The sequence below is a fragment of the Lutra lutra genome, chromosome X (genome assembly GCF_902655055.1).
Source record: "Lutra lutra chromosome X, mLutLut1.2, whole genome shotgun sequence".
Lineage (NCBI taxonomy): Eukaryota > Metazoa > Chordata > Mammalia > Carnivora > Mustelidae > Lutra > Lutra lutra.
This window is the reverse complement of record NC_062296.1, coordinates 66,635,524-66,923,881: the sequence shown is the minus strand read 5'-3', so window position 1 is coordinate 66,923,881 and position 288,358 is coordinate 66,635,524. Positions and strand designations below refer to the sequence as shown.

Sequence of the window (288,358 nt, the reverse complement as noted above, 5' to 3'; positions counted from 1 at the left end):
TTTGGCTCGGGTCATGATCTCAAGGTTCTGGAATGGAGCCCTGTGTCAGGCTAGCTGCTCAGTGGAGAGCATGCTTCCCCCTCTCCCTCTGTCTGTCTGTCAAATAGATAAATAAAATCTTTTAAAAAAAGATTTTATTTATTTTTTTTTGACAAAGAGAAAGAGATCACAAGTAGGCAGAGAGAGAGGAAAGGAAGCAAGCTCCCTGCCGAGCAGAGAGCCCTATGCGGGGCTCAATCCCAGGACTCCAGGTTCATGACCTGAGCCGAAGGCAGAGGCCTTAACCCACCGAGCCACCCAGGCGCCCCATAAGTAAAATCTTTAAAAAAAAAAACATAAAAATAATCTGGGGTGACCATAGTGCTTGCCTCATTTGTTTTCCATGTCTCAGAGATTGATCTCTACTGCCTGATAATGCCCAATGTCTTATGTGTCTTAAAAACTGCTGTACATTTCCCTTCTTTTTTTTTTTTTTTTTTTTTTGGTTGTTTCAAAGGGTAAATCTGGACATCTAGATCCTTTTTCTCTATCTTGGCCAGAAGAGAAAATATAATTTATTTCTTTCTTTCTTTTCTTTTCTTTTTCTTTTTCTCTCTTTTTTTTTTTTTTTTTTTTTTTTTGCTTTGTCTCCCATGAATTTCGGAAGCTGCCTTCTGAAATGTTACTAAATAATTCCTTTCTTTTAAGAGATTTTATTTATTTACTTGAGAGAGGGAGCACAAGTGGCAGGCGGAGAGGGAGAGGCAGACTCCCCACTGAGCAGGGAGCCCCACGCGGGACTCAATCCCAGGACCCTGGGATCGTGACCTCAGCCAAAGGCAGACACTTAGTGGATTGAGCAATCCAGGTGCCTGCCTCCTTTTTTTTAGAGAGAGAGAGAGAGCACATGCATGCGTACATAGGAGCTGGGGTGAGAGGGAGAAAGGGAGAGAGAATCTTTTTTTTTAAGATTTTATTATTTATTTGAGAGAGAGAGAGGAGGAGGAGCAGGGGGAGACACAGACTCCCCGCTGAACACAGAGCCCTGTGCAGGGCTCCATTCCAGGCCCCTGAGACCATGACCTCAGCCAAAGGCAGACACGTAACCGACTGAGTTACCCAGGCATCCCAAAATATATGAAAGAATTCTTTACCATCAAATACCTACATCCTTATCACTGATCTCAATCATTAGAAATTGTGGATCATACCTATATTTTTGAAACTTACATTCTTCCTGAAATTTCATACTGTTCTATTTTAATTTTTCTCCTATAATGTTTATGATATACATCCCTTCTAAAATATAAAACATGAATACCAAACGCCTCACCATACCACATTGTTATTTTATAACTGTGATCTAGCATAGCTTTTCTTTTGTCATCACCAAAATTCTCCAACACATAAATTACAGATTAGGGGCACCTGGGTTCCTCAGTCTGTTAAGCATCTGCCTTTGGCTCAGGTCATGATCCTGGGGTCCTGGGATCGAGCCCTGAGTCAGGCTCCTTGCTCAGCGGGGAGCCTGCTTCTCCCTCTCCCTCTGTCTCCCAGCTCATGCTCTCTCTCTCTCTCACTCTCTCTGTATCTTGATTGAATAAATAAAACCTTAAAAAGGTAAAATAAAATAGCAAATTACAGATTAGATATCATTTGTCAATTATGGCCTGATAATATGTCTGTTTAAATCTATTTGGTTATTTATACTTCTATTTACCATACATTTGTTAAGTTCTCATTTTGTGCCAGACATTGTGCTGACTATTGCAATTAAAAATATAATTACTAGGACACCTCGCTGGTAACTCTTAATCTCAGGGTTGTGAGTTCAAGCCCCACATTGGGTGTGGAGCCTACTTGAAATAAAATAAAAATTTTAAAACATTTAAATTAAAAAAAGTGTAATTACTGTGTTTTCCCAATAATGAAATTCCCATTATTTTTTTCCCAATGAAATCAGCTTTTTCATATTAATTATTTCAAAATTTGTGTTCAAATTTCATCTTTGAGGCACATCTTTTCTAAGTAATTGTTGAGTGGTGTAGGTTAAAATTGCCACTTGATAAAATGAAATTAAATGGATCAGTACAACTAGAGTGAACTAAGATTGGTGTCAGGAGCTAAAGTACGAAGCCAGGAAGTAAAAATGTAAATGATCAAGAAAATAGGAATGTGGTCTAAGTCTAGAGATCATTGCTTGTTTTGTTTTGTTTGTTGACTACAGTGTGAAACTCTGGCAGACAATGTCCACTTAAATATAAGGACAAAGTGATATTTTCAGACAAGGAAACAAAGAAAATTAGTAAGTTCACTAAAGTTTATGGCCAGTAATAAGACAAATTCTGATATTCAGATACCTTTAAAAGTTCTGTATCTTCCCACTTTGTCATACAACACACAAACTTTGAACAGCTCCAGCCATCGCAGTCTTAACCAACCACTGAGCTACTTTCTCTTTAGATTTGCCTATTCTGGACATTTGATATGAATGAAATCATAGAAATGTGGTTGCTTTTAATTGGCTTCTTTCATTTAGCATACTGTTTTTAAGTTTCATCTGTATTATCACATATTATCACATTCTTTCTATTGTCAAATAATCAATGATGTGGATATATTATATTCATTCATCAAGGACATTTGGGTTGTTTCCACATTTTTATTATTATTAATAATGTTGCTATAAACATTTATGTACATGTTTTTACTTTTCTATTTAGTGTTTTGAAATTTATTATTCTTATTTCCCAAGTTTTATTGCAGTATACTTGAGAATTTAAAATTTTATATATTTAAGGTGTACAACTTGATAATTTGATATATATATATTATAAAACAATCAGTATAGTCAAGCTAATTCACATATCCAGCCCCTCACATAGTTACCATCTTCTTTTCTTATGTGTGTTTAGAACACATAAGATCTACCCTCTTAGCAAATTTCAAATATACAATGTGGTAAAAAAAAAAAAAACAAGTATACAATGTGGGATTATTAACTATATTTACAATGTTGTATATTAGATCTCCTGAATTTATCTTAAATAACTGAAACTTTGTACTCCTTGACCAATAAGCTTCCCATTTCCCCTTCACTCCACCCCCCAGCCTCTGACAATCAGAACTAGTAGTACTCTCAACTTCTAGGAGTTTGATTATGTTAGATTCTGTATGTAAGTGAAATCATACAGTATTTGCTTTTCTGCATCTGGCTTATTTCACTTGGCATAATGTTCTCCAGGTTCATTCATATTGTTGCAAAAGTCAGGGTGTTCTTTTTTTTTTAAGATTTTATTTATTTATTTGACAGACAGAGAGCATAAGCAGGCAGAGAGGCTGGCAGAGAGAGACAGAGAAGCAGGCTCCCTGCTGAGCAGAGAGCCCGATGCGGGACTCGATCCCAGGACCCTGGGATCATGACCTGAGCCGAAGGCAGAGGCTTTAACCCACTGAGCCACCCAAGCACCCCAGTGTGTTCTTTTTTAAGGCTGAATAATATTCCTGCGTGTATGTGTGTCTGTCTCACATTTTCTTGATCTATTCATCTGTGGGTAGACATTTAATTTGTTTCCATATCTTGATTATTGTGAATAATATTGCAATAAACATGGGATTAAATATATCTCAATATCCCTCTGATTTCATTCCTATTGGATATATATCCCGAAGTTAGATTGCTGGATCATAAGGTGGTTCTATTTGTAATATTTTGAGGAACTTCCGTACTGTTTTCCATAGTGGCAACACCAATTTACCTTCCCACCAACAGTGCGCAAGGGTTCCCTTTACTCCACATCCTTGCCAACCCTTATTAACTTCTGTCTTTCTGATGATAGCCGTTCTAGCAGGTGTGAGCTGATATCTCATTGTGGTTTTGATTTGCATGCTCTGAGGATTAGGGAAGTTGAGCACCCTTTCATACCTGTTGGCTATTTGTATGTCTTCTTTCCAGAAATTCAAGTCTCTTGCCCATTTTTTAATAGAAGTTTTTGTTTTGCTTTGCTTTTGAGTTGTATACATTTTCAATTCATCCTTATCAGATATATGGTTTGAAAATATTTTCTGCCATTCTGAAGTTTGCCTTTTCACTATGTTGATTGTTTCTTTTGTGTTGCAGAAGATTTTTGTTGGATGCAACCTCACTTGTCTACTTTTGCTTTTGCTGCCTGTGCTTTTGCTGACATATCCAAAAAAATAATTGCCCAGACTAACGTCAAGAACCTTTCCTTTGTGATTTCTTTTAGTAGTTTTTACAGTTTCAGTTCTTACATTTAAGTCTTAATCCATTTTGAGTTGAATTTTTTATGAGATAATTTCATTCTTCTGCATGTATATCCACTTTTTCATTACCATTTAGTCAACAGACTCTCTTTTCCTCTTGTGTGTTCTTGGCACCCTTGTCAAAAATCAGTTGATCATTGATGTATGCTAACTACTGTATGTGTCTGTTATATCTGTTTGGTCTATAGTGTTATCAAGTGAGCTGTTTATTGATTTTCTGTCTGGATGTTCTATCCACTATTATTGTACTGCTATCAGTTTCTGCCTTTAGATCTGTCAATATTTGCTTTATGTATTAAGTTCTCTAAAGTTGGGTGCCTATATATTTATAATTATTATATTGTCCTATTGAATTGGCTTTTTTATCATTATGTAATGTCCTTCTTGTCTTCAGAGGGTTTTAGACTTAGTCTATTTTCTCTGGTATAGGTACAGTCACCCTTGCCAGGCTGGAGAGGGGAAAGCCAGGCTGGACAAGGTGAGCAGGACAGGCTCACCACTAACAACAGCATCCCTTTGGGGCCCACCTTGCAACTCTGCCTTTTAAAATTAGGATTCCGAGGCGCCTGGGTGGCTCAGTGGGTTAAAGCCTCTGCCTTTGGCTCAGGTCATGATCCCAGGGTCCTGGGATGGAGCCCCACATAGAGCCCCACATCGGGCTCTCTGCTCAGCAGGGAGCCTGCTTCCCTTCCTCTCTGTCTGCCTGCTTCTCTGCCTACTTGTGATCTCTCTCTGTCAAATAAACAAATAACATCTTTAAAAAAAATAAATAAAAATAAAATTAGGTTGCCGCTACTCCAAGGTCACGGACAGGAGTCTAGTGCTCTCCATACTCCCACCACATTCCGCCTGGTACCAGCATGACATTTTTTTTTAAAAAGTCAGTAAATAGAATCGACTGTCTTTTTTTTCTCCTGTAACAACATAAATATATGTCTACTAACTATATATCCATATCAGCCAACTCTTGCGAGAGCCATAAGTTGACATGACCAAAATATATTACATGAGTTTCATGCTAATGAGGTTTTAGAAGCTGATAGCTTTTCTGTTTTTTTCATTTTGGTTAGTTTAATAATATGTTGACCTTTGCTTATCAGTCCATGCAGCTCATGTGTGTCACAGAATCTAATGGTAGGAAGAACATCCAACGCAAAAAAAAAAAAAAAATGAGAAGGGGGTAACACAGACCATCAAAGGAAATAAATATGAGTGTGTATTTATCACAGCAGTTTGAGGTATTCACTTATATCTTCTTGTGGCTGTCATTAGGTCAGCACGGAATTCAGTGCAAGATTTGGGATCTGGGCATTGTCCTATGTAGTCCTTGCTTACTTGCATATCAGAGCTTCTAGCACTCTCAAACAAGTTGGAGATACAAAAGATTTCAAAGATCAGCTTGTGTATACTGATGGGAAATAACTTTGTCCTCCCTTTTTAAGCATACCCATTTTTAAAATAATAGACAATCTGGAGCTATTTCCTTTACATTTCTCTACCTTTTCTCAAGCGTAAATTGAAGTGGTTGAAGCAGATTATCTGGCTTTGTAGACCAAAATAATTTAAATCAGGAAGATTTTTTCATAAATATCTGAAAAATCTCTGTTTAGGGAGAATTTTAAAGCATCCTTTTAATGGTATTTAAGCACAAACAAAGACCTTTATCCCTCCATTAAGAACAGAATGAACTTCTTATACCTTAGAAATAAGTAGACTTTTTAGGAGCTTGGATCAATGCATTTAGAAAATAACTTACTCCTCTGTATTAAAAAATTCTTAGTTTTTGGGAAAAGTTGCAGTTGCATTCCAGAATATAAGCCTTTTGCTCCATTATCTGCCAAGATTAGTGCTCTGAGGAATGATTTGTTTGTTCTCCTTTTTTTTTTTTTTAAAGATTTTATTTGTTTATTTGAAAGAGAGAGATCACAAGTAGACAGAGAGGCAGGCAGAGAGAGAGAGAGGGAAGCAGGCTCCCTGCTGAGCAGAGAGCCCGATGCGGGACTCGATCCCAGGACCCTGAGATCATGACCTGAGCTGAAGGCAGCGGCTTAACCCACTGAGCCACCCAGGCGCCCTGTTTGTTCTCCTTTTAATCAGTTGCATTAATGTTTCTGATGTGGAGAACAAAGGCAAAAACAAACAAAAACAAAAAATCTTAAACTTCCTTGCAACTCACAGCCCATCGACAAGTAATTGACAGAGGCAGTGTGATTCCTCCGGAAATCTGCCTCAACGTTAATACTTTGCTAGAGGCAAAAGGCAACCTTAGCTTGATAGTAGCCTAACCGCCAGGATCCCTGTAAGTCTTTAATATACAGACATCCTTTTGAAAACTCTCTTTACCTCTACTCCGACCCCTCAAGATATATGTTAGCAATCATCTTCCAAGCACAGGGCTCACTGATACACGAAGGATCTCACAAGTAAGGTTTTATTAGACAGTAGTAAATGACCTTTTATCCTAACAACAAGAGCTAGCCCCCCCCCCCCCCCCCCCCCCCCGCCAAGGCCCTGGTAACCTTGCTTCCAAATTCCTTGCAGACTTACGTTATCCCTAACTCCCTCCCAACATGAGAGTATGTAATCAGTCACTCCTCACAATCTCAGTGCAGCTCTTTCTGCCCGCGGGTCCTGTCCCCGTGCTTTAATAAAACCACCTTTTTTTGCACTGAAAATGTCTCAAGAATTTTTTTCTCCACCATTTCTTCACAGACCCCAACATTTCACATCAGTTTCTTTTCGATTTTTTTTTTCTAGCCAAACAGTAATTGAATGAGGTAGTCATTTATCTGCAGTTCAATCGTTGTTACCATCCTGCCTCCATGAGTTTTAAAAGTTGGATTTTTAAAATGGATTACTGAAGCAGCACTTTCTGTTTGGAAGAAGCTTACAGTGCCTGTCCCCTCCCACTAAGAACATATTTACTCTACTGTCTTAAACACTGGCTGCAGTTTTGTTTTGTTTTGTTTCCTAGTAAATACCAAGAATAGCGTGGATTGGTGAATAGCTTAACAGGCTTGACAGTAAAAGCATTATACAGCCCTTAATATGTGTTTTAATACTTATGAACTATTGTTTGTCGATCTCAGTGTCTCTCTGATTCTTTCATTTATCCATGTAAACAAATTAATCAAATTCAATGGAAAATTTGAGCAAGAAGCACTTTGATTGTCACCAATATGACAGTAGACTACATTTTAACAGTATGAAATTATCTTTTTTTAAAAGATTTGTTTATTTTAGAGAGAGAGAGAGAGAGCACACACACTGGGGGTAGAGGGGCGGAGGGAAAGGGAGAGAATCTTCAAGCTGACTGTGCACTGAGCTCAGAGCCCAGTGCAGGGCTCTATCTCATGACCCTGAGATCATGACCTGAGCTGAAATCAAGAGTCAGATGCCCAACCGACTGAGCCACCCAGGTGCCCCATGAAATTGTCTTTAAAAGCAAGAAAAAAAAAGATCTGTTTGTCAAAAGCTGATCTGTGTTTCTGTTTTTAAGTACACTCCAAGGTTCCTGATCTTCAAGGGAAAATTAGAGGGGGTTGGGGATACAAAATCTTTGATTTCATTTACCAGAGATGGTGAACATTTGTTAATCCAGCAATACTGCCAAAGTTTGAGCCTGGACTCCACACCATCCCCCTCTCCTCACCCCTTGTCCAGCCTCATAGTCCTGCCCAGATCTGACTTCCTTAGAGAGTGAGGAAAGAAGGGAGCTAGAGAGAATCTTAATATGTCCTGGAGAAGAAAACAAGTGAGTCTTTTGGTTTGGGTTTTGTCATAGATATGCAGAGTACATGCATTAACAAGCAGAGAAAAAAGCTTGGAGTCATTCTCTAATTCTTTTCTAAAGCAACTTGTTCAGCTAATTTTCACAGATGCACCTTTTTAAATCTCAAAGCAGAAAATAAATGCAGTAGTGTAAACAAGAGCTCATACTTTCGGTGTGAAAAGAATCAATGGTGATGGTGCTATTTGATTTATTGTATATGTTTCAGAACCTTTGGTTATACCTTATTCTTAAAATATTTATTGTTCTTGAGGTATACTTGACACACAATGTGACATTAGTTTCATGTGTACAACACGGTGAGTACAAGTCCATGTATTATGCTGTATTCGCTACGGGTGTAGCTACCACGTGTCCCCGTACAATGTTATTATAATGTCGTTGATTATATTCTTTATGCTGTGCTTTTCATCACTGCGACTTCTTCATTCCATGACTAAAAGCCTGTAACGTCCACTTCCCTTTACCTATTTCACCCATCCCCCTACCACTTTCCACTCTGTCAACTGCCAGTTTGTTTGTCTTTATGCATTTGTTTCTCTTTTTTTTTTTTTTTTTTTTTTTGCATAGCCATTGTGTTTTATTGGATTGGTGTATTTTTTTATTTTACAAAATATACAGAGAAGCCAAAAATGCAAAGCAGTCAACAGTGTTCTGATGGGAAAGGGAGCTCCCTCAGGGCCCTTCCCCTCAGATCCTGACTGACTGGGAGGGTGAGCTAAATGGAACGAGCAGGTTTATTAAAGGGTGGCAACATGGCAAGGGTGGTCCCTGCCTTCTAGGTGTGTACGGGGGCATCTCTGGGTAGATTGAATAAAGCAAGAGGAGACCCTAAGTAGGAATTGAGGAGGCTATGTGGGTGTTGGAACAGAGCCTGGGTAGATCAAAGATTCTAGTGAATGCCCCCTCACAGGTATGCTATGCCTGCCTCCCTCCTTCCCCCTTTCTTCTAAGGCATCCATTGGATGGTCCCTGACTCACTCCATGCCTCCCAAGTCTAGAAGAAATGGCAAATGAAAACTTAAGTTGTAGCCATCAGGGAGGATAGGCTAAAACTCTGGCAGACATCAGCTGGGACATCTCCCATCCATATTCCCCTGCTGCTGCCTCCACCCCCACAAACAGGAAGGAAGGAGAAGAAGGAATTCCAGGCATGAGCCAGACATCAGGATCCCAGGCTCTCCTGGAATACTGAGGAGAGTATGGAAATTTCTGGGGCATTTCCAAGGAGACAGAGTCTTCTGAAGGGCCTGGAACTCCTATTCTGATAGCCTGGGGTAGCAAACCTGTGGAGCTCAGAGCTATAGCCTGGCATGCCTTGAGGTGTCACTGACAATCTCCAGGCCTTTCTGAACTCTACCCCAGCCATCTATGATCTAACCACCTGGCTCAGGCCTTCTTGTCCCCCTCCTACAAGGCTCTCAAAGGCCCTGGTCTGAAAGGCCAGTCAGTGCATGGACAGAGCAGACTCTCTGAGAAGGAAATCTTAGAGGAAATGCATATGAGGTCAGGGATAGGGAAAGCACCATAGCAGGAGACATTTTGTCTAGTGTTGTAGTTTCTAAAGTGGCGATGGAAGGTGAAGAACCATTTATTTCCTATAGCAGGGGTACCCTCAGCACTGAGTGTCAGGCAGGAAGAGGGTGGGAGCTGTTGGGAGTTAGGAACACCCCACAGATACATTCTACCCATGCCCTGGCCCCTTTAGCTCCAGCAATCTGGACCACTGGACCACTGAATCCCCAGGCTCTTAGATTCCTACAGCCCCCAGGGCTGGGCTAGGATGAGGACAGACCTGGGAAGAGAAGGGCTAGTTCCACCTGCACTAGGGCTAGAATATGGTCCCCCCAGGACAACTGACCCCCTTTCCTAGGGAGCTAGATGACATTGTCAAAGAGCTGCATGGACCTCATGATGTTCTCGTCCTTTTGGCAAGACTCAATGAATTCCTCAATGGTCACCACACCATCCTTGTTCCTGTCCATCTTCTGGAAGAAGCTCTCCACATGCTCCCTTGGGGCCTCCTCTCGGAGTGCAGGATAGGTATACTTGCCCATCATGTCATAGATGGATTTCATGATATCAAGCATTTCCTCCTTGGTGATGCAGCCATCCTTGTTGAGGTCATACAAGTTAAAGGCCCAGTTTAGTCTGTCGTCTATGGTTCCCCGGAGAATCACCGACAAACCAGCCACAAAGTCCTCAAAACTGACGGAGCCATCATGGTTGGTGTCAAAGGCATTGAAGAGAAAAGTGGCATATGTGCTGGAGTCTCCTTGAGGAAAGAACTGAGAGTAAATCTGCTTGAAGTTCTCCTCATTGACAATTCCGCTGGGACACTCATTCTTGAAGCCCCGGTACAGGACCTGCAATTCCTTGCGCGTGAATCTGGTTTGCTCCTGCAGCTGCTCCAGACCCTCTGGCCGGTGACACACCGTGGACAGTTCAAACTCATCCTCCACGCTGTCTGGCGACAGCGAACCAGTCACCAGCTGGTAGAGGGATCTCGCCGCCTGCCCCAACGGGCTCCGGCACCTGCGGGGGCATCGGTTCATGGTTCTGCTCTGTTTCTCTTTTTTTGTTTGTTTTGTATTTCTAGATTCCACATATAGTGAAATCATATGGTGTTTGTCTTTCTCTGTCTGTCTTATTTTACTTAGCTTAATGCCTTCAGGTCCATCAATGCTGTCATCAATGGCAAGATCTCACTCTTTTTAATGGCTAGTTAATATTCTATATATACATATATATAGAGAGAGAATATATAGAATATATAGAGAGAATATATAGGATATATCTATATAGAGAGAATATGTTGTGTGTGTATGTATATACATACATACATACATACACACATGTATATGTACATATATACATATGTGTACATATATATATGTACATATGTACATATACATATATATATGTATATGTATATATATATATATATATATATATATATATATATATAGACACAACACCACATCTTTATCCACTTAATCTATTGATGGACATTTGAGTTGCTTCTGTATCTTGACTTTTGTAAATAATACTGCAATAAATGTAGGGATACATGTATCTCTTCAAATTAGTGTTTTTGTGTTCTTTGGGTAAATACCCAGTAGCAGATTTACTGGATCATATGGCATTTCTATTTTTAATTTTTTGAGGCACCTCCATGCTGTTTTCCACAGTGGCTGCACCAATTTACATTTCCAACAACAGTGCATAAGGGTTCCTTTTTCTCCACATCCTCACCAACACTTGTTATTTCTTGTCTTTTTCATATTAGCCATTCTTTTTTTTTTTTTTAAAGATTTTATTTATTTATTTGACAGAGAGAAATCACAAGTAAGCAGAGAGGCAGGCAGAGAGAGAGGAGGAAGCAGGCTCCCTGCTGAGCAGAAAGCCCGATGCGGGGCTCGAACCCAGGACCTGGGATCATGACCTGAGCCGAAGGCAGCGGCTTAACCCACTGAGCCACCCAGGCGCCCCCATATTAGCCATTCTGATTGGTGTAAGGTGATATCTTATTGTGGTTTTGATTTTCATTTCCCTGATAATGAGTGATGTTGAGCATCTTTTCATGTGTCTGTTGGCCATCTGTATATCTTCTTTGGAAAATGTCTATTCAGGTCCTCTGCCCATTTTTTAATTGGAGTTATTTGATTTTTGGTGTTGAGTTGTAAAAGTGTTTTATATATTTTGGATATCAACCCCTTATCAGATTCTTCATTTGCAAATATCATCTCCCATTCAGTAGGTTGCCTTTTTGTTTTGTTGCTGGTTTCCTTTGCTGTGCAGAAGCTTTTTCTTTTGGTATAGTCTCAATAGTTTATTTTTGCTTTTGTTTACCTTGCCTAAGAGACATATCTAGAAAAATACTGCTATGGCTGATGTCTAAGAAATTACTGCCTTGGTTCTCTGCAAGGAGTTTCATTGTTTCAGTTCTCACATTTCTTCAATCCATTTTGAGTTTATTTTTGTGTTTTGTGTACGAAAGTGGTCAGTTTCATTCTTTCTCATTTAGCTGTCCCAATTTTCTCAACATCATTTATTAAAAAAACTCTTTTCCCCATTGTATATGCTTGCCTCCTTTGCCATAGATTAATTGATCATATAAGTGTAGGTTTGTTTCTGGGCTATTTTGTTCCATTGATCTATGTGTCTGTTTTTGTGCCAGTACCATACTGTTTTGATTCCTATAGCTTAGTAGTATATCTTGAAATCTGGAATTGTGATACCTCCAGCTTTGTTCTTCTTTCTTAAGATTCTTTTGCTATTTGAAGTCTTTTGTGGTTCCATACAAATTTTAGAATCATTTATCCTAGTTTTGTAAAAAATGCCATTGTTATTTTGATAATGATCACATTGAACCTGTAAATTACTTTCCCTAGTATGGACATTTTAACAATATTAATTCAGACTCTTATTTCTGAGAATAGTTTAAATAACAAGACAGGTCATTTCATTTCATGATTATATGATTTTTACATGAGTTTGGACATCTATATTAAGTATCTCAAGGGATTTTTAAAAGTAGATACATTGGCTCAGTCATATTTGGGAACCAAATTAGTGACAACTCCAGTTGTCGACCATCATGTGCAAAAAATGTCCATGCAAAAATAGCAGAAACTATAGAACTTAAAAGGCTAAAGAAAATTCACAGTGACTACAGAAAGTACCCAGATGTTCAAATCTAGGGTATTATGTAGCATCAGGATAATGCAAATCATTAAACTGTCACTTTTGTATTACATTTATTATATTGCAGGTAGCTTGGTTAAGAAAACCTTTGCACATGATCACTTCTAACTCAGTGTGCCTTCTTTAGACATTTACTGCTAATCAAGTCTTTATGGGAGCAATGGCACAAATCTGTTACACTTAAGTACTTTCATCTCTTCAGTCTAGCCCACAGGCCTTAACCTAAGCAACACAGTGCCTGAAACCAGTGCCATCAAGGAATATGTCAAGATAAAAAAGCAAACTGCTATTAATATGTTGCTTTCTGCTTCCTCTGCCCTCCTTCTAGTTTTTAAAACCCCTGACCTATGGCCACGTTCCTTATCTGGTTGGCTTCCCTTTAGTCTCTTTCTTACCCCTCCAATAAAGTCTCCATACTGACTTGAGTAGTACATCTTTCCAGAACAAAGTGACCCATCATGGCTTTCTTCCTTCATTGGATTTCTGCATCTAGAAAAAAAAATCTAACTTCTCAGCTGGGCATTCAGAACCTTCCACATCTTCTCTTGACCTGCATTTTCAACTTCATCTTCTTCATACCCTGTGTTCTGGCCAAAGATAAAGTCATTGTTAAGACTAACAAAATGTTTGGGGCGCCTGGGTGGCTAAGTGGGTTAAGCCTCTGCCTTCGGCTCAGGTCATGATCTCAGGGTCCTGGGATTGAGTCCCGCATCAGCCTCTCTGCTTGGCAGGGAGCCTGCTTTCTCCTCTCTCTCTCTGCCTGCCTGTCTACCTACTTGTGATCTCTCTCTGTCAAATAAATAAATAAAATCTTAAAAAAAAAAAAGACTAACAAAATGTTCAAGTAACATCCAGGTCATAATACTGAACATTCTGTTAGTTTTAGCAATGACTTTATCTCTGGCTTTATTTGTGAGACTGTTTGGCATTGAAGACCATGGTAGATAAAGCATTTATATCCACTGTACTGTATATAGTCATTATTTATGCTAAATATTTAATGGGAGGGTCAAATGGGGGGAGCCAACATTGGCATTGTATGTAGAATTTGACATTACCCAGATGTAAAAATAATTTGTAGTACATGATTATTGAAAGTTAGTTCTTCTACCATTGTGTAGTAGGTTTTTAGCTCATTGGTCAAGAGTTCTGCCTTATTCGTTTTTAGAATACTGTCCCTCCATACCATGGCAAATAAGCCAGAGAGAGTTAGTAAAGAGTACTGACAACTATAATTTATTTATCATTTTATCATATTCAGAGCACCTTAATGTATTTTAGTCATTTAATCTTTCAAAAATCTCTGCAAGTAAGAATTTGTCTCATTTCTATAAATGAGGAATCTCAAGGTCAGAGAGCTTAAAGTGTCTTGTCTCAGATCTAACAGTCAGTAAGTGGTAGAATGAGGTTCAACGCAGATTTTCTGGCTCAAAATTGTTAATCCTACCTTGGACAAGAGAATGTAGGTGAGTGATTCTATAGTAATATCATTTGTGGTCCATCCCTAGATGCAGTCAAAATCTTGGCATATTCCGGAAATATATCTAAGCTTGAAAATATGATTGCAATGACTAGGTTTCCCCGTAAAAAACCACCTTATTTGTGTTTTAGCAATACATACATCCCCCTGAAAAATATCTATGAGTATTTTCCAAGATTCATGTAGCTTGTTCTCTGAAAGAAAGAAAAAAATTACACAAAGCTTGTTGGAAGTCCAAAATGAGGGATATGGAGTCAATGCAGGTCTTTTTGTAAATTAACTTGACATTCAAGAAAAGTTCAGGAGGAAATTTCTTTATTCTCCCTGCCCTTTTAAAAAAGAACAAAAATAAAAACAAACAAATAAAACATTTCCTCCTCTCTCTAAATACCAAAGAAGTATTTCTAAGGAGTTCCAACTTTGAAAACAGCCACCCGGGTCCTTTTGCTCTGTCTTCTCCTGTATGCAGGGCCATCTATGTCTTTGCCTTCATGATCCTTTTTTTTTTCTTTTCAAGTTTATTTATTTATTCAAGTAATCTCTACTTGGGGGTTTAGCTCATGACCCTGAGATCAAGAGTCAGGCTCCTCTGACTGAGCCAGGTAGGCCCCTGTCTTCATGACCCTTGAATTCACTGTTTCTTAAGGAGTTTTTAATATGCTGTCTTTTCTTCTGTCTCCTAAAGGGACCTAGTGAGTCATTAGATGCCCTCTGTCTCTTTTTGCCCAGTTGACTGTATTTCCCAAGTCTAAATTTGCATATATGGTTTGACAATTACAAGCCGCATTTAGGCCCACTCTCAAGTCCCTTGTTTCAAGTATGTAGATAAATGTTCTATGGATAAGGCTTTCCAGTTACTTTGATAAAAAGTGCAAAAACAGATGGCAAGTAAGTTACGTTTGGAGCAGACTGTCACAAGCCTGTGAGGAGGAAGATCAAGTGGAAATAACATATGTTTGTAAACTCTAAAGAATATATACATATACAACATTATTTTAGGGGAAAAATCAGTGATCAGGTCACCTCTACAATAGATTCTTGGACATATGTACCTTCTCCAAGCTTTAGTTTGCTCATCTGAGAATAACAGTAAATCCCATAGGATGTATGGGATCCCACATACATGGAGGATTGCCAAAATTACATGAGTCGATAGGTAGAGGTTTACCTTTTGCTTTGTAGAACTGATCGTTATTAAAGATTTAATAAACTTAGCTATTGTTATTATTTTTAAGTAGTAGTATTCTCTAGGAGATACTGTCCCATGCTCAGATGTATGACAAGATAGCCCTCTCAGGCCTACAATTCCACATTACATGACTTTATGACCTGCATTATTGCCTGCAATTTTATGAGCACAGGAAAACAACAGAAGAGACCAGAGACATGTCACAGCTCAGGCCCTGGGTCTGCCTTGTGCCATATCCTGAAGGAGAACTCCATCCTTTCATCCTCAGACACAGGCACTCTGCCCTCTTCCAGCCACACAGTGATGATCTCAGAATGGCACAGAGGCTGCCAGTGACAGCAGTCTTCCTCCTAGTTCCATGGGTCAAGAATGCTTTCCAAGTGGACAAAAGATTGGCATCAAGCTGAAGTTAATCAAAATAGTAAGACTTTGCAGGATGGCTGGAAAATGAAATAGACCTAAGTAAATAATTCATCATGAAAACTAGCAAGGAAGATTTAAGATGTCAGTCCAATTTTTTGCATGATGTAAATAATATCAATCCTTAGCATTTGGGCAGGAAATAATATAGGTAATATCACATAATTTGTCAGTTCTATCCGGCAGCAATAGAGTAAATGGAACTCTGTGACTGGTGTGGATAAGAAGAAGCCATATATATGTTTATTGGGACATAGAACCTACATATACTTAATTCTTCTTTATCAATGGGTTGAATAACAAGTTGGTAAATTAACTGCAGTAAATAATAATAATAGACTATAAATTCCTTAGACAAATCTATCACTATAAATCAGCAAACAATGCAGTACATAAGACATTATAGTTTGGAATTACAAAACAAAAAGTTAATATCAAAATGGCTCACACTGTTGACCATCTCCTGAATACCAGGTGCTGTGCAAAGTGCTTTTCATGCATCGTTGTGTCTAATCCTTGAAACATAGAGCATATTATCACGTTTTATAGTTGTTGACACTGAGGTTCTTTATAGAATTTTTTTTTCTTTCTCTTCACATAACTTGCCACAAATCATAACTATATATTTGTTGGCTTGATACCAAATTTTTGGTTGATACCAAAAATTATAATTGCAATGTAAATGAAGACTTTTCTTGTGAGAGGTAGCTGGTTGGTGAGATAGGAGAGGCAGCACAAGAATCTGCATCAAGTTTGATTCAAGCTCAGAGCAACTGTAGCCTGGGATCTACCTTCCAGAGACTGAGGACTGTCTACCCCTCCTGGCTGCCTGAGTGCTGGCTCTGAATACAGACTGTACTGGAGTTTAATGGCCTTTCTCTGGGGAGGGGAAAAGATGAGCTTCCTCTTCAGCAGCCACTATTCTAATGCATTTAAGTCAAAGAACATCCCTGAAGGAGTTCATTAGGGCGAACACTTAAAACATGCAGAAGCACTCTGGGAAGTGGGACTACTACAAGAGGAGTCAGGTTGCCAGAGGAAGAAGACCTCAATCAACAGATGACAGTTAGCAATGTAGATTTCTTCAACCAGGTTAGAACTCTGCACTGAAGCAAGCTGTCTAGTCATGTCTGCAGGTCCAAGATCTGAATATCATTGGGAAGATGCTATTAATATTAAGGCCCAGCCAAAGGTTCTGTTCCAAAATATATTGACTATTTGATGGTTTGAGTTCAGGGTTAACTTGACCATGAAATCCTTTTTCCTTTTAAGATCGGTGTTCCATTTTCCCAAAACTTTGTATCTGTGGTAAAGACTATTCTAAAGCATTTGTTCAAGGTTTATATCCATATTTCTTGCCAACACTTTGATTCTGTGATGCAGCTGCAAGGAAAGACCTGCCACAACACATCCTTTAAGTATTTTTATTTGTTCCAAAGTTCAATTTCATTGATAGGTGAAAGTTGGCACCACTAGTGGAATTCACTGAAAGATTTCTGTAACACGTTGCCCTCTTGCTTCATCTACTGCAAGAGTTACCTTATTGCCAGTCTATTAAAGACTTGAGTTATAGGTCGAAATGTGTCCTCTCCAAAAATTATATGTTGAAGTCCTAAGTACTAATACCTCAGAATGTGATTTGGAAATACTGCCCTTGCAAATGTAATCAAGAAGAGGTCATTAAGGTGGACCCTAATCCAGTATGTCTGGTGTCATAAAAAGAAAATTTGGACACAGAGATGTACACACAGGAAGAGTGCCATGTGAACATGAAGGCAGGGATCAGGGTGATGTGTCTATAAGTCATAGAGAGAGGCCTAGAATGGATCCTTTCCTCACAGTTCTTAGAAGGAACCAACCCTGCCAACGCCTTGATTTGAACTTCTAGACTCCAGAATTGTGAGATAATATATTTCTGCTTTTCTAAGCCATATAGTTTATTGTCCTCTGTTACCCTGGCAGCCCTAGCAAACTAATACAGCTGGTAATACAAACACCAGGATACAAAAACCCCATTATCTTTGTTTACTGATAAAATTGTTTCAAGGGTAGATTGGCTTTAAAGCAAGAACTTAAGAGCATAACTAACTTTAATGTACTCTAAGACCTGTTGTTTTCACAAAGTCACACTTCATTGTAATATGTGGTGACCAAACTGCACTTTATTAGTTTAGCCATTGTTTCTTTGCTGAAGAAACTGACTGAGTCTATTTCTGATGACAACATAATAGATAATGAGAATTTCTGCCAATAATTTATTAGCAAGTTTCCAAACCAAATTTCTTAGCAACACAATCACATAATCAGATAAGTTTCATTTCACTTCAATTTAGAAACTTTAAATACATTTTTAGTTGTTCTTAATATTTAGAACATTTGTATCATTTTTGTATTCTATTTTCAAGTCGGTATGGCAGTGCTTTTATAGATTAAAATCCTTCTGTGTCTGTCTGTCTGTCAATCAATCGATCTATCTATCTAAAAAAAAAACAAAACCCATGGCTGCTATTTTAACTATAATGGCATATGTGGTATAAGAACAACCAAGTTTTTTTCCCCTGAAATTCCTTTTTATCTTTTAATCTTCATTTGACATTTATCAGCATATAAATCTATCTAAATTGTTAAGAGACTGTATGTGTATATAGCAGAAATAATATCTTTAAAGGCTTCTACAGATAATCTGAAGATTTTTTTAAGTTTATGTATTTTCTTAATCATCTCTATACCCAACATGGGGCTCAAACTCAGACCCCAAGATCAGGAGTTGCACGCTCTTCTGACTGAGCCAGACAGGTATCCATAAAGATTTTTATGTTGAAATGCATCATTCAAGGTAATTTTAACATATGAAGATTTTGGTTAAAAAAATATATTCCAAAATATTATCACAAACATAGTTCTCAAAGCCACTATTTTTATTCATGTTGTAGCATGGAAGTCTGCCAATTTTATCCCAATAAAAATAAGTTAAAGGAAACCATAGTGAAAACCATGAAAAGTATACAGAATTTACAGAATGACTAGACATATAGTATGCTACCTATTATTTAATGTATATATTTATAAAATAGGAATGAGTACAATATGTTCCTTCATGTTGCTGATATTAAAAGACTAGATTGAGCCCTCATAGAGGTTTTCTTCAGTTTGACTCTTTTTGTATCAATACTCAAATTTATTTTATTTCTCTTGGGATAAAAAGGATTGTCCCCTTTAATAAAAAAACTTTTTTTTTTCATTTGGGTCCTAGGACTTAGTAAACTCCAGCTGACTGTTTAGAATATATTAAGGCACAACAAATATACTGAAAGATTTCCCAGGCAGAAGAAGCTTTAAATCCACCTAAATTCTGTATTTCAGAGCTAAGATTTTTATTGTCACTTGCTGACTTTCTTGATGGCTTTGAAGAAGTTTAGATTTGATAGTATTTTTGTTACTTATTTTTCTTATTCCACTGCACTAAAAAGAAAATCATTGTTTGAAAAAAATCTCCTTTTAATAACTCAGTTTTAATAGATTCTTAAATACATAAGGGATTTTAAAGAAAAAAAATTCATCTAGTTAAGACTGAAACCATATATCATTATTTGTGGATTTAAAGAGTGGAATATTCACTTGTGAAAAAAGAGAGAAGACCAGTGTGAAACATTTCACAATTAATCTTTAAGCTAATCCGAAGTTCTGTGTCAGCCAATCTGTAGGGTTACATTGAGCATTTATAAACAAAGCTGGTTTCTAGATACTGCCTAGAAGGTTACTGGGGTGTCAGGGTGGCAGGGTTAGTTAGTTAGCTAACTCTTGGTTTTGGCTCAGGTTGTGATCTCAGGGTCATGATCTCAGGGTCCTGACATTGAGCCCTGTGATAAGCCCATGTCAATCCCTGCATCAGGCTCTGTACTCAGTGTGGAGTCTGCTTGGGTTTCTCTCTCCCTCTCCCTCTGCCCCTCCTGCTTGTGCTCTCTCTCTCTCTCTCTCTAAAATAAAACAAACAGGGGCATCTGGGTGGCTCAGTGGGTTAAAGCCTCTGCCTTCCGCTCAGGTCATAATCCCAGGGTCCTGGGATCGAGCCCCGCATCAGGCTCTCTGCTCAGCAGGGAGCCTGCTTCCCTTCCTCTCTCTCTGCCTGCCTCTCTGCCTACTTGTGATCTCTGTCTTTCAAATAAATAAATAAAATCTTTTTAAAAATAAAATAAAATAAAACAAACAAACAAATAAAACTTTTTTAAAGATTCCAGTTAACATACAGTGTTATATTAGTACCTGTCAACTTTTTTTTTTTAAAGATTTTTGTTTATTTATTTTAGAGAGAAAGAGAGCAAGTACAAGCAGGGAAAGGGGCAGAGGGAGAAGCAGACATCCTGTTCAGCTGGGAGCCGGATGTGAGACTCTCTCCCAGGACCCTGGGATCATGACCTGAGCTGAAGGCAGATGCTTAACCGACTGAGCCACCCAGGCACTCCAGTGCCTCTCAACTTTAAATTAAACCTTGTTAGCTTCATTTTTTTTTAATTCCAGAAGGAATTAGCTTACATTATTCAACTAGGTTTCATTTTTGTATTCGTTTCTAGTATTTTTATTTTCTCAAATGGGTCCTCACTTTTCTCTATTCATTTTCAGCAACAGAAATTCTCCCTTTCCTCATAACTAGGCTTTAGACCAAATATCATCATACCCCAAAGACAGATTACTAATTAGACACAAATCACAAGTTTGTTGGTAACTTGAGACACATAATGGCCTTTATAATAATATAATAAATACTTTATCACCAGGTACACCTAAACATTAATGTTAACATTACTTATTTACATAGAAGGCCAGGGAGTCAAGGGGAGGAAGAACACTGGAAGGGGAGAGAATGGGAGAAGATGGTATCTTCTTGACTTGCCTCAAGAGCCAAATGTGATGAGTGAGAAGAAATCTGTCTGTCATGGGCAACTTGTTCCACAACCCACCCTCCCCTTCCCTCTCCAAATCAGAAGTCCTCAGTTCTCAGTGCCTATGATCTTTGCTCCTTGTACCTGATCACAGTCAAGGGGTGGAGGGTTCTTGCTCCCTTGTGCAGTCAATCATATGGTGCTTTAATCTTTGGACAATGACATTATCAAGGTTTGTTTGTTTTGTTTTGTTTTGTTTTGACAAAGAGAGATCACAAGTAGACAGAGAGGCAGGCAGAGGCAGGGGTTGAGGAGGGGAGCAGGCCCCCTGCCTGGCAGAGAGCCCCATATGGGGCTTGATCCCATGACCCTGAGATCATGACCTGAGCCCAAGGCAGAGGCTTAACCCACTGAGCCACCCAGGCGCCCCTATCATAGATTTTTATTTAAATATTTAAAATTCGGTGTGCTACAGTGTTTGTATTGGCAGCCAGATGTATCTTCTTCTTCAGAGTGTGAATAAATCTGGTGATTTTACAGGGCTGCTAGTTACCAAAGCATTTCCTCTTAGAGTTGTAGAGTCTTAGCTCAGGTCTTGCTTGTTACTCTACAGATGCTAATTCACCCTCACCATGACTTTGGTGACAACAAAAGGAAAGTGTTTCTAGTATTGCAAAGGCTACAAAAAGGATTCTAGTTGTGATTTTAGTTTTCCAAACTTTGTCAAGTTTTCCTTTTGATTCTATTGGTCTGAGTGGCAAGGTTAAAGCAGAAGGGGAGCTTCTTTAAACATAACATCACTATCTCATGAGCAGAAAAAAATCAGGCCTGAAAAGTATAAGTCCTAGAGATTTGTCATGGTACTGGTGCTGCCTCTGCCTGTCTGTGTAGAACTCTAGCCACCTGAGAAGTACTGGCCTTGACACTGCTAAATTGATTAAACAAGGCCATTAGACTGAGGTGGCTTTCATGTTGTGGCGGCCTACATAAACAAACTAAATGTAAGCCTGTAAATGCCTCAAGATTATGTAATCAAAACCAAAGGACAACCAAGCACACACAGCCAAATCATTTGCCAATCAAATCATTTCTTTGTTTCTTCACTTTCTCTGTGAAGTCTTTCTCTTGGCTCCTATTGCGGAGTGCTCCTAGCCACTTTTCATTGAGCACTGCCGGATTCAAATTGATTTTTGCTCAAATAAACTCTTAAAATTTTTTTTTAATAATATTCTCTTCAGGTATTTTTTTTAAAGATTTTATTTATTTATTCGACAGACAGAGATCACATGTAGGCAGAGAGAGAGAGAGAGAGAGGAGGAAGCAGGCTCTCCACTGAGCAGAGAGCCCGATGCGGGGCTCGATCCCAGGACCCTGAGATCATGACCTGAGCCGAAGGCAGAGGCTTTAACCCACTGAGCCACCCAGGTGCCCCCTAAACTCTTAAAATTTTTAAATGTGCCTCATCTTCTCTCTTAACAACACCAGACACTGAACACCATCAGACGGAGACATTATTTCCCCCTGAACATTCAGTTCCCTGAGTGGATGTGATTTTTGCTACTATAGAATTCTGACAAAAGGGAAAATAACTATCTTACATTTTGAATTTTACTACATTTTGCATTATATTTTGATGTAGCAGGCTGTGAAAGGCTTTCAACAGGAATAGAGATATTGCATGTGGTAGTATTGAAACACCTGCATTAAAATTTACTTGGGTTTTTTTTCTCACCAGATTCTATTCCAAGTAAGTATTCTGCAAATCCAAGTGTATTACCAGTGTGTTACACACTTGTTCTAGAACAACTTTACATATTTGGTCTACATCAAAAATAGTAAGACTTCTTTGCCATCTAAAATATATATTTTTTAATATTTTATTTATTTATTTCACAGAGATCACAGTAGGCAGAGAGTCAGGCAGAGAGAGAGAGGAGGAAGCAGGCTCCCTGCTGAGCAGAGAGCCCGATGCGGGGCTCGATCCCAGGACCCTGGGAACACGACCTGAGCTGAAGGCAGAGGCTTTAACCCACTGAGCCACCCAGGTGCCCCTAAAATATATTTTTAAAAGATTTTATTTATCTAACAGAGAGAGAGATCACAAGCAGGCAGAGCAGTAGGCAGAGAGAGAGGGAGAAGCAGGCTCCCTGCCAAGCAGAGAGCCCAATGCGGGACTCGATCTCAGGACCCCGAGATCATGACCCGAGTCTAAGGCAGAGGTTTCAACCCACTGAGCCACCCAGGTGCCCCTAAAATATTTTTAAATATTCTTTACATTAAAAATTTGTTTTATTTGTAAACCTTTAGAGAATTTGTCTATTTTTCTAAGTTAACTGCACTTTAAAAGTGTTTGGTATCTACTTTTGAAACTTCATTGGAATAAAATACATTGTAAGTAAAAAGGTTGCAATATATGATTGCTGAGAACACCGACTATTACGGATTTGCTATTGTGTGTGTTCCCCACATAACAAGAAATATTTGCTGAAGAAAGGAATGAGTCTCAGAGAATTTAGTAACTTGCCTTTGGTCACTGAAGGGGAGTAGAATTTGCCACCTCAAAATATGCCTCTTTGGCATAAATTAGTCTTGAAAAACTTTAGACACCAGAAAAGTTCTGAAAGCAGAGTAGAAGGTTACCCTTTGTGAGGGAAACTTCTATGAAGAAAATCTCCATTTGTTAAGGGTGTTTCCTTCTTTGTACCTAGAAAGAGGAGGATGACTAAATCAATGGAGAAGGCAAAGACCTAAAACAGCATAACAGGTTTACCCTTGTTTACTGTGGTTTTCCTGGTAGCCTCCCTTAACCGGCTCCCCACCCCGCAACATCTTCTTTTTTCTTAAGCTGGAGGTATTATTTAAGGTGGTGGCTCTGGCTGTTACAGGGAGTTACTCAGTTTCTCTTCCAGGTATACAGGAGGTATACATGTTCCTAAACTTCTGTTTTTCTCCAGTTAATCTTTTGTTACAGGGGGGTCTCAACTGAGAACCTAGGAGGGTACAGGGAAAATTGTCTTCCTTGCCTGTATCACTCAGCTTTGGGAAATCCTTCTTTGGGAACCATTAACTTTTGGATTCTCTCTCTCTCTTTTTTTTTAAGATTTTATTTAGGGGCACCTGGGTGGCTCAGTTGGTTAAGTGTCCACCTTTGGATCAGGTCTTGATCCCGGGGTCCTGAGATTGACGCCTGCTTCAGGCTCCCTACTCAGTGGGGAGTCTGCTTCTCCCTCTGCACCCTCTCCCCCGCCACTCATGTTTGCACATGCTCTCTCTCTTTCTGGAATAAATAAATCTTTTTTAAAAGATTTTATTTATTTAACAGGGAGAGAGAAAGCACTTGAGCACAAGGGGGTGACAGAGTGGGAGGGGCAAAGGGAAGGAACAGAAGGGGAGAAGGAGAGAGGAGGCAACCAGACTTAGCCCTAAGCAAACAGCTTGACTTGGGGCTTGATATCATAACCCTGAGATCAAGACCTGAGCCGAAATCAAGAGTTGGATGCTGCATGGACTGAGCCACCCAGGCGCCCTTTGGATCCTCTCTTTATACCATGGTGGGTCTGCTAAATATATAGATCTGGGTCAGCCATCTTATAAGTATTCAGACAGGAGAAAAAAATCAAATGAGCACATGCTGGTTCTGAAATTGTCAAGCTTCTGAATCAAGGTCAGCAGGCACATACATTCAGACTTTATGTTATGAGACAAAAATAAACTTTGTTTAAACCATTGTAAGACAGGTTTTATGTTCCTTGTAGCATAAAGTACTCCTTCTGGACTATTTCCCCAATAAGAGTCACAGCCTTTGTTCAGTTGCTCAAAAAGAGAGAAGTCTGGAACACTAGTTTTGAACAACCATATCATAGAGGTCCTATGTAGTCAGGAAAAAAGATCTGTTTCCCATGGCAGTTGGGGAACTCAAGTGCTCTTTGTTCTTGTGCTTCTAAGATCAGGAGGCAGGGAGGGAGGAAGGAAGGAACAAAGATATTTTAGAGCAAAGTTTCGGACTCAGCTGTAAAGACTGTGAGACTAGGGACTCCCAGGTCTATTCTAAAATCTCTTAATGTGACACTAGATTGACAAGTATTTAGTCAATGCAGAAGCCCTGAGGAGTATGGAGAAAAAACCATCTGAGGGAAGAAAACATAAGGGGATGCAGAATATACCTGGAGGTGAGGAATTTACTTCCAAGTTGACTGGCTGAACTGGCGCAGATGAGACAACGAAGACTAATACCATGATGCAGGTCAGCAGTAGGAAGGGGAGCAAGCAAGTTTCCCAAGGCCCCTGAGACCCACAGAGGCTTCCTAATCATTTGCCCACGCAAGGTATAGTTTCAGCATATGCACATGGCCTGGAGGACTGATGGCCCCTGGCACTGTTAACAAATTCTCAGACAGATCTTGGACGGAAAAAGTGGTGGCCGCTCCCTCCTGATCCCATCAACCTGATGAACTTCAGAATGCAGGTGGACAGTCATTTCAGCCACACGGTGATGCCGCACAGACATTTTCTAACACGTGGACCCAACAGCAGTCACTGATGAGTGGAACTCTTTGGTGCACATGATTTTGGATTCCTACCAGCTACTATACTTGTGTCATTGAACTTCGAATTTGCATCTGTGAAATGATAAGGTTATTACCAGACACTGGTTGTGATTGGTCCTGCTTCCCGTATTAACCAGAACTGGGGGTGTTCAGGGCCCCTGCTCTGTGTGTATGGTTGACAGAGTGATGATTCCATCCCACCAGCAGAGCCCACAGGTTAAGAAAGACTTCGTAAAAGTAACCTCCTGTTTTCCAGGTGAATAAACTGAGGCCCAGATGGTTACAAAGCTAAATTTGAGTGGAAACCAACAATATGCCACTACAATGTCATGCTTGTATCCTAGTGCACCCCTCCTGGTAGGAAAGGGTCCCTATGCAGTGTTTAATAAAAGCCCTCTCATAGGGGTGCCAGGATGGTGCAGTCGATTAAGCGTCCAACTCTTGGTTTCGGCTCAGGCCGTGATTTCAGGTTTGTGAAATCAAACCCCATGTTAGGCTCCGTGCTCAGTGGGGAGCCTGCTTGAGATTCTCTCTCCTTCTTCCCCTCCCCTGTCCGCTCTTGCTGCTCTTGGGAGCCCTGTAATCACCACCATTGTATAAGCTCAAGCTAGCCTGGGGTTAGCTGGATGATGAGGCCAAGTCATCCCCTACCTCACCTGACAGAAAGCTACCGGCAGCAACGAGACAAGTAAAATGAGACCTTCTAGGACTAAACAGAAAAAGGGAAGTTTAAGCTAAATCTAAGGCATGGTAAGAGTAGCCTGTAGTTTCCTTGTGTCAAGCAGTACCCAGTATCAAGCCAGGGCCTTTCACAAGGTGTATGCTCGTGTCAGACAAATAAGAGAGATCCTTCCTCAGAAGCATAATAGTTATAATTCCTATACTAAAACGTTCTGGCTCAGTCAGTTGAGCGTCTGACCTTGATTTCGGCTCAGTTTGTGGTCTCAGGGGCCTGAGATTGAGCCCCAAGTCTAGCTCCTTACTCTGTGCCGGGTGGAGAGTCTGCTTGGAATTCTCTCTCTGCCCCTCCCCCCTAAAATAAATAATTAAATCTTTATAAATAAATAAATAAACAAATAAATAAATAGTTCTGGGTAGATAACCTGTGATCAAGTGGTCACTGGCACAAAGTAATGTTTGCAATACTCCTGTAACAAAATGTATTTGGGTTTTGAATCCGTAGTAAAGTGACAACCAAAATTAACTTAAAATTGAGATTCCGTATTTATTCTTTAATAATAACATGGATCCATGCTATAAAGAGTTAAAAAATTTTAATTATGCATGAATCTAAACAATTCTTTTGTCGCAAACAGTAAGCATGCACATGTCTACAAGACAGGAGCACTCTTAAAATTAGGGCCAGGTGATAGCTTCAATGTTATCATTTGGGTGGTTCCAAGTTTTTTTAACTCTTAAAATCTTAGAAAAGAGCCCCAGGTAAAAGAGTCCTGTATTTGGCAGTATTTTAACACCTTTCTTTTTTTTTTTTTTTTTTTTTTTTTTAATTTTTTTATTTTTTTTCAGCATAACAGTATTCATTATTTTTGCACCACACCCAGTGCTCCATGCAATCCGTGCCCTCTACAATACCCACCACCTGGTGCCCCCAACCTCCCACCCCCCACCCCTTCAAAATTCTCAGATCGTTTTTCAGAGTCCATAGTCTCTCATGGTTCACCTCCCCTTCCAATTTCCCTCAACTCCCTTCTCCTCTCCATCTCCCCTTGTCCTCCATGCTATTTGTTATGCTCCACAAATAAGTGAAACCATATGATAATTGACTCTCTCTGCTTGACTTATTTCACTCAGCATAATCTCTTCCAGTCCCGTCCATGTTGCTACAAAACTTGTGGATTCATCCTTTCTTTCTTTCTTTTTTTTTTTTTTTTTTACAGCTTTATAAACATATATTTTATCCCCAGGGGTACAGGTCTGCGAATCGCCAGGTTTACACACTTCACAACACTCACCATAGCACATACCCTCCCCGATATCCATAACCCCACCCCCTCTCCCAACCTCCTCCCCCCATCAACCCTCAGTTTGTTTTGTGAGATTAAGAGTCACTTATGGTTTGTCTCCCTCCCAATCCCATCTTGTTTCATTTACTCTTCTCCTACCCCCTCGACCCCCCATGTTGCATCTCCTCTCCCTCATATCAGGGAGATCATATGATAGTTGTCTTTCTCCGATTGACTTATTTCGCTAAGCATGATACCCTCTAGTTCCATCCACGTCCTCGCAAATGGCAAGATTTCATTTCTTTTGATGGCTGCATAGTATTCCATTGTGTATATATACCACATCTTCTTTATCCATTCGTCTGTAGATGGACATCTAGGTTCTTTCCATAGTTTGGCTATTGTAGACATTGCTGCTATAAACATTCGGGTGCACGTGCCCCTTCGGATCACTACGTTTGTATCTTTAGGGTAAATACCCAGCAGTGCAATTGCAGGGTCATAGGGTAGTTCTATTTTCAACATTTTGAGGAACCTCCATGCTGTTTTCCAGAGTGGTTGCACCAGCTTGCATTCCCACCAACAGTGTAGGAGGGTTCCCCTTTCTCCGCATCCTCGCCAGCATCTATCATTTCCTGACTTGTTAATTTTAGCCATTCTGACTGGTGTGAGGTGATATCTCATGGTGGTTTTGATTTGTATTTCCCTGATGCCGAGTGATATGGAGCACTTTTTCATGTGTCTGTTGGCCATCTGGATGTCTTCTTTGCAGAAATGTCTGTTCATGTCCTCTGCCCATTTCTTGATTGGATTATTTGTTCTTTGGGTGTTGAGTTTGCTAAGTTCTTTATAGATTTTGGACACTAGCCCTTATCTGATATGTCATTTGCAAATATCTTCTCCCATTCTGTCAGTTGTCTTTTGGTTTTGTTCACTGTTTCCTTTGCTGTGCAAAAGCTTTTGATCTTGATAAAATCCCAAAAGTTCATTTTTGCCCTTGCTTCCCTTGCCTTTGGTGATGTTCCTAGGAAGATGTTGCTGCGGCTGACGTCGAAGAGGTTGCTGCCTGTGTTCTCCTCGAGGATTTTGATGGATTCCTTCCTCACATTGAGATCCTTCATCCATTTTGAGTCTATTTTCGTGTGTGGTGTAAGGAAATGATCCAATTTCATTTTTCTGCATGTGGCTGTCCCATTTTCCCAACACCATTTATTGAAGAGGCTGTCTTTGTTCCATTGGACATTCTTTCCTGCTTTGTCGAAGATGAGTTGACCATAGAGTTGAGGGTCCATTTCTGGGCTCTCTATTCTGTTCCATTGATCTATGTGTCTGTTTTTGTGCCAGTACCATGCTGTCTTGATGATGACAGCTTTGTAATAGAGCTTGAAGTCCGGAATTGTGATGCCACCGACTTTGGCTTTCTTTTTCAATATTCCTTTGGCTATTCGAGGTCTTTTCTGGTTCCATATAAATTTTAGGATTATTTGTTCCATTTCTTTGAAAAAAATGGATGGTACTTTGATAGGAATTGCATTAAATGTGTAGATTGCTTTAGGTAGCATAGACATTTTCACAATATTTATTCTTCCAATCCAGGAGCATGGAACATTTTTCCATTTCTTTGTGTCTTCCTCAATTTCTTTCATGAGTACTTTATAGTTTTCTGAGTATAGATTCTTAGTCTCTTTGGTTAGGTTTATTCCTAGGTATCTTATAGTTTTGGGTGCAATTGTAAATGGGATGGACTCCTTAATTTCTCTTTCTTCTGTCTTGTTGTTGGTGTAGAGAAATGCAACTGATTTCTGTGCATTGATTTTATATCCTGACACTTGACTGAATTCCTGTACAAGTTCTAGCAGTTTTGGAGTGGAGTCTTTTGGGTTTTCCACATAGAGTATCATATCATCTGCGAAGAGTGATAGTTTGACTTCTTCTTTGCCGATTTGGATGCCTTTAATTTCCTTTTGTTGTCTGATTGCTGAGGCTAGGACTTCTAGTACTATGTTGAATAGCAGTGGTGATAACGGACATCCCTGCCGTGTTCCTGACCTTAGCGGAAAAGCTTTCAGTTTTTCTCCATTGAGAATGATATTTGCGGTGGGTTTTTCATAGATGGCTTTCATAATATTGAGGTATGTGCCGTCTATCCCTACACTTTGAAGAGTTTTGATCAGGAAGGGATGCTGTACTTTGTCAAATGCTTTTTCAGCATCTATGGAGAGTATCATATGGTTCTTGTTCTTTCTTTTATTAATGTGTTGTATCACATTGATTGATTTGCGGATGTTGAACCAGCCTTGCAGCCCTGGAATAAATCCCACTTGGTCGTGGTGAATAATCCTTTTAACGTACTGTTGAATCCTATTGGCTAGTATTTTGGCGAGAATTTTTGCATCTGTGTTCATCAAGGATATTGGTCTGTAGTTCTCTTTTTTGTTGGGATCCTTGTCTGGTTTTGGGATCAAGGTGATGCTGGCCTCATAAAATGAGTTTGGAAGTTTTCCTTCTATTGCTATTTTTTGGAACAGTTTCAGGAGAATAGGAATTAGTTCTTCTTTAAATGTTTGGTAGAATTCCCCCGGGAAGCCGTCTGGCCCTGGGCTTTTGTTTGTTTGGAGATTTTTGATGACTGTTTCAATCTCCTTACTGGTTATGGGTCTGTTCAGGCTTTCTATTTCTTCCTGGTTCAGTTGTGGTAGTTTATATGTCTCTAGGAATGCATCCATTTCTTCCAGATTGTGAAATTTGTTGGCGTAGAGTTGCTCATAGTATGTTCTTATAATTGTCTGTATTTCTTTGGTGTTCGTTGTGATCTCTCCTCTTTCATTCAAGATTTTATTTATTTGGGTCCTCTCTCTTTTCTTTTTGATAAGTCTGGCCAGGGGTTTATCAATCTTATTAATTCTTTCAAAGAACCAGCTCCTAGTTTCGTTGATTTGTTCTATGGTTTTTTTGGTTTCTATTTCATTGATTTCTGCTCTGATCTTTATGATTTCTCTTCTCCTGCTGGGTTTAGGGTTTCTTTCTTGTTCTTTCTCCAGCTCCTTTAGGTGTAGGGTTAGGTTGTGTACCTGAGACCTTTCTTGTTTCTTGAGAAAGGCTTGTACCGCTATATATTTTCCTCTCAGGACTGCCTTTGTTGTGTCCCACAGATTCTGAACCGTTGTGTTTTCATTATCATTTGTTTCCATAAATTTTTTCAATTCTTCTTTGATTTCCTGGTTGACCCATTCATTCTTTAGAAGGATGCTGTTTAGTCTCCATGTATTTGGGTTCTTTCCAAATTTCCTCTTGTGATTGAGTTCTAGCTTTAGAGCATTGTGGTCTGAAAATATGCAGGGAATGATCCCAATCTTTTGATACCGGTTGAGACTTGATTTAGGACCAAGAATGTGATCTATTCTGGAGAATGTTCCATGTGCACTAGAGAAGAATGTGTATTCTGTTGCTTTGGGATGAAATGTTCTGAATATATCTGTGATGTCCATCTGGTCCAGTGTGTCATTTAAGGCCTTGATTTCCTTGTTGATCTTTTGCTTGGATGATCTGTCCATTTCAGTGAGGGGAGTGTTAAAATCCCCTACTATTATTGTATTCTTGTCGATGTGTTTCTTTGATTTTGTTATTAATTGGTTTATATAGTTGGCTGCTCCCACGTTAGGGGCATAGATATTTAAAATTGTTAGATCTTCTTGTTGGACAGTTCCTTTGAGTATGATATAGTGTCCTTCCTCATCTCTTATTATAATCTTTGGCTTAAAATCTAATTGATCTGATATAAGGATTGCCACTCCTGCTTTCTTCTGATGTCCATTAGCATGGTAAATTCTTTTCCACCCCCTCACTTTAAACCTGGAGGTGTCTTCGGGTGTAAGATGAGTTTCTTGTAGGCAACATATAGATGGTTTTTGTTTTTTTATCCATTCTGATACCCTGTGTCTTTTGATTGGGGGCATTTAGCCCATTAACATTCAGGGTAAGTATTGAGAGATATGAATTTAGTGCCATTGTATTGCCTGTAAGGTGACTGTTATTGTATATTGTCTCTGTTTCTTTCTGATCTACTACTTTGAGGGTCTCTCTTTGCTTAGAGGACCCCTTTCAATATTTCCTGTAGAGCTGGTTTGGTATTTGCAAATTCTTTCAGTTTTTGTTTGTCCTGGAAGCTTTTAATCTCTCCTTCTATTTTCAATGATAGCCTAGCTGGATATAGTATTCTTGGCTGCATGTTTTTCTCATTTAGTACTCTGAATATATCATGCCAGCTCTTTCTGGCCTGCCAGGTCTCTGTGGATAAGTCTGCTGCCAATCTAATATTTTTACCATTGTACGTTACAGACTTCTTTTCCCGGGCTGCTTTCAGGATCTTTTCTTTGTCACTAAGACTTGTCAATTTTACTATTAGGTGACGGGGTGTAGACCTATTCTTATTGATTTTGAGGGGGGTTCTCTGAACCTCCTGGATTTTGATGCTTGTTCCCTTTGCCATATTGGGGAAATTCTCTCCAATAATTCTCTCCAACATACCTTCTGCTCCCCTCTCTGCTTCCTCTTCTTCTGGAATCCCAATTATTCTAATGTTGTTTCGTCTTATGGTGTCACTTATCTCTCGAATTCTCCCCTCGTGGTCCAGTAGCTGTTTGTCCCTCTTTTGCTCAGCTTCTTTATTCTCTGTCATTTGTTCATCTATATCGCTAATTCTTTCTTCTGCCTCATTTATCCTAGCAGTGAGAGCCTCCATTTTTGATTGCACCTCATTAATAGCTTTTTTGATTTCAACTTGGTTAGATTTTAGTTCTTTTATTTCTCCAGAAAGGGCTTTTATATCTCCCGAGAGGGTTGCTTTAATATCTTCCATGCCTTTTTCAAGCCCGGCTAGAACCTTGAGGATCATCATTCTGAACTCTATATCTGACATATTACCAATGTCTGTATTGATTAGGTCCCTAGCCTTTGGTATTGCCTCTTGTTCTTTTTTTGTTGTGAATTTTTCCGCCTTGTCATTTTGTCCAGATAAGAGTTTATGAAGGAGCAAGTAAAATACTAAAAGGGTGGCAACAACCCCAGGAAAATATGCTTTAGCCAAATCAGAAGAGATCCTGAATTGTGAGGGGGGAGAAAGGGGATAAAAAGGGGTTCAGAAAGAAAGAAAAAAAAAACTATTAAAAAAGGAAAGCCGATAAAGAAAAAATATAAAAAGAGGAAAAAATATATATATATTAGATAAACTATTTAAAAAACGTTAAAAAAAAGAAAATGGTAAAAGTTAAAAAAAATTTAGCAGAAGAAGAGAAAAAGAAAAAAAAATTGAAAAAAAAAAATTAAATTAACTGCAAGGCTAAAAAATCATGGGGAGAAAGCCATGAGTTCCGTGCTTTGCTTTCTTCTCCTCTGGAATTCCGCCGTTCTCCTTGGTAGATAAACTTGGTCCTGGCTGGGTTTCCCGTAGATCTTCTGGGGGAGGGGCCCGTTGTAGTGATTCTCAAGCGTCTTTGCCCCAGGTGGAGTTGCACCGCCCTTACCCGGGGCCGCGCTGAGTCATCCGCTCGGGTTCGCTTTCGGGAGCTTTTGTTCCCTGAGCGCTTTCCGTAGAGTCCGGAGGACGGGAATAAAGATGGCGGCCTCCCAGTCTCCGGCCCGGAGGAGCCGAGAGCCCGGGGCCCCACTCCTCAGTGCGCCCTCAGAGAACAGCGCCAAATGACTCCCATCACCCTGGCCTCCGGCCGCGCTCCGAGCTGACCGAGCCTGCGACCGGTTCACGGCAACCCTGAGCTGAGAGTCACTCCTTGGCTCTGTCTCTGTAGCCAGCTTCCCCGTTCTAATACCGGTAAGCTCTGCGACACTGAGACACCCCCGATCCTTCTGCGACCCTGCGGGACCTGAGGCCGCGCTGACCCCGCCTGGGCTTCACCCCAGTTAAGCCTCTGGAGCGATGTCCCTCCGCGGAACAGACTTTTAAAAGTCCTGATTTTGCTCCGTTGCTCCGCCACTCGCCGGGAGCCGGCCCCTCCCCCCGCGGTCTATCTTCCCGTCGCTTTGGATTCACTTCTCCGCCAGTCCTACCTTGCAGAAAGTGGTTGATTTTCTGTTTCTGGAATTGCTGTTCTTCTTCTCTTCAATCTCCCGTTGGATTTGTAGGTGTTTGCAATCTTTAGATAAGCTATTTAGCTGATCTCCCGCTACCCGAAGTAGTCTCAGCCTGCTACTTCTCCGCCATCTTGACTCCTCCCCTGGTCAACACCGTTCTTTTTATCTCAAGGTACCTAATTACGACTGCAGATGTGAATAATTCTAAACAACAATATGTGATTTACTTAACTTCCCTTGCTTGGAAAGGGAAGAGAAACTGACCATGTAGAATCATCATAATGTCATTGACTTTTGACTCTTCTAGTAAAAGTTACAAATGTCCTGAAATATATGTGGGATGCAAGAACAATAAGAAAAATACCCTGATCTCACTCCACTTAATTATCACACACTTAACAAATGAACTTTTTGTTTTTAACATTGCCTTGTTTATTCTAAACAGCCTCTTCTATGTTATCCAAGACTTTTTGTTTGTTTTTACTTTTGTCCTTTTTGCAAACTTTTCTTCTATTTCCCATAGAATTTGACTAGTTGAACTACAATTTCTAGGTCATCAGTAATAACTTTGGTATAATTTTCACATTCATCTGTGAATTCAACCATAACAAGTATTTTTAACTTTTATTTAATAAAATCACCACTTCACTCTCCTTTCAACCCCTTTTAATCTTATTCCCTACTTCCTCACACCCTTTTAAATCTTCACCCCATTTTAAATCCTTGTTGTTAGCTCCATGTTTGGGACATGCCAGATTAATAATTGATAACTGTAATCTTCCTGGAAGGGATTGTGACTAATTTGGGTCATTTGTGTAATAGAGTTCTACCATCTTTATTTCCTCTCTTCACATTTAATTTACTTAGGTCATAAAGCTGTTGAAAGAACTTTTTTTCTTTCTTTCTTTCTTTTTTTTCTTGCCTCTGTAGCACTTAATACAATGATATGGATCTGGTAGGGACTTAATAAATGACTGTAGAGTAGTCAGATTTACTTCTTAATCCTAGTGATGTGTCAGGGCACTTGGGTGGCTCCGTCTGTGAAGCGTCTGACTTCAGCTCAGGTCATCATCTTGGATTCTGGGATCTAGTCCATGTTGGGACTCTGCCGTAAGCAGGGAATCTGTTTCTCCCTCTCCCTCTGCCCCTCCACCTGCTCATGCTAGCTCTTACTCTTGCTCTCTGTCAAATAAATGAATAAAATCTTTTTAAAAATCCTGGTGATATGTGATATGTCCACCTCCCTTTTTTTCCCTGACTTCTTCTCAATTCTCACTTAGTTTTGGGGAAGAACATGACCATACATACACACACACAAACACACACACACACATACCCATAACCTGCAAAGAGATTTGAATAGGGATGATTTAGTTTCTGTGCATTTTGTCTCCATATGTTACTGGCTGTAATCGCATGACTAGCAGTACCCCCTTAGAGATTCAGGCAGTATACCTTCCTCTTGCTGTTTCTCATGCTATTTCTTTGAATCCCCATCCCTTCCTGTATACTAGGACCAGTATTAACTAACTTTGTATAGTATTACCTGAGTCCATTTTGCAAATGGTAAGGGATTTGTTGCTTTAGTGTTATGTGTAAATTAGCTCAAGTGGTTTCACACACATTCAAAACTGTACCTAGGGGTGCTTGGGTGGCTCAGTCAGTTAACAGTCTGACTTCTGATCTTGGTTCAAGTCGTGATCTCAGTCAGGGTCCTGAGATTAAGCCCTGTCAGGCTCTGCACTGAGCATGGAGCCTGCTTGAGATTCTCTCTTTCCCTCTGCCCCTCCCCCCTGCTTTCTCTCTCTCTCTCTCTCTCTCTCTCGCTCGCTCAAAAAAACAAAAACAAAACAAGACAAGACACTGAAAACAAAACTGTGCCCAAATAATCACTGGAAACAGTAAGTAAGGAGGGAAGCAAGTCTAGAAGAGATGAAATGCATTTTTAGTTCCTTCTTTCCTTTTACAAATATATTTTTTAAATTTCACTTGAGACTTTTGTTTCACTGGATTATTTGGAAGTGTTGTATTTAAATTTCCAAATGTTTGGAGATTTTCCTATTAACTTTCTCTTAAAATTTTCTATTTTAATTACATTACAGAGATTTCAGTTCTTTTAAGTGTGTTAATGTCTTATTTATGACCCAGAATATGGTCTACTTTAGTGAATATTCCTTTTGCACATGAAGAGAATGTGTATTCTGTTTTTGTTGGGTAGAATGTTCTGTAGATGTCAGGTGGATCCCATTGGTTGTTGGTTGTGTTGGTTCTTTTATTTACTTACTGATTTTTTATCTAGTGGTTTTATCAATTTACTGAAAGAGAGGTATTGAAATTTTCAGCTATAATTGTGGATTTGCCTGTTTCTCTTGCAGTTATATTAGTTTTTATTTTATGTATTTTATGGCCCTGTTGTTTGGTGTATCCATATATGTAGGATTGGTACATTTGTGGTAGACTGATCCTTTTATCATTATATGATGTCCTACTTCATCCCTGATGATTTTCTTTCCTCTGAAGTCACTTTATCTGACATTAATATAGTCAGTCCTGCTTTCTTTTGATTAGTGTTTGTATGATATATCATTTTGCACCTTTCTAGTTTAACTGACCTATACCATTATATTTGAAGTGAATTTCTTGTAGACAGTGTGTATTTAGGTTTTAGAAAGTTTTAATTGTTATTATTTATTCATATTTCCTGTTCATAATCCCTCATACTCCTATTTTTCCATTATACTTTATTTGTACTTATGATATAGCAATTATCATACTTTGTCTTATCTGTTTGGATGTGACTGTAGAGACAGACTCTTACATCTTTGAATCCCCCATATACAAGAGAGTGACTTGAATTCAGTATAGTACACTTTTCAATGAGCCTCTATTTATTACCTTTTAATGGTGTACTTCAAGTTTAAACTCCATGAGGGAAATGAGATTTTACATTTTGAATAATCTCATTCTTATTTTACTTAAGGAAGACATATTGATGTTTGCTTGCTATATGTAAAAATGTTTATGTAACAGATTTAAAACTTAAATTCTGTAAAAGGATATCTTATATCAGAGTCATATTCTGGAAATCTAGAACCTGGGGATCCAAACTTTAAAAACTACAACTAGAATATATCTGCCAAGAACTGCTTGGGTGGGTTAATATAAGATATTAGATGATGAAGAAGTATGGTTGGAGGGATGGGAAGAAGCAAGCAAACACTACTTTCATGCCCATCCTCTGTAATACAAAATATTGTTATTCCGTAATTTAATGTTAATGTTAAAACATTGCACCCCACATATAAATAGCAAAATATAGGGATTTCTGGTGTTTTGCAAACAAAACAAAATAATAGCCTCACTGATCAGAATTAATAACAATAATTTTAATTAATTATTATGTGGTAAAGTAGCAAGTGTATGCCCCATATATAGGCATTCAATTTAAAACATTTAAAAAATTTTATGGAGGACATACAAAACAAGCCAAGTCACCTTGTAGGACCTCCAATTTAGTTACTTAATCTGGGGAAGAAAATTATTCTGTCTTTATCATATTCAGACTTCCTTTAGGTCACATTTAACTTCAACATATCAAGTCAACACATGGTGGATCCTCTAATAAGCAGTGACTACAAAAGATGATGGTCTACCTCAGGGATTTTTGACCCCTGAAATATTAAAATCAATAGGCAGATTAAAAAGGGATTCAGGGGGCACCTGGCTGGCTTAGTCAGTAGAGCATATGACTCTTGATCTTGGGGTTGTGAGTTCAAGCCTCACACTGGGCGTAGAGATTATTTTAAATAAATAAATAAATAAATAACAGGGATTCAAAAAGGTCTACTTACAGTGACTATTTTGCTTAAAATTTATTTTATTCTGTATATGAAGGTGTATACTCTTTCAACTTAAGAATGACATCATTAACTCAATATATATATATATTTAGTTTAGGGGTCAGCAAAATTTTTCTGTAAAGGTTCAGATAGTAAATATTTCAGACTTGTAGCCTTCATGATCTGTGCCACAATTACTAAAATCTCTTGGTGTAATGCAAAAGTAGCTAGGCAGTACATAAACAAATGATTGTGACTATGTCCTCCAAAAAACTCTATTTATGAACACCAATTTGGACTTTGTGATATTTTCTAAGAAAAATTTTCACTAGTTTTTTTTTTAATAGATAAAACCACTAACAGTTAGCAAAGTCTTTGGTGCTTAGCCAAAATTAACAAATCAGTATGGATCTGAATGAACTTCAAAGTGAGCTCAATTTACTAACAGAATCCCACACAATATTTTGAAATTGTTTTGGAAAAAAGGCATATTATGCCTCAAGACCAGCCCCATGGTGTACAAAGGCCAGGCAGTGGGAGCATCTGTCCCTATGGGAAGGCTTATTACTTCCACTGTTTAGCTGTACTTAATGATAATAAAATGCAGACAGAGTTTAGTCAGTTTTATTATTATTTTAAATTGTCTACAGTCAATAAATTCTATTATTGCCGGTACTCTGCCTACACCAAGGAGCAGGTAGTTTCCACTGCCTCATCCATGGCATGCCACTTGGGACCAGCCAACATGATGTTTGTTCCCCCGGTATAACTTGAGGGCTATAGGGAAGCCTCAAACAAGTATATCGTAAAACACCTGAAGTTCTGGGAGGAGTCAAGATGGCGGAGAAGTAGCAGGCTGAGACTACTTCAGGTAGCGGGAGATCAGCTAAATAGCTTATCTAAAGATTGCAAACACCTACAAATCCAACGGGAGATTGAAGAGAAGAAGAACAGCAATTCCAGAAACAGAAAATCAACCACTTTCTGCAAGGTAGGACTGGCGGAGAAGTGAATCCAAAGCGACGGGAAGATAGACCGCGGGGGGAGGGGCCGGCTCCCGGCGAGTGGCGGAGCAACGGAGCAAAATCAGGACTTTTAAAAGTCTGTTCCGCGGAGGGACATCGCTCCAGAGGCTTAACTGGGGTGAAGCCCAGGCGGGGTCAGCGCGGCCTCAGGTCCCGCAGGGTCGCAGAAGGATCGGGGGTGTCTCAGTGTCGCAGAGCTTACCGGTATTAGAACGGGGAAGCTGGCTACAGAGACAGAGCCAAGGAGTGACTCTCAGCTCAGGGTTGCCGTGAACCGGTCGCAGGCTCGGTCAGCTCGGAGCGCGGCCGGAGGCCAGGGTGACGGGAGTCATTTGGCGCTGTTCTCTGAGGGCGCACTGAGGAGTGGGGCCCCGGGCTCTCGGCTCCTCCGGGCCGGAGACTGGGAGGCCGCCATCTTTATTCCCGTCCTCCGGACTCTACGGAAAGCGCTCAGGGAACAAAAGCTCCCGAAAGCGAACCCGAGCGGATGACTCAGCGCGGCCCCGGGTAAGGGCGGTGCAACTCCACCTGGGGCAAAGACGCTTGAGAATCACTACAACGGGCCCCTCCCCCAGAAGATCTACGGGAAACCCAGCCAGGACCAAGTTTATCTACCAAGGAGAACGGCGGAATTCCAGAGGAGAAGAAAGCAAAGCACGGAACTCATGGCTTTCTCCCCATGATTTTTTAGCCTTGCAGTTAATTTAATTTTTTTTTTTCAATTTTTTTTTTCTTTTTCTCTTCTTCTGCTAAATTTTTTTTAACTTTTACCATTTTCTTTTTTTTAACGTTTTTTAAATAGTTTATCTAATATATATATATTTTTTCCTCTTTTTATATTTTTTCTTTATCGGCTTTCCTTTTTTTAATAGTTTTTTTTTTCTTTCTTTCTGAACCCCTTTTTATCCCCTTTCTCCCCCCTCACAATTCAGGATCTCTTCTGATTTGGCTAAAGCATATTTTCCTGGGGTTGTTGCCACCCTTTTAGTATTTTACTTGCTCCTTCATAAACTCTTATCTGGACAAAATGACAAGGCGGAAAAATTCACAACAAAAAAAAGAACAAGAGGCAATACCAAAGGCTAGGGACCTAATCAATACAGACATTGGTAATATGTCAGATATAGAGTTCAGAATGATGATCCTCAAGGTTCTAGCCGGGCTTGAAAAAGGCATGGAAGATATTAAAGCAACCCTCTCGGGAGATATAAAAGCCCTTTCTGGAGAAATAAAAGAACTAAAATCTAACCAAGTTGAAATCAAAAAAGCTATTAATGAGGTGCAATCAAAAATGGAGGCTCTCACTGCTAGGATAAATGAGGCAGAAGAAAGAATTAGCGATATAGATGAACAAATGACAGAGAATAAAGAAGCTGAGCAAAAGAGGGACAAACAGCTACTGGACCACGAGGGGAGAATTCGAGAGATAAGTGACACCATAAGACGAAACAACATTAGAATAATTGGGATTCCAGAAGAAGAGGAAGCAGAGAGGGGAGCAGAAGGTATGTTGGAGAGAATTATTGGAGAGAATTTCCCCAATATGGCAAAGGGAACAAGCATCAAAATCCAGGAGGTTCAGAGAACCCCCCTCAAAATCAATAAGAATAGGTCTACACCCCGTCACCTAATAGTAAAATTGACAAGTCTTAGTGACAAAGAAAAGATCCTGAAAGCAGCCCGGGAAAAGAAGTCTGTAACGTACAATGGTAAAAATATTAGATTGGCAGCAGACTTATCCACAGAGACCTGGCAGGCCAGAAAGAGCTGGCATGATATATTCAGAGTACTAAATGAGAAAAACATGCAGCCAAGAATACTATATCCAGCTAGGCTATCATTGAAAATAGAAGGAGAGATTAAAAGCTTCCAGGACAAACAAAAACTGAAAGAATTTGCAAATACCAAACCAGCTCTACAGGAAATATTGAAAGGGGTCCTCTAAGCAAAGAGAGACCCTCAAAGTAGTAGATCAGAAAGAAACAGAGACAATATACAATAACAGTCACCTTACAGGCAATACAATGGCACTAAATTCATATCTCTCAATACTTACCCTGAATGTTAATGGGCTAAATGCCCCCAATCAAAAGACACAGGGTATCAGAATGGATAAAAAAACAAAAACCATCTATATGTTGCCTACAAGAAACTCATCTTACACCCGAAGACACCTCCAGGTTTAAAGTGAGGGGGTGGAAAAGAATTTACCATGCTAATGGACATCAGAAGAAAGCAGGAGTGGCAATCCTTATATCAGATCAATTAGATTTTAAGCCAAAGATTATAATAAGAGATGAGGAAGGACACTATATCATACTCAAAGGAACTGTCCAACAAGAAGATCTAACAATTTTAAATATCTATGCCCCTAACGTGGGAGCAGCCAACTATATAAACCAATTAATAACAAAATCAAAGAAACACATCGACAAGAATACAATAATAGTAGGGGATTTTAACACTCCCCTCACTGAAATGGACAGATCATCCAAGCAAAAGATCAACAAGGAAATCAAGGCCTTAAATGACACACTGGACCAGATGGACATCACAGATATATTCAGAACATTTCATCCCAAAGCAACAGAATACACATTCTTCTCTAGTGCACATGGAACATTCTCCAGAATAGATCACATTCTTGGTCCTAAATCAAGTCTCAACCGGTATCAAAAGATTGGGATCATTCCCTGCATATTTTCAGACCACAATGCTCTAAAGCTAGAACTCAATCACAAGAGGAAATTTGGAAAGAACCCAAATACATGGAGACTAAACAGCATCCTTCTAAAGAATGAATGGGTCAACCAGGAAATCAAAGAAGAATTGAAAAAATTTATGGAAACAAATGATAATGAAAACACAACGGTTCAGAATCTGTGGGACACAACAAAGGCAGTCCTGAGAGGAAAATATATAGCGGTACAAGCCTTTCTCAAGAAACAAGAAAGGTCTCAGGTACACAACCTAACCCTACACCTAAAGGAGCTGGAGAAAGAACAAGAAAGAAACCCTAAACCCAGCAGGAGAAGAGAAATCATAAAGATCAGAGCAGAAATCAATGAAATAGAAACCAAAAAAACCATAGAACAAATCAACGAAACTAGGAGCTGGTTCTTTGAAAGAATTAATAAGATTGATAAACCCCTGGCCAGACTTATCAAAAAGAAAAGAGAGAGGACCCAAATAAATAAAATCTTGAATGAAAGAGGAGAGATCACAACGAACACCAAAGAAATACAGACAATTATAAGAACATACTATGAGCAACTCTACGCCAACAAATTTCACAATCTGGAAGAAATGGATGCATTCCTAGAGACATATAAACTACCACAACTGAACCAGGAAGAAATAGAAAGCCTGAACAGACCCATAACCAGTAAGGAGATTGAAACAGTCATCAAAAATCTCCAAACAAACAAAAGCCCAGGGCCAGACGGCTTCCCGGGGGAATTCTACCAAACATTTAAAGAAGAACTAATTCCTATTCTCCTGAAACTGTTCCAAAAAATAGCAATAGAAGGAAAACTTCCAAACTCATTTTATGAGGCCAGCATCACCTTGATCCCAAAACCAGACAAGGATCCCAACAAAAAAGAGAACTACAGACCAATATCCTTGATGAACACAGATGCAAAAATTCTCGCCAAAATACTAGCCAATAGGATTCAACAGTACGTTAAAAGGATTATTCACCACGACCAAGTGGGATTTATTCCAGGGCTGCAAGGCTGGTTCAACATCCGCAAATCAATCAATGTGATACAACACATTAATAAAAGAAAGAACAAGAACCATATGATACTCTCCATAGATGCTGAAAAAGCATTTGACAAAGTACAGCATCCCTTCCTGATCAAAACTCTTCAAAGTGTAGGGATAGACGGCACATACCTCAATATTATGAAAGCCATCTATGAAAAACCCACCGCAAATATCATTCTCAATGGAGAAAAACTGAAAGCTTTTCCGCTAAGGTCAGGAACACGGCAGGGATGTCCGTTATCACCACTGCTATTCAACATAGTACTAGAAGTCCTAGCCTCAGCAATCAGACAACAAAAGGAAATTAAAGGCATCCAAATCGGCAAAGAAGAAGTCAAACTATCACTCTTCGCAGATGATATGATACTCTATGTGGAAAACCCAAAAGACTCCACTCCAAAACTGCTAGAACTTGTACAGGAATTCAGTCAAGTGTCAGGATATAAAATCAATGCACAGAAATCAGTTGCATTTCTCTACACCAACAACAAGACAGAAGAAAGAGAAATTAAGGAGTCCATCCCATTTACAATTGCACCCAAAACTATAAGATACCTAGGAATAAACCTAACCAAAGAGACTAAGAATCTATACTCAGAAAACTATAAAGTACTCATGAAAGAAATTGAGGAAGACACAAAGAAATGGAAAAATGTTCCATGCTCCTGGATTGGAAGAATAAATATTGTGAAAATGTCTATGCTACCTAAAGCAATCTACACATTTAATGCAATTCCTATCAAAGTACCATCCATTTTTTTCAAAGAAATGGAACAAATAATCCTAAAATTTATATGGAACCAGAAAAGACCTCGAATAGCCAAAGGAATATTGAAAAAGAAAGCCAAAGTCGGTGGCATCACAATTCCGGACTTCAAGCTCTATTACAAAGCTGTCATCATCAAGACAGCATGGTACTGGCACAAAAACAGACACATAGATCAATGGAACAGAATAGAGAGCCCAGAAATGGACCCTCAACTCTATGGTCAACTCATCTTCGACAAAGCAGGAAAGAATGTCCAATGGAACAAAGACAGCCTCTTCAATAAATGGTGTTGGGAAAATGGGACAGCCACATGCAGAAAAATGAAATTGGATCATTTCCTTACACCACACACGAAAATAGACTCAAAATGGATGAAGGATCTCAATGTGAGGAAGGAATCCATCAAAATCCTCGAGGAGAACACAGGCAGCAACCTCTTCGACGTCAGCCGCAGCAACATCTTCCTAGGAACATCACCAAAGGCAAGGGAAGCAAGGGCAAAAATGAACTTTTGGGATTTTATCAAGATCAAAAGCTTTTGCACAGCAAAGGAAACAGTGAACAAAACCAAAAGACAACTGACAGAATGGGAGAAGATATTTGCAAATGACATATCAGATAAAGGGCTAGTGTCCAAAATCTATAAAGAACTTAGCAAACTCAACACCCAAAGAACAAATAATCCAATCAAGAAATGGGCAGAGGACATGAACAGACATTTCTGCAAAGAAGACATCCAGATGGCCAACAGACACATGAAAAAGTGCTCCATATCACTCGGCATCAGGGAAATACAAATCAAAACCACCATGAGATATCACCTCACACCAGTCACAATGGCTAAAATTAACAAGTCAGGAAATGACAGATGCTGGCGAGGATGCAGAGAAAGGGGAACCCTCCTACACTGTTGGTGGGAATGCAAGCTGGTGCAACCACTCTGGAAAACAGCATGGAGGTTCCTCAAAATGTTGAAAATAGAACTACCCTATGACCCTGCAATTGCACTGCTGGGTATTTACCCTAAAGATACAAACGTAGTGATCCGAAGGGGCACGTGCACCCGAATGTTTATAGCAGCAATGTCTACAATAGCCAAACTATGGAAAGAACCTAGATGTCCATCAACAGACGAATGGATAAAGAAGATGTGGTATATATACACAATGGAATACTATGCAGCCATCAAAAGAAATGAAATCTTGCCATTTGCGACAACGTGGATGGAACTAGAGGGTATCATGCTTAGTGAAATAAGTCAATCAGAGAAAGACAACTATCATATGATCTCCCTGATCATATGATATGATATGATATCATATGATCAGAGAAAGACAACTATCATATGATCTCCCTGATATGAGGGAGAGGAGATGCAACATGGGGGGTTAAGGGGGTAGGAGAAGAATAAATGTAACAAGATGGGATTGGGAGGGAGAGAAACCATAAGTGACTCTTAATCTCACAAAACAAACTGAGGGTTGATGGGGGGAGGGGGCTTGGGAGAGGGGGGGTGGGGTTATGGATATTGGGGAGGGTATGTGCTATGGTGAGTGCTGTGAAGTGTGTAAACCTGGCGATTCGCAGACCTGTACCCCTGGGGATAAAAATATATGTTTATAAAAAATAAAATTAAAAAAAAAAAACAAACACCTGAAGTTCTACCATTAATAGCAGAAATAATGATAATGATAAAAATGGTTAAGAATTACTGTTTATTTTTTTTTAAAGATTTTATTTATTTATTTGACAGACAGAGATCACAAGTAGGCAGAGAGGCAGGCAGAGAGAGAGAGGAGGAAGCAGGCTCCCGGCAGAGCAGAGAGCCCAATGTGGGGCTCGATCCCAGGACCCTGGGATCATGACCTGAGCCGAAGGCAGAGGCTTAACCCACTGAGCCACCCAGACACCCCAACAATTACTGTTTATTGACTGCCTATCGTGTGCTAGAAATTGTGTGTTAAATGCTTTACTTATATTTTAGAAATGAGGAAATGAAGTTTCAGGGAAGTTGAATAACTTGTCCAAAAGCACAGAACAAGCGCGTGGGGTATCCGGGATTGGATGCATGGGACAAGTAGGGTAGAGAAGACTGGAAAACTTCAGGGAAAAGAATGCTTACAATGGTATGAAGAGAGAAGGTTGCATGAGAAAAATAGGAAAGGCGAGGCTTGTAAGGAGAGAGCATTTCACAAGTTTTCCCATGGCCGCTTGTTTCCCAGTGTGTCCGTTCTCCTTATCTTGAGCTGTGTTGATTTCTTGCTAAAAATATGCAGAGTGCTTCCATTCTGCTACTCTCACAGTACCCAGGGTTTTGTATCTACTGAGCCAGAGGAACACTTACTCAGTTTGGAGGCTAAACTACAAAGACTGTGAACCGTGAGACCAAAGGAATAAATTATTGTCATATATAATTACTCTGAAAGAAAGCTTACACCACATACCTTTATGAAGAATCGTAATTATTCAAGCCTTCTTCATAGCACTTTGATACAATATTTTAAAACACACCAGAGCTGCCTAGGTGGCTCAGTCGGTTGGGTGTCAACTCTTGGTTTCAGCTCAGGTCACGATCTCAGGATCATGAGATGGAGCCCCTTGATGGGCTCTGTGCTCAGCCAGGAGTCTGCTTGGAGATTCTCTCCCTCTGCCCTTCCCCCATGTGTGCACGTGGGTGTGCTTTCTCTCTTTCTCTCTCTCTAAAATAAATAAATAAATAAATAAATCTTTAAAACACACACACACATATCCCCCAAAACAACATTCACAAACGTCACCATATTGAACAGTAATTAATTCCCATAGTTTTATTGTTAAATAAGATCACCATTTCTAGGCTCTAAAACATATTTAACCCTGTTTGAAAAGTTAGATAATTGCCCAAGATGTAAAAGGAGTTTCGGCCTTGAAAGATTTCCACACTTAACAGGCTCAGCAGCCGATCCGTGAAAATATATGAAGCAAAACTACATGAATCTACATGGGGAAATATTATACCCCTAAAAAAGCAACTTATAGGAAAAATCACATTATAACACAATAAGAACACTTCTGTAAAGATTGAACACATCTAAAACTCTTCTACTTTCACAAATGGTAAAAGTGTGAAAACATAGATAAGAAACAAACTATACTCCCAAAATAATAGTTATCTATTGGGAAGAAGGGGCTTGGAGTATCTCAATAAACATATAGAAAAAGCTTGTGTCACAAAAATATTTAATTCCCTTTTAAAAAAAAAGGAACTGGAACAAGTATGGCAAAATGTTACATCTCATACCTCCAGGTGGGAGTTAGAGGGATCATTTTTCTATTATTATCTACATTTTTTTTTCTTTTTTTGAAAGTAAGCTTTACACCCAACGTGGGGCTTACCTCACAACCTCTAGATCAAGAGTCTCATGCTCTGCTCATTCAGACAACCAGGCACCCCTGTGTTTCTTTTGTGTATTTGAAAGAGTCATAGAAAGGAAAGAGAAACTACATCTTCTTTGCTACGGGAGTGGGTCAGTGATGCACCCTGCTGTGGAAAGCTGAGAAAGTCTAGGCAGAGTCTACTGTGTTGAGAATGCCCCCAAATACTTGACACTGGGATCAAGAAGAGTCTTGCGGATGAGAGCTCTCACAACACATTTGGGAAGCACTGCTTTATTGGATCGTGGACGCTATCATCAAACATTCATTGTCAGTATTTGTCACCCCAGACAAGTGAAGACACAGTCTTAAGCTTATAAAAGTTGGGCTGTCATAGTCATCCTTTAGTTCCCACCCATGCTTGTTAGATAGGCAGTTCAGATCTGCAGGTATTCAAAGTCAGGTGGTCTGTTCAGGATCCTCAATACCACACCCACTCTCAGAAATTCACTGCAAGGACTCATGGAAAAGGACTCTCAAGTATCAGCATATGGTTGTACTCCAGACTGAGATTTATCATAGCAGTGCAATAAGGATTTAGGACCAGAACTTAAAGGGAGAAGACACAGGTGGAGTTTGGAGGAATCAATATGCAGGTCTTCTTATGCTCTCTGCCTCCCATGAAGGCTCACACAGAGCATCCTCTTCCCCCAGCAACAAAAATACAGCAACATGTGTGCAATGTTTCTGCCCAGGGAAGCCCTTTGAGATTCATTTTTAGGTTTTCACTGGAGTCTGGTAACGAAGGTATCCTCTGGCTATCAAGTAGTAAAAGTCCAGACATTCAGAAAGAAGGCAGGAGCCCGAAATAAAACATATTGTACAAACAATCTAAATATAATGGATACTCTTGTCAATGAGGGAGTGTTAAGAACCCTCTGGGTTCCCAGACACCAGTCAAGGGCCAAGTTTACAAGCAGGCCTTTCTGCCACTCTTAGACCTGTTAACTCTTTTCTGCAGAGGACAGTTGGCAGAGACCTCAGATCATGCAATCAGAAGTATTACAGAACCCTATGGGATAGGATAATGAGGTGAAACCAACAAGGCAAAGCCTATTAACGGAACACAAGAGCCTTGCATTAAAGTCCAAAAGATGGATTACTGGTACTGGATAGGGGAGACCCAGTTTGACAGCAATTAATGTGAAAAACACCCAGGGGAGTTTGTTGCTCAATATCAATTAACAGTGTTAACTGAGCCATTGGAAAAACTTAATGGAATCTTATTCTAAATTAATGGGAGTGTCATGTCCGGATTAATGGACAGAGAACTCCTATGGTATTCTGAAATGATCAACATCACTTGGAAAATGTGTGCCTTTCTAAGGTTCTTATTCTTTTTTTTTTTTTAAATTTTATTTATTTGACAGAGAGAGATCACAAGTGGACAGAGAGGCAAGCAGAGAGAGAGAGGAGGAAACAGGCTCCCTGTGGAGCAGAGAGCCCGATGCGGGACTCGATCCCAGGACCCTGAGATCATGACCTGAGCTGAAAGCAGAGGCTTAACCCACTGAGCCACCCAGGTGCCCCTAAGGTTCTTATTCTAATACAGATACGAATAAATAAAAGAAGCACAGTAGGTGGTGTGGGTCGCTCTGGTGACACTGATACGTGAGCAGTCTGAACATTTTTAAAAATATATTTATTTATTAGGGGCGCCTGCTGGGTGGCTCAGTGGGTTAAGGCCTCTGCCTTCAGCTCAGGTCATGATCTCAGGGTCCTGGGAGCGAGCCCCGAGTCGGGCTTTCTGCTCAGCAAGGAGCCTGCTTCTCCCTACCTCTCTCTCTACCTGCCTCTCTGCCTACTTGTGATCTCCTTCTCTGTCAAATAAATAAATAAATAAAATTTTTAAAATATTTATTTATTTATTTGAGAGAGAGAGAAACAGTGTGTGTGTGCACACGTGAAAGTGGAGGGGGGTGCAGAGGGAGAGAATCTCAAGCAGGCTCCCCGCTGAGTATGAAGCCCAGTAAGGGGTTCAGTCTCACCACCCATGAGATTATGACCTGAACTGAAACCAAGAGCCAGATGCTCAACTAACTGAGCCACCCGGGTGCCCCAGTCTTAGCATTTTTGAAATGAGGTTTTAAAAATTTTCAAACGAGTCATTGTTATTCTTTTTTGTTCAATTTGGTGTAACTGAGACGAATGGTGGCAGCTTTAGGGAGGCAAAGGCAGAGGCAGAGACAGAGACAATATAAAAAGGAATTAGAATGGCCCAACTCTGGAATTAGCTGACTTGGACAGGAGTAAGAGTTTCCCAGTAATGGAAGTATTTGCACAGCTGGATGAAAATTGATCTCGACTGGATAAGACATTAAACTGAAAGACTGATAGGGTTTCCTTCTACTCTAAAATTCTATGGTTTTAATTTAGACATTTTCCATTGTGCCAATAGCCTAGATGCCGCTGGATTGAAAGCCCATGCAAAAGCAAGAGTGATCTTTGGCCAGTGTTTCTGAGTTTGACTCTGTTGCAACAGGAGCCATGGGTATGCTTGCAAGCACTGAGGGTTCATTTCATAACATTTCCTCATACAGGCAGGTGTTAAATTTGGAGACAAAACATTTTTCATTGATAATATTCATGGTTGAAATCTCTACCTCTAAAATTAATCTTTAAAGATTATGTGACAAACATTAAGACACTACCTCAGTGGGAGACTGTTCAATTTTAGATTGATTTCAGTGAGCACTAGCAGGTTTCTTAGTCTCCACTAACCAGAATTCCTTATATACTATTAAGAAGTCCTTTTTGACTGCACCGTGGAAATATAGACTTTCACAAAATCCCTATTGAAAACAAATATCTGGGCCAGCTGGATGGCTCAGTTGGTTAAGCATCTGCCTTTGGCTCAGGTTATGATCTCCAGATCCTAGGATCAAGCCCTGTGTCCAGCTCCCCACTTAGCAGGGAGTCTGCCTGTCCTTCTCCCTCTGCCCCCTCACCTTGTGCTCTCTCTGTCTCTCTCTCAAATAAAATCTTAAAAAAAAAAAGAAAACAAAAACGTAAGAACCAAATATCCCTGGGGGAAGTAATGCTTTATCACATAAACCAGGGACCTCTAAACTTTTTGTATCATGTACCCAATCAGTAAAAAAAAAAAAAATAAAAGTAAAAATAAAAAATGAGTTGTATTCCCACCCTGTATATATGCATTTATTTACTTATATCCTTGACTACTTTGGCTCATTCAAACGTATATCCTTTAAAGAACTCTAACTCTATTCATATCCAGATCTCTGCCTGTTCTGCAGCTGTGCCCTCCAAGGGCATTTGGCTGAAGAGAAACCGATAACCAAGTAGATGGGCCTCTCTTTTTTAAATCTATACTGCACGCCTCGTGGGCCCTTAATGCAGCTGGGCCATTAGATTGTTCAGACTTTAATGTTCTGTATGTCACCTGGGGACCTTGATAAACAGTTTCTGACGTTGCCATGAATATGAGAACCTATATTTCTAACTAGCTTCCAGGTGATGCTGACACTTCTGGCCCTTGAGTAGCAAGGTCCTAGATGACATTTTACACCTTAATATCTTTCTTCAAACCTCTAACTCCTCCTCTCCCACCCCTACTCCCAGCACTAGAAGGTCATACGGCTTCCTACTGCACTGAGAAGTTCATAGCAATCAGAAGAGGACTTCACAGACTCCACCACCTCATCTACCCACCTGCCAGTGTCTGGACCCATATATTCTGCCTTCCCATCTGTTAACAGACATCTTAAACATAACTTGCCTATAGGTAAACCCTGATGTTGTCCCCACAATCTTTTCTACCAAGTTCCATGCACCCTTTACTGATGGCATTGTTATTTCTCTGGTTGCTCAAATCAAAAGTCTTGAATTACTCCTTCCCATGTTTCTTTCCATCACAGCATATAGCCAATCCTATTTGCTTTACCTTCAAAATATACTCATTATCTGGACACTTCTCACCACCTTCCAGGATCACCATAATCATCTGGTAAATGTCCTCCCTGCTTCAATCCTTACCCTCTTAGGGTCTTTTTAAAACCAAGTAGTTAGAGCGATCTTGTTAAACTTACCATGTTATTGAATCTAAAACGGCATTAATTTTAATAAGCAGTTTTAATTTATTGATGAGTGACATTGCCATGAACTAAGAACTATGAGACATCGCCTTAATAATAATCTTGTGCATAACATCACATAGTCTTGGGGCACCTGGGTGGCTCAGTTGGTTAAGCATCTAACTCTTGATTTCGGCTCAGGTCATGATCTCAGGGTCATTGGTTTGAGCCCTGCATTGGGCTCCATGCTCAGCAGGGAGTTGCTTAAGAGTATATCTCTCCCTCTCCCTCTTCTCACCCCCCCCAAATAAATAAGTCTCTAAAACAAAACAAAATCACATAGTCTCACCAGAATCTTTCTGCTTTGAAGATAACTTTCACAATTCCAGGATATGTGACACCTTTTACTGCATCCAGTTTTGTTGCTTAATGTAATGACAGGCAATCCTTTTGGAAGCATGTCATGAGCAAAAGAAAACCCAAGTCCATCTACTTGTTGATGTATTTTCATTGGTCTTTTCAAGCACTTAGCTGGACATCACTTTGAAAGAAATTCTGGACTTTCAATCATTCCTCCAACACTGAATGTTCGTTTCACTAGTATCAAAGTTTTACCCTGCCGCTGTGTTTCCCTAACTTTACCTTGCACCTCAACTTTTTGTTTTGGTACCAAATCATATGATCATTTGGAAGGCATTTTAAGAAGCAATTAAACCCCACATGTGTAGTACTGATAATGCACAGAATTTGACTGATGAGAAGAAAATAAGAACCACCCTGAATAAGTTCCTCCTTGTGGAGACAGTGATAGCTATGTCTGAACTGTTACCTGGAAGATGCCTACTATAAGACAGTTTCTACCAAGGTTATCCCAATAAAGCCCATCTAAGACATGATAAAATGTAGAAAAATTGTGTCTTAGAGTAAATAAGATAAAATAAATAAAATTCAGTAAGTCAGATCATGTAGTTTCTATACCTGAAACTATCAAACTCTCTCCACTGCACTCGTCAGAATCCTTCTCATATCCTACAGCGTGCTGTGAGAGCTCCTGCCCCACCCACAGAGGGATCTTGTCGTCTGAGGGACCAGGTGGGTATTTGCAATGTGACTATGGGAATATTGAGCTGGGGATATATTTAGCTTGGACTTCTGAAATATATTTATGTACTTTACAATTCTACCTAGAGGTGAGCAACTTCTAGCTTCCCCATGTAAGGAACGGCTTCCAGAAATTTCCTGCCCACTGTGTTGACTCACCTGGAGTGAAGACATGAGGCTGCAAGGCCAAATGGTGTTTAGTGATATAAACATGTGCTATGGCTCCTGGGACCTAGAAGCATGTAGGTAGTGGGAGAGAAGCAATGATTGAAATGAATGGCACCAGAAACTAGACTGTGAGAAACTCCTCTAACCCTAACCATAAAATTGTAAGCACAGTGGTTTGCTCACATCAATGCTTGTCTAAACAGAGTTCTCTCCTTTCAGGAACGTACATGAAAATGCAACACATCCAATTAAGTAATGTATCATACCTCATGATTTTTGTTCGTGGTTGGCTTTTTAAGGTTTGAAATTTATTGCAATTTACTTGGTCATTCTATATAAATCTCCAATTCTGTATCTAATTTTCTACTTGTACATTGGAATTCTTTCCCTTAAAGAGGAGCCAGAAATTGTATAAGATTCAGGCCCTACAAAACCTGGAACCCCTCTGCTCTGACATCTGTACCACTGCCCTTGTCCCCCCCCCCCCACTCTGTACATTCTTACACAGAGGCCTTGACATGCTGGCCTCCTTTCTATTCCCCAGACAATTCACACACTCCATGCTCTCTGCACTGGTGATGTGTATGTCTGGAGCCCTCTTCCTTCGGATAGCCACATTGCTTGCTTCTTCCTCTTTTGAAAAGTCTTTTCTCAATATTTACCTTTTCTGTAAGGTCTTCCCTGTCCTTTACTTTTTAAATTTTTTTTATTTTTAAAATTTTTTTAAAGATTTCATTTATTTATTTATTTGAGGGGGGGTGTGCATATCAGTGGGGGAAGGGGCAGAGGGAGCCAGAGATGCAGACTCCCCATGGAGCAGGGAGCCCAACGTGGGACTCATTCCCAGGACCCTGAGATCATGACCTGAGCCAAAGGCAGACGCTTACCTGATCGAGCCACTCAGGTGCCCCCTCTTTCCTTTTTAAAAAATATTTATTCAGTTGAGAATAAGAGAGAGAGCACACACACATGCACTCATGTGTGAGAGCGGGGGAGGGGGAAGGGCAGAGGTGGGAGGAGAGGGAGACTCAAGCAGACTCCCCACTGATCGGGGCACCCAATCTTACAACCCCGAGATCCTGACCTGAGCCAAAATCAAGAGTCAGACACCTAACCGACCAAGCCACCCAGGTACCCCCTATTCTTTTCTTTTAAATTAGCAGCCGATATCTGTATACACTCTTGTAATTTTTTTTTCCACATTAATTTCCTCCTTTCTGTAACATTTTTCCCATTCGGAGGGAGATGGATTGGGAATGATTGATCAGTCAATAGGCAGATGACAGGCTATCAATAAATAATCAAATTTTTATGGTTAGAGGTTATTTCTTGCCCCTTCATGAGAATGTACTTAATACATATTCATTAAATGAATGAAACTCTTCTTTAATCAAACCCTGTGAATCATTTCCTTAGGTAACATACACATACACAAGATACTCTTCTAAACCAAAATGAACAATGTCCAGGATCTTGAATAAACTTTTCACTATGCCAGCTAGAAATTTAATATTAACATTTGTAGGGGCTCAGGGCGGGCTGCCCCAAGATGGGCCAATTTGGCATAAGGCTTATTTTGAGTTAAAGGTAATCAAAACCCAGCAGATGCTGGAAAAGCTCTCTTCCTTCCCCCTCAACTGCCTACATTTACATTGGAAAGGAGAGCCTGTAGCAGGAGGAGAACTATTAAGAGAGACTCCCCTTCACCTAAAAACCTTATCTGCATCGTAGGGCAACCTTTGTTTTTCCAAACATCCCCTTTCACCTTCTTGCTAATGCTCTTTCTCCCCCTTTGTATTCTCAGACCCTACTCTTCTCCTTAGCTCACTTTGCTTCCTTGTCTTTGGACTTCCACTCAGATACTTATTAAATTTGATTTTCTTCTGTTAATCTGTTTCTTGTCAATTTGATTCTAAGTCCAGCTAGAAGGACCATAATCCAAAGGAAGGTCATCCTTCCTGACAATATAGTACTCTGGACCCAGAAACAAGAAAATGGGGAGAAAATGTGAATCTTCAATTGGAAAACCCCAGGGAGAGACACTTGGGTATCTGACTGTTGATTTTTGGCTCAAGTCCTGGTCTCAGGCTTGTGAGATCTAGCCTAGAGTCCAGCTCACACTGGACGTGGAGCCTACTTAAGAATTTCTCTCCTGGGGCACCTGGGTGGCTCAGTGGGTTGAGGCCTCTGCCTTGGGCTCAGGTCATGATCTCAGGGTCCTGGGATCGAGCCCCGCCTCGGGCCCTCTGCTCCCCGAGGAGCCTGCTTCTTCCTCTTTCCCTGCCTGCCTCTCTGACAACTTGTGATCTCTGTCTGTCAAATAAATAAATACAATATTTAAAAAAAAAAAAAAAAGAATTTCTCTCCTTTCTCTGCCCCTCCTACCCCTTTCTCCCTCTTTTAAAAAAAGAAAAAGAAAAAGAAAAAGGAAATATCGTAGGTTTTAGTTGTAATCAGGGGTTGTAGATTCTTTTTATTTTTTTTAAGACTTTTTTTTTTAAGCAGTTTTAGGTTCATAGAAAAATCGAGGGGAAGGTACAGTGGTTGCAGATTCTTACCACAGAAGAATGACAGGACAGTTTTTATAGTTGAATGACTACATGACAAAAGACAGAAGCTGCCTTTGAAATAAAGCTTCTCATAGGCATAGTTTTCAGTTCAGGAAACCAGAGTGTTCTATCCTGGTCATTATTTAGAACAATGAGGAAAATGAGTACAGCAGAAAATGTTGAGTGCTGTGAGCATTTGACACAGGCCAGACGTTTGAAGTGATTACTTATTAACTTTTTTCTTCCCTGAATTTGTTTAGGTTTGTTTTTTGAGTTTTGTTTTGTTTTGTTTTGTTTTGCTTTGCTTTGCTTTGCTTTGTGCCTGACCAAGATGTGAGGATCATTTTCCTTCATCTACATGAAACAGTAGCATCAAGGTTCCATTTCTATCATAGTGCAGGAGAGGGTTGTGGCAGGATCCTTAGAGATGTTAATTTGGCTTATGTCTCAGAGCTTCACACTTCAGGAAAGATCTTCCTCCTTTTCTTGAGTAAAGTAAATTATAGTTAATATCTATATCTCCTGTGTTTTTGCCTGGCTGTGGGCTGTTTTAAGCAACTTCTGTCAGAGTATGAAAGACTGGCTAGAAGTCCTATTTCTCCTTTTTGCTGAAACAAAAGAGAGATTCGGGCGCCACGTTTTCTGTTTGGCCTAGCAAGTGTACCAGAAACACGTATTTTGCATAGCTGTTCTTGGATATCTTAATTTCAAGAGCAGTATCCCCTATTAGGATCAGTTGTGGTACAAAATGTTGTCAGGGTGGTAAATTGTTGTTGCTCTTTCTTTATATTACCAATAGGTATTTATAGCTTTGATTGACGTCTCATCTTGACCTTTGGCAAATGTAAGTTGTAGCTGTCTATTCATAACGTGGTGGACTGGCAGGATGGAGCCTCTAATAGGCACATGCTTTGAGGCTTCATGGCTTGTGGGGCAGAGGGAAAGGCTACATGTGCCAGAGCTTGTGAGGCCAGTCCTGTGAGATTGGTTCCTTCGAAGATCCAAGTGAACATGACTCTAGTTTCACTGCCTCCAGTCTGGCCCCATAGTCCACCCTCAATCCAGGGTTGAAATTGGAATCAGATCATGTCACTCCACTGCTTCGCCGCTTCCCTTGGGTTCTCATTCGTTCAGAGTAAAGACAAAGTCTTCACAATGGCCTGAAAAGCCCTCCTTGATCAGACTGATACCTTCCTTTTACCTATCCAAACTCTTCCCTACTTTTTTTGTTTTTTCTTCCTTTTTTTTTGTTTTTAATTAACCTCTTCTCTTCTTCTTTTGTTTTTAATTAACCCTCCACTTCCCTCACTGCACTTGGATTACACTTGCCTTCTTGCTGGTCCTAGAATACATCAAGCACACGTCCTCTGCCAGTCCTTTCCATCTGCTTTTCCCTTTGCCTGGAATTCTCTTCCCTCAGATTTCCTTATGGTGCCCTCCCTTGTCCTCTCTAAGTGTCTACTCAGAAGTCACCTTCTCAGTGAAGCTTACCCAGACCACCACATTATATGATTCAGTCTAAGAGTCTGTATTTTTCTTTTTTTTTTTTTTAAGTAGTCTCTACACCCTACATGGGGCTTGAACTCATAACCCTGAGATCAAGAGTCGTATGCTCTACTGACTGAGCCAGCCAGGCCCTTCCAACCATCACTGCCTTGTGTGTGTGTGTGTGCACACGCAAGCGTGCGCACACACACTCACACACTCACACACACAGATTCTCTTTTCTTTGCTTTATTTTTCCCATAGACCTTTATCACTATTTAAGATTCTAGATCATTTTCCTTAATTACTATATTGTCTGTCTTCCCTTCTAGAATATATGCTCCAAGAAGGCACTGATTTTTGCCTTGTCTGCCCTGCTCGTTGCTGTAATCCAAGGCCCTGGAATAGCACTTAGAATACTGTCAGGTTAAACATCCATACTGGTTTGCCAGGACAAGTCCAGTTATGCCTCTTATCCTGGCATGTGTATTCACTGCACCCCCTTCACTGCGCAGTGTTGGATGATTAGATTCCTGGTCACTGCACATGGGAGAGATGCTCCATAAATATATTTTAATTGAGAAGCTGGTCTCTTGGGGACAGAGTTTCTCTAGTTGGCATTTCAGGCAAAGAGTCAGTACAGGGTAAAAAGCAGAACACCCGCCAATATGAGGCACCTGAGGCTCAGAAAGGGTGGGAGAGAAGAACAGTTAGCATCTGGAAGGTTAGTCTTTGGACAACGGTCCATCAGTCTCTGGTATTCACGAGCAGAGTTCCAGTCTCCAACAAAGCACAGTGGAGTGGCAGTTCCTACAATAAGACTTGGGGACCAGAAGGTTGACTGGAGCTGAAATACAGAGTAGCATTGTGAGGGCAAAGGCATTTCCTCTGACTAGGAATCAAATGGACATGACACAGATTAATGGGAGAAAATCAAATTTCATTTCATGCATGTGGGCAATCCACACAGACATGGAAATCCCAAAGACAGTCAGCCAAAATGAGGCATATATGTCATCGTCAACTAAGGAAAAGCAGGTAGGGGTCCACAACTTAAAAGAGAAGAAATGCAATTCACAAGAAGGTGAAAAGGAGCACATGTTTCATAAGCAAATATTTGCTGGGCCACTCTGAAACAATGGGACACAGAGGACTTTGATCAAACAGGCCTTGTAAGGTTCCTTCCTGTCCATCATACCTAGTTTGTATCATAGTGTAGTTATTTGTGGTGATAGCTCTCTTCCTGGAACAGGTCCTCTGAATTCTTTTGAGGCAGTTGGCAGGGTGGCAAAGACCTTTTCCTGAATCTGCAGGGTTTCAATTGCTTTTTTTTTTTTTAGATTTTTTTTCTTTAATTCATTTGAGAGAGATACAGAGACAGCGACAGCACAAGCAGGGGAAGGGGCAGAGGGTGAGGAAGAAGCAGACTCCCCGCTGAGCAGGGATTCCCAACATGGGGCTCAATCCCAGGACCTAGAGTTCATGACCCGAGCCGAAGGCAGAGGCTTAACCATCTGAGCCACCCAGGTGCCCCTTTTAATTGCTTTTTGACTCAAAATAATTTTCATGCCAAAGTGACACATCTTGTGGTAGCCTGCCCTTGACCCCTATACAGGGAATGTGGGCAGCCTCCAGAAGCTGAGAACAACTCCCAGACAACAGCCAGCAAGGCAACAAGACCTCAGTACTGAAACAGCATGGAGCTGAAATCTGCTAAAAATCTAAATATGCCTAGAAGGGGAATATCTCTCAGAGCCTCCAGATAAGGTTAGCCAATAACTTGATTTCAACCTTGTCAGCCCAGAGTAGAGAAATCTGCTGATCCAACCCATACTTTTGACCTACAGAACTATGAGATAATAAATTTATGTTGTTTTAAGCTGCTAAATTTATGGCAATCTCCTAGGTCAGCAATAGAAAACTAATACCGGGAATAACAAAAGGCAAAGTGAAATACACATTTAAAAAGATATTCAAGTATACATTTTGAAAAAAAGAAAAAGTCACAGATAACAAGGTCAACAGAAGAGGAGCCACTGTCTTCATTAAGAAAAGAATGATTTTGAATATATGAAAAGGATTCAGATAGGCTCAGTCACCTTTAGGGGGCCAGGAAGGAAGGGTTTGGCCCTAGCAACTGCAGTGTGATGTGGTTTGAGATTCTGCCCAGAACTGGCATCATGGCCGTGTGCCTGGTCATCCCCAGCATAGATAGCCACTGTGCACATCCACAAGTACGGTAACGGGGCAAGAAGAAAAGGGTTGCCTATTATCCCTATCAGTGGAGTTTGATGGAAAGAGATAGACCCATCTCTGAAGTTAATCATTACTATGTGTCAAACGGTTTGGAGAATATTGATTAAGAAAGCCTTTTCCTGATTGATGAAAGATAACTCAGTTATGCTCCTCTGCCTCTTCTAGAAGGTTATGCAGTATATTAATGTAGTGCATAATAAAAACAAAAAAAGTTTTTTAAAAAAGAGTTCAGAGTACTTGTTCAAGAGTAAAGCATTAAGGATTTTTTTTGTTCGCTGAGTTTGTAACTGAACTTGTAATGGCTAGGCAGCCACCCTCCTCAGCCCCAGTTTATAAAGCTAGATTTCTGTTTTGGGTGCTGAAGGGGCCTTAGACCTATTGAATCAGAAACCCTGGGGATAGGGTCCAGGTGATTCTGAAGCAGGCTAAAGGGATTTCAAAAGTGATTTCAAAGGGATGCCAATGTGGTTCCCCTTTCTAAAGAAGGTGCTTTCAAGATAATGGCAGGAGAGGAAACACAAATTTGCTCTCTGGTGGGGTGCCCTTCTATTAGTCTACCACATTACAGAATAAACTGAGACACATTATCTGAAGCAGGTAAAGATATAGTGTAAAAGTATTATAGAGATTCTCAATGACCTTCTATGTTAGTGATTTTCCAAGGAGATGTGCACACAGAATTATTAACTCTAGAAGTTTATAAATAAGACAGAGTTTCCTAACACCAGATTGGAACATTCCCTCTAGAAGAGGAGTTTTCACTGCCTGGAATTTCTGGGGATATTTTCAAACTATGACAATCTAGTGTTATCTATACTTAGTGCTCTGGGGCAGGAATATTTAAATTTTGAAAAGTATTCCCCAAGAAATTCTGATGGATTTCATCCTTTCTTCCTGGTCAAAACCCCTAAGGCAAGAGTGTTAACGTTAGCATTCCACCCAAATTTCCAACCTGAGTTGAATATATTCCTAAATCCTTCAACTGAAGCCCTTCAGTAGTGACCCAGGGTGTGGAGGGCAGTGTTACTAACATGGCTGCTAAATGGATAAAGCTGGATAAAAATAAGGGTCTAAATTGCAACATCGAGTCCTATCTCTCTACACAAGGAGCTCTTCCTTGGGTTGAACTTGGATGCCAGGCCGCTAAGCTGCCCAGCCCATCAGAGAATGAACAAATTTATTGTGAGTGAATGTGGGAGGCAAAGGGAGTGGAGAACATCGAAGAGGGCATCGAAGAGCTCATCCATCTGCCTAGCTTCTAAAAGCAAGGAGTGGACTGTTCTTTAAAGAAATTGAGACTTTGTCCTCTTTATCTTTGCTTGCTATACTTTTCACTGAGACTATATACTTTGTTTTTATTTCCCTTCGTTTTGTTTTTTGGTTGATCTGGAAGCTCTAAAATGGGAAGTAATGGCTTTTCTTGATGTCTTGACATACAAATTTTGATATTGCCAATTAGCAACTCCTGAAACCTGTTCCTTGAAAACTGCTTAGACCCCAGCTCTGCCATTTCCAAAAACTCCATAACCTTGGGCAAGTAAGTCAGTTAGCATCTCAGTGCCTCATCTGTAAAATGTAAATATAATAGTTCTTACCTCACTGGGTAATATTCAGGACTAAATGAGTTCATAAATGTCACACACTTAACAACTGTGCCCTCCATAGGATAAGGACACAACAAATGGAAATTATTATTGATATTGTGGTGACTGTTTTCCTTGTCCTGGATCTTTGACCTCTCATACTTTCCATTCCTCACCTGATATGTACCACATGCATGGTGAGTATAACTAGGGGAGAATACAGAAGCTATTGACTGGAGGTGAAATGAACATTGAGATTCCATGAAATGCCACACCCCATCTGTGCACACAGTATTTCCAGTCTTTTCTCACTGACCATGGGTTCATTAATGAAGTGGCAGGAAAGTGAAAGAATACCAAAGAGTTACTTTAATGACCTGGATATATAGCCTTTTAGCATTTAGATATGCAAAGAGTAGAAACCAGTAAAAATAAATTCTAGATCGCACCGACATAATATATCGACTGTATCAGTCAGGATAGGCCTAGTAACAAAGAAGCTCAGCCTTGTGACAATGTATAAAAGCAAGGGCTTATTTCTTGCTCATATAACCCATCTGTCATGGGAAGGCTGGGTCTCTACTCCACAGCTCTCTTCTCTGGCTGACTTAGGCTGAGAGAGAGCAGTCAGCACCTGGAGAATCTCTATACTATCACCATGGCGCATAAAATGGGGATGCGGCTATTAAAGTTGTAGCCCAAAAACGAGTCACTTCCACTCACATTCTTTTGGCTAAAACAAGTTGGATCTTTATGCTAACTTCAACAGGGTATATGAAATCTTTGAAGTCCTGTTTTAAAAACTATAAACATTATGAACTGTTGCTTCAAAAGTCATAATTGAAAATATTTAGCATTTCACATTGTAAAAATACAAATCAACCAGAAATAAATAATCTCAACCCTTTAACTCAAGTTATACAAATTCAATTTTTTCAGTCTTTAAAATTTCATAATCAGTGTACTTTTGTAAAACCATGATCACAGGCATAATCACCACTCTATATAATTTTCAAACATTTCAGTTGTCTAAGACAAAACTGTGTAAAAAGATCAGTCTCATTCCTACTTTAAGATAATGCTGAGATAAGTGCAATATACCCCTGAGTGGTTTGTATTATCTTAAATTCATAGATATTTAATTCCTAAAGTACATTTTTCTGTAATGTCTTTTGTTCCTGGTATTCACTGTGCATATTAGTATTCAGATTGCTGGCTTTAATCCAGAGTAATGTACTTTGACTAAGTACTTTAAATGTACTTTGACTAAGAAGTATATTCTATATTTAACCTATATATAACCTATATCTATATACCTATATATAACCTGTCAAGTTTACTAGATTGTAAGCATGGACTATATATGTATTTTTTAAATTAACATTAGTAATACCAACTGTACAATTCAGTGTTTGCATTCAAAGCCAACTCTGAATTAGCAATAGTCATGGAATCATTATCACCATCACCATCATCAAAACAAAATCTTAACTTGCTGGGATGAGCACTGAGTGTTAATAAATGCAACTGATGAATCACTAATCACTAAATTCTACCTCTGAAACAGTAATACACTATATGTTAATTAGATGGAATTGAAATAAAGATTTAAAAAATTAAAAATTTTAAAAAGGCAAAAAAATAAAAACAAAATATAAAAAAATCAGTATCTTAATTTACTAAGTTTTATGTGCTTATTTAATCCTTTCAATGCTCAGAAAGAGAAACTATTATTTCCCCTCCGTTTTACACATTTGGAGAATGAGGAGAGATTAAGAGACTTAACCAGGATCACATAATAGATGGCCGAGAAAGCACTTATAACAACTGCTTCTAAGTACTACTTATGCTCAGTCTGACCAAACCCCAGAAAGTGAAATAACACAGTTTTCATTATTTGTTTTAAGGTTTTATTTATTTATTTATTTGTCTGAGAGAGAGAGAGAGAGAGCACAAGCAGGCAGAGGCAGAGAGAGAAGCAGGCTCCCCACTGAGCAAGGAGCCCAATGTGGGACTCGATCCCAGGACCCTGGGATCATGACCTGAGCCGAAGGCAGTGGCTTAACCAACTGAGCCACCCAGGCGTCCCCACAGTTTTCATTATTGAACTGAACTTACCCCCATGGAATCCCTGATAAATAACTTTTTAAAGGTTACTTAGGGCCAAACAAAATATCCCAATGAGATAAGAGTAGGAATAACTTGCCCAAAGTGTCATTTGTCACCTACCCACTAGTAGAATGAGTTCAATACCATGATGTCTACATTTAAAGTATGTAAGTAGTGAGTAGCCAACTTTTTGGATTAAAAGAATGAAAAAAACAATTGTGCTTAAAGATAAACAGCTAAATTTTAACATTAAAGGAAAAATAACTATAAAAAATAATTGAGTTATGGGGCACCTGCATGGCTCAGTGGGTTAAGTGTCTGCCTTCAGCTCAGGTCATGAACTCAGGGTCCTGGGATCGAGCCCCTGGAGGACCAGGGGCTCCCTGCTCAGCAGGGAGTCTGCTTCTCCCTCTGTCCCTCCCCCTGCTCGTGCTCTCACATTTGTGTGCTCTCTCTTGCAAATAAATAAATAAAATCTTTACAAAAAAATATAATTGAGTTAAACTGAAAGGTACGTCAAAAACTTCTTTATAATATATAGAGATGAGTGACAAAGAACATGCAGTAGCTTCAACTCACCTATTAAAAGGTGAACCTCCAGGCATGCCAGGAGACTTATAGTAGCCAGAGTATCTATTAGGCTTTTATTTTTCAATAGGATCGGAGATGAATTACATTGTAACTCCTATTGATGCCGGCATCCTGTTAACTGAATGCCTTGACAAGATGGTTAATGAAACCACTGACAGAAGACTGTTAGATCAATTGGTTTTTTTTAATTAAATTAAAAAAAATTTTATAAACATATAATGTATTTTTAGCCCCAGGGGTACAGGTCTGTGAATCGCCAGGTTTGCACACTTCACAGCAGATCAATTGTTTTTTAATGTGGCTTTTCAGTTTACATTCCCTTCATAAAGAAAAGCTGATAAATTGCATTGCAAAATCAATTTGCAACCAGAAAATAAATTGCTATTTCAATAACTTTGCTGAGGTGGGTAGCCTACGGTATAAAGGGCATTTGTTTGTAGGTGAACTGCTGGTGTTCAAGAATTTTCTATTTGCAAGGCTAGCTTCGTTAGCCACTGTACAGAACGGTTAAGATACCATGCTTGAGGGACGCCTGGGTGGCTCAGTTGGTTAAGCAGCTGCCTTCGGCTCAGGTCATGATTCCAGCGTCCTGGGATCGAGTCCCGCATCGGCCTCCTTGCTCAGTGGGGAGCCTGCTTCTCCCTCTGCCTCTGCCTGCCATTCTGTCTGCCTGTGCTTGCTCTCTCTCCCTCTCTCTCTGACAAATAAATAAAATCTTTAAAAAAAAAAAAAAAAGATACCATGCTTGAGAGGCACCTGGGTGACTCAGTGGGTTAAGCCTCTGCCTTCAGCTCAGGTCATGATCTCAGGGTCCTGGGATGGAGCCCTGCATCGAGCTCTCTGCTCAGCGGGGAGCCTGCTTCCTCCTCTCTCTGTGCCTGCCTCTCTGCCTACTTATGATCTCTCTCTCTTTCTCTGTCAAATAAATAAATAAAATTAAAAAAAAAAAGGTACCATGCTTGAGACTGCTATCTGAAGAACAGTCTGTTTATGAGGTTGGATCTTGGCTGGCATCTGGGAACTTGGATTTCAGGAGGACTCCCACCATTCCCAGAACTGATAAGAGTGGCTTGCTGGGACTAAATTATTCATGCAAATGATATGATTTATGCTGAACTCCTGCTTCCCTTCTGGGAATCTGGAAACTTGATATGTGATTGGTAGAGAGTACCTATGTGACCAGCCCCCAGTAAAAACCCCAGATGATGAGTCTCTAATGGGCTTCCCAGGGCAGAGACATCATGTACACATTGCTCCATTTTTGTTGTGGGGGATGGGGCGGTGCTCTGAGGGATTCCTCATGGGCCAAAGAAAGCAAAAGGAAGTGGGCACATGGATTCTTCCAGATTCTGCCTGTGTTTTTCCCTCATGATTTGGCTGTATATCCTGCTACACTGAAATACACTACGCTGAAATAAATCTTAGCCATGTGTACAACAACTATACGCCGTGTCCCATGAGTCCTCTTAGTGAATCTCTGGCTGCCGGGGTGGTCTTGGAGACGGTGGGCATAGCCACTTTCCGAAGGCAGTTTACTTCTACAGGCTTTAATTTAAAAAGCAGTACAGCGTTAATGTGTTTCATCATTCAGAAAGTTGTGGAAAGACTTGGCATTTCACTCCTATTCTGACAAGATAAACAAGACACCAAATATATTTGCAATCTGTGATTTCAATACATCAGCTTGTAACAAACATTTTACACAGTAAGAAATTCTGGAAGGGAATCAGGAAGGCAGGGGAATGTACACAGCAGAAACAATAGTGCACTTCTAAAGAAAAATAAGCAGAAGTGTCATTGTTCCTTTAGCCTTGAGGCACAATTATTCTTTGTTCTGAGAATTGTGAGGAAAAAAAAAAATCCAAGAAGCCACAGGAAGATCTCCTGCGGACTTCCAAAAACAGCAGCCATGGGAGGAAGTAAGCAGAGAGCGAGGGATCATGTTATTAATGAATGTCATCTTTTTAAATTATAGTAACATTACCTTTACTACAACATCAGTCTGTGTTTTGTCTAGGCTTCTTTTTAGGTGCTGGAGGGCTGTTAAATATTTGTGAACAAAGGAAGGAAAAATATTCACACAGTATGTTCTGAAATTGAATTGAAAACAAAAGAACAAAGCAGTGTTCATTGAGGTCATCACATTAAAAGAAAAGATCCCTGACATCAGATAGAATTAAAATGCCAATGCCTGACATCAGATAGAATTAAAATGCCAATTCCATAATAAATATGTCATGAAGAGCTACTGTAACACAATATAAAATGTTGGAAAACAATAATGCAATGTATATCTTCTAAGCATGACTGTGAAGTTTTCTCATCCTTTGAAGCAATGTGATTTTTCAGAATGTATAAAAAGCAATGTTATGACAGTGTGTAACCCATTTTATATAGCTTCACAGGGTGTACTCAGAAAATGAGTAATAATTTAAGAGTTTTCATCTGTTCATAGTATGCCTCGAGATTCTTTTCCCTTCCTCTAAGAGTCCTGTGACATTTATGCATCTTTAGCATCTGACCTCCCCTTATCTTTTTTTTTTTGCCACCCACTTACTACTTGATAATTTATTTTTTTCCTATAAACTAAATGGTTTCTTTTCTTTCTTTTTTTTTAAAGATTTTATTTATTTATTTGACAGACAGAGATCACAAGTAGGCAGAGAGGCAGGCAGAGAGAGAGAGGAAGGGAAGCAGACTCCCTGCTGAACAGAGAGCCCTACACGGGGCTCGATCCCAGGACCCTGAGATCATGACCTGAGCCGAAGGCAGAGGCTTTAACCCACTGAGCCACCCAGGCACCCCGGTTTCTTTTCTTTTTTTAATTTTTTATTAACATATAATATATAGCTCCAGGGGTACAGGTCTGTGAATCGCCAGGTTTACACACTTCACAGCACTCACCATAGCACATACCTTCCCCAATGTCCATAACCCAACCACCCTCTCTCTACCTCCCTCCCCCCAGCAACCATCAGTATGTTTTGTGAGATTGAGAGTCTCTTACAGTTTGTCTCCCTCCCGATCCCATCTTGTTTCATTTACTCCTTTCCTACCCCGCGACCCCCCCCACATTGCCTCTCAACTTCCTCATATCAGGGAGATCATATGATAATTGTCCTTCTCTGATTGACTTATTTTACTTAGCATAATACCCTCTAGTTCCATCCACGTCATTGCAAATGGCAAGATTTCATTTCTTTTGATGGCTGCATAGTATTCCATTGTACATATATACCACATCTTCTTTATCCATTCATCTGTTGATGGACATCTAAGTTTTTTTTCCATAGTTTGGCTATTGTGGACATTGCTGCTATAAACATTCGGGTGCACGTGCCCCTTCAGATCACTACATTTGTATCTTTAGGTGAATACCCAGTAGTGCAATTGCTGGGTCGTAGGGTAGCTCTATTTTCAACTTTTTGAGGAAACTTCATGCTGTTTAAATGGTTTCTTAAGAGAAATTAAAAGACTGGCCTTACGGAGAAATGGGGTTTGAGAGAAAGTTGTGCTGGGAACCAAGAATTTCCTGTTTCCCTTCACCGTCCTTCTAGATAAGGAATGAAACAAATTACCAGGAGAAAATAAAATTTAACAGTGTATCTACAGGAATCCACCCAGACATGGAAATTCCAAGGACAGGCAAAACGAGGTATATATGTCATCATCAACTAAGGAGAAGCGGGTAGGGGTCCACAACTTAAAAGAGAAGGAATGCAATTCACAAGAAGGTGAAAAGGAGCACATGTTTGGTAAGCAAATGTTTGGTGGGCCACTCTGAAACAATGGGACACAGAGGACTTTGGTTAAACAGGCCTCGCTAGGTTCCTCCCTGTCCACCATACCTAGTTCATATCATAATGTAGTTATTTGTGGTGATAGCTCTCCTCTGGAGCAGGTCCTCTGTCCAAATTCTTTTGAGGCAGTTGGGGATGGGAACAAAGAGCTTTTCCTGAATCTGCGGGGTTTCAGTTGCTTTTTAACTTGAAATAACCTTCATGCCCATGTGGCCCATCTTGGGGAGGCCTGCACTTGGTCTCTACAGTTGGAAGATGATAGGATTAAAAGAAGAAAAGTAGTGAGAATGATGAATAGTTTGAGGACTGTGTATAGGTTTTTATCACTAGCAGAGAGTTACTCTAATGTGTAAGCCTATTGAATGACGTGTGATTAAAACAGAAGTGAGGGGTGCTTGGGTGGCTCAGTCGTTAAGCATCTGTCTTTGGCTCAGGTCTATGATCCCAGGGTCTTGGGATCGAGCCCCACATCAGGCTCCCTGCTTGGCAGGAAGCCTGCTTCTCCCTCTCCTATTCCCCCTGCTTGTGTTCCTGCTCTTGCTGTCTCTCTCTCTGTGTCAAATAAATAAATAAAATCTTAAAAAAAAAAGAGAGAGAAGTGATATGACAAATAACTATGTCTATTAGAAAATTTCAATATTGTCACAGAAAGGATTCTTTTCCCATACTCTCAGTCCAGTTAAAATATGTAAATCATTTGTAATGAAGACATTTTTGTTTCATTTCTCATAATGCAGGTGAGTGGATTTAGCTTCACAAATTTTTTTAAAGATTTTATTTATTTATTTGACAGAGAGAGATCACAAGTAGGCAGAGAGGCAAGCAGAGAGAGAGAGAGAGGAGGAAGCAGGCTCCCGGCTGAGCAGAGCGCTCGATGTGGGGCTCCATCACAGGACCCTGAGATCATGACCTGAGCTGAAGGCAGAGGCTTAACCCACTGCCACCCAGGTGCCCTCATAATTCTTTACTTACATTTTTCTCCCCACACCCTCAGACTCTTCTCACTGTTTACTCCAGAATAGGAATTTGGAGAAAAGGGTACAGGGTGACGGAGAGTGCCTTTCTCCTTTTGTTGCTCTGTTATGAAAAATTAATTTTACTTTGTAGGTCATAAGTAAGAGTTAGACTGGAACTTTATATGATTTCAGTTCTATAATTTCCACTGGATTCTTTTTTTATAGTTCCTATTTCTTTGCTGAGATTCCCTGTCTTCTTATATTCAGTGTGGGGATATTTTTATTCACTTCCCTGAACATAACTAAAATAACTCATTTCATACTCTTGACTAATAATTTGGACAACTGGGTCATCTTAGGATTGGATCTTTGTTGATTGTCTTTTTCTTAAAAATTGGACCATGTCTTTTCTGCTTTGTACTTTGCTTTGTTCTAATCTTGACTTTTACCCAGGATATTGTAAATGTTCTGTCATGGAGACTCTACATTCTATTATAGTCCCTGAAGAGTTGATTTTAACATTGTGTTTGTTTGTTTTTAAATCAGGTGCATCATTTGGTTGGTTTCAGGCTGCATGGTTTGAATCTGAGGTGACAACATCACAAATTTTCAGGGTTTTTTTAGATTTAGCTGTGTAATTGGAGCTTCCCCTGGCACATGTATGGTTCCGGAGTCAGCCACAGAATTGAGCTAAGTTTATAGGGAGAAACTGGTGCATTCCCCCTCTGTCTCCTTTCCAGTGTCACCTCCTTGCTATCCAGGAGCTGTGATTGCTCTGGACTCTGGCCTCTGGTTCCTCAGGCCTGAAATACTGCAGATTTTCTATCAGAGTTTTAGCCACTTCATGTAGTGATATCTTTGTTCCATCCTCAAGGCGAAAGAATGGGAAACTGGCACTGTGCCCTGTTTCTTCTTCCAAGTTTCAGATCTCCTCCGGGATCTACCTGTTTTTGTTTATTCTGCTATGCCTCTCAGCCACTGTTTTATATTATTTTTTAATATTTTCCCTGAGTTTTTAATTGCTTCCTGTTGTAGGGTTGGATTTTGTAGAGCTACTAAGCTAAGCTAATAGCAAAACTTTATAGCTCTATGTGATTTCAGATATTACAAATCTCAGACAAACTTCGTGACTGTAAACGTTTCTATGGTGTTTTTGCTAATGGGATATTATAATAAAAATAATCTAGCTGGTGAAGATGAGCCTACCAAAGATGACCATTCTATAAGCTATTTAAATACAGAAGAAAATAGAATTTCTCAGAAGGCTGTAAAATAAAAATAACAAGTAATTAGAAAGATAATTACTTAGAAATTCAGATTATACATTAAGGACATTTGAAGAAAGAATAAATGGCATTACAGAAGGCATAAGGTAAGAGGCAAATACAAACGCTGTGGCCTTGATTCTAAGTCATTATGTATAAAGACATTGGGCCTTGGTATATGTTTTTCCCCTCAAAGTCTGATGTGTGTTGGCAGGAGCTCTCTTCCACTTAATGGCTCAGGGATCTAGTTGCCCACCATATTGTGATGTTGCCAGGTGAATGTGGGGCTTGTATATCTGCTACAGGGAAAGAAAGAACCAGAGAGCTGCTTACCTACAGGTTTTCCATACCCAGACCAGGAAATGGCATGCATTTCTGTCTATAACCCTTTGGCTAGAACTGAGTGAAGTGGTCCCAATCCATCTGCAAGGGAGGTTGGAAATGTTCTTTCTGTGTGTATCCAGGAAAAGAAAGATGTATGATGAACACATGTGTACCACATTCTCCTTTTAATCAAAGCTATTAAAAAAAGAGGGAGATGATTTTTTAAGAGAGATGTGATTTTTACTCTGCATTTCTCTTCTTAATAAGAGAGAGATAATACTTTCCACATTGCTACTTCTTGCATATTTCAAGAATACCAATAGGACCAGGACCTCATTTATGCAGTTGATCTAAACGAGCAAAAGGGCTGACTTACCGTGAATAATAATATCTTTATTTACAGACAGAATGATATTGGGGGGGGGGGGTTCTGGTATTTTAGATGTTATTTCTACGTCCCTTTCTTAGTAGTCTTAGCAACCTGCTCTATATTACAAGGGTTATATAGACTGGGGGGTTGGTGTACAAGAAGAGATACAGTATATGTAGTTTTTATATACAGGAGGGAGGTATTCCACAGCCTAGATGGAGGGTAGGAGCACAGGGGCCCTGTCACTGAGGGTTGCTGACCCGGGGCTGCCTTCATGCTGATTGCCCTTTATCCCTAGGAAGGCTAGTAGACTGAGCTTTGACCTTCCTCTGTGGGGGCTATCTGCCCTAACATGTGGGAAAGCACCACAGTGATGTCCATTCAGGAATCCCAAAGCCTGAAAGGTTCTCTACTCATTACCGATTCTCCCTTTAAAAGTATTTCCTACCTTGGATTTTGGACTTACTAGGCACAGATTGTTTCACTGTTATAGTTGGGTTTTCATTTTTTTCTTTTTTTTTAAAGATTTTGTTTATTTATTTGACAAAGAGAGAGAGATCACAAGTAGGCAGAGAGACAGGCAAAGAGAGGAAGAAACAGGCTCCCCGCTGATCAGAGAGCCTGATGTGGGGCTTGATCCCTGGATCCTGAGACCATGACCTGAGCCGAAGGCAGAGGTTTAACCCTCTGAGCCACCCAGGTGCCCCGGGTTTTAATTTTTTTTAATTTACAATATCTTACCTAATCTTTCATAGTTTATCCAGTGTTTTTCTTTTTTTCTTTATATTTTTGAAACTATCTAACTTCAAACTCTTTCTTCAGTTTTACTAAATGTTTAGCATACTTAGTTTTATGTATTTTTTAGCTCCTTTCATACATATATACAGAGAGGGAGAGGAGAGAGACTACGACATACAGGAATAGACTAGACTTCTATACACAGTGCAGTATTTTAGTGCAGAAATCATCAAAAGCTATTTTCTAAAAGAATCAATATCTCTGTGACCATAGGTAATTTTAGCAAAATAACTATTATTTTAATAAAAGATATAGTATTTTCTAAACAGATATACATTATATATAAAATTATAATATAATATAAATTGACTTACTAAATAATTCATTTATACTAATGTACATTACTATATGAATACTACATTATACTATATATAGTATTTTCTAGAATATATACACTATAAAGTGCATGAAAAAATACCCCAGAGTCAAAAGAAAACAAAAATCACTGAGTCCTGTCATTCAATCTCCGTTCACAATTTTAAAGACTTCTCACTGAAAACTTAATGATGTTTTTAAGTAGATAGAAAGCAATCCACTACAAAATCATGAACAGCTGAGGAGGCCATCTGTAGAAACGGAGAGAATGGAAGATTTGAGACATTGACATTAGAAGAGCATAAAACAAGTAAATGGAGTAAAAATATTATAAAGGTATAGTTTTAACATTTTTAAGGGGAAAGAAAGGAAGTGATAAGCCACAAGCAAAATCTCTTAGATCAAGAAAAATCCCTAATGCTAGTTTCTTGATAGGAAAGAGCTAGAGATACTAGAGATAGCTCATAAGCCCGTAATGTAGAAAAACTGATGTCACTCTCAAAGGCTAATAACAGTAAGTAGCCTTAAGAGCCCTGTGGAACTTCAGAGTAACCAGAGAGCTTCCAAGTGTTCTTCCTGATGGAAATAAACAGCATGAGATAAAACTAATTAATCTGATTTTACAGCCCAAGTTGGGAAAGAGCAATCTGGCAATTTTCCCACTAGAAGCAGAAATGAAGAAATAAATAAGTAATTCCGTTTGTATTTATTTTGGCTATATATATATATATATATATATATATATAGGCTATATATTTTGTACATAAGTCTAGCACCTTTTTTTTTTTAAATAAGCACTGCCCTTCCATTTAGGATTTATACCAGAAAATGCATATTCAGGCTGGAGGTTTATTTATTATTGAGTTCCAAATTGAATAAGAAATGATTATAAAAGCTCAAGAACTTATATAGAACCATTAAATAATTTATGGAGGAGCATAACTGAGAGAAGGAAGGCGAGAAGACTAGGGAGAGGCTAAGAGCAAAGAAGAGAAAGAGGGAAGGCAGGTGGGAGGGAGGATTTTTCCTTAAGTTTTAAATAGATTTTGGTTTTGAAAGAAATGGGCCATGTATGCTACAAATTCCCAAGTTCAATCTAAAAGTCTCCATTCCCAAAGTTCTTAAATTGCTTTTAAAAGTTAAGTTGCTGTTTAATTTCTCATAGTTTAGGCATTCTAGGCATTCCTGTTGGAAACATTGACCTGATTAGTTTTTCAGTTTACTTTTGGAAATTAGTTCATTAGTCTCTAATTAAGCCAAGTATGGTAAGCTGAATAATGACCCCCAAAGATATCCATCTCCTAATCTCTGGAAGCTGTGACTATATTCTCTAACAGGGCAAAAGGGTCTTTGCAGAAGTGATTAAGTTAAGGATGGTGGATGGGGAGCTTAGCCTGCATTAGATAAGTGGGCCTTAAATGTAATCACAAGTGTTCCTGTAAGAGGGAGGCAGAGGGAGTTTTGGCAACAGAAGAGGAAGTGTGACAATGGAAGCAGATGTTGGAGAAAAGGGAGAGATTGGAGCTGCAAATGTAAGGGAAGATGAAAGGAGCCACTAGCCAAACAATACAAGTGACCTCCAAAGACGGAAGCGCAAGAAAACAAGTCCTTCCCTCAAGTCTCCAGAAAACACAATCCTGACAACACCTTGATTTTAGACTTTTTAAACATTTTAGACAGTTCTGAGATCAAGAACTGTAGGAAAATAAATATATATTGTTTCAAGTTAAGTACATAAATTTGTGGTAATTTGTTACAACAACAATAAGAAACCTATTATAGTGAGCCAGTTTAAATAGATCTGAAAGCTAAAGAAAAGGCTCTTTCCATATATTCATATATATACATATATAAAAGCTATTGACATATGAATATAAAAAACTATGCATATATATGTATGTATGTACGTACATACATACATATATATGAAATCAAATATCTGATATGTTAGGCGTTTAATAAAAACAGAAAATACAGGTGCCTGGATAGCTCAGTTAGTTGGGCATCTGCCTTCAGGTTTGGTTGTGGTCGTCAGCAGGGCGCCTGCTTCTTCCTCTCCCTCTGCCTGCCTCTCCCCTGCTTGTACTCTCTCTCTCTCTCTCTCTCTGTCTCAAATAAATAAATAAAATCTTTAGAAAAAAAACTGAAAATACAACACATTCCACTGGAAGCATATGAAGGTACTCTTCAGACATATAACATCAGGGGCATCTGGATGGCTCAGTAAGTTAAGTGTCTTACTTTTGGTTTCAGCTCGGGTCATGATATTAGGGCCCTAGGATTGAGCCCTGAGTAAGGCTCCATGCTGGTTGAGAAGCCTGATTAAGATTCTCTCTCTCTCCCGCTGTGTGCCTGGGTGGCTCAGTCTGGTAAGCATCTGCCTTTAGCTCAGGTCATGATCTAGGGGTCCCAGGATTGAGCCCCACATTGGGCTTCCTGCTCAGTGGGGAGCCTGCTTTTTCCTCTCTCTCTGCCCCTCCCCCCTGCTTGTGAGCTCTCTCTCTCTCTCTCAAATAAATAAATAAATAAATAAACTCTTTTTTTAAAAAGAGAGAGCTGCCCCTCCCCAGCTCTCTCTCTCTCTCTCTCAAATAAATAAATCTTTAAAAAAATACATAACATCATTATACTACTTGTACTACACTTGGACTCAGCTGAAAAGCCATTACTATATCACTTGTGATTGTGCTAAAACACAGATGAAATTGAAATATGGCAGAAACTCTCTTAACTGACCTCTTCCTGAAGTAGTTATAGATTAATTGATAATCTCCATTTCAGCTGTAAAAGATACTAGCCGATGTCCATACCATATTGAATATTCCTTGGTAATAATACTCATGCCTACTTCTGGTCCCACCAGTTAAGTTGTCTGCTCTAAAAATAGCTGTGCTTTTTCCCAAACAGATTTACTTCAATAAATTATTTCAATAAATAATATACATCCAGAATTTGATAACAAAGATTGTAATTCTTGTTTTTTTTTTAAGATTTTATTTATTTTTGTGAGAGAGAGAGGGTGAGCACACACACAAGTGGATGGGAGGGGCAGAGGGAGAATTAGACTGCCCACTGAGCTGGGATCCCAACCAGGAACCCCATCCTAGGACCCTAGGATCATGACCTGAGCGGAAGGCAAACACTTAACCAACTGAGCCACCCAGGTGCCCTGCAAGTCTTGTTTTGTTTTGTTTTTTAAGATATTATTTTCAAGTAATCTCTATACCCATAGTGGGGCTCAAACTCACAATCCTGAGATCAAGCGTTGCATGCTCTACCAACTGAGCCAGCCAGGCACCCTACAAAGATTGTGATTGTATCCATACAGTTTTTGTTTTGTTTTGTTTTAGTAAGCTCTACGCCCAGTGTGGGGCTTAAACTCACAACCCCAAGATCCCAAGTCAAATGTGACTGACTGAACCAGTCAGGCACCCCTATATGTATAGTTGTAATTTCACACTTTGACCAAATGTTTCATAAGTTGATGCAATATATATTGGGAGAAAAAAAACCCTTGCTTTCATGAAGATGCCTTGGAAAAATTTCATACAAATGAATAGCTAATAAGAATTGCTGTTAAAGTATGAATGGGGGATACAACTTAAAAGTTTTGAAAAAAATCATAAAAATATGGAAGGATTCTTAGATTGCTTCATAATTGTCTTCAGTTTCTTAAAGCCCTTCCCTAAGGACACTCAGAAGTGGAGACTAAAGATGAGGGTGCTGGTCAAGAGTATAAACTTGGGAGCCAGACAACCTGTGTTTTAATCTTATCTCTACCATTTACTGACTGTGTATCCTTAGGCAAGTTTCTTAACCTCATATATAAAATGAGAATGATAATAATTGGTGCCTCCAAGAGATACTGGGAGGACTGATAGTGCCTGACACATAGCAAGTGCCCAACTATTATTAATACTATTACTGCTACGATATATGTGGTTTATTCGAGAATGACTATCTGGCCCATCTATTGGTTGAACCGTAGTCAAAGAAGAGTCCTAGGCTTTATGTCGAGAGACTGATAACTAAATGTTCATACAGTTTTATGTTAAAATAAATTTTTCAAGAGGCGCCTGGGTGGCTCAGTCAGTTAAGCATCTGCCTTTGGTTCAGGTCATGATCCCAGGATCCTGGGATCAAGTCCCGTGTTGGGCTCCCTGCTCAGCAGAGTCTGTTTCTCCCTTTCTCTATCCCTATGCCTCTCTCCCCGCTTGTGCTCTCTCTCTCCCTCTTTCTCAAATAAATAAATACATAAATAAAAATAAAATTTTCAATTCTCTACTTTAGCCAACTTTGCCAGTTAACCAATTCTAATCCTAATCGCCTCTAATGAGGGATTCTCCCATAGGTTGGTTTCTTTTTCTGTAAATTAATAGCTTATAAACACACATATAAGACCCAAATCCTATGAAAATTAAAAGCTCCCATGACATACAAGTATCACTTGACTCAATCCTTTCTTCATATACATTTTTTTAAAGATTAAGCCTAGAACAATAAAACAATCTGCCTGTGGCCCATGGCATCCTGTACCACACTGGCTTTGCTGTTCTGTCTCTGTGTTATGATAATAAGGGTTAGGGTCCTTTCAAGCTGAGATTGCCTCCTGTAGCTGTTACAGAAGGATCCATTAGCATCTGCTTTCTAACATTTCAGTGTTGTTGCATCTCGTGGTTACCTACAGAATCATATTGAAGTAGATGGTATTAGAACTCTTCTGAGACCTAGCCCATTGTATTGCCCTGGGTCACCCAGGGAGGCCTACCCACCAGAAATGAGAGAAGTGAATCACTGCCTTCTGACAAAATAAATGGAATTTCCTTTTTCTTTTCTTTTTTTTTTTTTTTAAGATTTGCTTATTTATTTGAGTGAGAGAGAGAGAGAGTATAGGGGAAGGGGCAGTAGGAGAGGGAGAGAGAGACAATCCTTTTTTTTTTTTTTTTAAATATTTTATTAATTCATTTGAGAGAGAGGCAGAGGGAAAGGGAGAGGCAGGCTCCCTGCTGAGCCAGCCAAGAGCCCAATGTGGAGCTCGATCCCAGGACCTGGAGATCATGACCTGAGCCGAAGGCAGACACCCAACCATCTAAGTCACCTAGGCGCCCCCCTCCTTTTTCTTTAAAGGTTGTATTTAGGGGCACCTGGGTAGCTCAGTCATTAAGCATCTGCCTTCAGCTCGGGTCATGATCCCAGAGATAATAGATTTATGAAAATCAATTCATATTGTGATGAAACCAAAGGTATATTTGAGTGAAGACAAAATGGCCAACAAACATTCACACTAAATAGAGAGCAAATAGAAAATAATTAAATGTTGCCTCTATTTTTCTGTCTAAAACCTGGATGTTTATTTGACTAAAGGAATTCAGGATCCGTCAAACAGATTAAGAATCATAACTTCTGGCATTAATAAGGGATACTTAGAGGAAAAAGCACAATATGAGCTGTCCAAAGATCTGGATTCCAATCCCAGCTTCACTAAATATTAAGGTAAAGATACATAACCTCTCAGAGATGAGTGAACTGGAATCAGGCACTTATTGATCCTGACCTTTATCAGCTGTGACCTTGAGCACCATGCTTAACCTTCCCTGGCCTTGGATTTGCTATTTGTAAAACAGAACCAAACTCCCATGGGTAGAAGTAATAATTACATGGAATAACATGTAAAGAGCATAGCACTGTGTCTGGCATACAAGTGCTCAACAAATATTAGCTGTGATTTACTTATTCATTTGTTAAGGAGGAGATTAGGGACACTGGCAGGAAGGAAAGAGTGTCAGAATTGGTGTCATTAGCTCATTGAAAGGGAGCTACTTTTAAGAATTCTTATTTACAATTCTTCAGTCTGTAAAGAAATGTTGGTACTCTAACGTAAAACCCTGGGTAACCATACCCTAGCCAATCAAATTTTTCATCATAGATCTTGCTCTTTTATAGGTCTGTGAGTATTTTTTATGTAGTAAACATCTTGTCAAATCATAAACAATTAGCCTTGGAAATAAAAGAATATGCAGAGAGGCAGTTCATAGTTACAGCGATTATTTTAGCTTTTATTCTAATATTAGCAACACTAACATTGATTATACTTCCCCAACAATTGAGAACAGTTTAGCCACCAAAAATATTATCCAAATCCAATGAGGTTAGGACTTAGAGAGAGTACCTGTTTGGGTTCTCCAGGGAGCCAACTCTGATGTAATCAGGATTACAGGAGGTTTGGGGGAAGAATGGAAAAGAAACATTTGTGAAAGGTAGATGGGTAAATGTAAAGGTAAAAGGACTGGGCAGAGAAAACCTTGAGCCTGAGGTGCTGATTTGACCCTTTCGAAAGGCAAGTGGGGAAAAGCAGGTCAGAGAAAACCTCGGACCAAGATGCAGATCAATAAAGTCTCAGCCAACCCAAGAGGGAGCTCCAGAACAAGGATTGCTCCTTAGAGGAGTGCTGCATTGGGTAGCAATGGCCAGGTGCCAGTGCATCCCCCATGAACCCCACTTGGTGGGGTTTGCCCATGAAACATGCATCACCCTCCCTACCCCCCCATCCAAAGTTGAGGCCCATCCTATAGGTGATATAGCATGAGGTTGCCAGCTAACTCTGCTCCTTATATCTGAATAATTTTATTTTATTTATTTATTTATTTATTTTTAAAGATTTTATTTATTTATTTGACAGAGAGAGATCACAAGTAGACAGAGAGGCAGGCAGAGAGAGAAAGAGAGAGAGAGAGAGGGGGAAGCAGGCTCCCTGCTGAGCAGAGAGCCCGACGCAGGACTCGATCCCAGGACCCTGAGATCATGACCTGAGCCGAAGGCAGCGGCTTAACCCACTGAGCCACCCAGGAGCCCCAATAATTTTATTTTTTGAAGGAAGATTTGAATGGTATACCAATGAGAGCTCCCATAATATATAAATCCTCAATGTATTTTATTATGATAAAAATCTCCCCTATTTTTCATGCCCTGTATAAGTTAAAATTTTATAATTTAAAGCTTTTGTATCTTTTTTTGAATATATTTTACCAAATTCTTGAGTTGTTAATTTTAAATCAATTACAAATTGTAAAGGATTTAAAAATATATATATTTAAAAGTTGATTTATTTTCTTTTTACAGGCAAGTAAATATTCATTCCTGTGCTCCCAAATATAACAATAAACTTGGCATTTAAAAATGCTGACATACCTAGCCATTAAATTTTACTCATAATTTACATTGAACTAAAATTCATAATTTTGAAGTCAGAGTTGTGTTACTATGAGCACATGTTAGATACAAAAACAGCATCCTCTATTAGTTTTCAAGTCCTTTGAGGGTAAGCATAGTATCCATATTGCCAAGTATACTCCAAGAGGTTCTATACTGCCTAATTATAATGTAATGAGGGATTATTTAAAATATACCTTTCAACTACTCTATGATCCAGTAATTACACTACTAGGTATTTACCCCCAAAATACAAAAACACTAATTCAAAGGGATACATGCACCCTTATGTTTATTGCAGCATTATTTACAATAACCAAACTATGGAAGCAGCCATCGATAGATAAATAGATAAAGAAGGTATAATATATATATAATGTGTGTGTGTACACACACACATGCTGGAATATTATTCAGCCATAAAAAAGAATGAGATCTTGCCATTTGCAATGACAAGGATGGAGCTAGAGAGTATAATGCTAAGCAAAAAAAGTCAGAGAAAGACAAATGCAATATGATTTTACTCATATGTGGAATTTAAGAAACACAACAACAGAGCAAAGGAAACAAAAAAGAGAAAGTGAGAGACAAACCAAGAGACAGACTCTTAACTGAGGAAAAAACTGATGGTTACCAGAATGGAGAGAGGTGAGGAGAATGGATGAAATAGGTGATGGGGGTTAAGGAGGGCACTTACTGTGATGAGCACTGGGTGTTGTATGAAGTGTTGAATCACTATATTATACACCTGAAACTAATATAACACTGTATGTTAACTATACTGAAATAAAGTAAAAACCTTTCATGTCCATCTGATATGTAAAACATTCATTGAAAATGAATAGGTTTTTTTTAATATATCCTTTTTACTAAATTCAGGAGGATGATAGACTGTGCTTTTGAATTACTCTGTAATCAAAACAAACCATGGACATTAGAAATGTAAAGCCATGCTGAATTCATCATGACAGCAAGCCAGAAGATGGTCTCTCACATATATTTTTACAGAGTTATATGGACAGGCAGATTGAATCTTGTGGATATATACTGGAATTTCAAGTTCTTTTTTTTAAAGATTTATTATTATTATTATTTATTTATTTGACAGACAGAGATCACAAGTAGGTGGAGAGGCAGGCAGAGAGAGAGGGGGAAGAAGGCTCTCTGCTCAGCAGAGAGCCCAATGTGGGGCTCAATCCCAGGACCCTGGGATCATGACCTGAGCTGAAGGCAGAGGCTTTAACCCACTGAGCCACCCAGGCACCCCTCAAATTCATTTTAAGACATTTTAAGAAACATGAATATTGGTTCCCTGGATAATCTAAAAATTTAAGTAAGTTATTTCCATATAAATGGCAGTCATAGTTATTATGTAACTAACTTTGGTACTCTGTAGCCAAAAGACATTTCCTGTGTTCTCATGAGATCTAGTAAATATGTGTAGCAAAAAGGGAGTTCATTTATTTAACATCTCCTAAGTATGCTACACTTTATTCAATCTTTTCCCCACATTTTACTATACATTTTTCAAACATACAGAAAAGTGAGAAGAATTGTACTTTGAACACTCCCCACCTCGATTCTACAGATAACATTTACATTCACTTGCTTTATCACATTTCTCAGTCTATCCATTTCTCTATCCTTGTATCAGTCCAAATTATTTTTAATGTATTTGAAAGTAAATTGTATACATCATTTTATTTCCCCAAAATACACTAGATTTAATTCAAGTTAAATATTTGGTTGTATTTTTTTGAGGTAAAATATCTATACAGTGTAACGCACATGTCTTGAGTGTTACCATTCAAGGAGTTTCCACAACAGCATAAATCTGTGCAATTAAAATACAGAATGCTAATTTCACCTCATAAAGTTATCTCCTGTCCCCTTACCACTTCCCAGTCTTCCAGCACTCCACAGGAAAATACTGTTCTCTTTTTTCCTGCCACAGATAAGTTTTAACTGCTCTAGAACTTCACGTAAATACATACTCTTTCATGTAAGACTTTCTTTTTTCAGGATATTTTGTTTCCAGATTCATCCACATTGTTACTTTTTTTCAGTAGTTCTTTCTTTTTTATTGCTGAGTAATATCCCATTGTGTGAAGATACCTGAGCTTGTTTATCTATTGTCTTACTGATGGGTGCCTATGTTTCCAATTTCAGCCTGCTATGAATCTTCTTGTACTAGCCTTTTTTTGTATATATTTGTTTTCATTTCTCTTGATGAGGGGACTTGTTGGGTTATAGAGTAGGCATATGCCTTGTTTTAGAAGAAATTGCCAGATCTTTCTCCAAAGTAATTGTATGGTATTACACTCCACCAACCATGTATGAGTGTTCCAGTGGCTCCATATCTTCATTAACTTACAGTGATGTTAGTTTTTACAATTTTGACCAAACTTGTGGGTGTGTTTTGTTAGCTGATCATGCTTTTATTGTGCATTTCCATGATGACTAATGATGTTGAACTCATTGCCATGTGCTTTTTTGTTCATTTTCTTTTTATTTAAAAAACGTTTTAAATTCTTTTTCTGAAGATTTTATTTATTTACTTGGGAGAGCAGGAACGGGGGGTGAAGAGCAGAGAGGGAGGGAGAGGGACAAGCAGACTCTGCACTGAGCATGGAGCCCAACATAGGGCTTGATCCCAAATCCTGAGATCATGAGCTAAAACCAAGAGTCCGATGCTCAACAGACTAAATCACCCAGGCACCCCTTTTGTTCATTTTCAAAGCATTTATTTCTTTTTATTATTTCCAGAATTCTGCATGCATATTGATACCAGTATTTTGTCAGATATATGTCTTGCAGGTATTTCTCCCAGCCTGAAGATTGTTCATTAATTTTCTAAATAATGTCTTTCAATGAGCAAAAGTTTTAAATTTTTATGAAGACCAATTTATCATTATTTTCATTTAGGTTATTGCTTTCTCCCATGTTGGAACCTTTATCTACCCCCGAGTAACAAAGATAGTCTATGTTTTCACATAAAAGATTTATAATTTTGTTTTTTACATTTAGGTCTATGTTCCATCTCAAATTAATTTTGTTTATGGTGTGAGGTAGGAACTACATTTTATTTCTTTGCATATGAATACCCAGTTGTTCCATCATTACTCATAGAAAAGGCTTTTCCTGTTCCCAAAGTAGCTAATAGCTTGAGCTATTATCAAAATCAATGTCAAAATCAATGTCAAAAATCAATGACCAGGGATGCCTAGGTGGCTCAGTTGGTTAAGCAACTACCTTCAGCTTATGTCATAATCTCGGGGCCCTGGGACCAAGTCCTGCATCAGGCTCCTTGCTCAGTGGGGAGCCTGCTTCTCCCTCTGCCTCTGCCTACTGCTTCCCTTGCTTATACTCTCACTCTCCCTCTGGCAAATAAATAAATGAATTCTTAAAAAAATCAAAGATCAGACAAGCGAGAGAACATTTCTGGGCTCTCTATTCAATTCTGTTGATAGTTTTATTGATCTTCATGCCACATTATCTTGATTACTATGGCATTATAGTAGGTCTTAAAAGTCAATTATTGTAAGTCCCATAAGTTTGTTCTTCCTTTCAAAATTGCTTTGGATAATGTAGATGCTCCCATATACATTTTATAATCAGCTTGCCTATTTTTTTAAGTCTACTGGGATTATGACTGGGAGTGTGTTGATGCTAAAATCAAAATTGGGAGAAATATATCTTAACATTACTGAGTCTTATAATCTGTGAACATGGTATATCATTCCATTTAGTTAGGACTTGCTGAATTTCTGTCAGCAGTGTCTTGTACTTCATAATAAACAGGTCTTGCCCCTTTTCCTAAGCATTTAATAGTTTCTGATGTTATTGTTAATCAAACAGCGTTTAAATTTTATTTTCTAATTGTATGGTACCATATAAAACATATTTTATTTTTCTATTATTTAATTTCAAATATAGTTGATCCTTGAACAACATGAGCTTGTATTGCACAGGTCCACTTGTATGAAATTTTTTTAAAATGCACATACTTTTTTTTCCTTAGATTTTCTTTTCTTAAGGTAATCTCTACACCCAGTGTGGGGCTCAAACTCACAACTTTGAGATCAAGAGTTGCATGTTCTACCAGGTACTCCACAATTTTTATTTATTTTTTTTGATAAATAAAGGACAGTACTGCAATTGAACTTTCCCTTCCTTATGATCTTCTTAATAACTTTATTTCCTTCTGCTTCTTTTATTGTAAGAACACAGTATATACATATAACATGCAAAATGTGTTCATTGACCATTTTATGTTATTGGTAAGTCTGCTGGTCAACAGTAGGCTATTAATAGTTTAAGTTTTGGGGGAGTCAGAATTTATACTGGTTTTTCAACTACACAGTGTGGGGCTGGTCAGTGCCCCAACCCCCTGTGTTGTTCAAGGGTCAAGTGTATGTGAATTTTGTCTGGCTATCATATTGTATTTATTCCTAATTTAATTCCACTGTAGTCAGAGGACATGCTCTGTGTGATTTCAGTTCTTTTAAGTTTATTGATGCTAGTTTTATGGTGTATCATATGACATATCATGTTACCTGTGTTTATGAAGATTTTTCAAGACAAAACAGAAGAAATACAAAATTAAACCCTTTCTTGCAGTTTACCAACCACTTGGGAGTTAACAGTGTAAACACATGGAACAATAGGAGAAAGACAGGAAAAGTTAAAATTATATCATTAGTTCGGATTAAGCCATAAGTGTTGAAAAGTTCTAAAGAAAAGGATTTGTTAGAGTAGGGACTCAATCAGGGTGTATACCCCTCCACTCTTTGTAGACATGAGTGTTGGTTTGAAAGTTGTAGAACTAATAAATGAAATGACCGTTAACACAAGGAGTTAAAAAAAGATTGGGCTAGTCATCAACAGAAAATAGCATGGAATCTCCCTCTTCCTTCTATATGTTTCTTCTTCTTTTTCCACAAGAATTTTTTTTCTGGTCTACTATGTGTCAGGCTTTGTGATTAATATCAGAGCTACACTGTCCCTCCTCTCAAAGAAGTCTCAGTAAAGAGGGAGATTCAGGCATAAGTGCATTAACACATAAGCCTTAAGAAAAAGGGGGATGCAAATACTACGGTAGCAAGGCTAGTGGGATAACTGATTTACTTTGCATGGTGTGCCACTAGGAAGACTTTACACAGTGGGTGTCTTTTGAACTGGGTCTTTTTTTTTTTTAAGATTTTAATTTATTCATTTGAGAAACAGAGAGAGCACAAGCAGGGGGAGCAGCAAACAGAGGGAGTGGGAGAAGCAGACTCCCCACTCTGCTGGGGGCACATCAACATGGGGCTTGATCCCAGGACCTGGAGATCATAACCTAAACCGAAGGCAGATGCTTAGGCATCTGAGACACCCAGGTACCCCTGACCTGGGTCTTTAAGAATACGTTGCCATACAGAGAACAGAAAAGTCATAGCAGCATGAAAATGTAAGATAAATATAGAGAGTAGCTTATCATGTATGATTAGAAGGGGGGTGAGTTTGCAAAGATGTGCTAGAGCCAAATAATTAGAAAATTTGATTGTGGTTAAGGAGTTTGTATTTTATGATAAAGTAGGTGGGAGTCGTGAAATGTTTTTAAGAAGTGCAATGGCTTAATCCTATTTGTGTTTATAGAGCTATCTGGTATAATTCAGAAGGGTGGGTTGGATTCAGAAGAAACTAAAGACAGGGAAACTAGTTGGGAGACTATGTCAGGCAATTGATAATGAATCTGAAGTGAGGCAGGACAGAGATTAATGTGAGACATGTACAAGGTAGACTGAATCAACAACTGAGGATAGAAAAGAAGGGGTCATGGGTGACTTCACTGTTTCTAATGTGTGTGATGGGGTACATGGTGGTTTCATGAAGAGGGAAAGAAAATGAAGAGGAAAAGGCAGAGTGTGGAAGAAAAATTGAGTTTTGTGTCTTATAATTTGAGGTGGCAGGATCCATTCATCAGCTGTAACTATAGATCTGAAAATGAGGAGAAGGCTGAGGGCTAGAGATTTGATTTGCAAATCGTTAAGATTTACTTGACATTAGTTAAGCTGAGAACTGGATCTGTACCCAATTGGTGTGCCCTGGGGAGACTAGTGAATGAGGATTAGGCTGAGATAACTTGTGAGGCCTCTCTGGGCCTTTGAGTAAATATTAAGAGGAAGGAGGATTTGAAGAATATGGGATAACCAGGAGATGTGCTAGTGACATAGACAGTTCTGGAATTCCAACTCTGACATTTTGGTTCTTAAACTTGCCTTATTTCTTAAACAAGAGGTATATTATAAAAAAAAATAGAGAACAATTAAGCTCACATCATGTATTAATTAGAACATTTTGGGCTTTATGCAAGAGGAAACAATTTGAACTAGCTTCAGACTTTCTTTTTTTTTCTAATAAAATAATATATTTACAGATAAACTTTAGAACCACTTTGGCAACTCTCTCATCTCCTAATTTTGTTGCAATTTCTTAATTAACATATAATTTATTATTTGTTTCAGGGGTACAGGTCTGTGATTCATCAGTCTTACACGATTCACAGCACTCACCATAGCACATACCCTCCCCAATGTCCATCACCCAGCCACCCCATCCCTTCAACCCCTCTCCCCTCCAGCAGCCTTCAGTTTGTTTCCTGAGATTAAGAGTCTCTTATAGTTTGTCTCCCTCTCTGGTTTCATTTTGTTTCATTTTTCCCTCCCTTCCCCTATGATCTTCTGCCTTGTTTCTTAAATCCCACATATCAGTGAGATCATGTCTTTCTCTGATTGACTTATTTTGCTTAGCATAATACCCTCTAGTTCTATCCACATCCTTGCAAATGGCAAGATTTAGTTTTTGATGGCTGCATAATATTCCACTGCATATATACATACCAGACCTTCTTTATCCATTCATCTGTCAATGGACATCTGAGTTCTTTCCATAGTTTGGCTATTGTGGACATTGCTGCTATAAACATTGGGGTGCAGGTGCCCCTTCAGATCACTACATTTGTATCTTTGGGGTATGTACTCAATAGTGCGATTGTTGGGTCATAGGGTAACTCTATTTTCAATTTTCTGAGGAACCTCCATGCTGTTTTCCAGAGTGGCTGCACAAGCTTGCATTCCCACCAAGACTGTAGGAGGGTTCCCCTTTCTCCACATCCTCGCCAACATCTATTATTTCCTGACTTGTTAATTTTAGCCATTCATTTCCCTGATGCCGGGTGATGTGGAGCACTTCTTCATGTGTCTTTTGGCCATTTGTATGTCTTCATTGGAGAAATGTCTGTTCATCCCTTCTGCCCATTTCCTAACTGGATTATTTAATTTTGGGTGTTCAATTTGCTAAGTTTTTTATAGATTTTGGATGCTAACCCTTTATCTCATAACACATTTGCAAATATCTTCTCCCATTCAGTAGGTTGTCTTTTGGTTTTGTCAGCTGTTTCTTTTGCTGTGTGAAAGCTTTTTATCTCGATGAAGTCACAATAGTTCATTTCTGCCTTTGTTTCCCTTGCCTTTGGAGACACATCTAGCAAGAAGTTGCTGTAGCTGAGGTTGAAGAGGTTGCTGCCTATGTTCTTCTCTAGGATTTTGATGGATTCCTGTCTCATATTTAGGTCTTTTATCCATTTTGAGTCTATTTTTGTGTATGATACAAGGAAATGGTCCAGTTTCATTCTTCTGCATGTGACTGTCCAATTTTCCCAACACCATTTATTGAAGACACTATCTTTTTTCCATTGGATATTCTTTTCTCCTTTGTTGAAGAAATAAGACTTTCTTATGAGAATGTAGTGATACCTCATAGAAGCCACAGGAAAGAATGCTACTGTAATCAAGAGGCAGACAGCCATTGAGGATCTAGGCTCAGCTCCACTCTATCTACTTCTTTTCTCTGTCTCTTTTCTCTCTTCTATCCTCTCCAGACTTGTTTTTTCTATTTCTCCTGATGGCATAGCCCCTACATTGTTGTTATAGCCCAGACACCCAGTCTTACCAATTCCCTCTCCCCATTCTAAATCTCCAGGGAAGTTCTCTGATTGCCCTAATGTACCTGAGATACTCCCTCCCCATCCATCCTGATCCAGTCAACTGTGTGTGTGTGTGTGTGTGTGTGTGTGTGTGTGTGTGTGTGTATTTAGAGGGCTCATGGACTCCAGTCCAATGAAATAATAATAGATGGGGGTGGTTTCCAGATAAGACATCAGTATTTTTTATAAGCACCCCAGACTGGAAACCAATGATTTAGGCTCTGTTGTTTTTATGAAAATAAAGAATGTGGTAGGAATTATAATGCAGACCGCCCCCTTCCACCACAATGCTAATATCCAGGACATGTGGAAATATTATGTTACATAGTAAAGGAGAATTAAAGTTATAAATGGAATTAAGGTTGCTAATCAACTGACCTTAGAATAAGAGTATATGAGATTATCTGGTTGGGCCAAATATAATCACAAAGGTCCTTAAATGTGGAAGAGGTAAGCAGAATTGTCAGTGTGTCAGAGTAATGTCTTTGCTGGCTTTGAAGATGGAACGGGGCCATGAACCAAGGAGGTGGTCTCTAGAATGTGGAAAGTTGAGAAAAAGGATTCTGCCTGGCACCTCCATAAAGGAATTCAATGCTGCTGACACTGTGATTTTAGCCCAGTGTGACACTTTTCAGACTTCTGATTCCTAGAGCTGTAATAAATTTGTGTTGTATTAAGCCATGAAGTGTGGGTTTTTTGCTTTTATGTTTTTATTTTTACAGCAGCCACAGAAAACTATTATTAAGAAGAATGGTTAACACTTGAATAAGAGAGGTAAAAGATAATCCCAAGGCTATATTCCTTAAATACATTTGTTCCATTGCGAACTTTTTTTAAAATCTGTCTAGCACTTTTCTCTTGTTCTGAAAATGGCAACTTCCCCTATTCTTTTTTTCCCGCCTCCAACTAAGTGGTTCCACTGGGTGTACCATTCTAACGTCACACATGTACTTTTAATCCAAGAATGATTATGTTACTTGATCTTACCCAATCATGCTCTTTATCTGGTGTTCTAAAAATTGGAACTGAGGGAAGAGAGGCTCATTCTCTATGGTAACAGCTTGATAGGTATGAACCCACAGTTTGTCAGAGGCCATGGTTCTAAGCCTACAGAACTTGCCTTTCAGACATTCTCAAAGAATGACCCTGTCTAAAAGAGGCAGGTTTGAGAGCCTAACCTGGAATTTGAAGCATTCCCTTTATTTGTTCCATTTATTATGAAAGTCATTCGTATACTTACCCTTTTCACAGCTTGGGTTACACAATAACTTTCTCTTTTTGCCTAAGCTACTTTGTTGGACTTTTAGTCACTTCCATCAAAATATCCTGACAGTTTCCGTAGTGTAGTGGTTATCACGTTCGCCTCACAAAATATCCTGACAAATTCAGACACAGAAGAAGAAAATAAACCCAGTAATCAAATGAAAGTTCATGCACATATATACACGTCTATTAAGAAAGCAGACATTACCTTTACTAACCTAGTGGGGGTTTTTTAGGCATCTTCTGTATGTGAAACATTTTCAGTGAAATGAACAAGACAAAATCCTACTTCTAGGCATTTACAGATTTATTCATCCTACGGTCTGTGTTTATATTTACCAATACGCATACCCTCTTCCAATATGGCCTCACTACAATCTCCCATACTTATTTGACAAATGCAAAATAGAAATGAGTTCAAGAAAGTCTGGTTTGGGGGCGCCTGGGTGGCTCAGTGGGTTAAGCCGCTGCCTTCGGCTCAGGTCATGATCTCAGGGTCCTGGGATGGAGCCCCGCATCGGGCTCTCTGCTCAGCAGGGAGCCTGCTTCCTCCTCTCTCTCTGCCTGCCTCTCTGCCTGCTTGTGATCTCTCTCTGTCAAATAAATAAATAAAATCTTTAAAAAAAAAAAAAAAGAAAGTCTGGTTTGTAAAATACACAAATGGAAGAACCACAAAGGTTAATGGGAAGAATTTCAGGATATTCAGATCTCTAGGGGCAGTTACCAGACTCTCCCCAAAAATGCTGCCATCACAGTCAAAACAGTTGCTGGGCAGGACTAGGGGTGTGGCCCTGTGGCAGTTCTTTTATTCTTAGCCAAATGTTTCTCAATTCCATCATAACTAAAGCAAAAAGAAGAAAGGAAAAGTAATTTGGAATAAATCACTTTAGGCCCACAGGCCAATTCTCGTTGGATACACTCAGGTGTGTTTATTTTAATCGCTGATCCAAAGACACGTGAGATACCACAGCTGACCAGATTTTAAACATAAAAGCATAGAACTTAAAACTAAGCACGCATGCAGCATGGAATAATAATCAAGTTGGGCTTCTCAAAATGCTAAACGCCAGAAAACCCGAAACCATTAGGGCAAAGTCCATACAACATAGGCTGAATATTCTGTTTCTCCGAGGGGCTTTTAGAAGGCTCAAATTCTAAGGTGGCTACCTAAAAAGCAGGGTCAAAGATGCCTCTTCTTGGCAACCTGTGTTCTTCTTCCCAAGAAATTCAGGTAGGCTTACTCAAGAATCTTTTTAAGAAAAAAGTATATTATTGTCACCAAAAGTGCAGAAACAAAAGCAGAGTTTGTTCTCAGGAAAACCAATGCGCTCTGGGTTAGTACACATCAAAGAGACACGTTAACCAGGATACGCTGCATAGACGGTGTGTGGGTGAGGAATGTCCAACCCCTCACCTCTGGAGGGCTGAGGATTGCGCGTGCGAGAAGGAAAAATGCGCGGAGGGTTGAGGTGGGGGAATAAGACGTGGGGAGATAGGCGTGCAAAAGAGTGAAAGACTAGCTAGGGAGGATCTAGGGTGGCTCCAAGGAGAGGCGTTGTGACTCCAGGGGACTGGCTAGCTTGGTTCCACGCCAAGCGGGCTTTCTTGAGGATGAGTGTGAGGGTGCACCGAGGGGACCAGAAAACTTCTCTGACTACGTTATCAGCAGACCTCGAGAGTGGAAAACTCCAGCCGTGTGTCCAGAGCACTAGGTTTTCCGGACTAAGGCGGCGGAGGCTCCGCCCCTCGGTTTCCCACCCCGCCTGGCCACGCCCCTCCTCTCCTAACACCGCCCGGGCCCCGCCCCCTCCGCTTCCCACCACCCTTCCCATCTGCTCCTGGTTCCAGGCTCCAGGCTCCAGGCTCCTGCTAGGTTCGTCGGCGGTGGGAGCGCGCAGGCGCGGCTGGCAGCTTGCAGAGCGCGTAGTAGCGGCGCGGAACGCGCGGTGAGTGAGGTGGGATCGTGGGGCTGGTGGCTGGAGAACCTGGTTCCAGCCGAACATCCCGGGAGGGTTCGGGGAGTGCGCGGGTGAGTGCCCGGGGAGTCTTCGGTCCCGTGAGTAGGCACTGGTCGGACGTGAGGCAGGGGAGTTGGCCGCACTGCTTAAGAGTGTCCAGCCCCGGCCGCGTGCGGAGCGGAGTGCGTGGTGGCGGGTGTGGGTGAGCGTTTGTGTAAGGAGGAAAATAGAAGGGAAGGGCTCCGGAGACTGGAAGTCCTTACTCAGGCTTGGCAGGACCGGGAGGCTCGCCAAAGGCGCTGGAGGGTGTCCCAGCTTCAAGTTCAGTATCCCCTGCTGGGTGCCCCTGAGCGTCGTCCCGGGCCCATCCCTTCCCCGGCGCTGCGGTCTTAAGAGTGCGGAGTTGCCAGGAACATTCCTTGTCGTGGGGGGAGAGGATTTGGGAAAGGTGGGCTTTCACCCCAGGCTAGTGCCAAAGAGGGTGTGGCGTTCGTGTGACTTTCCTTCACCCCGCCCCCGGGAATGTGTCCGTCTTCTGGTACATTGTGCTCATGGACATTTTAACAAAGGCTATGACTGTTTTCTAGGCAGTGGCGGGTGACAGCGGGGGCGGGTCGGTGGAGGGGGGAGCGTACGAGGTCGCAGTGTGACCCTGGAGGGGGGGGGGCGGGGGCAGGCATGGAGGGAGTGGAAGGAAGGGAATAACCTTCCTGCCTCAGCTTTTTCTTTCTTCCTGGTCCGCTGATTTTGATCAGTGGTAGGAACAGCCTCGAGAGGGATATGATTGGAAATCAGTGTGTGTGTTCGGACTCTGGCTGCACCCATTGGTTTTTATAATTGTGCTGTTGATGTATTTTTTAAGTGTTCCTTCAGTAGAAAAGCGAAACTAATGAAATTGAAGAGGAAATAATTGAGCGAAAGGGTGAAGAGGCGGGGTGTCAAAACTTAGAGCTAAATTACTACCTTCTGATAGTCGTAGTATAAATAAAGCCAGATTCTGAAGGGTGTGAAGGTGCGCAAGTGGGGTGAGTGCAAAGTTGATTAGGGTGCTGTTGATTGGGTCAGTCAAGAGGGGATTATTGGATGCGTGTGTGGAGGTGCTGCCAAGTTCTTGGGTAGACTCACTTTAGAACCTTTAAAAATGACATCGGGACGGGGCGCCTGGGTGGCTCAGTGGGTTAAAGCCTCTGCCTTCGGCTCAGGTCATGATCCCAGGGTCCTGGGATCAAGCCCCCCACACCGGGCTCTCTGCTCAGCGGGGAGCCTGCTTCCCCCCCTCTCTCTCTGCCTGCCTCTCTGCCTACTTGTGACCTCTCTCTCTCTCTGTCAAATAAATAAAAAATATCTTAAAAAAATGATATCGGGAGTACAAAACACTGGGGCAAAGAACTGTAATATTGGATAAAGTTCCAAGGCTTTCATTTGCAAAATTAGGAACTTTAGGAAAGGCGGTATATGTGTTTTGAAGCATAAATGTTGATTTTTTTACTCATCTGTTTTAACTGAATACAACAACTTCTTCCTCCTCCACCCCTTTCCCTTGATTGTGAATCCTGTTTTATAAACATTTAACGTTCAAATCTGAAGTGTGTTTAAAGGCACAATCCTCCGCCCGCCCCATGAAGTGAATAGGATTTCTTCTTGTGTTGTCATTTTACTCTTTCTTTTCCTGTCATTTTGAGTTAAATGCCATGAACATTACCAATTTGGGGGAGAGAGGTGTTAGTAATACCTTTTCCATTTTCTAGTGCCTAATGAACCCCTTTTCATCCTTTCAGATTCAGCCCGTTTGTCTTGGAAAAATTTGCCATCTCCTCCAGAATGAATTAATCACCCTCTTTTCTGTTAAACTGTACCACTGGTCTTATTTTTCTCTTGCAACTAGAATCTCAGTCTTCTGTGTTACCCCAATACATAGGGCTGCTGGGTATGTACTAAATGCCTAATAAATGCACTTAAAATAAATGAACTATAATAGTTCATGGGGTAATAGAAGAAATTCAGAATGCTGAAATTATATATCATATTTGAACAACATGTAGATTAGAAAAAGTATGGAAATAACTTTCCATGGTATTAGTCTGGTTTATCCTTCTAAAAGAGGTGCAAAAAAAAAAAAAAAAACAACAAAAAAAGAGAGAGATGAAAAATCTTTGCATATATAGACAAGGTGTCATGAAAAGGCCAAATTTTAAAACAGGTCAACTTTTGATACTGAAACTAGCAAAAAGTTAACGTGAAACAGAAGATTAATCATTTGTAGACCAACATTAACAGGGCACTGCTGGAATTTAGGAATTTACAAGTGAATCAAGTTGGCCAGATGGTATCCTTGCAAGGCTAATACAACTAAAGAAACTGTAACATATTAGACCAATTAAAGAGACTAATTAGTTGCATTATACTCCTAAATCTTAAGGTGGTTTGAGCACTTGGCTAATGGGCCTCTTTATGTTATAGTGTGCCCCATAGGCTTGGCCAATTTCTGCAGCCTTATCTCTGACATCTGTCCTAACTCTACCAGGATTGTTGGCTTTACAGTCACCTTTGGCTCATGAAGGGAATTATTTTCCCTTTGCTTCTTACCACTCAAACTCATCACCCCCACACCTAGGGTGGTTTTACCAACTGGAGAAAATATCATGAGCAAATGATCACTCAATTTATAAGTGAGTAGAACTCATTTTAGTCTAAAAATGAGTCAGGATTGACTTCTTGGTTAGTCTACCTGTGCCAGCAAAGCAGAGAACTACTTTGGGCTATTAGTAACTTATGTTTTTCTCCTCTCAATCTATCCCCTCTCTACCTAAATGTAAAAGCACTTTTTCCCCACGTCTCTCTCTCTCTCTTTTTTTTTCTTTCTCTTTTAAAAAAAATTTATTTAGTTATTTGACAGCTCAAGCAGGGGAAGCAGCAGGCAGAGGGAGAGGGGGAAGCAGGCTCTCCACTGAGAAGGAGCCCGATGTGGGACTCGATCTGTAGACCTGGGACCATGACCTGAGCCGGAGGCAGATGCTTAACTGATTGGGCCACCCAATCACTCCCTCCACATCACTTAAAAAAAAAAAAAAAGAATGTTAACCATTGTTCACACCAAAACACTTCAAGTTAGTGCCTGGTTTTTATGAGGAAAACTTGGGTCTCAGAGAGGATGAATAGTCCATAAAACTTCTTTTTAAAGAAATTCTGCATACATCCTCTGTGGTCTTTAGATTCACTTACTGAAAAGGATATTCCAGACCATTGTGGTTAAGGCTTCCTTCTTAAACTTCCCTCATCTAGACTTCCTCTTCATATTTCTGATTTTTTACTCTCATTCTTTGACAGCTACTTCCTCTGAGTCATCTTCTTAGGGTTCTGTCCAAGACTCTTTCCCAGTCTATGTAGGAGACAATAATATGGCGGTCAAGGGCATGGAATTTGGAGGCATTTGTTAAACTTCTTTAAGTATCAGTTTCCTCATTTATAAAAGTAATGAGTATAATATTTACCTCACAAGTGAGATCAGGTATATTTACTGCTTATCATAATATTTAGCATATACTAATTGCCCTAAATATGGTAGCTGTTATTGGTAATTGCCATTTCTTATAAGGAATGTAATTTCAGTAGCAGTTAATTTCAAAATGGGAATGTATTGACATTTCCTACTCTGTTCAAATTCTTAGTCCTGTATTTGTAGATTCCTCCTATATATCTAAAACAGGTGGCTTTGCACAATGGTTCTCAAACATCAGCTTGCACAATAATCACACGAATGTTCACCTAATTGAAGTAGGATTGGCTGGGGAGTTTGACAAAGGATGAGTCAAGGACGATGCCAGGTGTTTTGGTCTGAGCAACTGGAAGGATAGAGTAGCCATTTAGTGAGATACGAAAGATTGCAGGAGGAGAAAATTTGAGAGGAGGATCAAGAATTCAGTACTAAGCTTGCTGAGTTCAAGATGACTTTGAAATCTGGGTAGAATTCAGGAGAGAGGTATGGGTGGGCAGGAAGCTCTGGGAATGGATCAGATCATTACAAGGGAAGAGAAGAGGTCATTCCTTTGCTTTAAAAAGTATTAATGAACTATTTTTAGAGGATTTTAGGTTCACAGCAAAATTGAGAAGTACAGAGAGTTCCATATGCCTGCTTTCCACCAACACAACCTCCCCCATTGTCGACATCTTATAACACAGCGGTACATTTGAACTTACAATGACACATTTTTATTACCTCAAGTCCGTAGTTTGAATTAAGGTTCACTCTTGGTGTTGTACACTTTGTGGGTTTTGACAAACACTTAATGACCTGTATCTGCTATTGTGGTGTCTTACAAAATAGATTTATTGCCCTAAAAAATCCTGTGTTCTGGGGTGCCTACATGGCTCAGTCTCTTTTAAGTGTCTGCCTTCGGCTCAGGTCGTGATCTTCAGGTTATGGAATTAAGCCCCACATCTGGCTTCCTGCTCAGCGGAAGAGAGTCTGCTTCTCCCTCTGCCCCCCCCCAACTTGTGTGCTTGTGCACTCTCTCTCAAATAAATAAATAGACTCTTAAAAAAATCCTGTGTCCAATTATCTATCTCCCCACCCCCCCCAACCCCCACAGCCATTGAATTTTTGACTGTTTCTATAGTTTTGCCTTTTCTGTAATGTCAGTCATATCATTGGAATCATAGTATGTAGCCTTTTCAGATTGACTTCTTTCACTTAGCAATATGCATTTAAGATTTCTCCATTCTTTGCATGGCTTGATAGCTCATTTCTTTTTAGCACTGATTAATATTCCATTGTCTGGATGTACCACAATTTATTTATACATTAACCTACTGAAGGGCATCTTGGTTACTTCCAAATTTTGACACTTGTGAATAAAGATGCTATAAACATCTATGTGCAGGATTTTGTGTGGACACAAGTTTTTTTTTTTAACTCTTTTGGAAAAATGCTAAGCATAACTGCTAGATCATATGGTAAGAGTATGTTTGCTTTTTTAAGAAACAGGCAGACTTTTTCAAATGGCTATACCATTTTGCATTCTCACTTGTACTGAGAATTCCTGTTGCTCCACATCTCCACCAGCATTTAGTTTTGTCACTGTTTTGAATTTTGGCCATTCAAATAGGTGTGTAGTGGTATCTCGTTTTAGTTTGGAATTCACTAATTACATGATATTAAACATCTTCTCATATGTTTACTTGCTATGTGTATATCTTCTTTGATGAGGTATCTTTTCAGGTCCTTTGCCTATTTTTAAAATCAGGTTCATTTTCTTATTGTTTTAAGAGTTCCTTATATATTTTGGATAACATGCCATTACATGTCTTTTTTTCTCTCAGTCTGTGGCTTGTCCTCTCATTCTTTTGACATTGCTTCTCACAGAGAGGAAGTTTTAAGTTTTTTAAAAAAGATTTTATTTATGTATTAGAGAGCCAGAGAGTGAGAGAGCAAGAGAAAGATAATGAGCAGGTGAAAGGGTAGAGGGAGAAGCAGACTCCCTACTGAGGAGGGAGCCCAACATCGGACTTGATCCCAGGACACCAGGATCATGACCTGAGCCGAAGGCAGACATTTAACTGACTGAGCCACCCAGGTGCCCCAGAAATACTTAATTTTAATGAAATCTAGCTTATCAGTTATTTCTTCCACAGATCATATCTTTAGTGTTGTGTCTAAAAGTCATCACCATGCCCAAGGTCAGTTAGGTTTTCACCTATGTTATATTCCAGAAGTTTTATAGTTTTGCATTAGCCTGCGACCCATTTTGAGTTAAAATTTTTGAAGGGTGTAAGGTCTATGTTTAGATTCTTTTTTGTAAGTTGTTCCAGCACATTTGGTGAAAGGACTGTCTTTGCTCCATTGTATTGCCTTTGCTCCTTTGTCAACAATCAGTTGACTGTATTTATGTGGGTCTCTTTCTGGGCTCTTTTTTCTGTTCCATTAATGTCTTAGTAATCTTTACCAATACCACACTGTATTGATTACTGTACCTTTATAATAAATATGTAAATAGGGTAGTGTCAGTCTTCTGACTTTGTTCTCCTTCAGTGTTGAGTTGGCAATTCTAGGTCTTTTGCCTCTCTATATAAATTTTGAATAGGTTTGTCAATATCCACAAAATAACTGGCTGAATTTTTATTGGAATTGTGTTGAATCTATGGGTCAACTTGAGAAGAGCTGACATCTTGACAATATTGAGTCCTTCTATTCATGAACAGGGAATATTTCCCCATTTATTTAGTTCTTTGATATCTTTCATCACAATTTTGTAGTTTTTCTCAAATACTTTATATACTATTAGATTTCTACATAATTCATTTTGGGGTGCTAATGTAAATAGTAATGTATTTTTAAAAACATTTTATTTATTTTTTTGACAGAGAGAGATCACAAGTAGACAGGCAGAGAGAGAGGGGGAAGCAGGCTCCCTGCCGAGCAGAGAGCCCGATGTGGGACTCCATCCCAGAACCCCAAGATCATATCCTGAGCCAAAGGCAGAGGCTTAACCCACTGAGCCACCCAGGCGCCCAGTAATGTATTTTTAATTTTGAATTCCACTGATTTATTGGTGGTATATAGGAAATCAATTAATTTTTTTAAACATTTTATTTATTTGACAGAGAGAGATCACAAGTAGGCAGAGGCAGGCAGAGAGAGAGGAGGAAGCAGGCTCCCTGCCGAGCAGAGAGCCTGATGTGGGGCTTGATCCCAGGACTCCAGGATCACGACCTGAGCCGAAGGCAGAGGCTTTAACCCACTGAGCCACCCAGGCACCCCAATCAATTAATTTTTATATGTTAATCTTATACAACATTGCAGTAATTGCTTATTCTAGGAATTTTTTTTGTTGATTCTTTCAGATTTTCTACATTGATGATAATGTCATCTGGAAACAGTTTGGTTTATTTCCCAGTCTTCTATAACTTTTATTTACTTTTCTTGTCCTATTGCATTAGCTAGGACTTCCAATATAATGTGGAAAAGGAGTGGTGAGGGGACATTGTTGCCTTGTTCCTCCTGACAGGGAGAAAATTTTGAGTTTCTCACTATTAAGTATGATGTTAGCTGTAGGATTTTCGTAGATGTTCTTAACAAATCGACAACTTCTCTATTCCTAATTTGCTGAGGGTTTTTTTTTTTAAATCATGAATGAGTTTTGAATTTTGTCAGGTCCTTCGCTGGCATCTTTTTTTTTTTTTTTTTTAAAGATTTTGTTTATTTGACAGATACAGCGAGAGAGGGAACACAAGCAGGGGGACTAGGAGAGGGAAAGTAGGCTTCCTGCAGAGCAGGGAGCCCAATGAGGGGCCCAATCCCAGGACCCTGGGATCAGGACCTGAGCCGAGGCAGCTGAGCCAGCCGAGGCAGACACTTAATGACTGAGCCAAAGGTAGACGCTTAATGACTAAGCTACCCAGGCACCCCTTTTTTGGCATCATTTGATGATTTTTCTTTTTTAGCCTGTTGATGTGGTGGATTACATTAATTGGTCTTTGACTGTTGGAACAACCTTGCATACCTGAGAAATCTCACTTGGTTATGGCATATAATTCTTTTTACTCATTATTGGATTTGATTTACTAATATTTTGTTGAGGATTTTTGCGTGTTATGTTCATAAGAGGTATTGGTCTGTAGTTTTCTTGTAATGTCTTTGTCTGGTTTGGTATTAGGGTAATTCTGGCTTCATGAGTTAGGAAGTATTCCCTTGGTTTCTGTCTTCTGGAAGACTGTAGAAAATTGGTATAATCTTCCCTTCAGTATTTGATAGAGTTCACAGGTAAGCCCAACTGGGGCCCATCATGTTCTGTTTTGGAAGGTTGTTAATTATAGATTCAATTTCTTTGATATAGACCTATTCATATCGTCTTTTTTTTTCTTCTGTGAGTTTTGGCAGATTGTCTCTTTGAAGGAATTGCTTCATTTCATTGAGGTTATCAAATTTGTAGGCATAGATTTATTTATAATAATCCTTTATTAACCCTTTAATAGCCATGTCATCTATAGTGATGTCTCTGCTTTCATTTCTAATACTGTAATTTGTTTTTTCTCTTAGCATGGCTAGTGTTTTATCAATTGTATGGATCTTTGCAAAGAATCATGTTTTGGTTTTATTTATTTTCTTTATTGATTTCTTGTTTTTAATTTCATTGATACTCTAATTTTTATTTCCTTTTAATTTGCTCTTTTTCTAGTTTTCTGAGGTGGAAGCTTAGATTGTTGATTTTAGATCTTTCTTCTTTTCAAATATATGCATTCAGTGCTATAAATTTTCCCCAAGCACTGCTTTCATTGCATCCCATAGTATTTGATGAGTTGTATTCTGATTTCACTTAGTTCAAAATATTTTTTAAAGATTTATTTGAGGGGCTTCTGGGTGGCTCAGTCATTAAGCATCTGCCTTCTGGTTCAGGTCATGATCCCAGCCCTGGGATCAAGCCCTGCATCAGGCTCCCTGCTCAGCGGGGAACCTGCTTCTCCCTCTCCCACTCCCCCTGCTTGTGTTCCCTCTCCTGCTGTCTCTGTCTCTTTGTCAAATAAATAATATCTCTAAAAAAATAAAGATTTATTAGAGTAAGAGTGCATGTGAGTGAGCAGGGGGAGGGTCAGAGGGAGAGAGAGAGAATCATCTATGTGCACTTTGTAGGATGAAGTAGTCTGTAGATACCAGTTACATCCAGTTGGTTGATAGTGCTTTTTAACGATGTATTTACTGAATTTCTACCTGTTGAATCTGTCCATCTCTGTTGGAAGGGTGTTAAAGTCTGCAGCTGTAATAGGGGATTATTCCCTTTCTCCTTAACAGTTGTATTCGTTTTTGCCTCATATATGTTGACATTTCATTATTATATGCATACACATTAAGGATTATTATGTCTTCTTAAAGAATTGGCCCCTGTATCATTATGTAATGATCTTTTTTTTTTTTTATCTCTGATAACTTTCCTTGCCCAGAAGTCTGCTGCATCTGAAATTCATATAAGCTACTTTTGCCTTCTTTTGATTAGTTGATAACATGGTATATCTTTCTCCATCCCTTTACTTTTTATCTATATAGCTCTTTATACTTAAAATGTTTTTCTTGTATACAACATATAATTGGGTTTTGTTTTTTCAACCAGCTCTGACATTCTCTTTTAATTGGTGTATTTAGATCATTGTTGGGTTAATATCTACCATATTTGTTACTGTTTTCTATTCATTGCCCTGTTCTTTGTTTTTGTCTTCCATGTTGTTTCTGCCTTTTGTGGTTTTAACTGAGCATTTTATATGATTTCATTTTCTCTCATTTCCTACCATATTAATTATGCATCTTTTTTTAAACCTTTTTAGTTGTTGCTCTAGCATTTGCAAAATGCATTTTTTCCAACTAATCCAATTCCACTTTTGAATAATACTGTACCATTCATGGGTAATGCAAGTATCTTATAATAACAAAATATTTCAAATTCCTCTTTCCTGTCCTTGTATCATTGTTGTCATTCATACCAGTTCTACATAAGTATATTATAAACATAACCAGTCATAATTGAATACATTGTTGCTGTTTAGAACAAACTGTTCTCTTTTTTTTAAATTTTTTTTTCAAACTGTAATTCTTTAGGTCAGTTAAGAATAAGAAAAGGTTTTTTTGTGGTTTTTTTTTTTAGATTTTATTTATTTATTTGACAGAGAGATCACAAGTAGGCAGAGAGGCAGTCAGAGAGCGAGGGGAAAGCAGACTCCCCGCCAAGCAGAGAGCCCAATGTGGGGCTCGATCTCAGGACCCTAAGATCATGACCTGAGCCAAAAGCAGAGGCTTAACCCACTGAGCCACCCAGGTGCCCCCCAAATAAGAAAAGTTTTAAAGTGTTACCTTTAGCTATTCATTTTTTGATGCTCTTTTTTTTTTTATGTAGATCTGACCTATATTATTTTCCTTCTCTCTAAACTTCTAACATATCTTGCCAGGCAGATGTACTTGGCAAAAAATTCCCTAAATTTTTGTTTGTTGAGAAAGTCTCTTCTTCCTTTTCAAAAGATAATTTTTCAGGGTACAAAATTCTGTGTTTGTGGATTTTTTTCTCCCAACACTATAAATACTTCACTTCACTCCCTTCTTGCTTGTGTGGTTCCTGAGGGGAAGTTGGTTGTAATTTTTACCTTTGCTCCTTTATAACCAAGGTGTTTTTTCCCCTCTGGTTTCTTTAAATATTTTTTTTTTATCTTTGATTTTCTACAGTTTGACTATGATTGCCTACTTGTAGTTGAGTTTCTTTGTTTTAGCATTTATCCTGCTTGGTGTTCTCTGGGCTTCCTGAGTCTATGATTTGGTATCTGACATTTATTGGGGAAATTCTCAGTCATTATTGCTTCAGATATTGCTTGTGTTCCTTTCTCTATTTCTGCTTTCTGGTATTCTGAATATGCATATGTTACCTTGTATACTTGTCCCACATTTCTTTCTTGGCTAGTTTGTTCTTTTTAAATTTTATTTATTTTTTTAAAAGATTTTATTTATTTATTTGACAGAGAGAGATCACAAGTAGGCAGAGAGGCAGGCAGAGAGAGAGAGGGGGAAGCAGGCTCCCTGTGGAGCAGAGAGCCTGATGCGGGACTTGATCCCAGGACCCTGAGATCATGACCCGAGCCCAAGGCAGAGGGTTAACCCACTGAGCCACCCAGGCGCCCTCTTTTTTATTTTAAAGCCTCTTTTTCCCTTTTCATTTTTGGAAATTACTCCTCTTCCATTTTCAAGCTTAGAGACTGTTTCCTCAGCCATGTCTGATCTACTAATGATCCATCAAAGGCATTCTTTATTTCTGTTACAGCGTTTTTGATTGGTAGTATTTTTAAAAATTCTTTCTTAGAACTTCCATCTCTCTGCTTCTGTTACATTTATTCTCACATGTTGCTTATTTTTTCCATTAATGCCCATAGCATATTAATCCTAATATTTTAAAATTCCTGGTCTGATAATTCCAACATTCGTGCCATAGCTAACTCTCGTTCTGATGTCTGTTCAGTCTCTTCATACTGCAATTTTTTTTGCTTTTCATATGCCTTGCAATTTTTGTTGAATAGTAAGTATTATGTACTGGGTAAAAGGAACTGCTGTAAATAGGCCTTTAGTAATGTTGTAGTTAGTGTGGGGGTAGGGGAAATGTGTGTGTCTTTGTCTCGTAGTTTGGTCCCAGTGTTTGGTGAGCCTGTAATGCCTGGACCGTGAACTTTGCCAGTGCTGCTGTTCTTATTCCCTCTTAGGTGGTGGTATGATTAGAGGGGGCTGGTATTGTGTATTTCTCTACTCCCGGGTAGGTGTGGCTCTTTTAGGCTCTGGTAAAATAGGTTCTCCTGAGGGAAGTCCTTGTTACGAAGAACAGAGTACTCTGGCATATTTCAAAGACTCCTTCTCCCCTCCCTGCACTAGAAGCATAAGGGAATTTTCCCCCACCATTTAATGTGAGAACCAGTTCTAGCCCCTGAAGGTAAATCTCACAGATATATGGGGCCCCCCAGGACCTGTTCCGCCTGAGGGGTTTAACTCTTGTACTTGTCTAGATACATCCCCACCCAGCACTCCATCACTTTCAGTTCAGGTTGTTCTACCTTGGCACTGATTCCCTTTGGGGTTTCTGCTCTTGGGCTTCTGCTTGGTTAAGTTGAGATTCTCTGTATCTGCTTGTCTTTCCAGTTTGGGGGCAGTGGTTTGTCCTGTCATCTCACTTCTCTGATGGATTTAAGAAAAGTTGTATTTTCAGTTTGATCAACTTTATACTTGTTAACAGAGAGTCGTGATTTCTGAGCTTGTGTGCAAGTCTGGAAGCTAAAGTCCCCTGTTTCTTTTCATTAGACTTTTACCATCTAATTGTCTCCATATATTAGTTATTTTTTGCTTGTTTTGACCTTTATGTGAATTGGATCATATATATACATTTTCTTTGCTCATTATATTTGTGGGATAAATTCATTAGTTCGATACTTCTCAAACATTGCTGTGAATGGGCATCCTTTGGGAATTTTGTTAAAATGTAGATTCTGATTCAGAAGGTCTGGAATGTATCCTGGAAGTTTGCCTTTTTAACGAGATTTCATGTGATGCCGATGTTGCTCTTCTGTAGACATTACTTGGAATAATAATAAGGCTCTAGTGCATCCCGTTTTCAACTGCTTCATATGCTTTGAATACCTCAGGTAATTTATTGTATAGACTTTTTGCTGGAGTAGGAAAAATGGGAAACTGTCCTTTGCTAAGTATCATTTTCCAGAATTGGGGGCTTAGAGGAAACAAGTTATTTCATATTTAAAAGATATTTTCACCAACATGATTATAAATTGAACATAATATTTGAATAAAATATTAGCAATATAGTCCTGTAAAATTTCTCACATTGCATTTCTAGTTGTAGATAAGGTTTTGTTGATATTATTTTGTGTAGGTAATTTTTAGGTCAGGCAAAATTCCAAAGGACAAATTGGTGCACATGTGTGCATATACGTGTGCTCACTTGGGTATGTATTGGAGTAATAGACAAGGTAAAAAAAAATTTTGAGCTTTTGACAGGAAGTAATTACTCAGATGTCCCCCGCCCCCGCCGCATTCACAGGCCTTAGAAGACAGCCTCTTGGTATTGTAACACCTTTCCCACAATGACAAAGTAATTTAGTTATCCTGAAAACCTTGGGAGCCATACAAATAATATTGTCAGCGTAAGTGGACTTTTAGAGTCTCCTAAGGAAATGACAATATATGTCATACTTTAATTCAGCATTTACTGAACACCTTTGTTGTGTAAAGAGTGTGTTCTAGCTTTACTGTTTGTAAAATAGAAACCTGAATACTTCTGAAGAATGCTTCTTTTAAGATTTATTTATTTTAGAGAGCAAGAGTGCAAGTGTATGTAAGCGGGTTGGGGTAGGGACAGAGGCAGAGGGAGGGAATCTCAAGCAAAGTTGCTGTTGAGTGCAGAGCCCAACACAGAGCTCTATCTCTGGACCATGAGATCATGACCTGAGGTAAAATCAAGTAAGCCTCTTAACTGAGTCCCCCAGGTACCCCTCTCAAGAATGTTATTGAGAAAGAAAAAAGAGTATTATTGAGCATAATGAAGTGAGAAATAAAGTGCCACTGTCTTGTGGGATAATCAGAGCTCTTAAAAATGCTCAATGGTTGCTTTGCTTTCTCCATTATTGGGTGGTAATAACTGGTATACTTACTTTCAAGCTTATTCAGATACTAATGATGAGTTTTTCATAGCACTCATTATCTTCTTGAAAGCCTCGACAGTTAAATGGGTTATAATTTAAATAACAGTTTGAAGTTCTTAGGTTCAATGTCTCAGGATTTCTTTAGGAAAATGTGTTATATTTTATATTCCTGACTTGGAGTAAATTCCTTGTGTTTTATTTTTTTCCCTTCTTTCAAAAACTGAGTCTTAGAAGATATGTGTTATTCTGGAGTCCTCTGTAATCAATCCCTTTCTTTTCGAGTGGCAAAGTCTTGTTGTTCAAGGCACTGTATGTTCTGTGTATTTGCTCCAATCTGTCTCCAGTTTGCCTGTTCTTTGTGGTTTGGTTTCTAATGTTATGCATTCCAGTTTTGTTAAAAAAAAAATCCATATGACTAACTTGCTACAGTAATCCTCTTTGACATGTTTGCTTCAGAGACAAAGCTGGCAAAGTTAGAAACATATGCCTAGTTTTAAAATTTGCTGTCATTGGGGAAAAAAAGGGAAGTTAATGGAATAATTCTAGTTTCTTTCTCTGTGTTAGTCTTACTCATGGGACCAGAATAATGACTTTGGTAAGGATATATTTATTTTCCCATGTAATTTTATCATGCCTGAGTATCTCACTCATTTTTTTTTCTTTAGGATTAACCAAGAAAATATTACATAGAGAAGTAAAAAATACTTCTTTAGGCTCATGAGCAATCTTTATTTTTTTTTTTTAAAAAGATTTATTTATTTGAGAGAGAGAGATTGTGCACGCGTGGGGTGAGAGAAGAGGGGCAGAATGAGAGGGAGAGAGAGAACCTCAAGCAAACTCCCCACTGAGCATGGAGCCTAATGATGCAGGGTTTGATCCCACAACCTCTGAGATCATGACCTGAGCCACAATCAAGAGTTGGGTGCTTAACCAACTGAGCCTCCCAAGTGCCCCCATTAGCAGTCTTTAAATGTCAGTGTTCAGATGTTTTTGTTGAATTAGTATTAATTATATTGCAAAATCAATGTGTTCTTTGAATTTAAAAATTTCTTTATTTTATTTTTATTTTTTAAATTTTGTTTATTTGACGGACAGAGATCACAAGTAGGCAGAGAGGCAGGCAGAGAGAGAGAGGGAAGCAGGCTCCCTGCTGAGCAGAGAGCCCGTTGTGGGGCTCCATCCCAGGACTCTGGGATCATGACCTGAGCCGAAGGCAGAGGCTTTAACCCGCTGAGCCACCCAGGCGCCCCTAAAAATTTCTTTAAAATGTAAATGGTAGGTGTTAGTATTTATTATTAGCGTTATATTTATATTTTATTCTCTAAACTGTGAATATTCACTCAATTTATAGAACTGACCTTTGCAAAGTTCACTAGTCCATTCCCACTGCTATTATCCTAGTTCAGAGATTATTACTTCTTTTCTAACACTGTAATCATATCTCTTTTGGTGGTCTACCCAGTCATTTATTACTAGTCTTTAACTGAAATCTGCCCATCTACAGATACTCAAAGCCTCCAACTGAAGGGCACCACACTTCAGAGTGCTTTTATCTTTTTTTTAAGATTTTATTTATTTATTTGACAGAGATCACAAGTAGGCAGAGAGGCAGGCAGGGGAGGGGAGCAGGCTCCCCGCCGAGCAGAGGGCCCAGTGTGGGGCTCCATCCCAGGACCCTGAGATCATGACCTGAGCTGAAGGCAGAGGCTCAACCCACTGAGCCACCCAGGCGCCCCTTCACACTGCTTCTTGAAAGTCCCATCCACCGTTATGGACCCAACTATTTCGTTTTCTCAAGGGTTCTATATGCCTAACCTTTCTGAGTTGGCTTCTGCCTTTTCTGTTTAGGTTCCTCAGGTGCATTTTGGTTCTTAACCGTTTAACTGGCTGTTTCTGTGCCACAATCTCAGCCTTAGAACCAGGAGTCAGAGCTTCTGTATTGTTTTTATCTACTTGATCTCTGCCTGGTTCCCAACACCAAGAGTCAGGATGATGAATATTCTTGGACTCCTTGCATCTATATTGGATATTCTCTAGTCTGCTTCAACAGGGCTAGTGTCAGGACCCTCAGAAGACCATGAAGGGGACTGGGGCAAATCCTGTGTAGAGTGGGATTTTGTTTTTTTCTCTAGAACCCAAACACATTCTTGGCAAGTCTGTTCTTCACAAGACTATATTGGGTTTAATATTCAGAAGATTGTCCAAACTATTTTTTTTCTCCTCTCTTGGCCATGGGGCTTATGTTCTTTAATAATAATAATAATAATAATAGCAATAATAAGTAACTCCTGGCCACATGGGTTATCTTTATTGATAGTAATAATTACAACAGGAGCAGTAGCAGCCATGACAATAACCCTTCTGTGTTGTACCAGATGTGTTACTTCCATTATTTTTATTACCCTGTATGGTATGTGATATTTATCTCAGTTTTATAGAAGGACACTGCATTTCAGAGAGGTTAAATGCCTCAGGTCACTTTGGGATATGTGGTAGAGCTGGAACTCTAATCTAGGTCTCCCTGACACTAAGTCTTGGAGCTTTTCTCAGGAGGTCTCACTGCATGAAGCATGCTTTTGAGCTGCCTCTTCTCATTCTCAGTTTACAGAGTGAGCACGCTGTGAAACTGTGTTTAGGAAGAGAAAGTGTAGATCAGATGTGAATTGTGTATGCGTTTTAAGCATCAACCATCAATGGTCTAATAAGCATTAAGTGCTTAATAAATGTTGAATGAATGAATGAATGAGAGCGTACTAGGTAAATTAGTTAGAAAGGGTAATCGCCCTGTTCTTAACACCATGGCTGGCATGCCGGAGGTACTGGAGAAATATTTGTTGATTTGATGAGATTATCGGTTCAAATATTGTTGACTTAGATTATTCACCATACTCTTTTGTTAAAACAGATGATAATGAATGTAAGTATTTAAGTCCTAGATCTAGTCTTCTGGTGAAGTAAAAATATGTTTTAATGGATGCTTTTTCCTTTGGATCCCTCAAAATATTAATTCATATCATCTGATGAACTCTACTTCTGGAAGACTTCATTTACCTACTGCATCTCACTGGGTCTCTTACTTATTGAGTCCCTAAAACTCCTTCCTTGTTTTTGCCCTTTTCTTGGTTAATGCCCTTTCCTTGGATGATGCCACCATGCCCATGACTTCAGCTTCATTCTGCGCACTGACAGTTCCCACAGTGATATCCAGTCAGAATTTTTCCTTTAAGATCCAGGTTTGTATAAATGACAGTGTACCTTAAACTGACATGTCTTAAAACTTTTGCCCCTGCCCACTGATGTGATGGTAGGAATCTGGGAGCGAATGGTCAAGAAAGAATTCCTGAGACCTTTTCCAGTGCAAAAAGTTGGTTTTATTGAAGGGAGGATGGAGGGAGGGATCAACAGGACCTGTGAGCAGAAAGAGCTCCCTGGGTTTGTGACAAGCCATTGATTATATACTTTTAAGTTGGGAGGGGCAGAGAATAAAAGAAGTTTCCAAAAGGGTTTTCATATGTTAAAGAAGACTTACAGGATCCTGGAGGTCTGGCTATTGTCAAGGTAAGCTTACTTTTTGCCTCTAGCAAAGCATTAATGTTCAAGCAGTTGTGAGTTCCTGGAGGAATGTCTCAAGTATTTGTCAGTGGACTGCAAGATGTAAGGAGATTTAATTTTGTCTGCATTTCTTTGGCCTTTGTTCTCCGTATCACCCATTACTCACTCTCCTTTTGTATCTGCTACTTCTTTGTGTCCCACGTTGTTAAAAGGGAAGGAGGCCTTGTATTCAGAAGACAGACTTCTGGGTAAGAAGCAGCCTGAGTATAAACATGAATGTGACACTTGAGGTTTCCTTGGTCATTTCTTTGGAGAAATTGCAGTCTTGGTCTTAGCCTTCTGGGCTCTACATTAAGGGGCTAATAGGACTCTGCATCACCCTCTTCACAGAAGTTTTTCTCTTTTGGTGCTTTTCTGTACCCTTTTGACTTTCTCCCCCTTCTTGCTGATGCAATCAGAGATGGTAGGAGGAAGGCCTTTTTCTCATTATACCTTCTTTCCTCAAGTGTAATGTGTGAGAGAATGTACCCCGATTACCATTTATAACAAGACTCATTACAAATTTTATCTAAAATACAAGTCTTGGCATTAAATTCTTATTTTTCATCTAATACTTAATTGACTAAAGTAATCTTATGACTTGGTAAATTACTTTGAGTGCTTATACTGGATTACAGGTTTAACTTATCCCACTGTCTGTCGGTAGCCCTTAATTAGGACAGTTACATTATTTTGAATTTTCATTGTGGTTTCACATCACAGAACTCTCACTAGGTTTGTGTGGATTTTTCTTCCATTGTCTGTTTCTTTCTTAACTGGATGACAGACCATAGATTGTTTTGGGGGTTATTTTTCCTTCCAGTCCTCACAGAGGTCCTACCCAGTGACATTGTACTATTAACTTTTACCTGCTTCTCCGGGCCTATCCATGGTTTCCTCTTCTTGCGCTACAGTTACTGGACTTAAGCTGATAGTGTTATTTTTTTTCCTATTACATTACTACAATGGCATGCGGTTTCGCTTCTTTTTTCTCCGTCACACACTGGCTGGGACCTGTTTTCTAAACAGTATATGAATTGTCTCCAAACAACTTTAATTAAGTTAAATGTTGTCTCTGTATAATGTTGCCAACAAAATCTTAAACATTCCCTTCCTACATTTAGTCATATTAAAGAGAAATTTATAAGGAGTATTTCATTCTTTTTGTTCAAGCCCTTATGTAGTATTGATGGAAGATCAGTTCTTTTAAGATCAAAAGTTTCTTTTAAGATTCTTTTAATATCAAAAATGGATTTTTTTAAGATCAAAAGTTTCTGCATTTCTAACTTTCATTTTTGTCTAGGTAAATCTTAGTTGCTGTATGAACTTCCATTTTCTGTCTGCTCATATCTGTAAAGAAATGTAATTCACACTCATTTTGTTGTGGTAGGCTCCCCAGTTAGCCAGGACGAGGGCATGCTGTTTCAGAAAGCTCTGATACAAGTTTGTTTACAGCCTAAGGTTCCAGCACTCTCTGGTGTAAATGTTTCTGATTATAATGCACTGGTTGTTTCTGAACCACAGCCTTTGACTGACCCTAGTCTATGTAACGAGCATTTAAGCAGCATTAATTCCAGAGAGTATTACCAGATTCCGAGAATATCCTGTAGGACCAAGAGTGAGTGGTTACGGAAGTCATCCACCTGGTATCCTGCTTCCTTCTATGTGCACTACACATACCTCCCACATACAGGCCCCCTGCTTCAAGGGTGCTTGTATATGGGGTGGTTAACTCCATTATCCTGTACAGATAGATGACTGAGGATATTCTGTTAAAAACTTCACACTCATCCTACTTCACCATGACTTTTTGTTTTTGTTTAACTAATTTAGGCCCCAACTGAAATACTCTGTCACCTCTTAGTAAGTGCTTCAGAAATCTTGGCATTGAACATCATTCTTGTACTTCTGATTTCCAGAGAAGCAGATAGGTTCAGCATTTTGTAGAAAAGCTTCTCTGTGCGGCACCTTGGCGGCCTTGTATGTCTTCATTCAGGCCACGGGGGCGACGTTTGACGGTAATCTGACTTAAGTCTTGGCAAAACGCCCTGTGATGCCTCCCAGAACAAGGGGAGATGAGCAGTTGGTGAGGAGCTGCTGTGAGGTAGCTTCTCATACTGCATCTTGTGGGAAACTACTATCAGGACATTTCTCACCTATCTCCTGGTTTCAGCTGAGTTCAGGACTTTCCACCTTGTACCATGTAGGGTACAACTTCAGGTGTTTTTGTAAGTTTATAAAACTGCTTGGGTTCATTTTAGAGTTGCTCCTTGACAACAGCATGACACATTCGCTTCTAGATTGTCTGTCATCTGGCTCCTCTTGTTTGATGTCATCATGTAGGAACTAGGAAAACTGACACGATGCTGGTTTTGATTTTGCTATCTATGTAAGTAGTAAATTTTGTGAATCCATTTGAGCTCATTGTCTCTTTACCTGCTGAATCTATGGAAGTGTGGCAAGGCTGTCTAATAACTATGGTGGTAATAAACTTGGTGGCCCCATCAGCCATGGTGTTGCTCGTTTGGGTATGTGTGACTGTGTGACACACTGGAACTCTCAATGGACAAATACTCAGCTACTTTATGTACCATGAGCCTTATACTGGTCTCTGGGCAGAATGGGGTCCCTGGTGTGCAGGTGGATAGAAGCCAGGGCTTTCTAATGGAATTACCCTTTTCTCACATATGCAAGCTAATGAAAATACCAAGACCTGCTCGTTAGGAAGTCTTATTTATACAACTGGAAGAACCACAAAGTTTCTGAGGCTGCCTCCCTGTCTATCCCCACCACTCAACCCTCAGTGTGGTAGGAAACAAAACATAATCACAGTATTTGGGCCTCCTCAGAACGGTCTACTTAAAATGGTGCATTCCTACTCAGGAGGTGGTTGCCTCCTGCTCTTAGATCCTGTGGTTTCTTCAGTCTGTAGTATTTTGGTTTCCAAAGAAACCAAATGTTTTACCATACAAGCATCTATAAAACATTCTTATTCTGGCCTCAGATCTGGAAAAAATAGAAGATACCATGGTGGGTAATTTCTGCTTACGTATCTTTGGAAAGTTTTTCATAATACTTTTTGGTTTTGCATTGTTATTTTTAATGTAGGCATTTAAGGGTATAAATTTCCCTCTAAGCGCTACTTTAACTGCATTTCACAGATTTTGATGTTTCATTACCACTTAGTTCAAAATATTGTCCAGTTTCTCTTATAACTTATTTCTTGGTCCAATTATTATTTTGAGTTTTATTGTTTACTTTCCAAATATGTAGGATTTTCCTGGTTTTCATATTGCTGTTTGTGAGGAAAATGCTAACACAGTGGGGCTGGTTGCTAACTCCATGACTGTGAGGGAACCTGGAATCATGGTTGACTCTTGGTCAACCCCTGGGAATATGGCCCTTTGAATGTTTTTATTTTAATGCTTGGTTTTGTTTTATACATTAGGAGCAACAGACCGTGCTCTGCCAGTTTATCTGAATTGCTTTGTACAAACATGCAGATTGATCGATCTTGTGTACTTGGTTTCATTACTGGGGTCCTGAGTTTCAGTTACCATGGCTGGTTGCATACCAGGATATGCCTACCTGACCAGCCTTCTGTAGAAGCCATTAATGCCGAAACTCAGATGCTCTTTCTGCCCTTTCGTGGGCAGAGATATTTTGCACATGTCCCTCTATCTTGCTTCTAGAAAGAAAGCATATCTAAGAAGCTTATGTCTAGCCTTTCTGGGTTCTACCCAATGTATATCTTTTCCCTGATGCTTTTATTTTGTACCCATTGGTGTGATATATCGTAGCCTCGAGTAGAACCTGCTGTTGAGTCCTGATGAGTCATAAACTTGAGGGTGGTCTTGTGCCCTAGAAGTATATTCTTTTTTTTAAGATTTTATTTATTTATTTGACAGAGATCACAAGTAGGCAGAGAGGCAGGCAGAGAGAGAGGAGGAAGCAGGCTCCCTACTGAGCAGAAAGCCCAAGCTGGAGCTCGATCCCAGGACCCAGAGATCATGACCTGAGCCGAAGGCAGAGGCTTAAGTCACTGAGCCACCCAGGCGACCTCTTAAAAGTGTATTCTAATTTAATTTTATTGTGGTCAGAGAACATACTCCATATGATTTCATTTTCTAAAAATTGAGACTTATTTTCTAACCTAGAATATGGCCTGTCCTGGTAAGTATACCATGTAAACCTGAAAAGAATATGTATTCTGGAATTATTGGGTATGTTCTATAAATATAGGTCAAAGTGGCTGGTAATGTTCTTTAATTCTATGCCTTTTTTGATCCTCCCCCCCCCCCCAGTTCAGTCTATTACTGAGGCAGGGGTTAAAGTCCCCAGCTATGATTGGGGGATTGTCTATTCCTCTCTTAAAAAAAAAAAAAAAGATTTATTTATTTTACAGAGAGAGAAGGATTGCATACAAGTGTGGGGAGAGGAAGAAGGACAGAGAGAAAAAGTCTTAAGTAGGCTCCCTGCTGAGTGCAGAACCCAACATGGGGCTCAATCTTAGGACCCTGAGATCAAACCAGAGTCAGATGCTTAACCAGTCACCACCCAAGTACACCAGTCTATTTCTCTCTTTAATTCTGTTGGTCTTGATTTATATATTTGAAATTCTGTTGTAGGATTCATGCCCATTTGAGATGATGCCTTCCTGTTGAATTGAACCTTTTATCATTGAAGACTCCTTCTTTATCTTTAGTAAGACATTTAATTTTAAAAATTGTCTTGCGATATTAAAGGTCATTCCAGCCTCCTGCTTATTGTTTGCAAGGTATATATTTTCATCTTTTCACACTGAACCTGTCTATTTATATTTAAAATGAATGTCTTGTAAGAAGTAGATATTTGTGTGGTTTGTTTTACTTTGGCTCTTTGATAATCACTGGAACATTTAATTTGGTAATCTTTAATGTAGTTACTGATATGATTGGGCTTAGGGCTAGTATATTATTTTGTATTTTCTACACATCTCTGTTTTTCCTTCCCCTCTTCCTCCTTCCTGCTTGTTTTTAGAATATTTGAATATGTTTTTAGAATTCTGTCTCATTTTTTCTGTTGATATTTCAGCTATTCTTTTTTTGTACTGTTTGTACTTTTTTTTTAAATGGCAGCTGCCCTAGGGATTATAATGTACAGACATAACTTTTCACAGTCCACTTAATTAATGTACTTCTCAGTACGTTAGTTAATAATGTACTACAAGTGGAACATGGAAGTGTTAAAGTTACAGGCACACATCCCTGTCCTTTTGTTACATTTGTTACACACACACACACACACACACACACACACACGGCCCTGTTTTAATTTAGTTTAGTTTTGTTTTTTAAGGTTTTATTTATTTGACAGAGACACAGCAAGAGGGAACACAAGCTTGGAGAGTGGGAAAAGGAGAAACAGGTTTCCTGCTGAGTAGGGAGCCCAACTCGGGGCTCCATCCCAGACCCTGGGACCATGACCTGAGCTGAAGGCAGATGCTTAACGAGTGAGCTACCCAGGCGCCCCTGCACTGTTTTTTTTTTTTTTAAGATTTTATTTATTTATTTGACAGAGATCACAGGTAGGCAGAGAGACAGGCAGAGAGAGAGGGGGAAGCAGGCTCCCTGCTGAGCAGAGAACCCCAGGCAGGGCTCAATCCCAGGACCCTGAGATCATGACCTGAGCCGAAGGCAGAGGCTTATTAACCCACTGAGCCACCCAGACACCCCACTGTTTTAGTTTTAAAGAGTTACTTGGTTTATAAAGAAAAGTAGAGGAAAAAAGCAAAAAATAGTCTTTTACATTTACCCATTTACTCAGCCATTTACCATTTTGGATGCTCTTTATTCATTTCTGAGTATCTCAATTCCATTAGGTATTATTTCCTTTCCATATAAATAACTTCTAGCATTCCTTACAGTGCAGGTCTGCTGCCAACGAATGTACTTACAGAGCCAATCTGCCAGTGACAAATGCTTTTGGTTTCCTTTAATATGTAAATATCTTTACTTCATTTTCACTCTTCAATTATATCTTTGCTGGACAACATTCTGGGACAACATTTGTCCATGTCAGTCCCCCCTGCCTCCCGCCCCCAATACTTTAAATAATGCTGTTCTAGTCTTTCCTCCATGGTTTCTAGTAGGTTAACCATTAATTAGAACATTGTTATCTTGACTGTGATATGTAATTTTTCCCTTGCTGCCTTTAAGGTTTGCTCTTTATCTTTGACTTACAGTGATTTACTATGTACTTTGGGCTTCTCTGTGTTTTTCTGTTTTGTGTTCATTTAGTATTGTGTATCTGTGAATTTCTGTCTTTCATCAATTTGGGCAAATTTTTATCCATTATTTCTTTAAATAATTTTTCTCTCTCCTCTTCATCTGATATTCTAATTACACTTATTTGTGATTGTTTAGTATCATCTAACAGATCTCTAGGCTTCTGTTCATTTTGTTTCAGTTTTCCTCCCTATTCACTTTTGTGATTTTTTTTTTTAAATTTTAAGAGGGAGGGGGAAGAGGGGCAGAGAGAGAGAGAGAGAGAGAGACTCTTAAGCAGGCTCCATGCCCACCATGGAGCCTGACATGGGGCTTGATTTCAGAACCCTGAGATCATGACCTGAGCTGAAATCAAGAATCAGATGCTTAACCCAATCTGTCTTTAGTTCACTTACCCCTCTGTCATGTCCATTTAGCTATAAATTCAATCTACAGGTTTTAAATTTTTCTTTCCAGAAATTATTTTCTTGGGGACACCTGGGTGGCTCAGTTGGTTAAACATTTGTCATGATCCCAGGGTTCTGGGATTGAGTCCCGCATCGGGCTCCTTGCTTAGTGGGGAGCCTGCTTCTCTCTGCCTGCTACTCCCCCTGCTTGTGCACGTGTGCGGCCTCTCTTCCTCTCTCTGAAAAATAAAATCTTCATTTATTTATTTATTTATTTTATTTATTTGACAGACAGAGATCACAAGTAGGCAGAGAGGCAGGCAGAGAGAGAGAGAGAGGAGGAAGGAGGCTCCCTGCCTAGCAGACAGCCCGATGTGGGGCTCGATCCCAGGACCCTGGAATCATGACCCGAGCTGAAAGCAGAGGCTTTAACCCACTGAGCCAGCCAGGCGCCCCATCTGAAAAATAAAATCTTAAAAAAAAATTTATTTTTTTGTTTTAAAATTTCTTGCTTAATTGTTTCTCTCTGCTGGGTTTTCATGAATTGATCATTCCAAATATCTTGTCATAATTAAGTATGGTTCTGATGCTTTCTCTGTCTCATCAAACTGGTTTTGTTTTGTTTTCATTTGGTTGGTTTTATTATGCCTTGGAAGTTTTTGTTGAAAGCTGGACATGCTGTACTACTGGGTAAATAAGCTTTTAGTATGAGGTTTGATGTTTATCTGGTTAAAGGTTAGACGGTGCTTTGTGTTTGCTGTAGCTATAGGTATCAGAGGATAAAATTTCCCAGGTCGTCTTTGTTTTTGACTCCTCTGTTTTTGGGTTCCCCTGGAGACTTTTTTTTTTTTTTTGTCTTTAAGATTTTATTTATTTGACAGAGAGAACACAAGCAGGGGGAGCAGCAGAGGGAGAGGGAGAAGTAGGCTCTCTGCTCAGCAGGGTGCCCTATGTAGGGCTCGATCCCAGGACCCTAGGACCATAACCTTAGCTGAAGGCAGACTTTGTTTAACCCACTGAGCCACCCAGGCACCCTGGGACATGTTCTTAAATGAAGTCTGAGATGTGCAGTTCTTTCGGTTGTGTTCCCCTGTTATTATATAGGAGTCATATTGATGTGATGGCAAGGTGTGGAAAGAGAGGAAGTGTTCTGTAATCTTACAGTTGGGTCTCGGTCTTTTAATGAACCTGTGCCCCTGGGTTATGACTTTCACAAGTGCTTCTCCCCCTTGAATGAGACAGGAAGGTTAGATGGGGGCTAGAATTGGGTATTTCCCTTTCCTCATGTGGAGGGCTAGAGAAGGTTAGAACCAGCTGGGTATTTGGGTATTTTGAGCCAGTTTGAGTACTTTACTTCTTCAGGGTTGGTTAAGGTTTGGTAAATAATTTCTCTTAAGGGCAGGTCTTGTTAAGAAGAGAATGTTCTGGGCATGTTAAAAAAAAAATGCCTACTTCTCCCCCACTTGGAAACCTGAGGGAAGTTTTCTCTGATCTTCACTGGAGAACCTGGAAGGGGTTGTGGAGGTAAAACTCACAAAAATTTCAAGGTCCCCAAGATGAGGACCCCCTGAAGTTTTTAACTCTCACACTGTTCACACTGAGCCTCCAGCTATCAGTGATGCTAGTAGTACTGGTTCTAGACTTTTCTATTTCTGGGTTTCTGCTTTGGTGAGTTGCATTTTCTGTATCTTCCTGTCTGTTTCTACAATTATGGGGGCAGTGGTTTGCCTTGTGACCTCATTTGTCTGATGGATCTAGGAAGAGTTGTTGGTTTTCAGTTTCTTCACCCTTTCTCTTGCTGTAAGAATGGGATGATGATTTCCAAGGTCCTTATATACAGACCAGAAACTGGAAATCAAGTTTTTATGAATTAAAAACATCCCTCCTTGTATCTCATTGAGGCTAGCCAATTAACATTCTCCTCTTTTAATTACAACATCTGGTTTATCTTTGAGTTAGACAGGAATGACTTTCTTTTCTCCTGATAATGTGTTATATATTCCTGAATCTTAGTATACTGAGTACTTTTGGATTGTATCTTGGATATTATGAATGTTAAAGTGAGATTCTAGACTGTGTATTTTTTCCCCAATAAGTATTACTTTCTTTGTTTTAGAAGGTAGTTGTTTTGGCTGGGCTTGAACAGCTAACTTTTTCTAGTGCGGTAGCTCTTGTCTTTGTTCAGATCTGTTGTTCTGGGATGGGCTTCTAAGAGTCTAGTCTGTGCAAGTATTGTTCAGGGTTTAGTCAAAGATATGGGTAATCAGGGCTTAGGGATCTACTCTTTGGCCCTTTCTCTTCAACACTCATGATTTTCTGGATTTTTTTATGTGGTTATCTAGGCCTGAATGACTGGGGTTTTTTTTAAGATTTTATGTATTTATTTGACAGATCACAAGTAGGCAGAGAGGCAGGGAGGTGCGGGGGGTGGGGTGGGGTGGAGAAGCAGGCTTCCTGCTGAGCAGAGAGCCCGATGCGGGGCTTGAGCCCAGGACCCTGAGATCATGACCCGAGTCGAAGGCAGAGGCTTTCACCCACTGAGCCACCCAGGTGCCCTTGACTGGGTTTTTTTTTTTTTTTTTTTTTTTTTTTAAGATTTTATTTATTTATTTGACAGAGAGACAGTGAGAGAGAGAGCATGAGAGAGGAGGAGGTCAGAGGGAGGAGCAGACTCCCCATGGACCTGGGAGCCCAATTGACTGGGTTTTTTTAATATGTGCTCACTTCCACTATGGACTGTATACCTGGTCCCAGACTAAAAAGCACACCATCTCCCCTCTTCACACTGAGTGCACAATCTGCCAGTGTCTGCTGCTTTTCATTCTCTAGTACCTTCTGGGTGGCAGCTATTGTCTAGTTCATAATTTGTTCTCATGCTTTGCAATTGTTTAACACCAGTACGGTCCAGGGTCCACTTAAAGATGTGGGTAGACAGAATTTGGGCATTCTCTCTCTAGCTCTCTAGCATTTTCCCAACTCAACTTTTCTGATTCCATAGACCTGAATAATGACTTTTTCCCCCATGTGTGCCCCTCTAACTGCTGTTCACTACAAGTGCTATACTTACCCACAGGCTAAAAGCCATGGTGATGAAAATTAGTTTAGCTCCGTGTCTGTGTTCCTCATAGCAAGTATGAGTCCCCCGTGAGAGCCTGTATGCTTTTGTTCAATGTCCAGTACCTTAAGATTGTTTTTCTTTCTACTAAAACCAGGTTTTATAGTTGCTTTCTGTGTTTATAAGTGCAGGGGATGGAGAGAGTCCTATAGATTTTGTGTTTATCATACCTGTCATATTTCCTTGAGGGCAAAAAATTTTTTTCTGAATAACCTCTTAGAAACCAAGACCAGGTGTTCCTTTGATGAGTGTCTGTAAGATTGACTCTCATGACGTCCTATCCTCTTGTATTCCATACAAAAGGGAGTAGGATGCATATAGAAAACCCGAAAGATTCCACCAAAAAACTGCTAGAACTGAAAAAATGAATTTAGTAAAGTCAGAGGATACAAAATCAATGTACAGAAGTCTGTTGCATTTCTACACACTAATAATGAAGCAGGAGAAAGAGAAATTAAGGAATCATTCCCATTTATAATTGCAACAAAAACAATAAGGTACCTAAGAATAAACCTAACCAAAGAGGTGAAAGTCCTGTACTCTGAAAACTGTAAAACAGTGATGACAGAAATTGATAACACAAAGAAATGGAAAGACAGTCCATGCTCATGGATTGGAAGAACAAATAATGTTAAAATGTCTATACTACCCAAAGCACTCTACCTATTTGATACAATCCCTGTCAAAATACTAACAGCATTGTTCACAGAGCTAGAACAAACAGCCCTAAAATTTGTATGGAACCACAAAAGACCCCAAATGGTAAAGCAACCTTGAAAATGAAAAGCACTTTAATTCCAGGCTTCAAGTTATATTACAAGGCTGTAGTATTCAAAACAGTATGGTACCAGCTCAGAAATAGGCACATAGCTACATTGAACAGAGTATAAAACCCAGAAATGAGCCCACAATTTTATGGTCAATTAATCTTTGACAAAGCAGGAAAGAATATCCAGTGGGAAAAAGACAGTCTCTTCAACAAATGGTGTTGGGAAAACTGGACAGCTACATGCAAAAGAATGAAAGTGGACCTCTTTCTTAAACCATACAGAAAAATGCTTTCAAAATGGATGAAAGACTTAAATGTGAGGCCCTAAAAACCCTAGAAGAGAACACAGGCAGTAACTTATTTGATATCAGCCATAGCAACTTCTTTCTAGACATGTCTTCTGAGGCAAGGGAAACAAAAGAAAAAATAAACTATTACGACTATATCAAAACCGAAAAGCATCTGCACAGTGAGGAAAACAGTGAACCAAACTAAAAGGCAGCTACAGAACAAAGGAAAATATTTGCAAATGATATATCCAAAAAAGGGTTAGTATCCAAAATATATAAAGAACTTAAAAAACTCAACAGCCAAAAAACAAAAAAAAAAAACAATTAAAAAGTGGGCAGAAGACATGGATAGACATGTTTCTAAAGAAGTCGTACAGATGGCCAACAGACATGAAAAGGCACTCAGCATTACTAATCATCAAGGAAGTGCAAATCAAAACAACAGTGAGGTATCACCACACACCTGTCAGAATAGCTAAAGTCAACACAAGAAACAAGAAGTGTTGGTGAAGATTTGGATAAAAGGGAACCCTCTTGCACTGTTGGTGGGAATGCAGAGTAGTACAGCCATTGTAGAAAACAGTGTCAGCTTCCTCAAAAAGTTAAAAATAGAACTGCCTTCTGATCCAGCAATTGTACTACTAGGTATTCCACCTAAAGAATACAAAAATACTAATTCAGGGGGATGCATGCACCCCAGTGTTTATAGCAGCATTATCTGCAGTAGCCAAATTGTGGAAACAGCCCAAGTGTCCATCAACTGATGAATGGATAAAGAAAAAGTGGTACGTATATATACACAATGGAATATTACTCAACCATGAAAAGGAATGAAATCTTGCCAGTTGGAATGACATGGATGAAGCTAGACAGTATTAGGTTAAATGAAATAAGTCAGTCAGAGAAAAATAAATTATCATATGATTTGAATCAAATGTGGAATTTAATAAAGAAAATGAAGGAGCAAAGGTGGGGGGGAAAGAGAGCCAGAGGCAAACCAAGAAACAGACTTTTTTTTTTTTTTAAAGATTTTTTATTTATTTATTTGACAGACAGAGATCACAAGTAGGCAGAGAGGCAGGCAGAGAGAGAGGAGGGAGCAGGCTCCCCACTGAGCAGAGAGCCCGATGCGGGGCTCGATCCCAGGACCCTGGGACCATGACCCAAGCTGAAGGCAGAGGCTTTAACCCACTGAGCCACCCAGGCACCCCAAGAAACAGACTCTTAACTATAGAGAACAAACTGATGGCTACCAGAAGAGAGATGGGTGGGGGGATAGGTGAAATAGATGATGGGAATTAAGGAGTTCACTTGTTGTAATGAGCACTGGGTGTTGCGTGAAAGTGTTGAATCACTGTATTATACAACCAAAACTAGTATTACACTGTATTTTAACCAAAATTTAAATAAAACCTAAGAAAAATAACACACGAAAAAAATTGGAAACTTGTATCTAATGACAAAAAGAGAGAGTAGGAGAGGGAGACATTTTAGAATTAAGCAGAATTCTTTGGGGACCGTGCATTACCTATGTGATCCCACCTCACTAAGTTGTTCTGAAAATAGAGTAACTTTTTGTAAAGCCTGGGAAATTTTAAAAACATATTATGAGTCTTTTGAGCTAAATGCTAGATTCTACTTTGCTACAGTGCCTGCTGTAAATATTCAGTAAATGCTATTTGAATCCATTAATTATGGATTCACCATAACAAATCACTCACCATTAATAAATTAGGCAAGAGTATTTTGATTATGTCAAATAAGATGATTAAAGAAAAATATTTGTGGGGTGCCTGGGTGGCTCAGTGGGTTAAGCCGCTGCCTTCGGCTCAGGTCATGATCTCAGGGTCCTGGGATCGAGTCCCACATCGGGCTCTCTGCTCGGCAGGGAGCCTGCTTCCCTCTCTCTCTCTCTCTCTCTCTCTCTGCCTGCCTCTCTGTCTACTTGTGATCTCTCTCTGTCAAATAAATAAATAAAATCTTAAAAAAAAAAGAAAAAAGAAAAATATTTGTGTGTGTGTGTGTGTGTATTTTTTTTTTTTTAGAGAGAGAGAGAGAAGGAGTGTGTGAGAGGGAGTGTAGTGGGGGAGGAACATAGGGAGAGGGAAAGAGAATCCCAAGCAGGCTCCACGCCCAACTGGCTGAGCTACCCAATTGCCCCTGTATATGTTTCTTTTACTTGTATGGATAAATGGCTAATAATATTTCAAGCTATTTAAAAGATGAATTTGTCTATGATATACTTTGTTATATAGTGCTATATATGCGAATTGTTTGGGGGAAAATCCCTGTAATGGTTATTTCTTACTTCTGTTTGAACTCATTTATTGAAGGACTATAGGCAATAGTGAGCTAAGTAATAGCTCATTTTATTTTATTTTATTTTATTTTATAGTTTTATAAAATTTTATAGTTTCATTTTATATTTTATAATTTTATATTTTTTATAGTTTCTACCTGATATGACAATCACAGTAAATGAGATTATTAACTTGAATACCTTAAAAATGCACATAGCAAGTAGTTTTATAGAAAAATAGGCAAACTGTAGGCAAACTGGTGAGTCCTGAGAAGGCTTAGGACTGCTATGGGGCTGTGGTGGCTGCTTTGCTTTTGGCTCTAGTGACCCATAACTACAGATCCCCCTGTTTGCAACCTGTTTCTTCTTCACATAACCTGGGGTGAAATCCAGTTCCCCCAAGCTGCTTTGAGGCCCTAATTGCATGAGTGAGCAGTAAATGTGAAAATAATCATAGACCAGAATAACAGGTAAGTAAGGCCAAAAAATATTTTTATGGATACTCATGCATGTTGCCAACAGGATTCAGTTTTTTTCCAAGTGATTCTCAGAGTTCATTTATAATTTAACGAATTTGTGTTAGGTTCTTTTGAGCACCTCGTTGCATTTCTGTTGCTTCTGTACCAGACCACCTTCATTACTACCCTTTGTCTCACTCTCATATCTCTGAGGTAGTAGAATACTTCAGTTGAATGGGATATAAGGAGGTGTATTTTTAAGAAACTATGCCTCATGTTCAATGGTGTCTGTGTGATAAGGACAGGGAGGAAGTCTGTTTTAGAGTAAGCTGCATGAGGTATTAAAATCCTATAATGCTTATGTGAAATTTGGTGAAATGTTTTTCCAAGAAGAATTTTCTCTTTAGATTAATAACTTAGTTGGTTTATGGAAGGAGCCTTCCCTAAGACTGACTTTCCGTGGTAGCTAGAACTGCAGCTAGACATTTCAGAAGCAGCTTCCAAGGAGGTGTATAGATGGTAAGGTAATTTTCTTAAGTACTTGGATCCTGGTTGTCTCCAGAGGCTTTGAAGCCATGAGTTACAAAATAGACTGATTTCATCACCTGGGATTTTTGCCAGATTAGTAACTGCACTGAGATTTTTAATACTCACAAATGACAACATGGTATTCGTCCTTTTACTTTAAGAGAGAGGGGATTCCTAGATGATAAGGAAACAAGAGTAAGTTTTAGGTTGGAGGACTTGGAAGATCAGACTTCTTATAGGCCAAACACAGCGGTGTATCTAAGCTATAGTTATGTAGCCACTGAGTTGTCACTACTTGTTTGTTTGAGATAGCCTTGAAAATGTCCATTTGACTGTGAGCACCATGAGGGTAGGTATGAGGGTAGGTTTAATGTCATTTTGGTAATCACTGAGTCCTGGCACAATGCTTGGCTGTGGTAGGGAAGAATGAGAATATACTGTATTGCAATGTGCTGCATTTCTTTACTTAGCTTAGGAACAGAGGTAGCCATGTTGGACAGAAGACAAGGTAGGATGGATATTCTGTTTCTTCTGCTCCTAACAAACAACTCATCATATTTCAAGACTCAAATGTTGCCTTGTCTGTGAAGCCTTCATGTCTTTTCTGGGTACAACTGACCTGACCACTTTTCCCTTAATGTATCCTTGGCTTCTTTTACAGCATCGATGACATTTTAATTGCATTTTTGGTGTGTATCTTTCTCTTTCTATCATAGTGGAGAACTCAGTTACTATTTATCTATTCCTAATATATTAGTAGGAATGAGTTTGGCTGCAATTAGCAGGAAATGTGGTTAATAGAAGTTTAGGTAAGGGTGTATTTATCTTAAAAGTTTTGGAGATAGACAGTTCAGGTGTAGGTGTCTTCAAGGGCACATACCTTTCCGTTTTTCTAGCCCACCAAGCTTAGCATATGGTTCTCATTCTCATGTTTGTACAGTGGCTATGCACCACATCTCATATTTGTATACCAAGCAGAAGAAAGAGCAAATGGCAGAAGGGCTTGCCAGAAGTGTGTCCTCTTGAAAGAAAGACTTTCCCCTTATATCACATTGGCTAGAACTGGGTTACATGGCCACACTTTTCTAGTACTTATATTGGAGAAGGTTAGGGGGCCAAGGCAGTATGGATGGCTTTTGTGTAGGTAGTCTGCAATCTCATATTCAGGATTGGAATCGCCCTCAAAAATGTTTTGGTACAGGGGCACCTGGGTGGCTCAGTCAGTTAAGCATCTGCCTTTGGCTCAGGTCATGATCTCAGAGTCCTGGGATCGAGCCCCTCTTCAGGCTCCCTGCTCAGCAGGGAGTCTGCCCCTCCCTCTGCCCCTACCCCTGCTCATGCTTGCTTGTTTGCTCGCGCTCTCTCTCTCTCTCTCAACTAGATAAATAAAATCTTTATTTTATTTTTTTTAAGATTTTATTTATTTATTTGACAGAGAGAGATTACAAGTAGGCAGAGAGGCAGGCAGAGAGAGAGGGGGAAGCAGGGTCCCTGCTGAGCAGAGAGCCTGATGCGGGGCTCGATCCCAGGACCCTGAGATCATGACGTGAGCTGAAGACAGAAGCTTAACCTGCTGAGCCACCCAGGCGCCCCAATAAATAAAATCTTAAAAAAAATGTTTTGGTACATATCCAATCAATTATGTCACATATTGAATGTAATTTAGCAGTAAGCTTACTATCTTAAATGTCAAGGAGAAAATCTGTTTCTTTGCTATTTCTTCAGACTCTTTGTTATCTGTTGTTTTTTTTTTAAAGATTTCATTTCTTTATTTGACAGAGAACACAAGCAGGGGGAGCAGGAGAAGGAGAGGGAAAAGCAGGCTCCCCACTGAGCAAGGAGCACGATGTGGGGCTCCATCCCAGGACCCGGGGATCATGACCTGAGCTGAAGGCAGATGCTTTATTTTCTTTCTTTTCAGTGTAACAGAATTCATTGTTTATGCACCACACCCAGTGCCCCATGTAATACGTGCCCTCTATAATACCCACCCTCTATAATACCCACCACCTGGCTCCCCCAACCTCCCGTCCCCTGCCCCTTCAAAACCCTCAGATTGTTTTTCATAGTCCATAGTGTCTGATGGTTCAACTCCCCTTCCAATTTCCCTCAACTCTCTTCTCTTTTCCATCTCCCCATGTCCTCCATGTTATTTGTTATGCTCCACAAATAAGTGAAACGATATGATAATTGACTCTCTCTGCTTGACCTATTTCCCTCAGCATAATCTCTTCCAGTCCCGTCCATGTTGATACAAAAGTTGGGTATTCATCCTTTCTGGTGGAGGCATAATACTCCATAGTGTATCCAGGATCTACAAAGAACTTCTTAAACTCAACACACACAAAACAGATAATCATGTCAAAAAATGGGCAGAAGACATGAACAGACACTTCTCCAATGAAGACATACAAATGGCTATCAGACACATGAAAAAATGTTCATCATCACTAGCCATCAAGGAAATTCAAATTAAAACCACATTGAGATACCACCTTACACCAGTTAGAATGGCCAAAATTAGCAAGACAGGAAACAACATGTGTTGGAGAGGATGTGGAGAAAGGGGAACCCTCTTACGCTGTTGGTGGGAATGCAAGTTGGTGCAGCCACTTTGGAAAACAGTGTGGAGATTCCTTAAGAAATTAAGAATAGAGCTTCCCTCTGACCCTGCGACTGCACTGCTGGGTATTTACCCCACAGATACAGATGTAGTGAAAAGAAGGGCCATCTGTACCCCAATGTTTATAGCCGCAATGGCCACGGTCGCCAAACTGTGGAAAGAACCAATATGCCCTTCAACGGACGAATGGTTAAGGAAGATGTGGTCCATATACACTATGAAGGCAGATGCTTAACTGACGAAGCCAGCCAGGCACCTCTTTTGTTACCTGTTTTAAAAGTATGGCCTGACTTGTGGTTTCAAGTTAAAATTACTTTAGCCGTTTCCAAAGTGAAGGATATGGTCAGGGATGGAAATAAGGAGAAGCACAAGAGAATTTAGTTCCAGGAACTTGGCTCCAGCAGCATAGAAACCATTTAATTCTGTAAGTGGTGGACTCCATAAATAATATATCTGCTTCCTAGGATTCTGTGATTTTTTTTTTTAGATGTCCTTCAGCTCTCAATTTCTTCCTCTGTGAATTGCATTTGATAGAGTGAGAGGCTGCAATTCTTGTTGTGTCCCCTTACTTATAGTGTGAGTTTATGTAATTTCCTTATCAACAAAGAGGCTCTGGGTGTCCTCTTAAGCTTTACAAATGAAGTTGAGGGTAGCTGGGAACCATTAGGGCTCTAATCCTTGCTGCCTCCCCCCACTGTTACTCTATGTTGCTTTCTTAGGGTCCTCCTTCCCTGTGATTCATGAGTTTACATGTGTCCCTTACTGTGTTCTCTAGATAGTTGTGAATGTTAATGTCTCTTGATCTAAATACAGAACATTTGGGGCACCTTGGGTGGCTCAGTTGGTTGAGCGGCTGCCTTCAGCTCAGGTCGTGATCCCGGACTTCCAGGATCGAGTCCCGCATCGGGCTCCCAGCTCCTTGGGGAGTCTGCTTCTCCCTCTGACCTTCTCCTCTCTCATGCTCTCTCTCACTCATTCTCCCTCAAATAAATAAATAAAATCTTTTAAAAAAATAATAAATACAGAACATTTGTTTTCAGCCATAAATTCTCTTCTTACCACAGCAACTGAAAACTCTGCAGTCATATATATTAGATCCCTTTCCTCAGACCAAACTTTCCTCCACAGTCCTTCCATTTGACGGTTCTAGGAAAGGCAGGAGCTTTTCTGCAGTTTTCTTTATTTTTGAGTTACATCTAGGAAATTTATGTCCAATTTGGTAGTGGAGAATTTTTTTTCCCTTTGAGGGCCACATATATAAAAAGGAAGAGATCAAATAAGGGCCACACATGTTAAGATCTTACATAGAGGTTCATTCTTTTGGGTAGGAGCTTAAAGTTTGAGAAAAAAATGTTCTATATGTATGCTTTTAAAATTAAAAACAGTGCACACACCCATAAAGAACAGAGAGCACAAAATTTTCTTAAAACTCCATGCCAAACATGGGGCTTGAACTTACAACCCCAAGATCAAGAGTTGCATGTAGTACTGAGCCAGCCAGGGGCCCCAGAGAGCACAAAATCTTAACTAAAAGCTATAGGTTAGAAGAACATATGGGTAGGTAGGTAATACATACATACATACATACATATTCAACCTGGCTGGTGATCAAGGAGTTATAAACTAAAGCATTGAAATAGCATTTTTAATTCATTGAATTCACAGATTTGGAAAACAAAATGTTCATGCTCATTGTTGACAAGTAGGGAATAGACAGTCTTTAAAAGTTTTTTGTAATTAAGAAAAATAAACGTACAAAGAAGAGGCCAATATAATAAAAACGTACATGTCTACCCTTTTTTTTAAGATCTTTTAAAAAAAGGCCTGACCCTCCCTAATCTGATTCTTTCTCTTTACATCATTGTTACTCCCCACCAAAGGCAACATCAGGCAACCACTCTTCGTAAACAAGCACTGTTGTACATTGGCGGGTAAAATGAAATTGCTTCAAACTTTCTGGAAAATTAGCAATACATATCACCTTAAGAATTTAATCTCAGAAAATAATAAGAGATATGCATATAAATGTAGGTAGGTGGATTTATCAGCGTTATTTATGATAAATAGAGCCATCCTAAATGAAGATCAATAGAGGACTAATCAAATCAAGGAAAAAATTATGAATTGTAAAGCAGCAATGACAATTTATGTATGTTCAAAGTTGCTTGCTTTAAGTATACTTCAGTTTGGTGAATAGAAATTATTCCCCATAGATATCATGTAAGAATCTGTAGTCAATCCAGTGTTTAAAAAAAAGCATGTAATTTGGTTTTGTGTTATGGACAGTTAAAATTAGAAAAAGAAAGGTGAAAGTGAAATTGGAAAATTGAAAGACTGGTTGAGTTTATAATGAAAGGTAGTGAAGTAGGGCAGCTGGTTGTTTTGGCTGTTCAGGGAACTTGAAGTCTCAGCCATCAGTTAAGTATTTTCTCTGTGTCAGCTGGGTGCTAGATATCATCACTGCAGAAAGGTCAAGCGATGGCCTCATCCGTCAGGAAGCTTATAGTCTGGGAAGAGATAGTACGCACACAGAAAACCAGTGAGTAAACAAGTGAAAGTAATATTTAACCAATGAGTACTACAGATTTGAATACTATAGAAATTTAGAGGACAGAGAGATTATATCCTTTTAAGCTAATAGAGCTATATTTATTTCTAAGGAGATGGGGGTATACTGTCATTAATAATGGCTTTAGGGTAAAAAGAAGCCAAAAGGAAGGGATACCGTATTGATTTGATTGTTTATATTCAATCTCTCTACCCCACATGGGGCTCACACTCACAACCCCCGATATTAGTCACATGTTCCTCCAACTGAGCCAGCCAGGTGGCCCATGGGAACATCATATTTAAATTAAGGGGAATGGTATTAACAAAGCCTTGAAAGTGAGAAAATATATAGTAATGTTTAGAGAGCTAGCTTGACTTGATTTGTAGGATTCCTGTTGGAGTGGAAAAGCAAATAAAAGAAACTACAACTCAACCTAAATGTCAATCTTGTTTGTCTTAGGACCTCTCTCTTCAGGTTTGCATGCAGGTGTATTTATTTTATTTGTTGCTTTTAATTGTAAGTTGCAAAAACAGCCATTTTAGTATTAGAAAGGACTCATGAAATTAAGCTGATAGTAAGCAAAACTTACATTCTTGGTTCGTTACCTTAGTGGGGAAAGTATTAGAGTGAGAATCAGACCTGGAATGTGCTACAGGTTCTACCAAGTAGTGACAGTGTAACCAAACCAAGGCTTGATTTCCTCATCTGTAAGACAGGTATGATATTATTCACCTTACTGGACTCACAGGGTTCCTAATATACAGATTAAGTAAAATGATATATCATTTAAACGATCTGTATATTAGGAACCCTGTGAGGTCTTCTTGTTGTAGTGCTGGCAGAGCGAAAAACCCTTCAGATAGAGCCCCCTCTGGACCCTCTGCTTCCTCATCTCAACTTTGGTGAAAAGATGTATAACTAGGAGAAATAAACCAATGATAAAGAAATTTGAACCCATCCGAAAATTGAGTACTAAAGGGATGATAGTCCAGAAAAATGTGGCCCTCACCCAGTACCACAATCCTCAGTGCATTGTCCCCAGACAGTTGGACTCCAGTATTGTAAGGTTTTGGGTTTACTTTTCAGCCATTACTGTATCATAACAAACATGTTTTTTGGGCTGATTGATTACTTATTTGGTAAACCAATTTAGCAGGCTTTCCACAACATACTTGCAAGGAGTAGTAATTCTTAGGGACCCAAAGCTACCCATGGGTAAACTATAGTCCCTCTCTCTTAATTATTTAGAATAGAATGATATTCTGAATTCTCTTGGCCCCTGGGGTTGCTTATAAGCATGTCTTTCAGGGCTGCCATTGTGTTTTGGAGAAGGGCCAGTACAGTGAGTCAGATCATGTAAGTTTTGGGTAGAAAGTGCCCATCAGGGTATTTGCATGGATCAGCTAGGTTTATCTCTTTATTTAATGAAGATTCAACCTAAAAAAAAAATTCAGCCTTTCAGCGAGTTTTTTATATGCAAATGTGGGTCCTCTCTATTCCTCTGAATCCCTTCTTGATTTTTTTCCTTTGTCACATTTTCCCCCAAATCCTTTTTATATTTACATTTTATTTTATCTTATTAGGTATTTTATTTAAATCATCTTTCTTTCCAGAACTGGGTAGGGTACGAGTAAATAAAATGAATTTGATACTGAGATGTTAAGTTTAATGTGTTGAATTGGTATCTGTTTTGCTTTTTTATCATGATTTGGTGATGACCTTGGTGCCAGATTGGGTGATGTCCAGAAGTATCTAACTGTTGAACCTTTAGATAAGCTAGCATGAGAGGTAAAGCAGGAAATGATTATGTGTCTACAATAACCCGTGTGAATACCTCAAGGTGTGCCCAAGATATATCTTGGCCTTTTCCTCTCAAGCTTTTCCAATTCTCAGTTCATATCGCCAGGAAACCTCTTATAAGAGAGTGAACAAGGTCCCAGAAATGTCTTGTATCTGGTTAAATAACAGAACAAAAACTTAAGTGCAGTGCGTGGTCTCTGGTCAGGATCAGTTCTCCCATACCCACCTTATATAATCCAACTCTTTCACTGCCAGACCATCTCCACCATAGGAAAACTCCAATTTTTATAGTCTATTACAGCTAGGTATTAAGTAAGCTGATTAAATTAATTTACATATGTGTGAAGAGCTGATAACCTCCTCTGATTTTCACAGTGGTATATATTTGTTTGCCCCAAAGGATAAGATAGTTCTGTCTTTAGATGAGTAATTCCATCTTCTCCCACTTATCTATCCCAAGAAAATATAAAAAATGAAAATAACTTTATATTTTAAGAATGCACTATACTTATGATAGCAAGAAATAGAATAAATTCTTCACGAATGCATAATTTTTTATTGTATGAGATGGAACAAAGTTTATTTCTGAATGATAGAATATTTAGGAAATGGTTAAGTTATAGTACATGAATATAATGCAGTTGTTAAGAATTATGTTCATGAAGGGGCGCCTGGGTGGCTCAGTGGGTTAAAGCCTCTGCCTTCGGCTCAGGTCATCATGTTCCCAGAGTCCTGGGATCAAGCCTTGCATCGGGCCCTCTGCTCAGCAGGGAGCCTGCTTCCTCCTCTCTCTCTGCCTGCTTCTCTGCCTACTTGTGATCTCTGTCTCTCAAATAAATAAATAAAATCTAAAAAAAAAAGAATTATGTTCATGAAGTATTTAATTTTATAGAAAGATTATTGCAATATATGAATAAAACCAGTTTGACACAAAATGGAATATCATATGAGCTCAACTTGTTAAAATACAATATTTTATTCAATAAATTTTGCATGTCTAGTATGTGCCAAGTATAGTGACGAGTATGGGAATATAGCATCAAACAAGATATACATGATCCCTGCCCAGCATTAAGCAAAATAGGATATCATTATGAAATTAAGTCTCCCTTTGGGGATTGGTAACTTCTAGTCTAATGTGATTAAGCTCATTTTCTAGTTTGTGGACGCTCCAGGACCTTGGTTTCATTTCTCTTCTGCTTTTTGTCTGAGAATTCAGAGCTTCCAGTTCAATTAGATTGAACAGTGGAGTTTAAAAACAGTAGCAACAGACAATTCAAGCCTAGCATTCCCTGTCATCTTTAGATTTTTTTTTCCTATGTATGTGATTACCGTTGCCCAACAACATCAGTGTAATAGCTTCTCATAGGAATCCATTCTTGAGATTTTGTCTGGGCTGCTCTTACAGGAGAAGGTACTAAGTAATAAAGGAAAAAAAAGCATTTCTGCATAGGCCTTTTTATTTTACCTTACAAACCCATACTCATGCTTTCATAGAATGTAATTCTTATTGTTATGTAGCATTATGAACTTAATTTTGTTCTTGAGACAAATTTCCTTTAAAAAATTTGAATGGTACTTATAGGAAATGGGCCTTTACTTAGGAATAGTTTTTTTTTAAAGAAAGCTGTAAATCTTGTTTATTTAAGAACTTCATCCTACAGGGGCACCTGGGTGGCTCAGTGGGTTAAAGCCTCTGTCTTAGGCTCAGGTCATGATCCCAGGGTCCTGGGATCGAGCCCCGCATCGGGCTCTCTGCTCAGCAGGGAGCCTGCTTCTTCCATCTCTCTCTGTCTGCCTCTCTGCCTACTTGTGATCTCTGTCTGCCAAACAAATAAATAAATAAAATCTTACAAAAAAAAAAAGAACTTCATCCTACAAAATATACCTTCTTCAGAGTTGAGTTTAATGTTTTGTCTGTGTTAAACCATTAAATTGTGGTTCTCTCAGCAGCTTTCATATAATGTCCTTTAACATACTCACTACAATGATATGTTTTGTTAGTGATGCAACAGTATTACATGTTATAGAAATAATTCTTCTTCTAAAGCCTCAGAGTTATATCACATTTGTTCCATATACTATTTATGGTTATTTTTCAGTGCCATTTTTTTGTGATGTGCATACACAGTAGGACAGTGGGATTACTAACTATGTGAGAATGTATTTTTTTCTGCTTGAATTGTAAATATTGGGCTCTTGAAGTTATTTAAGTATATCTGATCTCATTTATTTAAAAAAAATGGAATAGTGGAACTTATGTGATCACATTTAAAGCACCAGTTTGTTACATTAGGAGCTAAGATTCTGTGCTGTGGTGTGCCTAAGATAATACAACCAAAGCCACATTATTTATTCTTCAACTTTTTCACTCACACATGGTGTCCATTATGTATTGATCTTGTCCAACAGTATTAACTTTCTTTAACTGATTGTTCTGCTATCTGAAGAGTCTTATTAAAATTTAATCAGTAAACTAAAAATAAGCAGCTAATGCCATAGTGCATCCTGGTAACTCATAAAGGAAAAAAAAAAAGTAAAGCCTAATGTAGCTTGTGAGGTTAAAGGAAGGTGAGTGTATATATTTTATTGGCTGTTCAAGGGTATATGTATGTTACCATTTTTCCTCTCTTCGGAAGTATGATGTAGTGGGACCTCACTTATAGGTGATACACATTTTCATTTGCAGAATATTTAGTGTTTTCCCTGTACCAGCACTGAACTGCCCTGAATTATATAACACTACATAATAGGGTTAAAGCCCATCTGTGCCCCTTGTTTTCCTCAGAAAAGCTTTTGTAGATAGTGACTATGGCTAACGGGATTCTTGAGCTGTGTCCTGTGTATGCTGTACTTCCTTCCCATCCCCCAAAATGAAGCAAACCCTACCCACGTGCATCATCTTCATAATGGCCTCTCTCTTTTTGTCTCATGCCTACATTAAGGGTTCCCTTTGCTTTACTGCTTTTGTCTTTTCTCTTCTCAAAACATTTCTAAATTTGGAAGGGGTACCTAACCACATTCCTGCTCTATTAGGTTTGTCTTTCTTTTTGATGACTCTGTTATGCTCAAAAGTACTTGTTTTTACAGTTATACAAATAACTCATTATTTTAGAAAATTATCATGGCATTTTGCTGATCTTAAAAGTAATATTTCTTTAAATGAACTGATGACTTGGAACAGGCATTACAAAAAAAAAAGATGCCCAGTGGCCAGTTAATGTACAAAGAGATGTTCAACTTCACTCATTAGGAAAATGACAAAATACCATTAACATCCGTAAGAATAGCAAAGACAAAAAAGATAATACCAAGAGTCTGTAAGAATGTGGAGCAATTAGAACTCCACTATACTGCTGTTGGGAATGTATACTAGTACAACCACCTTGGAAATGTGTTTATCAAGTAATGGATAGAGCTGAATATAGGCATCCCTGTGACCCAGTAATTCCACTTCTAGGAATATACACAACAGAAATAGGGATATAGGTTCATAAAAAGACATGTACAGGAATGTTCACAGCATTGAGCATTGTTTCTAATAAACCTAAGCCTGAGACAACCCAAATGTCCATCAAGTGATAGAATGAACACATTAATGGGGATATATACCTAATACAGAATCAGTAGTGAGAATGAATGAGCTATAATTACATGCAGCAGTGTGGATGAATCTTACAAACATCATGTTGAACAAAAGAAGCTAGATCCAAGAGTATACACTATGATTCCATTAATATGAAGTTCACAAACATGTGAACCTCATTTATTTTTTTAAAAGATTTATTTGTTTTAGAGAGAGAAAGAACACGAGTGGGAGGTGTAGAAGGAGAAGAAGAGAATCTCATGTAGACTCTGCACTGAGTGTGGAACCCGACAAGGGGCTTGATCCCAGGACCCTGAGATCATGACCGAAGCTGAAAACAAGAGTGGGAGGCTTAACTGACTATGCCACTGAAGCACCCCAAATCCTGCTTATGATATAAGACATCAGGGTAGTGGCTCTCCGTCGTTCTTGGGAGATAGTGACCAGACAGGAGGCACAAGGAGTTGTTTATGGGGTGCTGGTAATGTTCTGTTTTGTGTCATGATGTGGGTACTAGTTAAATGAGTGTGCTCACTTGATGAAAAGTATACTCCATTCAATTTGGAGTGCACTTGTAATTTGTACACTTTTCTGTATGGATGCTATATTTTCTATAAAAGATACTATATTATATATAGTATATAAAATATATAAAAATACTGTATTACTTATCTACTGCCACATAACAAGTTTCACCCCAACCTGGCAGCTTAAAATTATGAAAATTTATTATCTCACATAGTTTCTGAGAGTCCGCAACGGAGGAGCTGATAAGCTGGGTAGTTTTGGATCAAGGTCTCTCATGAAGTTGCTATTAAGATGGCCTCAGGCCAGCAGTCATGTGAAGGCTTGAATGGTGCTGGAAGATTTCTTTCAACGTAGCTCTGTCACCTTTCTGTTGACAGAAAACCTCAGTGAAAACTTCTTCTATTACCACAGACTAAAATATAGAACCCACAGGTAACAGTGTGTATATGTATATATAAAGTATATTTTTACATGTGTTTACATGTTTTTAGCAAATTATATCTCAAAAATTCTCATAATTGTTTTCTCCACTCAATATATTGTGGGCATCATTTTCTTTTTAATGGTTGGCTCATCTATATTTCTATTTCATCCTTTTTGCATATAGCTTCATTGAGGTATAATTGACATATAGTACTGACATACATGCACATATTTAAAGTGTGTAGTTGGGTAAGTTTTTATATATGTATACACCCATAAAATTGTCATCACAGTCAAGGTAATGAGTAATCTATCACTCTAAAAAGTTTCCTCATCTCACCCTTTTTAATGGCTAAAAAACTTTATTTACGTGTGTAAAGTGTCTTTAAAATCCATACTTAAAATTTCCCTCTGATAGGTCTGATTTTTTTGTTTAGATTTTAAAACTTTCATGTCATTTGAAGAAAGAAATCTCCCCCTCCCCAGTTACCTGGGTTAGAATGGAATCTTAGCTCTACCACTTTACAAATCATATGAGCAAATTGCTTAACTACTTTGCCTCAAATTTTCTTATCTGTACCTCTAGTACTAATGATAGTACTATACCTAACTCATAAGACTGCAAAGATTAAAGAATTATGTACATACTGATGTGATAACCAACCAGGCACTATGTTATTGTCTGCTGTTATTATTCTCATGGTTGTTATTGCTAAAAGCTTAGATTGTCAAGCTTCTGAGTCACAACAACTGAGTTGTTGTGATAGGGTCCTGTGTTCTAATATCCTACCAACACTTACCTCTTCCTTTTGCTCCCATATCACATCCCTGTGAGCTCCTAACTAAAGAAGAGGAGAGGTATGTACTTAATGTTAGGATCTTTTAGTATTTAGGTAGTACCTTTGGGACATTTTGTATGCTTAGAAGTACCTAAAATAGTATGTTAAAAAAAATTCCAATACTATAAGATGTTAAAATACCACTTACATGTCTACATTGAAAGTCATTAGTGATCACTTAGATAGTAGTGATGGTACATGTATAATAGCTATTCCTTTTATACAAACTAAGTATATATTCTATAAAAGATTCAGAGAATTAAGATATTTTCTGTCCTTTTGAAGCTTACTATTAACTTGAAGAAATATGATTAGATTTTGCAGTGGTGAGTATGGAAAGACTAGGATTAGTTATTAGAGATACAATAAAGGAAGACTGAGTAGGTCTTACTGATTGGTTATGTTAGATTGAGCTAAGGAGGAAGGGGGCAAGATGGCAGAGGAGTAGGGGACCTCATTTCATCTGGTCCCTTGAATTTAGCTAGATAACTGTCAAATCATTCTGAACACCTATGAATTCAAGCTGAGATACAAGAAAAGAATTGCAGGAATTCTACAAATAGAAAAGCACCCACTTTTTGCCAGGTGAGAGGTGTGGAGAAGTTAATCTGGGGGGATATATCAGAGATAAACATCGAGGGAGGGAGCCTCAGTAGGCTGTTTTCTGCAAAGTGATAGAGCTCTAGAGTGCAAAATTGGAGCTTTTAGAACTCTCTCCAGTGAGAGCCTTCCCTGCATGAAGGGTGTTCCCAGTGGTGAAGCAGGGCAGAATCTTAGGTGGGACAGTGTGGTCTCAGGATCTTCAGGGTCATGGAAAGAATGGGGGTGCCTGAGCTGGCAGAGTTCCTAAGGATTGGAGTGGGGAAACCGGCTATGGTCAGTGAGCCCAGGAGTGGGCTCTCAGCTCAGTTTGCAAGAAACCACAACTGTGGCAGGATCGGGTAACCTCTTTCTGAGGGGGGGCGGCCTGCAAGCAGCAGAATCATGGCAATTCCCCCCAATCCCCACCCCAGGATATGCGCCGGTGAGCAGTGCAGGAGTCTGCAGAGTTTGACACACATAAAAGTGAAGACTGCTTTTCCCTGAGGGTTTACTGATGAGAGGGGCCTGCAGTCTTTCGGCTCTGAGGATGGAGATTGGGGCAGGGCCATTTTTAACATTTTTATCTTCTCGAGTAGCACAGAAAGCCTTCAGGGAACAAAAGCCACACAGAGCAACCCTCACAAGTTTACACTGAGCCCAGCTCCAGGCAAGGGACAGTGGAACTCCTATCCAGGCAAAGACACTTGTGAATCAGCACAGCAGGCCCCTCCCCCAGAAGACCAACTGGAACATCAGACAAATACCAAGTTTATGGAACACACATAACTGCAAAACTCCAGTGCTAGGGGAGAAAAATATATAGAATTTGAGTTTTTTCTCATGATACTTTGACCTTTCAGTTTACAATTTTGCTTTTCAACTAGTTTCTTATTTTATCAACTCTTTGTTTTTAAGTGTTTTTTAAACGTTCTTTTTTTTTTTAAAGACTTTATTTATTTATTTGACAGAGATTACAAGTAGGCAGAGAGGCAGGCAGAGAGAGAGGAGGAAGCAGGCTCCCTGCTGAGCAGAGAGCCCGATGCGGGGCTCGATCCCAGAACCCTGGGATCATGACCTGAGCCGAAGGCAGAGGCTTTAACCCACTGAGCCACCCAGGCGCCCCTAAACGTTCATTTTTTTTACATTTATTTTTTATAGATATATTCATTTTTTACTTCCTTTCACTATATTCAGTTTTATTTTTCCATATGTATAAGTTTTGCTGTCTTTATAATTTTGGGATTTAGTGTAATCTACGGGCCAAAATACACCCAGATCACCTGGTTTTGTCTCCTTAGGAGATTATAGTCTCCCTTTTAACTTTTTTTTTTTTCTTTTCTGGTTTCTGACCTCTTTGGATTTGTCTAGTGTGTATTTCGTTTGGGTCATGGTTAGTATTTTTGATTTTGTTGTCTTGTTCATCCATTTTTCTCTGGGCAAAATGACTAAAAGGAGAAAGTCACAAAAAAAGAAAGAGAGCTGGGCGCCTGGGTGGCTCAGTGGGTTAGGGCCTCTGCCTTCGGCTCAGGTCATGATCCCAGGGTCCTGGGATCGAGCCCCTCATCGGGCTCTCTGCTCAGCAGAGTGTCTGCTTCCTCCTATCTCTCTCCGCCTGCTTCTCTGCCTACTTGTGATCTCTGTCAAATAAATAAAATCTTTAAAAAAAAAAGGAAAGAGAGCTAATACTCTTGGCACAGATCTAATCGATATGGATAGAAGTGAAATGTCTGAGCTAGATTCAGGATAACGATTATAAAGTTACTAGCTGGGCTTGAAAAAAGCATAAATGACATTGTAGAATCTCTTACCACAGAGATAAGATCTAATCAGGCCAAAATTTAAGATGCTGTAACTGAGATGAATTCTAAAATGGGTGCTTTGACAGCTCGGGTAAGTGAGGCAGAAGAAAGTCAGTGACATAGAAGACAAGATGATGGAAAGGAAGGAAGCTGAGAAAAAGAGAAAAAAAACTAATGGACCATGAGGGGAGTCCTCAAGAAATCAGTTATACCATAGCTTTATGATATAATAATAACAGTATTAGAATTACTGGGGTCTCAGAAGAATAAGAAAGAGGGGCGGCTGCAGAAGGTATATTTGAGCAAATCATAGCTGAGAACTACCCTAACCTGGGGAAGGAAACAGGTGTTCAAGTCTAAGAGGTAGTGAGAACCCCCTCTCAAAAATCAATTAAAGTAAATCAACACTCCAACATATAATAGGAAAGCTTGCAGATTTCACAGATACAGAGAAAACCCTCTTAAGCAGCCTAGGACAAGAGATTCCTAACCTACAGGGATAGGAACATTAGACAAGCAGTAGGCCTAGCCACAGAGACCTGGCAGACCACAAAGGGCTGGCATGATACATTCAGGGTACCAAATGAGAAAAATATGCAGCCAAGAATTTTTTATCCAGCAAGTTGTTATTTAGAGTGGAAGGAGAGATAAAAAGCTTCCAGGACAAAGAGAAACAAAAAGAATTTGTGATCACTAAACCAGCCCTGCAAGAAATATTAAAGGGGATCCTGTAAGCGAAAAGAGAGCCCCAAAGTAACATAGACCAGAAAGAAAGAGATGATCTACAGAAACAGGGACTTTGTAGGTAATATAATGGCACTAAATTCATATCTTTCAGTAGTTACTCTGAAGGTAAATGGGCTAAATGTTCCCATCAAAAGACACAGGTTATCAGATTGTATGAAAAAGCAAGACCTATCCATATGCTGGCTGCAAGAGACTCGTTTTAGACCTAAAGTTACCTTCAGATTGAAAGTGAGGCTGTGGAGAACCATTTTCCAAGCTAATGGACCTCAAAAGAAAGCTGAGGTAGCAATCCTCATATCAAATAAATTAGATTTTATTTTATTTTTTTAAAGATTTTATTTATTTATTTGACAGAGATCACAGGTAGGCAGAGAGAGAGGAAGGGAAGCAGGCTCCCTGCTGAGCAGAGAGCCTGATGCGGGGCTCAATCCCAGGACCCCAGGATCACGACCTGAGCCGAAGGCAGAGGCTTTAACCCACTGAGCCACCCAGGTGCCCCAATAAATTAGATTTTAAACCAAAGACTGTAGTAAGTGATGAAGAGGGACACTATATCATACTTAAAAGGATCCATCCAACAAGATGATCTAACAATTATAAATATTTATGCTCCTAACTTGGTAGCAGCCAATTTTATCAACCAATTAATAACCAAATTAAAGAAACATATTGATAGTGATACAATAATAATAGGGGACTTCAACATCCCACTCACAGCAATGGACAAGCCATCTAAGCAGAAGACAACAGGGAAACAAGGGCTTTGAATGACACACTGGACCAGATGGACTTCACAGATATATACAGAGCATTCCATCCTAAAGCAACAGAATACACATTCTTCTAGAGTGCACATGGAACATTCCTCCAAATAGATTTCATACTGGGTCAAAATCAGGTCTCAAACCATACCAAAAATTGGGATTATTCCATGCATATTTTCAGACCACAGTGCTTTGAAACTTGAACTCAATCATGAGAGAAACTTTGGAAGGAACTCAAAACACGTGGAGGCTAAAGAGCATCCTACTAAAGAATGAATGGGTCAACCAGGAAATTAAAGAATTAAAAAATTCATGGAAACAAATGAAAATGAAAGCACAATGAAAACTTACGGGATGCAGCAAAGGAAGTCCTAAGAGGGAAGTACATAGCAATACAAGGTTTTCTTAAAAAATTGGAAAAGTCTCAAATACACATACTAACTTTATACCTAACGGAACTGGAGAAAGAACAACAAAGCCTAAACCAAGCAGGAGAAGAGAACTAATAAAGATTAAAGCAGAAATCAGTGAAGTAGAAACCAAAAGAACAGTAGAACAGATCAACAATACTAGGACCTTGTTCTTTCAAGGATTAATAAGATCGACAAACCCCTGGCCAGACTTATTGAAAAGAAAAGCGAAAGGACTGAAATTAATAAAATCGTGAATGAAGGAGGAGAGATCACAGTCAACACCAAGGAAATATAAACAATTTTAGGAACATATTATGAGTAACTAACTATAGGCCAACAAATTAGGCAGTCTGGAAGAAATGGATTCATTTTACTTATAAACTACCAAAACTGTGCCAGGAAGACATGGAAAATCTGAAAACACCATTAACCAGCAAGGAAACTGAAACAGTAAACAAAAATCTCCCAACAAATAAGAATCCAAAGCTAGCTGGCTTCCCAGAGGAATTCTACCAAATAGTTAAAGAAGAACTGATACCTATTCTTCTGAAGCTGTTTCAACAGAAAGGGAAGGAAAACTTCCAAACTCATTCTATGAGGCCAGCATTACCTTGATCCTATAACCAGACAAAGACCCCACCAAAAAGAAGAATCACAGACCAATATCCCTGATGAACGTGGATGCCAAAATACTCACCGAGATAGTAACCAATAGGATCCAACAATATATTAAAAGGATTATTCACCGTGACCAATTGGGATTTATTCCTTGGTTATAAGGGTGGGTCAGCATTCATAAATCAATCAGTGTGATACATCACATTAATAAAAGAAAGGATGAGAACCATATGATCCTCTCAATACATGCAGAAAAAGCACTTGACAAAACACAGCATCCTTTCTTGGTTAAAACTGTCCACAGTGTAGGGATAGAACATACCTCAATATCATAAAAGACATCTATGGAAAGCCCACAACGAATATCATTCTCATTGGGGGAAAAACAGAGCTTTTCCCCTAAGGTCAAGAATGTGACAGGGTGCTCACTCTTACTACTGTTGTTCAACATAATACTAGAAGTCCTATCCTTAGCAACCAGAAAACAAAAAAGAGGGATGCTTGGGTGGCTCAGTTGGTTAAGTGTCTTCCTTTGTTTGGTTCAGGTCATGATCCCAGGGTCCTGGGATCAAGCCCAACTTCAGGGTTCCTGCTCAGTGGGGAGTCTGCTTCTCTCTCTCTTTCCCCTGCCTCTCTCCCTGGCCTTTACTCTCTCAAATAAATAAATTAGATTTTTAACAAAATTTAACCCCCTTCCCCAAAAAAGCATTCAGATTGGCAGAGAAGTCAAACTCTCACTCTTTGCAGATGACATGATACTTTATGTGGAAAACCCAAAAGGCTCCACCTCAAAATTGCTAGAACTCATACAGCAGTTCAGCAATGTGGCAGAATATAAAATCAGTGCATGGAAATCTTTTGCATTTCTCTATACTAACAGTGAGACAGAAGAAGAAGAAATTAAGGAATTGATCCCATTTATAATTGCATCAAAAACCATAAGATACCTAGGAGTAAACCTAACCAAAGAGGTAAAGGATCTGTGTTCTAAAAACCACTGAACACTTATGAAAGGAATTGAGGAAGACACAAAGAAATGGAAGAACATTCCATGGTCCTGGGTTGGAAGAATAAATACTGTTAAAATGTCTGTGCTACCCAGAGCAATCTACACATTCAGTGCAATCCCTATCAAAATAACACTGACAGTTTTTCACAGAGCTGGAACAAACAGTCCTAAAATTTGTATGGAATCAGGAAAATTTGTATGGAATAGCCAGAGAAATGTTGAAAAAGAAAACCAAAGCTGGTAGCATCACAGTGCCAGAATGGAAGCTGTGATGCAAGAATGAAAGCTCTCTTACAAAGCTGTAATCATCAAGACAGTAGGGTACTGGCACAAAAACAGACACATAGGTCAATGGAACAGAATAGAGACCCCCAAAATGGACCCTTAACTGTATGGCCAACTAATCTTCCACAAAGTAGGAAAGAATATGCAATGGAAAAAGGACAGTCTCTTCAATAAATAGTGTTAGGAAAATTGGACACCATATATAGAAGAATGAAACTGGACCATTTTCTTACAATATACACAAAGATAAAATGAAAACGGGTGAAAGACCTAGACTGAGACAGGAGTCTATCAAAATCCTAGGGAAGAACATAGCCAGCAGCCTCTGTGACCTCGACTTCCGCAACTTCTTGCTAGACACTTCTCCAAAGGCAAGGGAAACAAAAGCAAAAATGAACTATTGGGACTTCATCAAGATAAAAAGCTTCTGCACAGCAATGGAAACAGTCAACAAAACTAAAAGGCAACCTACAGAATGGGAGAAAGTATTTGTAAGTAACATATCTGATAAAGGGCTAGTAGCTACGATCTATAAAGAATTTAACAAACTCAACACCCAAAAAACAAAGAAATGTCAAGAAATGGGCAGATGATATGAACAGACATTTCTCCAAAGAAGACATACAAATGGCCAACAGACACATGAAAAAATACTCCACATCACTTGGCGTCTGGGAAGTACAAATCAAAACCACAATGACATACCACCTCACACCAGTCAGAATGCCTAAATGAACAAAACAGGAAACAACAAATGTTGGTAAGGATGTGGAGAAAGGGGAACCCTCTTACACTGTTGGTGGGAATGTAAGCTGGTACAGCTACTCTGGAAAACAGTATGGAGGTTCCTCAAGGAGTTAAAAATAGAGTGGTACCTGGGTTGCTCAGTTAGTTAAGCATCTGCTTTCAGCTCAGGTCATGGTCCCGGGGTCCTGGGATTGAGCCATACATCAGGTTCCCTGCTCAGTGGGAGGCCTGCTTCTCCCTCTGCCCCTTTCCCCTACTTGTGCTTTCTTTCTTTCTCTCTTTCAAATAGATAAGTAAAATCTTTAAAAAAGTACTTATATAGACAATCATCTTTAAATAATTTTTGTCTTCCTTTCCAGTCTTATTTTTTTATTGGAATGTACCACTATTTGTCACAATTTAACATGTGGGACTTTTTTTGTTTGTTTGTCTAAACAAGCACAGGTGAATTAGTTCTTCCCATCTAGATTATAACTTCATGAGAGCAGAGATTTTTTTTTTGTCTTTTGTTTGCTGTTGTATCCCTAGAACCTAGGCAAGTAGGAGAAACACAATGTGTGTTTGTTACACAGTATATATTTGTTGAATTGAAAAGATGACTGTGCTGAATCTGCTATATACTACTTAACCCAAATCTCAGGATAACTGGCAAGCAGATGGAAGCAAAATGTTATTTTCTTCATTTGCATAATTTTCCTAATTTTGTTTTCTAGATTCTAAAAAAGGTAAGTATCCATGGAATTCCATAATATCTGACAGCACTTGTGATACTGCTGCCTTGTGTATATCACTGGAAGGAACAGTATCTATAAATATTAATATATTGCATATATTGTTTCAAAAAACTATTTTATATATTATAGCTTTCTAATTTATTAATTTTGTCATTATTAGTACATGCTACTTACATGTTTGTCAAGCCTTTATGTCATTTGTTACACATTGAAGTTAATGGATTTGGGAAAGTGAATGGCATATAGTAAGTACCTGAAGGTAAGGGTAACTGAAGAATTAACTAAGCAGGCTTTTGGGGAATAGTTTTTTTATGAATGCAGAGGTATTTAGTGGCTTCCCACTATATTTAGAATAAAATCCGAGCTTTTCACCCAGTAAAGCTTTATATAATTTGACCTATTGTCTCTGACTCCCAGCTTCTCTCTTGCTGGTCATGCTGAAGCCATACAAAATTTCTTTCAGTTTCTTTAATACCTTTTGTTCCTTTATGTATATTTAAAAAGTTATTATGCTTCCCTAGAGCCTCTAAGCTTTATTAGGGCACATCTCTTTTATTTACCATCAAATCCGTACTGCTAACAAAATTACTCAAATATGGTAAGCAGTAAGTAAATATGTGTGGAGTGACTATATACATGATTGAAAGAGCACTGGACTTGGTGTCAGGAACTCTAGATTAAAATCCTAGATTGTGTTCTGAGTCTTAATCTGGATGCCAGTTACACAGATATGTTTGTGAAGTCATTGAGGTATACAGTTATAATGTGAGCACTTTTGATGTGAATATGTTGATAAGTTAAAGACAACAATCATGGGGTGCCCCTACTTACTAACTGTGTGAACATGAGTGAGTCACTTCCTCTGAAATTTAGTTTTATCATTTATCAATAGGTATTAGTGTACTTACCTCATAAGGTTGTTGCAAGCACTGATAAGATGATATATGTGAAGCTGCCCTATGGTTGTGGAGATATAATATGTACCAGTGGAATCATTATTATTTCAAGTGGAGAAGATGCAGAGGGCAAGCACTCAGAAACCTAGTAGAACCCATCTCTTACAGAAAAGCCCTTAGGCAGCTGACCAGAGCTGGGGCTTTAAAAGTTACTGAGGGAAGGGGCACCTGGGTGGCTCAGTGGGTTAAGCCTCTACCTTTGGCTCGGGTCATGATCCCAGGATCCTGGGATTGAGTCCCGCATCAGGCTCTCTGCTCAGCAGGGAACCTGCCTCCCCCACTCTTTCTCTGCCTGCCTCTCTCCCTACTTGCGATCTCTGTCTGTCAAATAAATAAATAAATCTTTAAAAAAAAGTTACTGAGGGAAGAATGGACTTCATCTCATCTCTAGAGTATGCAACAGGACCCTTAGTCCTTAGTCTTAAAAATGAGAACGGGGTGGGGCACCGGTGGCTCAGTCATTAAGCTTCTGCCTTTGGCTCAGGTCATGATCCCAGAGTCCTGTAATGGAGCCCTGCATTGGGCTCCCTGCTCAGAGGGAAGCCTGCTTCTCCCTCTCCCACTCCCCCTGCTTGTATTCCCTCTCTCACTGTGTCTCTTTCTGTCAAATAAATAAAATCTTTAAAAAAAATGAGAAGGGGCTTTGGGACTTAAGGAAGAGCAGGAGACTAGGACAGGCAAAGGCTTTAGTAGGGTGGCCAGAAATTAATGTAATGGTGTATTTGAGTACCAGGGAGGATAGTGAAGTGATTGACCTACCTAACCAGTCATGAGAGACCCATGCGGCTGAAAATTAAAGCCAGCATTGAAGTGCTTCTCTACAGATTAAAATGTAGCTTGCAGGGTTTCAAAAATAATGAAGAGCTAGATATAATTGAATCTCAAAGGATCACTAGAAAAAGAATCAATTCCAGGGTTAGGAGTTTCCAGACTATGATTGTCACTGGAAGGCTGGGAAAAGAGGAGTAAGTGCATGTAAAGGGACCTAAAAGATGGGAAGAGAAGCTCTTAGAAAACTGGTGGTACACATTCCAAGTTTTAATAGTACATGCAGCTAAAGCTGCAGCTTTAAAATCAGATTTTATTGTTAAAAATTCAGCTCATAAAATATATTCTATTCTCTATCTTAAGTAGTTATCGTTATACTTAAGGTATTGAACCAGATTGATCAACTAGAAAATAAACTACCAGAACTAGACTGAACCAAGACATTTTAGCAGAAGAAAATTATTGTCATTCTCATAAGTCCTGTGGAACGCATGTTTATTGTTATCAGTAACTGTTCTGGTATCATTTCATGTTCTTTCAAAGCCTATGAAATTAGGGCTACCATTAATAACCCCATTATGGATGAAGAACCTGAGGCTTAAAGAAGTTAACTCACCCAAGGTCGGGTAGTAATTGGGAGGGCAGACCCCACACCGTGGCTTGTGTGGTGACAAAACCCATACTCTGACCTGTTGATGGAACTCACATCAGGATGTGTATAAGCTACTGTTAGTTAAGAGGCCCTGATACTAGAAATCAGCTTAGTGCCGGCATGCCTTCCATATATAAGAAATAACACACAGGGGTACCTGGGTGGCTCAGTGGGTTAAGCCTCTGCTTTCGACCTAGGTCATGATCTCCGGGTCCTGGGATCGAGTCCCGCATCAGGCTCTCTGCTCGGCAGGGAGCCTGCTTCCTCTTCCTCTCTCTCTCTGACTGCCTCTCTGCCTACTTGTGATCTCTGTCTGTCAAATAAATAAAATCTTAGGGGAAAAAAAAAAGAAATAACACACAAAGAAGATGTCCTGTCAGTTGTAGACTAAGGAATCTTACTTGAACATACTGGAAGGGACTATCATCTATGATATTGTCTTAATGGATTTTAAGTTCCAGAAAAGCAGAGAATTCGTCTCTTTTCTTTCCCACTGTTTCTCTAAAGCAAAGTTTCTCATCCTTGACCCTATTGACATTTTGGACTGAATAATTCTTTGTTGTGGGAGGGCTGTTCTGCATATTGTAGGATGTTTAGCAGTATCCCTGTCCTCAGCCCACTAGATGCTTGTAGCACTCCTCCCCAGTTGTGACAAATGAAAATATCTCTAGACATTGCAAAGTGTCCTGTGGGGAGAAAATTGCCCATAGTTGAGAACAGCTGTCCTAAAGAATAGAGCAGTGCCTGCCAAGTAAAAGACACTCAATAAATATTTTATTTATTTATTAATTTTTAAATTTTTAATAAACATATAATGTATTTTTATCCCCAGGGGTACAGGTCTGTGAATCGCCAGGTTTACACATTTCACAGTACTTACCATAGCACATACCCTCCCCAATGTCCATAACCCGACCCCCCTCCCCCCAGCAACCCTCAGCCTGTTTTGTGAGATTGAGTCTTTTATGGTTTGTCTCCCTCCTGATCCCATCTTCTTTCATTTTTTCTTTTCCTACACCCCAAACCCCCACGTTGCATCTCCACTTCCCCATATCAGGGAGATCATATGATAGTTGTCTTTCTCTGAAAGACAACTGACAGAATGGGAGAAGATATTTGCAAACGACATATCAGATAAAGGGCTAGTATCCAAAATCTATAAAGAGCTTAGCAAACTCAACACCCAAAGAACAAATAGTCCAATCAAGAAATGGGAAGAGGACATGAACAGACATTTCTGCAAAGAAGACATCCAGATGGCCAACAGACACATGAAAAAGTGCTCCACATCACTCAGCATCAGGGAGATACAAATTAAAACCACAATGAGGTATCACCTCACACCAGTCGGAATGGCTAAAATTAACAAGTCAGGAAATGACAGATGCTGGCGAGGATGCAGAGAAAGGGGAACCCTCCTACACTGTTGGTGGGAATGCAAGCTGGTGCAACCACTCTGGAAAACAGCATGGAGGTTCCTTAAAAAGCTGAAAATAGAGCTACTCTATGATCCAGCGATTGCACTACTGGGTATATACCCTAACAATACAAACGTGGTGCTCCAAAGGGGCACGTGCACCTGAATGTTTATAGCAGCAATGTCCACAATAGCCAAACTATGGAAAGAACCTAGATGCCCATCAACAGAAGAATGGATAAAGAAGATGTGGTGTATAAATATATATATACAATGGAATACTATGCAGCCATCAAAAGAAATGAAATCTTGCCATTTGCGACGATGTGGATGGAACTAGAGGGTATTATGCTTAGCAAAATAAGTCAATTGGAGAAAGACAACTATCAATATTTTTTGATTAATGACAGGAATGAACATTGTTCTACAAAGTGTACTGCTTGTGGTATGCAAAATAACTGTAGGAAATCCTAAAAAAAGTTTGAGAATTTTAATAGTTATGCATTTTATATGCATTAGAAAAATAAAATATAATCGAACCCATGCTTTCCTGTTCTATTTTATAGGATAGGACTAAAGTAGATACTGAAGTAAAAAAATAGGAAGTATAGATGATAAATGCATCAAGCAAAAATCATGAAATTGATTAAGGTGGTATGTAAATGACTATAATTTGATGCAGTGACCAATACTAAGGGAAACTTAGGCAAACATAATGTGTCCCAAATACACTTGGTATGGGAGCTTCCCCTAAGTCTGGTTTGTGTAGGGCACTAGAACCCTCCCAGGGAATGATCTAGTGCCCTGCACAAACTAGACAAGAAGTAGAAGACAAATCATTTACCCTCTGAGAATTGGACAGTCTGAGATATACTGTAATATATGCACATCTGTATGAGATAGCACCTAAATTCCATATTATATGAGAGAACAAAGGAAAAAGAGATTACTTCCTGTTCAGGTAATGAGGAAAGTCTTCAATGATGTTGAGGGATGGGTGGAATTTAAGTAGGTGTCGATAATGCAGAGGAAGAGAGCAGAGACATAGAATTGGAACAGTTTAAAGCATGTTTAAGGGATGGGTGGAGGCCAATTTGACCAGAGTATGGTGTAACGGTTAAGAAAGGTGGAACCTGGTTATAGAGAGTGTTTAAAGCCAGGCTGGGTAAAACCATGGAACAGTGATTTTTATATCCTAATGTCTGGCTAACACCTGCTCTGCTGACATTGTTTTTTGTTTGTTTGTTCGTTTTTTCAAGTGTGTTGCTATTACTCTGGAATTGATGCTTGGGATGGGGACCTGAGAATCAACTTTGACAAATACTCCTACTTAGAGAGGTATAAAAACTAGAACTCCCACAAACACACACACACACACACACACACACACAAGGCTGAAAAAAAAAGAAAACAGAAAAAAACAGAGTGGAAAGAGCAGGCTATACCCTGGCATCAGAAGCATGGTGGTAACCTGTGACTGGGGGAGTTCGGGGTTTGGGAGTAATGTGGACAGTAGGCCTTGAACCTCTTACCTCTGTAAGGAAGTTGTCTTTCGTAAAATAAGGTTCTGGTTGTTGGAGGTTTGCTCCTGGAACACTAGGTGAGGCAGCTGACAGGAAACAGTGATTTTTGCCTCCTGAGTTTCATCTTACCCTGGAAGACGGCTGCTTTCGATGCCTTTTCACTCCACCATGTTGACCTCTAGAGAAGCAAGTCCTCTTTGAAAGTCCTGGCCCATGCATGACAAACCTTTCCTTTGTGGTTCCTCTGACACAAATGCAAGGGGCTTGATTCTTTTCAAAAAAGCTTTATTAAATATTAAGGAAGAAAGAAGAAATAAAATACAAGAAGTTCTGCCAGATTTACCTAGTGTCTGATATCACTGTACTCTCACCAATCAGAGCTCCTTTCCCTACTGCCATCAGAGATACCGTCTCTAAATCGAAATTTAACCATATGACTCCTGTGCTTAACTCTTTCATGATTTCTCACACAGGGATTGCGTTTTAGTACAATAGCTTTCATACAGTTTTTCCTGGAGTGAGGTCGGTTTTGTAGTTCTTTTTATATAATAGTGATTTTATTTATCTGACTTGGAGGGATTACAATGAAAGTTAAGGTGATACTTGAGAAGGGTAAAAGACGTTCTATGAATATGTATGAGAGTTCCAGCTCTTTCCTAGAGCCTTCCCCGAATAGCTTCATCTGAAGGGTCAGGGGGTCACTAAATTTCAGACTCTGCTTCCTGTGGTGCTGGCTTTCTCATGAGGTATATCTGTGCTGCCTCAAGGAGAAATCCCAGTGGGTGGGACTACAGCTGTCCACCTCAAGTGAACCTTCAGAGTTTGGCCCTGACCCATTTTATGTACTGGTATTCTGTATAAGATTTTTCTGAGAGTGGTTTGCAGCTTTAAATAAAAGGGGTGGGGGCAGTTGTGAGAGAAACCATTAGATCTCTAAAGTTCCTTTTGGTTCCAAAATTCTCTGAGAATCTAACCCCCCTGACTTCTTTCTTCATTCACTTTATGTTAATTTTGTTCTGTACAATTACTACCTTGTTAGAAAATAGTGAAATTTCAGAGCTGCAAGAGGCTTTCGTAATTGCCTTGTCCAGTTTCCCAAACTGAGCTCCAAAGAAAAGGACTCCTGAGAAATATTGATTACTTACAAATGGATTAAGTAGCCAAATACTCTTGAGAGACTATACTTTGATCACATTGCTAATTAGCATTTTTAAGACTCTGGAAAGTCTTATAATAAACCCATTTAACTTTAACATAGCATTTCTTACATTTATTTGATCAGAGCCCTGATTTTGAATAATGCACTTTTAACATCCTGTGGAGAACAATTTGGGAAACACATGTAGTTCAGTGCCCTTCATTTGTAAGGAATTTGAGACAGAAAGTTATTTTCCAGCGTCACACAACTAGTTATCAGGTCTCAGTCTCATATATTTCCCTAATTGTCTCTGTTTCATATATTTCTTTTTTTTAAATTTATTTGACAGACAGAGATCACAAGTAGGCAGAGAGGCAGGCAGAGAGAGAGGAAGGGAAGCAGGCTCCCCGCTGAGCAGAGAGCCTGATGCGGGACTCTATCCCAGGACCCTGGGATCATGACCTGAGCCAAAGGCAGAGGCCTTAACCCATTGAGCCACCCAGGCACTTTTTTTTTTATGGCTTTTTTTGAGATATAGTTGACATAAAGCATTGTGTAAGTTTAAGGTATATGAGATGTTGATTTGAGGGGTGCCAGGCCTTTGCCTTCAGGTCATGTTTTCAGTGCATAGATTGTTCACTTCTTGGTTAAATTTATTCCTGTATTTTTTTTTCTTTTTGATGCCATTATAAGTGGGGTTATTCTTTATTTTTCAGACAGTTCATCGCTAGGCTCTGTAAACAACTTTTTTTTGTATGTTGATTTTTAAACATGCAATTTTAATGAATTCTTTTATTCTGACAGATTTGTTTGTTTGTTTGTTTGGAGAATCTTTAGGATTTTCTGTATATAGGATCATATCATCTTCAACCAGGGAGAATTTTACTTACTCCTTTCTGAGTTAGTTGCTTTTTTTTTTTTTTCTTCCCTTGCCTGATCACTCTGGCTAGGACCTCAGTACTATGTTGGGTAGGAGTGGGGAATGTGGGCATCTTTGGGAATGTAAGACCATTCCTGATCTTAGAGGAAAAGCATTCGACTTTCATCAATAAGTATGATGTTAACTGTGGGCTTCTCTTACATGGCCTTTATTATATTGAGGTATATTCCTTCTGTACCCAGTTCATTGAGAGGTTTTTTTTTTTTTTAATTGTGAATGAATGTTGAATTTTATCAAATGCTTTTTCTGCATCTATTGAGATGATTATATGATTTTTATCTTTTTTTTTTTTTTTTGAAGAGTTTGAACAGGATTGACTAATTCTTTAAATATTAGAATTCACGGGGTCGTATTGGGCTCTCTGCTTAGCAGGGAGCCTGCTTACCCCTGCCTCTCTGCCTGCTTGTGATCTCTCTCTCTCTATCAAATAAAAAAAATAAAATCTTTAAAAAAAATTAGAATTCACCACAGAGACCATCTAATCCATGACTTTTCTTTTTTGAGAGATTTTTGATTACTGATTCTATCTCCTTACTCATTAGTCTGTTCACATTTTCTATTCATGATTTAGCCTTGGTGGGCTATATGTTTCTAAGAATGCATCAGTTTTTTCTAGGTTGTCCAATTTGTTGGTGTATAGCTGTTTGTAGTAGTCTCATTTTCCTTTGCATTTGTGGTATGACTTGTAATGTGTCCTCTTTCATTTCTGATCTAATTTTTTTTTCTTGGTCTAGCTAAAGATTTGTCCATTTTTTTCATCTTTTTAATGAATCAACTCTCAGTTTTGTTAATTTTTTCTTTTTTCCTGTCTTTTATTTCTGCCTTATATTTAGTATTTATTTCTTCTACTAAGGGCTTGTTTTGTTTTTTTTTTCCTTGAAAGTTCACTGCTATAAACTCCCCTCTTAGAACTGCTTTTCCTGCATTCCATTGTTTTTCTTTTGCTGTGTTTCTATTTTTTTGTATCTCAAGACTTTTTTTTTTAAATTTTCCCTTTGCTTTCTTCTTTGGTCCATTGGTTGGTCAGGAGTATGTTGTTTAACTCCCATGTATGAGAATTTTACGGCTTTCCTCCCATTCTTGATTTCTAGTTTCATACCATTGTGCCTATAAAGGGTAGGTGATATAATTTGTTTACTTGAATTTGTTGAGACTTGTGGCCTGCCATATGATCTATCATAGAAAACATTTCATGTGTACTTGAGAAGAATGTGTATTCTACTGTTAGATGGAATGCTCTGTTTATGTCTGTTTGGTCCCTTTGGTCTATACTGTTGTTTAAATTTGCTGTTTCCTGATTGATTCTCTGTAGAATCTACCGATCACTGAAAGTGGGTATTAAAGTCCCCAACTATTACTGTATTGCTGTTTCTTTCTCCTTTTAGTTGTGTTGGCATTTGCTTTATGTATTCACATGTTTCAGTATTGGGTGAATAAATATTTACGATTGTTATATCTTTTTAATGAATTAACCCTTTTTCATTATATAATGACCTTCTTTGTCCCTTGTGACCATTTTTAGCTTAAAGTCTATCTTGTCTCGTAACAAATATAGCTATCGCTACTCTTTTTGGTTATCATTTGCTTGCAATATCTGTTTCTGTCTCTTCATTTTATATGTGTCCTTAAAACTAAAGTCTCTCGTAGACAGTATGTCATTTGGACCCTGGTTTTGTTTTGTTTTTTTTTATATCCATTCAGCCTTTCTGTGTTTTTTGGTTGGTGAATTTAATCCATTTATATTAAAAGTAATTATTGATAGGTAAGCTGTTCTGTTGAATCCTGCAGTTCTATTTTTAGCTGTAAGATTTCTGATTTTGATGGTTTCTCTTTCTTTATTGTACTTCTCCTTTTGTTCATGGCACTGTTTTCCTATTTTCATGTATCTGTGTATTGTAGTTTATTAAAGTTCTTTAAGAGGATTATTCTGAATTCCTTTTTAGGCAATCTATAAATCTATTTTGGTAGGGTCACTTATTGAAGCTATATTAGTTTCCTTTGGTGATGTTATGTTTACCTTTTTATTCATGATTCTTTGCATTGGTGTCTCTGCATTTGCTTAATAAGCAATCTCCTCTTTCACACTTTAAAAGTTCATTTTAGCACGGAAAGACCTTCACCAGTCACTAAAGTTTGGGAGTACTGTACAGTTCATCTGGTAGCCTCTGTGGGAAGGCAGGGCTTGCTCTTGGGGTTTCTAGTTGGGCAAGGCCATTGTCCATGCTCTGAGGTTGGGGGGAATGATGCTGGCTGGGCTCCACAGTTGGGTGGGCCTGCTGACTGGGCTCCATGTTCAAGCAGGATTAGTGGGCCACCATCTCCTTGTTTGGGTGGGGCTATTGGTTGTGCTCTGCAGTCAGGTGGGGCCACTAGCTAGGCTCTGCAATCACCTCTGGTTGGTCAATGTCCCAGGCTGTGTTCCCTGGCAGGGTGGCGCCACTGGATGAACTCCTTGATTGTACAGGACTGCAGCATGGGCTCTGCAATCACCCCTGGTTGTATGGGATCTCAGGTTGTGCTCCACCAGATGGTGCCACTGGCTGAAGTCTGTGTTTACACAGGGCCCACAGTTTATGCCCCGAAGTTGAGTGGGGCATGCTCATCTTCCTGATCATGTAATCTGTGGGCTGTGCTCACCTGGAAGGCAAGGTCATTGGCTGGATTTCCTTGTCTGGTGGGATCACAGGCAGTGCTCCTTGACTGGATGGGGTTACCAGCTTGGTTTCCTACCTGGGCAAGGCTATAGGCTGTTTTCAACAATTGGGCAGGGCCAGTATTCTGGGGTCCTCTGCTTACCAGGGTTGTAAAGTGAGCTCCACGACTGGATGAGATTGTAGGCTGGGCTGTGTCTCACAGTACAATAGGCTGTGCCCCCACGTTTCCCGGATCACTACTCAGGCACCTTGGCTATATGGGCCCAGAGGCTATGCTGAACTGTTGTGCATGGCTGCTGGCCTGACTTCCTGACCAGGGCTATAGGATGAGCTCTGTGGCTACTCTAGTTCTCTGGCTGGGCCTCCTGGGTGGGCAGAGCTGGAGGCTATGTTCAGCACTAAGGTGGGGCTGGGAATTTGCATCCCTTCTTGGGCAGGGTGGTAGAACAGGCTCCCCTACCAGTATGGCTCAGTGACTGGGGATCCAAATCAGGCAAAACCGCCAATCAAGTTCCCTAGCCAGAGAGGACCACTGGCTCAATTCTGCAGATGGCCAGAGCTGCTGGCTAGGATCTCTGCTCAGCAGTGTTGCTGCAAGCACGAATGCCATCTGCCAAGACCTGCTGTAAGCCCCATGCCCTTCTCCCTCTTTAGCTGATCCCCAGTGGTCAAGCCCTGCAGTTTCTTCCACTGACCCCTATGAGGCAAGACATGAGTGGACTTCCTGCAAAGGGGCCCATGTTTTGGGGGAACTAGATGTCTGCCTTGGGCTCTCTTTTCCCACTGTAGTAACCATCACTCCTGGGCGGAGGTGGTGGGGGGGAAGCCCTCTCAATGTGGCACTGTAGGGGAAAGGCAGTGGGGTCAGAAGGTGTCCAGTCCTCTTCTAATGTCGGATTTTCACACTGATGTTTCTATGGATAGTTGCCGGTTGGTCTTCTTGTGAGGGATACTATAGTTGGGAATGACCTATATGGCCGTCTTAATGATATCATTCTCTTGTACATGCTTAACTTCAAGTAGGTTATACATTCATTAAGGGACAGATAGATGATGTCTTATAATTTTGCCTCTGGTGCTTAAGCTCCATGTTGGGAATGTGGCAGGTAAATAATAAATGTGTGGTAATTCTGTGATTGAACCCTGTAAGAAAATGAAGCATTATGGTATGAATTAGCTTCTGTGTAATGTATTTTCATCTTTTAAAAAAGAATTGCTTTTCTTCCATGCATACCAGCATTTGGATTATGTGGTTTTTTTCCTACAAAATTTCCATTGTCAGTAATTCATGGTTATTGATTCATACTGTTTATTGGTAATAGCTCTGTGGGCTGCTTTGCTTCAGGGATAATTTAATTAGGGGTACTGCTGTTTGACACCATTCAGGAAAATGTTACACTGGAAAGGGTATTGGATTTGTCACAGAGTGACACTGAAGAGAAGCCAGGGATAGGCAAACTAATAACATGCTGCTTGGTTATTAAAATTGGGCCTTTCGTCATTTTGTTTAACATTTTTTGTTTATGTCACTGCTTTCCTAAGAAATGAGCGTGTGACCAATTTGATGACTTTTATTTGGCAAGGGCAGAAACTAATGCTAGACAAACAAGGACATAGTAAGTCGATACAGATAGAGTCCGTGCTTTCAGAATGTTGTGTTTCTGTTCTCTGAAGTTAGATACCTATTTGTGATGAAGAATACATTTCTGTAGGGGGCAAGATTGGAATGCACTAAAATGAAATGCTCATGTTGACCACATCGGCTTTAATGGAACTTACTTGATGTAGTGACTCAACCTCTGTGAATCTGACTGTGTGTATGTGCTGTGTTTTATACAGGGAGTCATCATCCAGGGACCTGCCAGAGACCACAAGAAAACATGGGGAAGAGTAAGTTTCTATTTGCTTTTTAATAATTCATACTTTCCCCATGTTAATCTATGTATCCAGGAAATTAAATTTGCAATTCAGGAGTATTTTGTGGACATCTAAATTGTATTTCTGGTTAGTGTTAGAAAGTTACTGTCTGAAGCAGGGCAGTGCAGAGAAAAACCAACAGACCACATGCTGCTCATTGGCTAGGGTCTTTTGTTTTCCTTCCTTCTGCTCTTTTCTGAACATCTCCCAGTAGAGGGAGAGAAGGCTCAAACTGTCCTAATCCCAGCTTCTTTACAACTCTTAGCAAAGTTACCCATATGCTTCCAGTGGTTTCTAAGCCTTGTTGATAATTGACAGAAACAAAAAGATGATTCTGCTGTGCAGCCAGTGACAGTATTAAAAAATTCATCTGTGAGGTTGATTTATAAATGGTTTTGATTTCCCCTAAAATTTTAAAGCCTGGCATTTAAGAACCATTAGATGAATTCCTTTGATATTTCCTTTTTCATGAGGCTATTTATGGGCATTAGACAATAGACAAATTCAAGGTCATTTTGTTATTAATATTACCAGCCACCAGTGACTCCATAAAAAATCCTAATCAACATAGACCATAAAACCATATGCATAAAGGACCTCAGAGGGAGACTTCGTGTTGTGTAGTATAACAAGAAGAGTATTGGTCATAGAGTTAGAGGCCTGAATTCAAATTCTACTTCTACTACCTTGATCATGTCCTAGAGTTCCCCTGCATTTGCTTGTCCATATCCCAAGTGGGATTTATATATTCTTGGAAAGCTGTGGCTGTCATAATGTCATGATGCCTATACAAGTGTGTTAAGAACTCTATAGAAGAGAGCAGTGCAATCTGTTCTCGGCTGTCCTTATTGAATAAGTATACTTTCACTGGTTCTTTTTTTTTTTTTTTAAGATTTATTTGTTTTAGAGGGAGAGAGTGTGTGCACAAGCAGGAGGAAGGGCAGAGGGAAAAGGAGAGAGAATGCTCAGCAGACTCTGCACTGAGTGCAGATCTTGATGCAGGGCTCCATCTGTGACCCTGAGATCATGACCTGAACCGAAATCAAAGAGGCAGCCGCTTAACTGATTGAGCCACCCAGACACCCCCCTTGGTTCTGTCTTCTAACAGTTAAAATGAAGTGGTTTGGTCAGATGCTTGTGTAGGCAGCAGTGCTTGGGACCAGGGTTATGCAACGGACAAGGAGTGCCTCCTCCTGTTTTGTGCTCTAAGCACTTTGCTTGCCACTCCTTGGTATGGGCCCCCTGGTAAGCAGCCCCAGGGATTATGGATCAATCATGAAAAATTTCTTCCTGAACCTTGTTGAGTCAGATTTTGCCTGTTTTCTGCAGTGATTTCCTGGGGGACTGATTAGCCCCAGGGATTCTAGTTCTTTCCCAGCCTCCACAAAATACAGCAATCTCTTGATAGTTTAGAAATGTAAAAAAACATGAGTAAATTTGAAAAGAACTGGTGAAAGTTCTGGGACTGAATCCATGCCATGTCCTAACTCCAAGTCAGCTATCAACAGAAGTTTCCAGAGTAACTCACTGTGGCTTGGTCCTCACCTAATTTCAAGCTTCAGGTGGATGTGAAGAATGTTTGGATTGTTGGATTTCATCATGACCACAGGGAGAAGTTGCACTGAGAGCGACACATTCCTTATTGTGTCCTCTCTTCCTTTTCCGAATGATCATCAGGTCATTAGCAAGATCATTAGGAGCTTACTTTAAAAGGTTCTTCAGCAAGTCTTTGTTTAAATGGTCAGGCAACTAAAAGGAGTTCTTGCTAAAGGATAGGACATGGTAATGTTATCTGCAAGGATGGGTATATTTCCAGTCTGGTGATGAGATAAGGGAAGTGTCCAAAAAATGCTACTTTACAAATACATGGAAGCTTATAATAGCATTTTGACTGTTTGTGTTGGCCACTTTAAAAGCATCCTTCACATCCTGAATCTCAAAGACTCTATCCTTTACTCTCTAAGCTTTACTTAGCTTGCCTGATTTCACTTGCTAATTGCTGTCACTGTTAGTGGGGGGAAAAAAGATGCTACTATGTGGTAATTTTTTTTTCTCTTCTGGCAACATACAATGAAGTTTTTTTACTGGATTTGGCAAAGATTCTCACAAACATAGCTCAATGTGTCATACAAAGGGACAGCAGAGGAAAATATCACAAAGACATGGCACTAGCCTCATTAACAAGGAGGCATGAAAACAAAGAACACAGCTGGAAAACCATACAGTGTAGGTGAAAAGTTAAAATTAATATTGGCATGAATTTCTTTAAATATTTGATACTAGATGAAGAAATTATTTATGAATATGTGTTAGATGAATCATTCTTTTATGTGACATGAAAAAAAGTGTGAGCCAAGTCTTAAATGTGGTGGTAGGAGGATGAGAACACACTTGTCTATTTAATTTTTTTATTAGACCACCATCTGTGTCCATTTATGTGTCATTGAAATCACATTTACTACAGATATATGAGTTCTGAGCTAGAGCTTCGTATTTAGGACTTAAGAATATATAATTATTTTGAGATCAACAAGTGTCTATGGAACACTTCATAACTTACAGATATTTCTCATACATTATCTTAATTTGAGTTGTCAGAGAACACTATGATGTAAATAGGGATATTATCTTTATTTTATGGATTACAAAACTGAAGGTAATCTAAACTCCACAGCCTATAAAATGGAGAGCCATAATGCAAACGTAGGTTTCCTGATGGCCTGTGCAGTTTTTCTTGTCTTCTAGTAGGCCATGTTTTGAATACCTTAGTCATTAGTAGTGTATAAAGTCAGTTAAAAACTTAAGAGCTATCTGTTGATTTGATAGGTACGGAAGAAAATATTTTCTCGGATCTATGACAATGTTCATATAATCCATGGGGGACTGGACAGATGGGCAAAGAGAATTGACTCATTGTTTATCGCCATTTATGATAACAGCTAAAAGATATGTATCAGGTAGTGGAGTGCCTCAAATACCAAAGTCTTCTGAGCAGCGAGGGACACATCCCATACTGCAAGGTGCCTACAGTGAGGGGTTTAAAATACCACTTAAGCTGGTGAAAGCCACCCTTCCTGATCAATATGTTTTTGTCCTTGCAGTTTTTCTTCTTTTCTTTTCTTTTCTGTTATTTATTTGACAGACAGAGATCACAAGTAGGCAGAGAGGCAGGCAGAGAGAAAGGGGGAAGCAGGCTCCCTGCTGAGCAGAGAGCCAGATGTGATGCGGGGCTGTGATGCGGGGGCTCGATCCCAGGACGCTTAGATCATGACCTGAGCCGAAGACAGAGGCTTTAACCCACTGAGCCACCCAGGCGCCCCCCCCTTGAGGTTTTTCTTAACAGGAAGAATAGAATACATTATGGAACACCAGAATAGTGGGAGACAACAAGGGGAGATGCTGTTACAAAAAGGAGCAGCATATGTAAATAAAATCATGTATAACATTTCATTGGAGAATGAACGTTTTCACAAGGAAGAGAATGTGGGGATTATATAAATGTGTATGTATTGGCTCACAAAATATTATGTACACAATGCTGGAATATTTATCGTCTTTGGATGGAAATTAAAACTTTATTCTATGCTTTCATCCCCCACCCCCTATCCCCTGAGCAACTGGTGTATTCATGACAAAACGACACAAGTTTAGTACTCCACAAAGCAGTTCCTTGGGATTTTTCTTGCTAAAAATTTTTGGAGCTATTGTTTCATTATAATGTTCTTGGGGTTTTTTTAAAGATTTATTTTAGAAAGAGAATGAGAGCATAGGGTGGGGAGGGGCAGAGGGAGAAGGGAGAGAGAATCCAAGCAGACTCCCTTCTGAGTGCAGAGCCCGGTGCAGGGCTCAGTCCCACAACCCTGAGATCATGACCTGAGCCGAAATCAAGAGTTGGTCATTCAAGCAACTGGGCCACTCAGGCACCCCTGTTTTGTTACGATGTTTGTATAGAATATGATTTTTAAGTCATACTTGTTTTCCATGTGAATTTTCTTTATAACAGAACACACTTCTCTTACTGAATGTTCTAAGTGCTAGAGCAGCAATTCATGGTATGTATTAGCCTAATACACAGTTATTGATGGTGAATGTCACTGTCTTTACCTTAAAAACAGAGCTTCTGGAAGAAATTCATTATGTTGTCACCATAGTAGCTGGCTACAAGATGCCCCTGTACCTGTTATACAAAATGGGAGTAGTATTTAGCTATGAATCTTCAAAAAGATTAATTTTGCTTCATTGTGTAGAAAACAGTATTGGGAATAACTGAATGATGACAAGCAGACAGGGCTTATTTGTGGAGAATAATTAAAATGACGTAGCTTTGCATTTTTTGTTTCTCCTCTTCCAGTAGCCTTTAGAGATTTACCTAGCCTAGAAGAAAATCCTGGGTCTCTAAGGTCTGAATCTGAAAAGTCAGTTTCTGTCTTCATTTTCTATACCTAATGGTAACTTTATGCCCTTGATGTTCTCATATCCACGAACATATAAACAGCGGCAGTGTGCCAGTTATAGTCTGTTTTTTATTAAAACGTAGCAGCATAATTTCTTTGGGTCACAGGATGTACTTGGCTCCTTTAGCCCAAGAAACGCAAACACGTTACTCCACTTACCAAGACTTAGCAGAAGGAAAGATGGTTTAGAGCCATCACAGCAAATCTCGAAGCTCTTCGATCTGCTCTGAACTACTGCTCCGTTGAGGCCAGTCCTAAACTTTAACTCTGAGCATACAGCTCTATATTTTCAACCAAGGAATGAACATGCAAAGTGACAAGCCTTGTAAAGTAACTTTCTCTTAGTGTAGTGTCTGCTTTTATTTGACAGCTCCCTGGTTTATAGTTCAAGTAAAGGCACACAGTTAAAGCCAATTAATTATTTCCTTTTCTGGCCTGCATTAAATTTCAGAGTCTCTTCATTACGGCCCCATGTTCATGCCTCTGCCATTTAGATGAGGTCACCAATTTATTGTAAACCCTTATCTTCATAATTTTATAACAGTAATACAGATCTGCTTGGGGTTGACAGCAGCCATTATTTTTTCCTGGCCAGTCTTTTCCACTAGGAAAATGAGGTAACTCTTTAAGAAGGGTCAAGCCACTTAAAAAACAAACAAACAAAACAAAGTCATTATAGTGCTGGATGCTTTTTGTCTTTGATACAATCCTCTCTGCCACAAAATAACCTTTGGTACATAAGTTAGGTTTGCACTGTTGACATTTTTTCTCATAGCATAGAATTCACCATGTTCAAGTATACAATTCGGTGACAGTAATTCACAATGTTATGTTACTATTTATTTCCAAAAATGTTCATTACCTCCACAGGAGATTCCAGACCGATGAAGTAGTCAATCTTCATTCTTCCCTCTCCCTGGGCCCTGGCAACCTGTAATCTGCTTGCTTTCTCTATAGATTTACCTATTCTGGATATTTCATATGAAGGGAATAACACAATATAAGACCTTTTGTGTCTAGCTTTGTCCTGCTTTTTTTTTTAGGTTTTTCCATGTTGTATTCGTGTTAGTACCTTATCCCTTTTGTGGCTGAATAATATCCCATTGTACAAATATACCACATTTTGATGATCTCTTCATCAGTTGGGGGGCATTTGGATTGTGTCCACTCTTTGGCTATTGTAAGTAATGCTGTTGTGAACATTGTTATACAAGTTTTTGTTGGAATATCTGTTTTCAGTTCTTTGAGATGTGTATCTAGAAGTGACTGTTGACATCTTTGGCTGGATAATTCTTTGTATGTGGGGGGTGCTGCCCTGTGTGTTATTAGAGTTTAGCAACATTGTTGGCCTCTCCACACTAGATGCCAGTGGTTCCTTCCTTTCCAAGTTGTGACAATGAAAAATGTATCCAGACATTGCTAAACATTCCCTAGGGGTGCAAAATTGCTCTGGGCTGAGAACCACTGATTTGGAATAAAGAAAAGCAAATCTTTATAGACAAGCCATAATACACATATTATGAAGTTTTTCATAGAAGTAATTTGAGACTAAAGAAGAGCATTACATAGTTCTGGAAACCAAGGTATAGCCCTGATTCTATAATCAGGCAGTTGTGTCCTTGGGTGAGTCACTTAACTTCTGGATTTCAGTTTTCTTGTCAGTAAAATGAAGGGATTGAGATGGATCAGTGGTTTCCAGTGTACTGCTCAGCAAAGCCCCAGGTTTTCTAAAGGGATCCCTGAGGAGCCACCATGAGGAAAAGGAAGAAAACAAAGTAATCTTGATAATTAGCACCTTCCCTTTAGGCAGAGCAAGCAAAAGTTTGCATTCTGTTGTCATTCCTGGAGAAAATTCACATATAAACAATATTAATTCCATCAGTAAAAAGTCATTTCTGGAGTCCATGTCCTAATTACCAAAGGCACTAATTTGTCAGAGAGACTCCATTTCCTAAACCCATTATGCTCTGCCGTTGTTGGCAGGAGAAAGAGGTAGCTGAGTGTTCTCTCTTAAGTGCTATCTGAATAACCACCTCTGCAATGTGGCTTTTTTTTTTAAGATTGTATTTATTTATTTGACAGACAGAGATCACAAGTAGGCAGAGAGGCAGGCAGAGAGAGAGGGGGAAGCAGGCTCCCCACTGAGCAGAGAGCCCGATGCGGGGCTCGATCCCAGGATCCTGGGATCATGACCTGAGCTGAAGGCAGAGGCTTTAACCCACTGAGCCACCCAGGTGCCCCTGGAATGTGGCTTTTTCATGAGCTGTAGAACATGTTCTGTTAGGCCAACCATCCACTCCTGGATCTAGACTGCAGCTAACTATCACAGAGGTAATATCATACTGTCTATGCTGACAGGTTGTAAAGCATTGACTATAACATAGAGTTTGGTATTTAAAACCGTATTTCGTATTCGGTGACTTCGTCTACCTGCCTTTTTCCCCCATTAAATGGCTATTATCAGTTACATATTCTTCCATATGGGACAGAACTATCATCAGTGTAGATAGGATCCATAAATTAAAAAGAAACTTTTATGTCTAAGAACTGTAAACACTAAGACAAATGATACCCTTGCTAATATAATTGAGGCACTAGTGACAGGAGAAATACCTATCTTCTGTTTTGATGATTCCACCTGGTTGTGTGCTTAATTTTGTATAAATTAGAGCATGTGCTAATTCTGTATTTGTTTTCTATGGGTAAGGTGTACCCCCTCATCCATAAATATCATGTATTAGAATATCCTACCTTTAAATCAGTTCTTAATGATTGCTGGTAACCTGATTGCTGCCATCTACCATCTCAGAAAAAATCTTTAATAAGGAGTTATGAATTGTGAAATTCCTTCAAAAGAAAATTTGGCCTTCTACCTTTTTTTGTGAGACAATCTGTTAGGCCATTTCTCTGTATCTCATTATTCCTTATTAAGCTTAAGGTCATTGGACAAGAGACACCTGAATATACGTTGTAAATTTCGGTTTTACAAGAAAACCATGTTGAGTTAGTAAGACTCACTCTTGGGGACACCATGTTTGTTTTGTCTTTAGAGAATACTGACTTCATAGACATACATTACCTCTGTTGTTTTCTCTTGTAGAAATCCATTTCTGACATTTGCACCAGACGTATTCCTGGAAACCTGCCTGTTATCAGCTGGCATTTTGTCACATACCTCTGGAGGCACAAAGATATATTTTTTTAAGTGTTAGCTAGTGATCATAACCACCACATTGTCCTTAAGAAGCAGCTTCAGGATTTTTTCTTCTCTCAAACACCGAGGCTTCCCACTCTCACTAGCTCAGTCCTGTAACTTCAAATTAATTTTTTAAATATCCGACTTCCTATATAGCCTTTAACTCCCTAATTCCCATGAAAACATATATATACATACATATATATATATATATATACACACATATATATATATATATATATATATACATATATATACATACACACACACACACACACACACTACATGCCACCCTAAGCTGTACATATTGACATATTGATTGGGTATATGAACACCTAGACTATACAACAAATTCTGAATTAGAAAACCTACCCCCAGGAGAAGAGTAAATGAAACAAGATGGAATTGGGAGGGAGGCAAACCATAAGTGACTCTTAATCTCACAAAACAGACTGAGGGTTGATGGGGGGAGGGAGGTTGGGAGGGGGGTGGGATTATGGACACTGGGGAGGGTATGTGCTATGGTGAGTGCTGTGAAGTGTGTAAACCTGGTGATTCACAGACCTGTACCCCTGGGGATAAAAATATATGTTTATAAAAAATAAAATTAATAAAAAAAAAAACCTACCCCCTATGAAAAAATTAATTTTAAGTTCCTCAAATAGGTTACAGAGGTGAGATACAATTGGGAAATGCCTTTTTCCCACCTTATCAAGAAATAGGAAGATGGTCCAAATGGCATCTTTTTAGTTTACATGACTTTGTTTTTTGTAAATGAAATGTCACTTTGGAATGTGAGAATTTTGTTTTTCTAGGAAAAGTTATTTCCATCAGTCTATGATAAGAACTACTTACTTCTTACCTTTTTCAGCCAGAAAAAACCTTGAAGGCATTGTATGCATGACCAACTGAGTAAATAATACTGTCAAAATGGCTCAGAAGTAAGAAAACAAAGAATTCTGAATATGATGCATCTTAGATTTTTTTTTTAAAGATTTATGTATTTATTTGACAGGTCATAAGTAGGCAGAGAGAGGCAGGCAGAGAGAGAGGGGGAAGCAGGCTCCCTGCTGAGCAGAGAGCCTGATGTTGGGCTCAATCCCAGGACCCTGAGACCATGACCTGAGCCAAAAGCAGAGACTTAACCCACTGAGCCATCCAGGCACCCTCGATAGATTTTTATATAAATCTTAGCACAGGGTTGGGTGGGGCGGATGTGCCTTGTTGGTATTCTCTTCTATTTATTTATTTGCTGTTGGTTTAGGGGATGGTGGCTGGTTGGCTGGAAAATAGTGTATTCATATCTCAAAAGGATTTGGATAAGATAAACTATGCCTACACAACAAAAATCTTCCCAGTTATAAAACTTCACAGTTACAACTGAAAAGGCCTAAGAAATCATATACAACACCTTAGCTTCACAAATTAGGAGACAGGACCAGATAAATTAAGCAACAAAATAAAGAACCATGCAGCCAGTTTAGTGTCGGAGCTGGAACAGGAATCTGCATATCGTGACTGCAAATTCAGGACCTTTTCACCATATTACACTCCTCTCTTTTCTTGCAGTTTCACTAGTCTTAAGTCAGGGTTGGTGAAAGTGGTGAACAGATTATTGGCTTCGAAAAGATTGTTTCCAAAGTCAGTGTTCATGTGACAAACAGGAGGCTTATATAAGTGGATAGCTTAGCATATTCTGCAGTCTTATGAGAAATTCACAACTGAACAAGGTATTAGAGATTTATTCAGAAAAGAAAAACAGCTTCCTGGTTAGTGTGTTGGACCCATTATAGATTCAGTTGTTGCTATGCCAACATTTACACAACATTCTCTAGGAACAAACTTTCCATTTGAATAAATACATTTTGCAAATTGCTGATGCTTACCTTTTTAATAAGTGTTTAAAAACACTTATTAAGAAGTATTTTTTTGGAAATAGTTCTAAAACAGATCATGTAATCTACTTCCTTCCTAAACAATATCCTGAACATCATGGTCCTTTCTTGATGACTCAGATTCATCATTATAAACATAATCACTGATGCCTACAGCTTTGGGAGTTGTTAGTATGGGGGAAGGGTGAGGTTAAAGCCTATTCCAAATAATCCTCAAAGGGCCTTCTGTCTCTCTTTTCTCTTGCCTTCAGATTAATCAGCTTTCATTTCTTGTTTCTCTCAGCATGTTGAAGTAGTTCAGCCCATCCTACCCCTTCTGCTTTTCAGCTTTAATGTGCAGTGAGGCTTTCAAGTTTCACAGCCAGGCTCATGGTTGAGAGTTGCATGAATTGATCCTTGATGAATCTAAGGGAGCTGAGGCTTCCTGCACATAAAGCATAAGATAAATTGTAATGTGCGACCTTGGTCATCTCTTGTTTCTAAGTTCATGAGATTGGGTTTATTTGAGTGTTTTCTGCATAAATGATGTATTACAGTCAGTATCCACAATGATCATGTAAAATATTGAATTAGCTACCTAAACTATCAGATAACCTAAAATGAATAGAAAATAATTTAATTATTCAATGTATTTTGTTGTAGCTTCTCCTGATTCTCTTCATATAAGTCATGTGTATAATTTTCATTTCTTATTCTAGCCTTCTTAAGATCTTCTTTGTGATCTATTGTTAAAATTCTAATGACAATAGGCTGTCAGCGTACATTTGACCAAACTTGAAGTTAATAAAAGTAAGCATATAAGTTATTGTAAAAGATGCTTCCTTATGATTTTGTTACAGATGTCAGATCTGTATAATAAGGACCAGAAATAGACCTTGATTTACATTCCGAAGAATTTCTGATATTTTAAAATCTCTTTATCTCCCAAATATTTATTAATCATCAAAGTATATTGTGGCTACTACATGACATTAGATAATTGAAAGAACCTATGAGAGTCTCATAAGGCTTTAATGTGGCTAAAGATACGGTACAGCAGGAGAAAAATGGCTAAGGTGATTTTTTAGTTGCATGGGATAACTTTGTCTTCTAATTGTGAACCACTGAGATATGTCTAAGATAACCTTGGTTTCAGGGGAACCAAGCAAGGCACAAGTTCACTGAGAATCTTTGACACTCTGCCAGTCATATAGCTGAAGGGAGGCTGCATAATCAGTTAAGTCAGATGCACACCATCAATCTATTCATTTTCATTAAGCAGTCTAGACAGTCTAGTACGGAGTGCCTCCAAGGGAGTTTCAGACTTAAAATAGCACTTTATGAAGCTAGCACATTTCATCCTAAACTTGACCAGGGGGACCAAACTCCCAGGCATCCCTAGATTTAAGCATACAGATTCACTGCAAGTTAACCCAGTCCTTATTCATTCTGTATTTTCTGAGTGTCTTTAATATCTGTTTGGCAGATCTCTTGTTTTTCCCTTTATGCAATAACTGCCACCGTGATGGTGACAAGTCATACCACTATTTATTGAGCATTCATTTTTTTTTTTTGCCAAGCCGCGAGTTAAGTATGTTATATACATTACCTCATTTACAACCACGAGATTGGTGCTATTATTCCAATCTTACAGATGAAGAAAGCAAGCTTAGGGTTTTTTGCTTTTCTCCCATAGCTGTTTCCTATAACAACTTTTTCTTACTTTCTAAATGTGTAACTGATGTGTACCAGTGAACAACCTTGGGATACCAATGAGATCACATTTGTTACTCAAACGACCATAGCCCCGGGTAATACAAGAATGTCTTCCTTCCCTGACCAACCTTGTTCCCAGGGGAAATTCGAGAACTCTAGGATTACACATTAGGTCTAGAAGAGTAGGTCTTGACTCTTGCATTGAAGAAAAGGTAATGGAATGCTAGATTAACTGTGCAAAGTTCCCATTCTCTGTTGCTCCTGATAGTCTTGCTACTGTCGCCAGGATGGAGTCTTCTATCAGAATCAGGGCAACTAAACCAGGTGTTCTGGTACCCAGAACAGTTCCAAGTACACTAACGGAATCAGTTAAAGTAATTGAATAAGTTGCCCTAGCCGGGCTGGTAGTAATTTCCAGCAGTTCTGGGAAAAGAAAAGAGTACCTTTCTATTTAGCATTTCACTTACCTTTGCCTACCCACTCCATAATATAGTAGGCCTGCTTTCCCAGTGTTTCAGCTATTTAATGACCTTGTTGTTTCAGTTTTTGTATTCCTGGTCTCTTCTACAGACAAGCTCATAGAACCTGAGGGGATAATTGAGAAACCAAGGTTATCTTAGACATATCTCAGTGGTTCACAATTAGAAGACAAAGTTATCCCATGCAACTAAAAAATCACCTTAGCCATTTTTCTCCTGCTGTACCGTATCTTTAGCCACATTAAAGCCTTATGAGACTCTCATAGGTTCTTTCAATTATCTAATGTCATGTAGTAGCCACAATATACTTTGATGATTAATAAATATTTGGGAGATAAAGAGATTTTAAAATATCAGAAATTCTTCGGAATGTAAATCAAGGTCTATTTCTGGTCCTTATTATACAGATCTGACATCTGTAACAAAATCATAAGGAAGCATCTTTTACAATAACTTATATGCTTACTTTTATTAACTTCAAGTTTGGTCAAATGTACGCTGACAGCCTATTGTCATTAACCATATGACAGGTTTCTGTAACTTTGGACCTTCAAAATGATTATGGTTTTCTTTCTCAGAGAAGGAACTTCCCGCCCATTTAAGCTTAGAGTGCCAAATAGATTTGGAAGAGCAGTGGCAAGATTCCATGTCTCCAGAACCTGTAGGTCAGAGTCTCCCTCTTCCTGAGTTTATGGTGCCCTTAATTGTCAGAGTGATTTTTTTTATAGCAGCCATAGGCCGAAAGAAGTACCTAATAATTCCATTTATTACATAATTAGGTCCAGACAACTTAATAAATATTTCTATCCTGACAGCTTAGTAGCCATATAAAAAAGTAATATACCTAAATTGAAAGAAAGTAATATTTTTATTTCAATCTTAAATAGCCATGCATAGGATGTGTGTTCCTGTTGGGCACTATCCAACTTCTCACACCTTGGAATCTAATTGGATACTGCCACCTCCATTTCCTGTTCCATGTTGATTTTTCACACAGCGTATTTTTAAAATCACAGCTGAAAATCCAGCTTCACAAAGGAAGTGGGCATAGAACTTTCTAATGATGAAACTGTTAATTACCTTAAGCTGGTAGTTTGTGTGGCCAACAGTTGTTGAGTATCAATGCATTTCCTTTAAAAATATAAAATATCTTCACATTCTCCATGAATTTGCTGCAGCACCCTAGGGGCCCTTGGTACACAGGTTGGGTACCAATGTGCTAGTTCTTTGCCAAGCCAAAAAGCATCTGGCTATGTCCTCTTCCCCAAAACAGTATGCGTCTAGCTACTCCACCTCTACTATTAAGGGAAATGAGATGGTTCTTCTAGAACAAAAAGTGTTCTTTAGAACAAAAATGTGTTCTTTTAGAACATGAGATGGTTCTTTTAGAACAAAAAGTGTTCCTCCAAAGGGAGCACAAATAGAAGTATTCTACACATTTCAAAAGATAGTTTCTCTTGCTAAAAAATGGATATTTAAGCGCTGTCTCACTAGAAACTTTGCTGTCAATGTATTTATTTCACAGTTGTATACTAACTTTTCAGTACTACTTTATAATCAGAGGCACAGTCCATGGTTTCCCAGGTTCTAGTTACTTAATCTTTAAGTTCTTCCCATTCTGCCTTTTCATTTATTCCACACTTATTAAATCCTATTCTTAACCAAGTTCTTTACCAGGTGTTACAAAAGACAGGTTAGGTAGGTCAAAATATTAATATATGGAGCTCTGCCCTCAGGAAGCTTACAGTCTTCAGGGGGAACCAGATAGGCATACCAAAAATTACAGTACAGTTTAATTAATTGCTGTAATTGAGGTATTCACAAATACTGAGAGTCAATAGCACCTCTGTCTAATGAAGTGGGTAGTAGAATCTGGGGAAAGTTTTTAGAGGCTGTTACATCTAAATGGAATAGTTCATTAGGCAGAGGAAATATTAGTTACAAAATTAGGGAGGCATAAAGAAATGATGAATGAAAAGATACGGTTTGACAGGGATAAGGTGCATGGTGGGAGTAGTGGCCGAAAAAACCACTCAGTAGCCGTATCTTTGCCATCTTTCCCCTTCTTTCCATTCCTATTACCACCACTCTAATGCATGAGCTCATTATTTCTTAATCTGGTCTATTTTAAGTAGCCTTTTACCTGGACTTTATCCCTCCGTTTTCTCTTCAGCCTACTCCCAAATCTGTTGTATCTATACATTTTTCTAAGTAATGAAGTAGTATTCTAAAATCTTGAGTGCTATTGAATAGTTTAAATATTGTAGTTTAATACTGAGTGCCTCTATGACATGGCTATTGGCCCCCATTTCCAGTTTCACTTTCCACTCCTCCTCTTTTGAATCTTATACTCAGGCCCTACTGACCAAGCTCACTGTACCTTATCTATGTCCCTTGCTTTATTCAGTTGGAAACTCTCATTCAATATTTTGTTTTCCTAGGATGTCTTTCCTCGTCATATTTGCACATCCTGATCCTACCAATCCATAAAAGGCCAGCCCAGAAAAACTTTCCAGGACTCCCCCTCCAGGTTACTTTACCACCCCCAAACATATGTACCCAGTAGAGCTATGCCTGCCTTCTGACCTCGAAGAGCATCCACCATAGTCTGTCCTTCATTAGATTTCTTTGTGTTTCTTTTATCCTTATTATCTTTTACACTGAAGAACCTTGAGGGCAGAGGCCATCTGCTAGTCATCTTTGTAATTTGTCATGATCTCCTACATGGTCTATATTCGGTAAGAATGTCCTAAGAAAAAGAATTGTGTTCACTTAAAAAAATGTAAATATTTGCAACTTTAAATAGTGGCTACTTCAGTGAAATCAGACCCAATGTGAGAGAACTGATTGGATAATTAGACATTTTTTGGAGGTGGTTCTTAATTTGCAGGCCTTATTGTCTGCTGTTTTCCAGCAAATGTTTGTATGTGGTCACACTTGCACTAGAGATTTTTTGGTATTAAAATACCAGTTTTAGTGTCCTACAATGCATTAAGAACTATATTCTACAATGACATATTTTGTTTAAGGCAGTAATTTAGGTAGTTACTTGAGCCATTCTCATTTATTTTTATCCTTCTCTTTTGAAGAGAAGGCATAGGTGAGAGCTATTTATTTTGAAATTATGAAAAAGTAGTTACATTTTTAAAATAAATACACTTATTTAGTAGGTACGTATGTATCAGTGTTAGATTTTAAATATTTTTACTAGTAAGGGTGTTTTCTAATTGAATCTAAAGAAAACAGTGTAGGTTTTTCTTTATTTCCTTAATGAGAGAAGTACATGTTTCAATAACACCTCAGTGTTCTATTCTCAAAATAAATTTACATCCTGTATACTTGTCATATCATTTACTCTCTGATGCAGGTATACAAATGATTCCAGATAGCTGTGGGCTGGCTCACACCCTTTGATGAGAAGGAAGCAGAGGAAAGTGATCGTTAGTTTTAAACATCACTGCCTTCGTTTTGGAAGTCCACATATAAGCCCTTGCATCTTGGGAAGTGCCCAGTGTTTTACGAAAATGTAGTCTGATCTTATCCTATAGGTCCACGCTGCTACCTTCCCTTATTTTGTTTCCACTTTGAAACACTCCTAATTCTGGTATCATCCATTAGATTTCCAAATTGCTTTGATGAGGACCTGACACAACTTCCTGTTCCTAACATATGGCAGACATAACTAACCTATAACAATATCATTCCTACTGGTCAGATTCTTACTGTGGGTGGTATCTTTTACTTTTTAATTTTTTTTAAAAGATTTTATTTATTTATTTGACCAAGAGGTCACAAGTAGGCAGAGAGGCAGGCAGAGGGGGTGGGGGAAGCAGGATCCCTGCTTAGCAGAGAGCCAGATGCGGGCCTCAATCCCAGGACCCTGAAATCATGACCTGAGCCGAAGGCAGAGGCTTAACCCACTGAGCCACCTAAGTGCCCTACTTTTTAATTTTTTAAAAAATCTTTATTTTTTCATTTAAATTAAAGTTGTTTAACATATAGTATAATATTGGTTTGATGAGTAGAATTTAGTGATTCATCACTTACATATAACACCCAGTGCTCATCCCAACAAAACCCCCCTCCCCTCCTCCCCTCCAGCAACTCTCAATTTGTTCTCTATATTGAAGCATCTCTTACGGTTTGCCTCTTTCTTTTTATCTTACATTATTTTTCCTTCCCTTCCCCTATGTTCATCTGTTTTGTTTCTTAAAACCCACATATAAGTGAAATCATGGTATTTGTGTTTCTCTGACTGAATTATTTTGCTTAGCATAAATACCTTCTAGTTCTATCCATCTTGATGTAAATAGCATGATTTCATTCTTTCCGATGGCTGAGTAATATTCCATTGTATATATACCACCTCTAATTTATCCATTGATCTGTTGATGGACATCTGGGCTCTTTGTATAGTTTGGCTCTTGTGGACATTGCTGATATAAACCTGTGCCTTACGGGGCGCCCGGGTGGCTCAGTGGGTTAAAGCCTCTGCCTTCAGCTCAGGTAATGATCCCAGGGTCCTGGGATCGAGCCCAGCATCAGGCTCTCTGCTCAGCGGGGAGCCTGCTTCCCCCTCTCTCTCTGCCTGCCTCTCTGCCTACTTGTGGTCACTGTCTGTCAAATAAATAAATAAACCTGTGCCTTTTCCAGTCCCTGTGTTTGGAACCTATGTTCGTGTCCTTTGGACAAATATGAGTAGAGCAAATTCTTGATTGTAGGGTGCTCTATATTTAATTTTTTGAGGGACCTCTATACTGTTTTCCAGAATAGTTGTACCAGTTTGCATTCCCACCAATAGTGTGAAAGTTTTCCCCTTTCTCCATATCCTCCTTGCCAACATTTGTTGTTTCCTGTCTTGTTCATTTTAGCCATTCTGACTGGTGTGACATGGTATGTCATTGTGGCTTTCATTTGTATTTCCCTGATGCTGAGTAATGTTGAAGCATTTTTTCATGTGACTCTGAGCCATTTGTATGTCTTCTTTGGAGAACTCTCTGTTCATGTAATCTGCCCATTTCTTGACTGGATTTGTTCTTTTTCGGGTGTTGAGTTCTTTATAGATTTTGGATACTAGCCCTTTATCTGATAAGACATTTGCAAATATCTTCTCCAGTTCTGTAGGTTGTCTTTTAGTTTTGTTGACTGTTTCCTTTGCTGTGCAAAAGCTTTTTAGCTTGATGAGATCCCAATAGTTCATTTTTTGCTTTGTTTCCCTTGCCTTTGAAGACATGTCTAGTAAGAAGTCGCTGTGACTGAGGCCAGAGGGAGTGCTGCCTGTTTTCTCACTCCAGGATTTGGATGGATTCCTGTCTCACATTTAGGTCTTTCATCCATTTTGAGTTCATTTTTGTATATAGTATAAGAAAGTGGTCCAGATTCAGTCTTCTACATGTGGTTTTCCATTATTCCCAATATCATTTGTTGAAGAGACTGCCTTTTTGCTATTGGATATTCTTTCCTGCTCTGTCAAAGATGGTCGACCATGGAGCCGAGGGTCCATTTTTGGGTTCTGTATTCTGTTCCATTAATCTAGGTGTCTGTTTTTGTGCCAGTACCATACTGTCTTTTTTTTTTTTTAAGATTTTATTTATTTGACAGAGATCACAAGTAGGCAGCGAGGCAGGCAGAGAGAGAGGGGGAAGGAGGCTCCCCACCGAGCAGAGAGTCCGATGTGGGGCTCGACCCCAGGACCCTGGGATCATGACCCAAGCCGAAGGCAGAGGCTTTAACCCACTGAGCCACCCAGGTGCCCTGAGTACCATACTGTCTTGATGATTACAGCTTTGTAATAGAGCTTGAAGTCCAGGATTATGATGCCTCCCGCTTTGCTTTTCTTCTCAACATTCATTTGGCTATTTGGGGCCTTTTCTGTTTCCATACACATTTTAGGATTATTTGTTCTAGCTCTGAAAAATGTTGGTGTTATTTTGATGGGAATTGTATTGAATGTATAGATTGCTTTGGGTAGTATAGACACTTTAATTATATTTATTCTTCCAGTCCAGGAGCATGGTATGTTTTCCCATTTTTTTGTGTCTTCCTCAGTCTCTTTCATAAGTGTTCCATAGATTCCGGCATACAGATCTTTGGTTAGGTTTATTCCTAGGTATCTTAGGTTTTTGGTGGAACTGTAAATGGGAACAATGCCTTGATTTCTCTTTCTGCTGTTTCATTATTGGTGTATAGAAATGCAACAGATTTCTGTACACTGATTTATGTCCTGGAACTTTGCTGAATTCATCACTTCTAGCAATTTTTGGCAGTCTATTGCGTTTTCTACAGAGTATCATGTCTTCCGTGAAGAGTGAAAGTTTGACTTCTTCCTTGCCAATTTGGATGCTTTTTATTTCTTTTTGTTGTCTGATTGCTGTGGCTAGGACTTCTGTTACTGTGTTGAACAACAGTGATGAAAGTGGGCATCCCTGTTGTGTTACTGACCTTAGAGGATAAGCTCTCAGGTTTTCCTCACTGAGGGTATTAGCTGTGGGTCTTTCATATATGGCCTTTATGATCCTGAGGTATGTTCTTCTATCCTAGTTTCTTGAGGGTTTTTTATCAAGAAAAGATGCTGTATTTTGTCATGCTTTTTCTCCATCCGTTGAGAGATGCAGAACCATCATATGGTTCTTATCCTTTCTTTTATTAATGTGATGTATCACGTTGATTGATTTGCAGATACTGAACCACCTTTGCATCCCAGGGATAGAGCCCACTGGATCATGTTGAATAATTCTTTTAATGTACTGTTAGGTCCTATTGGCTGATATCTTTTTTGAGAATTTTGACATCCATGTTCATCAGGGATATTGGTCTGGAATTCTCCTTTTTTGTGGGGTCTTTGTCTGGTTTTGGAATCAAGGTAATGCTTGCCTCCTAGAATGAGTTTGGAAGTTTTCCTGCCATTTCTGTTGTTTTGGAATAGCTTCAGAAGAACAGGTATTCATTCTTCTTTAAATGTTGGTAGAATTTCCCTGGGAAGCCACCTGGCCCTGGACTCTAGTTTTTTGGGAGATTTTTGATTACTGACTCAATTTCTTTTTTTTTTTTTTAAAGATTTTATTTATTTATTTGACAGAGCGAGATCACAAGTAGGCAGAGAGGCAGGCAGAGAGAGAGAGGAGGAAGCAGGCTCCCCGCCAAGCAGAGAGCCCGATGTGGGACTCGATCCCAGGACCCTGAGATCACGACCCGAGCCGAAGGCAAAGGCTTAACCCACTGAGCCACCCAGGTGCCCTACTGACTCAATTTCTTTGCTGGTTATGGGTCTGTTCAGATTTTGTATTTCTTCCTGTCTCAGTTTTGGTAGTTTTTATGTTTCTAGGAATTTATCCATTTCTTCCAAATTGCCTAATCTGTTGACATATAATTGCCCATAATATTATCTTATACTTGTTTGTATTATTCGGTGTTGATTGCGATCTCTCCTTTTTCTTTCATGACTTATTTTGGGTTCTTCTCTTTTCTTTTTGATAAATCTGGGTAAGGGTTTGTTAATCTTGTTAATTGTTTCAAAGAACCACCTCCTAGTTTTATTGATCTGTTTCTACTGTGTTTTTTTTTTTTTAAATCTCTGTATCATTGATTTCTGCTTTAATCTTTAGTATTTTCCTTCTCCTGCTGGTTTTAGGCTTTATTTGCTGTTTTTTTCCAGTTCCTTTAGGTTTAAGTTTAGGTTGTGTGTTGGAGACTCTTCTTGGTTCCTGAGAAAGACCTCTATTGCTATATACTTCCACTTATGTCCACCTTTGCTGCATCCTAAAGGTTTTTGGATTATCATGTTTTCATTTTTGTTTGCTTCCATATACTTATTTATTTCTTCTTTAATTTCCTGGCTAACCCACTAATTCTTTAGTAGGATGTTCTTTAACCTCCATGTATTTGTGGTCTTTCCAAGCTTTCTTCTTGTGTTTGACTTCAAGTTTCATAGCACTGTGGTCTGAAAATATGCCTGGTATGATCTCAATATTTTTGTGCTGCTTGAAGCCTGATTTGTGACCCAGTATGTGGTCTATTCTGGAGAATGTTCCATGTGCACTCAAAAAGAATGTGTACCCTGGTGTTTTAGGATGAAATGCTCTGAATGTATCTATGAAGTCCATCTGGTCCAGAGTGTCATTCAAAGCTATTATTTCCTTGTTGGTCTGTTTAGATGATTTGTCCATTGCTGTGAGTAGACTGTAGAAATCTACTACTATTATTACTAATATTAATGAGTTTAAGTTTGTTATTAATTGGTTGATATAATTGGCTGCTCCCAAGGTGGGGGCATAAATATTTATAATTGTTAGATCTTCTTTTTGGATAGACCCCTTTATTATGATATAGTGTCCTTCTTCATCTCTTACTACAGTCTTTAGTTTAAAATCTAGTTTGTCTGATATAAGGATTGCTAGTCCAGCTTTCTTTTGATGTCCATTATCATGATAAATATTTCTCTACCTTCCTCACTTGCAGTCCGGAGGTGTGTTTGGTTCTAGAATAAGTCTATTGTAAGTAGCATATTTAATCTATTCTAATACCCTATGTCTTTTGATTGGAACATTGAAGTCCATTTGCATTCAGAATAATTATTAATAGTTGTGAATTTAATGCCTTTGTATTACTGTTAAAGATACTTTCTGTAGATTATGTCTGTTCCTTTCTAATCTGTTTTTTTTGGTCTCTCTTTCCCACTTCAAGGGTCCCCTTTAATATCTCTTGCAGAGCTGGCTTAGTGTTCACCAATTCCTTTAGTTTTGGTTATCTTAGAAACTAAACTCTTTATCTCTCCTTCTATTCTGAATGACAGCCTTGCTGGATATAGTATTCTTATCCGCATATTTTTCCCATTCAGCATGTTGAATACATCATAACATTTTCTTTTGGCTGGCCACGTTTCTGTGGACTGGTCTGCTGCTAACCTTATGTGTCTACCCTTGTAGGTTAAGGATCTTTTATCCCTAGCAGATTTCAGAATTCTCTCTTTATCTTTGTATTTTGCAAGTTTCACTATGCTGCGTCTTGGTATTATCCTGTTTTTGTTGATTTTGAGGGGCGTTCTCTCTGCCTTTTGCACTTGAATGCCTGTTTCCTTCCCCAGATTAGGGAAATTCTCAGCTAAAATTTGTTCAGATAAACCTTCTGGCCCGTTTCTCCACTCTTTTCTTGGACTTCTGTGATATAGATATTATGTGCTTTGTGGAATCACTGAGTTCCATGTCTGTATTTGTAATCTAATAATTTTCTTTCGAGGTATATAATTTTCCATAATTTTATCTTCTGTATCACCTATTCATTCCTCCTCTTCCATTCTCGTTGTGATTTCTTCCAGTTAGTTTTGCATCTCAGCTATAGCATTTTTTATTTCAGCCTAACTAGTTTTTAGGTCTTTTACGTCTACAGCCAGGGTTTCTCTGGTGTCTTCTATATTTCTTCCAAGCCCAGCTAGTATTCTTTAATTAATTAATTAATTAATTAGCTTTTATTTTTCAGAAGGAGTTTTACTCAATGAAAATATGCACTGTTAGCATTAACTGCTCTCCCCAAATGATAAATTTCTCCAAATAGTATATATTTATAATATTCATCATTGTTAAAATTTATTCAGATTCTTCAGTTATTCTCTTTTGGAGAATATTTGTTTCATAGAGTTCTAAGTGATGAAAGAGGTTGGTAATCTGTTGATAAAAAGTCAAGTGTGTGTGATAGATATTGCAAAAGTTTATGGTGCTATTCAGTTATTCCCTATGGTGGTCAGATGTTGTCATGGAAAAGTATAGGTCCATCCATGTCCTGCCAACCAATGATGAGTGTGTTTTTAAATCCATTTTTTTTAAGATTTTACTTATTGGGCGCTGGGTGGCTCAGTGGGTTAAGCCCGCTGCCTTCAGCTCAGGTCATGATCTCAGGGTCCTGGGATCGAGGCCCACATCGGGCTCTCTGCTCAGCAGGGAGCCTGCTTCCCTCTCTCTCTCTCTCTCTCTCTGCCTGCCTCTCCGCCTACTTGTGATCTCTCTCTGTCAAATAAATAAATAAAAAATCTAAAAAAAAAAAAAAAAAAAAAAGATTTTACTTATTTATTTGACAGAGAGAGATCACAAGTAGGCAGAGAGGCAGGCGAGAGAGAGGAAGGGAAGCAGGCTCCCCGCTGAGCAGAGAGCCCAATGCGGGGCTCAATCCCAGGACCCCAGGATCATGACTTGAGCCGAAGGCAGAGGCTTAACCCACTGAGCCACCCAGGCGCCCCTAGATCCATTTTTGATACATAATTTTAACTTCTTGACAATAAGATGCCTGAGTTAATAGTTTTGCCTGAGTTAAAAGTAATGGAATGCTCTCTTTGCAGACCACCGTACAGTTACCAGAAACTTCTTTTTGGTTGTAGTGATGGTTTTGTTTTTTTTTTTTTTAAAGATTTTATTTATTTGACAGAGAGAAATCACAAGTAAGCAGAGAGGCAGGCAGAGAGAGAGGAGGAAGCAGGCTCCCTGCTGAGCAGAAAGCCCGATGCGGGGCTCGAACCCAGGACCTGGGATCATGACCTGAGCCGAAGGCAGCGGCTTAACCCACTGAGCCACCCAGGCGCCCCTAGATCCATTTTTGATACGTAATTTTAACTTCTTGACAATAAGATGCCTGAGTTAATAGTTTTGCCTGAGTTAAAAGTAATGGAATGCTCTCTTTGCAGACCACCGTACAGTTACCAGAAACTTCTTTTTGGTTGTAGTGATGGTTTTAACGCGTTTGTGAACTTCATCAACATCCAACCATTTTCCAGACCACTTACTTTCATTTTTTTGTCAAAGCTTATGCTCCTTTTCAAAGTAGGTCTCCTCTCTTTCAAATATTAAAATATTAGACCACCTCTAATCATCTCAGTTTATGATCCTCGTCAGTTGGTTTGTTACCTACCAACAGTCTTACCTTTCCTGTTGCAGCCAGGTATTCAGAAATTCTAGCAGAAACTTCTAAGTCTGGTTCAAGGGCTCAAATTGCTGTTGTTGTTTTTTTTTTTAAGATTTTATGTATTTATGGTGACAGAGATCACAAGTAGGGCGGAGAGGCAGGCAAAGAGAGACGGAGGAAAGCAGGCTCCCTGCCGAGCAGAAAGCCTGATGCGGGGCTTGATCCCAGGACCCTGAGATCATGACCCAAGCCGAAGGCAGAGGCTTTAACCCACTGAACCACCCAGGTGCCCCTCAAATTGCTTGTTTTGAGGTTAGCTTCCACCATGGCTCTTAATTGATCTTTATTTAAACAGATTTGGGTCTGCCTTGAGGTTCATTTTTCAGACTCACATTTCCAGAATAAAATTTTTCAAACAACCAGCGTATAGTCTTTTCACTAACAGAGCCTTCTCCAAAGACAGAATTGAGTTTTTTACTTGGTATGGCTGCACTATATCCTAGTTTAAATTCATATAAAACAGTATTTCACAAATATTCAAAGATATCGTACTATTCACTTATGTAAAAGGTGATGATTTCTCTGAGTGTTTTACTTGTCCCACTCTGTGGGACAAGATTTATATGCAGCAGTCACCTGTTGGTCACACTCGGTGCATGACTTGACCAACTTCACTTTCTTGGTGTGAGTTGAAGACTTGGTCATCTTTAGCCGGCGGTGACGGTGGGCAGCAGCAGCAACTTGGGCTCCTTTAAGCCTAGCTAGTATTCTTATGGCTGTTGTTCTAAATTCTTGTTTAGATACAATGCTTATATCTGTTTGGAGCAAATTCCCTGGCTGTGATTTCTTCTTGATCTTTGTTTTGGAGAGATTCCTTCCATCTTGTCATTAGTCTAGGTTTCTGTCTTTTGCATTTTGAAAGCTTGTTATGTTTCCTGCTCCTTAGTGTGGGACTATATTAAGGGTTTCATACAATGACTAGGGCCTGGTGCTTCAGGAAGTGTTTCCAGTGTGTGCTGTGTGCACTCAGCCATTGTGTTTTGGCTGCTATTTCCCACAGGTTCAGTCCTCTGCAGAGCTCCTCCTTGTTTCCAGTGGGAGTGTTGGACCTTTATGTAGGTGTGCTTTTATTTGTTTGATAAATAAGCCTGATTTATTTATTTATTTATTTTTTAAAAGAGTTTATTTATTTTGTCAGAGAGAGAGAGAGCGAGCGAGCACAGGCAGACAGAGTGGCAGGCAGAGGCAGAGGGAGAAGCCAGGCTCCCCACAGAACAAGGGGCCTGATGTGGGACTCGATCCCCGACGCTGGGATCGTGACTGAGCCGAGCAGCGGCTTAACCAACTGAGCCACCAGGCGTCCCGATAAGCCTGATTTAAAAAAAATAAAGAAGAAAGAACCCTGATCCAAGAAAAGAGTAAAGGAAAAAGAACAAAACAAACAAAGAAACAAAAAATTGTAAGCCTGATTCCAAAGAAAAGAAAGGAAGAAGAGAAATAAAGAAAGAAAAGAAGCTGAATCAAAAAATTTAAAAAGTCAACAGTAAAACAACAATGAACAAAAAAACTATAAGCCTGTTTTGAAAGACAAAAAAAAAAAAAAGTAAAATAAATTTTTAAAAAATTTAAAAATAATTTAAAAAAGAAAGTCTGGTCCTATTTCCACCAGAACTAAAGCTGATGCTTTGGAGCACTCTTTGATCAGTAGACTTGGTACATGCAGAGGACCTGTGTTGGTCTTCTGAGGGAGAGGCCGGCTGCACTGGCTCACAGACAGACCTGCCTTACTATGGGGCCCTGGCCTGGTGCAGGGGCATGGGGTTTGGTGTAAGCAACTTCAGTCTCCACTGGAGGTGCTGTGTTTTTCTCTCTGAAGTCGGACCTTGCTGGTAGGAGCTGGGGTGGAAGATGGTGTCACCCACCTTCTCAACCTGGGGGGAGGGGAATTCACAGCTGTTGCTGTTCGGGAGGCCCTCACAGAAAAGCAAACAATCTCCCCTCCTTTGTTCCAGGCTTTTTTCAGATCCCTGAACTGAAAGCAGTTCTGTGTTTTATCTCTGGCCAGTGGCTGGGATTCAAAATTCCAAATCTTAAGTGACCTGGCAAGGTGCAGGCCTGCTGCCCTTCCCTAGAGGAGAGGCTTACAGCACTGCGTCCAGCACCATTCTGCCCATAAAAGCAGTCCCACTGCTGCGCCGGTGTCCGGAGTATGTGGTGAAGCACAGCAAAAAGTTGTCCCCTGCTGTTTAATGGCTGCTCTATGGCTCCTGGTAGGCCTTTTGTCTTTGGAGAGGCAATATACACTCTTGCAAATGTACCACAGGAAGGGGAGCGTTCTCTCTCAGTGTGACCCAGGGATCCCCACTCCACAGTGTTTTGCAGGAACCCTACCATTCTCTCGCTCTCTCTCTCTCTCCTTAACCTCTCCCTGAGAAAAGGGCTTCCTCCTCTCGGAGGCACTGCGGCTTTTCTCTTTCTCAGTTCATGTCTGCTTTTCTCTTTCTCAGTTCATGTCTACGAACCTCTTATCTGCCACATTCTCTTCCTCCAATTGTGCAGATTGTTTGCTTAATCCTTAGATCGATTTCCTGGTTGTTCAAAATGACGTGATGTTGATCTAGCTCTGTTCAGGGGATGAGGCGAGCTTAAGAGTCCCCCTACTACTCTGCCACCATAACTCTCTGGGTGGTATCTTCTAATTGACAAAATTTATTTGGCAAATGAGATAAAATCTACTTGTGAGCATATTCTACGTAGACTTCTCAGTATTATCTTGTCGCCAGGTACAAGAAGTACAAATACTATGTTTGTGGAATGTTCTTGGTAATTTGACTAGGCTGGGATTAGAGAGCTGTGTTCTGCTGCTATACATTACCTTAGAGCTGCTTAACTTTCTGAATTAGCCTGCTTTCTGGTTACAAGGGTTGGCTGCTTTCCTTGACCCCCCTTTTCCATGTAGATAGTACATAAGAAAATTGTTTCTGAGGAGAACTGTTTTTTCTCTTAAAGTCTTAAACTACATCGTTGTTGATTATTTGGTTTGTTTTCAAGAAAACTGCCCCAAATCCAGGGATATCTTAGACTGTATTAAGGAATCTATGCATTTAAAAATAAGGAAGCAGACAGTCCGGACCAGTTTTACACTTGTCAGACACTCATAGAATACTGCACTCAGTGTAGGACACTATTTTATGAAATAAAGATGGTGTAGACTCCTGTCTATTTTATATGGCCAACAGATGAAGAATCCAGACAGGTCTGCTAAGTATCAAAAGAGAAGCCTCAGCGGAAAATCAGTTATTGTCTTCATGTATTAGGTGGTCTGTTTATGGAAGGGAATTGTCTGTCATTTCAGAAGGCATAAATAAGACCAACGGCTAGAAAGTTGTTCATTCAGTGAAATGTCCTTTGATAAAGGGCTCTGTCATCAAACAAATATGACAAATGTATGTATCATATTTCTGTTCTAGAATTTTGCAGATACAGATTAAATACATGTTAGGGTCCCTAAAAAGTCATGCAGTGAAACATCTTGTTAAATTTGTTAATGCCAACATTCCATTGTAGTTAGACCAGCAGCACCAGCATTACCTGGAAATGTATTAGAATTGTATCTTTCGGGGCACCTGGGTGGCTCAGTGGGTTAAAGCCTCTGCCTTCAGCTTAGGTCATGATCTCAGGGTCCTGGGATCGAGCCCCACATCTGGCTCTCTGCTCAGCGGGGAGCCTGCCTCCCCCACCCCTCTGCCTACTTGTGATTTCTGTCTGTCAAATAAATAAATAAAATCTTAAAAAAAAAAGAAATGTATCTTTCTTAGCTCTACCCCAAACCTATAGAATCAGAAACTCTGGGAGCTGGGCCCAGTAACCTCAGTGATAATAAGTCCTCAGGGGATTCTGATGCTGCAAATGTGAGAAGTACTGCTAGAAAATTTCTCTGTTGTTTTTTTTTTTTTCCAATTCAGCAGCACCCTTTTCATTTCTTTTGTACTACTTGCCACAGTTTTTGTTTTTTACAATTTCTTCTAATGATATTCTTTGACTCAGCATTCATTTTTATAGATAGTTTATCCTTCTGTGGTATAGAAGAAGGAAACTCTTATTAAAGAAGGCTTACCATAGGTTTCAGCCTAATGTAGGTGCCATCCAGGTGTTTGGATACTGTAAAGAATCCTAAGTAATGAATCCATACCTTCTATGAGTGAAAATACTCATTTCTCTGAGGTAAACCTTAAGTTCATTGTATTGTTGCCATTTTAAAAGAACACTTATTGTTTTCATTTACTTGTAAAATGTCCTTTGTGAAAATGTAGACTTTAACATCTTAAATAATCTGTAATGTGCCCTTTTCTTTGTTAAAAATCAATAAGATTAATGAGACTTTTCTGATTTCCTTGCATTAGCAAGATTAAATTCTTGTAGCATTGTATTTATCTATACAAAGAAGTATGAATGGCACTTTTAGAAACAATGACATTACAGTTTAAAAATGATATGTAAATTAAAAATAATTCCCATAGGTGTACCTATAACTAGTGCCTTATTTTTTTCAGGGGGTATCAGAAATGTGTATTTTGGTGTTTAATATGAAATGCTTCTATAAGTCATATGGAAGAATTTTCTTTTTCTATAGGACAGTGAAATTGGGTTTGATTTATTAAAATATACAATATATTTAACTTAAATGTATTTGGGACAAAAGTATTAGTGTTCCTTGGAATGAATTGGCCAAATTCATCTAATTTCTTTTTTTTTGTTGTTTTGTTTTCTTTTTATTTTATTTATTTTATTTTTTTATTTTCAGCATAACGGTATTCATTCTAAATTTCTTGATACTGTTTTGTCAGCTTTTCTTTTCATACAAGTAAGGGTTCCCTGGTTTGTATTACTAGGGCAGTTGGAACTTTATTTTTATTTAGGGGGCACAAGACTGGTAGTCTGGAGATTGGATTTGATTTGGTTGCTGGTGTCCAACAGCACAATGCCTGGATGCATCCACTTACAACACCGGGTATAAGTGGTGCACTATTACTATATTTAGGCACCGATGGTTTGGGGCGCCTGGGTGGCCAGTGGGTTAAAGCCCCTGCCTTCGCTGAGGTCATGATCTCAGGGTCCTGGGATCGAGCCCCACATCGGGCTCTCTGCTTAGCAGGAGCCTGCTTCCCCGCCTCTCTCTGCCTGCTTCTCTGCCTACTTGTGATCTCCGCTATCAAATAAATAAATAAAATATTAAAAAAATAAATAAACACCAATGGTTGGTAGGAATGTGCTAAAGTCTGAATCTAACCACGAAGTTATGTCCCTGTCCCCTGTCCTTGCCCAGGGCAACTGCTACTGTGAAAGGACATGCCACAGAGGAGGAGGGCAGCAGAGGGTGGTGGTTTGGAGTTAATGTTACATCGTTGCTAGATTCAGGGAAGAGGTTGAGGATGGTTGGCCGGGTTTCTAAAGAGCACCTAGCAGTTGTCACCTTGTGCATTAAGCTTCTGCATTTTCTCAAATTATAACTTTATGCTTATGATTTTATCTCGTCTTAGTTTCCTCACAGGGGAAAAAGCCAATTCAGTATTGAAACGCTACCCAAGAGCGAATGGACTTTTTGAAGAAATAAGACAGGGCAACATTGATCGTGAGTGCAAGGAAGAAATCTGCACATTTGAAGAAGCAAGAGAAGCTTTTGAAAACACGGAGAAAACCGTAAGTATCTTGGCAGTTTTTAAGAAACGTTCACAGCTTTGCCTACCTTTTGGATGTAGGTTTGCAATCTGCATTCCCGAATTGTGGGCACTGCTATCAGTTACAGATCGATCCCAAATTACATTTGCGAAGAACTCTGGAATGGCATCGAGGTAAGGATACTCTGTGGATGGGAGGCGGGTTCACTTCCCGGTGTGTTGGTCTGTCTTTGAGGGCCCCTGTTTCCCCAGGACCCTGCTGAGCTGAGACTGATCATCCTAGCAAGGGGGGAGGGCTTGTGTCACATGAGGCTGTGATGGGGAAAGTCACCGTATCATCACCTTACTCTGCCACATCAGTGAGAAGGTGTGGAGGAACCTAATACATACCGACACTGTTTTAAAATCTCTCACTTCTTGGGGCGTCGGGGTGGTTCAGTTGGTTAAGTGTCCAGCTCTTGGATTTCAGTTCAGGTCATGATCTCAGGGTCCTGGGATTGAGCCCACATCGGGCTCCACACTCAGCAGGGAGTCTGCTTAAGGATTCTATCTCCCCCTCTGCCCCTCCTCCACGCTCTCTCTCTCTAAAATAAATCTTTAAAAAATATCTTTTACTTCATGTACAAAAGAGAACATATCCATATTCAAACTCCCTACCCGACTCTGAAGAATACTCCTTACTTCTTTTTACTCTAGATCGCATGCTATTCAAGGAGAGCAGGGATGGGAAAGCAAAAGGCAGTGGTAATAAATTCTGTGGCAGTGCTCTGCAGTTGAAAATGGCAATTACCAGAGGGTAGCCATTATATAAAGATCCATTTTTGTGCACTGACCAAGAAGTAACACTAGGTGCTAAACACGTGATGTCAGATGTGCTTAGCGGGATATCAATTGTGTCTCAGAAGCAGCCAATATAGCAGTTTTGAAGAAAAGGGTTTGTTTGCTTTAAAGATTTATTTATTTATTAGAGAGAGAGAGAGAGCTATGAGTGGGGGGAGGGGCAGAGGGAGATAGAATCTCAAGCAGACTGCTTGCTATGGAGCCCAGCCCAGGGTTTGATCCCACAACTCATGAGATCACAAGTTGGATGCTTAACCCACTGAGCCACCCAGGTGCCCCAGAGAAAGGGGTTCTGATCTTTTGTTAGGTAGAAAAGGACCCAGAGTTACGAGGAAGGAGTTCGAGGAGAGAGGATCAGGAAGCCCATCACTGGATTCCAGTGTGCAAAGCAGAAGCAAAGTCAGTGTATAAATTGATAAGCTGTGAGCATCAGTTTTTATATTTGTACTATTTTTTATTGACGTATAATTGACATACTCTGTTAGTTTCAGGTATACACCATAGCAAACCGGACAGTTGCATACATTACTTAATGGTCACCACCATAGTAGGCATCTTCTGTCAACCATACAGTGTTGTCACAGTATTACTGGCTGTATTCCCTCTGCTGTACTTTTATCACTGTGACTTAGTTTATATCTGGAAGTTTGTGCCTCTTAATCCTTCTTATCTATTTTGCTCATCCCCCATCTACCTCCCCTCTGGCAACCACCAGTTTGTTGTCCATATTTAGGGTCTGTTTGCTTGTTTTTCAGGTTCCACGTATAAGTGAAATCATACAGTGTTTATCTTTCTCTGCCTCATTTATACCATCTAGGCCTGTTCATGTTGTTGCAAATGACAAGATCTCATTCTGGCTTATGGCTGAGTAGTATTCCACTGTGTGTGTGTATACCACATCTTGTCTTTTTAAATTTTTATTGTATTATGTTAGTCACCATAAAATACATCATTACTTATCTGTTTGTTTATCTTGAACACTTAGGTTGCTTCTGTATCTTGGCTACTGTAAATGGTGTTATAGTAAACATTGGCATGCATATATCTTTTGTATTAGGGTTTTTGTGTTCTTTGGGTAACACCCAGTAGTGGAATTACTGGGTCATATGATATTTCTTGCTTAATTTTTTTTAAAGATTTTATGTGAGAGAGACAGAGTACGAGTAGGGGAAGGAGGTGGAGACTGAGGAAGAGGGAGAAGCAGACTTCCCACAGAGCAGGAAGCCTGATGTGGGGCTCAACCTAGGACCCTAAGTTCATGACCTGAGCCAAAGGCAGATGCTTAATTGACTGAACCACCTAGGAGCCCCCTGTTTTCAATTTTTTGAGGAGCCTCTATACTGTTTTCCACAGTGGTTGCACCAGTTTACATTTCCACCAACAGCGCATGAGGCTTTCTTCTCTCCACATCCTTTGAAAATATTATTTCTTGTCTTGTGGATACTAGCCGATCTGACAGCTATGTGGTGATATCTCATTGTGGTTACGATTTGCATTTCCCTATGATGAGTGATGTTGGGCATCTTTTCATGTCTCTATTGGCCATCTGGATGTCTTCTTTTGGCAAAATGCTTTTTCAGGTTCTCAGCCCATTTTTAAAATTTGATTACGTGTTTGTTTAAAGTGGTTTTTATTTTTTTATTTTAAATCAAATTTATTTATTTCTTTAGTGACAGAGAGCATGAGTTTTGGGGGAGGGGCAGAGGGGGGAGAAAAGACTACACTGAGCATGAAACCTGACTCAGGGCTCAGTCTCACGACCCTGGGATCATGATCTCTGCCAAAATCAAAGTCGGATGTTTAACCAACGGAGCCCCCCAGGTACCCCTAAAGTATTTTTTAAATTTTAAATCCCACAGTTATAAATGAAAAAAAATCATCTCCAGTCCTGTCATGCAATCACAAGCACTGTTGGCCTTTTAGTTTCTTTCTAGCTATTTTGCCGTGCACCTGCTTAGTTCTCATTTGTTTTATTTTACATGTTTTTAGTTTTCTTCTTATGAAATTAATATATGGTCATTATAGAGAAATTTAAACTATAGTAAAACAGGAATAAAATCATTTCAATTTTTAGCACTGTCGGTTTTCAAATTTTGGCATATATTATTCTAGCCTATTTTAATATATAGATAATTTTTAAATAACAGTAAGATTGTAGTATAATAGTGCTTTATAGCATGCAGCCTTTAATAAAATCTGGTTCGTGTTTTCAAACAAAGCAAAGCTTAGTTTTTGATATTACCTTTTTTCAAAAAATACAAATTTAGATATTCTACCATCATTTTCATAAAGCTAATGACTTTTCTTCCTGCTTTATCATTCTTCTGTAATGGAAAGGTAAGAACTTAGTACGAAGATATTTTGAAATTATGTAAATCTTCTATTCTTCATCAGCCTAGTTACTCAGTAGTTTTAACATCTATTGATGGTTCTTGACCAAATCAATAAAATCATAGTTGCTAAATGGTGATTTCTAACTCCATCATATGTACATTTATTGGTTGGCATTCCACTATGGGCAGGAACTTTCCCATTATCTAGCTGTCTGTCTATCTATCTACTTTTAGTACAGACTCAAAGATTACTTTATAACAATGAACTGTAATCTCTTACTGTCACTGTTTTGATCAGATTGTCCCAAATTTGGCTAATGGAAGTTTCTTTAATTTCAAACTGGTTTCTCTTTTTGACATTATCATTTTATTTACTTATTTTTTTTTAATTTGAGAGAGAGCACATGCATGTGCACACAGTGAGGGGAGAGAGAGAGGGAGAATCTTAGGCAGGCTACACACCCAGAGCAAAGTCTGACTTGGAGCTTGATCTCACAACCCAGAGGTCTTGACCTGAGCTGAAATCGAGTCAGACGCTTAACCCACGGAGCCACTCAGGCATCCCTGCTTATGGCTTTTTTTAAATGCAATTTTTTTTTTTTTAGGTAGGGCTCCACACACAATGTGGGGTTAGAAATTTCAACCCTGGGATCAAGAGTTACTCTACTGAATAAGCCACCCAGGTGTCCCTGGCAAGTGTTTTTTTTCCATTTTTATTGTAGCCATAAATTAACACATTAATTGAATGTGGATTTTTTTCATAGTGAAAAGCCTTCTACACCATAGTTAGGAATTCACACAGTTTCTTCTCATATACTTGAGTTTTTACATGAGATCTCTGATTCAATCACTAGTTTATTCTTTTTTTTAAGATTTATTTATTATTTGACAGAGATCACAGGTAGGCAGAGAGGCAGGCAGAGAGAGAGAGAGGAGGAAGCAGGCTCCTGCTGAGCAGAGAGCCCGATGTGGGGCTAGATCCCAGGACCCTGGGACCATGACCTGAACCGAAGGCAGAGGCTTTAACCCACTGAGCCACCCAGGCGCCCCTCACTAGTTTATTCTTGAGTATAATGTGAGTTATGGATATGATTTTTTTTCACATGGCTATAGAGTTGTCCAAAGACCATTTCTTAAAAAAAAATCCCTCTTTGCTTCAGTGATTTTTCGTTGCCCTTATGCATCTTAGTGCTTCTCTGTATCTTCCCGCCCACAGAGATAGGATGCTGCATTTCAGCAGTCTCTGAAGCAAAGAGAAGAAACTCCTTCAGCAGTTGCTCAAGCAGTTCTCCGTCCTCTCCAGCATCACCTTTCTTCTCTGTAGATTCATTCTCATTAGTCTACACACCTTTAAAAAGAACTCCCTTCACCCCTCATCCTGCTCCAACTACTACCTCATATCTTGAAACTGTTCTGTCTGTACTCAGCTCCCCTGGTGAGGCTTCCCAGTGCCATGGTTTGTAAGGCTAACGATCCAAATTTATATCGTGGAGGGCCACCCTGAACTGCAGAACTGTGTGACTCACTGCTTACTCAGCATCTCCTCCAGGATTTGAATACGTTTCTTAAAGTCAGCATAAAAAAATCATGCTTAGCGGAATAAGTCAATCGGAGAAAGACAACTATCATATGATCTCCCTGATATGAGGGAGAGGAGATGCAACATGGGGGGTTAAGGGGGTAGGAGAAGAATAAATGAAACAAGATGGGATTGGGAGGGAGACACACCATAAGTGACTCTTACTCTCACAAAACAAACTGAGGGTTGATGGGGGGAGGGGGTTTGGGAGAGGGGGGGGTGGGGTTATGGATATTGGGGAGGGTATGTGCTATGGTGAGTGCTGTGAAGTGTGTAAACCTGGCGATTCGCAGACCTGTACCCCTGGGGATAAAAATATATGTTTATAAAATTAAAAAAAAAATTCATGTCCCTTCCGCCGAAATCTGCTTCTGCCACAGCCCTCCTGATTTCAGTGAGTGGTAACTCTGTCTGTCCATCTCTTTGCTAAGCCCCCAAACCTTGTTGTCGTCCCTGACTCTTCTCTGTTTCACATGCACATCCCATCTGGTGATAGTGTTGATTCTAACATGAAAATGTATTCAGAATCTAACCACCTTTCACCTCTCTCTACCTATTACCACTTTACATTCCAAGCCACCGTCCCTTGTCTGTATGATTTCTTGGCGCCCTAAAAACAGCAGGCCAGAGTGATCCTTTAAAGTGTCTTCTCTGAAATGTTCCGTCTTCCTCAGTTAATGTCAGAGTGCTCAGCCACAAGGCACTGTACTGGCAGTCCCCGTCCCTCTCCTCCACACCTTTGCTGTGGCTGCAATTATTTCTTTACCACATCTCCTCTGACACTCCGCCCCTCCATCACTTTGCTGTGGCTTTCTTGTGGCTCCTTGGAAATACAAGGACAGCGCACGTCCTGCTGGTGTACTTACAGTGCATGACTTTGGCACTTGTGCTTTTCTCTTCCAGATAGATATGTCTGAGCTCCCTCACCACTCTCAGATCAAGTTCATTTTCTCAGCAAGAACGCATCCTACCTTAAATTGTAACCTCTTGCCCCTTCTCTGAATTATTTTTCTTCCAGCGCTTCTCACCAGCTGACAGTTGATTTTATTTATTGTTGCTTTCTCGTGAGAACTGTTAGCTCTACGACAGCAGCATTTCTTGTCTGTTTTAGTCATAGCTGTGGTCCTTAGCATATAGAACGGTGCTGGCATATAATAGGAATTAAATATTTGATGTATGAATGAAGAATGAACGACTGGATTGGCATATTATGGGGTACGTTTATTTCATAGGAAGTAGTGACTTAAAACTTATTCACAAATTAGCTGATAGATGTGGGCTTTATTTTATTTTATTTTTTTAAAGATTTTATTTATTTATTTGACAGAGAGATCGCAAGCAGGCAGAGAGGCAGGCAGAGAGAGAGGAGGAAGCAGGCTCCCCGCTGAGCAGAGAGCCCGACGCGGGGCTCGATCCCAGGACTCCGAGATCATGACCTGAGCCGAAGGCAGCGGCCCAACCCACTGAGCCACCCAGGCGCCCCTAGATGTGGGCTTAATTTTAAAAGCTTTTTTATTATTATACTGGTATTAGGTTCCTTTCCTTTATGGTTTATAGCTTGTCCTCTGAGTTAGTTTATGCCATGAAAGCCATACCATTCACAATAAGATGTGCCTTAAGTTTTTTGGTTTAATAAATATAGTAGAAGTAGCATTCTGGTCCTTGATCTGCTTCAGAATAGTGTTTGTTACATGTTAAGAAGGATCTGCTCTGTGTTAAGAAGTACTGAACACAGTTTCATCTTTGAAGTTCATGACTGATGAATTCTGGCAGTGCAGAAAATGATTGACTTTTGGGATTTGCATTTTGCACTTAGACTACTTATTAACTATCTTTTTGTTTACTAAAATTTATCTCTTATTCGTACATATGTACGAATATGTATTATTCATACATATTTTCATCACCTCCAAATCTGAACTGTGTTAATTTAGAAGTATGCTTTCAATAGGATATGGTAGGGGTTTTTTTTTGGGTGAGTCTAATTATAACATATAGTGGAAGAAAATGTAGTTCATGGTTCTCATTCTCATTCTCACCATGTAGAAATTTGGTCAGATTTAATCAGATTTGTCTGCTGAGTACCTGCTATAGAAAAGACATGGGACATAAAACAGTGAATAAGCTGACCCTCCATCATGGCATTTGAGATATGACAGAGAGCGAACATACACACAGAATCTCACATAGGCGGTAGTTATCAGAATTCTATGCCACAATCTTCTGCTTTGAGAGTACCGTGGACCTGATTTGGTGTCTCAACTCTGCCACCTACTGACTCTAGTGCTTTGTGCAAACATTTTACCTTTCTAGGCATCGATTTCTGTGTCTTTTAAAAAGTAGAAATTATACCTACACCATTAGGTTTGAGGCTGTACACTTAGCTTAGTGCTTGGCACAGAGTATGCTCTCAATAAATAAATTCTGTTCTATTTTTTAAGGTCCTGCATTATAGTCACTTTATTTCAGAATCATTATTTGATCTCTTCCGTTATCTCCTGTTTTCCTCTCTATCGGCCCATCAAAGTACTTTGCATGCTAGAATTTTAAATTTTGATCTAACATAAATAAAATATAAGTAATTCTTTAAAACAACTATTTGAGGACTTTTCTTCACGTATTAATTCTGGTTTATTTGTGCTTGACTTTTCAAAACGGTTGTCCTCAAACTTTACTAGATTGCATAAGACTCAGATTGGCTACTTGTCAAAACTGCATAGTTCCACTTAGCATCCAGATCTGGGTTTCCAATACTATTCCAAGTAAAAGGAACCATGACTGTTTAGGGAAATGGCCAATTCTAGGGCTGAGGCAGGGAGAATACAAGATGAACTAGAGTATACTGTAGTATTAGAAAGTAAGGAAGTGCAAAAAACAATGAATGGGAGCATGTCCCAGGGACATAGGAGCCAGTATGAAGGAAGTCTCAGTAGTCAAAGCTGGAACAATGTGAGTCACAGAGCAAGTAATACAGTATCGAATTATAACCCAAAGCATACACTAAATGCATATGTGTCCACAATGATATGAATGAATGAAAAAATAAATAGCTACGTAAAATACACAGTACACAAGGATTCCAAATTATATATGTGATACTCCCCTTTCGAGGAGGCAGAGCTTAATTCTCTGCTTTTCTTGTGTGTGGTTTGGACTTAATGATCTGCTCCCAAATAACAGAGTATGGGAAGTGCTGGGAAATAACTACCATGGAGAAACCTGGCGAACACCACCTTGACCATGTGATCAAGGTTCACACCATCAGTGATAAGTCATGTATAGCATGTGATGAGAAGGAATTCACTTCTGTGGTATTTCCCCCCACATAATCCCAGTGGGATCATGAGAGAATTACCAAAGACTTCCAAATTGAGAGACATTCTACAAAATACCTGGCTCCTCAAAACAAGATCATAAAAAAGAAGACTGAGAAACTGTCACAGACCAGAGGGGACTAAATAAATGATTAAATGAGATATGGGTCAAAAGGTCTTTAATGGAAAAACTAGTGAAATCCAGATCTGTTGTTAATACTAATGGACGGGTACTGGTTCACTATTTCTTTTTTTTTTTTTAAAGATTTTATTGATTTATTTGAGAGAGAATGAGTGAGAGAGAGCATGAGAGAGGAGAAGGTCAGAGGGAGAAGCAGACTCCCCAAGGAGCTGGGAGCCCAATCCGGGACTCGATCCTAGAAGTCCAGGATCCTGACCTGAGCCGAAGGCAGTCGCTCAACCAACTGAGCCACCCAGGCGCCCTGGTTCACTATTTCTTTTTTTTTTTTTTTTAAGATTTTATTTATTTATTTGTCAGAGAGGGAGAGAGAGCGAGCACAGGCAGACAGAATGGCAGGCAGAGGCAGAGGGAGAAGCAGGTTCCGTGACGAGCAAGGATCCCGATGTGGGACTCGATCCCAGGACGCCGGGACCATGACCTGAGCCGAAGGCAGCTGCCTTAACCAACTGAGCCACCCAGGCGTCCCCTGGTTCACTATTTCTAAGAAATGTACTATCCCAGTGTAGGATGCTTATGTTTGGAGATCCTGGCTGAGGAGTATAGGAAAATGCTCTGTACTATCTTTGCGACTTTGCTGTAATATAAAATTACTGCAAAATAAAAAAGCTTAGTTTTAAAATTCATAGTTCAGGGTCCACAGGTCTCCATGGGGCAAGGAAACCTGCTTTAAAGAGCAGTCTTAGGTATTCTAATGCACATGGTGAGCAGATCACATTTTATAAGATCGTAAAGCACGTTGTTCAACTAAAACCACGTAGCTGGAGTACTCAGAGAGCTTTGCAGTGTGTGGTATTCTCAGGGTTGTGGATGACTGGGGTGTCCTGACTAGGTGCATCATGCCAAGTCTTAATCCCATTCCCTGTGTCCTCCATGCTCCACTCTACCCCCATGCTGTGGTTGCATCTTAGAAACTGAGTCAGTACTATCCAAGGGTTTTAGATCTAGGCCAGTGATTGCATTTTAGATAATACCTATCATTCCAAAGTGTTGCTATTTAAATTGGTCTTATATGAAAATTGCTGAAAGAGTAACTGAAGAACTCTGCAGAGCCCCTTACTACTAGATGTCGTTAACAAAATCTACACTGGAAATCTCTGAATTTAGAGCCCGTGGCAAGAGGTAGCATGTAGACACCTTTGTGTGGAGACAACAATTACAAGAAGTGTTCCGTGTCTGAGGTGTTTCAGACTTGGTCACTAGTTCCCCAGAGATTTCTCATCACACGTGCGGGCAGAAACTCAGATTCGTTGGCATTGTTAAGGAAGCTCCTATTTCACTAAGCCTCTGATGACACCTGAGCCACTTACTCAGAGCTTTGCCCCTTGAGGGATGAGGGACTTTGGGAAGGAAAGGACGTAGGAGTTGAGTTTGGGCATAGACGTGTAGGGGCAGACGTGGAGCATTGCTGCCACCATCTCCCGGCCATACTCTGCATTTTCTTTTTTTTTTTTTTAATTTTTTATTTTTTATAAACATATATTTTTATCCCCAGGGGTACAGGTGTGTGAATCACCAGGTTTACACACTTCACAGCACTCACTTAGCACATACCCTTCCCAATGTCCATAACCCCACCCCCCTCTCCCAATCCCCCTCCCCCCAGCAACCCTCAGTTTGTTTTGTGAGATTAAGAGTCACTTATGGTTGGTCTCATATTCTGCATTTTCATCCACATCTTCCCACATGTTCTCTAGACCTATCCCAAGACCCTCTGGGGGGACCAGATATGAAATTTCCCTTCAACCACATGAGAATCGTTTCCTGGGGCTCCTGCAGGTATCCTCACTACTTCTTTTGGGATCTCTTGAGAATAAGATAAGAAGTTATGCAGGGCCAAAGTATGTGTGTATTTTGAAAATCCTCATCTTGTTCCTGGTCTTAGAGGAAAAGTCTCAATTTTTCACCACCGAGTATGATTTTAGCTGTGGGTCTGTCACATATGGCCTTTATTATGTTGAGGTGTGTTCCCTCTAAACCTACTTTGTTGAGAGTTTTTATCATGAATGGTGTTGGATTTTGTCAAATGCTTTTTCTGCATCTATTGTGATGTAAAGATTTTATTTATTTGAGAGAGCAAAAACGTGTGTGTGTGCACATGTGAGGAGGTTTGGAGGGAGAGGAAAGAGCAGATTCCCTGCTGAACTCAATCCCAGGACTCTGGGATCAGTGACCTGAGCCAAAGGCAGATACTTATACCGACTGAGCCATGTGGTATATCATACAGTTGATTTGAAAACACTGAACCATCCTTACAACCCCGGAATAAATCCTACTTGATGGTGAATGATCCTTTTAATGCCCTGTTGAATTCAGTTTGCTAATATTGTGTTGAGGATTATTGTATCTATGTTCGTCAGGGATATTGGCCTGTAGTTTTTTTGTTTTGTTTTTTAGTGTCTTTGTCTTGATTTCATATCAGAGTAATGCTGGCCTCCTAGAATGAATTGGAAGTGTTTATTCCTCTTCAATTTTTGGAATAGCTTGAGGAGAATAAGGATTGACTCCATTTTAAATGTTTGCTAAAATTCACCTGTGAAGCCATCTGGACTTTTGTTGTTGGAAGTGTTTTGACTACAAAAGTCAATTTCTGCACTAGTAATCAGTCTGTTCAGATTTTTTCTTTCTGAGTCAGTTTTGGAAGATTGTATATTTCTAGATATTTATCCATTTTATGTTCACTTCGTTGGCATAAATTTTTCATAGCAATCTGTTATAATCATTGTGTTTCTGTGCTGTCAGTTGTTACTTCTCCGTTTCTGATTTTATTTGTGTCCTTCCCCCCCGCTTGGTGAATATGGCTGAACATTTATCATTTTTGTTTCTTTTTTTCAAAGAACCAGCTCTTAGTTTCATTGATCCTTTCTTTTTCTTTTCTTAGTCTCTGTCATCTACTTCCACTCTGATTTTTATTATTTCCTTTATTCCACTAACTTTGGGCTTTGTTCTTTTTCTGTTCCCTTTAGATGTAAGGTTAGATTGTTAGAGATTTTTCTTATTTCTTGAGGTAGGCCTCTATCGCTATAAACTTTCCTCTTAGAAATGCTTTCACTGTGTCCCAAATATTTTGGACTGCTGTGTGGGTTTTTTCCTTTTGAAGATTTTATTTACTTATTTATTTGAAAGAGAGAGGAGGGGCAGAGGGAGAGAGAATATGAAGTGGATTCCACACTGAGTGCAGACCTCAATGAGGGACTCAGTTTCATGACCCCGAGATCATGACCTGAGCTGAAATCAAGAGTTGGACACTTAACCAACTGAGCCACCCAGGTGCCCCGAGGGACTATTGTGTTTTTATTTTCATTAATCTCCATGTATTTTTTAATTTCCTTTTTAAAAAAGATTTTATTTATTCATTTGACAGAGATCACAAGCAGACAGAGGGTTATAAGCAGGCCCCCTGTTGAGCAGAGAGCCCGATGCAGGGCTTGATCATAGAACCCCAAGACCACCATCCGAGCTGAAGGCAGAGGCTTAACTCACTGAACCACCTAGGCGCCCCTTTTATTTCCTTTTGATTAATTCATTGACCCCTTGGTTGTTTAGCAGCATTTTGTTTAGCCTCCACATGTTTGTGTTTTTTCCAGTTTTCTTCTTGTATATGCTTTCTAGTTTCATACTGTTATGGTCAAAAAAGACGCTTGAGATGATTTCATCTTATTAAATTTATTGAGACTTGTTCTGTGGCCTAACCTATGATCTGTCCTGGAGAATTTTCCCTGTGAACTTGAAAAGACTGTATATTCTGATGTTTTTGGATGGAATGTTCTATATATATCTATTAGGTCCATCTGGTCTAGTGTGTCATTCAGAGTCACTATATCCTTCTTACTTTTCTGCCTGGATCATCTGTGCATTGATGTAAGTGGGTTAAAATCCTCTACTATTAATTTTGTATTACTTTCAATTTCTCCCTTTATGTCTGCTAATATTTGCTTAATGTACTTAGGTGCTCCCATGTTGGATGAACACATATTTGCAATTGTTCTATCCTCCTGTTGGATTGATCCCCTTATCCTTGTGCAATTCCCTTCTTTGTCTCTGGCTATAGTCTCTTTTGTCTAATATAAGTATTGGTGTTCTGGCTTCTTTTTTGGTTCCATTTGCATGGAGAATTTTCAGTCTTTATGTGTCTTTAGATCTGAAGTAAATCTCTTTTTTACAGAGAGTTCACAAGTAGGGAGGGGCAGAGGGAGAGAGAGAATCTTAAGCAGGTTCCATGCCCATCATGAAGCCTGACACGGGGCTCCATCTCACAACCCTGAGATCATGACCTGAGCCAAATTCAAGAATCGGGTGTTTAACCAACTGAGTCACCCAGGTGCCCCTGAAGTGAGTCTCTTATAGGAAGTATAGGGATGGATCTTTTTTAAAAAATCCATTCATTTACCCTGCGTCTTTTGATTGAGGCATTTAGACCATTTACATTCAAAGTAATTATTCATAGATATGTACTTATTGCCGTTTGTCAATTTTTTCTAGTTGTTTTAGTACTACTTCTCTATTCATTTCTTATTCTCTTGCTGTCTTTCCTTGTAATCGATGACTTTATTTAACGTTATGGTCAGATTCATTTCTTTTAATTTTTAGTGTATCTATTATAGGTTTTTGGTTTGTGGTTACCATAAGGTTCATATATCCCAAGTATATAGCAGTCTATATTATGTTGACGGTTGCTTAAATCAGAGCACATACTAAGAGAACTTTATTTTTACTTCTTCCTCCACGTTTTATGTATATGTTGTCATATTTTATATCTTTACTTTGTGACTCCCCTTAAGTATTTTTTAGATATCATTGACTTTACTATTTTTGTCATTAACCTTCATACTAGCTTTTAAGTGACTGATCTACTACCTTTATCATATGTATGCTTTTACTTGTGAAATTTTTTTCCTTTCATAATTTTTTTCTAATTATGGTCTTCTCTGCTTAAAGTCCCTTTAATCTTTCTTGTAAGGCCATTTTATTGGTGATGAACTCCTTTAACTTGTTTGTCTGGGAAACTCTTTCTCCCCACAATTCTGAATGATAACCTTGCTGGGTAGAGTGCTCTTGGTTGTGGGTTTTTTTTTTCCCCTTTCAGCACTTTGAATATATCATGCCAATCTCTTCTGGCCTGTCAAGTTTCTGCTGAAAAATCAGCTAACAGCCTATGGGGTTTCCCTACTACATAACTGGTTGCTTCTGTCTTGGTGCTTTTAAGACTCCCAATTTATCTTTAATCTTTGATGTTTTAATTATTATATGTCTTGGTGTAGACCTCTTTGAGTTCATCTTGTTTGGTGCTCTCTTTATTCCAGGACTTGGATGTCCATTTCCTTCCCCAGGTTAGGGAAGTTTTCAACTATTACTTCTTCATATAATTTTCTGCCCCTTTCTCTCTTCTTCTTCTGGGATCTCTGTCATGCAAATGTTACTATGTTTGATATTGTCCTAAAGAGCCCTTAGCCTGTTCTCATTTTTTAGAATTCTTTTTTTCCTCATTTTGTTTGACTTTCTGTGTTTGTGTCTATGAATTAGGTAGAATATCTACCTATAAACTTCAAGAATGGCCTTGTGTAGGGACATCCCCTGTTCAGACTCTGTGCGCCTGGCAGCTTTGGCTGGTTGGCTGGAGTTTTAACAGGCATGGGCTAGAAGTCCCAGGGCACTCCAGGCTGGGGCCACCCTGCTTGGACAGCTGGAACTGAAGTGGGCACAGGCTGTGGGGCCCTGGGGCTCTCTGGGTAGGGGGCAACCTGACAGCACAGCTGGAGCTGTAATAGGTGTGGTCTGGGAAGTCCCTGGTGCACTCTGCATAAGGGGTACCCTGGTGAGTCCCCTGGAGCTAAAGTGGGTACAAGGCTGGGCTGTCTTCGGATGCTTGATACCTGTGTTGCCTTGGCGAGATGACTAGAGCTATAGTGGACATGGTCTAGCAATGTCCGGGTACATGTGATGCTGGGGCCACTTCAGTGGGAAGCCTGGGGCTGATGCAGGCTAGGGGCTCAGGGCTTACTAAGGTAGCTCATTGGCAAGAGCAGCCAGACACTACTCCCATCTGTGCAGCCAAGGTGGAGAGGGAATGTAAACAGTGGTGCTTACCAACCCTTTCAACCCAGACAGCCGGGAAGCTTCCTCCTGTTTGGCAGAGTTCTAAGACTGGTTCCTTTATATTCTAGTTGCTTGTTTAAACTGTGCCTTCTTTTCTTGTCCCCAGGGCAGACAAATCTTGTTTCTGATCCCTCAGTACTATCCCTCCCCACTGTAGTTCACAGTGTAGGAGGTGGGAGTTCTGGTCTTTTTCTGTCCTGCTGTTTGATATGTTGTCCCTCTATCCTTTGTTGTGCAGAAGCTGTTCAGTCCATCCTCCGTTCTTCAGGAGGAATTGCTTTATATGTAGGTGTAGATTTGGTGTGTCCATGGAGGAGTGAGTTAAGAGTCTTCCTATGTCACCATCTTGGACCCTTTGAAAAACCTTATATGACCAATTAAAGTTAAGTTTTTATTCATTAAATTGTTGATATTTTTAAATTAGTGGTGTTTTATTCTCTGGCATCTGGGCCCTTTTCTAGATTATAAATCCTTTGAAGTCCCAGTTATTCTTTTCAGGTTACAGTAAGAACTTAATCTGGAGGGTTTCAGACTGTGTATTACCAAAACAGTGGATTTGTTCCAGTGTGGGTCTCTCCTGCTCATGCCAGCAGTCTTTTAACCTTGACCTGAAGTTACCTCAGCAGGTTTCCCTTCCCAGTACAGAGTTACTCTTTTTCAGATCTGCCCTCATAGATTGGGTACTGGTGGGAGTAATGGCCCCAATTTTTTGTCACTTGTACAATCATTTGGATCACAGATTTAATATAACTGCATGTTATTGTAGGCAACAATGTTAGTGATGCCCTATTTAACCTCTAAATATGCTGTTTACCTACGATTATACTAAAGACACATAGAAAATTTCAGAATTCATCACTGTTTCTTATTAGAATTATTATTCTTATTAGAATCTACCAGAAGATGTTCTTCCAATGGATATGGTGGCAATCCAAGGATCCCATGACAATACTGCACCAGAGTTTCAGGTCACATAAATGATGAGTCGGGTGTCTAAAAAGACCTTGTTTTGTGTAGCTACTCTAGTTTGACAGTCTCAACTCCTATTCCTTAGTGATAGGCAGATCGCCTACCTTTTTCGGCACTTCTGGGCATAAAAACTCCTACCCATTCTCTTCCATTTAATACTTCAGTGTTGGATTTCCTTTATGCTCACTTTTTTCTCCTTTGCTTCTTCAGCTCCTGCTAGACCTTAACCTTAAGATGTGGCGTGAGGAGACGGGGATGATCTGCTCTTTAACCCTTACCCCTTCCCATCTCTCTCCTTAAGTATTTTGGGGAGGAAGGAAGGGGAAAGAGGACGGATGTCTCTAACATAACTGGTATTGCTCTGTCCCCTTTTTGGCTGTCACTAATTCTTTGGTGAGCCTAATTATAAATTGGGTAGGAAGTGCACAGTGTTCTTCAAGGGGTCCCTAAAAGAAACCTCTGTACAACATTGTTCCAGGAATAGGAGTTATAACTTCTTGTTGGCCTCTTCCACCCGCTTCCCCAGCTGGCTTCTATCCTAGTATGCATGCCTCATATCCTTGTTGTTGGGGCCTTTTGGCTGGCAGATGGCCCTCTGGGACAGAGTAGCTGCACCATGGCTCAGTTTTTCCACAGTATCCTCCTAACTGGTGAAAAATCCTTAAACCCTTTTTTTTTAATCTTTAGGAAAGTTCTCTACCAGCACTGACCCTGTTCTCTACCTTGCTTTCCTCATATCCACCCTGCCCTTCCCATGTGCACAGGGGGCACGAGTGGGGTATATCAGCCATTCCACTGCTTAAGCAGATGTCCACTCGGGGACTGCAATGTCAGTGGTTTCTACATACATATATCCTAACAGCTGGCTTTCTTAGAGCTCCCCTTAGTAGTTCAGAGTCTTAGGGTCTAAACAGTAACTGTGACTCTGAAATGTGACATGCTAACCTAGCATGTGCAGCAGTGATCCTAGTGGCCTTGTCTGCTACCATGCTGCTGCTTTGGGATGGGTAATTGCTTGGTAAGTGGTACTATCCTTGTTAGAAATGGCTCACATTTTGTAACAGTGAGCTGCAATCATGAGAATAAAACTTTCACATTCAAATTGGAATTTGAGTAGAAACCTAGATCAGCAACTTTGCTTGTTAAACGGTTATGTATCTGTTATTTCATTTGAAAGATGATATCACATGCCTCCCATAGCATGCCAGGAGGAGGTTAGCCATGAATTCAAAGAACAGGGGTTTACCTGTTTCCCAAGGAATTATATTCCTTGGCCTAATCACTAAACCTCTCCCTACACAAAAGGAAAAGAAAAAAAGTCAGAAACCACCCATTGTAGGATGAGACTGAAATGTAAAATGACACAATATCCAAGACAAAATGCAAATTTCTTCCTTATTAATATTTTCTCTCTGTATATAATACTATAGACTATAGGGCCACAAATAAGTTACCAAAAAGTATTAAAAAATTATGAATATTTTTGAAAGTAGCTACTTTGATCAATGTCTTCAGACAAGCATATGAAAAAATATTAACTGCATTTCATTGATTGATCACTTATTCACATTTTAACATCTCTGAAAAACTGAAGTGCAGCCTACAGTCAATGACATGTCATGGATTAGTTGAAAGCATTTTTTTCTTTTTTTTTTCTTTTTTAATACATAAAAAAATAGTGTGCTTTTCAGTTCATGGTATACTTGATAAAATACAGCAATGAATCACCACTCATGCCCACTCAGAGATTCCCATCTGGGTGCAGCAACCACTCTAAATCACTTTCCGTTATAGTAGATCATTGCCGATTCCTTTAATATTTGGGGTTTTCACTGTTCCACCCACTGTTAGGCCATAGTCTCCCTAGGACAAGGCTGACAGTGGCTCTCATAGGTAGAATATCAGTAACTGTAGAAATAAGATTTTGTTTAGCTACTTCCAAGATACAATAAAATCAGTGGCAAAGGGATTGGAACTTTGCAATAGCCCTGTATTGTTAGCCCTAGGTCTTGGGTACTATCAAGCTGAAACAGACCATTTATTCTCTCACTGCACATAAACAACCAACTGAGCAAAAAGGGCTATGCCTTTTCTTCAGATGTATGCTTTAAAGACTTGCACTAATGCCATAAATTAAAACAGCATTATTATTTGAACATTAAGGTATTGTCCCATTCCCAAAGCTAATATTTCATACCAATCACTGCTTGTCATGAATAGACTAAAGGCCGATTTTTCCTTCCATTCCACAGCTGAAAAAGGATTCATAGAATAGGCTCCAGTAATATTTATAATTGATAGGGTCCATGAAAACCAAATAGGTCAAGCTCTTCATTTGTCAAATAACAGCCCCAAGGAGTCAATTTACTTTTTCCCATAGCAAGATACTGATTGGTTCAGCCCAAAATAGGACCCAGGTCTCCTAATTCAGTGTCTTCCACCCCTCCTTCCCCTTTCCTTGCTTTGCACTGAACACAGTTCCCTCCTAATTTAAGTAGTGATGGTTATGGCAGGGGTTTTACAATGAAAAAACTTACCTCTAGATTCTTATTAGACCATTTTAGGCCATAAAGACACATCACAATATACTTATTCAAGTTCAGATATGATTGAAATGGAAAAATTGGTGGCTGGTACCTACTCTTAGCTGGAATTTTAATTTTACTGTTTTAAAATGCTTGAGAAAAGTACCATTTGGGACAGGCAAATCAGGTACTATTCTTTCCATCCCTGGACTAATATTGTCAATGCCAAAAAGACCAATGATACACCTGACAAGGAGGAAACCACTCCCTTATTGATGATACTTTGCCTTCCTGTTCCAAGGAAAAGCCTGTTAATGAAATGGGCATCACAATTGTGGATCAGATACATGCTAATTACATAGGTTAATCAAATGTGCCCTTTATTCCTAAGTATGCATGGACAAAGTTTTGCAAAATACTTGAGAAAAGTGCAAGGGAAGGTCATGATGAACAAACTGAACAATTTCTGAGGTTAAAAAATACAGGAAACAGAAGAGAATTTTACCAAAAATTCAAATCCATACCCAGAATTTTGAGAATATGAATTTGAATATATGTTAATAAAAAATTAGAAATATTAAAAAAGAATATGAATTTGAATTGAATAAGACTGAATTGGAATAAGCATATATTTGAATTTAAATAAGAGGCTGTAATAGAGGGGATCAGTTAGAGAACCAAAAAAAGTACTTGGAAAATAGATACATTATCACATAATTAAAAACTTAATAAATGCTAAGTGCCCAGTGCAGGGTTGCCCTGCATCACTTAAGCTCCATCAGAACCTGGAACACATCACTTAGGCCCCGCCCCCAATCCCACCCAAACTGGAAGCTCGCCCCCCTTCCCTGGACCCCATTTCCGGTCCGATCCCAGAGCTCGCCTAACATCCCAACCGACACTTCCCTGAGGTCTCAAACCGCCACTGGTTCTGCCTCGGGCCTCCCTTGCCGCTCAAGCTGGGGAATCTCCGAGGCCACCACCGCCTTCGGCCCCGCCGCTGCCCGCCGCGCAGCCCTCGCTTCCGCACCGCCTTTGCCTTCGCCCTGGTGCCCGGGCCCCCAGCCATGGCCACCCCGCAGCTCTCCCAAGTGCGCCAGAACTACCACCCCGACTGCGAGGCCGCCGTCAACAGCCAGATCAGCCTGGAGCTCTACGCCTCCTACGTGTACCTGTCCATGGCCTTCTACTTCGACCGCGACGACGTGGCCTTGAAGCACTTCGCCCGCTTCTTCCTGCGCCAGTCCCGCGAGGAGACCCAGCGTGCCGAGAAGCTCATGGAGCTGCAGAACCAGCGCGGGGGCCACATCCGCCTCCGCGACATCAAGAAGCCGGACCGCGACGACTGGGAGGGCGGCCTGAAGGCCATGGAGTGCGCCCTGCACCTGGAGAAGAGCGTGAACCAGAGCCTGCTCGACCTGCACCAGCTGGCCACCGACAAGAACGACGCCCAGCTCTGCGACTTCCTGGAGAGCCACTACCTGCACGAACAAGTCGAGGCCATCAAAGAGTTGGGGGGCTATGTCACCAACCTGAGCAAGACGTGGGCTCCGGAAGCCGGCCTGGCAGAGTACCTGTTTGACAAGCTCACCCTGGGCGACAGCGACAAAAAGAACTGAGTTGGGACTGTTTCCCCGTAGCCCCGGGGCCCATGGTGACTTTCCCTGATCACCATGCCGAGCATGCGTATTGCAGTATTGCTTCTGCAAAAGGTTCCAGTTCTTTTCTTCCAGTTTTTCCAAGAATAAGTTAATTTGGCTTAAATAAAGTTATTTGGTTCTTAAATAAAGGTCTCTGGTTGATTTGTATGCATATCTCTCACCTTTTAAGTTTTAAAACGTATTCTGGAATCTCTCCACCCGCCCAACCCCATCCACATGCAGCTCAGGATCTCTGAAAATAAGAGGGAGAAGATACTTCATGGGCCCATGGAAAACACAGAATTAATCTTACCCTTATAAACAGTGTTGTGGTGGATGGGTGATCTAGGACCCTGATGAATGTCGGATCCTGTGCATAGTAAAAGTATAAAAGTATGGGGTTGATCTGGGGCTAAAGAGTGACGGAAATGGGTTTGGGCAGGGATTAAAGTAAAAGAGGTCTTTGGCTTTACCTGAAAACTTTTAGTTTGTTAAAATATGTAAATACTAATGTTTGTTGATTCTAGATAGCAAAAAAGGGATTCCAGAAGCCATGGCAGGATACCTCTTTGACAAGCTCACCATGGACAACAGTGATAAGAGAAACTGAATATTATTAGGCTGGCTTCCCCCACGATATGAGAGTGATTACCGTTGGACCCCTGTGCAGGATGTGCATATTGTCATTAGGAAACTTCTGTTTCCCCTTATAAGCAGTGTAGGTATGTGGGATGGGGTCAGATGGGTGGTTTGGAGCCCTAGTTGCTGTAGATGGGGGTATTTGACAAAAGTATAGAAAAAACATGGTCTAGAATTTATAATAGTTGCTTCTGGGAAAGAAGTGAAAAATGGGGTTGGGTAGGGATTAAAATAAATGGGAGTCAACTTTATCTGAATCTTTTTTAGCTCATTAAGTCAGAGAAATGTTAACGTTTGTTGTTTCTCAGTAACAGTTTGGGGGCCCTGGAAACTGGCATAGTGGATTACGGGCTTGGCAGGTTCACCCTTGTCAGTCAGTGACTACCAGAACTGTGTTTCAGACTCTCTGTAGAGATACAGGTGTGATTTCAAGTGGCCATCACTGCCAGGTATGCATGCTGCCAATGCAAAACCTCCAGTTATTGGTTTTTATGTACACTTTCTAATAGTTTGGTATACAAAGAAGACCCTACCAGTTTAAGAGTTGAAAATTTAACAAAGATGCTGAACATCAAAATACTTGATACTATGAAGTAGATTAAATCTCCAAGAAAGAAATAATTCATAACAATAGTAATTCATAGTCATAAAAGGACCCTATACAACAACCACTCAGTAGAAATTCCAGAAGGAGAAAACAAGGGGTGGTTCAGAGGGAGTAGACAATAATCAAGAAATAATTTTTTTAAAGTATAATCCAAATGCTACTATCTTATATGCTTTCTTGTTTAATCTACTAATGTTCTGAATTACATTAATAGATTTTCCTGTGTGGGGCGCTTGGGTGGCTCAGTGGGTTAAAGCCTCTGCCTTTGGCTCAGGTCATGATCTTAGGGTCCTGGGATCGAGCCCCGCATCGGGCTCTCTGCTCAGCAGGGAGCCTTGTTCCTCCTCTCTCTGCCTGCCTCTCTGCCTACTTGTGATCTCTGTCAAATAATTAAATAAAATCTTTTTAAAAAATAGATTTTCCTGTGTGGAATTATTTTTTTAATTCATAAAGTGAAACTTATTTGGTTACTGTTGAGTTGTTTTACTACAGTTCTTTGAGTTATAATTTAGAGATGTAACATTGTGTAATTTGAAGGTATACACTGTATTAATTTGATACACTTATATGTTGGGAAATGATTGCCATCAAAACCTTAGCAAAAACCTCCATCACTTCATATAATTACCATTTCTTTTTGGTGGTGAGATTATTTAAGGTTTATTCTCTTAGCAATATTCAGTGATATAATATTGTTAACTATAAGGGCCATCATACTATACATTAGATCTCCAAAGTTTGTACCATTTGATCAATATTTCCCCATTTCCTTTAACCTCCAGGTTGTGGTAACCACCATTCTATTCTGTTTCTGAGTTCGGCTTTTTTAAGTTCCTCATATAATTGATAGATTACAGTATTTGTCTTTTCCTGACTTATTTCACATAACGTCTTCAAGTTTCATCTAAGTTGTTGCAAATGGCAGCATTTCTTTCTTTCTTATAGCAGAATAATATTCCGTTTTATATATTACATCTTCTTTATCCGTTTATCCACTGACCAACACTTCCATTGTTTCTGTACATGGCCTATTGTGAATAATGTTGCAGTGAACATTAGGAAATAGTTATCTCTTTGAGATCCTGTTTTCGTTTCTTTGGGATAAATACCCAGAAAATAAATTGCTAGATCATATAGCAGTTCTGTTTTTAATTTTTTGAGGAACGTCCGTATCAGTTTATACTCCCACCAACAGTGCGAATGGGTGTCCTTTTCTCCACATCCTTGCCAACAATTGATATTTCTTTTTAATGATGACCTTTCTAACACATATGAGGTGATATCTCATTGTGACTTTGATTTGCATTTCCCTGATGACTAGTGCTATTGAGTACCTTTTCATATACGCATTAGCCATCTGTATGTCTTCTTTGGGAAAATGACTATTCAGGGCCTCGGCCCATTTTTAAAAATTCTTTCTATATTTTGGATATTAATCCCTTATCAGATATATGCTTTCTAGATACTTTTTCCCCCCCAAAGCTCATATTTATTTGAGAGAGGTCACAAGTAGGCAGAGAGGCAGGCAGAGAGAGAGGTGGAAGCAGGCTCCCGGCTGAGCAGAGAGCCCGATTTGGGGCTCGATCCCATGACCCTGGGATCATGACCTGAGCCGAAGGCAGAGGCTTAACCCACTGAGCCACCCAGGCACCTGGATACTGTCTTCTATTCCATAGTTTGCCTTTTTGCTTTACAGATTGTTTGTTTTGCTGTGCAGAACTTTTATAGATTAATGTAGTCCCACTGATTTATTTTTTGCTTTTGTTGCTTGTGCCTTTGGTGTCATGTCCAGAAAATCATTTCTAGGACCAATATCAAAGAACCTTTTTACTCTGTTATCTTCTGGGAGTTTTATGGCTTCAGATCTTAGGTTTAAGTCTTTAATCCTTTTCGCGTTAATTTTTGTTTTTGGTATAAGATAGGGGTCCAGTTTCATTCTTCTGCATGTGGTTATTCAGTTTTTCCACCACAATTTATCAAAGACACTGTCCTTTACCCATTCCTTCCTCCCTTGTCAAATATTAGTTGATCATTTGTGTGTAAGTTTATTTCTGAACTTTTGATTGTGTTCCGTTGGACTATGTGTGTTTTTTCATGCCAGTACCATACTGTTTTGATTTATAAGGTTTAGTAGTATTGTTCGAATTCAGGAAGTACAATCCCTCCAGCTATGTTCTTAAGATTGCTTTGGATATTCAGGGTCTTTTGTTGCTCCATAGGAATTTTAGTATTATTTTTCTATTTCTGTAAAAAATGCCATTGGAATTTTGATAGGTTTTACAGTAAATCTATAGATGACTTTGGGGAGTATGGACATTTTAACCACATCAGTTCTGATCAATGAACACAGGACATCTTTCTATTTATCTGTGTCATCTTTAATTTCTTTCATGAAATTCTTCAAGTTTTCAGTGTACAGATCTTTCACTTCCTTGGTTAAATTTATCCCTAATATTTTATTGTTTTTGATGTTAATGTAAATGGGATTGTTTTATTTCTTTTTCTTGTTGTTAGTGTATAGAAATGCAACTGTGTTGATTTTGTAACCTATAACTTTTCTGAATTCATTATTTCTGACAGGTTTTTGGTAGAGTCTTTAAGACTTTATAGATATAAAAGCATATCATCTGAAAAGACAGTTTAACTTCTTCCTTTCTAATATGGATGCCTTTTATTTTTTTCTTGCCTGAATGCTCTGACTAGGACTTCCAGTACTATGATGAATGTAAGTGGTGAGAGTGGGCACCTTTGTCCCATTCCTGCTCTTAAAGGAAAAGCTTTCACCATTGTGGATGTTACAGCTTGTCCTTTGTGACCTTTATTATGTTGAGGTATCTTTTTTTTTTTTTAAGATTTTATCCATTCGCTTGACAGAGAGAGATCACAAGTAGGCATAGAGACAGGCAGAGAGGCGGGGGTGGGGTGGGGTGGCGGGAAGTAGGTTCCCCACTGAGCAGAGAGTTGGATGCTGGGCTCCATCCCAAGACCCTGAGATCACGACCTGAGCCCAAGGCAAAAGCTTAACCCACTGAACCACCCAGGCACCCCTGTTCGAGGTATCTTTTTATACTAAATTTGTTGAGAGCTTTTAATCATAAATAGATGTTGAATTTTGCCATATCCTTTTTTCTGCATCTATTGAAATGATCATATGATTTTTATCCTTCAGTTTATTAAAATGGTGTATAACGTTGATTGATTTATGGGTGAACCATCATTGCATCCCTGGAATAAATGCCCCTTGATAATGGTATATAATCCTATTAAAGTTTTGTTTAATTTTGTTTGCTAATATTTTGTTGAGGAGTTTTGCATCTGTGTTTTTCAGAGAGATTGGCTTGTAATTTTCTTGTGGTGTCCTTGTCTGGCTTTAGTATCAAAATGTTGGCCTTGTAAAATGAATTTGAAGTGTTCTATCATATTTTTTTGGAATTGTTTGAAAAGAATTAATATTCTTTTTTAAATGTTTGGCAGAATCCACCGGTAAAACTGGTACTGGACTTTTGTTTGTTGGGAGGTTTTTGATTACTGATTCAATCTCATTACTAGTAATTGGTCTGTTCAGATTTTCTAGTTCTTCATGATTCTGTTTCGGTAGGCTGTATGTCTCTCCGAAATTATCCATTTTTTCCTAGTTTGTCCAATTTGTTGGTGCATATAGTTGGAAGGGAGTTAAGTGCACCAACCCCACCCCCACCCCATGCAGTCCAAAATCTGAATATAACTTTTGACTCCCCAGAAACCTTACTGCTCTAGCCTACTATTAACCAGATGCCTTACGAATAACATAAATAGCCAATTAACAAATATTTTTATGTTAAATACATATAATACTATATTCTTACAATAAAGTAGAGAATATAAAATGTTACTAAGAAAATCATAAGGAAGAGGAAATACACTTCAAGTACTGTAGAAAGTCCACATATAAGTGGACTTTTGCAGTTCAAATTCATGTTTAAGTGTCAACTGTAATTGTAGCAGTCTCTCAAGTTCATTTGTATTTCTGTTGTAATTGTCTCCTGTTTCTGATTTTGTTTGAATCTTCTTTTTTTCCTTAGCCAAGCCAAAGTTTATTGATTTTTTAAAATTTTCATTTCATTTTATGAACATTCTGTAATGTAATATCCACATTTATAAATTTAAAAAATCTTCTAAAAACATTCCAAAATAAATAACATTCCATATATCCTGCCTTTTTTTTTTTTAAACTTTCAGAGTAATAGCAGTATCTTGGGCGTGTCCTGCCAAGTAACTATTGGAGGACAAAGTTCATAGTGATCTATAAGCACTGATTTGAGTGTGGGAAAGGGTCTTGTGATCTCAGATACATCTGTAATATTCCAGCAACAAAACCTATTTCCTGCACTTGAGACCAGTCTTTCCTAAATCCATAGAAAGTGCTTCTGTCACAAGGTGCCCAACTGAAGCCAAGTATAGGAGTATTAGCAGGGACTCAGAGTAAGCATCATCATGGACAGCAGCTGTCGCCACTGACTCCATGCAGTGGGCAGAGTTGTTCTTGCTCGAAGATCTCCTAACAGAAGGGATGAGCATTTTCCCCCCAGAGGTTTGAGAACTGAAAATATAGATGAATGAATGAATGGGCAGGAGAATTTTAAGAAAATAGAGGTGGTTGAAGAATGCCAGAGGGGGTGTTCTGACCATTTGATTTTATTTATCTTTTCCAAAAACAAGCTGTTAATTTTCTTGATCTTTTTAAATGTTTTTCTGATCTCTATTTCACCTTTTTCTCCTATGATATTTTTTTTATTTACTTCTTTGTACTAACTTTGGACTTAGTTTGTTCTTTTCTCTAGTTCCTTGATATGTAAAGTTAAGTTGTTTATTTAAGAGCTTTTTATTTAGATCTTTTTTTCGTGATGTAGACATTTATCAGTATATACTTGTCTCTTAGAATTGCTTTTCCTTACTATGCAGTCATCAAAAAACAAAAACAAACAAAAAAAACAACCGAAATCTTGCCACTTGCAATAATGAGGACCCGTGAACTAGAGGGTATTTTGCTAAGTGAAATAAGTCAGTCAGAGAAAGACAATTATCATATGATCTCTCTGATATGAGGAATTTGAGAGGCAGGGTCGGGGGGGGGGGGTCCTGAGGGGTAGGGAGGGAAAAAATGGAACAAGATGGGATCGGGAGGGAGACCATAAGAGACTCTTAATCTCAGGAAACAAACTGAGGGTTGCTGGGGGGTGGGGGTGGGGGGGGAGGGGGAGGGTGACTGGTCTATGGATATTGGGGAGGGTATGTGGTATGGTCAGTGCAGCGAATTGTGTAAGACTGATGATTCACAGACCTGTACCCCTGAAGCAAATAATACATTATATGTTATTTAAAAAAATTTTTTTTAATTTAAAAAAACTGCTTTTCCTGCATCCCATCTTTTTGGTAGGTTGTGTTTCCTTTAGATAGATTACTCTGATTCCCTTTTGAATTCTCCTTTGACCCACAGGTTGCTCAGGAGTGTGTTCTTTTGTTGTTATTTTTAAGTTTTTATTTTATTTTTTTAAGATTTTATTTATTTATTTGGCAGAGAGAGATCACAAGTAGGCAGAGAGGCAAGCAGAGAGAGAGAGAGAGAGAGAGGAGGAAGCAGGCTGAGCAGAGAGCCTGATGTGGGACTTGATCCCAGGACCCTGAGATCACGACCTGAGCTGAAGGCAGAGGCCTAATCCACTCAGCCACCCAGGTGCCCCTAAGTTTTTATTTTTAACTAATCTCTACACCCAACATCGGGATCGAACTTAAAACCCTGAGATCAAGTGTTGCACACTGCACATACTGAGTTAGCCAGGCACACCAAGGAGCATGTGTTTGTTTGGTTTTTAATTTCCACATATTTGTGAATTTCCCAGCTTCCCTTTTGTTATTGACTTCTAGCTTCATACAGTTGTGTTCAAAAAAGATAATTGATGAGGCGCCTAGATGGCACAGTCGGTTAAGCATCTGACTCTTGGTTTCTGCTCAGGTCATGATCTCAGAGTACTGGGATCAAGCCCCACGTTGGGCTCTCTGCTCAACAGAGAGTCTGCTTGAGATTCTCTCTTCCTCTCCCCCACCTGCTCATGCTCTCTCTCGCTTTCTCTGAAATAAATAAATCTTTTTAAAAAGAGAAAAGAAAAGATAACTTGGTGTGATTTTGCAAATCTTAAATTTGCAAAATCTTAAATTTGCTAAAAATTGTTACATGACCTATCACGTGGTCTATCCCCATGAGATATGTTTTGTGTGCACTTGAGAAGAATGTGTATTTTCTTGTTGTTGGATGGAATGTTCTGTAGATTTCTGTTAGGTCCCTGTGGTCTAAAGTGTAGTTCAAGTCCAGCATTTCCTTTTTTTTTCTGGATATTGTATGCATTTTTGATAGTGGAAGCTTAAAATTCCCAGCTTATTGTATTACTGTTTATTTCTCCTTTTAGTAGTATTTGGTTTATATCTTTAGGTGTTCTGTTGTTGGTTGCCTAAATATTTACATATACCTTCTTTATGGATTGATCCCTTTATCTTTTTATAATGACCTTCTTTGTGTGTGTTGATCATTTTTAGCTTCAAGTCTGTTTTGTGTGATAGAAATATAGCTGCCCCTGCTTTCCTTTGGGTACCTTTTGTTTGAAATGTCTTTTTCCCACTTAATTCACTCTCTACATGTGTCCTTAAAGCTAAAATAAACCTTTTTTAAAAAAATATTTTATTTTGGGGGCATCTAGGTGGCTCATTCAGTTAAGCTTCCAACTCTTGATTTTGGCTCAGGTCATAGTCTCGAGCCCACATCAAGCTCTGTTCTGTACATGGAGCCTGCTTAAGATTCTTTCTCCTTTTCTCTCTGCTCCTCTTCCTCCTCACTCTTGTGCACATGCTCTCTCTACTCTCTCTAAAAAATAAATAAAAATGAAAGAATAAAAAATTTTATTTTTAAGTAACCTGTACACCCATTATGGGGCTTGAATTTATGACCCCCAGGTCAAGATTTGCACACTCCTCTGACGATGCCAGCTAGGAGCCCCTAAAATAAGTCCCTTATGGGCAGCTAATCTTTGGACCTTGTTGTTTTGTTTTGTTTTGTTTTTGTTTTTTGTTTGTTTTGTTTTGTCCCTTCAGCCATTCTGTGTCTTTTGATTGGAGAATTTAATCCTTTCAAAATTTAAAATAATTATTGACAGGTTAAGGGCTTACTATTGCCATTTTGTTTTGCAGATCCTTTGTTCCTTGTTTTCTCTCTTGCTGTGTTCCTTTGTGATTTGATGACTATTTGTAGTGGTATTCTTTGACTCTTTTATCATAATCTTTTTTTTTTTTTTGTATCTAACACAGTTTTTTCCTTTGTCTTTGGGGTTGGTTACTGGAAGATTATTGTATCCTTTGGTTGTGTCATGTTTCCTTGTTTTTTTTCATGTTCCTTGAAGTTTTGCATTGCGCTGTTCTCATTTGAAGTAGCAGTCTTTTACAATCTTTGCTAACTGCCTTCAGGAGAGAAATACTTGCTATTAGCCCTGATAGTGGTTCTCGGACTTTCTCAGACTTTCTATGGATACAGCTGCTCTGCACTTCTTACTCCCTCTTGTGGCAGAATTCTTGAGCTCTCTTAGGCCTTCTCTCCATCCTGCAATGCACCAGGCCAGGTGTTGACATTCTCACTTTTGTTTTCCGAAGAGTGGTACTAAAGCTTAAGTTTGTGGTAACTAGCCATTTGCCCAAGCTCACTTTTGCCACTGCTGACATGAATGTGCTAATGAGGAAGCACAGAAAACCACCAGAATCTGCAGATCAGAGACCACAAATTTGAGCTATAGTGCCACCTTTTGGAAGACCAAAGGGAGAAGCAGGCACACAGGGAGCTGACCAGTGTGGCAGAAGTGTGTGGTGGAGGCATTCGGAGTGCTAGGCAGACGCATGGGCCAGTTGAGGTCATCTGTGGGTTTTACCAGCAACTCATGGGCAGGCTTCTTGATGAAATGTAAGACACAGTTGGTCGATCTGTGTCCCCTTAATACCCTCTGAGAGTCTTATGTGCTGGCTCTCCTAGCTTCTTCCTGATTCCCAGTCATGGACCTGAAGATTGGGTACTTCTCTCCAGTGTGTCCCACATTTGTATTTTGTACCATTGGTGTACAGAAGTTCTCTGGAAACCTGAACTTCTATAAAGGTTCTCCAATCTGTGGATGCTTGTGTAAGTAAATCATTGTTTTCCAGGGGCTCCTGAACTGTACCCAGGATGGACTAGAATGAGTTCACAGGCCACTGCATGGTCCATAGCTGGGAACAAAGTCTATATGCCTTTACCCAATGCATAAGTGGTTGAGATTCCTTCTGAGTCATCTGGTATATGGAGCTGGATCATTCCATAGCTCTCACAAAGGCACTTCTGTCTGTGGATGGATGCAAAATGGTGGTTGGGGTGGGGCAGTGCAAAAACAAAGGGCTGTCTTGGTACACCATGATGCTGACATCACTCTTGCTAATATTTCTATTCAGGACTTTGCATCTCCCTACCTCAAGATGTAGTTTTCTTTTCAGGTGTGTGAGTACCATCTTTGTCCTATTTTGGTTTTAGGCTTATTCTGGCCCTGTAAAACAAATTGAGATTTTTTTTTCATTTTTATGTGCTCTGGAATAGTTTTCATATTATAGGTTGTCTTGTTCTAAGAAGATGTAGTAGAATTCACATTAAAATTATCCGAGACTCCTCTCAAAGATAGATGCTTTTATTTCTGTAAAAAATGGCTTTGGGATTTTGATAGGGATAACATTGAATCTGTAGGTTGTTTTGGGTAACACAGGTATTTTAACAGTATTAAGTCTTCTAATTCCATGAACATGATCTGTCTTTATATGTATTTATTTCTTTAATTTTCATCAATGTTTTGTGTCACATTGATTATCATGTGCTCAACTCTCCTCATACCCCAAGGATAAATCCCACTTGCTGAGGTTTGTTGCATCTGTATTCATCACAAATATTGGCATGTAGTTTTCTTTTATTGTAGTGTCTTTTTCTGGCTTTGCAAACAGAATAATACTGGCCTCATAAATGTGAAAGGGTCCCCTCTTTTTCAGTTTCTTGGAAGACTTTGAGAAGGATGGTAGTAATTCCTCTTAAATTCATTTAGAACCAAGAAAGGCCACAATAGCCAAACAATCTTGAGAAAGAGGAACAAAGCTGGAGGCCTCACACTTTCTGAATTAAAAACATATTACGAACTTACAGTAACAAAAACAGTACAGTACTAGCATAAAGACAGACAAATAGAACTGAATCAAGAGCCCAGAAATATAACCCACAGATACACACTCAAATGATGTTCAACAAGGGTGCCAAAATACACAATGGGGAATGTATAGTCTGCTCAAAAAATAGTGTTGGGAAAATTAGATACCCATATGTGTTAGAATGAAAAAGAAACTCTGTATTACACCAGAGACAAAAATCAACCCAAATGGATTAAAGACTTTGACATAAGAGGAAGGTTGGGCAGTGGGGATCACATTAGAGCTACTGATAAAATTATAATAAAAACTGATAAATCATAATGCGTGTTGCCATGGAGAGTCCCTTCGTTACAAATTAGAATTACCACCAGGCTACATCCCAAACCAATTACATCAGTCTCTGGGGCAGGACTTAGGCATTCCAGGCTGTCAAACCAGTGTAAGCACCTTGCTCCTCAAAGTGTGCTCTATGGCAAGCAGTCACCTGAGAGCCTGTTACAAATGCAAAATCCCAAGCCCCACCCCAGACCTACAGTATCAGAATCTCCATTCTCATAAGGCCCCAGCTGATGAATATGCCCCTTGATGTTTTTGAAGCACTGCTTTATCACCCTGATTTTCAACTGTGGCAGCACATTGGGATAACCTGGGATGCTGGAAAATAGTACCCATGCTCAGACTTAAGCAACTTACCCAATTACATCCTTCTGGATATACTGGAAGAAACACACTAAAAACTTACTGTAACTTCAGCAGCTATCATTGAATGAGCACATATTTAAAAAGACTTGAAAACCTTATCTAATTCCCATTGATGTTGGATATGTGCACCCACACTAACTTTTTAATTTTTTTAAATTCCAGTATACTTAACATACAGTGTTATTTTTAGGTGTACAATATAGTGATTCAACAATTCCATACATTACTCACTGCTCATCCTGATAAGTATATTCTTAATCCCCCTTTACTTATTCCACCGATCCTCCCCTCCCCCTCTCCACTGGTAACCATCTATTCTTTATAGTTGAGAGTCTGGTTTTTTGTCTCTTTTTTCCTTTGTTCATTTGTTTTGTTTCTTAAATTCCAAATATGAGTGAAGTCATATGGTATTTGTCGTTCTCTGCCTAACTTCTTTCACTTAGCATTATACCTTCTAGATCCATCCATGTTGCAAATCACAAGATTTCATTCCTTTTTTTTAATTTTAAGATTTGTTTATTTTTGAGAGAGAAAGAGAAAGTGCTCATGCACGTGAGCTGGGGGGAGGGGCAGAAGGAAAGGGAGAAGGAGAGAAGCAGACTCCCTGCTGAGTATGGATTGTGACATGGGGCTTTCTCTCAGGACCCTGAGATCAGGACCTGAGCCTAAATCATGAGTCAGATGCTCAACTGACTGAGCCACTGCCCCAAGATTCCATTCTCTTTTATGCCTGAGTAATACCCTATTATTTATGTGCTACATCTTTATCCATTCATCTGTCAGTGAACACTTGGGTTTTTTCCATATATTGGCTCTTGTAAATAATGCTCCAATACACAGGGATGCATGTCTCTTTGAATTAATGTTTTTGTTTTCTTTGGGTAAATACCCAATAGTGGAATTATTGGATCATATGTAATTCTGTTTTTAATTTTTGAAGACCCTTCATACTGTTTTCTACAGTGGCTCCAACAGTTTGCATTTCCAACAGTGCATGAGCGTTCCTGTTTCTGTACATCCTCTCCAGCACTTGTTTCTTGTATTTGTAATTTTAGGCATTTTGACAGGTGTGAGGTAATATCTTGTTGTAGTTTTGATTTGCATTTCCATGGTAACTAGTGATGGTGTACATCTTTTCATGTGTCTTCTGGCCATCAGGATGTCTTCTTTGGAGAAATGTCCATGTCTTAACTGGATTATTTGGTTTCTTGGTGTTGAGTTGTGTAAGTTCTTTTACATTTTGGATACTCCCCCTTTATCAAATAAGTCATTTGTGAGTATCTTCTCCCATTTACTGGGTTGTCTTTTAGTTTTGCGGGTTGCTTCCATTGCTGTGCAAAAGCTTTGTATTTTGACGTAGTCCCAATAGTTTATTTTTGCTTTTATTTCCTTTGCCTCAGGAGACATATCTAGAAAGATGTTATGGCCCATGTCAGGGAAATAACAGCCTATGCCCTCTTCTAGGATTTTTGTGATTTCAGGTCTCACATTTAGGTCCTTAACCCATTTTGAGTTCATTTTTGTGTATTGTGAAAGAAATTGGTCAGTTTTCCCAGCACCATTTGTTGAACTTTTTCCCATTGCATATTCTTGCGTCCTTTGTCAAAGATTAATTGACCATAACAGCATGGGTTTATTACTGGGCTTTCTATTCATTGATACATGTATCTGTTGTCATGCCAGTACCATCCTGTTAAGATTACTACAGCTGTGGGGGCGCCTGGGTGGCTCAGTGGGTTAAAGCCGCTGCCTTCGGCTCAGGTCATGGTCCCAGGGTCCTGGGATCGAGCCCCGCATCGGGCTCTCTGCTCAGCAGGGAGCCTGCTTCCCTTCCTCTCTCTCTGCCTGCCTCTCTGCCTACTTGTGATCTCTGTCTGTCAAATAAATAAATAAAATCTTAAAAAAAAAAAAAGATTACTACAGCTGTGTAATATAACTTCAAATCTGTAATTGTGATACCTCCAACTTTGTTCTTCCTTTTCAAGATTGTTTTGGTTATTTGGGGTCTTTTGTAGTTCCATACAAATTTTAGGATTGTTTTAGTTCTATGAAAAATACTGTTGGTAATTTGATAGGGATTACATTAAATCTGTACATTGCTTTGGGTAGAATGGAAATTTAAACAATATTTTTTTCTTCTAACCCATGAGCACAAATGTTCTTCCATTTGTGTCTTCAATTTCTTTCATAAATATTTTATATTTTTCAGAATACAAGTCTTTCACTTCCTTGTTTATCTCTTGTTTATTATTTTTGGTGCAATTATAAATGGGATTGTTTTCTTAATTTTTCTTTCTGATGTTTCATTATTAATGTATAGAAATGCAGTGGATTTCTGTACATTGATTTTGTATCCTGCAATCTTACTGAATTCATTTGTCTGTCCAGTAGTATTTTGGTGGAGTTTTCAGTGTTTTCTGTATATAATATCTTGTCATCTGCAGATGGTGAAAACTTTGCTTCTTCCTTACCAATTTGGATGCGTCTTATTCCATTTTTCTTGTCTCCTTTCTGTGGCTTGGACTTCCAGTACAGTGTAGAATAGAAGTGGTGAGAGAGGACATCTCTGTCTTGTTCTTGATCTTAGGGGAAAAGCTCTCAGTTTTTCACCATTGAGTGTGATTTTAGTTGTGGGTTTTTCAAAGATGGCTTTTATTATGTTGAGGTATGTTTCCTCTAAACCTACCTTGTTGAAGGTTTCTATCATGAATAAATGTACCTGGGCAAAAGCTTTTTCTTCAGTTATTGAAATGATCATATAGTTTTTATCCTTTTCTCTTATTGATGTAATATATCACTTTGATGGATTTGCAAATACTGAACCATCCTTGCAACCCAGGAATAAATCCCACTTGGTCATGGTGAATGATCTTTTAAATACAATTGTTGTTTTTGGTTTCCCAATACTTTGTTGAGGATTTTTGCATCTATGTTCATCAGAGGTACTAGCCTATAGTTCTTTTTTGTGGTCTCTTTATCTGGTTTTGGTATCAAAGTAATACTGGACTCATAGAATTTGTAAGTTTCCTTCCTCTTCGAATTTTTGGAATGGTTTAAGAAGAATAGGTATTAACTCTTCCTTAAATGTTTGGTAGAATTCACTTGTGAAGCCAGGGCATCTTGGTAGCTCAGTCTGTTAAGTGTCCAACTCTTGGTTTTGGCTCAGGTCATGATCTCAGGGTTGTGGGATCCCGCATGGGGCTCTGTGCTCATTGCTGAGTCTGCTGGAGAGTCTCTCCCTCTCCCTCTGCTCTTCCTCCTACCCACAATCTCTTTCTTTTTCTCTCTCCAGTAAATAAATCTTTTTTTTTTTTTAAAGAATTCACTTATGAAGCCATCTATTTTGACTTTTGTTTGTTTGGAGTTTTTTGATTACTGATCCAATGTCCTTGCTGGTAATTGGTCTGTTCAAATTTTCTATTTCTTCCTACTTCATTCTTGGTAGGTTATATGTTTGTAGGAATTTATCTATTTCCTATAGTTTGTCTGATTTCATGGGATATTATTTTTCATAACATTCTCGTTACAGCCCTTTGTATTTCTGTGGTGTCTGTTATTTCACCTCTTTCATTTCTGATTTTGTTTGAGTCTTTTCTCTTTTTTCTTGTTGAGTCTGGCTAAGGGTTTGTCAGTTTTGTTGATTTTCTTTTTTTTTTTTTAAGAACCGGCTCCTGGTTTCAGTGATCTGTTCTGTGGGGGTTTTTTGGTTTGTTTGTTTTAGTTATATAATTTATTTCTGTACTAATCATTATTTCCTTCCTTATACTGGTTTTGGGTTTTACTTTTTCTTGTTTTTTTTCTGCCCCTTTAGGTGTAAACTTAGGATTTTTGAAATTTTTCTTGCTTCTTGCCTGCCTTGCGATAAACTTCCCTCTTACTACTGATTTTGCTGCATCTGAAAGATTTTGGACTGTTAGGTTTTCATTTTCATTTGTGTCCATGTATTTTTTAATTTTCTCTTTGATTTTACAGTTGACCCTTCATTGTTTAGTAGCATGTTACTTACCCTCTATGTATTTGTGCTCTTTCCAGATTTTTTTCTTGTTGATTTCTAGTTTCATAACATTGTGGTCATAAGAGATGCGTGGTATGACTCCGATCTTTCTGATTTGTTGAGGCTTGTCTTGTGGTCTATTATGTGATCTATTCTGCAGAATGTTCCATGTGCACTTGCAAAGAATATGTATTCTGCTGTTTTAGAATGAAATGTTCTCAATATATCTGTTAAGACATCTGGTCCACTGTGTCATTCAGAGGTACTCTTTTCCTTATTGATTTTCTGTTTGGATGATCTGTCCATTGATATAAGTGGTGTTAGAGTCCCCTACTATTATTGTATTACTATCAATTAATTCCTTTATATTTAACTGTTTTATGTATTTCGGTGCTTCCATGTTGGGTGCATAAATATTTACAACTGTTATATCTTCTTATTGGATTGTCCCCTTAATGAGTGTATAGTGTTCTTCTTTGTCTCTTGTTATGGTCTTTTTTAAAGTCTATTTTGTCCAATATAAGTATTGCTACCCAGCTTTCTTTTCACAGCCATTTGCATGATAAATATTTCTTCATCGTTTCACTTTCAGTTTGCATGTGTCTTGATCTGAAATGAGTGTCCTATAGGCAGTGTATAGATGGATCTTGGGTTGTTTTTATCCATTTCATCACCCCATCTTTTACTTTGAGCATTTAGCTCATATACCTTCAAAGTAATTACTGATAGGTATGTATTTATTGCCATTTTGTTACATGTTTTATGGTTGTTTTTGTAGTTCTTCTCTGTCCGATTCTTGCCGTGCTCACTGCTCTCATGACTAGTTGGCTTTCTTTAGTGTTATACTTGGATTCCTTTGTCTTTATTTTTTTGCATCTCTGTGACTGGTTTTTGATTTGTGTTAATCACTAGGTTTGTATATAACATCTTCTGCATATAACAGTCTGTATTAAGTTTGTAGTCACTTGAGTTTGAACCCATGTTTTAGGTATATGGTGTCCTACTTCATATCCTTTTGTGAGTCGTTTGGTTGATTTTTATAGATATACTTATTTTTACTGCTTTTGTACTTCCTCCCTTTCTTACTCTTATTTCTAGTCTTTCCTTTCCAAAGAGTCCCCTTTATCATTTCTTGGATGGCTAGTCTAGTGGTCATGAGTTCCTTTAGCTTTTGTTTGATGGGGGAACTCTGTCTCTTATATTCTGAATTATAGCCTTGTTGGATATTCTTATTCTTGGCTGCAGATTTTTCCCTTTCAGGTTTTTAAATGTATCATGCCACTTTATTCTGGCCTACAAGGTTTCTGCTGAAAAATCAGCTGATAGCCTTATGAGGTTCCCCTTCCATTTAACAATTTTCTTTTCTCTTGGTGCTTTTACAATTCTGTCTTTATCACTACTTTTTGCCATTTTAATCACTGTGTGTCTTGGTGTGGACTCCTTGGGTTGATTTTGTTGGGGGCTCTCTGTTTTTTCCTGCTTCTGAATTTCTGTTTCCTTTCTGATTTGTGAAGTTTTCAGCTATTCTTTCTTCACATAAATTTTCTGCCTCCTTTTCGCTCTTTTCTTTCTGGGGTCTCTGTAATGTGAACGTTATTACCCTTGATGGAATCACTGAGTTCCCTAAGTCTGTTCCTGTTTTGCCTAGTTTTTTGTTTTTTCTGACCTGCTGAGCTTGATTGCTTTCCATTACTCTGTCCTCCAGGTTCCTGATTTGTTCTTTCACTTCTTCTAATCTACTGTTTATTCCATCTAGTGTGTTTTAAATTTTATTAATTATGTTCTTCATTTCTGATTCTTTTGTATCTCTTTGTTAAGGATCTCACTGGTTTTATCCACTATTTCTCAAATCAAGTAATATCTTTATGATCATTACTTTAAATGATCAGACATATTACTTATCTCTATGGTTTTGTCTGGTTCTTTCATTTGGGATATATTCCTATGTTTCCTCATTTTGTCTAACTCTGTGTCTTTTTCTGTTAGGAAAGTCAGCTATGTCTCCTGCTCTTGAAAGTAGTGGCCTTATGAAGAAGAGCTTTTGTAGTGCCCTGCAGTGCACTGTCCCCTCTTTACTGGAATCTGGCACTTCAGGGGTGCCCCCTATGTGTGCAGCATGTGCCCTGCTGTTGTGAGCCACATTTTCCTTCAGTCCGGTTGTCTGCAGTGGCCTTCTTTGCCTGTTGTGGACAGCGTTTTGTCCCTGTGGTTTTAGTGGAACAGTCTGGGGCCGCCTGGAGCTCGAGTTGAGTCAGACCAAGCATTTGCCAGAGATGCAGTAGCACCAAACTGCAGGGTGTTTACCCTGCGTTGTCCTCTTGAGAAGCTTTCATTGTAAGCTTTAATCAGACCAGCTGTCTGCTCCTAGCCCACTGCTGGGTCCACAGTCTGACTGGTTTGTGTAGTTATCTTTCCCTCTCCCTAGGGCAGGAGTTAACTTTGGCGTTGTATTGGCTCCTGTCAGGGCTTCCTGCATGCTGCCAGGCTTCTAGCCCTGGTTTAAATGATCTCTGGCCAGGAGCATTCTGGAAGAGGCAGATCTGCAATGTGTGGGGAGGTGGGGGTTAGTTGGGCAGTCATGTTAGCAAGCTTCACATTCCCCAGGTGTTCTGTGAGAGGGGCCTTGCAGACTCTAGACTGAAGTGGGCCTATCTGAAAGGGGCGGATTTGTGGGTTGGGGGCTGGTATAAGTTAAGTAGTGGATGTCAGCTCCTTGCTATTTCCTGCAGGGGGAGGGAAATGGTGCCTGCCAAGCTGCTTTGTTCTTGGAGACGTCCCTAAGGGATCCCTGCCCCTCCAAGACAGGCTCTGAGATGAGTAAACAACTCTCTCTCCGGTATGACTCAGGGGTTTTTCAAACTAGTGCTTCTGTGCTATATTTCAGGGGCTGTTTGTCCTGTCTCTATAAATGTGGGGACTCAGCTTCCTCTCACTTTTCAGGCTCTCCCAGAGCCAAGCCTCCTGATTTTTAAAATTCTAGGTTTTAGGTCCCACTGATTGTTATGAACTTACAAAATTTGGTCCCTCTGGTTTTCAGAGTCAGATATAATAAAGAATAATTTTTGCTGCACGGCCTCCCTGGTGTAGTAGCCTTATTCCTCTCCCTTCCCTGTGCCTAGGGGTCCCTCCCTCCTATGGTCCACTTGCAGGCTGTTTAGCTCCTTACCACATCTCCACCCTTCCTGCCCTCTTTGATGTGATCCTTGTGGAGTTTGTTCTGCCAGTCTTTGGGTCATTTTCTGGGTTATTTACATTGGTATGTGTATTATCTAGTTGTATCTATGGGACAAGGTGAGCTTATTAGGGTCTTCCTACTCTACCAACTTCCCCCATAATCCCATACTTTATACCTTTTCTTAACCAATACACATCGTACTTTTCTTGCATCGAGATGTTCTTGTATTATTTTTAGTAGATCTAATTACAGGTACTATAATTCTTAACCCTTAGAACCCTTTACTTCTAATAAAAACTAAGAAGTAAGAAATTGTGAATTGTGATACCACATTTAGAGTAGATTGGCAAATTTATGAGTAGATTTCATTATTTTTGGTAGCATGTGCTTTCTAACAGTACAAAATGTGGTACAAGAAATGTTTGCTGACGCGTCCAAATATCTTTAGGTAATGAGAGCCAAAAGCAGATACATCTATGTTTGTAATTAATGTTTCAGTATTTTATCTTATTTGGAAATGATCTATATATTCAATGACTTTCCATCACAACCGAGAAAAACTCTAAAGTTCCAGGTTACCAAAAATAATTGAGTAATTATTTTTCAGTAGGCATACCAGAAAACATTGTTATTGAAAAGTACTGTTGTAAGCTTTTATCCCAATTATATGTTTGACATATTTTTAACAGTCATATTCAGATTACTTATGCAAATTTCATGAGAGAGTAAAACAGCCATTGTGACAAAGTTCATAAAACATATGGAGTGAGCTTATTTGACTTACCAGCTCAGGTAGAATACAAGATATATGATTACATTCAATGCTGACAACTCTGACAATATCTCTATTTTAGTTAAACCAAAATAAACTCGCTTTAATTTACCAAATATTATCCCAGATCACATAAATTTATAAAGCATTTTGGTTTGTTTCTATATTCTGGAGAGTTTAGAAATACTAAATTTGATAAGTGCTTATTCTTCTGAGTCAATTAAATCAAACTTCTTTACAAAGTAATTTTGGCAGTACCATCCAGGGGAAGAAAAATATGTCACATATGTATCATACACCCACAGACATAGGCAGAAACACAGACCACCGTGTAGCTTCCATTCAAAATTTTAGCTATGAATCAGGTACAATACAAACTCCACTAGTTGATAATAACATTTGAATTCAAATTATGTTCCAGGCAGACCAAGTTAAAGTTACCTGCTTCAGCAGCTAAGGCTTTTTACTAATATTTGTGGAAAAAATTATGAAGATGTGTATTTTTCCTTCACAAGCAATCTTTTGGAAGGTATGGACTAGATTTGGGCAAAGGAGTGTTTATAGCAGGTTGTATTTTAAAAGGCCTCTTTCCTCCACTGTTTATCCATTCTTGGGTGATTGAGGGCAGTATCTTATTTACCTTCTTGGGTATTTACATTTCAAAGATGTAAAATTTACATCTTCAAGGGACAGAGAAAGAATGTAAGTTTTCTCCTGTTAGTTTTGGTGCCATTTGGATAACTTCAGCAGTTGTAATAAAATGTTGCAGTGAAGACCCATAATTAGGGGGAGTGTCTGGTCAAAGGAATTCTCTGGACTGAGGGTCAAATAGGTCATCTTTAGGGTTGCAATTGAAGGAGGTCATTTGGGTCACTAAACACAGGGAAATGGTAAGCCCATTGGATCTTGCCCATTTTGCACAGCTGGAGACAGACTTTGTCTGAATGTTTTGCCTTCACTGTGATCCTTAGCAGTGATCACTGTGGGAAGGATGGGCACAGCACCAGGCAGTAAATTATCTATGTGAGGAGAGGAAGGCCCCTTATACAAATAACTGGCTCCCAGGGCCTTTCTTTGCCTTCTCTTTTCTCTTTTCCTCCTCACTGGAGGCTTTGATAACCCTCTCTACTTTTTCCTTGGTTTCACGGACCCCTTATGAATCACTTTTCTTGCTTTCACCCAGTTCATGGGAAAGCTGAGAGGGCTCACGATCTGTGGTATATCTCAGAGGAAACAAGCATATAGCTCATATGGATCTTTAAGAACATTGTGGATTTTAAAGCCTTTAGAGATGCTGACCGTTTGGACCATTTTGGCCACCATGAATAACAGTCCATAGCCCCTTCCAAAACACAAAACAACCTGCAAGAGCCAGTTAGCTTCCCTCTATCTTATGCAGTCCTGCTGCATAAAATCTTTTAAAAGTTTTGACTTCCGGGGCGCCTGGGTGGCTCGGTGGGTTGGGCCGCTGCCTTTGGCTCGGGTCATGGTCTCAGGGTCCTGGGATGGAGTCCCGCGTCCGGCTCTCTGCTCAGCGGGGAGCCTGCTTCCCTTCCCCTCTCTCTGCTTGCCTCTCTGCCTACCTCCCTCTGTCAAAAAAAAAAAAAAAAAAAAAAAAAAGTTTTGACTTCCTTTTAGCTTCTGATCTGTTTCCACTTCTTCATTTTCTCCCATTACCTCAATCTTACGTGTTGTTAATCAGTAAGTTTTAGATAATGCTACTGTGTACCCCCTTCATAGGCAGTCTCTTTCCAGGGTGTCTCAACCAACCTGTCCAGGAATTGGGTCCACTTCTACTAGCCTGATATACGCAAGGTCTTTGGGAAAAGCCCATGGGTGTCTGGAATGTAGTGCCAGAGCCTTGGCATGTTGGTATGCTGCAGCACTGAGCAATTCCCAGGAATCATCCACGGGGTTCTACATTTACCAAGGAGCTAGTGCACCTCCTCAAGGTTCTTAGGGGGTGCTGGCAATAGATGTTCAGGAAATTTATTTACTTTTTTTTTTTAAGCAACTTTGAACCAGGGATTGACCCATGATAGTTCATCAAGTCAGAGGACAAAGAGCAACAACACACTGTGTTAAATGGCAGCATAGAGACCATAGGCCTCTGTTAGATTTGCCTTTTCATTGGGCCACTGGTTTGCTGTTGGAAGGCTCTTTCCTCTCTGGGTTAGGACGTACCATCTAGGCACAACCCACTGACTCAGCTGTTATAGACAGAGGCTGCCTATCCTCTTCAACTACAGGAATCCTTTCTTCCTGGTTTATTCCACAGCCTCTCCTTGGGCAGTGGCAAAGGCTTTGCAGTCCACTCCACCCGACTTAGTTCTCCTCGGACTTGAGGCATAGAGGACCCTTGTGCACATCAATAGTCAGTTAAGACCTCATAATCAATGGTCTGATCATCTGGTTAGACCATTTGATCTTCATCAGGCTGCTCTGGGAAGAACATTGAATTATCAGAGCAGCTGGGATATTTTGGGTTCCACGCCACAGGCAGCACATGACAGGGACAATATGTGAAAGCACAGAGCGGAGCAGCAGACCTCCAGGAAGCAGTGTTCTTTTCTCGGATGAGGTTCCCCACTTGAGTTAGGTGGTTTTTAAGCAAGTTGCAGCTAAATGGCATTCAGTTAACTGCAAGGGCAAACACGCAGTCCTGCTGACTACCTCAGTTGTGTGCGGGTCTCGGGCTATGAGTAACCAGTATTGAGGCCGGACCAGCCCTTGTGGTTTTATTACGATTACAGATGCCCTTAGCAAGACCATCAAGAAAGTTGGAAACCAACAAGATTTATTGCTTACAGGTTCCGGAAAGCACATAGCAAGGTCGTGGAAGGAGAGAGAATACAGGGCTAGGATTTTGTGTGTTCACTCTTTATTTGTGAATTTAAAACACAGGAAGAGAAAAACAAGCCATCCAAATGGTCAGTTATCTAAATCAGTGAAGATCTCTAAAACAAAGGAGGAGGAAAGGAGTTGTGGGGGTGGCTCTTTATCTAAATGTATAGCAGGCGATATATTTATTCAAGATTGCCATCTTTTAAAGTGGATGCCCCTGCAATCAAACCTTAAGGCAGATGCTTGCATCACAGAAAGGAAAAACTATCAGGGCTCACACTATAATATCTTAGAGGTTTCAGAGTACAGGTTATCTCCTTGGTTAAATTGGTTCCTAGGTATTTGGTTCGATGAAATTGAAAATGGGATCGTTTCCTTATTTTCTGATAGTTATTAGTGTGTAGAAATGCAGCAGACTTTTGTATACTGATTTTGCATCCTGCAACCACACTGAATTTGTTCATTAGTTCTAACGGTTTTAGGCAGTCTTTAGCATTTTCTATATATAATAGGTCATCTACAAATACAGTTTTGCTTGTTCCTTTCCATTTTGGGTGCTTTTCGTTTCTTTTTCTTGCCTAATTGCTCTGCCTAGGACTTCCAAAATTACCTTGAGTAAAAATGGTGAGAATGGTCATCTTTGTCCTGATCTTTTTTTTTTTTTTAAGATTTTATTTATTTATTTGACAGAGATCACAGGCAGGCAGAGAGAGGAAGGGAAGCAGGCTCCCTACTGAGCAGAGAGCCCGATGTGGGGCTCGATCCCAGGACCCTGAGATCATGACCTGAGCCGAAGGCAGAGGCTTTAACCCGCTGAGCCACCCAGGCGCCCCCTTTGTCCTGATCTTAAAGGAAAAGCTCTCAGCTTTTTGACATTGAGTATGATGCTAGCTGTGAGCTCTTTATATATGGTCTTTATTAAGTTGAGGTAAGTTCCCTCTAAACCCACTTTGTTGAGAGTTTTTAATCGCAAATGGCCATTGAATTTTTTCCCATGCTCTCTGCATCTCTTGAGATGCAGATGCAGGGATATAAGATTTTTATGCTTCAGTTTGTTAAAGTGGTATATCATACTGATTAATTTACAGATGCTGAACCATCCTTGCATCCCTGGAATAATACGTACTTATTTATGGTGTATGGTCCATTTAATGTACAGTTTAATCTTGTTTGCTAATTCTGTGTTTGGGGGCTACATCTATGCTTATAGGGATATTGGCCTGTAATTTTCTTTTCATGTGATGTCCTTGTCTGGTTTTAGTATGAGGATAATGCTAGTCTTGTAAAATGAGTTTGGAAGTGTTCTCTTCTGTTTCTTGGAGTGGTTTGAGAAGGATCTGTATCCATTCTTCTTTAAATGTTTGGTACAGTTAGTTCACCAGTGAAACCATCTGGTCCTGGATTTTTGTTGGTTGGGAAGTTTTGGTTACTGATGTGGTCTCCTACCTAGTAACTTGTCTGTTCAGACTTTCTGTTTCTTTATGATTCAGTCTTGGTAGGTTGTATATTTCTAGGAAATAATCCATTTCTTCTAGGTTGTCCAATCTGTTGATGTTTAATTGTTCATAGTATTCTGGTATGATCTTTTGTATTTATTTGTTATCTGATTTTAACTTCTCTTTTAATCCTTTCAGAAAACCACCTCTAAGTTTCATTGATCTTTTCTGTTGTCTTTAGTGTCTTTTTTATTTCCAGTCTGGTCTTTGTGACTTCCTTCCTTCTACTAACTTTGGGCTTTGGTTTCCTTTCCCAGTTCTTTGAGGTATAAGGTTAGGTTGTTTAGGGTTTTTTCCTTGTTTCTTCTTAATGTACACATTTATCACCATGAACTTTCCTCTTAGAACTGCTTTTGCTCCATCCCATAACTTTTGGTATGTTGTGTTTCCATTTTCATTTGTCTAGAGATTTTTTTAAAAGATTTTATTTATTTATTTGGCAGACAGAGATCACAAGTAGGCAGAGAGGCAGGCAGAGAGAGAGAGAGAGAGGCAGGCTCTCTGCTGAGCAGAGAGCCCAATGTGGGGCTTGATCCCAGGACCCTGAGATCATGACCTGAGCCAAAGGCAGCAGCTTAACCCACTGAGCCATCCAGGTGCCCCTGTCTAGAGATATTTTAAAATTTCTTTTCTTCTTTGACCCATTGGTTGTTCAGGAACATGTTTAATCTCTACCTGCTTGTGAATTATTCAGTTTTAATTGATTTCTAGTTTCTTACCATTGTAGTTGGAAAAGATGGGTGATATGATTTGTCTTCTTAAATTTATTAAAACTTGCTTTGTGCCATAATATGTGATCCTGGAGAATGTTCCACGTGTGCTTGAGAAGAATGTGTATTTTATTGCTTTTGAGTGGAATGTTCTGTATATACCTGTTAACTCCATCTTGTCTAATGTGTCATAGAATACCTTTTCCCATTCCTACACTTTCTACTGTGTGTGTGCTTACATCTGGAGTGAGTCTCTGATAGGCAGCATATAGATAGGTCTTTTTTTTTTCTTTAATCCATTCAGTTATCTCATGTCTTTTGATTGGAGCATTTAATATATTTAAAGTAATTACTGATATGTATATACTTAATGCATTCTTACTGTTTTCTGGTTGTTTTTGGAGTTCTTTGCTTCTTTCTTTTTCTCTTCCTCTCTTCCCTTGTGCTTTGATGACTTTCTTTATTGTTACAGAAAAAAAATATAAAGAAAGGAATCCAAGCAAATCTGTTACAGGTTTTTTGGTGTGTGGTAACCATGACGTTCATATTATCACATTCTCTGTAGATAGTAGACTGTATTTTTGTATTTGTGTTTTTCTGATGGGGTGAATTCCATTATATTTCAGCTCACTGATCCATTCTTCTGCTTTTTCCAGTCTGCTCTTGAACCTCTCTCATGTATTTTTCAGTTCAATTATTGCATTCTTTAACTCTGTGACTTCTATTTGGCACTGTCTTCTATTTTCTGCCTCTTTGTCAAAGTCCTCACTGTCCATCCATTCCTCTCCTGAGCTCTGTGAGCATCTACGACTGTTACTTTGAACTCTTTATCAGGTACAGCACTCAACTCTGCTTTACGAAGGTCTTGTTCTGAGGTTTTATCCTTGTTACTTCATTTGGAGCATACTCCTGTTTCTCTCTTTTGCTTCACTCTCTATGCTGATTTCTATGCATGAGATGAAACAGCCACCTCTTCCGATCTTAAAGAAGTGGCCCCTGCACCAGCTTTGATGCCTCTCAGACCTTTGTGACTGTCCAAGCAGCCTATTTTTAGTGCCTCCTAGTAGTTGAGGATATGCCAAGACATGCCAGTATCCCTAAGGGCAGGATGTCAGCCAGCATCAAGACCAAAGCTCACTGGAAGCCGAACCTCAGATGGCAGCTTTTAAAGTATGCAGGCATAGTTCTTTGGGACCACAGGTGTAAGTTCTGCTGGCCACCAGTGCCAGGCAATATAGAAGTGTCTCCTAATCGCTTCTCGGCCTTTTGGCTAAGATCAAGTGTAGAAGTGTCTCCTGGGTAGAAGCTACCAAAGTCAGAGCACCAGAAAAAGAAACAGTATCCTTTCCAGGTAATACTGATGAGTTGAAACAAGACAGAGAGCGCATGCAAAGATGGTGTCTCCTATCCTCCATCCCGAGAGTATTTCAGTAAGCCCCTAGATGCATCTTAATTAGATGCCTGCCTCTCCTGCTCCTCTTGCCAGTGCATTAAGATTAAGCAAGTAGGGCAATTTCCTTTTTTTTTTTTATTTTTAATTTTTTTAAGATTTTATTTATTTATTTGACAGAGATCGCAAGTAGGCAGGTGGTACCTGGGGTGGGGGGGAGCAGGCTCCCCGCTGAGCAGAGAGCCCGACACAGGGTTGGATCCCAGGACCCTGAGATCACTACCCGAGCTGTAGGCAGAGACTTTAACCCACTGAGCCACCCAGGTGCCTCAGTAGGTCATTTTCAAAGAAAGTCTGAGTGCTTTTCGGTTGGCTGCATCTATACTCAATGGGGAGTCCATTCATATGAGCCCTTTCAGAACCTTTTCTCAATTTTCCATAGCCTTATAGGTCTTGTGGATGTAAGTCCCTTTAGCTTTCGAAGATCTCAGGTGATGTGTTAAAAACTGGGTATCTGATGTAGGGTTCCAACTTTTCACTCCTCAGGGAAAAGCAGCTCATGGTTTTGAGTTCCCTTACTCTTGGTTGCAGGTCACAGCACCACGAGTCGGGTTTTATGGTGCTTTCATGTGGGTTTTTTCTCATTTGCCCAATGCGTACAAGTTGCTGTTAGCTTTTAGGTGTTTTTCATAGGAATTTTTTTCATATGTAGCTATAGATTTAGTGTGTCTGTGGAAGGAGGTGAGTTCTAAATCTTGCTATAAGTTGCTATCTTGAACCAGAACCCTGAAAGAATAAATTTTTAACAAATTTTAATACTGGGCATTAGGGGTATTTTGGATCTTGAGATTGCTCCTGTTGCCTCATATGCCAGGACGACTATCCATTTACTCCTCAAGTATCCTGACTCGTGAGTATAACAGTTTACAAAAAATTACATTTAAATTAAAGAGGGTCTATTTTATGTTTGCCACCTTGCAAAATAATAGTCCCCATAATTAATTTTAAAAAGACAACAAAACTGTACCATCTTCTTTCTCCCTCAGCTATACCATTTTCAACTCATAGTAAAATAAACTGAATTGGGGCACCTGGGTGTCTCAGTTGGTTAAGCATCTGCCTTCAGTTCAGGTTATGATCCCAGGGTCCTGGGATCAAGCCTCACATCGGGGTCCCTACTCTGAAAGGAGTGTGCTTCTCCCTCTCCCTGCTCCTGCTTTCTCTCTCAATCTCTCTGTCTCTCAAATAAATAAATTTATTTTTTTAAAGATTTTATTTGGCAGAGATCACAAGTAGGCAGAGAGGCAGGCAGAGGGAGATGGGGGAGGCAGACTCCCTGCTGAGCAGGGAGCCTGATGCGGGGCTCGATCCCAAGACCCTGAGATCATGACCTGAGCTGACGGCAGAGGCTTAACCCACTGAACCACCCAGGGGCCCCAAGAAATTTACTTTAAAGACTGAGTTGACACCATACTCAGCAGAAATATTATTTCTCAACAATTTGTACATTAGTGGCAGTTTCAAGATAATGCCTTACTTTTCCTAATGGAATTTACAGTTTATAAATGTTCTATCTTTTCTGAGAAGTTATATCCATATATTCCTACCCTATTGATGAAGGAATTAACACAAAGATGTTAAGTGATGTTTGTGTAATGCCAGCTGTTTTCTGTAGAACATCAATCATCCTTGGTAAAGCATCTCTTGCTAGAGTACCCCAACTTGTTCTCACTTGAGGCAGCTTTTGGAGTTAGGACTGTGATTTTTGTCCCACCTCTCTGATAGTCTTTCCCTTTCATATCGCAGAGACATTGTGGGTTCAATTCCAGACCACCATAATAAACTGAATACTTCAGTAAAGCTAGTCAGAGGAAGTTTTTAGTTTCCCAGTGCCTATAAAAGTCATGTTTACCATACACTGTAGCTTATTAAATGTGAAACAGCATTATGTATAAAGAGATCATGTGCACACCTTACCTTAAAAATATATTATTGCTAGAAAATGCTAACCATCATCTGAGCTTTTAATGAATCATAATCTTTTTGCTAGTGGAGGGACTTGTTCTGATGTTGTTGCCTGCTGACTGATCAGGATGGTGGTTGTGGCACACCGATTGACTCTTCCTTTCATGAACAGTCTCTCCATAGTATGTAGTGCTGTCTCATAGTGTATGAGCCACAGAACCACTTTCAAAATTGGAGTCAGTCTTCTCAAACCCTAGTGTTGCTCTAACAACTAAGTTTATGTCCTATTCTAAATCCCTCGTCATTTCAACAATCTTCATAGCCCCTTGAGCAGTAATTCCATCTCTAGCAACCACTTTTTGGCCCATCCATAACATAATCATGAGATTACAACAATTCAGTCACATCTTCAAGTTCCGATCCTAATTTTAGTTCTCTGGCTCTTTCCACCATATTTGCAGTTACTTTGTCCACTGAAGTCTTGAACTCCTCAAAGTTATCCACGAGGGTGTACTTTTTCCAAACTCCCAACAATGTGGATATTCTGACCTCCTCCCGTTAATCACAGATGTTCTTACTGGCATCTAGAATGGGGATTCCTTTCCAGAATGTTTTCTTTTTCTTTTTTAAGTTTTCAGTGGTAGAGTTCAGTGATTCATCAGTTGCATGTAACACCCAGTGCTTGTTATACCACATGCCCACCTTAATGCCCATCACCCAGTTACTCCATTCCCCAACCTACCTCCCCTCCAGCAGCCCTCAGTGTGTTTCCTATAGTTAAGAGTCTCTTATAGTTTGTCTCTCTGACTTTGTCTTATTGTATTTTTCCAGCCTTTCCCCTTTGTTCATTTGTTTCGTTTCTTAAATTCCACATACGGAGGAATCATATGATACTTTTCTTTCTCTGACTTATTTCACTTAGCATAATACCCTCTAGTTCATCCATGTCATTGCAAATGGCAAGATTTCATTCTTTTTGATGGCTAATACTCCACTGTGTGTGTGTGTGTGTATACACATCAATCGCCTCTTTTTATCCATTCATCTGTTGATGGACCTCTGGTCTTTTCCCATAGTTTGGCTACTGTGGACATTGCTGCTATAAACATTGGGAGGCATGTGCCCCTTTGACTCATTAAGTTTATATTCTTTGGATAAATACCTAGTAGTGCAATTGCTGGGTCATAGGTAACTAATTTTTTGAGGAACGTCCATACTGCTTTCCAAAGTAGTTGTACCTGTTTGCATTCCCACTAACAGTGTAAGAAGGTTCCCCTCCAACATCTGTCATTTCCTGAGTTGCTAATTTTAGCCATTCTGAACTGATGTGAGGTGGTAGCTCATTGTGGTTTTCGTTTGTATTTCCCTGATGCTGGATGATTTTGAGCAATTTTTTTTCATGTGACTGTGGACCATTTGTATGTCTTCAGAGTCTTCTGCCCATTTCTTGACTGGATTTTTGTTTTGTTTTGTTTTCTGGGTGCTGAGTTTGATAAGTTCTTTATAGATTTTGGATACTAGTCCTGTATCTGATAAGATGTTTACAAATAACTTCTCCCATTCTGTAGGTTGCCTTTTAGTTTGTTCACTGTTTTCTTTGCTGTGCAAAAGCTTTTTCTCTTGATGATGTCCCAATTTTTGCTTTTCTTTCCCTTGCCTTTGGAGACATGTCTAGCAAGAAGTTGCTGCAGCCAAGGTCAAAGAGGTTGCTGCCTGTGTTCTCCTCTAGGATTTTGATGGATTCCTGTCTCACACTTAGGTCTTTCATCCATTTTTGAGCTTATTTTTGTGTATGGTGTAAGAAAGTGGTCCAGATTCATTCTTCTGCATGTGGCTGTCCAATATTCCCAGCACCATTTTTTAAAAAGATTTTGTTTATTTGCCAGAGAGAGAGCGAGTACACACAAGCAGGCAGAGAGGCAGGCAGAGGGAGAAGCAGGCACCCCACTGAGCAAGGAGCCCGATGTGGGACTGGATCCCAGGACCCCAGGATCATGACCTGAGCCAAAGGCAGCGGCTCAACCAACTGAGCCACCCAGGCGTCTCCCCAGCACCATTTATTGAAGAGACTGTCTCCCCCCCCCCACTTTGGATATTTTCCTGCTTTGTCAAAGATTAGTGGACCATGGAGTTCAGGGTCCATTTCTGGGTTCTCTATTCTTTTTTTTTTTTAAGATTCATTCATTTGACAGACATCACAAGTAGGCAGAAAGGCAGGCGCAGAGAGAGAGAGAGAGGAGGAAGCAGGCTCCCTGCTGAGAAGAGAGCCCGATGTGGGGCTTGATCCCAGGACCCTGGGATCATGATGTGAGCTGAAGGCAGAGGCTTTAACCCACTGAGCCACTCAGGCGCCCCTGGGTTCTCTATTCTCTTCCATTGATCTAGGTATCTGGTTTTTTGCCAGTACCACACTGTTTTGATGATTACAGCTTTGTAATAGAGCTTGAAGTCCAGAATTGTGATGCCTCCAGTTTCAGTTTTCTTTTTCAACATTATTTTGGCTATCGGGGGTCTTTTCTGGTTCCATACAAATTTTAGGATTGTTCGTTCCAGCTCTGTGAAAAATACTGATAGTATTTTGCTAGGAAATGCTTTGAATGAATAGATTGCTTTGGGTAGCACAGACATTTTAACAATATTTTTTTCTTTCAATCCAGGAGCATGGAATGTTTTTCCATCTCTTTATGTCTTTGTCAATTTCTTTCATAAGCGTTCTATAGTTTTCATAGCACAGATCCTTTACCTCTTTGGTTAGGCTTATTGCTAGGCAGCCTAAGGTTTTTGGTACAATTTTAAGTGGGATCAATTCCTTGATGTCTCTTGCTTCTGCATCATTGTTAGTCTATAGAAACGCAAGTGAACATCTGTGCATTGATTATATATCCTGCCACTTTGCTGAATTCTTGTATGAGTTCTAGCAATTTTAGGGTGGAGTCTTCTGGGTTTTCTTCATGAAGTATCATGTCATTTGTGAAGAGTGAAATTTGACTTTTTTCTTGCTGATTTGGATGCATTTTATTTCTTTTTGTTTTCTGAATGCTGAGGCTAGGACTTCCAGTACTATGTTGAACAACAGTGGTGAGTTATGAGATTGAGGTGTGTTCCTTCTATCCCGACTTTGTTGAGGGTTTTTATCAGGAAAGGATGCTGTATTTTGTCAACTGCTTTTTCTGCATCTGTTGAGAGGATCACATGGTTCTTTCCTTTCTTTCATTAATGTGGTGCATCACATTGATTGATTTGCAGATGTTGAACCGCCCTTGCAGCCCACGACTAAATCCCACTTGCTCATTGTGAATAATGCTTTTAATGTACTGTTGGATCCTTTTAGCCAATAGCTTGGTGAGAATTTTTGCATCCATGTTCATCAGGGATATTGGTATATAATTCTTCTTTTTGGTGGGGTCTTTGTCTGGTTTTAGGATCAAGATAATGTTGGCCTCATAGAATGAGTATGGAAGTTTTCCTGCCATTTCTATTTTTTGAAACAACTTCTGAAGAAATAGGTATTAAGTCTTCTCTGCTGGGAGGCCATCTGGCCCTAGACTCCTGTTTGTTGGGAAATTTTCAATTTCCTTGCTGGTTATTGGTCTGTTCAGATTTTCTATTTCTGCCTGTTTCAGTTTTGGCAGTTTATGTTTCTAGGATTTTACCTATTTCTTCCAGATTGCCTAATTTAGTGGTACATAATTGCTCATAATATTCTCTTATAATTGTACTTCTTCGGTGTCAGTTGTGATCTCTCCTGTTTCATTCATCATTTTATTTGGGTCCTTTCTCTTTTCTTTTTGGTAAGTCTGGCTAGAGGTGTAGCAATCTTGTTGTTTCAGAGAACCAGCTTCTAGTTTCGTTAATCTGTTCTACTGTTTTGTTTTTTAAATTTCTGTATCACTGATTTTGGTTCTAATTTTTATTATTTCTCTTCTCCTGCTGGATTTAGGTTTTATTTGTTGTTCCTTTTCTAGCTCCCTTTAAGTGTAAGGTTAAGTTGTATATTTGAGACTTTTTTTACTTCTTGAGAAAGGCCAGTATTGCTATATACTTCCCTCTTAGGACCACCTTTGATGCCTCCCAGAGGTTCTGAACGGTCATGTTTTCATTTGCTTCCATGTATTGTTTTAGTTCTTTAATTTCTTGGTTGACCCATTCATTCTTTAGTAGGATGTTCTTTAACTTCCATTTACTTGTGTTCTTTCCAAATTTTCTCTTGTGACTGAGATTAAGTCTTAAAACATTGTGTTCTGAAAATATCCATGGTATAATCTCAGTCTCTGTGTACACATTCTGTAGCACCCCAAAACAATTACAATAGTGATATCAAAGATCAGTGATTACCATAATAAATATAAGTTTGAAATATTCCAAGAATTACTGAAATGCAAAAGAGACACGATCGTTGTTGGAAGACTTGCTCCATGCATGGTTGCCACAAACCATCAATTTAAAAAAACACGGTATCTATGAAGTACTTAATAAAGCAATGTGCATTACAACAAAGTATTGCCTAGACTTATTCAGAAAAGAAGCCACGTGAGTGCTGTGTATAAAGACTGCTCAGCCCTTTTCAGCAATACACACCCACTGAAAACATCACCCACTTCCAGATGATTAATCAGATTGTTAAGACATGTTTATCTCTGTTCCTTCCAATTATGAATAGAGTCCTTCAGGTCTTGAGTCACAGTCTGAGTGACTGGAATACAGTCTGACTGTTCAAAAACAGGAGTGAGAAAATTCTCAACCGAAAAGCACACATGGCCTGATAGAATCTTGTGCATACTGAATTTTGTTCTGAAACCCACCTGTGGTGAAACATTTACTTTGGGGCTCCTCCCTCTGAAATGGTTCAGATCTCTCTGGCAGCTTCAGATTACATTCATTATTTATATAATTTTAACCTTATCTAAAACTATTGAGACCCTTTAAGGATATTTTATTCATTAAGCAAATTTCCATTTCCTCTAAAAGCACTGCTTTACCAAGTATTGAAATCATAAGCTCTTTCTGAATATCTTTTGGCTGCCTTCTGTATAGCTTACAGATATTCAAACCAAAAAATCCAAGTTTGTATAACAATATTAGTCTTTATTTCATGTAGATTTTCATGTGATTCCCTAGTTCCCAAAGAAATAAATGGAATAATTACCTTTTATTCAGATAATGTTACTTTAATCTGTAAAATGAGCCCACTTGCTTTTGACTACACATTTAACATGATGAAAAAATTAAATTTTCTAGGAAAAGGGCCAGACAGGTTCAAAATATCTTACAGATCAAGGCAAATTGCTTTTTGGCTTGTTCTAATGCCTGGCCTGTTCAAGTTCTAGTCCAATGTTTATTATTTTTAAAAGATTTGATTGACTTAACACATGAGCAGGGGGAGAGGGAATCTCATCAAGAGTTGGGCAGTTAACTGAGCCACCTAGGCACCCCACCTTTGGTTTGTTATTAGGTAACCTCTCTGTGCCTTCATTTTCGCATCTTCAAGTATGGATAACAATTGCCTTTGCTATTGGGTGTGGATTGAGTCACTACAGATAAAGTAGAAATCTGATTTTATAGGGGCACCTGGGCTGTTCAGTGGGTTAAGTGTCAACTCTTTTATTTTATTTATTTATTTGAGAGAGAGTGAGCAAACATGAGAGGGGAGAAGGTCAGAGGGAGAAGCAGACTCCCTATGGAGCTGGGACCCCGAAGTGGGACTCAATCCCAGGACTCCAGGATCGTGACATGAGCTGAAGGCAGTTGCCCAACCAATTGAGCCACCCAGGCACCCAAGTGTCAACTCTTTCAGATCAGATCATCATCTTGGGGTCATGAGATCGAGCCCTGTGTCAGGCTCTGTGTGGGGTGTGAAGCCTACTTAAGAGTCTCTCTCTCCCTCTGCCCCACCGCCTGCTTGCTCAATTTCTCTCAAAAACAAAAATCTGATTTTATACTTTCATTTTTGTCTAAGCTTTGTAACACTTCAAAATAAAAGCTGATTGTTTTAGTCTGTAGATTATTTGCTAGGATGCCAAATAAGCCAGAAAAATTTAATTATACAAACCAACCATGAAAAAAGGGTCATTTTTATGTGCATTATTAATGTTTATCACAAAGTGATAGGACAGTATTAAAAAGCCACTTTTTATTGTATTTGTCTAAGGCTAGCATTACATAATTATTTGAAATCACCATCTGCCCCATTTAATATTACCCACAAAAAGCAAGTACATGTGATTTGAGAGATTAGGAGGAAATGGGAAATTGTCATCTGAAGCTAAAGAAAATTTACTACAAATCAGATATTTGATAGGTATCCATAAATACACGATTATTAAATTAGAATAAAATCTAGTTTGTGTAGGGATTCAAATGTGAGTTGAGAAAAGCATATTTAAACATTTGTTCATAGTGACGATATGTTTTTGCAGGTTTGTATTTTTTTAGATGTTTAAAGTTGGCTATCTTAAAGTGACAATTTTACACAAAAATTTAATAGAGTACACCTTTAGAAGCACACCTACTTTCTTCTAAATATCATTAGTTTTGACCTGTGATTAAATTTTTATTAGTGAAAAAATGAATCACTTGATGGTTTAAGGTTTTTGGTATTGTCCTAAAACAAATGCTGTGTTCTTGGGAGTGTGCTATTTCTACATTTGGCTTATTTTAATATTGAACCTTGTATATTTTCATCTGTATATAGCCATTAAGCCATCATGCAATATTATAACATGTGCAAATCTAGAGTCACAGAATGTAAGAGTAATAATGTACCTTTTAGAAAATACTAGTTCAAGGGTAGAACATAACTAACTTTGGGTCTTTTTTATGCCCAGAGTACTTTCAAAGCCTGCGTGGGAGGGGATTCATGATGGTAGCATAGAAAGACCTAGAACTCACTTCCTCACACAGATACCACAAGTTTATAAGAAAATTATTCCCTATGTAGCTGTAAAGTACCTGAGAACTAGACGAACTTCACCATCACAATAAAAGAGATGGATCAAGAAGGGTAGCTGAGGCAGAGACATGGCCTCACCTGGGAACCCACCCCAGATGCAGGAATCCCACAGCCAGAACTGTCCCTTGAGAAGTGAAGCTGTTGTGCCACCCTGAGGGCCGGCATTGGAGAGGTGAACCTCCAAAACATCTGGTTTTAAAAATCAATGGAGATTAAGACCAGAAGAATCCTAGAACTATGGGGAATGGAGATTCTGCTCTTAAATCCACTTACCCTGATAATCAGCATCAAAGTAACATTGAAAAGTACCCAGACTATAGTGAGGGAGCCCCGCTTACTAAGTGTAGTGACTGCAGAAGCAGCAGGAACCGGCAGGGGTTTCGTGTGAGGCTGGAAGTGCCGGCAGACACTATTTCTGCAATCGCATCCTAACTTGCTGAACATGGGCATAACAATTATTAAGGGTCAGTCCAACGACAGGATAGAACATATTATTATTTGCTTTATACATTTAGGTACCTCAATGTCGGCTGCATAATTTTAACAGGAATAAAAGGGGAAATAGCAGTATGATAATAAGGGACATTAATACACCACTTTCATCAATGGATAGTAATAAGGAATCACTGGCCTTAAATATGTATTATGCTGTTTAGGGATGGAATGTTCTATATATAATTCTTTTCAAGTAAACATGGAACATTCTTTAGGATTGGTCACCTGTTGGGCCATAAAACATTTCTCAATACATTAGAAATCAGTTATGAGAAGAAAAGTGGAAAACGCACAAACAACACATGGAGACTTAACATGCTATTGAACAACTAATGCATCAGTGAAGAAATAAAAGAGGAAAAAATAATACCATGAGAAAAATGGATATAAAATGTTTCAAACTCTTTGGGATGAAGCAAAAGCAGATCTAAGAGGGAAGTTCAGAGCAATACAGGCTAACCCCAAACAAAGAAAAATCTTAATCTAAGCCCATAGTTAGTAGAAGGAAATAATGAAGATCATAGCAGAAATAATTGAAAGACTTAGATCTTTGAAACTAAAAGCTGGTTCTTTGAAAAGATAGACAAAATTGATAAACTTTAGCCAAACTCATTTAAAAGAAAAGGAGAAACTATAAGCCATACTTCAGATATAAAAGGGATAAGAGAATACTATGAACAATTATATGCCAACAAGTTAGACAACTAGAAGAAATGGATATATTCCTAGAAACATACAATATTCCTAGACTGAATCAAGAAACAATATAAAATCTGAAGAGACTTTAGTAACAAAATTGAATAATTAAAAAACTCCCAATAAACTCCATATCCAGATGGCTTCATAGTTGAATTCCAGCAAACTTTTTTTTTTAAAGATTTGTATTTATTTATTTGACAGAGACACTGAGAAAGGGAACACAAGCAGTGGGAGAGGGAGAATCAATCAGGCTTCCTGCTGAGTAGGGAACCCAGGGCAGGAGCCTGGGATCATGACCTGAGCCGAAGGCAGCTACTTAACAACTGAGCCAACCAGGCATCACTCCAGCAAACATTTAAAAAAAAAAAAAAAAGTTAATACCTTCCCTTATGTATCCCCCCCCCAAATTTGAAGGAACACTTCCAAACTAATTTTACAAGGGCAGCATTACTCTAATACCGAAATCAGAAAATGACACTACAAAAAAAAAACACAAAATTACACACCAATATCTCTGATGAACATAGATGCAAGAATCCTCAATAAAATGAGCAGGGGCGCCTGGGTGGCTCAGTGGGTTAAGGCCACTGCCTTCGGCTCAGGTCATGATCCCGGGGTCCTGAGATCAAGCCCCGCATCGGGCTTCCTGCTCAGCAGGGAGCCTGCTTCCTCCTCTCTCTCTGCCTCCTTGTGATCTCTGTCAAGTAAATAAATAAAAATCTTAAATAAATAAATAAATAAAATGAGCAAACTAAGTTCAACAATACACTAAATATCACACAGTGTGACCAAGTGGGATTCATTCCAGGCATGCAAGGATGCTTTATCATTCACGAATCAATGTGATACCCTATATTAGCAAAATGAAGGATAAAAGTTATATGTTATTAAAATAGACAAAAAACACTTGAGAAAATTCAACATCCATTTAGGATTAAAAACTCTCAACAAAGTTTGTACAGAGGAAATATACCTCAACATAATAAAGGCCATATATGACAGATCCACAGGAAACATTATACTCAATGGTGAAAAGCTGATACCTTTTCCTCTTGATCAGGAACAAGACAAGGATGCCCACTGTCAACACTTTTATTCAATATGGTATTGGAATTCCTAGCCACGCCAATTAGACAAGACATAAAAGGTATCTAAATTAGGATGGAGGAAGTAAAGCTTTCACTATTTGCTGTGGACATGATACTATATATAGAAAATCCTGAAGACTCCACCAAAAAACTACTAGAATAAATGAATTCAGTAAAGTTGCAGGATACAAAATTAATATACAGAAGTCTGTTGGGTTTCTACACACTATACTTCTAACAAAGCAGCAGAAAGAATAAATCAAGAAAACAATCCCATTTACAATTGCATCAAAAAAATACCTATGAATAAATTTAACAAAGGAAATAAAAGACGTACACTGAAAACTTAAGAACACTGAAGAAATTAAAGACAACACAGATAAATAAAAAGATATACTATCCTCATGGAGTGAAAGAATACTGTTGAAATGTCCATACTACCCACAGCAGAATGCCAGTGGCATTTTTCAAAAAACTAGGACAAATAATCCCCCAAAATTTTTTTTAAAGATTTTATCTATTCACTCGACAGAGATCACAAGTAGGGAGAGAGGCAGGCAGAGAGAGAGGGGGAAGCAGGCTCCCTGTGGAGCAGAGAGCCCGATGTGGGGCTCGATCCCAGGACCCCAGGATCATGACCTGAGCCGAAGGCAGAGGCTTAACCCATTGAGCCACCCAGGCGCCCCTAATTCCAAAATTTGTATGGAACCACAAAAGACCCCAAATAGCCAAAGCTAATCTTTTTCTTTTTTTTTTTTTAAAGATTTTATTTCTTCATTTGACAGAGATCACAAGTAGGCAGAGAGGCAGGCAGAGAGAGAGGAGGAAGCAGGCTCCCTGCTGAGCAGAGAGCCCAATGCGGGGCTCGATCCCAAGACGCTAAGATCATGACCTGAGCTGAAGGCAGAGGCTTTAAACCACTGAGCCTCCCAGGTGCCCTGCCAAAGCTAATCTTAAGAAAGAACAACAAAGCTGGAGAGTCATGATCTCTTATAACTGTACTATAAAGCTATAGTACTCAGAACAGTATGGTATTTGCATGAAGACAGGCACATAGATCAATAGAACAGAACAGCCTAGAAATAAATCCATGCTTACATGGTCAACTAAACCATGACAAAGAAGGCAAGATCATACAATGGCAAAAAGTCTCTTCAATAAATAGTGTCATAGACACTGGACAGCTACATGCAAAAGAAAGAAACTGGACCACATTCTTACACCACAGGCAAAAATCAACTCAAAGCGGATTAAAGAATGCAGTGTGGGGCACCTGGGTGGCTCAGATCGTGATCTCGGGGTCACGGGATTGGACTCTGTGTTGGGATCCACACTGAGTGTGGAGCCTACTTAATGAAGAAGGAAGGGATGTAAAGGGTGGGGAGGGAGACACTGGAAGGAATGGGAGGGAAGGAAGGGAAAGAATGGAATGGAAGACCTGAAACCATAAAACTACAAGAAAACATAGGTAGTAAGCTCTTTGTCAGTCTTAGCAATTTTTCCTGGTTGGGGAGGAATCTCTCTCTTCTGGCAAGGGCAACAAAAGCAAAATAAACAAATGGGATTACATCAAGCTAGAACGCTTTCCCACAGCAAAGAAAACCACCAACAAAAGAAAAAGGCAACCTACTAAATGGGAGAAGATACTTGGCAATGATATATCTGATATGGGGTTGATATCTAAAATATATGAAGAACTCATACAACTAAGTAATGGCAAAGAAAAACCAACCCAATTTAAAAATGGGCAAATCACTGGGATAGACATTTTTCCAAAGAAGATATATGGCCAACAAACACATGAAAAGATGTTCAACAACATTCTGCATCAGGGAAATGCAAATCAAAATTACAAATGAGATACCACTTCACACCTGCCAGAATGGTAGTATCAAAAAGGTAAGCATTGGTGAGCATGCGCACTGTCGTTGGGAATGTAAATTGATGCAGCTACTATGGAAAACAATATAGAGGTTTCTCAAAAAATTACAAATAGAACTACCATATGATCCAACAGTTCCACTTCTAGGGATTTATCTGAAGCAAACGAGAATACTAATTCAAAAACACATATGGAACTCTGTGTTCATTACAGCATTATTTGTAATAGCCCAGATATGGAAGCAACCTAAGTGTCCATCCACAGATGAATGGATAAAGGTACACACACACACACAATGGACTATTAACCATAGAAAAGAATGAAATCTTGCCATTTGTGACAACATGGATGGACCTTGATATTATGCGAAGTCAGAGAATGACAAATACCATAAAATTTCACTTACATATGGAATCAAAGAAAAAACAAAACAGAAACAGACTCATGGAAACAACTGGTGGTTGCCAGAGGGGAGGGAGAGTGGATGAAATAGGTGAAGGGGATTAAAACATACAACTTCCAATTACAAAATAAGTCATGGGGATGTAGCGTACAGCAGAGGGAATATAGTTAATAATACTATAATAACTTTGTATGGAAAAGATGGTAACTAGACCTACCTGATCATTTTGTAATGTATACAAATATCAAATTATTGCACACCTAATAATAATATTGCTTATCAATTAGAATCTAATAAAAAATAAAAGTGATAGAAAACAAAAACCAAAAGCTTCGGCCTGGTGAAAAGAAGTCAAGGATAAAAATAATATCTTACAAATAAGAAATAATAAAGTCCCATGAACAAGTATAGGATTTCTCAGCTGCACACTGGAAACTGCAGTACCATGGAACATTACCTAGACTTCTTAGGGAAAAAAAAGATAGCTATGACCTGAGAGCCTGAAATATCATTATGATAACATTTACTAATCAGGGTGAAGGAATGTTATTCATAGAGCTGCAAAATTTTATAGACTATTTCCCATGTGCCTCATCTATGGAAAATTCTTCAAAAAGGACTATTCAACTGTAAAATAGCCAGAACAGCAACTTCAAAATCAGGGAAGATGAAGAGAACAAATAGTAATGAGCAATGACTCATGCAATGTATGAATAATTAAGTCTGAATAGGTAATAGTATAGTGACTAGGAATTGGTAATGTTGTAAATGCTAAATATTCTTTCTTTGAAAAAAAAAAAAACCTGTGTGACTAATAAAATATAGGACTATAAAACACCCAGCTTTAGTGCTCAGAGTCTTACTTTGAATAGCCAGATTCACAGATTTACGTTAACTCCATGCTATCATGGGACATCCGGCATGACAATCTCCAGTCTAGTCCGACTCCCTCTATTTGCCCATTTGGATAATGACCTGGTTCCCTCCTTGATGCCAGCTATGTACTATCAGTGATGTGTAGTGCCTGCACATAAATAGGATTGTGAGAAAAGCACTTACTGGTTAGGTTTAAGCATTGAAAAGAGAGTCAACAGCACTGGGATTGGGGGTGGTCTCTACACCAAGGTATGGGCTAGATTAATCAGTGAATTTGAGGCAGTGATTTGATTATAATATACAAAAATTATAATAACTACTCTTTGAGTGTTTCTATGGCAAGGACTTAATTAGATGTGTTATATATGTTATTTCATATGATGCTTAGACAGCCTATAAGGACAGATTAGTATTATCCTGTTTTTCAGGTAAGGAAACTTAAGACTCAAAAGAGTAACTTGTCCAGGTCTCATAGCTAGTAACTGCGTCAGGTGACCTTTTTATGCTTTCAGTACTTCCCCCTATACAGATACGAAAGATTTGAACTACTAGGTCACGTGTCTTTGGGGATTACAGTCTATGTTTGGAAATAACCTAACACAATTTCTTCACTTGCCTGAGCTTTCTACTAGGAGCAATGTGTAATTACGACAGTCAGTGGACTCTGTGTACTAAACTTTGAGGGCTGGAGAGGGAGTTGAGGAATACGGTCTGGGGGAAGGGGACCTCAAACAGAACCATTAGAAAACAAAGCATTCATCTGTAAATTATTGATCACTGAAAGCCTACAACAGCCTAAAATAGCACATACCATTAATGATGATGGGGATTAGGGATCAGAAACTTCATAGTTGGACATGGAAAATTATATTTGACATTTTAAGGGAATACTATTTGGTTTAATTGGGAAACAGGAAATCTCTTACGCTTTGTTTTTCCTTCTAAAATGTCATAGCTGAAAATATAAATAACTTCCAAGTCTTGAAAAAGACTCTGGGTTCTCACTGACCATTTTAGGAAGGATACAGAGAGAACATTATGCTTTATTTGTAATTTCTTGTCATGGAAAATATAAGCAGTAGGTCATTTAAACCAACAAATCTGGTTTTGGGTTTTGGTTCGTTATGTTAACAAGAACCCAGACATCTGTTCATTTGATATTTCCCATCTTCTGATCATACTGACTTTTATTTTGTCTTTTATTTTCAGAAGGAATTTTGGAACACCTACACAAAAGCACAACAAGGAGAGAGTAACAGAGGAAGTGACTGGTTTCAGTTTTACCTTACCTTTCCATTAATCTTTGGCCTCTTTATTATCCTTCTTGTCATTTTTCTAATTTGGAGATGCTTCCTCAGAAACAAAACCCGCAGACAGACAGTAACTGAAGGCCACATTCCTTTCCCACAGCACCTTAATATCATCACTCCACCTCCCCAACCAGACGAAGTGTTTGATAGCAGTGGATTGTCACCAGGCTTTCTGGAATATGTAGTTGGGCGCTCAGATTCCGTCTCCACTCGTCTATCCAACTGTGATCCCCCACCCACCTACGAGGAAGCCACTGGCCAGGCGAACCTCCGGAGGAGTGAAACAGAACCTCACTTAGACCCACCCCCAGAGTATGAGGACATCATTAATTCCAACTCAGCCAGTGCCATTGCTATGGTGCCTGTGGTCACCACCATCAAATGAAACTGCAACCTTCTTTTTACTATAATCATTTTTAAAATACTAATGAAAGAACTTTCTAGCACTTTACCACTACATAAATGTGCATTGACTTATTTTATCAGACTCTGACAGCATACCACTTCTCATTTTCTGATTTAATTTTCATTAGTTTTGTTTCCTACTATAAAATCCTTATCCATGCCCATTTTCTCTAATGGAAATGTGTGAAGAGGGAAAAACCTTAGTGGAGGTCTTCACGTGATGTGATGAGACATACATGCATGTCTATACACATGTGTGTATGGGCACATCAGCCCAGTACATGTACAAGTGTCTTAAAAAGTCATTACCTTCTGTCTAAATCACCTATAGAGAGAATATTCCTCCCAAATTGGGGGGTGGCGGGGAGACACTAACCATTTGTGTATAGCCGGCCACATGCTGTTGAATTTTGAAAATAAGATGAACTTGGCATATTCTTTAGTTCTTACTGGCTTTTGTTAACATCCCCTTTTCTTCAAATACCTTAAAAAAAAGCATGTATCCCATCTTGATTCTAGGAACATCTCAGAGAGAGAGAGAAGGAAGGCAAAATAATAATTTACTTACAGTGTACAGCAAGAGTATCATTGGCCATTAGTGACATTTGTCTAGTTTTAGAGGAAGGATTTTGTTGACCGCCTTTCTCCACCCTCCACCCCCAAATTAAACAGTCTTTGCTTAGTGTCTTTGAATGTCTCGTGCTATTTGTATTAACATCTTGGTAGAGAGAATTTCCTGGTAACAGAATAGTGTCGGAAGCAGTTACATGTATTAATGACAGGGAATAGATACAGATTTCTCCTTAGCTCATTTGTGACAATAATTATTTTCTTTTTGCTGTTTTATTGCCTTTTACTCTGTCTACTCTCTCTCCTACCACCACAGAATCTGTAAGAACCTAAGAATTTAGTTAAAATTCTTGAAATTATTTTCTTAGTTTTTTTATAGACTGAAGTCTTTGCCATGAGATGATTAGGAGGTATTTTTCCATTAAATTAAGAACTGTGATTTTATATTGCTCTCCAGTTGGTGGAGGAAAACTGCAAAGTCTATGTTGTGCCAGGTGCACAATAAATCTGTTATAGTTTCACATAGATCTCATTATTGTTGCTATTTCATTTTGTATTTTCATCATTTTTTTTTAAGTGCAGGATTTTTCTTTTCCCTTGGAGTAGAGGGAACAGGCTGTGAATGAACTGCCAACATAAACTGGCTAAGAAGGGCTGTTTCATACAGAGTGCCATCATGTATGCACTGATGGAAAATTCATTATATTGGTCAGGGGGAATGTCTGTGCCACTCCCAAGCCTCCTTAGTGTTGGAGAACATGGTTAATTGAGGCAGAAGGAATGCAGGTCTGGAAGCATCGGCCATATCCTGTTGCCTCCATCTCCATCCCCACAGGCCCCTCCCTCAAATCCTGCCCTGGAGCCCAAAAAGGAGGAATGCTGGAGGAAAACCCTGAACTAGGAGTCAGATGATCTGACTTCTCATCCTGTTCTGTAAAAAAGGTACTTGCCATGGTACCCTGGGAAAGACTCATCTGCACCTGATTCCTTAACTCTGAAACAGATAATGTCATTTGTCCTGCCCATCTCCAGGGGCTTTAAAAGGATCTAATGAGATGGTGTGTATGAAAGTAATTTCTAAGATGCGAAGAGCTATGTGTGAGGTCATAGCATTGTTCTTACTGTGCTTAAAGGAGACTTTTCTCCATTTCCCTAAAATTTATCAGAGCTTTCACATAGTGTGAAATAGAGGCGGCTGCTCCATTAATGGCTAACATGCTCCTGAACTGAGTATCTGGGCTATTAAACGTCTGTCACTCTCTGGTCTATACCAATGCTGTGCCAGTTCAAGAGACCACAGCCAGCTTAGCGCAAACAAGATTAAGCAGATGCTGGAAAGGGAACTAAGACATAGGTGTTTAGTTAATAGGGTTTGTAGCTTTCATGAACTAAAAATTAATAAATCTTGACCCTAGTCTCCGTAGAAATGGCCATATTATTTTGAATTTTACTGTGAGCACATGGTGACTTTGGGCTTCTAGTTACAGCTAAAAGTGGGAGTGTTTGATCCAGTGACTTCTGTGTGCATGTACGGCTATTTTGGTTTATTTTTAAAGGAAAATTAAGTTTCCTTTTGTGTGGGCTTTTTTTTTTTGGGGGGGGGGGGTCATTAACATTAGACCTTAGATGAAACCAGCAGTTTTAAAGTGTGGCTGACCCTTGAACCCATGGGAATCCTTGAGAGCCTTTCAGGGAATCTGTGAGATCAAAACTTTTCATAATACAAAGGCATTAGTTGTCTTTTCACTCCACGTCTCAAAAAGCAGTAGAAAATGTAAAACAGTGCCATTTCCCACAAATTTTTTTTGTTTTAGGAAATACAGCTATTTTCTTAAAAATTGTATTTATGTTAGCATGTAATAAACTTTAATTTTTGAATACTTAATATTTTTCAGTTTTATTTTCTAATATGGCAAATATTGATGGATATAAACTATATAAACAAAAGCTCTTTGACATCCAGGTATCTAATAAATTTTAAAGAGTATAAAGAGGTCTGGAGATCAAAAGTTAGAATTACAGGATTAGAAAAGGGAGCAGGATATTCTATTACTATGTATATATTCTTGCAACTTTATTTTACATTTTAAAGTCCTGATATTGGATTCAATGCTGCCTCTTAGAAATGCCTGCATTGCAATATAAGAATGGATGTTGGTTCCTGAAGCAAAAGCCAAATGCTTAATCTAATCAACAGCTACAGTTTTTTTCACCTGTCGGTCAAAGAAAACACACCACTCTGTAGTGGTAACTGACACCAGCCACAGATCTCATGGGAGCATTCATGGGATAATGACAGGATAAACAAAAATACCACTTCAAGAAATATTCTCTTAGATTCATTTTGTTTGATTTTGACCTAGGTTTTACATTTTTCGAAACCCTTTTGCTATCCCATCTGGTTTTATAACATTTGTTATAATTAAAGAGGCTTGTCTGGAATAATATATATTTTTTATGCTTTTGCCTTTCTTACATGATTGATATTACATTCACCTTTGGTCATTTTAACAAAGGTTTATTTTTGCAGATATATTTAGTATCTTTATTAAGCAGTAACTAAATTATATCAACCAGTTTGCATTTAAATGAGAGAATGGGCTTAATGGTCTTCCAGTGGAATGATTTCCAGGCCTCCACATGCAGTGGCTGTGTCTGGAATCCTAGAACTGGCACTTTCTAGCTTTCTGCTTGGAATTATATCTGTTTAAAGTGAATTAAAGGATTTCTTTTTTTTTTTAGTGACCAGTACAAATACAAATGCTGTGTTTGATTCATTGTTAATGATGACTTCAAGATTGATGATCTGATACAATAACTTGGTTCTGTGTAAATAGCATGTATTTTATTATAATTCACATTTTTAAACACTTGGTTTACATTAAATTATGGTATTTAACTATTTTTATGTTTATACTAGGTAAGTTTTTTCTTATGTTTCTGTGTTTTTGGTATGCTAAATAAAGCTATTTTTAAACCCAAGAGATTTTTTCTGCCATGTATTAATTACAGTTAGGTAAGAATCATGCTTCATAAGCTTTTATTAATTATGGTCTTTTTAACAAGAGAAAACGGTTTCTTTTCTTTCTTATGAAGTTAAGAAATATTGCTCAGCAAAGAAATCAGAAATGATCTGGTGAAAACTTCAGGGTGTTTTCAGCATAAGAAAGAATTTTTTGTACTAACTTTTGAATGATGTGGGCATGATACAAAATGGGGCCACTCACTCCAGGGAGACCTTCCTGCTGTGGTATAGTTTGTTAAGTCTTGGGCATAGTGTTGTCTGCAGATACCAAGGAACGGCTTTTTTCCCTCCGTAGCAGCTTGCATTTGACATTTGAGAAGATAAGAAAGGAAAGCATAAGATGGAATCATTTATGACCACAAGACATCTTCCTAAGTGTAGTCACCAAAAAGACTAAAAGGTGATGTGATGAGTCATTGATTAAGCAAATGCAAATATGATTTGATCTTTATGGTATAAATATTAAAATGTTTTACTTATAATCTGTCTTAACATTTCTCCTTGACTATAACTGTGAGTATTCATTTTGTAAGCATAAATCCCAGAGAGTTGTCCAAAACATCATAAAAAGGTAATTTTAAAAATATACAGCAATTTCTAAAAATTATGTGACTTTTATAGATTAATACATCCATGAAACCCAACACCTAGATCAAGATATTTCTAGTACCCCAGAAGGCTCCCTCATACACCTCTCCCTAAAGATAACACTGTTCTCACATCTATCATAAGAGATCAAGATTTTAAATTTCATACTTGGCTGTAGCCATAAGCCAAAAGACTTGACTTGTCCTTTTTTAAGTTCTTATTTCAGAAAACTTCAAAGTAGACGTTCGAAAGCTGCTCATCCATCTCTTGGCTCTCCTTGAATCTACTCCTTCTCTCTAAGCCTTTTCTACGTACCTGAAGCTCTTTGAAGTCAAGAATTATGTTTACTCCTTTTAACTCCCTTCCCCCCAATACATGAAATACCTAAAAGTGAGGGCTTTTTTAAGCCCATGTATTGACCAAAATATAAGTAGTTTTCTGTCTTAATGCTTATTTCTGCTGTAATTCTTAGCACCTACCATTTCCTTAAACTTTGTATGAGGACATTTTGTTCTCAGTAATTTTATTTACTTGTATTTTTTTTCAGACTTCAAAATCCACTATTATCTGGTCCCATAGGCTTATCTAACCTTATTTCCTTACACAGCTAAGATAATAGATATTTACAAAGTGCCTACTTTGTGTGAAGCTAAGGTGGTAAGAAAAGAATGGTACCTATAGACATCATCTCTAGGGATTTTTGCAATTAGGTTAAGACTGGGAAAAACTGGGGCACCTGGGTGGCTCAGTGGGTTAAGCCGCTGCCTTCGGCTCAGGTCATGATCTCAGGGTCCTGGGATCGAGACCCGCATCGGACTCTCTGCTCAGCAGGGAGCCTGCTTCCCTCTCTCTCTGCCTGCCTCTCCATCTACTTGTGATCTCTCTCTGTCAAATAAATAAATAAAATCTTTAAAAAAATAAAAAAAGACTGGGAAAAATTTTTAATTTAGTGTAACCCTAATTCCATTCCAGCTCACAGAGATTCTTTTTGCCCAAAGTCCTCTGGTATTTACAACCAGGCATATTTATCAGGCAGTCCTGTGTATCAGTCTATTTGTTATTTTTACAAGTTTTTAGCAGTGAAAGCTAACTTCCAGAAAAATTCAAAGAACCCTAATATAATCTACAGAATTCTAGTGGTGGTTGACTAAGAAGTGGGAAGCTTGGAACCTCACCCTCTGTGACCCTCCTTGTCAATCCCCCTTCAAGTCCGTTCAAGTTGCAGAAAATAGAACTTTATGAACATAATTAGACAACCACTAGAATATAACATCTATTGATAACACAGTTTCATAGCTTCTCATCTTTACACACACACACACACACACACAATCTCTAGACTCTCCTCCACTAACAGACTATTTAGGGTTCAAAGTGCTCTTTTTAGTCCAGTTGTTCCTAATTCATAAGTATACTGCACTTATAGCCACTAATCTACACTATCTGTAAAAATGATATTTGAAGAGAGCCATGGAATGTTAATAGTTCTGATTCTTTGTTTATATCACTTCAACATCACCATACTTCTTGCTACTTTCAATACTCAGTCCCTTTGCATTTATGGTTAATGATGGTTTTAATAAATTTATAAATCATATTTAAAAATAAGCACACAGTGATATCAATGAAAACAGTATGGAGTAGGGAATTCCAAAAGCATGTTTTTCCAGAAAAGCAGCAAATAAACTGGCAAAAACTGCCAGCATCAACTTCATCAGAACACTAGAAACTAATTACAATTTACAGCAACCAGGAAAGGAAAAGAGCCTTTTTTTTTTTTTTTTAAAGATTTTGCTTATTTATTTGACAGAGAGAGACACAGTGAGAGAGGGGAACACAGGCGGGGGAGTGGGAGAGGGAGAAGCAGGCTTCCTGCTTAGCAGGGAGCCCAATGTGGGCCTTGATCCCAGGACCCAGGGATCATGACCTGAACTGAAGGCAGACGCTTAAAGACTGAGCCACCCAGGTGCCCCAGGAAAAGAGCCTTTAAAAGCCTGGCCTTATCCCCTGCCTCCCTTCTCAGCGACATCTTGGAAGACAACAGCCCACATTCTAGGTATAGGTTCCTCGTAGGAGAGGGAGGAACATGGGCCTTATTATCAAAGAACTGAGGTTGACTGTTTAGTCCTGTATTTTGGCTTCCTGAGCTCTAAGGCTTGCCTTTATTTTTTCTTACTGGCTACTCTCTCAAATTGGAGGCAACTAGCTGGGGATGTTTTTCAAAAACACTTAAGTGCATTAGCCGCTACCACCTGGATAAGGCATGAAATCTGAAGTAAACAACAGACAAACTGAAAAGCTTGGGAATAAAAAGAATAAGGACTTTGGAAAACTTCCACATAGGAATCTAGATGGCTAAACACACATAAAGAGCTCAGTGAATGCTCTAAAAAATCTGATGGACTCCACACTCTCAACTTTGACCTTCAGATTCTCTATAAGCAGAAAGTGAAGGTTCTGGTAGCGTTGTATGTTGCCTGGCTGAAAGTTGAAAGTTTTCTCCAAAACACACAGAGAGCCCATCTGCTAAAAATAGGGTACTTTCAAGGAGAGGGGGCACAAGGTGTCTAATGAGCTCTGTCAACTCTCTAGCTGACACTAGCTAGTTGTCACTAGCTGACCTCTACAGTAACAAGACCACAGGCATCACATGTGACAAAGAACACAGACTTTACAAAATGAGTTAACGTCATTAAACCAACTAATACCTCAAACAGGTAGCAAAACAAACCCTGAAGAAAAAGGAAAACTGCATTTCCAGAGTTGCCATTCTGTAATATTAATTCATAGCCCTGTGCACTACTGAGAATAGTACCCAGCCCTGAACATCTACAAGCCTGACCAGAGAACCTAGGAAACCACAAAGCCAAGCCCATAGCCTTGCTTATCCAGCGGTCCACATGTTCTCAGCTAGTGGCATCCCCTCCCCCCATGCCAACCTCAGAGCTTGGGCAGTGGCCTCACCCACCCAAGGATGTTACCAGCAGACATGTCCAGAAACCCACAACAAGTTTCTACAAATTCAAAAAGATCAAAGTCATACCGTGCCTCTTTTCTGACCACAATGCTATGAAGCTAGAAATCAACCACAAGAAAAAGTCTGGAAAGAACAAAAATACATGGAAATTAAATAATATGCGACTACACAATGGGTCAACCAAGAAAAGAAAAAAAATTAAAAAGTACATGGAAACAAATGAAAATACAATGGTCCAAAATCTGTGGGGTACACCAAAAGTGGTTCTAAAAGGGATATTTATAGCAATATAGGCCTACCTCAAGGAGTAAGAAAAATCACTAATAAATGACCTAAACTTATACATAAAGGCGCTAGAAAAAGAACAAAGACCCAAACCATCAGAAGGAAGGCAACAGTAAGTATTAGAGCAAAGATAAATGATACAGAAACTAAAAACAAAAACAATAGAACAGATCAACAAAACCAGGAGCTGGTTCTTTGAAAAGATAAACGAAACTGACAGACCTCTACCCAGACTCATCAAGAGAGAGACAGGCAGGGGGAGAGAGAGAGAGAGAAAATTCAAATATACAAAATCAGAAATGAAAGAGGAAAATTAACCAACACCAAAGAACGAGAAAAGATTGTAAGAGAATATCATGAAAAATTTTATGCCAACAAATTGAACAACCTAGAAGAAATGGATAAATTCCTAGAAAAATATAACCTCCCAAAACTGAATCAAGAAATAGAAATTTTAAACAAACCGGGCGCCTAGGTGGCTCAGTGGGTTAAGCCTCTGCCTTCGGCTCAGGTCATGATCTCAGGGTCCTGGGACCAAGCCCCGCATCAGGCCCTCTGCTCAATGGGGAGCCTGCTTCCCCACTCTCTCTGCTTCCTTGTGATCTATCTGTGTCAAATAAATAAATAAATAAATAATTTAAAAAAAGAAATTTTAAACAAACCAATTACCAGCAATAAAAAGAAGAATTAATGTGTATTCCTCTCAAAATATTCCAAAAAATATAAGGGGAAAGAAAACTTCCAAATTCATTCCATGAGGCTAGTATTACCCTGATACCAAAGGCAGATAAAATAACACGCAAAAAAAGAGAAAGAGAGAGAGAGAGAACCACAGGCCAATACCTCTGATGCACACAGATGCAAAAATCCTCAACAAAAACATCAGAAACAGGGGCGCCTGGGTGGCTCAGTGGGTTAAGCCGCTGCCTTCAGCTCAGGTCATGATCTCAGGGTCCTGGGATCGAGTCCTGCATCGGGCTCTCTGCTCAGCAGGGAGCCTGCTCCCTCCTCTCTCTCCGCCTGCCTCTCTCTCTACTTGTGATCTCTCTCTGTCAAATAAATAAATAAAATCTTTAAAAAAAAAAAAACATCAGAAACAAAAAACAAGATATAAGAACTGATACCACAATAATACAAACGATTATAAGAGAATGCAATGAAAAATTATATGCCAACAAAGTGGACAACCTAGAAGAAACAGATAAAATTTTAGGATCATACAACCTTAAAAATACTGAATCAGGAGGACATAAAAAATCTGAAGAGATGAACTACAAGTAATGAAACTGAATTGGTAATAAAAAATCTACCAAAAAGTAAAAATCCAGAATCGGATGACTTCACAGGTGAATTCCACCAGACATCTAAAGAATAGTCATTATCTATACTCCTCAAAATATTCCAAAAATACAAGAGGAAGGAAAGCTTGCAACCAAATTCTACAGGGGCATCATTACCCTGAAAACAAAAGACAAAGACACCACAAAAAAGAAAACTATAGGTCAATTATTCATGATGAACACAGATGCAAAAATTCTCAGCAAGGTATTAATAAATTGCATTCGACAATACATTATAAGGATCATTCACCACAGTCAAGTGGGATTTTTTTCCAGGGATGTAAGGATTGTTTAATATTCACAAATCAATGAACACTATACTCATTAACAAAGAATAACAATCATATAATCATCTCAAAAGATGCAGAGAAAACACTTAAAGGAATTCAACATCTGTTCATGATAAAAACTCTCAACAAACTGAGTTTAGAGGGACCATATCTCAACATAATAAAAGCCATATATGAAAAACCCACAGCAAATAGCATACATAATGGTGAAAAACTGAGATTTTTCCTGTAAGATCAGGAACAAGACAAGGATGCCCACTCTTGCCACTTTTATTCCACATAGTTCTGGAAGTCCTAGCCACAGCAATCAAAGAAGTAAAAGAAATAAAAGCCATCTATATTGGAAAGGAATAAGTTAAACTGTCACCACAGAAAACCCTACAGACTCCACCCAAAAACTAAGAATAAATGAGGTCAGTAAAGTACAGAACACAAAACTAAAACTGAGAAATCAACTGCCTTTCTATATACTAATGACAGAGTTGCAGGAAGAGAAATTGAGAAAATTCTTCCATTTATAATTGCACCAAAAAGAATAAAAGTCCTAGGAATATACTTAACCAAAGAGGTGCAAGAACCTGTACTCTAACGACTATAAAACACTGATGAAAGAAATTGAAGACAACACAAATAAACAGAAAGATATGCCATACTCATGGATTAGAATTAACATTGTTAAAATGTTCATACTACCTAAAAGCAATCTATAGATCCAATGCAATCCCTTCAAAATACCAACAGCATTTTTCACAAAACTAGAACAAATACTAGAATTTGTATGAAACCACTAAAGACCCCAAATAACCAAAGCAATCTTGAGCAAGAATAAATCTAGAGGTATCACAACCTCAGATTTCAAGATATACTACAAAGCTGTAGTAATCAAAACAGCATGGTTCTGGCACAAAAATGGACACAAAAGCTCAAGAGAACAGGATAGAGAAGTAATCGCACACATATATGGCCAATTAATCATGACAAAGGAGGCAAGAACATACAGTGGGGAAAAGACAGTCTCTTCAATAAACGGTGCTGGGAAAACTGGACAGCTACATGCAAAATAGTGAAACTGGGGGCGCCTGGGTGGCTCGGTGGGTTAAAGCCTCTGCCTTTGGCTCGGGTCGTGGTCCCGGGGTCCTGGGATCGAGCCCCGCGTCAGGCTCTCTGCTCAGCAGGGAGCCTGCTTCCTCCTCTCTCTGCCTGCCTCTCTGCCTACTTGTGATCTCGGTCTGTAAAATAAATAAATAAAATCTTTAAAAAAAAATAATGAAACTGGACCACCTCCTAACACCATGCACAAAAATAAATTCAAAATGGATTAGCAACCGAAATGTGAGACTTGAAACCATAAAACTCGTAGAAAAGACCACAGACAGTAATTTCTTTGACATCAGCCATAGAAACATTTTTCTAGATATGTTTCTTAAGGCAAGAGAAGCAAAGTATTTCCTTCTGCACAGCGAAGGAACCCATCAACAAAACAAAAAGCAACCTACTGAGTGGGAGAAGATATTCTCAAACAATGTGTCCGATAAGGAGTTATTACCCAAAATATATAAATAACTTATACAATTCAACACCAAATTAAACAATTTAAAAATGAGCAGAGGACCTGAATAGACATTTTTCCAGAGAAGACATCTGGATGGCCAACAAACAAATGAAAAAAATATTCAGCATTACTAATGATCAGGGAAATGTAAATCAAAACCAAAATGTGATATCACCTCACACCTGTCAGATTGGCTAGAATCAAAAAGATAAGGATGAAGAGAAAGGGGAACCCTCATGCACTGTTGGTAGTAATGTATACTGGTACAGCCGCTGTGGAAAACTCTATGGAGATTCCTCAAACAATTAAAAATAGAAATATCATAGGATCCAATCATTCCACTATTGGGTATTTACCCAAAGGAAATGAAAACACTAATTTGAAAAGATATCTGTGTCCCTATGATTACTGCTGCACTATTTATAATAGCCAAGATACAAGAGCAAGTGTTCACTGATAGATGAATAAATTAAAAAAAGAAGTGGAGTACATACACAATGGAATATTACTCAGCCATGAAAAGGGATGCGATATCGCCATTTGCAACAATACAGATGGACCTAGAAGGTGATATGCTAAGTGAAATAAGTCAGACTGAGAAAGACAAATAACAGTATGATTTCATTTATAGGTGAAATCTAAAAAACAAATCAATAGACAAATAGAAAGCAGAATTAGACCTATAAACACAGAGAGCAAACTGATGGTTGCCAGAAGGGAGGAGGGTTGGGAGACAGGCAACATGGATAAAGGGGAGTAGGCAATACAGGCTTCCAATTATGAAATGAATAAGTCACAGAATAAAAGGTACAGCATAGGGAATATAGTCAATGATATTGTAATAGTGTTGTATGGTGACAGATGGTAGCTACACCTGTGGTGGGCATTGCATAATGTATAGACTTGAATCACTGGGTTGTACCCCTGAAACTAGTGTAACGTTTTGGCAACTATACTAAAAAAAAAAAAAAAAAGATGAAATTAGACTCCTATTTTATACCACTCACAAAAATTAACTAGAAATGGATTAAATGCTTAAAAATAAGCCCCCAAACCATAAGACTACTAGAAGGAAACATAGGAAAAAGTTCCTTAACATGGGTCTCAGTAATGATTTTTTGTATAAAATACCTAGAGCATAATCAAAGCAAAAAATAAACAATTGAGACTACATCAAACTAAAAAGCTTCTGCACAGCAATATTAAAAAATCAACAAAATGAGCAGAAAATGTGTAGAATGGGAAAAAAATTTGCAAACCATATATATGATAAGGGGTTAATATCCAAAATATATAAATAACTCATATAGGTTAATAGCAAACAAAACAATACAATCTAGCTTCAAATTAGGAAAGGACCTCATAGACATTTTTTGACACTTCTCCAAAGAAGATATATGAATGACCAGGAGGTACATGAATACTAATCATCAGGAAAATGCAAATCAAATCCACAGTAAACTATCGCCTCATGCCTGTTAGAATGGTTAGCATCAAAAAGAAAAGTTAACAAAGATAACAAATGCTGGCCATAATGTGTGCAGAAGGGAATCCTTGTTCACTATTGGTGGGATGTAAATTGGTACCATTGTGGAAAATATAGATATATATCTATATAGATATGTATCTATATAGATATTATATATATATATATGTATAGATATAATATATATGGAAATTCCTCAAAAAATAAAAAAAAAACCTATAGTATGATTAGCATTTCTACTTCTGAGAATATACCTGAGGGAAATGAAAACACTATGTTGAAGAGGTATCTGCCCCCCATGTTCATGGCATCATTATTTATAATAACCAAGGTATGGAAAAAATCCCAAATGGCCCATTGATGGTTGAATGAATAAAGAAGACTTGATATATATATACAATGAAATATTAGCCATAAAAAAGGGAAATCTTACCATATGAGACAACGGGGATGGACTCTGATAGCATTATGCTAAATGACCTAAGTCAGACAGAGAAAAACAAATACTGTATGGTCTCACGTATATGAGGAATCCAAAAACAAACTCCTAAAAATAAGACATTAGATTTATGGTTGCCAGGGGTGGGGGGGCCAGGGAAATGGGAACTGTATAAAGGAGGTCAAAAAGTATAAACTTCCAGTTGTAAGATAAAGAATTACCAGGGATGTAATTTACAACGTGATGATTATAGCTAATGCTGCTGTAGGATTTATAAGCTGTTAAGAAGAGTAAATCCTAAGTGTTCTCATTGCAAGGAAAAAAATGTTTTTCCTTTTTTTTTGTACTTACATGTGACGATGGATATTAACTAAACTTGTAGTGGTATCATTTAATGTAAGATATATAATATATTATATATATAAGATAGGCTATATATTATATATAAAAGTATATATCTAAGATATTATATATAAAATGTTATATATATATAAAATCATGCTGTGTAACTTATACAATGACATATGTGAATTATGTCTAAGTAAAACTGGGGGAAAATTCATACAGCATTTACTCATCTCAAGCACACCCTTGTTCCCTCAACCATTTTTGTGACCAATCCTTGCCTTAGAGGATATAAAATAAGATGTGGCACTTTTCTATAGATAACATAAAGGCCCGTCTTGTATATTGTAATGCATGTACCTCACAGCAAGCTTTTGATTGCTGAGGCATTCACTTCAAAGACACCTATCTTGAAGAAACACAGGACCAGCCACTCGGATAAAGAGCCATGCCACCTACCCCTGAAGTTTCCTTTGTTTTAGAGATCTCTGGTTGACTTAGAAAACTGTCTATTTGACACTTGTTTGTTCCTTCCCACATTTTAATTGCTGCTCTTATGTTTTAAATTCACAAGTAGGGAGGAGGCAAGATGGCCGAGGAGTAAGGGACCTCATTTCATCTGGTCCCTTGAATTTAGCTAGATAACTGTCAAACCATTCCAAACACCCATGATTTCAGCCTGAGATGTAAGAAAAAAAAATCTGGAACTCTCTAAGTAGAAAAGCAACCACTTTTTGCAAAGTAGGATGTGCAGAGAAGTGAATCTGAGGGGAGATATCAGAAGATAAATGGAGAGGGGAGGGAGACTCTGTAAGCCAGCTACCGGAAAGTGATAGAGCACCAGAGGACAAAATCCGAATCCTTAGTAATCTGTTCCAGTGAGAGACTTCCCTGACTGAAAGGGGTTCAGGAGCTAAGATGGGCAGAATTCTAGGTGGGTCAATGTGGGCTCAGGATCCCAGGAGTCACAGAACGGGAATGCCTGAGCCAGTAGAGTTCCCAAGCAATGGAGCAGGGAAACTGGTTACAGTCAGTAAGCCCAGAAAGGGGCTCTCAGCTCAGTTAGCCTTAAACCAAGAGCCAGGCCTGATCAGGTGACCGCTTTCTCCCTGGGCACCCTGCAGCGGACTAGAATGTGGGGGCCCTCTGCCATCCCTTAGGAGGGGTGGGAGGTGTTTGCCCATGACTGGGTAACAGTTCTCAGGGCAGTGGCCAAGTAAAGGACCGGATGGGTGACCCTCTGCCTTCCGCTGGGAGGTTCGCTATGGCCACACACCACGAGAGTCTGCAGTTTGGCACACATAAAAGTGAAGACAGTTTTTCCCAGAGGGTTTACGAAAAGAGGGGACCATGAACCTTTGGCTCTGGAGCTTGAGATTGGGCGCGGCCATTTTTATTTTGATCCTCTAAAGAGGTGCAGAAAGCCTTCAGGTAACAAAAGCCACAGAGAGGATCAGCTTACACTGAGCCCAGCCCCCTTGCAAAGGGGAGATGCAACTCCACCCAGGCAAAGACACCTGAGAAGCAGCACAGCAGGCCCCTCCCCACCAAGACCAACTGGAAGAACAGGTACACAACTAGTTTCCAAGACTGTAAAACTCTGGTTCTAGAGAAAAACAGTATATAGAACGGGGGTTTTTACTCTCATGATTTATCTTTCAATCTAAAATTTTCCATTTCTCTTTTTCCTTTTTTTCCCATTTCTACTAGTTTCTTATTTTATCACCTCTTTGTTTTTAAGTCGCTTTTCAACTTTGATTTCTTACATCTATATTTGGTAGGTATATTCTTTATTTTGGGCCTCCTTTCACTCTATTCAATTTTATTTTTGTATATATGCGTTTTGCTTTCTTTGCAATTTGGAGATTTGGTGTCTTCTAACACAGAGACCAAAATACACTAAGAAGCAACTGGATCACCCTGTTTTGTCCCCGCTGTGAGATTATATCCTCCCCTCCCCACTCTTTACTTTGTCTTTTGTTTTTGTCTTTCTGTTTTGGTTTCTGACCTCTTCAGATTTCTCTAGTGTGGATTTTGCTCGGGTCATGGTTGATATTTTTGATTCTGCTCACCCAGTCACCCATCCTTCCCTGAGCAAAATGACTAGAAGGACGAAGTCATAACAAAAGAAAGAACCAGAGGTATTGCTCTCTGCCACAGATCTAATTGATATGGATATAAGTAAGATGTCAGAGATGGAATTCAGGATAACAAAGTTCATAGCTGGGTTTGAAAAAGGCACAAAAGACCCTAGAGAATCTCTTAGTGCAGAAATGAGATCTAATCAGGCCAAAATTAAAAATGCTCAGAGATGCGATCTAAATTGGATGCTCTAACAGCTAGGGCAAGTTAGGCAGGAGAGAGAATAAGTGCTCTAGAAGACAGATTGATGGAAAGGAAAGAAGCTGAGGAAAAGAGAGAAAAGCAACTAACAACCAATGAAGAGGCTTCGAGAAATCTGTGATGCCATAAAATGATCCAACATCAGAATTATTGGGATGCCTGAGGGTGAAGAGAGGGCCAGAAAGTATATTTGAGCAAATCATAGCTGAGCACTTCCCTAATCTGGGGAAGGAAACAGGCATTCAAATCCAAGAAGTAGAGAGGACCCCTCCCAAAATCAATAAAAATAGATCAACACTGACATATAATAGTGAAGCTTGCAGATTTCGGAGACAAAGAGAAAATTCTGAAAGCAGCTCAAGACAAGAGTTTTTAACCTACAGAGGAATATCAGACTAACATTAGACCTATCCACAGAGACCTGGCAGGCCAGAATGGGTTGGCATGATATATTCAGGGTATTAAATGAAAAGAACATGGAGCCTAGGATAATTTATCCAGCAAGGCTGTCATTTAGAATGGAAGGAGAGATAAAGAGCTTCCAGGCAGAGAGAGCCCAAGAGTAACATAGACCAGAAAGAAACAGCGACAATCTACAGAAACAGGAACTTTACAGACAATACAATGGTACTAAATTTATATTTTACGATAGTTACTCTGAATGTAAATGGGCTAAATGCTCCCATCAAAAGACACAGGGTATCAGATTGGATAAAAAAGCAAGACTGATCCACATGATGTCTACAAGAGACTATTATTATATCATATTTTTTTTAAGTTTTGACAGAGAGAGACAGCAAGAGAGGGAACACAAGCGGGGGAAGTGGGAGAGGTAGAAGCAGGTTTCCCACTGAGCAGGGAGCCCGATGCAGGGCTCGCTCCCAGGACTCTGGGATCATGACCTGAGCCGAAAGCAGACACTTAATGGCTGAGCCAAGCAAGCACTCCAAGAGACTCATTTTAGACTCCAAAACACATCCAGCCTGAAAATAAGGGGGGTGAAGGACCATTTACCACAGTAATGGACCTCAAAAGAAAGCAAGGGATGCAAGAGTGGTTCAACATTCACAATCAATCAGTGTCACACATCACATCAATAAAAAAAAAAGAACCATATGATCCTCTCAACTGATGCAGAAAAAACATTTGACAAAATACAGCATTCTTTTTTTAAGATTTTATTTATTTGACAGATAGAGATCACAAGTAGGCAGAGAGGCAGGCAGAGAGAGGCGGGGGGAAGCAGGCTCCCCACTGAGCAGAGAGCCCAATGCGGCGCTCGATCCCAGGACCCCGGGATCATGACCTGAGCTGAAGGCAGAGACTTTAACCCACTGAGCCACCCAGGTGCCCCGACAGCATTCTTTCTTGATTAAAATTCTTCATCATGTAGGGATAGAGGGAACATAGCTCAATATTGTAAAAGTCATCCATGTAAAGCCCACATTGAATATCATTCTCAATGGGGAAAAAATGAAAGCTTTTCCCTTAAGGTCAGGAACACGACAGGGACGCCCACTCTCACCACTACTGTTCAACATAATGCTAGAAGTCCTAGCCTCAGCAATCAGACAACAAAAAGAAATAAAAGGCATTCAAATTGGCAAAGAAGAAGTAAAACTTCACAGGTGACATGACACTTTAAGTGGAAAACTCAAAAGACTCCACTCCAAAATTGCTAGAACTCATACAGGAATTCAGCAACATAGTAGGATACAAAAAAATCAATGCACAGAAATCAGTGGCATTTCTATACACTAAATATGTGACTGAAGAAAGGGAAATTAAGGAATTGCACCAAAAACCATAAGATACTTAGGAATAAACCTAACCAAATGGCAAAGAATCTATATTCAGACAACTATAGAACACTCATGAAAGAAATTGAGAAGACTCTAAGAGATGGAAAAACATTCCATGCTCCTGGATTGGAAGAATAAATTCGTTAAAATGTCTGTGCTACCCAGAGCAATCTACACATTCAGGGCAATTCCTATCAAAATATCATCAACATTTTTCCCAGAGCTGGAACAAACAATCCTAAAATTTGTATGGAACCAGAAAAAAACCTGAATCGCCAGGGGATTGTTGAAAAAGAAAACCAAAGTTGGCAGCATCACAATTCCAAACTTCAAGCTCTATTACAAAGCTGTCATCATCAAGACAGTATGGTACTGGCACAAAAACAGACACACAGATCAATAGAACAGAAGAGAGAACCCAGAAATGGACCCTCAATTCTATGTTTAACTCATCTTCAACAAAGCAGGAAAGAATGTCCAGTGGAAAAAGGCCAGTCTCTTCAATAAATGGTGCTGGGAATACTGGATAGCTGCATGCAGAAGAATGAAACTGGACCTTTCTCTTACACCATACACAAAGATAAAACCAAAATGGATGGAAGACCAAATAGGAGACAGGAATCCATCAGTATCCTAGAGGAGAACACAGGCAGCAATCTCTTTGACCTAGGCCACAGCAACTTCTTGTTAGACACCTCTCCAACGTCAAGGGACAAAAGCAAAAATGAAGTATCAGAACTAAAAAGCTCTGCAGTGAACGAAATAAAAGGCAACATACAGAATGGGAGAAGATATTTGCAAATGACATATCAGATAAAGGGCTAGTAGCCACGATCTATAAAGAACTTATCAAACTCAACACCCAAAGAACAAAAACTCCAGTCAAAAAATGGGCGGACAACATGAACAGACACTTCTCCAAAGACATCCCAAATGGCCAACAGACACACCAAAAAATGCTCCACATCACTTGGCATCAGGGAAATACAAATCAAAACCACAATGAGATACCACCTCACACCAATTAGAATGGCTAAAATTAAAAACACAGGGAACAACAAATGTTGGCAAAGCTTGTGGAGAAAGGGGAACCCTCTTACACTGTTAGTGGGAATGCAAGCTGGTGCAGCCACTCCAGAAAACAGTGTGGAGGTTCCTCAAGGAGTTAAAAATAGAGCTACCCTATGACCCAGCAATTGCACTACTGGGTATTTACCCTAAAGATACAGATGTAGTGAAAAGAAGGGGCACCCACACCCCAGTGTTCATAGCAGCAATGGCCACAACAGCCACACTGTGGAAGGTGAGATGTCCTTTGACAGCTGAATGGATGAAGATGTGGTTTATACCTACAATGGCATATTACTCAGCCATCAGAAAGGATCCATACGTACCGTTTACATCAATGTGGATAGAACTGGAGGTACTAAGTAAAATATGTTAAGTGAAGTAAGTGAATCAGAGAAAGACAATTATCATATGGTTTTACTCATATGTAGAATATAAGGAATAGCACAGAGGACCATAGGGGAAGGGAGGGAACACTGAATGGGAAGAAATCAGAGAGGGAGACAAACCATGAGAGTCTCTTAACTCTGGGGGAAAAAAACCTGAGGGTTGGTGGAGGGGAGGTGGGTGGGGGGATGGGGTAACTGGCTGATGGGCATTAAGGAGGGCACATGATGGGATGAACACTGGGTGTTAACCGCAACTGGTGAATTACTGAACACTGCATCTGAAACTAATGATGTACTCTATGTTGGCTAACTGAATTTTAAATAAATAAATTCACCACTAGTAAACCTGCATAACTCTAGGCACCCCACCCTAAGCTCTAGTAAAAGCATAACCCCAGATCTTTGTATGTGTGTGCTCTTACACTCTCACGCTGTCTACCACAACCCCACTGTATGGGCCCATGCATATAATGTGTTCTCCAGGATTTGAGAGTAATAAGTTGTATTGTTTTTTTTGAAGTTCCCCGATGCTTGTTGCCTAGGTAGGCCTGATAATCATAAGAACCACAAGGGCTGGTCTAGCTTACGACATTGGCTCTGAAAGGGGAAACGCCTGTGAGGGTTCACCTCGGGCCCAGCGGGGTGCCCTTAGGCATTTCAGAACAGCACTACTGGGCTGAGGCTGGCCCCAAATAGTTGGCTAGTTGGTAGGACTGCATGACTGTTGTTGCAGTTAACTGAAGGGAATGCACATTACTTACAACTGGCTGACTGACTGACCCGGGGTGGGGGGCAGGGGCTAGCGCCCTCTGCGAAAGGAGCATCGCCGGTTGGAGGTCTGTCCCGACGCCATGTGCTTTTGCATATTGCCTGCACCATGTGTTGCCTGCGTATCCATCCTCAAACGTCACTGCTGCTGGAATAGGTCAACAATCTCCCCAGAGCAGCATGACCAAGGCCACGTGGTCTAATGAGCCAATCAGACCACGAATTATGAAGGCCGTAATGCACTATTCATGTGCCTGAGGGTCCTTCACGCCTCGAGGCCAAGCGGAGCTAAGGAGGTTGAACTGAATCTCAAGGCTATTGTCACTGACCCAGGAAAGGCCCTTAGCTAAAGGCACAATGTAAGGATGTTCCCATAGGCAAGGAGGGTGGCAGACCCCCACCAGAGACCACTGTGTCGGTGGGTTGTGCCTGGACTGTAAGTCTCAATCCAGAAGTTACAATCTTGCAACAGGAAACCAGTGGCACGGTGAAAGGGGGAATGCAAATACAAGAGAGGCCTCACGTCTGCATCATCAACTCACTCTTGCTCTCACTTTCTATCCCCTGATCTGATAGGATATCATGGGTCCAATTCCTGGTGGAATGTTACTAAAAAACCAAATCAGTGGACAAATGTAAGTATCCTGAACTGCTGGTGGCAGTGCCTGCAAAGGACCTTGAGGAGATGCCCTAGCTCCTTGATAAATGTAAGACCTCCTGGAAAATTCCTAGGTGTTGCTCAGAGCCAACTACACTCCAGAGGCCCTAGGGGGCTTTTCTCACAGACCCTGTAAATACTGCACTAGTGTAGGCAGACTCCAGTCCTGCAGATGTCCATTAGGATAACCTGGGAAAAGAATGTGGCCTCCTACGAGGAGGGCTCACAGGGTATCATCCACAATTGTTTTCTGGTAACAACATGTAAGATTAAGGTAGCAGGAGAAACTGTAAAGTAGAAACTGCCATCAAAAAGTGTATCTGAGGGGCGCCTGGGTGGCTCAGTGGTTGAGCCTCTGCCTTTGGCTCAGGTCATGATCTCAGGGTCCTGAGATCGAGCCCCGCATCGGGCTCTCTGCTCAGCGGGGAGCCTGCTTCCCCCTCTCTCTGCCTGCTGCTCTGCCTACTTGTGATCTCTCTCTGTCAAATAAATAAGTAAAATCTTTAAAAAAAAGTGTATCTGAAAAATTCAAACATTTCTTAAACGTTTTGTGCAGCAGGAAGGCGAAAAGGGAACTTACAGGCCATTTTATGTTTTCAGAACAGGCCCTGAATTGTTACCCAAGGCTGCCAACATGCATTATCCTGGCCAGGATCCCTAAAGATCTAAAATCCATAATCTTGTAAGAGGTCCTCTGGGCTCTATGCTTATGCCCTTTGAGAGGACAGAGATCCTGAGCCCCCTCAGCTTTCCCCTGACGGGGCAGAACCATGTTTCACAATGTGTCCTGGCCACCAAGGGAAGAGCTGACAGGGTTATGGAGGCCTCTTGTGAGGAGAAAGAGGGAAATGGAAGGCAAAAGCCTCTAGAGCCACCAGTATTTGTACAACGGCCCTCCCTTTCCTCATTTGGATTATTTACTGCCTGGCGCCACGCCCATCATTCTATCTCAGCAATCACTGCTAAGGCTCGCAGTGAATGGAAAACATTAGACGAGCCTCATCTCCTATTGTACAAAACCGGCACAGTCCAATGGGTTTATCATTTCCACGATCATCATGACCCCTTCCTTCATTTCCCACCGTGAAGAGACCCCATTTTGACCCGGAGTCCAGAGAATTCTTTTTAAAGGGAACTCCTCCTAATTACAGGATGGCACTACTATATTTTATTGCAACTGCTGAAACCATCCCAAAGGCCCTGAGGGCACTGACATGGTTGATAGACCTAAAGGGGATTCTCACCCAGATACTTCAGACTCCTACCCTCTGCTGCCACTGCCCCAGAAAGGTCTCACTCAAACAAATTTCCCTCAATAGAAAGGGTTCCCCACTCCTTCCTTAATGAACTCTGATCTAATTTTGTCCTTTATGGGAATACACAGGTATATTCCCACTGGGAGTTATAAAATCTCCTGGATCCTGACACCTAATCTCCAGACAGCAGGTTTCTAAACTGCAGGCCCCAAAAGTAGCATTTTCCCAACCACAACCTTCTTCAGCCATCCATCTTCTTGACACGTAACTTTCCTTTAACCCCTCTGGCCCCAACCCAGTTTGTACTTTTCCCCCTTCCCTAATCTCAAGGACTGGCAGCCATTAAGCCCTACGCTTGAAAATTCGTGACTCCCCAGGGCTTGTCCCATCTCCCAAGGTCAAGTGTCCCATACCACTCCAAGGGGCCATTGGGACAATAAAAACACACAGTTCTTTGTGGCCCTATTAGACACCAAGTCACTGTCATTACACGTGACCCAAGTCGCTGCCAGTCAATTTCTTTAAATTTCCAAAAGGGGAGCCCTTCTACCTACAGGTCTTCACCAGTAAAATAATCAAAGGCCCACAGATCCATTCAGATGTAACTATTGGGACCCCATTCACCTCAAAAACCTTCCTCTGGTTGTGGCCCCTGGCTCTTTTTTTTCCCTATTATAGGCATGTATGTACTGACACAATATCATGCCACAAGGAACAAGACCAGGTTTTTGGCCTTCCTGGTGGGACTTGCCAAATGGACACTAGTGACTTTCCCTCCCCCAGTCAAGATGGTAAACACTCCGGAATACCAACTTAAATGAGGCACTGAGAGCCTATGCTCAGTCATTAAAGATATTCTTGAGGCAAGAGTCATTAAGCCCACAACCCCCCCCTTTCAATAACCCCATCTGGACAGTACTAATGAACGGCACCTCACCACTGACTAGAAGACCCTCACTGCTCAGCTCTAATTAAGGCTCTAATTCCTAATACTATAGAACTGATTGAAGACAAACAACGGGCCCAAGGAGCATCCTTCACGGTCATTGACCTAGCTAATATGCTCTATTCTGTTCTTACCATGGAGGAATCCCAAACTCAATTTACTTTCACTTTGGAAGGGACTCAGTATACATTTTTGAGATTCCTAATGGCATATTTAAACAGTCCTGCAACTGCACATAATCTCTGCCACTAGGATTTAAATACCTTATAATTGGAAAGGTGCCAATTTGGGCATTATATTGTTGACATGATTGTGAGGGGTCCCTCCGAGGAAGAAGTGTGGGCAGTTTAGCACACCCTCACACACTAAACAAATGCAACTGGGCAATTGCCCCCCACCACCCCGCCAAGGTCTAATGCCCAGCCTCATCTGTCAAGTTTCTGGGCATCATGTAGCCCTCTAAAAGCCAAGAAATTCCTAAACGTCCATTAGTCACCATTAAGCCACCTACTACACTCAGCCACAACACATACTAGGTCTTCTTGTGCTCTGGATGCAACACATCCCTCACCTCTCACTAATTCTTCACTCTATATATGCAGTCACACCTGGCACTTACCACTGGGGTGGGGCCCAACACTATGCTTTGGAAGTTGCCCAGCAGGCAGCCCAACAAGACTTACCTTAGTCCCCTCTGCTTCCAAATAGGAGGTCAGGACCTTGGTCTCCTGGGGTCTCTGAACCAAACATGGGTCTGCCTGGCTTCCTATGGGGTTTTGGACTAAGTGCTTACCCTTAGTGACAGCACAATAGACTCCCATTGAGTGCCAGCTTTGGGCATCCTACTGGTCTCTTTTAGAAGCGGAGGCCCTAACTAGCTCCCACCCAGTACTACTCTGCACACAAGTTCCTATGATGCCCTGAGTTAGAGATATATCCCAGCAGAAGGTCAGCACAGCCACTGATGCCTCCTTGGTAAGTGGTAAATGGTAGCTTCAGGAAAGGGCTAAACCAAACATCAAAGGCCTTTCCAAATTATAGGATATTGTGGCTTCCCCCATGCTGAGCCATGAGATCCTTGAGGAAGGAATAGTGGCACCCCTGCTTCCTCCTCCTCTATCTGGGAAGCTCCTTGGGACTCAATGTCTGAGATGGACAAGGACTTGGTATTCTTCGTGGATGGCGGCATCACCACCCTACACCACGCAGCTCACCAGAGAGCCACAGCATCCCACCTGGCCTCAGGTACCTCTCCAGTCAAGGAGGGCCCTCCCAGCTCAGGCAGACTGGCAGAACTAGCTGTTCACCTAGTCCTTGGGGACACCAGAAAATGGGGCCTTTTGCAGAGCCACATTATGTGGGCTGTTCCTAACGGTCTTATGGTTTGGTCTGGCCAATGGCTAAGGGAGAATTTTCTCACACAAGCCCAACTGGGGTGCCCAGATGTAAAAGGAATTAGCAGAGTCTCCAATTCCTATCCCTGTTATTCACACTTCTGCACAACTAACCACTCTACCACTCTACACCAAAAGCCATTTTTAACAATATCACAGACCCCTTTCAGTCGGTTAAGTGGCCGGCTCTTGGTTTTGGCTCATGTCAGGAGCTCAGGGTCCTGGGATCAAGCCCTATGTCAGGCACCATGCTCAGTGCAAAGTATGCTTCAGGATTCTCTTGCTCTGCCCCTCCCCCAGCTTGCTTATGCTTGCTCTAAAATAATCTTTTTTTTTTTTAGATTTATTTTTCAGAGAGAGAGAGAGAGAGAATAGACACAAGCAAGGGGGAACAGCAGGCAGAAGGAGAAGCGGTTTCTCTGCTGAGCAAGGAGCCTGATGCAAGACTCGATTCTAATACCCTGGGATCATGACCTGAGCCAAAGGCAGACACTTAACTGACTGAGCCACCCAGGTGTCTCTAAAATAATCTTCTAAAAAAATTAAACACACACACATACACACACACCCCAATATCACAGACTCCCTCACTAAATCCTCCACAGTTTGCCCAGTACAGATAGCTCAGGGTACTGACCCTTGCCAACAGCTCACAAAAGGGGCCCACATAACCTTGGGTCTTGGGGAATTCATGCTTTAGTAACTTGGGCTCAAGTGAGGAGACTCGTCCTCTCCTCAGCAGCAGCCAAGGCTATGATGGATACGTTCTCTGCTCCCAGACCAAACAATGAAGGCTATCTACATGGGGACATGTCCCCTGGAGAGACAAACTATACTCCCTCTGGCAGATTGATTTCATCTACCTTCTGCCCCCTTCTGCTGAGGCTTCCAGATATGTCATCACAATCATCAGTACTTACACGGGACTCCTCCTGGTGACCCCCCACCTGGAATTCCTTCCTTCTTGCTAAAATGTATTCTTGTTCCCTCTAACTGCCAGACACACAGACTCTGACCAGGTACCCACTTTGCCTCCTAGGAGGCTCAGCGATGGGCTCTCCAAATAAGATTCTTTGCAACTTCCATCTAAGTTACCTCCGTCAGGTGGCTAGGCTCACAGAGCATGCTAACAGCCTTCTTAAAGAGACACTACTTGAAATACTTTCAAGCAAGTAGTCCCCTACATGGATCGATCTCTTGCCCCCGCCCCTCATCTTGCTTAATTCTGACCCCCGGGGCCTCCATTTCTCACATACCAATTATTATACACCTTGCAAAATCCCACATCTGGTCATCTCTGGCAACCTCCAAGCTTTTGCACTCCAAGAAAACGTGCGCTTTATTTCACCCTCTGACTCCACTGCCCCTTCCACTCTGAGTTTTCAGTCATCTCACCATCTGCTTCATGCTGGCAACCTGTCTGAGGGCGTATAGTTCAATAAGATTCCCTCATCACTGAGTGTCCCCCAGGACAAAAGCCCACCAGGTGAGTGCAAGTTCATTTGTTTGGAAACCCTGATAAGAGTGAGGACTTTCCAAAAGGAGCCGCCTCCATGCTGGCCACCTTCACTGAATACAGTGGTTATAAGGGCTGGCTAATGAAACTTAATCCCCTTACTAATCTACAGGTAGTATAAACACCCTGCAAGTAACCAGTGACAGAGTTTAGGTGTCTGAAAGAGGGAAAGACACTCTCCAGTTGGTAGACATGAGCCATATTTAGAGAGGAGTATGGAGGGAAAGCTGCAGGTCATGGTCTTATCCCACACTAGACCAGGTAATCCAGTACCTTCTCACCAACAACCACCATGCTCACCCATTAACCAATACGCAAATAGCTCACGCAGGAGGAACCCGACCCAACCTCATGCTCTATATGGCTATGGCTGTTCTCACTGCTTTGTATGGCTGGGTGATAGGGTTGCTTGGTAGATCCCTCTGGCCTAACCACCGCAGACAGATACAATGCTGGGATAGTACCGGTCTAGCCCACAACTGTACCACAAGAAAAGTGGGCTTCCAGTGTAGAGTGAACGTAGCAGAGCATGCAATGTTTTCTGGGAACAATGGGCTAACCGTACCGCCCTGATGGAAGAGGAGGATGACCCACTGGAAGTTTTTTGCAGAATTTGCCATGTGACTGCTGATTGACCCTACCCTATACCAAGAGGCCTCTCAGACCATTAGGATTTTCCTTGCTGACTGCAGAGCAGCGCTGAATCATATTTTTCCATTATAGCAAGCCAAAGTGAGCCCTCAGAACCAGACAGCTCTCCTGCCTATAAATACTGCAGGTTGTTAATATCCTCACCCTTAGTTCTGATGCCTCAGCATCACAGGGTAGATCATAGTGTAAGCACCTGGCAGGTTTTTTTTTTTATTGTAACCCAAGTGCCTGACATTGAGCTTTTGATGGCTTAAGTAGCCACAAACACATCCTAAATAAACACACTGCCAGTGACATGACTAGATAGAAAACCAGGCTGCCCCACCCCTAAAGCTTCCTTTGTTTTGGAGAGCTCTGGTTGGTTTAGATAACTCACCACTTGACTACTTGTTTTTCTCTTCCCCCATTTTAATTCCCACTCTTATGTTTTAAATTCACCAATAAAGAGTGCATTTATGAAACCCTAGGCACTCAGCCTAGACCACAATAGACTAGAGCCCCAGGCCTGCATGCTTTCTTTCTCTACCTACAACCTCACTGTGTGGCCCTAGGACTTGTGAATAAGAAACATTTTTTCTCCAAATTTCCCTGATGGTTGTTGCTGACGTGTATTCTCAATCATAAGAATCACAAGGGGCCAGTCCAGCCACGATATTGGCTTTGAATGGGGAAATGTCTGTGAGGGCTCATCACAAATATATGGGTCCAGGTGAGTGCCCCAGGCATTTCTAGCCAATAGCATCATTACAGATAGTCTGAAACGGACCCAAAACAGTAGGGCAGCCCCCATCACCAAGACTTCTGCTGTTCACTTTCCACAGGTAGTGGTTCTTCCACACTGCTCCTTGGGTGAAACTGGTCATTTGATAAGCAGTAAATGGTCACTGAGGCCACTGTCAGCCTAGAACCTTCCCCAAGAAAGTCACAGTCTCCGGCCATATGTGACAGAGGAATCATCTGAGGTCCTTCCAGAATAAAAAGTACAACTGGGGTATTGGATACTTGAACCACAAGTGCTCAATCAGAAAATAACTGTCAGGAGAGTATTGAGGACCAATGAAAATCCCTAACACTCTGTGCTAGTTTCTAAACAAAATGGGTATGAGTCTGTTGCTAGCCACTAAATGCAGAACACAGACCCTAAAAATTATCTGACATACGACTTCACCCCTCACCTCCAGATTCAAAAACTGGGTGGGAAGAATTATGGCTCATCTGAGGAGTGTTGGCTTAGTTAAGCCAAATAGGTACACATAACCAGTAAAGAATTACTTGGGGGGCACCTGGGTGGCTCAGTGGGTTAAGCCGCTGCCTTCGGCTCGGGTCATGATCTCGGGGTCCTGGGATCGAGTCCCACGTCGGGCTCTCTGCTCGGTGGGAAGCCTGCTTCCCTCTCTCTCTCTCTCTCTGCCTGCCTCTCCATCTACTTGTGATCTCTCTCTGTCAAATAAATAAATAAAATCTTTAAAAAAAAAAAAAAGAATTACTTGGGACTTGTGTGTCCCAAACTGTTGAGAGGTAGAATGGGCAGATGTTCCTAAGACCTCACAAAACACAGTCTAGGAGCACCTGGGTGGCTCAGTGGGTTAAAGCCTCTGCCTTCGGCTCAGGTCATGATCCCAGGGTACTGGGATCCAGCCCTGCATCAGGCTCTCTGCTCAGTGGGGAGCCTGCTTCTCCCTTTCTCTCTGCCTGCCTCTCTGCCTACTTGTGATCTCTCTCTCTCTCTGTCAAGTAAATAAATAAATAAAATCTTAAAAAAAAATAAACACAGTCTAGTTCAAAATAAGCATACACAAATGTCATGGTTGTCTGGATTACTGACTGAGGACAATAGCTTGGGAGACAGATGCTAAATAACCCCCTAGAAAACATTTTAATCCCATGAGGAAAAGCAATCTGAGTATCTTTTCTACTCTTAGGATGAAATATTCATTATACTCAATGAAAAAGGATGAGAGACCACAACCTTATAAGGAAATGTCACCTACAAATCAGACCAGTGGAATGTAAATCAAGAACAATCCAGACAGAAGGCTGCGAAGATGGCAGAGTAGGAGAATCCTAAGCGTGCCTCATCTCACAGATAAAATAACACTCACATCAGCATAAACAACCCAGAAAATGACCTGAAGACTGGCAGAACAAACTCCATAATTAAAGGTAGAGAAGCCACATCAAAGAAGGAAGGAAGGGCTAGGATATACTTGGGGGTGAAATATGGACCATGGGCATCCATGGTGGGGAAGTTGCTGGTGGCACTGAGATGAGGGGGGAAAAAAAAAAAAAAAAAACACCAAAAAAACAAACAAAAAAAAAAAACAAGCAGATTACCATACCAGGAAGCCCTCACAGGGAAGACAAATCCCCATAATGTTTGGCTTTTTGAAAGCAGTAGGGGCTGAATTCTGTGAGTTCCTGCAATCAGCAGGACATAAAGCCTGGAATTTAAAAAATGTGTGGTCTCAGCTCTGGTACAGCTAGGAGGGCCTTAGGAAGTGAAGTTCCCACCCTTAAAGAGACAGCAGGCAAAACAGCCCATGGAAATATAATTTAGAACCAGCAGTTTGAAAAACGCCAGGGGCAGATGGGAGGGAGAGTGATTTACTTATCTTGGAACATGTCGTAGAAAGGCAGGGATCATGAGAAGACCTTGCCAGGAACACAGGAGAGATGGCAAGTGTCATTTCCCTCCCCTGTCCCCTTAGAATAAACTAGTGGCCCCCTGTGAGAACCAGAGCTGTACCAACTTGCTTACACCAAGCCCTGCCCCCAACACTTCAGTGCATCCACCTTTCCCAGTCACATTTGCCTCAGTCACAGCACATCAGGTCTCCTTCCCCAGAAGATGGATGTAACCCCCATCAACACCTTATCTTCCAACCACACATCTTGCTGGACCTCAGTTCCAGTGGTGGTGGTGGCAGTGGCAGGTCTCATTTCACAAGGAGATCAATGTACACCTTATTAAAACATTCCCCACAACAGGGACCAAACACTGCCTACAACAGGCAAAGAGAGCCTTGGCAGACAACTGGCCTGAGGGAAAAAGAGGCCAGGGCACAACAACAGAGCCGAGGCAGCACACATTTGGAGACACTTCCTGAAGTGCCGGGTCCTGGGAAACAGGTGGCACTGCACTGCAGGGCACTACAGGACATCTGCTTCATAAAGCCATTACGACAAGAGCAGGAGAAGTAGCCAACTTGCGTAACACAGAGAAATAGGCACAAAGAATTAGACAAAGTGAGGAGACAGAGAAGTGTATGTCCAAAATAAAAGAAAAAGACCAAGAGCCAGCGAGAGCAGCAGAGACTTAAATGAGATGGATATAAGAAATATGCCTGATAGAGAACATAACATAATGATCATAAGGATGTACGCCGGACTTGAGAAAAGAGTGGAGGACATCAGTGAGACCCTTAACAAAGAGATTAAAAAAAGAACCACTCAGAGATTAAGAACACAATAAATGAAATTAAAAATAAACCTAATAGAATAGTAAGTCAGAGGAAGAAGAGAAATGAATTAGTGACCTGAAAGAGAGAGTAATGGAAAGTACTCAAGCAGAAGAAATTAAAGGAAAAACTTATGCAAATTGTGAACAGTCTTAGGGAACCCAGTGACTCCATTGAGCATAAATAACATTAGCATTACAGGAAGAAAAAGAAGAGAGAAAAGAGGGCAGAAAATTTACCTAAAGGAAAAATAGCTCAAAATTCTCTAATCTGGGAAGGAAACAGAAATCCAGATCCAGGCAGCACAGAGATTCCCCCAACAAAATCAACCAAAGGAGGTCGATGGCAAAACCTGTAGTGATTAAAATCGCAAAAAGTAGTAATACAGAAATATATTTTAAAGTAGCAAGAAAAAAGAAGACAGTTATGTACAAGGGAAACCCCATATGGTTCAGTGGATTTTTCATCAAAAACTTTATAGGCAAGAAGGGAATGGCAGGATACCTTCAAAATGCTGAATGGGAAAACTCCGCAGCCAAGAATACGCTATCCATCAAGGGTATCATTCAGAATAGAAGAAGAGAGAAAGAATTTCCTAGACAAACAAAAACTAAAGGAATTCATGACCACTAAACCACCCCTACAAGAAATATTAATGGTGATTTTTTGAGAGGAAAGGAAACCCCATAAATGAGAGTAGGAAAAATATGTGTCTCTGTAAGAATCAGGCAAGGGATGCCCAGAACATAAGGATGTAAAGTATGGCACTATATACCTAAAACATGGGAGGAATAAAACTAAAGAATGGGTTGAAACTTAAATGACCATCAACTTACTGTAGACACTATAGGCAGAAGATGTTATATACAACTCTAATGGTAACCACAAATCAAAAACCAGTAATAGATAAGAATAAAGAGAAAGGAATTCAAGTATATCACTAAAGAAAACCTGCAAACCATGAAAGGGAGCAAGAGAAAGATCAGAGAAAATCTACAGAAACAATGACAAAACAAGTAAAAAAAGGGCAATAAATACATATCAATAATTACTTTGAATGTAAATGGGCTAAACGCTCAATCAAAAGACACAGCATGATAGAATGGATAAAAAAACAAGACCCATCTCAATGCTGCCTACAAGAGACTCATTTCAGACCTAAAGACACTTGCAGATGAAAAGTGAGGGGATGGCAAAACATTTATCATGCAAATGGAAGTCAAAAGAAAGCCGGGGTAGCAATACTTATATCACACAAAATAGACTTTAAAACAAAAACCATAACAAGGGATAAAGGACACTATATAAATAATAAAGGGGACAATCCAACAAGAAGATATAACATAATTGTAAATATTTATACACCCAACATGGGAGCACCCAAATACACAAAACACTTAGTAACAAACATAAAGGAATTAACCAATAATGATATAATAATAGTAGGGGACTTTAACACTCCACTTATATCAATGGACAAATCACCCAAACAGAAAATCAACAAGAAAAGAGTGGCTTGGAATAATACCCTGGACCACATAGAGTTAACAGATATATTTAGAACATTCCATCCTAAAACAGAATACACATTCTCTTCAAGTGCACATGGAACATTCTCTAGAACAGAGCACACAGTAGGCCACAAAATAAGTCTCAACAAATTCAAAGAGAACAAAGTTGTACCATGCATTCTTTCTGACCATGATGCTATAAAACTAGAAATCAACCACAAGAAAAACTCTGGAAAGAGTACAGATACATGGAAATTAAATAATATGCTGCTAGATGATGAAGGAGTCAAGCAAGAAATCAAAGAAATCAAAAAGTACATAGAAACAAATGAAAATAAAAATACAATGATCCAAAATCTTTGGGACACAGCAACAGTGGCTCTAAGAAGGAAGTTTATAGCAAGACAGGCCTACCTCAAAAAATAAGAAAAATCTCAAATGAACAACTTAAACCTAATGGAGCTAGAAAAAGAAAACCAAACAAAACCCAAACCAGTAGAAGGAAAGAAATAATAAAGGTTACAACAGAAAAAAAAAATGATATAGAAACCAAAAAAATAATAAACCAGATTGCTTAAATCAGGAGCTCGTTCACTGATAAAGTTCTAGCTAGACTCCTCAAAAAAAAAAAAAAAAAAGAGAGAGAGAGAGGACTTAAACAAAATCACAAATGAGAAATAAAAACAAACATCCCCAATATACAATCAAGAGAATATTATAAAAAATGGTATGCCAACAAATTGGACAACCTAGAAGAAATATGTAAATCTCTAGAAACACATAACCTAGCAAGGAAATTGAATAAGTAATCAAAAAACTCAAAAAACAAAAGTCCAGGACCAGACAGCTTCTCGGGTTATTCTACTAAACATTTAAAGAAGAATTAATATGTATTCTTCTCAAACTATCCCTAAAAATAGAAGAGAAAGGCAAATTTCCCAATTCATTCTGTGAGGTCAGCATTACCCTGATATCAAAACCAGATAAAGATACCACACAAAAAAGGGTAAAAACAGGCCAATATCACTGATGAACATAGATGCAAAAATCCTCAACAAAATATTAGCAAACTGAATCCAGCAATATATTAAAAAAAAAATCATTCACCACAATCAAGTGGGATTCATTCTTCGGATACAAGCATAGTTCAATAATCACAAATCAATCAACATGATACATTCCATCAATAAAAGGAAAAAAAGATCATTTCAACAGATGCAGAAAAAGCATTTGACAAAGAACAACATCCATTCATGATAAAAACCTTCAACAAAGTAGATTTAGAGGGAACATATCTCAACATAATAAAATTCTTGTATGAGAAACCCACAGCAAACATCATACTCAATGGGGGAACACTGAGCACCTCCTCCAAGGTCAGGCACAAGACAAGGATGTCCACTCTCACCACTTTTATTCAACATAGTACTAGAAGTCATAGCCACAACAATCAGACAACAAAAAGACTTAAAAGGCATCCAAACTAGTAAGGAAGAAGCAAAACTATCACTATTTCCAGATGACATGATACTGTATATAAAAAAACCCTAAAAACTCCACCAAAAAACTATTAGAACTGATACACGAATTCTGTAAAGTCACAGGATACAAAATCAACATACAGAAATCTGTTGCATACTAATAATGAAGCAGCAGAAAGAGAAATTAAGAAAACAATCCCATTTGCAATGCACCAAAAATAAAATACATAGAAATAAACTTAGCCAAAGAGGTTAAAGATCTGTACTCTGAAAACTATAAAACATTGATAAAAGAAATTGAAGAAGACATAAAGAAGTGGAAAGACATTCCATGCTCATGGTTTGGAAGAACAAATATTGTTAAAATGTCTTTCAACAGATTTAACGCCATCCCTATCAAAATGCTAAGCATTTTTCACAGAGCTAGAACAAAAAAATTCTACAATTTGTATGGACCACAAAAGACCCTGAATAGCCAAAACAATCTTAAAAATGAACAATGAAACTGGAGGTATCACAATTCCAGACTGAAAGTTATATTACAAAGCTGTAGTATCAAAACAGAATGGTACTGGCACAAAAACAGACACATAGATCAATGGAACGGGATAGAAACCCCAGAAATAAACCCACAATTATATAATCAATTAATCTTCAACAAAAGGCACAAGAGTATGTAATGGGAAAAATACTATCTCTTCAACCAATGGTGTTGAGAAAACTGGATAGCAACATGCAAAAGAATGAAACTGGACCGCTTTCTTGCATTACACACGAAAATAAATTCAAAATGGGTGAAAGACAAAAACGTGAAATCTGAAACCTTAAAAATCCTTGAAGACAAGACAGGCAGTAATCTCTTGGACATAAGCTGTAGCAACACTTTTCTAGATAGTCTTCTGAGACAAGGGAAACAAAAGCAAAAATAAACTATTCAACTTGACCAAAATAAAAAGCTCCTGCACAGTTAAAGGAACAAACAACAAAACTAAAGGCAACACTGCTCAGTGGGAGAAGGTATTTGCAAATGACATATCCAATGAACGGTGAGTATCCAAAATCTATAAAGAACTGATATAACTCAGCACCCAAAAAAGAAGCCAATTTATTATTATTATTATTTTAAAGATTTTATTTATTTGACAGAGAGAGATCACAAGTAGGCAGAGAGGCAGGCAGAGAGAGAGAGAGAGAGAGAGAGAGGGAAGCAGGCTCTCTGCCAAGCAGAGAGCCCGATGCGGGACTCGATCCCAGGACCCTGAGATCGTGACCTGAGCAGAAGGCAGCGGCTTAACCCACTGAGCCACCCGGGTGCCCCAAGAAGCCAATTTAAAAATGGGCAGAAGAATAGACATTTCTCCCAAGAAGACATCAGATGGCCAAGAGACACATGGAAAGAGGCTCAACATCACTTACTATCAGCAAAATACAAATGAAAACAACAACGCGATATCATTTCACACGTGTCAGACCGGCTAAAATCAACAACACAAGAAACAAGTATTGTGAGGTGAGGATGCGGAGATAAAGGAACCCTTTTCAGCTGTTGCTGGAAATGCAAACTGGTGCAGCCACTGTGGAAAAGAGTGGAGTTTCTGCAAAAAGTTAGAAATAGAACTACCCTACAGTCCAGCAATTACACAACTGGGTATTTACCCAAATGATACAAAAATACTGATTTGAAGGGATACATGCACCCCAATGTTACAGCAGCATTATCAACAACAGCCAAATTATGGAAAGAGTCCAAAAGTCCATCGACTAGTAAATGGGTAAAGATGTGGTATATATGTACAATGGAATATTACTTCACCATAAAAAGAATGAGATCTTGCCATTTGCAACAACATGGATGGAGCTAGAGAGTATAATGCTAAATGAAGCCAGAGAAAGACAAACACCGTAACGATTTCATTCATATGTGGAGTTTAAGAAACAAAACAGATGAACATAGGCGGAAAAACAAAAGAGGGCAAACCATAAAACAGACTCTTAAATATAGAGAACTGAGGGTTACTGGCAGTGAGATGGGCAGGTGGATGGATTAAATGGGTGATGGGCATTAAGGAGAGCACTTGTGATGAGCACCTGATGTTATATGTAAGTGATCAATCGCTAATTCTACACCTGAAACTAATATTAAACCACCTGTTAACTGGAATTTAAATAAGAACTTGAGGGGCACCTGGGTGGCTCAATCATTAGGCGTCTGCCTTTGGCTCAGGTCATGACCCCGGGGGTCCTGGGATGGAGCTCCACATTGGGCTCCCTGCTCAGTGGGAAGCCTACTTCTCCTTCTCCCACTATCCCTGCTTGTGTTCTCTCTCTCACTGTGTCTCGCTCTGCCAAATGAATGAATAAAATCTTTTAAAAATTAAAAAAAAAAGAACTTTAAAAAAAGAAGAAAAATGGCAAGATTTTGGCATTTGCAATGGTCCCTATCCTACTTGCAAGCCCCAAACCATGTATCCCAAAGATAAAATGCACCTTTATTGACACACTCTGCCCCCCATTCAGATGAGAAGCCTGTTAGTCAAACAGATATCACACCTGTACCTTAGAACTATGTTAATTACCTAAGCTAATCAAACAAGCCTTTTATTACTAAATATGTACATGCAAAGTTTTAAGTACTCCAGGAAAGTGAAAATCATGATAAACCATACAATTATGTGTTAATTTGTATATAAATTAGAGAAGCAACTCTATCAAAAAGTCCAAATGTTTTCAAAATTTTTAAGGAGGACAAGGAGGTTTAAAATGAGAACAGGGTTCTATAAAAGGGAGTAATTTGAAAGCAGGAGCAAATCCTTGGAAAATAGAAATATTGTGGCAAAATTAAAAATTTAATAGATGTCATATGCTCAAAACAGAGTCGCCCTGCCTCACCCAGGCTCTGACGATGGAACCTGGAACACAGAGCTCACGCCGGGCCCCCTTTCCATCTTCTCCCCTCCCCCCACCCCGTATTTCCTCCCCCGGGGAACGTAACTAATCCTCCCTCCTCTACCCCCCCTTAACGGACCCCATTCCCTATCTCAACGCAGAGCGGCAGCTGGACCCTACTGTCATCTGAGGGTGCCCTCCTCTTCCACTCCGACAGTTCCCGGAGGTTCCCGCCATCATCACCGGCTTCCCTCGTCGCCCTCCCTGAAAAGGCACTGAGGACCTGCTGCCGCTACTGCCTTCGACCCTGCAGCTCTCACTTCTGCGCCGCCTTCGCCTTCGCCCTGGTGCCCGGGCCCCCAGCCATGGCCACCCCGCAGCTCTCCCAAGTGCGCCAGAACTACCACCCCGACTGCGAGGCCGCCATCAACAGCCAGATCAACCTGGAGCTCTACGCCTCCTACGCGTACCTGTCCATGGCCTTCTACTTCGCCCGCGACGACGTGGCCTTGAAGCACTTCGCCCGCTTCTTCCTGCGCCAGTCCCGCGAGGAGACCCAGCGTGCCGAGAAGCTCATGGAGCTGCAGAACCAGCGCGGGGGCCACATCCGCCTCCGCGACATCAAGAAGCCGGACCGCGACGACTGGGAGTGCGCCCTGCACCTGGAGAAGAGCGTGAACCAGAGCCTGCTCGACCTGCACCAGCTGGCCACCGACAAGAACGACGCCCAGCTCTGCGACTTCCTGGAGAGCCACTACCTGCACGAACAAGTCGAGGCCGTCAAAGAGTTGGGGGGCTATGTCACCAGCCTGCACAAGATGGGGGCCCCCGAAGCCGGCCTGGCAGAGTACCTGTTTGACAAGCTCACCCTGGGCGACAGCGACAAAAAGAACTGAGTTGGGACTGTTTTCCCCATAGCCCCAGGCGCATGGTGAATTTCCCTGATTACCATGCCGAGCATGCGTATTGCAGTATTGCCTTTGCAAAAGGTTCCAGTTCTTTTCTCCCAGTTTTTCCACGAATAAAGTTAATTTGGTTTAAATAAAGTTATTTGGTTCTTAAAGAAATAAAGGTCTCTGATTCGTGTGTGCAAATGTCTCACCTTTTAAGTTTTAAAGCAGGTATCTAGGCCACACGTAGCTCAGGATCTCCATGGATGGAGGGAGAAGGTATTCCACGGGACCCTGGAAAACACAAAAGTAATCTTCCCCTTACAAACAATGTGGGTAGATGGGGGTGTGGTGGGGCTCTGGTGAGTGTGTGAGCCGGTGCATGGTAAAAGTAGAAAAACACAGCTTTACTATCATGATTGAGATAGATCAGAAGTGAAGGGGATGAGATTGGGCAGGATTGAAAGAAAGTGTATCTTTGCTTTATTTGAAATATTAACGTTTAATTCTGGTAGTAAGATGGAAGACTTGGAAGCCAGAAAGGAAAAGTACGAGTTCGACAAGCTCACCATTGGCAACAGTGGTGTAATTAGCAAAGGACTGGCTTTCCCATATACAGGGGTGAGGGGTGACTTCCTGTGGTCACCAGACTGGACCTGCACACTGGCCTTACAAAACATCCACATTACAGTTTTACTTCAACTGTATCGTCTTGCATTAAAGCAACATGGTACCCTAAAAATGTTTACCTCAATAGAAGGGCTGAAAAATATAAAATCAAAGTTTTTAATATATAAATATAAAATCATTTATATATAATTATGTATTTATATATAAATCAATTATATATAAATATATAAATCAATTATATATAAATACATATAAATATATAAATATAAAATCAAAGTTTTTATATATCAAAAAATAAAATCAAAGTTCAAATTTGTGATACTGAATATGAAGTAGAATAAATCCCCCTAAATGTTAAGCCAGTGAGTCTGGCTGCTTTGAGGAGTGTAGGGGTGGGGGAGAGTTGAAGCTGGGAGGCCAGTCAGGAGATTTTGGGGTGGGAGGGATGGGGTGGCTAGGTAATGGACATTGGGGAGGGTTTGTGCTATGGTGAGTGCTGTGAAGTGTGTAAGCCTGATGGTTCACAGACCTGTACCCCTAAAGCAAATAACATATTATATGTTCATAATATAAAATAAAATATAAAAATACATATGCCATTTTTAAGAACTTGTTTTTAAATGTCTTAGACAATTATTGTATACATAATGTGGCAAAAATATTGGTAAGTGTTTAATGACTATGTGGGAACACATCAAGCCCCCTCCCTACCTTGCTGCCATCACATTTCTTGTGGCTACAGTTAGAGATATTTTTGTGTACTTGCCCTTTTAAAACTCTACTTAGAGCACTCCTTAGAATAGACTTTCTATCTCTTCGTCATCAGGATCATTAACAGATACGGTGTCAGCTTTGCTCTGTTGTTCTGTTGATATTTCCATTCTCCTTGAAACATAAACACCTTACAATACCGTCTTATTAACTACATTCACCATGCTATTCATTATATCCATGACTGATTTATTTTAAAACTGGAAGTTTGTACCTTTTGAACCCCTTCACCCATTTTGCCCATCCCCTGATCCCCATCTCTGCTCTGGCAATCACCACTCTGTTCTCTGTATCTATGAGCTTGAGGTATTTTTGCTTAAGATTCCACGTGTAAGTGACAACATACGGTATTTGTCTTTTTCTGACTTATTTCGCTAGCCTAATGCCCTCAAGGTCCATTCATATTGTCACAAATGGCAAAGTTTCCTTCTTTCTATGACTGAGTAATATTCTGTTGTGTGTGTATGTAAAATCACATTTTCTTTATCTATTCATCCAGCAATGGACACTTGGGTTTCTTCCATATCCTTGCTACTGTAAATAGTGCTACAAAGAATATGTGAATGTAAATATATTTTTAAGATTTAATTTATTTTATTTGAAAGAAAGAGAGAGAGATCACAAGTAGGCAGAGAGGCAGGTGGGGGGGGCGGGAAGCAGGCCTCCCGTTGAGCAGGGAGCCCAATGCGGGGCTCGATCCCAGGACTCTGAGATCATGACCTGAGCCAAAGGCAGAGGCCCAACCCACTGAGCCACCCAGGCGCCCCTGAATGTAAATATCTTTACCACTTATTGTCTTCCCTCTCTTTGGATAAATACCCAGAAGTGGGATTGCAGGATCATATGGTAGTTCTGTTTTTCTTGTTTTTTTTTTTTTTAAAGAAATTTGCATTAGTTTACATTCTCACCAAAAGTGCACAAAGGTTCCCTTTTCTCCACATCCTCTCCAAAACTTGTTTTACTTGTTTTGTTTTTTGTTCTTTTTTTTTTTTTAATCACAGTCATTCTGACAGGTGTGAAGTGACATCTCACTGTGGTTTCGATTTGCATTTCCCTGATGATGGGTGATGCCAACCGTCTTCTCACATGTCTGTTGGCCATCAGGATTTCTTCTTCAGAAAAATGTCTGTTCAGATCCTCTGGCTATTTTTTTTTTTAAAGCAGCTGATTTTATTTTTATTTATTTAAGATTTTATTTCATTTTAAAAATTTTAAGTAGCCTCCACACCCAACATGGGGCTTGAACTCAAAGCCCCAAGATCAAGAGTCACATGCTCCACTGACTGAGCCAGCCAGGCACCCCAGATCCTCTGCCCATTTTAAAATAGGACTGTATGTTTGTTTTTTAGTTATATGAATTCTTTATATATCTTGGATATTAGTCCCTTGTGAAATATGATTTGTAAATATATTCTTCCATTTAGTAGGTTGTCTTTTCATTTTGTTGATGGTCTCCTTTGCTGTACAGAAGCTTTGTAGTTTGATGTAGTCCCACTTGCCTATTTTCTCTTTTGCTGCCTTTGCTTTTGGTATCAAATCCAAAAATTCATCACCAAGTCTAAAGTCAAGGAGGAGCTTACTCCCTATGTTTTCTAGGAGTTTTAGGGCTTCAGGTCTTATGTTCAAGTCTCTAATTTATTTTGAGTTAATTTTTGTGTATGGTGTAAGAAAGTGGCCCCATTTCATTCTTTTGCATATAGCTGTCCAGTTTTCCCCACACCGTTTGTTGGAGAAACTGTATTTTTCCCATTGCATGGTCTTGCCTCCTTTGTCATAGACTATTAGCCACATAATCATGGGTTTCTTTCTGGGATCTCTATTCTATTCTATTGATCTATGTGTCTATTTTTGTGCCAGTACCATATTGTTTTAATTACTACAGTTTTGTGGGATATCTTGAAATCTGGGATTGTGATGACTCTAGTTTTGTTCTTCTTTTTCAAGATTGGTTTGGCTCTTCAGGGTCTTTCGTGGTTTCACACAAATTTTAGGATTATTTGTTCCAGTTCTGTGAAAAATGCTATAGATATTTTGATAGGGATTGCATCAAATCTATAGATCGCTTTGGGTAGTACAGACACTTTAATAATATTTGTTCTTCCAACCCATGAGCATGGAATACCCTTTCATTTGTATCATCTTCAGTTTTTTACATCAGTGTTTTAATTTTCAGACTACAGGTCTTTCACTTCTTGGTTAAGTTTATTCATAGGTATTTTACTGTTTTTTGTGCAATTGTATATGCTTTTGTTATTTGTTTGTTTGACAGAGAAAGAGCAAGCGGGGAAGGAGAGGCAGAGGGAGAAGAGAATTTTAAGCAGACGCCATGCTGAATGTGAACCTGATGTGGGGCTTGATCTCAGGACCTTGGGATCATGATCTGGGGCATGGTATATTCCTTCTATCCCTACTTGCTCAAGGGTTTTTATCAAGAAGGGATGACATATTTTATCAAATGCTTTTTCTACATTTATTGAGAGGATCATATGGTTCTTATTCTTTCTTTTATTGATGTGGTGTATCATGTTGATCAATTTGCAGATGTTGAATCACCCTTACATCCCAGGAATAAATCTCACTTGGTCGTGGTGAATAATCCTTTTAATGTACTGTTGGATCCTATTAGCCAGTATCTTAGCGAGAATTTTTACATCCACATTCATCAGGGATGCCAGTCTGTAATTCCCCTTTTCAGTAGGGTATTTGTCTGGTTTTGGGATCAAGGTAATGCTGGCCTCATAGAATGACTTTGGAAGTTTTCCTTCCATTTCAACTTTTTTGAACAGTTTCAGAAGAATAGGTATTAATTCTTCTTTAAATGTTTGGTAGAATTCCTCTTGGAAGCCATCTGGTCCTGAACTCTTGTTTGTTGGGAGATTTTTGATTACTGATTGTAATCCTTTGCTGGTTTTGGGTCTGTTCAAATTTTTTATTTCTTCATGTTTCAGTTTGGGTAGTTTATATATTTCTAGGAATGCACCCATTTCTTCCAGATTGCTCAATTTGTTGGCATATAATAGTTCATAATAATTTCTTATAATTGTATATCTTCAGTGTTGGTTGTGGTCTCTCCTCTTTCATTCATGATTTTATTAATTTGGGTCCTTTTATCTTTTCTTTTTGATAAGTCTGGCTAGGGGTTAATCAACCTTGTTAATTCAAAGAACCAACTCCTAGTTTCACTGATCTGTTCTACTTTTTTTTTTTTTATTTCTAGATCATCGATTTCTGCTCTAATCTTTATTATTTCACTTCTCTTGCTAGTTTTAGGCTTTATCTGCTGCTCATTTTCCATTTAGGTGTAAGTTTAGGTTGTGTATTTGAGACGTTTCTTGCTTCTTGAGGTAGGCCTGTATTGCAACATACTTCCCCTCTTAGGACTGCCTTTGCTGTATCCAAAGGTTTTATACTGTTGTGTTTTCATTTTCATTTCATTCCATGTATTTTTAAAAATTTCTTCTTTCATTTTCCAGTTAACCCATTTATTCTTTAGTAGGATGTTCTTTAACCGCCATGTACTTGTGGTCTTTCCAAATATTTTCTTGTGGTCGACTTCAAGTTTCATAGTGTGTGGTCTGAAATATGCATGGTATGATCTCAATCTTTTTGTACTCAGGGATGATTTGTGACCCAATATGTGTTCTATTCTGGAGAATATTCCATGTACACTCAAAAAAAATGTGAATTCTGCTGCTTTAGGATGAAATGCTCTGAATATATTTGTTAAGTCCATCCAGTCAGTATGTCATTCAAAGCTATTGTTCCTTTGATGATTTTCTGCTTAGATGATCTGTCCATTGCTCTAAGTGTGGGGTTAAAGTCCCCTACTATTATTATTATCAATGAGTTTCCTTATGTTTATTATTAATTTATTTATTAATTAATATTTGTGTGCTTCAAGTTGGGGGCATAAATATTCACAATTGTTAAATCTTCTTGATGGGTAGACCCCTTAAGTATGATATAATGTGCTTCTTCATGTCTTGTTGCAGTCTTTGTTTTAAAATCTAGTTTGTCTGAATATGCATGGTTTCTCTGGCTTTCTTCTGACATCCACTAGCATAATAGACAGTTTGCCATCCTCTCTCTTTCAGTCTACAGATGTCGTTAAGTCTAAAATGGGTCTCTTGTAGGCCACATATAGATGGATCTTGTTTTTTTTTAATCCATTCTGATATCTTATGTCTTTTGATTGAAGCATTTAGTCCATTTACATTCAGAACAATTATTGACAGAAATGAATTTAGTGCCATTGTGTTACCTGTAGAGTTGGTGTTTCTGTTTATGTTCTCTGGTCCTTTCTAGTCTTTCTTGCTTTTGGACTTTTTTTCCCCTCCCCTCAAAGAATCCCCTTTTAACATTTCTTGTAGGACTGATTTCGTGGTCACAAACTCCTTTAGTTTTTGTTCGTCTGGGAAACTCTTTATCTCTCCTTCTATTCTGAATGACAGGCTTGTTGAATAGAATAGTCTTGGCTACAGATTTTTCCCATTTAGCACATTGAATATTTCCTGTCATTCCTTTCTGGACTGCCAAGTTTTGGTGGACAAATCTGCTGCAAACCTGATCTGTCTTCCCTTGTAGATAAAGGACTTTTTTCCCCTTGTCACTTTCAGGATTCTTCCCATATCTGTGTATTTTATAAATTTGACTATGATGTGCTTAGGTGATGGTCAGCTTGTGTTGACTTTACTGGGAGTTCTTTGTGCTTCTTAGATTTTGATGACTGTGTCCTTTCCCAGGTTAGGGAAGTTTTCAGTTATTATTTGTTCAAATAAAACTTCTGCCCCCTTTTCTGTCTTCTGGGACTCCTATGATACAAATGTTATTATATTTTAATAAGTTACTGAGTTCCCAAAGTCTACCTTCATATTGCATTACCTTTCTTTCCCTCTTCTTTTCAGCTACATTATTTTCCATAATTTTAGCTTCTATATCTGATTCCTCTACTTTGTCGATTCTCATTTTCAGGGACTCCCCTTGGGATTGCATCTCAGTTATAGGATTTTTAATTTTGATCTAACTAGATTTTAGGACTTTTATCTCTGCAGTAAGGGATTCTCTAGTGTCTTCTGTGCTTTTTTCAAGTCCAGCTAGTATCTTTAAAATTGGTGTTTTAAATTCTAGTTTGGACATCTTATTTATATCTCTGTTGATTCAATCCCTTGCCATGAGTACTACTTCTTATTCTATCTTTTGGGGTGAATTTTTTCATCTCTTCATTTTGTCCAGAAAGAAAAAAAAAAAGAAAGAAAAAGAAAAACAAAACAAGAAAACCCAAAAATCCAGAACAAAAAAACCAGACCCTGGGTATATTTTGTTCCACTTATTAAAAGAATCTAGGGGCACTGGGTGGCTCAGTGGGTTAAAGCCTTCAGCTCAGGTCATGATCCCAGGGTCCTGGGATCAAGCCCTGCACCAGACTCTCTGCTCCGCGGGGAGCCTGCTTCCCCCTCCCCTCTCTCTCTGCCTGCCTCTCTGCCTACTTGTGATCTCTCTATCAAAGAAATAAAATCTTTAAAAAAATTAAAAGAATCTAGATCCCAAAATAAAATAAAAGTAAACAAAAATAAAAATATATATTCATATATATTTTAAAAATTGATAAAAATTTTAAAAGGAATTGAAAAAAAAAAGAAAATTAATGAAAAAATAAGTAAAAGTAAGCAGGAAGATAGATCTTATTTTTCCCCTAGAGCTGAAGCTTTGTAGCACTCTATGATCAGTAAACTTGGTGCAAAGGAGTTGTTGGTACTGGGCTTCTGGGAGAGAAGCCTGCTATACTGGTTCTCAGGCTGACTTGTTTCAATGGAAATGTGCCTCCAGGGCTCAGGAGGGTGAGCCTTGCTGTGAATGGCTTAGGCCTCCACTAGGTTTTTGCTCCCCAAAGGTTTTCAGCGCTGATGGGCAGGATGAATATGGTGCCCCACCCCCTCTAGCCCCACAGCTGAAAGTTCACCCCCCACTCTTCAGTGAGCCCTCACAGAAGAGCAATCAATCACTCTTGTATCCTTGGTTTCCATCAGTACCTTGCATTTGCTCTGCCTGCGTCCAGCTTCTTTATCTCAGGTGCACAACTGAGTTTCAAAACTCCAAATTTTAGGGACTCCTGAGATGTGGATCTCACTGTTTTTCTGAGGGAGGGTCTCACCACACTTTTGCTGCCAGGTGCATCCCAGGAAGGCAGAGGCATGACCGTGCAGCAGTTCACAGTTTATGGCAAAATAGAGCAGAAAGCCGGCACCTGCTGCTCTCAGCTGGCTTCCATGCCCCCATGCCTGGGAACAGGGAAGCACTTAGGTGCCACCCATTCTTCTTGTGACCCAGGGGATCCACAGACCACTTGGGATTCTTTCCCAGTTTGCCACCAGAGCACCTTTAAGCCAGGCACAACCCCCATGGTAAACAGATTTCTAAAAGTTCAGATTTTGTGCTCTGCTATTTCTAATACTTTATAGTAGCTGCCATAAGCAGTCTCCCTCCTTGCCACTGTATCCACAACTATATCTCCCCCCACTTCAACTCTCTGCACCTCCTACCTTCCAAAAGGTGGGCTTTTTTTACTTGTAGACTTGCAGTTTTTGTTCTCTCAGACCTCTGGTTGATTTCTTGGGTGTTCAGAATGATTTGCTAACTATTTAGCTGTGTTGGAGGGACAACACAAGCTTAGGGTCCCCCAGTCCTCTACCATCTTAACTCCCCCAAGGCATTAGTTTAACCAGATTCATAGATTTATGTTAATTTCATGCCTCTGTGGGACATCAGAGATTGCAATTCCAGATCCAGTCCAACTCCCTCTATATGCCTATTTGGATGACCTAACTCCCTTCTCCAACTCCACTTTTGCCAGTTTGGATTCCAAGAGCTTCCTCCATTGATGCTAGATATTTAAATAACATCACTACCTGTAGTGTCTGCAAATAAATTTAATTTGTGAAAAGCACTGGTTGGCTAAATTCAATTTTTCTTTTTTTTTTTAGATTTTTATTTATTTATTTGACAGACAGAGATCACAAGTAGGCAGAGAGGCAGGCAGGGAGAGAGGAGGAAGCAGGCTCCCTGCTGAGCAGAGAGCCTGATGTGGGGCTTGATCCCAGGACCCTGAGATCATGACCTGAGCTGAAGGCAGAGGCTTTAACCCACTGAGCCACCCAGGCACCCCTATTTTTATGTTTTCTGTATTTCCCCCCATACAAATATTAAAGATTTGAACTACTAGGTCTCATGTCTTTTAGGATTACAGTCTATGTTTGGAAATAACCTAACACAGTTTCCTCACTAGCCTGAGCTTTCTACTAGGGGCAATGTGTAATTATGATATTCAGTGAACATCTATGTGCTAAACTTTGGGGGTGGAGAGGGAGTTGAGGAATAGGGTCTGGTGGAAGGGGACCTCAAACAGAACCATTAGAAAACAAAGCATTCAGGGTATCTGAGTGGCTCAGTCAGTTAAAGCATCCAACTCTTGATTTCAGCTCAGGTCATGATCCCAGGGTTCTGGAATCCAGCCCTGCATTGGGTACCACACTCAGCAGGAAGTCTAGTTAAGGATTCTCTCCCTCCCTCTTTGCCCCTCACTCTACTCATGCACTCTCTCTAAAATAAATAAATCTTCTTCTTTTTTAAAGCATTTATCTTTAAAGTGTTTGTCTACTGAAAGCCTACAACAGCCTAAAATAGCATATACCATTAATGATGATGGAGATTAGGGATGAGAAACTTCATAGTTAGACATATAAGATAATTTTTTAAAGATTATTTATTTATTTATTTGACAAACAGAGATCACAAGTAGGCAGATAGGCAGGCAGAGAGAGAGAGGGAAGAAGGCTCCCTGCTGAGCAGAGAGCCCGATGCGGGACTCGATCCCAGGACCCTGGGATCATGATCTGAGCTGAAAGCAGAGACTTTAACCCACTGAGCCACCCAGGTGCCCAGATAAGATTATTTTTAAAAAGATTTTACTTATTTCTTTTAGAGAGAGGATTGGGAGAGAGAAAGCACATGAGCAGGAGGGAAAAGCAGTCTCTCTGCTGAGCAGGGAGCCCAATTTGGGGCTCAGTCCCAGGACCCTGAGATCATGACCTGAGCTGAAGGCAACAGCTTAACAGACTGAGCCACCTAGGCATCCCTAAAATAATTTTTAAATAGTAAAATTCTTTTTAAAAGAACTTTTATTGTTATAAGGGGAAAAGAAAACCCTCATTTCTTTCCCCCCATAAAATGTCACAGCTGGAAATGTAAATAGCTCCAAATCTTGAAAAAGATTCATGGGTTCTGAGTGACTATATTAGGGAGGACCCAGAATGGGTACCAAGATTTATGTGTAATTTCTTGTCATGGAACTTATAGGTGGCAAGGTGTTTGAAACAACAAATCTGGTTTTGGGTTTTGCTCGTTATGCTAATTGAAGTCAGACATTTGTTTATAAGATATTCTTCATTTCTTTAAAAATCATACTGATTTTCAATTTATCTTGTCTTGTATCTTCAGAAGGAATTTTGAAGCACCTGTATAAATGCTGCTCCAGAGAGAAGGTGATCTATGGAGGAAGACTGCAATGTCTTTGTTGTGCCAGGTGCACACTAAATCTAGTTATAGCCCCACATAAATTTCATGGCTGTTTCTATTTTATTTTTGTATTTTCATCAGATTTTTTTAAATGGAGAATTTTAACTCCTCTTGGAATGGAAGAAACGGTTTGTGGTTGAACTCTCACTGTATTCACTGCCTCAGGAAGAAAAAAATAGACAGTTGTTTCATATGAAGGTCCATGCAGTGAGGAACAGGAGAGGAAACAGGACCACAATGGGTTCCCGGGTGTGTGCCTCTGGCTACTTCTTCTCCGTGGCACTCTCCTGTCTCTCCACAGGCTGCAGCAGGCTGTGCTTCCACAGCCAGAGGCCCAGGCACCCCACCATCATGGGAGAGCCAGGCCCAGGGGCGCTTGGGAAACACCCCTAAGCTTCTGGTCTACAGGGAGGGAGAGACAGGCAGCTACTTATTAAGGACACACTTGGTGCCGGGCACCGCGCTCTGCCACAGCTTCCAGGCACACATTAACTTAATCTTTGCGAAAATCCAAAGATGGAGGAACTCTTACTACTACCATTTCACACATGAGGACAGTGCTGCTCAGAGGGAGCCAATGAATGTCAAAGATCACATGGCCATATGTGTTGAACTGGGAGGGCTAACCCAGTTCCTCTGATCCTGTTCTGAGTGCGTCATATCCTGCTGCCTCCATCTCCATCTCCCCAGAGATCCCTCTCCCAATCCCGCCCTGGAATCCGACGAGGGAGGTATGCTGGGGGGAAACCCTGAACTAGGAGTCAGGCGACCTGAATTCTTATCCCCTTCTATAATATACTTGCCATGGGTCTTTGGGAAAGATTCATATCTGAATATCTAATTCCCCAACCGTGAAAAGGGAATAATACCATTTGTCCTGCTATTCTCCAGGGCTTTAAAAGGATCTAATGAGATGGTGTGTATGAAAGTAATTTTTAAAATGTCAAGAGCTGTCTATGTGTGAGGTCATAGCATTGTTCTTATTGTGCTTAAGGGAGAGTTTTCTTTCTCGCTCTGTTTCTGCAAAATTTGTTGGTTTTCACATAGTGAGAAATAGAGTAGGCTGTTTCAGAAACGGCTAACATGCTCCTGATCTGAGTGTCTGGGCTATTAGTTAAACTCCTGTCATTCTCTGGTCTATACCAATATTGTGCCAGCTTAGCGATAACAGCCAGCTCAGCAGGGGGCATGTGGAAATTCTCTGTACCTTCCCCCTCAGTTTTGCTGTGTACCTAAAACTGCTCTAAAGATAAAATCCTAATAAAAAACAAACAAACATGTCTCATTATCTTCAGACTGCAAGTAGAGTCTCATTTACATATAATTATAATATTTATGCATAGTCAAGTCTATTTCGCAGAAAAATAAGGGGTGGGTAATTTATACTGTCTATAATTCCAGTGCACTAGCACAGTTCAGAATATGAACAACCCAGCTTTCTATATTGGCATATGTCCCTTATCCAATTTCTCAACACAGCAGAAACAAACGTTTATTGAAATACACAAAGATATATCCTCCCCAGCATATACAGTAAGAATCAGAAATATATAAACTTACCATAAAATTCCTAGAAGAAAACATAAGCAGTAATTTCTTTGGTATCAGCTATAGAAACATTTTTCTAGATATGTCTCCTCTGGCAAAGGAAACAAAAGCAAAATCAAGGTATTGGAACCACACCAAAATAAAAAGCTTTTGCACAGTGAAGGAACTCATCAACAAAACAAAAAGGCAACTTATTTAATGGGAGAAGGTATTTGCAAATAGTATACACAATAAGGGGTTAATGCCCCAAATATATAAAGAACTTATACAACTGAATATCAAAAAAAAAAAGTAATCCAATTAAAAAGTGGGCAGACGACCTAAAT

General features: G+C 39.5%; 4 protein-coding genes and 2 pseudogenes across 4 annotated transcripts; 5 read left to right on the top strand and 1 right to left on the bottom strand.

The window, feature by feature from the left end:
* Positions 1–8,616: 8,616 nt before the first annotated feature.
* On the bottom strand, positions 8,617–10,608 carry LOC125092224 (Kv channel-interacting protein 2-like). Its single transcript, XM_047716583.1, has one exon. It carries the CDS (start codon positions 10,606–10,608, stop codon positions 9,931–9,933), a length of 678 nt encoding a protein of 225 aa, XP_047572539.1. The 3' UTR covers positions 8,617–9,930.
* Positions 10,609–16,744: 6,136 nt separating this feature from the next.
* LOC125091515 (MOB kinase activator 1A-like) lies at positions 16,745–17,351 on the top strand (annotated as a pseudogene).
* A 40,278-nt stretch (positions 17,352–57,629) lies between these two features.
* On the top strand, positions 57,630–57,861 carry LOC125092255 (NADH dehydrogenase [ubiquinone] 1 alpha subcomplex subunit 1-like; annotated as a pseudogene).
* A 30,097-nt stretch (positions 57,862–87,958) lies between these two features.
* On the top strand, positions 87,959–244,604 carry PRRG1 (proline rich and Gla domain 1). The gene is made up of 4 exons (XM_047715129.1): positions 87,959–88,293; positions 151,110–151,160; positions 179,334–179,493; positions 240,093–244,604. The coding sequence occupies exons 1-4, from the start codon at positions 87,959–87,961 to the stop codon at positions 240,576–240,578; spliced, it is 1,032 nt and encodes a 343-aa protein (XP_047571085.1). The 3' UTR covers positions 240,579–244,604.
* On the top strand, positions 179,364–199,181 carry LOC125091919 (ferritin heavy chain-like). Its single transcript, XM_047716061.1, has 2 exons — positions 179,364–179,493; positions 198,286–199,181. The coding sequence occupies exon 2, from the start codon at positions 198,394–198,396 to the stop codon at positions 198,943–198,945; it is 552 nt and encodes a 183-aa protein (XP_047572017.1). The 5' UTR covers positions 179,364–179,493; positions 198,286–198,393; the 3' UTR covers positions 198,946–199,181.
* A 31,257-nt stretch (positions 244,605–275,861) lies between the features above and the next one.
* LOC125091812 (ferritin heavy chain-like) lies at positions 275,862–276,626 on the top strand. Its single transcript, XM_047715804.1, has one exon. The coding sequence runs from the start codon at positions 275,988–275,990 to the stop codon at positions 276,516–276,518; it is 531 nt and encodes a 176-aa protein (XP_047571760.1). The 5' UTR covers positions 275,862–275,987; the 3' UTR covers positions 276,519–276,626.
* Positions 276,627–288,358: the final 11,732 nt, after the last annotated feature.

What these genes read in the sequence shown, in the direction of transcription:
- LOC125092224 (XM_047716583.1), bottom strand. Translation starts at nt 10,608, where the DNA reads ATGAACCGATGCCCCCGCAGGTGCCGGAGCCCGTTGGGGCAGGCGGCG.
- PRRG1 (XM_047715129.1), top strand. Translation starts at nt 87,959, where the DNA reads ATGAGTGTGAGGGTGCACCGAGGGGACCAGAAAACTTCTCTGACTACG. An exon ending in GTAGCGGCGCGGAACGCGCG is followed by an intron (nt 88,294 to 151,109) that starts GTGAGTGAGGTG and finishes TGTTTTATACAG; the next exon opens with GGAGTCATCATCCAGGGACC. An exon ending in ACAAGAAAACATGGGGAAGA is followed by an intron (nt 151,161 to 179,333) that starts GTAAGTTTCTAT and finishes ATCTCGTCTTAG; the next exon opens with TTTCCTCACAGGGGAAAAAG.
- LOC125091919 (XM_047716061.1), top strand. Translation starts at nt 198,394, where the DNA reads ATGGCCACCCCGCAGCTCTCCCAAGTGCGCCAGAACTACCACCCCGAC.
- LOC125091812 (XM_047715804.1), top strand. Translation starts at nt 275,988, where the DNA reads ATGGCCACCCCGCAGCTCTCCCAAGTGCGCCAGAACTACCACCCCGAC.